This window comes from Tachypleus tridentatus, chromosome 7 (assembly GCF_004210375.1).
Source record: "Tachypleus tridentatus isolate NWPU-2018 chromosome 7, ASM421037v1, whole genome shotgun sequence".
NCBI classification, from domain to species: Eukaryota; Metazoa; Arthropoda; class Merostomata; order Xiphosura; family Limulidae; genus Tachypleus; species Tachypleus tridentatus.
Genome location: NC_134831.1, coordinates 64,916,100 through 65,200,917, shown reverse-complemented (window position 1 = coordinate 65,200,917; position 284,818 = coordinate 64,916,100). Strand labels below are relative to the sequence as shown.

Below are 284,818 nucleotides of genomic sequence, written 5' to 3'. Positions count from 1 at the left end.
AGGAAATGGCCACTATTCCCTTCAAAATTTGCTCTTGTGACCTGGATAACAAAATTTAGAAATTAACCTATTTTATATGTAAAAATGAGCAAATTTGCACATTTTCATTTACATAAGGTCTGAATAAAACAACATATGAATCAAGATTTACATGTATTTATACAAAAGTTATACAAAAATGTTTAGAAGTGAGTAGCTCTTCAAGATTGGGGGCTGATACGTGAAAGTTTTCATTATACGCTCCCAGGTCACAAGAGCAAAGTTTGAAGAGAAAAATAGATCTTTTCCATTTACTTTAGGCATAAGCAATTGGGAAATAACACTTTCTGTTCAGGAACAAGAAAAAGTAAAAATTTTGTTACATAATGTTATTCATGTTAGCACAGATAACGTATAGTTATAATATAGATTATACGGGAAAAAACAACGTTATTCACTTAGTATCCAATTCTAAGGAACTTTTTAAAACTTCGAAACCATATATTTCACATCAACGTTTTTATTTTTGTTTTTACTAACATGGTGAATGACATTTATGTAGTGGTATAGTTGTAACTTAGTAGAAAGCAGTTTTAAATATTTTCAACAAATGACTTCAAAACTTGTAATCAGTCATATTTCTCAATTAGGTTGTTTCAAATAACAGTTTTAATTTGAGTTATAAAAAAATGCATAATGGTTTACCAAGATATGAGAATTATCAAAAAGAATCATGTTGAGTTAGATTATTCATGTTAACACAGATAACAGATAGCTATACTGGATTATACGAAGTAAATCCTTTATTTCACTTAATATTCAATTCTAAAGGCAGCTCTGAAAAATTCAAAACCCTACATTATTCATTATCTTTTGTATTTTTGTTAAATCGTGAAGAAAACCAAAAATCAAATAATGTTAAATAAAGTAAACGACACAAGTTTCCATGCGCTACAAAAAGTTCGTTGATGTTACAGCTTTAAATGTAAGTTACTGTAGATTAAGAAAGAAAAAGAAAGTTTGTGATAGACATACGAGTTATTTTTAATATAAACGGATCTCATAATGTTTAATTAAATCTCACCGTACTTCTAATCAAAATCCTACTTCTAATCAAAATCCGACATTCAAACTAGAGGTTGCCAGTATTTTTTTTCTAGAGCAAATTTTGAGATGACTTTTTAAAATTTTTAATAAAGTAAAAAACTGTAAATCTCAGAAGAACACATTTGTTACAGCATTATACTCCATTCATTATACATACGTCTTGTCACTAAAGACATCTTAACACTTTTATACTTAAAAGGAATTTTTAATGGTACGAGAGCTGATCCATAAATGTTACAGACCTTATGTCCAGGTTTGGTGTAAGAGTTCGTAACATAAACTCAGTCTTTTCAGTTCACCTACACTCTAGGTACTACAATCAAAAGATGTTGTGACAGAAATACTATTATACTAACAGTATATTTATGGAAGATCTTCCCAACACTTCCCTTGACTGACTCAGCTGTCGCTAACAACAACTTAACTGTCAGTAGGCTTACATACCTTTTATGGTTCAGAATGGTATTCCATAATTATCAGGCGTAACTACTATTTACTTTCAAATTTGTATCTAATGTACGTGTCTAATTTTTCGGACAACGGTATTTTATCCACGTTTCGAAGTAATGTATTTGTGAGGAGCTAAGCCTGTCTGAGGCTCAAAAATTAAGACCAAAAAAAAGAGAAAACTTTGTTTGTTTAGATATATTTACATTTCGTAGTTTATAAGAACGATTTGCATATGATAATATAGCCGTGTGTTGCTTCAGATTGTAGTCGTGACGATACGGACATGTTTAGTGCCAATATGTTGAATTCACAACAAATTTCTATCCATTCCACAGTGTAGCGTCACAATCGTTTTCGAGAATGGATACTTTTTTTGACAGATTCAAAAGGAAATATTTGTACTCTCCATGAAAGCTAAAAAACAAATATACTTTTATATTAAAGAGTTTAGCCTAACAATATACTCGAAAATAATGTCCAAGCATAACTCGGGGCAACACTCTCATCTATAAACTGAAAACCGTCGTTACAAAATACTGGTTACTAAAAAAAGTCATAAGCATAAAGTTTAACATAACTTCTGATATCGTTACCCAGATGAACATTGATTTTGAGACTGAGCACGAACCAAAAATTCATTAGCTTCTAGCCACAACTCGAGTTCAACTGTTGGTTCTGTGAGAAATACAGCGGGAGAAACTAACATCCCAGCTATTACATTAGACCACACACATGTCATGTCGCTCTCTGTTCATTTTCAGCGGACTTTCGTGTCTTTGGCCTGTTTTAACATAGTCGTGGCAGCTTGCATCCACGTGCAGTGGAAGATATGTAAAAAGTCTACAAAAACTTACAGACCCTGAGTTACAAAGAAAATTACGGTGTCGACCAATAGTTTGTAATCTTGGCCAACAGAAATACCACGATCAACGAAGGAAAACTAGTTCTAAGAGCAGCTAACACTAGTAATATCATTCTTATCCAGTGCAAATAACTCCTTATTTGTATGATATCAATAAATACAAATTTTTTCATCAAACATAAAATAATAATTAACGAAGAAATGCTAGTCTGTTCTGAGGACAAATATAAATGCTCGGACTGTGAATCTGAGAATTCGTAATTGGTATCCCTTGTCACAAAGAGGGAGTCCATATTTTGGGGCTGTAGGATGCACTATAAGAGTGATGATCATATAAGATTGGGCCCAGCATGGCCAGATGGTTAGAGTGCTCAAGTCGTTATCTGGAGGCCACGGGTTCGAATCCCCATCACACCAAACATACTCATCCTTTCGGCCGTGGGTGCGTTATGCTGTTACGTTCAATCCCACTATTCGTTTGTAAAAAGGTAGCCTAAGAGTTGGCGATGGATGGTGATGACTAGCTGCTTTCTCTCTCGTATTACACTGCTAAATTAGGGACGGCTAGAGCAAATAGTCCTTTTTTAGCCTTGCCCGAAAAATAAAAAACAAACGTATCCCAGTATTCGGTCACACAATAGTGACCCATGATTTAAGGGTGAATGTTGTTGTTATTTCCTTCTCTCTAGTATATTTGTACTTTATTTGTAATAAAAGTAAAACACTTCCATTATAAGAAAAGTTATCATTTTTTCTTGCTATTTTATCTTTACTCTTATCAGTTCATTTAATGTTCCTCATAACGAAAGTTATTTTGACAGCAGTGCCAGCGATCGAAGATGATCCTTTTAAACAGGAATAAATATATCATTTGAACATCCGCGTAGGTGTTTTGCTACAATCTATCAAAGCCAGAGAAACCCTTAGTTTACTTGAATTTCTACGAGACATATAAGAATGTATCTTGAAATGTAAATTCTGCTCATTATTTTAGCACAGAATGTGTGGATACTTCATCTATCAAACTCACCTTGTATTCATTAGCCTGATGTATAGAATGTAGTTCGGACTTCAAATTTAGGACCAAATGTTAAAAATTGCGGTCCATTTGAAGAAATATGTTTTTATAGATACACCGAGAAAAGTGAATGATAATATAAATAAGTAATTAGAGTTAAAAGGATAATAAACGTAATTTATTATATTATTACGTTTAAACTGCTAATGGCATTAAGTAGAATAAATTTTCTGGAGTTTGCTTTTCTGCGTTATCAGACGACATATGTGTATTTTAAAAATTACATTATAAACCTGATAAAATAAGGTTAATACAAATAATGTTCTTTACTGAGAAGCCCCCCACCAGCGACACATCGGTATTTTTGCGGACTCACTACGCTCGATATATTCTTTCGGTATTCGTTGTGGGCAGAGTACAGATAACTCTTTGTGTAGCTTTGTGCTTAGCTTAAAACAAACAAACAAGTGAGATTTCACGCTTTGTAGATCATTTTCAATGTAATTATAAACTAACTGTCTTTAGAAATTACCGATACGAACTAATATTATCCTTATCTCCAAATAATTAAACAGTGGATATTTTCTAATTTATCCTTTGCTGTATATACATACACAGTATGTTTTTTTTTTTCTCTCAGGGAAATAAATACCTTCTACTGACAAATAGCGTTAGGGATTTGTTCGCACAGTTAGAACTGGGTTGAAAGCTTCTATTATATCCAACACTGGCCAATACCTGTTATGCTATATATAATCAAATGACTCCATCACAAACATTAATTCAGGTGCTGTTGTTTGGACATATCTTGCTCAGTCAGACTTCTGCTCCGAGAGGGGACGTAGACCCAGACAGCGAGGAGCACATTCCCCTGACACCGTCTAAAGACGGGTCACGCTGAGGTGAGTTCTCGCCAAGCAGAAGAAATGTTAGTTATCAAGAGAAGCAGTTAACCTGTAGTCTGCTAACAAAGTCAGTCGGGTATTAATATGTCAAGCTCTTAGTTCGCTGATGTGTTTGCATCGGTGAGTTCTATTGCTTCGATTGGCTGGCAGTGACAAAGGTCTGACACGTTGATTTTCGGCCCGGTTGACCTACCCGCGGATCAAGTCTAACCGCTCGTTCAAACAACGACCGAATGCCAGCTCGCATCAGGCCCTTCATCCACACACTTCGGTTCCCTTGGATAATGATGCACACGGTCCAAGTAGGAGCAATAGAACAGGCAATTATTCTCGTGTTTGGAATAACCCATCTGTGCTGGATAAGTTCCTTTACCCTGCACACACGTCACATTTCTCGATCACGTGTCACGAGCTTTATTTGCTGTTTGAGATCTTGATACAGTGCTCACAACAGCGGTAAATAAGTTCGCTTACTTGAATAAATTGTAAAATAAAGAATCATTACAGTGTAGGAACATCATTTAACTGATCCGATGACACAAACTACAACTAGATGGCGCTTAGCTAAGGAAACGAAGCCTTACTCTCCCGTTAGAGATCTTAAGTCTTTGACCTTTTCGTACTCAAACTCCCCATTTCCTAGTCATACGAAAAACATCTTATGACGATTAGATCAGCAATGGTTTTATCTTTCCTTAATAGCAGTGAGAAAATCGACATACTCAATTTCACGCTTTAAGTAGGGTATCTATCTTTAAAAGTACCCTTCAGCCCAATTACGCCAACCTGAAAGATCTCACCAGATCACGTTTTTGTCAGGATTAAACTATTCTGTTTTACTTTAATATTAAACAATCACTGCAAGTATACACAACAGCTAATCCGGTAGTACACAATCATATCCTATACTAAAGTACATATCACTAAGATACTTACTTATACTGGCATCCAAATACACTCTTCCTTCGTTCATTGCAATAACACAACTGTTCAGTACCTCCTGTCTTATAACATCGCACTTAAGTTGTGTTCAATAAGTATCATCTGTGTGGACCACATTTATACTAATGGTCGATCTACACTCAAAAAATACACATCACATTTACACACTCGTGCATTGAACTTTCTGTTCTGTAAACCTTACCACCATACACCATAATCACCCTATATTATTATGATGATGATGTTAAATACACGCACGGTTTTCGTATGTAACAAAAGTGTACTAAACATTTTTATGCCTTTCGTTTATGAAACTGTTGTCTGAGGAACTCAATCAAAGGTGTTCTGTTTTAATTTCTACAATAAATAATACACATTTTAAAATTATTCACAAAATTTGCTTACAACCAGTTGTAAACACTGTTGACAAGAACAATCAAACAGTTAAAACAGATGTTTCTATCACAACAAGAAGTCACGTGCTCATCAAAACTGGTGTACACAACAAGCAAGAGTTGTTCATTTCATACAACCCAACGGAAGAAACTTACAAGTTGAATAGGAAAGTGTATCAGAAAATCAATACCTATATTTCATTATCTTAAATAAACATAGTTCTATAGTGAGATGTTTAAATATTTGATAATAAAAGATAAAACAAGTTATTTCTGTGAAACAGACAAGAATGAAATATTTAAAATAATCATTACTTTCTTGGTTTTATTAATTTTAAACAAATGGTATACTGTACAAATTATTCTATTCTTCCATTTTAAATTTCTCTATCTTTATGATTTATTCGTAACATGCCAAAGATTGTTTTACTATGTTATTTAAGGAATCAATATAGAATAATTATATATTGATTCTGTATAGTTCATATATATATAGAGAAAGAAAGTACTAAAATAATAAAATATAATACAATCAAATATACTTTAAAGGCAATAAGAGCTTTCAACGTCAAAATGTAGTAAAAATTAAACCTCTGAACCTAAAAGTGATAGGTTCGGCATGGCCAGGTGGTAAAGGCGTAATCTTAGGGTCACGGGTTCGAATCTTCATCATACCAAACGTACTCGCTCTTTCAGCCGCGGGGACGTTATTAAGTTACGGTTAATCCCACTCTTCGTTGATAAAAGAGTAGCTCAAGAGTTAACAGTGGGAGATGAGAACTGGCTGCCTTTCCTCTAGCCTTATACTGCTAAACTAGAAACGGTTAGTGCAGATAGCCCTCGTGCAGCATTGCACGAAATTTAAATTATATTATACTCTGTAGTTACAAATATTAGCTCCGTAAACAAAACATATTGTGTTTTTTTTTTGTATTTGCACTTTGCTATCCCACGCCGTTTCTAAATGTTTATTTATAACGTTTGCGTGAATATATATATATACACACTTATTTATGTAATTTATTAACCCCGAAACCAAAAGAAAACCGTACTATTTAAATAAGGCACAAGTAAAACTGAGGAATTACAAATTTGAAACGATGAAACGATTTGAAATATATTCCACACAGCCTTAATGATAAAGAAAAAATACATTTTACTTTGGGTTATCTGTAGTTTGCAAAAAACTCGTTTTCTGACCTGTGTTTGATACGTTATTTGTTTCTAATCTAACTTTTAAAATCAATCGTAAGGAGGCGAAGAGAAGATAATGGACTGTTTTTTAGTTGGAAATTGTAAAATGTAATCTTTTTTTCTCTGGTTTCTTTGAACAAAGACATATCTACTTAAATGACGGCTGGTGTTCAACGACACCTTGCGATCAGTCAATGTATTATAAATCAAAACATAATGGAAAATGTTTGTCACTAATATAAATTGTCAGCAGTGATTCGTAACCTAATTTTTCTCTCATCAGTTTCTTTCGTTGCGATTTCTTAATTTTTAATCAATCTAAACAAACCTTTAAAAAACTATTAATAAACTCAACCAGTCTACGAGACCAATTTATGAAGATCATAACAAAGTTAGTGAACAAACAAGATGATTGAATTATTTTTATTGTTGTTTTTTATATTCTGCACGCGTATTTTTAGATACGAAAATAGACAACTTAACTGACGGAGTATAAATTAGCCTATCTCCGTATCCTAACATCAGCTGCCTTTGTACACTCGGTGACACATTAATTAAGGTTTGCCAGTCATTCGACAAGTACACAGGAGGGGTGAAGTCGGTGTGAAACAGCCCAACCGGAGAGATAAGCTTGGCAGTCGGCTATCTACATGCAAATAGGTGTTCTAATGGCGAAAAGAAACATCAATTCTAATTTACTTTGTAGCGGCTTTTGACTTTGGAAGCTGTCGCGTACGTAGTGCAATAAGCGACGCTCTCCTGAGTGTGCACACTGTAACTTGTCGATATTTTTATAACTGCTGCCACCTATATGAACAAAAATATAACTTGGAAGCAAAGAGTAAAATGAGTGATTTTAAAAAAATCTTGCAAGCAAGCATCTTTCACAGCCATAGGAGGAACTTTGGTGGTTGTACCTATTTCTGTAAGTTAAAAATAAAAACATTACTAAGATAAGCGACGTGTGTTTCTCTAAAAGGTGTATATAGAGAAAGTAAGATCTTACTGAATCAAAAACAAACTGGCACGAGTTCTGAAATCTCAATTTTGAGTCAGATGTTTGGTTTAGTGTCGTTATACAGGGTGTTCGGAAAGTCACTTATATATTTATTGCGATGTGGAACAGATGTGTATCTGGGAATTTTTCAGCAAATCGCTGTCACACCACATCTGTGTATCTACCACCTTCTCGGAATACGTGTTCGACCAGCCATACACGTTGTTAAAACCATATTGGGATCAAAATCTGAAACATAATAACATATGATTACAAAACTGCACAGTGACTTTCCGAACACCCTGCAGTTTTCGTTAATGTAAAGAACGTTGAAAGAATTTGTGAAACATAACAGGGTGTTTCCTAAGCTAGAGGTTTGCGTTTTATTAGGGTTCAATTAGAGGATTGCATTTACTTATTTTACTACGTGAAGTTTTTTATGAGCTAAAGTAATACAAAATATTAATTATAATATAATATACTTTAGTACTACTAAAACGAGGCCTGACTTGGCCTATTGGTCAGTACGTTCGACTCGCAGGATGCGGGTTCTAATCCTATCACCAAACTTTCTTGTCCTTTGAGCCTTGGGAGCGTTATAATGTGACAGTCATCATCTGTAGTAGCATAAAACAACTAATGGAAATTATCTGATAATTCTGGAAGATGTTTCTCATAATCATATATTGAAAATATGTGTTAAATATTAAATTTCTAAACAATATCCATTATAATGGATAATAAACCGAACACCAGTGACATTAAGTCGTTCATTATGATGAACGCTAACAGCACCTAGCTGCACGAAAGAGCTTCGGATGATCTGAGTAAAAGTTAAATTGTGTTAAAAATTAATTTCTCTCCAAATCGTTGAGCTACTAGATTTTTCACGGATGTTCTAAATAATTAGTTGAGCAAAGACGTGTCACTGTTATTACAAAGAAATGTGAAAACTTGAAAGAGATTCTACATTTCAGATTTTTAGGATAGTTATTAACAAAAGGTTGGCAAACTACAATTTATAAGTGATTTTGGGGGGGGGATATATTTTGTCTGTCTCCTTCAGTAACAGTAGAATGGAAAACTTCTATTCTGTGGCAGATAGTTACTAACACCACTTCTTAGAGAAGAAGTGTTTTACAGTATCGCATGGGTAATATAATACAGAACTCCAATTATTTATTACTAAGTATTTAAGAGGAACTCATTTAAATATGTTTATAATAACAAAACTAAGACGTAAAAACGACTAAAACGTTTTAAATGTAAACCTTATTCCATGAGAAATTAAGAAAATAAATTATTTTGTGAAGCCTAAAAGAAAATTTCAAATCACAGAAAGTACGCTTCTTTGAGTGATAAAGAATGTTTATCATTCAGATATTACACTCATTTCATAATTGGTGAAAAAATTTTATTTTTTAGAAAGTCCTCTTCTTTAGTATGTGCTAAAGAAAGGCTTATATTTCAGAAAGTAGGCTTTCTTTCATCAATACTAAATTAAAAGTTTACTTTTCTGAAATAAGGCTTCATTTTTAAGTGATAAAGAAATTTACCTTTCATAAAATAATTTTCTCTCATCAATAGTAAATTCACCAGTGATAGACACGCTTTTACTTCAGAATGTAGACGTCTTTATCAGACGCAAAAAAAGGTTTATCTTATAGAAAATACTCCTTTTTTCAAGGAGGAAAAAGGTTAATTTTCAGAAAGTATATTTTTCATCACTCATAAAGACACGTTTGTATTTCAGAGAGTATGCGTTCTTTCATCAGGCGTAAAGAAATATTTATTTTTAGGAAGACGACCCTTCATTTATTGAATGTGGAGAGAAGTTTAATTTCAGAGCGTACGACGGTTATTTGTTTTCTTTGAATGAAAGATAACTAAATAATAAAAAGGCCTCCATAAGCTCAGATACGGTTGGTTTTTAAAAGTGTAAGTTTGGAGTACTCTAACAGTTAGGCGTTTTTTTCATTTTTACCTCTAACATAACCTATAAATAATGTTATTAAAGACGAATCTATACTAAATACGTAAAACATATATATACCCACACTCACACACACATATATATATGTTATTTTGACGTTCTACTCGCTCAAGGTAAGACTTAGTAATTATAATATAAGTAATTTATATATATATACATTTCTTTCAAAACTGCATAATTTTCTTTTCCGACACTTTAGAAATAGCAATGGTTTTAAAACACGGCGTATTAAAGTTAAATTTTCTAAACAGTCATTCTTAGAAGGAGAGAAAATTTAAAAACAACGCTATGAGGCTCATTCCATTTCATGTTATTGTTATCACTCAGCTTTCCTACCATAATAAGCAAGTAATTCAAGGTGAGTTTTATGATATGAAGTATAATATTAAAAACTCTATCATTGTGAGTATTTGCATATTTTTAAAAAGATTATAATTGAAAATATGATAAGGATATACTTTATCCAAAGGAACAATTAATTTAATAAATTATCTACCACTTCAGACTTTTCTAGCTACACACGAGTTCGCGAAAGAAAAGTTAAAACAAATAGCTGGTCCCTGCAATATCTGTTTCCTAGCAACTTCATATTGCATTGCTGGAAAGAACATTTTAGAAATATAATGAATAGTCATGGTCTGAAAATGAAACACTTTTATACTAGTCAAACAGACTTTTCTGTCCTTTCACATTCTCATGTATGAAGTACAAGGAAGTTCTACTTCAAAAATGGTTTGAGTTTTGCTTTTATTTCTATTCACTCCATTAAATTAAAAAAATATTCCAAATCTTTAACTACTGTAGGGAAAAAACAAACGATTTCATTCGTTAACGTTTTCTTCAAGAAGCATTCTTCAGTGTTGATTTGTGTTTTAGTGAGAAACTATTACTGATTAATTAATGGAATTGTTCTGTTTTCCCACTATTCTTTCCGTCAGTTTTTTCTCGACAGATTGTTTGTTTTGAATTTCGTACAAAGCTACTCAAGAGCTATCTGCACTAGCCGTCCCTAATTTAGCAGTGTAAGACTAGAGGGAAGGCAGCTAGTCATCACCACCCACCGCCAACTCTTGGGCTACTCTTTTACCAACGAATAGTGGAAGTGACCGTCACATTAGAACGCCCCTACGGCTGAAAGGGCGAGCATGCTTGGTGCGACGGGGATTCGAACCCGCGTCACTCAGAACGCCTTAATTCACCTGGCCGTGCTGGGTCCTTCTCGATGGGATGTTCGGATAAATGCAAATCTGAAATTGGATATGAAATGTAATTTCTTCAAAGAATTTACGTTACTTTGAAGAATGCGATAGATAGGTAGATCCAGACGGGCTTGATAAACAAATGACAGATAAAGAAAGCTGGTCTCTTACTAGATACTGGCGGTATGTATAAATAAATAGACAGAAATTGTCACTTTGATATAGATAGGAAAATATATATATATATAGATACACGGGGACGAAAGTATACACATGCAATCAGATAAATGATTGTGTAATCAATGATAAAAACGTTTGATCGTAGTTTCGCTGTTGCTTAATCCGGAACCATTACCTTGACTGCTTTAGACTCTCGGGAATAGTAAACATGGTATATCTGCAGCTTTGCCCTTTCGAACATCATTTACACAACGACTTTCACTCGCTGTGCGAAAGGCTATTTGAGTCGAATTACTTTGTTACCATAATATCTGATTCACTCTCTCTCTCTCTTTCTATATATATATATATATATGTATAACCTCATTCATTATTTCATAAGGCATGTGTATCGCATATCGTATCATGTCAAATATACCCTTCGTCGTTTCGGGATCGTGTGATGAGGTGGCAAATAGACGCAATATAACTCCCAAGTATTAGACCTAGTAACCACTAAACGCCTCTGCGTGTTATATGACGAAAGTTTGAGCTGTTCTCCGATATAAGGCAAGCCCCGCTGTGACCTCCAACTGATAACGTTTCTTCACATTACAGACCGAGCCTAGAGAGACGGACACCAGCGAGTTATGAAGTCGTCGACTCACTATTAATGATGGCTCTCGCCTGGATACCTTCGATATAAATTCATCAAATTATAATCGAAACGAACACTAACACGAAGGAGCTGAAGGAGTAAGGTTGGTAAATTATGTCACATGTATACAAAATAAGCTCTCCTTGTGGCAGACATCTCCTCCAGTCTTCTAATGCCAATACAAATATCAAGCCATAAGCGTTTTGTTTGTGCATTGTCATGAAAAACAGCTCTGGTTGTAACCCCCAAAAAAAAAAAAAAAAAAAAAGAATTTTACAAATGTTATATTATAATTTTTTGAAAAAGGAAATATGGTTATCTGTCATAAGGTTATGCAATTGACTTATTAGTCAACACCCCAGAAGCGCCAGAGATTAGTGATCTTTATAAAAACAAAACAATCGCTAATTTTACAGAAATGATTAGTGATAAAGGTTTATGGTGATGTTCTGATAGGTTTGCGCAAATACTCCTTTGTGAATGTGAGCATCATTTGGGATTTAGTGTATAATGATGGAAACAAAAAGTAATCCTGGTGGTAGAAACTATCACAGAAACATTAGAAGTAGTCTGATAGAACTTTTCAATAAGAAACAATTATAGTATCACTGTCATAAGGCTTGTACTACTAACTCTTTAGTGAAAATGAGTACAAAGTATCAGTGGGAGTATCAACAGGAGTATTGTGTATTATACTGATTCTAATGTTATACTCCAATCAAGACTATCAGATTAACAGTCTTGTAAGAATGAATAAAGAGGAACAGTGTAGAAACAGCAGGAAAGTTTGTGCGTTTTTATTATCATTAACTTAAAACCCCATCGGTACACACAATCCAAGAGGTATGCAATGTCTTATTTGTCAATTTTAACAATAATCTTTGCAGTACGACAATCATGGGAAATTATATATGTCTATCTCTTGCACTTAAAGTATTACGGCTCGACAACCATAAGAAATTATATATGTCTATCTCTTGCACTTAAAGTATTACGGTTCGACAACCATAAGAAATTACATATATCTCGCTGTTGCACTTGAAGTATTACGGTTCGACAGCTGTAGGGAATTACGTATGTCTTGCTCTTGCACGTTTCTATTGTGGCCTTTATAACTGAGTTTAACGAGATGACTTGTTTGAAACGCCAAATATTGAAAATGAAAACCGGTTTATTACTCATAGTACCGATTTATTTGTGTCATTCTGTGAAAACAAGACGTAATTTAAATTATGCCAAATCGTTTTCATAAATCCCATTTTAGTTCATAAAATCCAAACAACAGTAAAACGACAAGTATTGTAACTACTCATGTGTTTTACAACTCTGAACCTCATAAAAATACTGCTTCAAAGTGTCTATAAGAGTCTCAATATTAATTGTAAAAAATATCTTCTTATGTAATTTGCATAAAATATGGGGGTTTGTGAGACGAAATCACCTGGTGAAAATGTGGTTGTTTCTTTTTTGCAGCAGAAGTTCATCCTTTAAAAACTGTCAATGTTTGTAAATTATTAGTTTGTACGTAATATTATTTTTTTTTTTTTGACGTTCGCTTTTCGTCAAATTAAGTTTTTTAGCAACAACATCAAACCTTCAAAAAGTAGTACTTAGTTATTTACAATTATATTGTTATTTTGTACATTTTCAATATTTATAGTATCGAATAATAGCTAATGCTATTTAACAAATGGGCCTGGCATGGCCAGGTGATTAAGGCACTTGACTCGTAATCTGAGGGTCGCGGGTTCGAATCCCCGTCACACCAAACATGCTTGCCCTTTCAGCCGTGAAGGCGTTAGAATGTGACGGTTAATCCCACTATTCATTGGTAAAAGAGTAGCCCAAGAGTTGGCGATGGGTGATGGTGACTAGCTGCCTTCCCTCTAGTCATACATTGCTGAATTAGGGACGGCTAGCGCAGATAGCCCGTGTAGTTTTGCACAAAATTCAAACCAAACCAAATTTAACAAATGTAATTGATTCACTGATAAAAAAAAACATATACAGAGGTCAAGTACATTAAATTAAATTAAAATGATTTTGGAGCCTCACTGCATCGTTACATTCCATGTCGCAAAGTCTATTCTTTGCTCTATCCGACAACCATACTGCTTCCATTGCAATAGGGGATGTTGTAAGGTTGTCATGTTCACAGCACACCCCTTCTCCCAGCGTACGAGGATAATGGTTTACAAGTGCCTGTTTCTATAGCCCGATCACACAGAAATGCCTAAAATCTCATTTCATTCTCCAGCCACTTGAGGTATGGACGGTTGAATAGGTATTTCACGAAAGCAATTTATGTTCACGTGACTTATGCCCGCTTTTTTAGACAGGAATCCTTCTTATGTTGCGTATATTGTCAGGAGCATGTGAAACAAGTGTTGCCATTGACTTGTTACAAGAAGACACGCTCTTTGTTTACTATAGCTGATGTAAGTATTATTGCAGGTCCCTGTCTGTATGATCCTGGTATCCTATATTGCTCCATATTCATTTGTTTTCTAATGCTATTATATACAAGGAATATTTCAGTCTTGCAAATTCTATGTCTCTAACCGGAACACATTTATGAACACGTATGAATATTTTGTAGTGGAAAGAGCTGGTATATATCCTTTCCAAAACCGGTAAATGTTCGAAATACCAAGTAATGTCAAAATGTAGTTTTCATTACTTTCTGTTCCACCTCAACTCTCTATTAGCTGTATTTGTTACACGAATTTCTAATTTGTATATTTAAAAGTATTTTAACATAACTTATCCAATCCTGTATTCTCTGTAGATGCATTAGGCAAACATCACTCAAAGTAGTTTTTCTATTTATGGTTTTTCGTAGTTTTAACAAAACTCCAAATGATAAACGCGCTATACACCAAGAGATATCACGAATCTAAAGGGAACATGGTATTTGTTTATTTAATGACGCTCTATTTTTTTCTTCATAATATACCTGTGTATTCTTATTAGCCACACAAATTTTAGCTAAAAATAATATGTCATTATCGATTTTTAATTGTGAAAGTGACATCGTAATCAGAATAAAGCGCTGTGTTTTTATTTATGTATATGAAAACTTTGAATCTCTACATTGATGAAGTGAGAACTAATCTTCGATCTTTTTTAACCTAAATATTCTCTATTTATGTATCTGCTTGATTACTATGAGTATTACATCCAATGTTAATCAATACGTTGTGTATTTTACTTACTTTTTGTAATTTTATGTTTACGTCGTTGACTTCGAAGCTAAACCAACGCACAAAAAAAAAAAGACTGCTAAATGTTATGTGTTTTGACTATACGTATCACTTTCAAACATTTAATGCAAGAAGTACCTTATTCTTAGAGTGTACAGAAATCTTTTGTTTTGTGAATATCTAGAGCCTAATTCTTTAATGATATTTTCCTTTTAAAAAGCATGTGAAAATAGATTTAAAAACATAAGACAATACCTGTAATCCATTACTAGATCAATATATGTGAGAGAAGTATAGAGAAACTGGCTGAAGAAAGGATAAGAAGTCAGTAATGAAAATATATATGTGGATTCAAATGAAAATGAAAAATAAGAAAACCCTCTAGCTGTATAAAAATTCCAACTATTCAGTTCTCAACATGTTAATGGAAGATTTTATGTTTAAGACAGTTGTTTGTATATATCTATATATATTTTCATTTAGAATATAGTTTATGCTGATGGTATAATCTGAATTGCATTCGCTGAAGCTGTGTATTCTTGTCCTGTGTAGAACGTACATTTGCGGTCAAATAAGGAATGAAAAACATGTCCCTCTTATAACCACCTATATAAGTGTCGTACAATTCCGAATAAGCGCTTTTTAGTACATCTATATAATAAGTTCAGAAAGAAACAAAGTAGCGCAGAATACACCCTTCATTTTGATGAAAGACTATACAAAAGAAGGATTTGTGAATTTCTTACATAGGAACTTAAACATATGTATCATATCAAAATAGCATTTAAAAATATATATTTTATTTCTAATCTAAAATTGTAGCTATCATCACACGCTCTCGTATTATTAATACGTAAACATCTTATATGTCTTAAGAAGCACAGAAACACTAATGTATTGAATACCAAATGCAACTATATTCTGGACTGCGGGAAGCCTGACCATAGTCCATCGTATCTGAAGCTTAGAGCACAGCAAGATAGCCTTCTTTCTTAGGATTATCTATGGCTTAACTTTCGGAACTAGGAGATTTATAGTGTGGTAAACAAGCAAAGATTATATTAGTAAAGCTATCTAGGTAAATAATACCCGGATGTGTCTACTGGAAAAGAAACACACAGAAAAAGTTTCCTGATATGTGGTAGAAACTCATAATACATTTCAAGAAGAACTAGCATACGTGAAACTCATAATACACAAGAACTAGCATACGTGCTAGCTTTCATTTTAAATTTAATATTTTAGACTAAACTACCATATTCTAGGATATGCGTGACATTTTTCTGTTACATTCTGATGAGAATTTCCGACCACTAAAATCTCAGCGTTGAAATGTCTTTTAATAAAACTTAGGCGTTCTAATACGTAAATAGAAGTAATTTAATATGTACTTGAAGAATGCGGACATTGAAGTAGTAAGAAATAGCAGGAGGTTTAATTCCTGCATGCGTATCATTCTTACCTTGCATTTAAAGAAGTGGAAATTTGCATATTTTGAGGTATTTTGTTATTTAATTTGATATGTAATGGCGGTAGAATAATAACATATTAGATGACACGTGATTTACATGGTAACGCGTGTTTTAAGTATAACGTATGTAAGTACTACACGTCTAACCTCGCTAAGTACGCTTTGGTATTAGATAAAAGTCACCTTTGGTTTACTTAGAACAGACAAAAAGAGGACTGTAAATTTTTAAATACATAACAAACCCAACTAAGTAAGTCTAATAAGGACTACATATGCACGTGGTATTTCATTACTTACAAAAACCACACGAAGAAAAACATGACAACTTGAACTACAGTAAGTACATTTTCAGAGTGAAATTAATGATACTTCACTATAAAAGCCAACCTTAATCTGGTCCCCACGCATTGTCGCAACCGTAATAAAGAACATAACATGAACAATCAGTTTTGTCATAAGCAGTTATTACATACTTCAGACGTTTATGTTTCGTTGTTCAAGATATACTTGTGTAAGCTCACAATACTAAACCAATAGTTTTGTTCCTAAAATGTTTGAAATAAGCTACGGCTATAAATTGCTAGAGCGGCATTACTTAGCTAGCATGTTTTCATATTGTGGACCGCAAATAATCAATAAATCAACCTTCTACGTAGAACATGAAGTAAAACAAGAGAAACAAAATTTTCAATGCGTAATGTTTACTACAAAAAAACAAACTTTATTATTAGTTGTCCATTCTTTATACAACAAAGAGTATAGACATGTCTGTCGGCTAATACGGTGGCCCCGTACGTCCGGGTTAAAAGACTCCAAGTAAATCCTAACATCAAATAAAATTTAGCCAATGAGGCTAAAAGACCGCACCCACAAATCCAACCAGAAAAATCTCGTGCAGTTTTATACTGCAGTGAACGCGCTTGTACCCGCTCGTGTTCCTTGATTGCGGCGCCAGTTTGGATTCGATCACAGAAATACGATCATCTACCACGCATGCCTGAATAATCTCTAATGGCGACCGTAAATCAAGAACTTCTAGCACTTTTCTTAGTTCTAAAAAAAAACAAAGGAAGCTGCTTTACTGTATATAAATATATTGATATAAAAATGCAGTATTAAAGTATGATTTGATTTGTTTATCTGAGACACCACTGGACCCAATAAATATATTAATATTTCGTTTTCTATTTGAAACGTGTAAAACGTTGAAGAATGGAAGAGCACAACATATAACCTTTAGTAAATACTAATCAAAGTCAGTTCTTTCCACTTCGGGCTGCAGAAAGTGTAAATTGGAACACAGTAGAACTACTTTATCACTTCGCATTACTTCAATCACAGCATTAAATAAGTTTTCTTGTTACAATGGAATTGGATAAAATAAAGTATATCAGGTGGTTAAACATGACACTAGCGACGTATATATGAGTATTTTTGGCCAATTCAAGTGATATAGAGATTATTATAATAAAAAAATGATATAAAATGCATCTCTCGAAACTGTCTTCCAGTGACATATTATAATCGAATAAACACAATGGTGTCTGCTGTCAATAGCTTAAGATAAGGTAAGTTTAAATTAAACTTATTAATTAATATTAACTTCCAATCAAAGTAAGTAACATACTCAAATTAAAACTAAAAATAACTACAGATAAAATAAGCTTAAATTAGTCTTGTTAATTAATATTAATGTTCCATAAAAAAAAAAAGCAATATACTTAGATTAAAACTTAAAATCAACCCGATAAGGAGTATAGATAATTAAATGTACTATTATTACGTTATTGCTTTAGAATGGATTTCTTCCTTAAATAGGTATACTCTTTGTTAGCGATATTTTCATTTGGATCAAAATCTTTTATATTTTCAATTATCGCTTTTCCCACGGTATTGATGCTCATAAGTTCTAATGGTGAAGTTGTATTTTTTGGTGTGTTTTTCTTTTCCACGGTTTTAGATTTTATTGTGAACAATGATGACGACGTTTAAATTCAAATTTAAATATTCGTTTATTATTTTAGGCTTGGTTATACGATCTCGTTGAGAGTAAGTAGTCCAGTTAAATAAAATAATATTTCTGCGCTAAGAATACTCTAAATGTAATTGTTTTCAAGAAGAAAATGTTTCACTATTTACTGATATATTAAATAAACAGTTAGGCATTTCTGATAAAACGACGAATACCTAACAAGATGGCTACCAATGTTTAACTATTGACATTCATGTTTCTATTTTCGTTGTCTAATATTAGAAATGATTATTTTCCGTTCTTACAGCAAGAAATAAAACACAATGCTGCCTTTCTACCTCAGATCTGTATATACGTATAATTCAAAGTAGTTTCACCTGAAGATCAACATGTATGACAGAAATGTAACCTCCTTTTTTTGTAACCAAACTGCACCTCACTAGTTTAACCAGTTTCGTAGTATTACGGGCTACTCATTAGCATGAAAACTGGAAAACAACTAAACATTTCTTAAAATGTAAATATTTAAGCTTGAGATTTATATAAAAAATGCAAGTTTTTCCATTGATTTCTGTCGTTTTTAATTGTTAATACATACTATTATTCTACTTTTTAATTTATTTAAAAATTCAAGGGACAACATAAGTGATCATACTACTAATAATTTAAGATCAAAACCTAATTAAAACGAGTCTTTAAATTAATATTAATATCTAAATATTTTAATGTCATCGATAAGATTAATATAATACATCAAAAAATAGAAAATTGGATTTTTAATATATATTGTGAAGGCAAAAAAGTCTTCGTTTCAGCGACAAAGGTCTTGCTCAACCTTCCTAAAAAGCACTGTTTCAAAACAACTTGAAATACCAATTAAATGTGTTTGGAAAAACAGTGTGACAAACAATGCATTAAATTATTTCAAGAAATCACAACCAGTATCTTAAGATGTTCAATATGAAAATGTAATGTAGTTAATAGGTTATAATTTCTGTTTTGAATTCTAAACTAACAGAGCTATCAAGGGCATAAACAAGAAACAGAAGTACTCCTTCACGACCACTGCTCGACCAAAGACTCACGTGTTTCGAGACATATTGATTGATTGTTCAGGGTGCGCTTTCGAAATCATTCTAGAAGGGGCTGATTAACTAATTGATCTAGATGATAATAATTAATTATTCTTGGCAGAGTTGAGTAATTAATTGTTCGGGGTGGCATTAGGTAATTTTTTTTCAGACAGGGTTGAGTGAATATAAGACACAGATATGAGACACAATTTGAGACAATGTTGAGCTACTAAGCAAGATATATGATAATCATTAACTCAGGCAAGAAAAACAACGATATATATATATAAATAGATACTAAAAATAAGCATGACACCAAACTATCGCTCGATTCACAACTTGTCATTTATTTATACAGATTTCCATTACTTCTATTTCTCACCAGTAAAGCTGGTCAAGGGAAATCGAAATATTCAGACTAGAGCTTTTGTTAATAGATTGGAGCTCCTTGAAACTGATATAATTAAAAAAACAAGTGGTGAATTGAATAACAGCCTGGCTTATTTTTTGTATTTTAAACACACCCTATGTTAATGTTACATATTCTTTAAAATCTCTATGAAAGTGGTGAGTGAAAGACAACACAAAACACCTTACATATAGACACGTGTGTCCTTCACAAAATAGATTAGTGGTTTATTCGAGGCCAAGTTTGAAATTATTCAACTCCTTAATGATTAAAAAGTCGACTTTCTTCTAATTAAATATCATATTTTTTATTCAGTTCGCCTCGTGACAACCTTGATACTCTTGTTAATAAAGCTTTATGCTTCAAAACGACCAATAGTTTGTGTATGTTATACTATATAATTTTCTCACTTTTGACCATGAAATAGTTTCTCACTTCGCCACTATGATCTTTTCATAATATAAAAATTTCTAGAATGTATGGATAACAGACTACTAAAAACAGCTGTTTGTTCTTGTTCACCTCTGTTGATTCTTATATAACTGACTGAAGTGTAAATTGTACAGTTTAAGAAAAGACGTAGATTATAAATACAAATAGACCGTAACTCAAGGTCAAAATGGGAGTCATGGGTCAGTGGTAAGGTCAGCTACAATACTTTCATCACAAAAGTCGTTCTGATATTCGTGCGAGGAGTCGAACAGTCAGCGATGAGGTGGGGTCAAAACGGTCACCTGCCGCCTATAAATATCTCCTCCTCAACTAGGACCACCCGAGATGTCTGTCTGAAATGATAGAAATTAAGTCATCTGAGGGTAAGAGCGATTTGAAATAAACTGGAAACACCTATCAGCTGTTCACTTGGTCTTATGCAAACAATTAACTGTCTCTGGGGCGTTTGGTTATAGGGTGGTCGGCTACGTGACTATGAACACTTCCTAAAAATATCACCGCCTTTAGGTGAATATAATATAACATAAAAAATCACATGTGTAATATTACAGGACTTAATGACAAGAAACAGCCAGAAATCTTTTAAAAAACGTAACTTACTAACATTCACTTCAACCAGTTTCCAGAAAAACATGACCATAACCAAATAATCAAAGTTGGTAAATACATACTAACAATTTGAAACACCTGAATCAGATTCCTAATAATTCTTCTGTTTTTAAAAGAAAACAATTTCAGAGATACTAACCAATTTTCTTATGACATCTTTCCATCCCAGATGTCGTCCTGCTAGGCCTCCCCGGAACCATTTTCAACTATTTTAAGGTTAGGTAAGGAGTCCAATACTGAAGAGAGCACTCCAAAATGTATTAACTAACAACTTATACAATGACATTATAACCTCTTCAGATATGCATTCAATATTTCTCCAGATTCAACCTGAAATCCTATTTGTCTTACAACAGTGCATTGCTGGGATAGCTTAAGAGACTGCTCAATCAATACATCAGGATGTCTTTCTTCCATAACATTGTTAAGACTATTACCATCAAATTTATGCTCCTAATATAGATTGTAATATCCCACATGTATTACCTTACATTTATCATAATTGAAAGCCATCTGCCGTTAATTCGCCCAACTCACCAAATAATTCAAATTATTTCGTAATGCAACAGCATCTTTCTTACAGCTAGCAACATCCAAAACTAATATCATCAGTAAACTCATAATAATTTATTGAACATTCCAAAGATCGTTGAAAGGGAGATTCTGGTTAAGTAAATGCAAGAAGAGTACAAATAAAAAAGAAACCAAAACTAACAAGAAGTATTAAGACAGGCAGCAATTACTAACAAGAAGTATTAAGACAGGCGCAATTACTAACAAGAAGTATTAAGACAGGCAGCAATTACTAACAAGAAGTATTAAGACAGGCAGTAATTACAAAATTTTCCAGAAGAAACAAGAAAATAAATAACAGTCTAAGTATAAATCATATCGTTTTAACAAGAAATATAATTTTGCATCGGTAACACACGAATGACTATAACTCTTATTCTAACATGAATAAAATTCTAGGAGTGACTAAAATTATGCCCACATTTATATTATAAGGAACTAATAAATATAATCTTTAAAGAAGCAACACACACTGACTTGAATTAAAAGTTTCTATTGTAGCAATTACCCATTCCCTTCCTTTCCCGCGTAGCTCAGAGATAAGCTAGAGAATTTATAATGCTATAATTCGCGGATCGATCCATGCAGTAAGCACAACAAGGATAGCCCATTGTGTAAGTTTGTAGAGAAACAAACCATTTTTATCCAGAGAAAAGATTCTCACGTATCTATTAACAAACTAATAGTTATTTTTAAATCATTCTAATTAAACACATGCTGAAATAGCGAAATATTGTAAGCTATATCAATGCTCATGTTTGTACATTGTTAAGATATTAGAAGTAGAATTACATACCTCTGGTAAATAAAATCAAGCGAAAAAAACAACAGTATAGCAAATGTACCTTTTGTATTTACCTAATGTAATGTGCAACTATTGTACACCTTTCGTACTTACCTAATGTAATGTGCAACTGTTGTACGTCTGACAGAGACCTTTAAAACGTTTACGATGGAACAGCTCATAAATCGAAGTTTATTAATGCAATTTTATGTTTTGGGAGTACGAATGGGTTAGTCCCCCGCTAGTACAGTGGTACGTCTACGGATTTACAACGCTAAAATCAGGAGTTCGATTCCTTTCGGTGGACTCAGCAGATAGCCCAAAGTGGCTTAACTACAAGAAAAAACAAACACACAAGAATTGTTTAATCAAGTATAGAAAAACATTGAATTATAATTACATTTATAAATGTGCAAACCTCATTATTTCAATAAAATATTATCAGAAGCTAGAAATAATGTTTGGATTACAATTGCATAGATCATGTCGGACTCTAACAAGGTTTAGGGATAGTTGTTAGTAGCTTAAAAATATATTCAAGCCATTAAAAACTGCTTCCTATATATGTAGCGCTACTGATATTTATTATTCGAAGAACTAACTATTCCATTAAATAGAAATATGATAATAATTTATTAAAGCGCTCATCTCCCAATCTGAGGGTCGCAGATTCGAATCCCCGTCACACCAAATATCCTCTCCTTTTCAGCCATAGAGTTGTTATAATGTTACGGTCAATCCCACTATTTGTTGGTAAAATAGTAATTCAAGAGTTGGCAGTGGGTGGTGATAACTAGCTGTCTTCCCTCTGGTCTTACACTGTTAAATTAGGGACGGCTAGCGCAGATAGCCCTCGTGTAGCTTTGCAAACAAATCAGAAGAATTTTCTGCCTCTTTTTTTTTTGGTAATTTTACTAAATGTTTTTTCTTTGGATGTGAGTCACAATAAAAATAATTTCTAAATAAAAAGTAAGCATGATGTTTTTCAGACTTAAAACGAACTTTGTGAGGCAGAGGAAAACTGAATAAATTCAGTGAGGCTTAAGATTTGTTGAGTAAATAAAAAAAATACACTTTTTAGCGTTGGGTCAGTTCATACTGAAACTGGGTCGTGACCTTTACATGCTACATGTTTGTTGCTGTGAAGAAAATTTGTAGGTGCAGGCGTCATGTTATTTAGTGAAGCAACTTTCTGCTTGTCGCTTCTAATCTAATCTCCTCTACTAATTGCTGTTTGTCTCCATAAGAATACTTACAAAAAACTAAGTACTTCACCAGACACCTACTCCAATCTTAAACCATTAATTAAGTCTCGTGTCGTGTGAAGTGACAACTTAGAGAACCACGTGGCCGTGCCAGCTTATCCTTCACATGTCCATATAGTCACTCAACCTCCGTTCCACATCGCTATACCCTCTGACCCAGGAACCGTACAGACATAAGTTGAGTCGTACGTCTTTCTCGACCTGACACTAAAGGATTTTCCTTGAAGACGACTCCTGCTGAGCAATATCTCACAAAGAAAACACAACTATGTCAGTGATCAATGTGATGAGACAAGTAAAAATAAGTTTCAAGTATAAAATATACTTTAGGAAGTAATAATGATAATTTACAAATGTTTGAAAACATCCTGATGTGTACTTGTATGACAAACAGCAAAGTAAATGTAATATTTACACAATCTTTTTTACTGCACGAAGACAGATAATTATATATGGTATGTATATATATATGTATATGTAATATCTAAGCTGCATGGCCAGGTGGTTAAGGCTTTTGTTTGTTTGTTTTGGAATTTCGCACAAAGCTACTCGAGGGTTATCTGTGCTAGCCGTCCCTAATTTAGCAGTGTAAGACTAGAGGGAAGACAGCTAGTCATCACCACCCACCGCCAACTCTTGGGCTACTCTTTTACCAACGAATAGTGGGATTGACCGTAACATTATAACGCTCCACGGCTGAAAGGGCGAGCATGTTTGGCGCGACCGGGATGCGAACCCACGACCCTCAAATTACGAGTCGCACGCCTTAACACGCTTGGCCATGCCGGGCCGGTAGTTAAGGCACTCGACTCGTAATCTGAGGGTTGCGGGTTCGAATATCCGTCACACCAAACATGTTTGCCCTGTCAACTATGGGGGCGTTATAATGTGACGATCAATCTCACTATTCGTTGGTAAAAGATTAGCCCAAGAGTTGGCGGTGGGTGGTGATGACTAGCTGCCTTCCCTCTAGTCTTACACTGCTAAATTAGGGAAGACTAGAGCAGATAGCCGTCGTGTAGCTTTGCGCGAAATTAAAAACAAACAAATAAACTAATACTGCATAGTTGTAAAATTTAATTGACTTTACAGATAAAAAATTAAGATGATAAGTTATTGAAATAAAAATTTTAGCGGACGATTGAGTGAGCCAAAGGTTTCACCTCTGTTTAGTGGTTAAGTATGGAGAATTGGAGTACATTTATGTGCTTATATAATTGAAGTATATGTTTGTTTGTTTTAGGCTTGGTAGATATTTTGTATCTTCTCTCGAGTTGTTCTTCTTGATATCGCATGCTAGAATGAATTAAAATAAGCAAAGGTTTGGTCAAAGTGATGATACCTGTTGATAAAGGCGTAAGAAAACAACAGTAAAAAAGCAATGTGGAGAACAAACTAGAAATACGAATATAAAATATGAATACAATGAACTGATACAATAACAACAATAGCAAAACGCACAAGCACGCAACAAAAATGAATAAATGAAGTATTGATTGGAAAACGGATTATAACTTCGTAAACAAAGATGCTTTTAAACAACCTAGAAACACAGGTCTTTACTTAACGTTAACGGTAAAACACACTAATACCAATTTCCTTTGGAAATTTCGTCCCAGGGTCACTCAAAGTAACACAGCAACATGTTAGTGATTTAATGAATGTGTAGTTGAGGTGATCAAAACTACTTTTCAAGATTTACGTAGCTGACTTACAAAGAGTGTTAATGTACAACACACTGCTTACCAAAAGAGGTAAACAACACATCTCTTAGGTATGGCAAGCATGTCTCGTGGCTTGGCTTATATACAAGTTTTGCTGTATAAACGTTAGGGAAAACTCCAGGTTTTCAAATATATTGTTTTTTTTAAAACCCATTCTTTTGTTTAATGCGGGTTTTACAGCTAAATCGTAATCTCTTTTGAAAACAATGTCTTTAATTTGAAGCCCGTAAGATCAGACTGTCATTTCATAGAGACGACTTTTACTGAAACATATGGTTGACTTTGACAAAAAACTCTGTTGAAATACATTGGTTGAATAAAAGAGTTGCACGGGCTTGAATTAGGACTGAAACACGTTGCTTCTAAGCTATGAATTCAAATACAAGACACTTCTCATCTTCGTGTTCATGTCGTCAAGCCTTTTTGGAAAGTAAGTACCCGGACACCCAGGTTCTCGTGTTTTATGGCTTGCGATGGCCCGCACTGATGTTTAGTTTTTTTTTCCAGGAAGAGAAGCTTATGGTATCTTTCACAAGCTCGAGAGAACGTAGGCCTAGCCACTTGTGTCAGCACGTTAGGCAGTTCTCGTGTTACAAGCAAAAGACTTTCCTCTACATCTGCAACTGTTAATGATGTCAACTGCCTCATCTGTTAACAAATAGTCAGACAGATGCCAACGTAAATCTTGTCTAACTGTCCCACTTGCAGAAAGAAAAATCCAAATGGAGCTGTGACCAAAGAAGGATTAACGTAACTACCTATGGAAAGAAGTCCAACAATTTGACGGACTGCATAAAACTTGCTAGAGTTTCAAAGTCGAATCTTACAACTCTGTTGTTGTTGTTTTTTTATTGATTGTCTTTAGAAATAACATTTTCTACACTAATTTTGTAGAAAATGAACTAAAGCTTTTGTAAGATCTGAATGGTGCATCAATTTTTAACATACATTGTGCAACTTATCTTGTTACTTAGTTGGAACAAAGAGCTATTGATAATAATTCATCAAGTCCTCATTTTATCCAAACTATTCATGGTAATTGAGACTAAACAAAGTTATAAGTGTTTTTTTAGGAGGAACCAAACAGTTTCGGTGGTGATTATCACTGTATCTGGTTTTTATACAAGCTTCCATTTGACAGTGAAACTGTTTCGGTGACTAAATACCATTGCACCTAGTTTTTATACCAGCTATCATGTAACAATGAAATGGTTTTGATGGTTAATTAACATTGCACCTGGTTTTTGTACAAGCTATCATTTGACAATAAAACAGTTTCGATGGTTAATTTTCCACGCACTTGGGTTTTATACAGGCTGTCATTTCAATAATGAAATACTTTCGGTGGTTAATTATCCACGCATCTGGGTTTTATACAAGCAAGAGACAATAAAATGGTTTCGATGGTTAATTAAAATTGCACGTGGGTTTTATACAAGCTATCATGTAACAACGAATCGCTTTCGATCGTTAATTATCATTGCACCTGGTTTTTATGCAAACTATTATTTGACAATTAAACGGTTTCAGTGGTTAATTATCATTGCACCTGGTTTTTATGCAAGCTATTATTTGACAATGAAACGGTTTCAGTGCTTAATTATCATCGCACCTGGTTTTCATACAAGATTTCATTTTGTGGGGAAACGGTTTCAGTGATGAATTATCACTACAGATGTTTTTTATACAAGCTATCATTCGGCAGAGAAACTGCTTCAATAGTGCATTGATGTTCCACATAACAATTAAAAGGTAATTTTTGTCTTATATATGAAATAATATTCATGGATTCTATGCATTATAAAATAGAATTACAGTCAGGTAATCAAGAAAGAGACACTCTCAAACAGGAAGTGACGTAACATTTTCTTTACAATCACGTGTCTTTTAGTAGTATGCTAGATAAGTATAGTGCAAAATACAGACCGTGTTGCATTTACTTTATGCCAACAATCTACGCAAGTACCATTGCACCTTTTTTTTTATACAAACTATCATGTAATAATAAAACGGTTTCCACGGTTAATTAAAATTGCATGTGGTTTTTATTCAAGTTACCATGTAACAATAAAACGCTTTCGATCGTTAACTATCATTGCGCCTTTGGTATTGTTAATATATGTAATGTATATTTCAACTCTTCAGTATTAGTAAATATTTTCGGTGCTGTACTCGTTTTATTTCGTACGCGAGGGAGTTATAATTATACGGTCTAGCCCACTATTCGTTGGTAAAATAGTAGCCCAAGAGTTGACAGGGGGGGCGGCGTGGCCTAGCGCGTTAAGGCGTGTACTTCGTAATCTGAGGGTCGCGGGTTTGCGCCCGAGTCGCGCCAAACATGCTCGCCCTCCCAGCCGTGGGGGCGTTATAATGTGACGGTCAATCCCACTTTTCGTTGGTAAAAGAGTAGCCCAAGAATTGGCGGTGGGTGGTGATGACTAGCTGCCTTCCCTCTAGTCTTACACTGCTAAATTAGGGACGGCTAGCACAGATAGCCCTCGAGTAGCTTTGTGCGAAATTCCAAAACAAACAAACAGTTGACGGGGGGTTATGATGACTGCTGCTTTCCCTCTATTCTTACGCTGCTAACTCAGGGAATGCTAGCGCGGATAGCCCTCGTGTATCTTTGGGCAAAATTCATAAAGAAATCTGAAGTTTAATTTTAACATTGTTTAGAACAATGAAATCAAGAGCGTGAAGAAATAAAACATTATAAATAATGTTCCAGTCATGAGGCAAAAATAGTTTAAGCAAAATATAACTGTCAGCAAAATAAAAACTTCCATATTTTTGCTTCAACAACCCATCCTCCAGTGTTTAAGTATTAAAGTGTAATAGTTAATAGCTTATTTCTTAGTTCTAGATTTTCCTCAGTTTGTGTCCCGTAGCATCTTGGTGCTTAGTTTTACTACAGAAATATATGGTTATCCGCTTTTGTAATAAAATGTAAAATCCAATGAAGCAGGATTTTTCTCTTAAAAGAAATACCAGTGTACATTTTATATACTTGTAAAAATGATCTATTCGTTGATATAACTAAAGGATTTGCTTACAATTTATCATTGAAAACCGCCTTCTCATAGTATATCGTAATAACAGAAATCAACTACAAGAAAAGATAGAAAAATTCTGACCTGTTTTAATATGATATGCAGCAGTAAAGATAAATTATGGTTAGTCTTTAACACTTTTCTATAACATGAAGAACGGATCTGTTGTTGTTATTTTTTCAACTTATAAAAACATGTGCTAACAAACTGAAAGTTTCCTTTAAGGACAGTTTCTAATGTCGAAAAATTCCGTTGTACAATTTGAGGTGAAATTCTAGATTTAAGAGGCTTTTTGTGAGGTTTAAAACAAATGTTAATTTATATTTTATAAGTACCATTTCCTACCAGTTTGCATACAATTTTAAAAGTTTTAATTTTCCTCGATAAAATCATGAGAAACAGTTTCTTTCTTCTTACCTACTGTATCATATATAATAAACACGATAATCTCTGTAATTGTGATAATTTACCACCATTTCAGTGTTCAGTTATTAGCTTGAAAGCCATTAAAACCCTTGCAGACATATGAAAAAGAAACTACTCAATGGTTGTAGACTTAGTGGTGTTATAATATGCAACTATTTCAACTATTAATCTGTTCTTGTACGTTCGTCATCACAGGGTGAATACGTAGATAGATTAATTATATGGTCTCCTGAACACAACTGAATATAAGCTATACAGAGCTACAACTTTGCTGCTTAGGATTTCAGTTGTCTTTAATTTGTTTTGTGATTCTCTGTCTTCATCAACTTACCAGCACGTTTCATTTGTTAATTCTCGTGTTATATCCAGTTTTAACCTAGTATTTTAAATTTTGACTTTGCTCATAGTAGCCTAATATGTTGATCCGTTTACATCGTTTGGTATTGTTAATATATGTAATGTATATTTCAATTCTTCAGTATTAGTAAATGTTCTTGGTGCTGTATTCGTTTTATTTCATACGTACACCTTTAAATGTATTATTTCTGACTGAATTTCTGATCCTGTAGTTATCTCAATCAACTTAATTACCTGTTAATTAATTGTATATAATTACTAATATTACATAATTCAAAATAATTTGATCAATCGCATGCGTTTCTTAAAATGAAACGAAACCATTTCTCTAAGCGTAGAATGTAGAAGAATATATTCACTAGATTTATTTATAGTTTATATTGTATTTTTTGTCTTTCTGATTACGATAAAATGAAATTCCGAAAATCATATGTCGTGCTATTATTAATGCTTAGTGTGTACTTACTTACCAGGATGATCGCATCTCTCGAAATTATTGATCATACTCTCTAAAGACCACCAACAGATACTAATTGAAGTTTGTTACTTTGATTGGTAATTTATTAACAAATATTATTAAAGGACTATGTTTATTTCCACTGAAACTCTTTTTTTTTTGCATTCAATATTTCTTCCAAAAGCATCTCCAAATCGTTACTACATCTGCTCTCATCATATCCTTCGAAGCTTCTCTATTACCTTCCCATACATTCACCACCTATGGTGCTGCGCAAAAGTTCGTTTTCACACATTATCAAAGTCTCATATCGCTTCTTTGTAATGCCAAGTAAACCAGTGCACTTAGCAGATGTTAGACTCAGTTGTCTCTCCACAACCACGGTGAGACAAAAAGGCCTACAATGCACGCTCTTTTGTTGGTGGCCTGGACCACCTTGGGCGAGGATTGTGCTCAGCCCTTTGTGTTTAAGGGCGCAAGAAAAAGTGAAAACAAAATCCCTTGTAGTCTTCCGCCCTTATCCCATGTGAATAAAAGCGAATAGATTATAAAACCCACGACTCTGGAAGAATCAAAGTTTTTGTTTATATGCTAAATTATGGACAATGTCCGACTGAAGATACTATCCTATCGCTCTGTGGGCCGTTTAGATGCAAATCGTCTCTTCTGTGTTAATACTCACCGTTCTCGATAAATAATGGCATCAATTTCTTTTGGCCACGAGTTAACAATAAGTTAACAATGAGTGGATGATTGTGTTTCCCACTCGACTCAATGGTTGGAGAGGGAGATAAAGCAGAAAAGCAAATGATAATGCTTAGACAACGAGTATTTCTGTCGTAGAAATTTACCTTGTTTTTAAATGCAAGAGAAATACTACTTTCTTTTAAGTTTCTTGTACTTGTTTGTTTGTTTTGAATTAAACACAAAGCTACACAATGAGCAATCTGTGCTCTGCCCACAACGGGTATCGAAACCCGGTTTTTAGTGGTTTAAGTCCGCGGACATACCACTGTGCCACTAGAGGGACAAGTTTCTTGTATGAGATTTTAAACGTGGAGTGTTTATTGTATAGACACAAAGGTAACATATCAGTTAATACAACTGTGGTATCTTTGCTAAGTTTTATTGAAGAAAATATAAAAGTCAGGTTTACTCACTAACACCAATTAGTTTCTAGGACTGAGCGCTGCCCAGTGGTTAGCTTGTCGGACTGTGAAATAAAGTTACCCTGATCCTATTACTAAAACAAATAACACGTACTTTGGGAATGTGTGTGCGTGAGATGAGTGACTGTCAAATTCCACTGTCTTGTTTGACAAGAGTAGCCTAAGAGTTGACAGCGAGTGGTACAGACTTCCTGCCTTACCTCGTATCTATCTATCACTTCAAAACTAAGGGTGACAAGCGTAGATAGCCCTCGAGTAACTGAGCGAAATCCAACAAAAAAACAGTTTCAATGTTTATGTTCATAACTTCACAAACATAGTTTCACTTGAGATTCAAATTTAGCTTCAAAAGACAAAGAAAAACTTACACGGAATCGATTTTAGTTAAATTATTTGATATAAATAAAATATGTTAATTAGTGTTAGACATTACTTAAAACATAGACGTACACGCATAGTTGCTGGTTAACAATTTTGTTTTGTTTCTTGTTGGTTGAAACCATAATTTTACAAAAATTTTCTGACTGCAGAAGGAGATTTATTAAAAAACAGTTCTAAGTATATAGAACTTATTTCAAACTAGACATTGTTTGATTGAAATGTTGATTTGTTGATAAAATATTTAGTTGAAAATAGATTCATACCTAAATATTTGGATTAAATAGTAACAAATTTATATCAGATTTAGAGATGTAACAACACGTTTCTAACGAATGAACTTTCGGGTTAGTTTTAATTAAGCTTTCCGGAACACAATCTATAGCTTAAATGTTACTATAGCTTTTTAATCTACTATTCCACGCCATAAGTAAGACAATACTGGATGTATGAAATCAGGTTTTCGACATTATAACTATGACAGCTCCTACGTGCTTAAGGTTGATCTTCCACATTGTAACTATAACAGCACTTTAGTCCTTAAGTTTGGTCTTCCACATCGTAACTATAACAGCACTTTAGTCCTTGAGGTTGGCCTTACACATCGTAATTATAACAGCACTTTAGTCCTTAAGTTTGGTCTTTAAAATCGTAACTATAACAGCACTTTAGTCCTTAGGATTGGCTTTTCACATCGTAACTATAATAGCACTTTAGTCCTTAAGATTTGTTTTCCACAGCACTTTAGCCTTTAAATTTGGCCTCCCATAACATAACTGTAAAAGCAATGGATTTCTTAAGATTACGTCGTAACCAAAATAGTACTGAGCGTGTTAACCTCGGTCCTCCCCATCGATAGTACAAGGTTATCAAACATGATCTTCTACGTTGTAACGAGAACCACAATGGGTGTATTATTAAATTAACAATCAATCAAGATCAAATGCAGTAGAGGTGGGGAAAATCTCATATGTTTTCAGCATACGAAGATAAGATGTATCTTAACACACACACACACACAGATACATACAAACTGCATGTATATAAATAATTATATTACAAGTTACAGCATCTGTAGTAAGAATACTCTTAGAACAAGTGCGGCGTTTCGATTAGTGGTGCAATCATTCTCACACCAGTGATCGAAACGTCGTACCTGTTCTAAATACAACCTGATGTAGTTTCTGTAAAAGCAGTAACCTGAAATATAATTAATCAGTTGGTAAACTCAAAGTGAAACTACATAAATAACTGCTATCAAAAATCAACTTTTACTGGTTAGCATTTTTATACAGAGAGTTATAATCCTCTTAAGTTTAAGAATAACTTCATAAATAGTTTAACTGATCGAACTTATGAAATAGCCAGTTCCTACATTGCCTGTAATAATGAAGCTAAAAATATTTAGATGTTTTTTTACGAAAACAAAAAGTTTCCGATACGTTTGATTGATAGTATTATCAAATTATATTTACAGGATTTGTGTAATTCTAATACAGTGTGGAGCTCTACATCTAAAGAACTGAGATATAGTATTTCATATAGATAACTGAATTAAGGAAAAATATTAAATATCATAAAATTATGAAATTCGCACCCAAGTTCTACATGAAATTATGTTTCAGTCTGCGGTTCACTTGAATAATTAGTTTAAATTTAAATACATTGTTCTGAAAATGCAGCGTTCTTACGTCACCTACAATTGTGCATGTCCGAGATACAACTGTGGCTATATTAGCTCAACCATTCGTTGTTTGAGTTCAATAATTAAAGAACATGCGCAGTATTCCCCATATACTCAATCGGCTATTCTTCCGCACGATTTACAAGTCTGTAGTGTTTCACCAATCTGTTCAAGACTTTCACATTTAAACATCGGTACAATCAGTGAAGTTCAGCCCTAAAAACGTTATACAACGATTTTTATAGTTCAAAAGAAATTTACAGTACAGTTGTACTTTGTTTTAAGTTTTATACATTAAAAAATAAATTATGCTCTAAGAATTTTGTACAGCGATTCTTTTATTCTACTTTGCTATAGGTTTTACCAAAGACACAACAGTTTATCAAGTTTCAAACCTAAAGATTTTATACAGTAACTATTTCCTTCTACCTTGCTCTAATTTCTTCCATTAATAATTGGTACAATCACTTATAAATTATAAATCTGATAATTTTGTCAGAATTTTCATGTTGAAACATAATATCTAATAATAGAAATTAAAAAGCGTGATAAGCAAACCATGTTTGAGAACTATACTTGATTATCCTGTTCTTATTACTGATTCATCATTTTATTGTAATAAAAGGTAACAGTGTAAACCTTGTGAACATTATCTGTATTTCAAGTTAGTTAATCCTTTATGCCTTATGTGTTTATTATATTAACTGCGTGTTTAGATGACATTCAGGTATGTTTCCATTATACTTGTACAAAATAAAGTTCTCTGCCTTATCCACACAATAAAAAAAACGTTTCTATATTTTATCCTTGAGCTAAGATCAAAACGCTGTTTTGTCACACGACATAGAAGTTTAACATGTTTTGTTTCATCAACAATATGCATCTTTCAAAAACTGTGTAAACAAAATGTCATATAGCCTTGTACCTTCCCTTCGAAGATAAAAACTATTTTAATAAAACCAAAATTTAAAAGAGAAAGACGTTGTTTTAAAAACTAAAAAAAAAACGACCAACAAAATTTATTTTGGTGAATGTGTTTCTCTAACAGCTATATTACGACAATATATAAAAATCCACAAAGTATCCTCAGCTGCTATGTGCATGTTCGAAATCTTACATGTCTGACACGCTAATTCAAATGAACTTTATCCAACAGAAATTCCTGGATTGTTAGTCTAATAAAAGCAAACTACTTCTGTCAAAACATCAGGTTGTTTAGCATCATGCGTATAATGATATAATATGCACAACACATGGACCGCAGATTATATCGTAGAAAGGGAGAGAGGTGTACAGTAACTGATGATAAAATCATTTGATCAGTTTAACTGCGACTTAGTGCACTCTAAATAATAAGGAAAACCGAGTTGAATATTTATGTGTGTCAAACGAAGCCTAGGTGTCAATGCAGGATATGTTTCACATAGTTCGTTGTATTTGGTAGATGTGGCGGCGTTGCGGAGAAACGTGTCGTCAAATTTGTTGAATTACTGATTGATTGTTCATGAACTTGGAAATGATGTTTTTTTCTTATACGAGTAACGTCGGATAAACAGTTATGTTTCTCATAAAGTTATAGAACGCCTAACATGTAAAAAGACATAACACTTTAGTTAACGTAACCGTTCCTTAAAAGAAAAACTTTGAACAACAAAAATGTTGGCTAAAAAACACGTTCTACATTGAAACTTGTGTGCTAAAGCAAAACAACGAACTTAAAGGAGTCTTAGGGCGCAGAGCTTGAAGATTTCAATTGGTATATACTAATATTCTATACTTTAGAGAGAAAAAAAACAGTAAAGGTAATGGGTTTATTTTATTTGTTCCAATAAAAAACTATTTTGACAGATACGTGAATGTGCTGACCAAATCAACCTTTCTCCATATAAAAGCTTATTTATGAAATGTATAAGTTTTCTGCAATTTGGAGGGAAGAAGAGGTATGAAGAAAAATTAGTTGACAACTGCACACAAAAAGGCTTAGCAGAGTTAGTTCATAAAGTTACCGCTTCTTCGAATATGCCTTTTAACGTCCAAGTTCCAAAGCCTAGTGTGCGATCTTTTTGTTAAGAGTGTCGAAACTCAAACAGGAAGGAAGATATAAACACGTGTACAAGTTTAAATAGCGTACAACATATGCAGTTATTGTACTGGACCCGATATATATATATATTACTATCAGGTTAAGACTACATCTATTGATCTTTTTTTTATATATTGTTGGTGATATGTGCATACTCCAAAAATAAACATTTACATGGTATTTACAAGTAGTATTGATAAAAGGTAATTTTTATCTGAATCAAGGAGGTTCTTGCTATCAAAGGCTGTGTTAGTACTGTAAACAAAACTTACTTTCTTTACAAAACTGTCAGGATTATTTGTAAACCAGATATTACAACTTTAAAATATTTTTGTATACATATATATTTTTAAGTCGACAAATTACATCATGACCTCCTTTATTAATATATCATTGTGTAACTACAACATCCGTAATTTTCATTCTATATTCAATTCCTCAGAAAGCTGAGAACGAAGTTATAATCATTGTTCCTTAATTCAGGTAGAGAAGTTTATCAAATAGTGGCTTAGAGTTAGCTCCCTGTGGTAATACAACACATGTGTACTATTCAACCCTGAAAGATTTCATAAATTTCATATCGTGAAAACTGTACCTTACGGAATTAGCCTAGTCGTGTAGTTCGATTTATTTAGTTTCAAAACTTACTAGCCAAAGTGGATTTTATTTCTTTGTTCATATTCTTCTACGTTTTAAGAGGATTACCCACATGTAAAGAAGAAATAAAAATCAGTTAGTTTCATATTTTTATACACAAAGAGAAAAGAAAACTCTAAATCCTAGATGTAGAACACTTGGAACAAATTAATTCTTTTGAAGCCAAGAGATATCACTGGACGACAGAGGACAAGCGATTTAGCAGAAGACGAGTGATCTGGTGCTGCCATCTCTATGAATAACTATTTCATTGACTGATCCAAGTTGGGTTTGTAATATCTCATGCATCAAAAGGCATTAATTCTTAGTTCAAACAAAAACTGCGTCAAGATTTAACGTGTCACTTGAGTCAGAAGGAACAGCATTTATCTTCATCAGTTCTTGTAGCAAAAGGCACGAGCATGCACGGGGACCTGGCGACGCAAGAATCACGTGTGTCTGTATTAATTTATATTGTAAACAAAACACCCCAGGTTTCAATGTTCCCATGGTAACGTAGGAGCAAAGGAGCTTTATCAACATATCACTAAAACTCAGAACCTGAAGATTTCTTTTTCTGTTTGAAACTTTTAGAGAATGTTCAAAGTTCCACATTTTATATTTCTAAAGCATATCTGATTTATAGTGGAAATATTTGTCATTCTTTCCTTCGCGGAAAATTAAAAGTACGTAAAGCTTTAAAATAATATATATGCATAATATGTAACTGATCAGCAATAAATTTTCATAGCCAAAAGTGCAGTTAACTAAATCGTGTATTCCGTTACAATTATATTACCTCACACAATCAGAGATAACTATTTTATTTATTCAAGAAACTAATTGTAGTTTTGCTCTCGTTTCAGTAAACGGGAGCTCATTCTACACAGTTATACGCCTAAGTTAGGCCCAAAATAAAAGTTATTTTTTATAGTTTTATTACAAGTTCGTTTAATTCTTCTATTAAGTATATTAGTGTTTATCTCTGTTTTATGATTACTAATGACTACATAATGATAATGATTATGAAGACGATTCGTAATACAATTATGGTTTTTTTTCTCCTTTTCGATCTAGACAGCGAGTGTTTTATCTATTATTCAGTTCTATCAGTGAAGTATACATTGTTTTATCAGCAGAGAAATATGTAAATGTTTCTCTTTTTTTTTTTCTATTCCCAGCTCTCCTTATAAATGCGTGTGCAACATTACGTTACACGGTAAAAACAAATATGTAGGTCTAGTATTCCAGTTCTTTTTTGGTGCTTAATGGCATGTCAAAATGTATATCTAATCCTTATACTGTGTGGTAAATCTGTTCAATGTTATCTTTTACAAGCGTCAAATTGCTGGGATCGTTTATTCTAATCTCCTCTTGTAGAAGCCCTCACTGTTATATATAACGATTGCTCCTCATTTCGGCAGTTCGTGAGTTGTCACCTATTTACCCCATACTCACTGGTTTTCCCTTATATCTTCGCAAACTCTGCCCGCTTGATCAAGACAAACGATCTGTACGGGATTAAACCCCGCACCTCTTCACCATGATCTTCATTGTCATCAGAGTGATTTATAATATGGATAAGCCTCTTGACGAACTCCGGCCTTTTGTTCTGCTGTGTCGCAAGTTTTCCTTGATACATAAAGTGGAAGACCACGTGCCTCCTATTGTGTAGACTCATCGCCCACTGTAAACGTTATTTTAGATGATAAAACAGATGGCTAATCCCCAATTGTGTACAAATATTCCTTCTTACCCGCCCATCCCACTCTGTTTTTTCCAGTCAATCTCTCATTCTGAGCTCGTATTTAAAATATACTGAAATCTAGAAGAATAACCGAATGTCAGTAACCATATCTACCTGATTCTGAACAAATTTAAGACTTTCAAGAGCCCTCCTGCGGTCGTTTTCTTCAATGCCGAAAATTACTTACCTAAGACACGTGTCAATAGAATGCACTAAGCTCAGCAGGGTTATCGTTGTTTGAAATTGTCTGCACGAAGAACGCAAAGTCTCAAATGCAAAATGAAAGCGCAGCAGCGTTCACGTAAAAGGGTTACTTTTCAACTTTGACAGCCATTGAAAAAGAAAATAAATGTCTTATATATATATATATATATTTTAAATTAGTAAACGTTTGTAAATCAGTATTTACTAGCATATATTCTGAAAACTTCCAAATTATATTTGCGTAATAGAGATGTGTAATAGATAGCATGTTATGTTTGAATTAATCCAATCGCCTTTCACCAATAGGGAGTTATTATGTGAGCTGTGGGTTCAAATTTCATCACTGAATATCGTCGGCCTTTGCGCTGAAGAAGCGTTATAATGTGTTGGCCATTTTTACTATTCGTTGTTAAACAGTAGCTCAAGAGTTGTCAACGGGTTGTATGGACTAGTTGTTTTCCCTCTAGTCTATCACTACTAAATTAGAGAATACTAGCGCAGGTAGCCTTCGACAATATTTGTACAAATTTAACCAACCAACCATGAAATTGATCACTAACCTTAATAACTACCTATAAACATGACTTAGACTAAAACTATAACTTAAAAAAACTTTGAAACTAAAATTCATACACAAAACTTCTTAATAACTTTCTTCACTGTTTAAACAGATTCAAAACTACAAATTAAACAAACTTATTAAAAAAGACAAAACACAAAATATTTATAAAAATATGAAATTACTTTTGACCTTCACGATTGCTTTAAAATATCTAATAAAGAGATATTACTTTCAGTGTCTTAAGGTTAAAAATTGTTTCGTTACATGTAACTGAAATAAATACTTTAATCAGTTAAAAAATGGTGTCAATGTAACTTAATTTCCCGTATGCACAAATATGAAAAACAGTCGTAAATTTTCGAAATTACAAATAAAAATAGAACCAAGAACTCTTGTTTTCATTTATACACAACCTTTACTTACTTCTGTATACCATTAACACGTTGGTTTACGTACTTCAATATTCAATTAACTCGTGGTTTACTTACCTCCATACACGAGTAACCAGCGATTTACTTACTTCCTAACACCAGTAACACATGATTTACTTACTTCCTAACACCAGTAACACATGATTTACTTACTTCCGTTTACTAGTTCTGTGGTCTTAAAACAGCTCGACACACATCTTAACTTAAAAAAATGTTTGATATCATTTGTTTCAATAGATAATATACTTTTGTTTTATATAACATCTAACATTTGTTTCTCAGATTATTCTCTTATTAAATATAACAAGTAAAGTATTATTTAAAACTAATTATAGTTTACTGTTTCGAGCCTGGCATGACCAGGTGATTAAGGCGCTCGAATCGTTATCCGAGGGTCGCGGGTTTGAATCCCTGTCACACCAAACGTGCTCGCCCGCTCAGCCGTGGGGGTGTTATATGTAATGCTCAGTCCCACTATAAGTTGGTAAAAGAATAGCCCAAGAGTTGGCGGTGGGCGGTGATGACTAACTGCCTTCCCTCTGCAAAATTAGGGACGGCTAGCGCAAATAGCCTTCGTATAGCTTTGCGCGAAATTCAAAAACAAACAATACTGTTTCATTCTCTCAAAGCAAGATTTCGGTAACAAATGAACTGACGTATATTTTCCTAATGCTAAACATAATCGTTGAAAACAGATAGTTAATACAAGTGACTTGTTTATCTATTTTAAACCAATAACCGAGTAATAACCCAGATCTAGACAGAGAACTAACGTGTCTTGTAATGTGAAAAAGTTGATCAAACGAACAAACAGTTCTGAATAGTGGCGAAAAACATTAAATGAAATTTGAGAATAGTGATTTGGACTAAGGTAGAAGTAAGTGACCTAATAACTAAAAACAGTAATGTATCTTAATGAGTCTTTATATATGTTTACTCAAATGATCCGATTTTATACATGTTTGATCGAACTCATTAAATCCTTGATTTTCAAAGTTGTCTAGGTTAGCTAAAGGTTAGATATCTCCAATAGAATATGTGTAAATCGGTGAGTAAACCGCCTTCGAAATGTAAGCAATACAGGAACTCCTTGGAGATACATCAAGCTTTCGGAGCTTATCTCGGAATAAGAGTCGCGAATATTGAAGTAATCGAGGGTCAATACGAAGTAAACGATATATAGTACCGTATGAGAGTCCTGAATTGTCAGACTTCAATAGCATATACAGAAAGAGCTGTCTGTGATATCCAAATTCCACTTTCCACTCACAAATGGGAAAATAAGATATTCCAAAACTCATTGTACAGAACTGATATCCTGGTAACATGAAACTTCGTTAGAATTCCATTATATTGATTGTACTTAGCACGTGCCATTTGGCAACTGAGTAATTTCATTAAAAAGGGCAGAAAGAGGACCCTCAGAGGCGATATGTTTCGAGGATTATACTAGGTAGGAGGTTAAGGGTGATACTGGGTGGACAGGGTGACAGAAAGCCGATTGTAAAAGCTACATTGAATTGGGTTCTTTCTCAGCCTTTTGCTTGAACTGGTACTTATAGCCTTCTATATCTTTAGAAAAGCCTACTTAATCGCTTTGAATGACGAACAATCAGAAACGTGAAACCGGTGAAGGATTATACTTGTTAGTTACTTAGAAAATTAACTGCAAGAACCGGCGTTAAATATTTCCCTCCAGTGTTAAATATTTTTCTCCGTTTATTCATTCTCTAGTTAAGAGCACTCGATCTAGTTTGGGTTATGTACATATACCTCTACTGTCATCATTGTTATGTTACTGTAGTAATTTATGTAATGCACTAATATCATTTATAATATAATCTTGTATTAGCTATCAGTGTAAATACCAGTAATAGAGTGCCTTCTATAATACTATAATAAATTACAACTGATTCTCACAGAGTCTTGTTAGTTCAGCAGTTTCAACACAGAAATCTATGGTTGTTATACAAGGTGTTCCATAATTATATAATTAGAACAAATAGGGTTGTTATGTTATTACTTATGTTTCACAATTTGTTCGTGATTAAAATAATAATTTACCTCAATGTTTTCTGTCAGCAAACGTGATAATGAACCTTTGTAACTGGCTGAAGATAAAATCACTATATACACATTTCATGCGGTATTTGGATGGATGATACATAAAGATAAGACATCCTGAATATTTTATTCGATAACACCTCTTTGCTGTTATGTGCAATAATGTAACACACGCACACAAACATAATGAACAAAATAAATGTGTTTATGACAAAATGTCTTATAACCCGCAGAATAGTTGGTGAAAAATAGATTCATCATGGTTGCTGGACGAACTTCATCACCCGAGAGAAACTAGTGGTATTGGAAATTTGAAACCAATTTCTGCCTAAACGTAAGTTTTGTTAAATTTTACACAATCAGTTTGATTTCTTTTAGGGTTTCACTTTCTAACCGATCAATGATTTTACTCACTCAAAAAAATAACATGTATTGCTCCTATGAGGAGACAGTTCAAAGCAAACGATTCATGTTAATACAGTCTGTCCTGACTGTATGTTGTTTCTATTTTTTCATGTTTCGTGTGGCATTGTTTCTTTTTTTCTACTTTTTCGTCGAACATTAAAATGACGAAAAATTACACTCAAACAGCTTTATAGAGATTATGCTGTCAGGCAGTTTACAACTTTGTCGTAATCTAGCTTGCGTGAAGACTCTGTTTTGTTTTAGAATTAAGCACAAAGTTGTAAAACGAGCTATCTGTACTCTGACCAGCAGAGATATCGAAACCTGGTTTCTAACGGTGGGAGTCCACAGACTTACCGCTGTGCCTCTGGGAGTACCTGAAGTGTCCTGATATTGAGTTAAAAGCTTTTTCGGTATTGGTTATAATAAATACAGGGTGGTTGTATATTATGAAACACTTTACTTTCATTGAAAGGTTCTTACTAATGACTGAAATTTTCTCCAAGTTATTTTAGTACACCTTATAGTTATTTTTCATTTAATTTTCATGTTTTTTCTCATCTCTTGTTGGCCCGGCATGGCCAAGTGTGTTAAGGCGTGAGACTCGTAATCCGCGGGTTCGCATCCCCGTCGCGCCAAATATGCTCGCCCTTTCAGCCGTGAGGGCGTTAAAATGTTACGGTCAATCCCACTATTCGTTGGTAAAAGAGTAGCCCAAGAGTTGGCGGTGGGTGGTGATGACTAGCTGCCTTCCCTCTAGTCTAGTCTTACACTGCAAAATTAGGGACGGCCAGCACAGATAGCCCTCGAGTAGCTTTGTGCGAAATTCCAAAACAAAAGAAACAAACAAACTCATCTCTTGTTTGTTATTAACTTTGTATATTAATCGACCATTAGATTTTTCTTAAAGAAAAACCAAATAATCTATTTTGCTACATTCTACACCTATTTTACACTTCGTTTTCATGCACTTAGAGCTTTTTTTCCCTCTGTTTATTCCTAATTCGAAATCAAATTATCTTTACCATTCCAAATGGTTTTGATTTGAATCACGAATGCTGTACTTAAGGCACGTACTTGATTATTGATTGCGCTGCTCCTATGTGGGATACTAAGTAAAGTGTGTTTCTTAGCTGAGCGGTAAGCCATCATGAATTATGAAAACGGTGTTGATTGGACACTGCGTCCCTAAAACGACAGTGGCCGTTATGTAGTTAAAGCTAATGGAGACCGAGCTTCTCTTGCTAGATAACTAGATTGGAACATATCGTTCTGCGTCTTCGCTCTCCCACTGCAGATACAACCAGTGAAGAACCACCTTCAATTTAATGGCGAAGAAAACCAATGTTAACTGTGCTCACTCATTAAGTGGTCGTTTGTTTGTTTGTTTGTTTGTTTTTTTAATTTCGCGCAAAGCTACACGAGGGCTATCTGCGCTACCGTCTCTAATTTAGCAGTGTAAGACTAGAGGGAAGGTAACTACTCATCACCACCCACCGCCAACTCTTGGGCTACTCTTTTACCAATGCAAAGTGGGATTGGCCGTCACATTATAACGCCCCCACGGTTGAAATGGTGAGCATGTTTGGTGCGACGGGAATTCGAACCCTCGACCCTTGGATTACGATTCAAGTGCCTTAACCACCTGACCATGCCGGGCCTTAAGTGATCGAATGGTCAAATCAGTTACGTAATGTTGATGTGATAACCTTCACGAAGCCATGAAACGTTGAATCGAAAACTACTTTTCTAAATAGCACTTACAACTAACTAAGAATCACAATCAGATAATACGACGAACAAGAAAAAAAGGAATACACAAATCACAGTTATGTCTTCTTCTTAAGGTCATTAATTATTCACTATTAGAAAAACACACATAAAGTGGTATTTACATGAGTCAATAATAATGTTAATACATAAAGTGGTATTTACACGAACCAATAATAATGTTAATACATAAAGTGGTATTTACATGAGCCAACAATAATGTTAATACATAAAGTGGTATTTACATGAGCCAACAATAATGTTAATACATAAAGTGGTATTTACATGAGGCAACAATAATGTTAATACATAAAGTGGTATTTACACGAACCAATAATAATGTTAATACATAAAGTGGTATTTACATGAGCCAACAATAATGTTAATACATAAAGTGGTATTTACACGAACCAATAATAATGTTTAAGTTTCATATAACGAAGTAACAGAAAGTGTTCAAATAAATTACATTAATAATTCTTTAGCCCATCAAGCTTTCTCACGCAGGTAATGAACCTGATAGGTTAGTAGCTACATGAACAGTGTTAAACTTGTAACGAAAATCAACCAGAATCTTTACATGTTCAGTTAATTATATGTCAAAGAAACTTCATCTCTGGATATTGTATCCAAAGAAACACTTTCTTAAAACGTATTAGGGTTAATTAAATCATTAAATTCATAAAAGCAAACTAACAAACTAAGCTATCTCTAACTTACGTATTCAACATTGAAACAGCAGATATACTACACATCATCTCAAGAGTTATAAGCTGACATTTACTTTTATATTGTGTTCCTATATATTTAAGGCAGCTACTTCTACCTCGATGCAGCTTTGAATTGCTCTTTTTTTTTTTTTCTTAAGGAAAACGACCATAACATTTTGAAAGAACTTACATTTTTTTGCAGACGTTTTACAGAAAACAAGCTACTATAAATATACACTACAACACCACAGTTTATACTATGTGTGACATTAATGAGCAAATGTACTAAAAATAAACAGCTTGTAACGTAAATGAAGAAAACAATCATTTGATTTCTAGTAAAAGAGCATCGATGCCATTAAACATCATTTTAAACCCAAATACTAAAAGTAAAGTTTGATTAAAGAAAGGTTTGTGTTTTATAAAACTTACTAGCTAAAGGGCATTTTTGTAAGTATAATAATGTTGTCTTCTTAGAGTGTGGATGGATCTTCACCCGAAATTGTATGGAGGTTCAACAGGGCGATGGGGAGAAACATGCAAATTTTGCGGTTTTAAGGGCGTTTTTTCCCACTACCTAACCTCCTATCAATAGATCTTTATTAAATTCTATATCAAGGCTCATTGGGTGTATGAGAGAAACAAATTTTCAATTTTGCAGATTTTATGTGTTTTTTTTATCTTTTGTTGTTTGTTTTTTTTACATTTAATTCCCCCCCCCTCTTCATGTATCTTCACCAGATTTGGTATCAAGGTTTGTTGGATCAATGGAGAAATACACACAAACCTTCGGTTTTGTATTTTGCATTTTGCGGGTTCTATGGACTTTTTTCTTTTAGTTTCCTTACATCTGCTTTGCCCTCTACTGATGGATGTTCACCAAATTTGGTATGAAGGTTTACTGGGGGGGACGCGTACTCCAGCTAGTTGTTAATATTTCTCATATAGTAAACCTAATAAATGCTTAAGATTAACATTCAGTCAAACACGTTATCAAGATCGGACATAAAGAGTTATGTTAGAAGAAAAGCTATAGAAAGACGGTAATAAAAATATGCTTTGTTTACTACGAACGAATAAATGCAGACGCAAGCATTTAATGAATAGTTAGTAGATAGAAAAAAAAACATCATTTAATTTTTCTGCCAACGAAATGCCTTATTAATAAAAGTAGTTGGTGATAAATTACGTTTTTACTACGTATGAAAGAGTCCGGTAGAATGCCGACTACTTCAAAAACAAGTACAGCAAGGTAACAGTCAGAAGTACAACGTAAGAGCCATCTGTTGGATGATAAATAAATAATTAATTTAATAATTTATAAAAGTAAATCTGAACAAAACATATTATCATGTGCAACGTAAGACAGAATAATCGAAAATAAAACTGGTTATCTCCGGCTTTCATTATTTTATTTTGCAAAATATATTAGTTTAAACTTTAGTGTAGTTTTAAGATACAACATAGAGATTTTATACTTTTCTTTTTCGAAAAAGGCTTCAAAGTGAGCTTTCATCAGCCTTATCAACAAATGGACTTTCAGGTTTCTTTATAAGTGGAAGATAACTAGGAATAGTTGTAGTTTTAAAATATTCATAGGTTTTTACAGTCTTCCATTCCAAAACAGGCTTTACCTAAAACTACAAATTTACTTAATATTAACTTACATGTCATCGTGTTGGAGAGTTGAAAGTGTTTCTTTGCATATTAGACGTTTTGTTACTTCTAAAAGCATGTGAAATATATGTTCTGATATGTTTTGATTATTCGCGAAAAAGGACACAAAAATAATTTCAAAAACAGGGAAAAAAACTAAAATATTACTTACAACAACCTGAAATAACCAAACTTGGCACAAGTTTGAACAAAGTTTCACAGTGATAATTATAAAGATAATTGTTGCATAAAAAGTTGTTTATACCATATCACATATAATCATCTTAATTTATCTTAAATTAGTTGCAATGTTATTAATTATTTAAGCGTGGTCTTGTGCTAAATATTATATTAACGGTACTAATAATGCCTTAACGTTACACGGTACAATCTTGGGCGTAATCAAACACAGACACATTACACTGACAATGCCTTAATACTAACACTACTGCATGTAATATTAGGCATAATCAAACACAGACACATTACACTGACAATGCCTTAACACTAACACTACTGCATGCAATATTAGACATAATCAAAACACAGACGCGTTACACTGACAATGACTTAACACTGACGCTACTGCATGTAATATTAGGCGTAATCAAAATACAGAAATATTGCACTGATAATGCCATAATTGTATAGCACGTAATCTTAGGTATAATGTAGGCTTTCGAATTTAAATGTCATAACAGTTATTTTGTTTTTAGTAACGGATTTTCCATAATTCAGCTCCGCAGATTTCGAAAATAATATATATATATATATATTGATATCATAAGGGTGTTTCACAAATCAGGAAGAAAAAGTGCTTACTTCGATCAAATTATTATTTCGTTTATCACAGTGAACATATATTTTATTATTATTATGTTTGAGTTTTAGAACGGTTGATAAGACTATCACGTCGCGATTGGTTTAAAGAAATCTATAATTAGCGGTTGTCAGCATTTAAGCATAACAAAATGCGACCCGTTTTGTGAGAAATCTGTACAAGATGGAGAAATATTGATACCGTTTTCGTATTCAGCGTACAGGAATTACTGTAGAACATGTAAACATTTCAGGATAAAAAATTAACGCAGGCCTATGTAACTAATACACAAACTCATTGTAAACAATGTGTTAACGGTATTGCATGTAATCTTAGGTATAACTAATATACAAACACTTTGTACTAAACAGTGCGTTCAAATTATGGTATGTATGTACTCTTAGGTATAGTTAATGCACAAACATGTTGTACTAAACTATGCCTTGACGATATAGTATGTAATCTTAGGTGTAATTGCTAAGTAAACACATTGTACTAAAAAGCAAACTTTAAATAACATAAAAGAGTCGTGTTTATAACTCACTTTGGAGATTTTAGACAGTGTGTTATTCGAAAAGACTTTAAAAATCGCAATAATTATTCATAAAAAGGAATAGAACCTTTTCATATGCTATATGTTTAATTTTTGCCCGAGCAAACGTAAATAAAGTGATTAAGCATGATTTAAATAGTAGCTGTATCACGTTTTAGCACAAGGAAATGATTGATGAAACCAACAACGAAATAAACTTATAAAAACAGCGTAGATTTCTTTATATTTCACTTTACAATGCGCTTACTTTTGCTGTCTCTTTTATTTTAGGGGTAAAAACACTGTTTTAAGCTGCCATCTACCGCTGGTATATGAAATTTATTCTTTATATATATAAATCGATATTTGAATCTTTTCATTAAAAACCAAACTTGTTTATATCCTGCTTTCAACCGGTAACCCCATTGGCTTGTCTGCGTACGTACAGCACTAGAAATCGGGTTTCGATACTCCTGATTGGCAGAACATAGATAGCTCATTGTGTAATTTGTTCTTGATTACAAACAAATCTTTCGCCGGTTATCTACTAATATAATGGCAGGCAGACAGTCATAGCGAGACCATATTTAATCATCTCAAAACATATACCTCACGTTAGCAAGATGGCGTAAAGTACATGGATTTCCTTTCATATGAGCATCCTATCTACTTTTATATTTTATTAATTAAACACTCATATAACAATAAAATTTTAACCATGGCCTTCAAATTTTATAAATACCTACTGTTAGCAGAATCTAAGCAATTTCAGTTCATAAGTCTGAAAAAAAAACTTTTTTTTAGAACGACGAAACGTAACACTAGAATACATTATGTATGTATATATATATACATATAAATTCTTTACAAGAAAAATTACAATTTTAAAGAACTCATGCTAATCAGTTACATTATACCATAATTTATTTTCATATTTTTTGTTGCGTACCTGATAATACCACTTTAGGCCCGGCATGGCCAGGTGGTTAAGGCGCTCAACTCATAATCCGAGAGTCGCGGGTTCGAATCTCCGTCACACCAAACATGTTTGCCCTTTCAGCTGTGGGGGCGTTATAATGTGACGGTCAATCCCACTATTCGTTGGTAAAAGAGTAGCCCAAGAGTTGGCGGTGGGTGGTGATGACTGGCTGCCTTCCCTCTAGTATTACACTGATAAATTAGGGACGGCTAGCACAGATAGTCCTCGAGTAGCTTTGCGCAAAATTCGTGTTTTTTCACCCAATTTAGCTGTTTTTAATATTTTGACAATTTAAATCACTTCTTTTAATACCCAACAAACGGCTATTAATCACGGGATTAAAGCTTTCTAGTTAGTATTAGAAAATTAATAAATTAAACCAGTAAGTGTTTTGCTGTTATTGAATTAGTTAAACAGACAGACATAAAAGAAGAACAAAGATAATAAAACAGAACTAACAATTATAATAATAATAATTAGAAAGGAAGGAAAATATTTAATTAAATTATAATTCTGTGAACTAGTTACTGTTCATTTTGTCAAAAAAAAATCTCTCATACCAGTTAAAAGGTTTTATTTTATATTTAACATCAATAAAACTGAAGGCTATGAGCGAGAACAAACATTTTGGTAATATGAAACTAAAGTAACTTGAATATAGTTATTTTAGATAGAAATAAACTGTGTTTATTTGTTGTTACTCTATGAATTTCTGTATATTACGATTATCGAGAAGTTACTGTTTCTGATAAATTATCAAAACACGCAGAATGGTGAAATAAAAATAATCTTTGATATACTCGTTTTGTCTGGATATTTTTATTTCAATTTTATATCTCAATATTTTGGTTATCATTTATCAAAAGATTACGAGGGCTGTTCAAAAAATACGCGGACTGTTTGAATTGAGTGGCTCCAGTTGGTTCCAGGGTAATCCGCTTGGTGTCGCTAGGTTCGCACAGATCAGCTGATTACGACGCCATTTCCCGATTGCAGATATCTTTATTTGTGTATTAGCTACGCGGTTTTAAGTGAAGTGCGATTTTTTCGTTTGGCGGATTTCAGAATGAATGACCTGAAGGAGCAACGACCTGCTGTGAAATTTTGTGTTAAACTTGGAAAATCTGCGACTGAAACTTTTGCTATGCTTAACACGGCTTACGGTGATGTTGCTATGAAACGTACGGCATGTTTCAAGTGGCATGAACGTTTTAAGGTTGGTCGACAGTCCATTGAAGATGATGAGCGTTCTGGACGTCCTTCCACGTCAACTGACGACCCACACGTCGACAAAATCAACACCCTGGTGCAGGCAAATCGACGTCTGACTGTCAGGGAGCTTGCTGAAGACTGTGGGATATCAGTTGGATCTTGTTACGAGATTTTGACCGAAAAATTGAAGATGCACCGCGTTGCTGCGAAATTCAGCCCTCAGAAGTCGTGAGTTTTTGGCCAAACACTCGATCACTGTTCTTCCCCACCCCCCTACTCACCTAACCTTGCTCCTTGCGATTGTTTCTTGTTCCCCAAACTCAAAAGACCCTTGAAAGGAAGAAGATTTGAGACGATTCCCGAGATTAAGGCAAATGCGACGAAGGAGCTGGAGGACATTACAAAAGAAGCGTACCAGGACTGTTTCGACAAGTGGAAACACCGTTGGGATAAGTGTGTGCGTTGGGAAGGAGAGTACTTTGAAGGGGTCCCAGACCTGTAACTTCTAAATAAAGTACATTTTGTTTTATGACGTCAGTCCGCGTATTTTTTGAACAGACCTGGTATAACTACAACCCATTAACCACAAACAGGATGTTGTAGGAGTATCTCTTCAAGCTTTGCGTACTATGGCAAAATCACACACTATCACGTGCTTCGGTCATATGATTCATCAACTTCCCGTTTCTTTTATTTGTTCTCTCTCTCTCTCTCTCTTTTCTAACCCTACAAGCTTCACCTAGAAACATATAAGCTTTGAAAATAGTTATATTAATGTTTCCCAGCCGTTAAGTTTGTTTTTGAATTTCGCGCAAAGTTATACGAGGGGTATCTGCGCTAGCCATCCCTAATTTGGCAGTGTAAGACTCGAGGAAAGGCAGCTAGTCATCACCACCCAGCGCCAACTTTTTGGCGTCTCTTTTACTAACGAATAGTAACATTGACAGTCACATTATAACGCCCCCACGGCTGAAAGGGCGAGAATGTTTGATGTGACGTGGATTCGAACCCGCGACTCTCAGATTACAAGTCGAACGCCTTAACCCATCAGACCATGCCGGGCCCCCAGCCGTTAAGAGTTATGTATATTTGGTTGCATTCACCTATTAGCCTAAAAAGGCCCGGCATGGCCAAGTAGGTTAAGACGTTCGACTCTTCATTTTGGGATCGCGGGTTCGAATCCTTACCACACCAAACACGCTCGCCCTTTCAGCCGTGAGGGCGTTATAATGTAACAGCCAATCCCACTATTTGCTGGTAAAAGAGTAGCCCAAGAATTGGCGGTGGATGGTGATCACTAGCTGCCTTTCCTCGAGTATTACACTGCTAAACTAGTGAGGGCTAGCGCAGATACCCCTCGTGTAGCTTTGCGCGAAATTAAAAAAGGTTAACCGAAAATTCTCTCAAGCAATATTTTACATTTCTTGTCCAGTCATTCATTCGATACAAATATACATATGATAGCTGAAATTAAAGTCGCATTAATAAAATGAACATATGCCATATATATATATATATATACACTGCTGGCCAAAATCTTAAGGCCAATGAACATAAAGAAAAAATATGCATTTTGCATGATTAGACACAACCACTTATTTGAGTAGAGCTTCAAAAGATGAAAATAAGAAAAGGGAAAATTAAAAATTAGAAACGTTTTTAGCATTTAATAGAAAATATGTGAACACTATGAAATTAGCCTAAATACTAGCTGGTCAAAAGTTTAAGACCATACTGAAATGAAGCGTTAATCGGTAAACACGTAACGAAATTCAGTCATTTGTGTTCAAGCATTAGCGTTGTCAACATCTCCTACTGACATCTCCTGTGTTACATTGGGTAAAAACAGGGCAAGGGCTAAAAAGTTGACAGAGTTTGAACGTGGCAGAATTGTTGAGCTGCAAAAGCGTGCCATCGCTGGTAAGATTGGGCGTAGTAAAACTGCTGTTGCAAATTTCTTAAAAGACCCTGAGGAATATGGAACGAGAAATGAGAATTTCATGTGGTCGGCCCAAGAAAATTTCGCCAGCGTCGAGCAGGAGGATTCGATGAGGTGTCCGACAAGACACCAGCCGATCGTCGAACCAGATTAAGGCCCTTACGGACGTAGAATGCAGCTCAAGAACAATAAAACGGCATCTACGAGAGAAAGGCTTTAAAAACCGTAAACGTCTTCAAAAGCCACGTCTCCTTCCACACCACGAAACAGCTCGGTTAAACTTTGCTGAGAAGCACCAAACACGGGACGTAGAAAAGTGGAAGAAGGTTTAGTTCTCTGATGAGAAAAAATTTAACCTGATCCCACCGGAGACATTTTCTACACGACACAGTAGAGGAGGTTCCATCATGATCTGGGGTGCTTTCTCCTTCCATGGAACAATGACCAATAACGTGATTCTTTTAGATCATCCAGCGTGTTCGCCCGAACTGAACCCCATTGAAACTGTTTGGGGATGGATGGCAAGAGAAGTCTATAGAAATGGACGTCAATTCCAAACAGTGCATGATCTTCGTGAAGCCATCTTCACCACTTGGAATGACATTCCAGCCAGCTTTCTGAAAACGCTTATATCGACCATGCCAAAGCGAATGTTTGCAGTTATTCGCAATGATGGCCGTGCAACTCACTACTGAGACCTCTTGTTGGGCATTTCCTACCCTGTTTAGGACTTTTTTTGGTATGGTCTTAAACTTTTGACCAGCTAGTATTTAGGCTAATTTCATAGAGTTCACATTTTCCCTATTAAATGCTAAAAAAGTTTTTTATTTTTATTTTCCCTTTTTTTATTTTCATCTTTCGAAGTTCTACTCAAATAGGTCGTTGAGTCTAACAATGCAAAATGCATATTTTTTCTTTATGTTCATTGGCCTTGAGAGTTTGGTTAGCAGTGTATATATATGTATTGAGTATTAGTCTTTAAGGGGAAAAAGACCCAGAAAATGTAATAACTTAAAAAATGAGAGAGAGAGATAATTCATTAAGATAATTATATCAGTGAATTAAATTCGCCCTAAGCCAGCAGTTAAAAATGTACAGTTTATTGTTATAACCCAGAAATGACACTGGCATAGTTTTTAAATATATCTGTATCACCAATATCTGTTGCCGTTACTTAATTTAAAACCCAAAACTATTTTCAGTGGATTAATGTATCTTCAATTAGTATGGCGTAAGCTGATTATTTGCGACAATATCAAAGTAAATTTGCTGTGTCTTGAAAATAAAGTATTATTGACTTTCATGCATCAGTTTTTCTTAAGTAACTTGCATGGAATGATTCCATAATCCGGATGTTTAAATACTAGTTGTTGTTAATAACTTTCTTAATCTTTATACCTAATGAAATATATAAACAAATAACGTTTCTAAAGTGATAAAGTAAGTACCTTTACTGGAAACGTTTGAGAAAATTATTTCTGCTGTTGAACGACAACTAATGTTTCTGCGATTACAAAATATCACTTATACTAAAGCGACATCTAGTAAACATAATTAGAAATAGACTATTTGTTATGTTGTCTCGAAACCATTTGTACTGCGTTTTAACTCCAGCCAAGCAAAAACATAATATATCAAATCGCACAATTTCCTAACAAGAATACTCACATGTACTTAATCGATTGTGTAAAATACAGAATAAAATGTATTCAAAATCTGACGCGAGACGATAGCAAATAAGGAAAACTTTTATTTCGACGTTTCGATGACTGTATTAGTTCAAAAGTATTCATAGAAAGTGAAGGTGCTCGTTACCTCAGACAAAACGTAATTCTACAATTTCACAGGAAAATATCTTATAGCACAAAATCCGTACACACCTATTTGATATTTTTACTGAAAATTTCGCCATATTAATACGAATGATGCTACATTTGTAAAATTAAAGAGGACAATTTTTGTTATTTTTGAATTTCATGCAAAGCTACTCAAGGGCTATCTGCACTAGCCGTCCCTAATTTAGCAGTGTAAGACTAGAGGGAAGGCAGCTAGTCATCACCACCCACCGCCAACTCTTGGGCTACTCTTTCACCAACGAATAGTGGGATTGACCGTACAATTATAACGCCCCCACGGCTGAAAGGGCGAGCATGTTTGGTGCGACGGGGATTCGAACCCGCGATCCTTGGATTACTAGTCAAACGCCTTAACCCACCTGGCCATGCCGGACTAAGAGGACAATAAAAAGGCAGAAACAAACACACGTGTTATGCAATCATATACAATGCCATGGAAAATACACAAGCCAAAGTAAAATCGAAAAAATCATTGATGTTATTAATTCGTGCTGTGATGTTTTAATCTAAACAAAATGAATTACATAACATCACCAGAAGTTATTTCATCTATAGTCTATGGGGTTATAATGTAAAAATCTGGGTTTCGATACCCGTGGTTGGCAGAGTACTGATCTTTCATCGTGTATCTTTGTGCTCAATAACAAACAAGTAATAACATTTATTCCCCTAGTGGCACAGCGAGATGTTTGCAGTCTAACACCGCAAGAAACTGGGTTTCGATATCCGTGGTAGGCAGAGCACAGATAGCCCTTTTCGTAGCTTTGTGCTTAATTCCAAAATATTCAATCAGCTTTCATCCATAATCATCAAATTTATAATGGACTATCTGTGATCTGCCTACCACGGGTATCGGAACTCAGTTTTGAGTATTGTAAGTCCACAGACATACCACTGTGACACTAGGAGAAAATAATGCTTTGCGTTTCGGCGTAAAGCTGAATACATAACGGTTTCTCTGCGTTAACTTTGCCGTCGGTATCAAGCCCCGAAGTACAGCCTTGTACCTCAAAGCCACCAAAGAGCACCTTCTTTAAAAGTTCCTTTACCCATCAGAAAATTTGTTTTTTAAATTGTTAACGAAGTCTTTGTTTAAGTTATCATAATAAATCAGTTTTATAATAATATATTACAATATAATTTTCTAAAAACACTTTTAACATACGTTACACTCTTTGCTGGCTCAGTGATAAGTCCGAGGACCTATAACGCTAAAAATCGAATTTCGATACCTCCTGTGGGTGGAGTACAAATACCCCATTGTTTAACGTCCTTCTTAACAAAACCAAGCACATGCATTTAAAATAATCACACTAAATATTTACAAATTAGAGAATTTTGTTAAAATTCATGCTGAATTAAATAGCGTCAGAAATCGCATGATTTCTACTTTTCAAATAACTCAATCGTGACACAGCTGTCTTGAGTAGAATAAACAAAAGTTAATTGTGTTTTTTCTAACAGAAACCACAACGACATTAACGTTACATACAATTGTATACTATGACAATAAACACGCACTATCATGGCGGCAACACAAATGTATTTACTTCATGTGATTGCTGTGGGGGCCTGACATGCTCAGGTGGTTCGGGCGTTCGACTCGTTATCTAAGTGTGGCAGATTCAAATTTTCGATACACCAAACATGCTTGCCCCTTCAGTCGTGAGGGCATTATAATGTTATGGTCAATTCCATTATTCGTTGGTAAAAAGTAGCCCACGAGCTAGCAGTGGATGGTGATGACTAGCTGCTTTCCCTCTAGTTTTATACTCTAATATTAAGGGCGGCTAGAGCAGATAGCCCTCGTGTAACTTGACGCGAAATTTAAAAAACAAACAAACAAACTGACTGTTATGCTAAACAGAAGGAATAAGTGTCCTTATTACTGACGTCATTATCACTTCAACCATTTCTCTCGCTTCATATACTGAATCCTGTCCATCTAATTTAAATATTTTATCAGTTATGAAATGAGAAATACAAACATTAATATCAAATAGCATTATGGAAAAAAATGCCATGTTAAAAAACAGTGAAATTAAAATGTTGTTAATAACTCATTTCAAATTATAAACATCTGTGTTATTTTTTAAACACCAATGCATTACCTAGTGTAATATTAACGTGATAATTAATTTGAAAACAAAATAAACAGCGTAAAATAAATATAGTTGTATTTCATAATTTTAAATTTCTATTGGTAAATATAGAAACTTTACCTTTAAATTTATCACAAGATTCGAAAGAATCATTACATTGCTGTAGGTGTGTGGAATGGTCGAGTCATTGCTACTTCTGGGGGCAAGTCTGATGGCATGTTCCCCCCAAAAAAATATCAGAAACTTTACTGTTATGAGATTGAATGTTGAGCCATTTTAAGGTCAAATACTGCAAACACACAAAGTAATGTACTGGATTACAACAATCAAATTTAATACATAAATTGCAGCTTTACACCATAAAAAAGTGGTCAGCTCACGGCTTGATGACCTCACTGTTTCCTACGGCCCTGCATTAAAGGAAAATAGAATATAACACCAAAATACATAAATCAATTGCAGTTGGCATTTTAGAATGTTTTATATATGTGTGAACTGTAAAAGGTTTCTATCATATAATATCCAGATCAGATTTTAGTTTTTATTTACAGACATAGAATTTAATGTCTGGTTGATTTCAGATAATTATTATCAGTTATGTCATAAATAATCAAATAAATCTGTGTCCAAATTAGAAAGTAAGTTATAAGAAAACAGATGTTGTGTAAACTAAAATCATATTATACTTATAAAACATCTAAGAACTGATTCAGAAATAATTTAAATTACTTCAAGGAAAAATGATTAAAATATTTGTTAGTAAAAAAAATGGCACGTACAACTTTTTATTGCTTTTAAACTTTTGTCCAAGGTGTATTATGATAATTAAATCTGATAAGACTTGCATATTTGGGAATCATAAGTTATACAGCATATAAAAATGGAAAAAATCCATGATTATTTTCAATCAGTTTACTTCATTACAAATTAAAATATACTGTAATATCATAGAATTTTTACAGGTTGTCCTTAACTAACGAAACCGGTCTGTTCTACATCGAGAAGCTTGAAATATAAATAGTTCCAAATTTCATATTCGAAACAAAACTACTTATATTTTTTAGTGGATGAAATATATATGTATTCGTCTCTGATTATCATGGCACTTTAAATAGCTATACAATATTAATAAATACAAATAATAGCCCACATAAAAGTCTGGTATGAACTGTCTGGCGATTCAGATTGAAACGACAGCAATAGCAAAAAGTACATAAATTAAATAGTGAGAAGGAAGCGCAATAGGTGGCGCATGATCGCCACTATTGCACAAGTTGCCATGACAACAGGATCGACAATGATATAGCTTCGTTTTTTCTCCTAATACGACGCATCCCTCTTGGCAATGGTTTGTGCAGTTCCTTTCTATAGACCAGAAAGAGGCGTCTTCTCCTGTAGGACCGTAGTCGATTCGCAAAACCTGTAAGACATGAACGCAGTTTCTAATCGATGTTGAGAATTACGTCACAAACATGTATTGATCACAGTACACGCGCTCTATCTTTGGAAGCAATATCGAGAAACTAATGAAACTTGAAATGTGGAAAGAAAAAATATATATATAAGCATCCTTTACATGAGCAAAAAATGATTACGTTTTTTATTAATACATTATTTATTCATTACCACCGAATCATTTTCGGAAATTGACTTACTGCACGAGAATAAAACAAAATAATAAAATTCACCTCGACTTGTCATCTGGAACTAAATCAGATAATGTATGGGAACCGAACAAGTTAACATTTTCATTAAATGCGAAGAGCAAAAAGTTAACCAGAACTAGAAATGAAACAGGTTAGTTTTGAATTTCGCGCAAAGCTACACGAGGGCTATCTGCGCTAGCCGTCCATAATTTAGTAGTGTAAAACTAGAAGGAAGGCAGCTAGTCATCACCACCCATCGCCAATTCTTGGGCTACTCTTTTACCAACGAATAGTGGGTTTGACCGTCACATTATAACGCCCCACACGGCTGAAAGGGCAAGCATATTTGGTGTGATGAGGATCTGAACCCTCATCCCTTGGATTACGAGTCGAGTGCCGTAACTACCGGAGCTAAACAGGTTAGTGAAAATACTGTTTTATTCTGTTAAACTGAAACAATTCGCCAAATCTGGGTCAATGTTTCGAAACGTTTATGTTATTTATAGTGTATAAAAGATTTTCTTTGGTTGGTTTCCAGTGTAAACACACAATTATATAATGTTCTGCCCACCATGGGCATTTATACCCAATTTTTAGTGTTGTAAGTCCGCAGATATACCGCTGTGCCACTGTTGGTAAAAACTAGTCCGAATTCGAAGAACAATATTTTTTTAATATAAAAAATAAATACTGTCTTCCGTTATGGAAATAAATACAGGTAATTTTAAAAGAAATTTATAAAATAAACCATACACACAATACTTAACTTCAAGCATATCTTTTCACATTAAATAACTCTTTATGCTAAATTTGTTTTGTTTTTCATAACAGAATATGATTTTTTAAGCAGGTCAAGTATCCCGGTGAGTCGGCGATAAATCTACGGTCTTACGATGCTAACATTCGAGGTTCGGTTCCTCGCGTTGGTCAAACCGCATCAGCCAACTGTGTAGCTCTACGATAAACGAAAACAGTAACTTCCGTGCAAGCGCAGTTCCGTGCTATGTTTACGCGAGATTAATACACTTTTGTTGTTGTTTGGTATTAATCACAAAGCTACACGGAGAGGTGTTTGTGCTCTGTCCATCACGGGTATCGAAACCCGGTTTCACACGATGTAAGTCCGCAGACGTGCCGCTGTGTTATAGGAAAATTTTTATGTTTAATCAGTTCATAAGAAACGACCGGCATGGCCAGGTGGTTAAGGCGCCCGACTCGTAAGCCGAAGGTCGTGAGTTCGAATCTCCATCACACCAAACATGCTCGCCCTTTCAGCCGTGGGGGCGTTATAATTAACGGTCAATCCCACTATTATTTGGTAAAAGAGTAGCACAAAAGTTGGCGGTGGGTGATGATCACTAACTGCCTTCCCTCTAATCTTACACTGTTAAATTAAGGACGGTTAGCGCAGATAGCCCTCGTGTAGCTTTGCGCGAAATTCAAAAGCAAACAAACCATAAGAAACTCTGAAAACAACTTGGCTTTATTTTTTCCATTATGTTTACAATTCTAAGAATAAAAAAAAAATACAAGAGGGAATCTTCAATAGCCGCGGCACTTGAAATTCTATTAAACAGGATTATAGTTATTTAATCTATGACTGTTTTTTTTATTAGCTCTACGTTTGTGCGCCAGCAATGCCAAGCGTGAGAAATGCTTATACCCCGTTTATTTAATTATTTTGTATTATTACTCATCAAGACCTTTACCAGCCTTCTCTCTCAAACTGAATTTCTTTTAGACGGGATTGGAATAAGTTAATCTATGAGAGCTTGTGTGTGGTCAAATACATCAATCGAGTCTTCTAAGTCGAAAACTGTAATTAAATCTCAAATTAGTTAAAAAGATGACAGAGCTATGAATTAGATTTTGTATTTGAAAACAAAAAACAAAACACTTGAGAGTCGTTCTACGAGCGGGCCATGCCGCGGCTAAAAAACACAATCAACAGTTTCAGCATGATTTAGTTTTCTATATACAAACTTAAAAATACACAACAAAAATAATATATTGCATGAATTTTAGTTTTTCAACCTATCAAGTTTTGTGAACCATTTAGGTGTAATTTAGTCTACATTAAAATTTATTTATCTATTTGTATTTTATTTTCGATATTCATAAGTTTCGAAACTGATTACCAATAATTTATGTAAGTACTTTTGTTGGAGTCACACATTAATGGAACTGACGCCTTGATGCCGTAATGTTTGTAATTTATTTCAATTACAAACCACTTTTGTCCCCCGCTAGTACAGCGGTACGTCTACGAATTTACAACGCTTAAATCAGGAGTTAGATTCCCTTCAATGGACTCAGCAGATAGCCCAATGTGGCTTTACTATAAGAAAACACACACACAAAAAAAAAAAACACCTTTTGGGAGTTTTCATTCGACTTTTGTCAATTTGAACTTTTGCAAGAAACTCTAGTTGCAAAATGTACTAATGGTACTAATTTAAGATTATATACATACAGTGTCATATTACATGATTAACATAAGTCAGGAACGCATTTGGTTGCTTTGTGTGTTTTTGTTTTGTTTTTCTTTACGTTCAATATGTAAAACAATATTAATGCAAGGAAATGTTTAGGTGTTTGAGACTGAAAAAGATTTTATGTCGACTTTTTTATTTACTGAATTGTTTACATGCTTTCGTATTGTTGGTAATATTGTCTTGACCTTATCTAGATATATGAGTAAACTCCACTTTTTTGTCACAACAATCGTATATAGGCTAATGCTGACTTCATACCTGCATAAACATATGGAAACAATTCGTCTTTATAATAGTTTTTGAAAACATTACAGGGGAACGCTGTTTCAACTGATATTTCTATGTCGATTCCCTCTTACAATGATGGCGCAGATAGCCTAGTTGCTTTGCGCCATAAAACACTAAACCAACCAACCAACTTACAATGACCAATGACTTATAAACTAAAATACCTTTCTCAACAAATACAGCCAGCCTGAAACAGGTCCCCCCGCTAGTACAGTGGTATGTCTACGGATTTACAACGCTAAAATTAGGGGTTCGATTATCCTCGATAGGCTCAGCAGATAGCCCAATGTGGCTTTACTATAAGAAAACACACACACAAAAAAAAAAACACCTTTTGGGAGTTTTCATTCGACTTTTGTCAATTTGAACTTTTGCAAGAAACTCTAGTTGCAAAATGTACTAATGGTACTAATTTAAGATTATATACATACAGTGTCATATTACATGATTAACATAAGTCAGGAACGCATTTGGTTGCTTTGTCTGTTTTTGTTTTGTTTTTCTTTACGTTCAATATGTAAAACAATATTAATACAAGGAAATGTTTAGGTGTTTGAGACTGAAAAAGATTTTATGTCGACTTTTTATTTACTGAATTGTTTACATGCTTTCGTATTGTTGGTAATATTGTCTTGACCTTATCTAGATATATGAGTAAACTCCACTTTTTTGTCACAACAATCGTATATAGGCTAATGTTGACTTCATACCTGCATAAACATATGGAAACAATTCGTCTTTATAATAGTTTTTGAAAACATTACAGGGGAACGCTGTTTCAACTGATATTTCTATGTCGATTCCCTCTTACAATGATGGCGCAGATAGCCTAGTTGCTTTGCGCCATAAAACACTAAACCAACCAACCAACTTACAATGACCAATGACTTATAAACTAAAATACCTTTCTCAACAAATACAGCCAGCCTGAAACAGGTCCCCCCGCTAGTACAGTGGTATGTCTACGGATTTACAACGCTAAAATTAGGGGTTCGATTATCCTCGATAGGCTCAGCGGATAGCCCAATGTGGCTTTGCTATAAGAAAACACGAACAAGCTTGAAACGGTGTTAATTGAACGAAACGTGTCATTAGCAATAAATCTGACATATACAGTGTGAATGTAATATTATAATTATAATACACTATAATTTTGGAAAATACTTTTGCAATTAGATAAAGAACATTAGTATTTAGAAACATAATAAACCTTATAGTAATGTCTTATATATGACCAATATAACTATAACCATTCTTCGTTGGCTTGTAAAAAAGTGTATACAATATAAGAAAAGAACAGATGAAAATTATATATATTTAATGTAGAAATATAAAAGCGCCATCAAGTGCACATAATTCTAAAATGGGTTTCTAGTATCTTACCGTGCAGAACATTTCATCGGGACCACATACACGTTGAAGAGAGCGCGAGACATTTGTGGGAAGAGTAAGACAGGACTCTCCATCAAAAATTGTACTACAGAAGTAGCAAGTGTTGTTTGGAGCCACTACACCAAACTTGTTTGTCCTCGAAACGGCTATACGAGACAAAATAAACATGTATATGTACCTCCTGGGATGGTGATAAAATGACTGACAGAATAATCATCACACATTTTTATCCTGCAAGTAGAAACTACTTTGAAACATTAAAATATTAAAGATATAAACGCTTTGATAGTAAAACAGGTAAAAATATACCAGTTGCATGTTTTATAGTTTCTGTCTTAAACATGTATTTCTAATAGCATTATCTATAAACTATTTACTTATATATTATTTTGATAACTGATGATACACATAAGTTATTCCTGAGAAACAAGCACTTTTGCCATTTTTCCTAACGAAACTCACACAATATAATATTACTTACCAAACACAAGTTGAAATTTATGGATTAAGTTTTACAACTAGTATGACAATATTAATTATATATAAATCAAATCTAGAGCCTTATAGAGCAAAACAATATGATGTCTTGATATCAAACTGGAATTGATGGTGTTCTCACCTCTGTGGACATCGAATACAACTTTACAATATTAATCTTCAAATCAATAACATCCATCCTGTTACCCAATAGTATAATATACTGCACACAAATACTAAGTTATCACATTGGCAAGTCGTGTTTTTTAACTATACATGGAAGTGTTTACACACATGTTAAATCGACATATAAATCTACACTCTCTACTACACGCTTATACTTAAATATCACGTTGTGAATAATGGGCAACTGTTTTATTTTCGTGTGTTTACGCGATACCACCTACTGTTTGAGCTATTGTACAATTTTGACTTTTTTTGCTCAAGCATTTTTCGACAGATATTATTTCTTTAAAAATATATTTCAGTCCTAAAAGTTTATCTATGATACTGTCGAATTTTTATTATAATTGCTTAAAAACTTCAAGATATACAGCTATCAAGAAGTAAAATTTACCACACTTGGCACGTCTTACAATCTCGCACAGTTGTAAAACACATATTCCAATTTTAACTTATCGTTAATGAAAATATGAAATAACAAAGTTTCAAACAGTGTAACCACTTTTTTTTTTTCATTAGATTTCTCTCAAATAGCTCCAACCATTTAATTATCTCAATATACATATGGTTAGATAAAAGAATTCTGAACACCCTAAAATACGAACTAATTACACTGACAATGTAGTAATGTCAGCTAGAAAGAAAACAGTTTTGTGTAACAGAGAAGACACCATTACAGGGGAAGCAAGGCTAAGAAATTTCTTTATTTTTACACCCTTGTAAGTTTGCTAAATATCTGAATAAATGTCTGAAAGTTTTTGCCTAAATATGTTTTCTTTAAATTCATTCTAAGTTTTGTTACTGTAGCTTCAATAGAAAAGTACGGCTGTGTCTCCACAAAGCTTAAACCACCTCCATCTAATTACATAGTAAGGCAAAACACGTGAGTTGCTTTTAAAAACAGTTAATTCTCATAAGTACTTTATATCTTTGTACATTTATTACAGATATACCAAATTATAATAAAATGTCGGAAACTTTAATGTAGTCTATCTTCATTTCAACAGCAACTTTTCATACTGTTTTGGCATGTACTTAAAAATAACTATGGAAAATTACAATAAACCGAGAATTATCAAATATTTTACAATTAAGTCTGTGTGTGTATGCATGGTGGGTTCAAAATTTCAATGTAATTTTTTTATTTTGCGTAAATACTAATAACAAATTTCATAACTAAACAACCTAATCTCCAACTATAAGTACATTGGACAATGAATATGTCATTTTTGCTATGTTTTTCAGTTAAACATTTAATATAAAATCTTACCACAAAAATGAAATGAAAATTAATCAGGTAAGTCGATAATGTTAATGTATACAGCAAGTTACACATGCTAAATGCTGTAAAGTCTAATAAACGTATAAATAAGTCTTACCATGGCATAAAATCGAAAATTTTAAAAGCAAAAACAGTGCATACAATAACGAAAGATGTAGAACTTCTAAACACTTCATTTCCAGATGGGCAGGATGACAAGGGACAGTGCTAAGTACGCATTATATCCGTTCGACACAACCCCATAAGTAAGATCACTGGAAAGAGAAATACCACCAATATTTGCATAATGATTTACATTAAAAACTTTATCACATGAAAATGATTTTTGAATTAATGTCCTTAGTGCACACAACGTGTTTTTTTTTTGTTTTGTTATATAGTAAATAAAGTACTCATGCCAACCATCTTGTCGTAGCCTAGCGTCAACGTCAGTCGATCGAGAACAATTGCGTTGTCTGGCAAATAGAAAACGTGAAACTGGTTTACCACAGCAAACGAAAAATAATGAACATGAAAAACAAAAGAATCTATAACATGGCCATTTTTACATTAAAGCTGTTATAAATGTAAAAATATTCGAAAAATAATTTACGTTTCTATATATATATATATATAATGCTAAATTAGGATTTGGTATAAAAAAGTGATTAAAATACTATGTGATAAGGTAATCGTAATGTAGGCTAAACAGATTTGTCTGTTTATAATTAAACACAAAGCTACACAATGAGCTATCTGTGTTCTGCCCACCACGAGTATCGAAACCCGGTTTTTAGTATTGTAAGTCTGCAGACATGCCGCTGTGCCACTTGGGGCCAGCTAAAGGTAAAGCACTTGTATAAAAGAGAGGACATTTGTATCTCATTTCCTGAGATGCTCACTTCGCCTTTGAAAAAATATTATTACTTTAGGGTAATCACATTTTGATATCAGGCATGGCCGAGCGCGTTAGTCGTGCGACTCGTAATCTGAGAGTCGCGGGTTCGCATCTCAGTCGCGCTAAACATGCTCGCCCTTTCAGCCGTGGGGGTGTTATAATGTTACGATCAATTCCACTGTTCGTTGCTACAAGAGTAGCCCAAGAGTTGACGGTGGGTGGTGATGACTAGCTCCCTTCCCTCTAGTCTTACACTGCAAAATTAGGGACGGCTCAGGTTTCTCTTCCTGGTTGGGAGTTGTGCAGTAGGCTAACAATTTACTCACTTAAAAAACCAGCCTGTTAATGAATCCGCAAGCGATTGCGGCCCTATGTTCCTTCATGGAATCGAGTGGTTTAATGTAAATGTAATCACATTTTTCGTTTAATAAACACCAAAGAGATTACAAAACAATAACGACAAGTTACAAATATTTATGAAATGCTAACTTTAAACTAATAGTTAACAATATAAAACTACCATAAAATAAGCTTATAGTCTTGTTCTTAACCAACAAAAGTTGATAAAAAATATGGTGAGCATTGAATATAACTGGAATGTAATTCTGTGGAAAGAGAAACATTGAATGGAGAAAACAACTTGTTTGTTTTGAATTTCGTGCAAAGCTACTCGAATCACCACCCACCGTCAACTCTTGGGCTACTATTTTACCAACGAATAGTGGGATTGACCGTTATATCATAACGCCCCTAGGGCTGGAAGGGCGAGGACGTTTGGCGAGACCCTCAGATTACGAGTCGCACGCCTAAACACGCTTGGCCATGCCAGGACAAAGAGAAAAGACAGCTACTATTAATGTAAAAAAAAACAAAAAACAACAAAAAAAACTTAGTATTATAAAATAGCATAGGTAATAAATATGTATAAATGTGTTATACTAAAATATTTACATTACAGTTGCAGTCTGTTCTCTTTGTGAAGATTACCAATTAACGTATTTAAAATATACATTTTACAACTTTAATAAAATACCTGCCTGGAAAAACAAAGTATTATTTAATTCTTATATAAATTTTAGATGACGTGGCTGAGTAAATGAAAATTCAAAATATCATACGTGAAACAGTGTTAACCAATTGTGATGTAGTCACGGGTAAAATCTTATTTTTAGAAAAAATGAAGTTTAAACATGTACTTCCATTTGAAATAACGAACGTCATTCCTTATTGAATTTGACCTCATGTTGCTAAAAAAACAAGATGGGTCAAATGTTGAAACTTAATTTACACATTGCAGAGCATGCTCTAGTAAAGTCCAGTTACAGATAATTTTCCACTCTCCTATCTTCCATGCGACTTGTTGCGCGTGCATCAGAGTATCTTGCATAACAGAAGCTTATTTAGTTAACTATATCATATTTATTTTTACGTTTCTCTCTAAATACATAGTTCCCATTGATCGGAAAGTATTCTTATTATCATAAGCTCTGCTTTTTAACCATAAGTGGCCCGGTATGGTCAGATGGGTTAAGGCGTTCGACTCGTAATCTGAGTGTCGCGGGTTCGAATCCCAGTCGCATCAAACATGCTCGCCCTTTCAGTCGTAGGGGCGTTATAATGTGTCGGTCAATCCCACTATTCGTTGGTAAAATAGTAGCCCAGAGTTGGCGATGGGTGGTGATGACTAGCTGCCTTTTCTCTAGTCTTACACTGTAAAATTAGGGACGGCTATGGCAGATAGCCCTCCAGTAGCTTTGCGCAAAATTAAAAAACAATCAATCATAATTCGGTTGAGGAGATGTGGAAGGATACATGTTGAAATTAATTCTAAAAATACAAATTCAAATAAGATACTTATTTCTGAAATGCTGAAAAGAAAAATACCCATGAAGTACCTTTACTCACCTTAAGTGAGAACCAATAAACATGAAAACAACAAAATATATAATAATGAAACTTCGTCAGGGTAGGAAGATAAAAATATACCTTACAAAAAACATGTGATCAAGCATAATTGGAGTAGAATCCAGACAGAATAAATAATAATAATTTGCAGGTTTGATTTCGATGGTACCACTTCATTCGTGGTACTCTTTAACTCAAACAAAGAGTTCTGTTTTGTACCGGTTTTATTGAACCTATGGAGTTAACAATGGAACACAGGCATTGTTATAAACATATAGTAGGAATTCTATACCCTGCTGATGAAGTTACGTTTAACGGGTGAGCAGCACATTCAGTATTATAAAAGGTTATACTGGAGTGAAAATAGCTCCTTTTCATCCATATTGAAATGATGATTCACAAACAGACCAAATTACCAGGTACTTAGAGAGAACCAAAAAATACTTAGGTATTTCCCAATAATAAGCTCAGCAACGTTGGAATAGTTCACTGAGAATATCAAAATATAAATAATTACATAAATAATAATAAAGATATGTATGATGCCTATCCTGGTTGGAGCCGAGAAATTTAGTTATAACAGTAGTTATGCTTTCCATATCTCTACTTCCGCATACAAACATGCAAGCACAGGTGGGATTGGTACCTGCCGAGACATCATCAGCCACTAGCTGGCACCATCTGTCACTTCGAAAAGACAACAATCTCATGTAGATCAAGCTCAAAGATTAAATTTTATTTGGGACAAATATAGGTTTAAGTAACATGCGAGAATCCCAAGTACACGAATTCATACACGGAATTCCACAGAATCAGATATCACGAATTATATATGTATATATATTTGTTTTCCTATAATCCAATAATTTCTCAACCTTAGATATACCTAGATTTGTGAATACTGGTATTTAGTGATGTAGAAATAATTGCGGTACTTCTGATATTGGTTAAAGAGTATACCATAAGACGATTCAATATGTCTACAGATCTTCGATAGATAATATAATGCTGTATTTAATTATCTTAGCTTCATTATTTAGTAATATCTGTTTTTAGACTCAAAATTATTCATAATTCCAGATACCGTGAAAATGATTAACAAAATATAGGTGTTGGACAAAATATACAGTCTCACAAAATATGGATTCCATCCAAATGTAGCAAATGGAATCCATAAAAAATACAGTAATTTGATGATGTAAATTGCAAAAAATATATAAATACACCCACATGATAAATAGTTAGGTATCCACTAAAGGGTACAAAGAACATAAGGCTAAAGACATAGTCAAATGGGAAATGTAATAAGCCGTTTTAACTTGAAATCTACGCTTTAGGTGGTAGGAGCCGTCACAATAAATAAACAGATTAGTTTCAAAAGATAATTCATTAATGTGGATGAAGCAAGAGCCATGAAACTAAAACAATTATAAGGTATAAACAACCAATGTTGCTTCACTCGAAAATAATTCATTTATTGTAACATTGAAACAAATATACCTGACCACAAATAGAAAATCAAGGTTAGTCAGAGTAGGTAACAAAACAGGAGAAAACAACAAACAGCACAACCATCTCTTGAAACCCAAGTTTATTAGGAAGGTCCTGTCAGAAAGAAATACAGAACTTTCCTGGATAAAACAAATTAATATGAGAAGCATCAACAGCAAGTCTGATCAATTCTTCTCAGAAGCAACAAAATAAGAATACTTATTCATGGAAAGCTGGTAGAATGAACAAGTTGCAAAAGGTTCAATAGGAGGCATTAAAAATCTTAAAACCAGATATAAATCACACTAAGGATAATGTCTAGGTACTCGTTGGAGACAAAATCAAAAAGCTCGAAAATAAACCTTAAAAAGGAAAGACAACAGATGGGGACTTGACTTTTGTGATAACTGAAAGTGACTACTAATGCACTTCTATAGACTGCAGTAGAAGCAGACTCGCCTCTAACATGAAACAAATGAGGCCAGCTGTTGAGAAATTGTAAAAAATAAAATTCTGCAGACAACTTCTCTTAAAGATAGACCAACAAGAATGGTATACTGACAGAGAGGAACATCTCCAAGAATATGACATTCAAGCTATACAGTAAGAGAAGCCAGCTTTGCAAACGAAGGGCTACATAACAGCCAGCTATAAAACTGTAATTGATAAACGTCATTGTGTAAGATAAACTACAAAAGTAATATAATAAGCTCGCCCTGAGATAAACAAGATCTAAGTCAATATCTGAAAAACATGATGAAGAATGATGATCTCTAAAAATCCAGACAGAAGAGCCATTGAGAACAGAATTGGAAAGACCCCCCTTGTTTACATCTATGTTGATCAAGCTCTCTTCCCCAAAACGTAAAACAGGTTAAAGTGAAATACTCACAAAGATTTGGTTGGTTGATTTAGTGTTTTATGGCACAAAGCAGCTAGGCTATCTGCACTAAACGTCTGGTAAAAATAAAGTAACTCACAAAGATAAAAATGAAGCTGTACTTTTTGTGATGATGGGTCAAAGTAAAAAAAACACAAAACACCCTACGTTAAAGTCTTCCTCCCTTCCTATAAACACACCTATACCCAAATATTAGAGAACTGTAGAGGGGTAATATAAAAATGTGAGTACAATCTGCTTTTGAAAAACATTCACAGCCCTCATATCACAAATTTAGATATAAAAGATTCAAGCAAACAAATGAATAAATATTAAGTTAAGTTATGTAGAAATTAATTTTCCAGGGACAGAAATTCTGTATAGAATTAAAATATTCCTAGCCTGAAAAAGTATTTAGATGGAGACTCATCTCTTCAAAAGTAAGAACTATTACTTCAATGCAAAGATGTTCGTGCATGTTACAAGCCTTGAACAAAACTTCCACAAATCAGTTTGGACTGTGCTAGCCAATAATGTAATCATCACTAGAATAAGGCTCTCCAAAAATAGGAAAGTGGGACACCCACCATGTAAATGCCTTAAACATTAGAGTTCCAACAAAGGCTTATGCTTTACAATGGAAAAAATACACACTGGGGGTGAAGAGATACATGGAAAGGTACATATATATCTGAAATACATTATTAGGTAAATAATACATCAACTTCAAAAACACAGATAAGATGGTGGCAGTCTGAAATGAGTAACAGAATTTAAGAAATGAGCTCCTTATGGGAATTATTCTTTGTTTACACCCCCCCCCCCTTCTTCCATCTAATCATTATTAGATTCTAGCATTTATATGTGTGGACAGGTCAGTGTTTCTGAATTTAACATTTTCTTACCTAAAAATGTGTTTCACATATATATTCGTCTTATCACAGAACTACAACATTTCTATTGTGTCTCTCGTGCTTAGAAAAGACTGAGCCTTTGATGTCACCTAATGCTTATGGCAATACTGTCTATGAAGGATGTATCCTTCTCATACTGGTCTAATGATGATTATATCATATGCAGGTGCAGTTCATGTTAATACAGTTACAAATATTTTAAATAATGGGATATATATTTATTAACAAGTTTTAAAATTAAAATAATGGAGAAAGAAAGAAGAATGAATAAAAACAAGAAACATTCTTCACCTTTATTTTATAATAACTTTGTACTAAAATATTTCCCATTAGTTTTGTTCATTTTAAAATATGAGTTTATATTGTCACTTTTACAATTTTTCAAATAATACTTTAAGAATGGTTTGCTTCAATCTTGATGGAATCAAATTCACCCAAAGTTGAAGGAAAAGCCTGCAACACAATAAACAAGTTACAAACTAAATATCCAAAACATTTATTTAATAAAACAAATGGTGACTATGATACAAATTCAAAACATTAGGTTTAACCTTCTGAGTCACATTAATTAGAAAACTTATACATGAAATACAAATATATTTTGTTTTTACATTGACAAACCTTCTGCAGACAAACACAGACCTGTGTACATACACAAACCATAATGGGTATAAAAAACAACACAAAACCAGAAACATTTCAATAATACTGTGAGCAATAAAAATATCTTTTTCATTCTGGATTGAAAACAATAAAGAACTGATTTATGCAGGTACAAAAAAAAACACACTATATGTATGTTCAAAAAAGCCAATTCTCTATGTTGTCTTCTGGGATCCTTTCTTCCCAATAAGAGACTTGTGAATGTGTGGAATAACACCTGATAGAAAACAGAAACATAAGGTTATGATACTGCTCTTAAAATGGAATTATATCATAAAAAATTGTCTATAGTTTTATAGTGATTTGTTTTATGACCAATGAAGTATATTTCATTTAAAACTAAACAATCAAACAAAAAAACACCCTGAATTAATCATTTTGACCAAATTACAATAACATACCATTGTTGTACACTACAGTTCTAACTTATGGCTGATATTCAAACTAGGAAACTGTATTTGTGTCACTGGTGAACAGTGAGAAAAAGTTTGGAAGAATATTAAAATAAGACTGTCAAGAAGGTTGGTACTTACCCCCACCAGCAATAGTTGCTTTGATTAAGGAATCTAATTCTTCATCTCCTCGAATAGCCAACTGTAAATGTCTTGGTGTTATTCTTTTTACCTTGAGATCTTTACTAGCATTTCCAGCTAATTCTAATACCTACAAAATTTGAATGCATTAGTTATACAATTTAATAAATGATTACTTACATAAAAGATAAAAAAAAAATCCTCCTTCAAGATATAACCTAGTATTAGTTTTTCTTATTTTATAATAATAATGATTCAAACTTCAGACTGATTAAACTGCTTAAATCATATTAAGGATCAGGTTTTTGGCACAATGAAAGATAAACTATTTATTACTTGTTTCAGTTGATTAACTTTGGTAATATAATTACCATCGTCAATAACAAGAGCAATTATAACATGCATTAAATTTATACTCTCATTTTAAGTTCTTAAATTTAGCAAAAGTATAAACAATGAATGAAAATTATACCCAAAATATATGAAAATAAAAAGACAATTCAAACAACAGTGGCTTGTATTAAGTTTATTACAACATTAACAATGAAGTACAACTGAGCAATTAGTGGTACCTGATAACTGATTAATCAATGACTTTAGCCCCATGAATACGTGTGGATCAAAGAGCACATGCCACAACCTTTTTTTGGAGTTGCACTAAAAACTTAAACTATTTTAATATCAATGTGCATCAATACGCTTGGCATTGAAAGGTAACTTATAATTCCAATTTTTATCTTTTGTGACTTTCAATTTCTTAATTTCAAAAGGACACAAATCTCAATTTGCACATCTCAGAGTCATATGACTTGGTGATAACTTGACTTTTTATTTGTGGATTTATTTTATGATGTTCAATCAATCAGAAGCATAAACTACAGATTTTGGCATGCCAAAATACAAAATTTCAATCTCTAAACTGAGATATCAGGATATCTTCTACCCATATTGACATGTTAATCTCATATCATCTGTCTTTTTTAGAAATGTCTGGCAGTGTTATTGGACATGCTTATAACCAGCAGAAAATATCAAAATTCTACACTATATGCATCTGTTTTAACAGTAAAAGCTAATAATTCCACATGACAGCTTGAAGTGTTTGGACTAATAAAATTATTCGAAGAAGTGACAGAATTTTTAATCCAACCATACATTAGTTAGAAAGTCAGGTAAATTACAGTAGTTTATGTACTTCCTACCCTAGAATGTGATATATTTTGTGTCCTAATGTAGTATTTTGAGCTTTTTAAATCCTTCAAGTATTGAGCAGTTAAGTGTATCAAGTTGTATGATGCATATTCATAAAAGTATAAAATAAATGGTTATATAATGGTGATTAGCTAAGAAGAGAGATGAGTCCCTGCTTGTCTGTTTATACTAACTATAAGCAACACTATCAAGATCATGAGAAGAGTTTCAAAAGCCTCATCAGAAAGGTGGAACTGAGATTGTTTCCGATAGACTGGCATCAGTACAGCATGGGAAGAACTACAGCAAATATTTACATTATTGTGTACAATACTGCCCAGAAAAAAGAAACAAGTCGGGACTTTGAAGTAGTATTTATGTCAAAAGTATGTGTACAGATACAAATGAGAAGGTTGCTAGTTTACCAACATTATCTGCAACCAATGAGCAAGTACTTTTTGGTTTTGAGTATTGTGAAAGAATCAAGTAAAAATAGCCAATCAAGTGTCAGAACTATTTGTGGGTAGTTGTGTATACTGTTTGGAAGATGGTAAGAATACCAGAAAGAGGTTGTGTAAAAACTTGTGTTTGAAGCTGAAAAGTTAGTTCTCATGAACTCAGAATAAATTATCCTTGAATTGAAATGAGCTGCAGCCATTGCCAGTTGATTCTTTGAAGAACAATCGTGACCACTATGATGATGAGTTCCCTGAATATGTCTCACCTAAACTTTCTGTATGTAACTTACTGCCATTATTCCCAATATCAGACAACATATTAAGAGACAGTTGAGTTAGTGATATTATAGAAAGTATTCTTAAAGAACACTTTGCTGGTTTATGCTAAAAGAGTTTAGACTTTGTTAGTTTAATCAAAGTATATTAAACAATGATTCTAAACAGATAGTATTTGAAAGCATGTTAAAAGTGCTTATTTCTGTGAATATTAGTCTCAGAGTCAGATTCTTTAACCATAAATACTTTGAGGTAGTGCTTGTGTGCTCCACTTGCTTCTGCATTTCTTAGCTAACATAAATAAAGTATAAACTAGCAGAATCAGTTGAAACTCCAACAGCTAGACTATCCAATCAGCCTGCCAGTTTTACACTAAAATGCACATTTGAAAGCTACATGAAGAATATTTGGACAGTCAACATAGTGGGTGATTTTGTTACATTTAGTGTCAAGGTAGAGAAAATAAGAGCTAAGCTAGTTCTACAGAGAAACAACTTTTGATTTTCATTTAAAAAGTCCTAAACATTATTCAAACAAATCACAACTTCAAAACAAGCATTTTTATTCTTAGCATGAAATCCAATTTTTACTCAGACTGACTTGTAAATGCTTTAAAATTCACAAACAAATCTTTAGTTAAAATACCATATTAAAAATTAGAATATTTTGTACAACAGGCTTGTAATGTTTTATAAATGTTTGTCAAACTTTGTGAAGCTCACACAGTATATTCAGAGTTATACATATGTATAATTTCATACAGTTACAAAAGAGGTCAAAATTACTCCACCCAAATTTATAGGGCTAATAATCAGGTCAAATTTGGTGACAGTAAATCTTAAAAGCTTTGTCATAAAAAAGACAGGGTGCAGAGGTTTGGTGGAAATGAAAATTGAATTTGAGACCTTTAAATCATAAGTTCCCTCCTCAAATAATCTAAATTGAACAAAATTGGCAAAAACAAATTAAAAAGTTAAAATTAGTCAAAGTATAACAGACCATTATGTATGTTTACACTTAATAACAAACAAATACAACAGCAATATTCCAATTACCTCAATATTTGGAATAATCAAAAATTCTAATTTTGATTAGTTGATTATTTTTGTGACAACATATTTAATTGGAATTTTGATTAATTGCTTAGCTTGTGTGCCACTAATTAATATAATCATTGTTCATAAGTAATTAATGATATTAATTAACCAAGTAAAACCAATAAACTTAAATGCTAGATTATGTAGTTCATGTTTCACTTTTTTATGACTTATTATTAATGATGACAAGCAGTGAATGTATTAAGATGTTATTAATCCACAAGTACCTGAATATTATAAAATACATAAAAGTAACTTTTAATCACCCCTGTTTACTGCAATGCATTGATAATGTAAAAGCAATTTAAATTCTTTCTTATAAAGCAAATATGCATTTCACTATTTTGTAAATTTTATATATATTTATCATGCAACCTATACACTTGTAACTGTTAATAAATTTCGCATATTACACAGAGATGAATGAGGCTAGCCATTAAGACAGGTGTAACAATATCAACTCAATTACTTCACTCATTATGAATCATTGATAAAATATTCAGTCTCAGACCAGATAGAAGACTCAGTACTGTTTGTAAAACTTTTGTTTATAAATCTTGTAATAACCATTATTATAAATTGTATTGTTGTTTGTATATTAAACTATATTTGTATTAAAAAAGAAAACTGTGTGTGTCAATCTTGTTGGTAAATATCATAAATTTGATACATATTAACATTTAATTAACTTCTAAGTACAAATTAAAATTTCCAAGTATATGAAATAACAATATGCGAAATAATAAACTGGAAGTTCATCTGAGATGAATTTTTAATATGTAGCTTGGAGGCTCCTCTGGCATAAATAATACATAACAGTTAAAAAGACAAAAAACAAGGTTTGTAAATTCTGAATAGACTACAAACATGCCAAACTTAAATAATAACTTTTGAAAATGTTTTAACACATATATACAAATAAATTAAAATTGGTGCAAATCCAGAAGTGCATACTAAATATATATATACCTTGAACACTAATCCAAGAAGTGCTATAAAAATTCCAGTTTTTTATGGAAATATTTACATTGTTTTCTGTTTAAAAAGCAACATCAAAAAGAATATTTCAATAGATATTTACATAATTGGTTTAAAGGCTAAATTAATTAGTGTTTAGAACACCTCTTATATTGTTAAATTGTGACCTACTATAGAGGTATGCTACAATAAATGTTTTCCCAGATTGTTCAGAACATTTTTGTGCTTCAAATTACAGGAAGGACCACAAACTTACAATGTATATGAAAACACCTCGACTTTTTCGCTGCAGGCTCGGGTCACAGAGACTAACCTTGTAACCATTTTGTGCTTGTTTTAGTTTCATGCTATAACTTTCAATAAAATAACTGTATCTTCACAAACTTTTGCAGATTATTAGTAAACATTACAAGACTTTTGTATGCAAAATATCAATTATTTTATTAAGTTTTAAGACTCTTTAATTAATGCTTTTCTCACTTTTTTTTTTTTTTCAAATGTTGACTATCCAACATTCAAAGTAATTTTGATTTTAAGATTAAAAATACTTTAATGCATCAGAAAAATTTCAAATTTCACATGAAAAATCTTTATAACCTTCTAATAACTGCCAAACCTTTTGAAAAAATAGATATACTATTTTCACTACTGTATCTCTAAAAAGGTTTAGTTGATTTGGCAAACCTCGTTACCACCATAAAAAAATCAATTATGATTTTTTCATTCTATCATGACAAATTATAACACAAAACCCCAAATATTTATTCTAATGATCTTAAATCTCGTAACATTATACATCTATACATATTTATTATTTTTATTATATTGACTTTTCAGCCATGCCTGGCTGCTAACATTATGAAAGTTGTAATGAAGCAACGTACATTCACTCATGTTACCACATCTGCAAATATAAAACTGGCCTTTACAAGAAGACCTGTCTTGGCTACATTCTGGTGGACCAGTATGTTGTAAAATACAGTGATATTTCAGTTATATATATATATATATATATATATATACATTATTACTATTTACAGATATTTTAGTTATTTTTTCTTAAAGCATAAAACAGTATAGAAAACAATTACTTTTTAATAATGAGAAACCCACTTAAAGTAAAAATGTATTTTGGGACATCTGGCATGGGTATTAACACTTTTACTAAGAAGGTAGAAATGTTTTTCCCTGTTTTATTACCAAAAGTGTTAATACCAATACCAGCCATCCTGAGATACATTTTAAAACAATTATCTCTTCAAGTTACAAACTCTGTCTTTGCCATAAGTTGCTAAGTTTTATCAAATTTTGCAATAATTTTTTTTTTTATTTTTGGTTTTATGTATGCATTTTGAAACAACAAAAAATCATAAATTACTATACTAATACTACAGAATTCCACTGTAAGTTATAAAACTTTGTAATTTAACTGTAGTTGGTCTAATAAAATATGATTTTTCAAGCTCACTAACATTTTAGCACCTGGAATTTAGCATGAAAAATAGTTTGTTGCCCAAGTTCTTCAAAGAGGCTGAAAAGCCACTAGGGACATTATGAGCCTTCAATTAGTTATATGCATCATTAGGTGAAGCAGAAGTATATTAATAATTATTTTCAAAAACGTTTTGACGAGCAGAGCCATGTTCTTTGATTTAATAAACATAATATCTTGGAAAACATAGCAGGTTATTATCTTATATTCTGGCTTGTTAATGTTGATAATTTGAGTATCTAATTCTTAAGAAACTACAGACTTTATATTTGGATATCACAAACATCTAATTTGAACCAATGCTACCTTCAAAATACCCTGAGACACAAAAATCTATATTTAGGATTTTTATTTTTAGTATTTACTTGTATATTAAAAAATTAACTAATAAATAATACTATAGTTTGAATTATAATCTATAATTTAATGCCAAACTTACTGACATACATTCATAACATGGTAGTTCAATAAAATTTAAATGTTAATCTACAAACCTAACATGTCCTTTGACCCATGACCATAAGATATGTTAAATGGTTTTGCTAAAGGCCTACTTATAAAATAAACTACTTCAAAGCCCCCATGTTCTTGTCTAAATTGTTAAACTTGTTGACTACTACAGACCTCTTCTTAACTGAAATTCCCAGTTTTAGGTAACTATTATTTTACTTGTTCTATCTTTTCATACTTCCCAATTTTTCTTTTGCTTAATTTATATTAAGAAGCATGATTTTCACATACAAGCAACTTAAAATATAACAGAATGTTAAAAAAAAGGCATTCTCATTACTGGATACTTTTTTTCAGATTATCTTTCACAGTAACGTACGTGGAAAACTGTATTCTAAAGATGGCTGGTATGGATATTAAAACTTTAATTAAAATAAAGTATAGAAGAACATTTCAACATTCTTAGGCCATATTCAGGTTAACAGAGTTTGCAACTGACCACTGGGCACATCTTAGGGACAAGATTGTAAATAAGTATGATACTGTAGGGGAGCATTGCAGTTAGATGTTAGGTTATTAATTAATATAGGTATAAGGGTGTTTCTTCGTATTGGTTTAATTTTGGTTTGAGTTGTTGTATAAATAAGGCTTCTTTGATTTTGCATTTGTTTGTGTTTGTTTCCCTACTCAGTACGTTGGTGTTTTCTATAGTTATGTTGTGCTTATTTGATTTGTAATATTAAAAAAATGTGCAAAGATATTTTCTTGTGTTCTTTGAATCTGGTTTCCATTTTTCTGCTTGTTTCTCAATTATAGAAGTTGTGACAGTGGTTGCATTGTATTTTATAAATAATGTTGATGTTACGTTTGTTGATGAAGTTGTTACATAGTATGGATTTTAGTTTTGTGCCTGGTTTTTGAATAAATGTAGTGTTTACTGGAATGTTATGTTTTGTTGTAAGTTTATCCACGTTTGTTATTTTTTAGTTAATGTTAGGAATATATGGTATGCAACAGTGTAAGGTTTTTTATTTTTATATTTTTATTATTGTTTGTTTGTTGTTGCCTGTATTGTTAATCTAGGTGTATGTGTGTAATTTTTTCAATGATTTTTGAAGAAAATTTGTTGATATTGATGCAGTGTTGTTTTATTTGGTTGATTTCATTATTAAAATTATTGGGTGAACACAGTTTTGTGGCTGTGTTTATTTGGTTTCTTAATATGTTGAGGTTTTTCTTTGTTTCACGTGCCAACTCCCAGAGGAGATATAGTGTGGATTTCTGTTTTAAATTGTGGTTTGATTTTGTAATATTGAGGTTGACATATTATATTTGACCAGTTTTCACAGGAATTTAATGCTGGGGTGTATGAAGTTAATGTGGTTGTAAAAAAACTAAGTGCGTGTACTGTAGATGTGAATCCAGCAATTGTATCATCAATATATCTGTATCAGTATAGTGATGAGTGTAAGGCTGAAGTGATCACTGGAGATTCAATCTGCATCATGAAAACTGGCAACTCAAAATTGCCCATACTTAAGCCCATTTGTATGTATTTTTGGTCATTGAACATAAAGTTAGTTTGGTGGTAGTGAATTCTACAAGAGTTGCTAACTTGTTGTTAGGGATGTGTATTAATAGGTTGGGGGTCTTGAATATAAAGTTCTAAAGCTATCTTAGTCTTCAGTAGTTGCAACTTCTGTGAAGAGGGAGATTACACCAAAATTGGCCATTAAGATTTTATGATTTAGGTGACCAAAAATAAAGTTAAAAGTGTCTTTGAAAAAGAAACCGGTTGATGTTACATATTTAGAAAGTGCCCACACTATGTATTTATCAAGAATGTAGTTGAATGATTTATAAGTTGACTTTATGGGTCGTAGTGGATAATTGAGTTTGTGAGGCTTGGGGATGCTGTTTAGTTGTAGTGAGTATAAGTCGGTCTCATGTAGGTAGGAATAATGGTTTTCCGAGATTGTGTTGGTTTTTCATTTGTAGTAGCATTTTGTTTAGCTGGTTTTCATGTGTTTTTGTTGTATTTATGAGTATTGGCTTAAGTTTATTTGTATCTGTTAAGATGTTTTTTTGGAAAACTATAAAATACAAGACAATGGTGTGCCTTCATGAACAAAGTTTCTTCAAGTGAATACAACAAGGAAATTGCATTCAACATCTACTACAATTATAATAAACAAAGAAATATACCATAGGTGATTTCTGCACTGGGAAGAAATAGTGCTATTTACAAAATCTATGGTTGATGGCTTAACAGGTTTTTATATTTGGGTAATGCTATTACTAATATTTCCACTTAACATCTGAAATATTATAGTGAATTAAAAACTTGCAAAGGCAGTTACACACTTCTGCTGTCAAATATTCAAGAATGGCAGCACTGTAAACTGCAGCAGTGGCTCCCACACGTCCATGACTGGTTGTTCTACTTTTAAGATGACGATGAATTCTACCAACTGGAAACTGTTGAGATTCAAATATATATGCTTCAGTTAAAATCGAAAAGAACTTGTCAATTAATATTAATTTCTGTAATATATCCTTACCAAGTTTTTTTCTTTTATGTATAGTAATAAAATAACAAATATGTTTAATGCATTAAACAAAAAACAAACACTATGAGACTTTCAAAGAGAAGAACATTTAGAAATGTTAATCAAAAATGAAGTTAAAAGTTTCAAAGTTGTAAAAAATGTGTTGAAAGCATATTTATTATCACACTTTGATTAAGTGGTCTTCCTTGGACAGTTTCAAGCAAAAATATCCCTGGATACACTAAATTAATTACTGTGTACCTCACACATATTTTTGCCGTTATGATAATATAGGTTGAGTTGAGCTTGATTTGTGTTCATGTGGATCCAAAAACTGTCCAATCACAGTCACTGCTAAATTTCAAACATTTATTGCTGCTTCAACCTCTTCTCACACCAACATATCAGTAGAATCACAGAGAGAATTGTTTTAACATGTTAACAGTTTTTTTTTTCATAGAAACAAAGAGACACAAGTGTAAAAGATCATGTTGAATGAAACATATTCACACATGCACAATTGTATGTGGTACTTTCTTAATCTCCTTAAATGAAATCATCCAGTATGAAATCTGAAGAAAAATAGTCAGTAAAGCAAGTTGAGTGTCTAAACATCAAATAAAGTACTTTTGTCATGAGGATGAGAACTTAGTATTCCAAGGTGTCATTGTTAGTGTAAGTATAAACAGGAATCAACTATTTAACACATGCTTAAGGTTGAAAGTGTAAATAGATACTTCTAATTTCACAATAATTACATCACACATACAACTAATTTGTTAAAAGTTTCAAACTTTTGTTATAGTTGGTACTGTTTCAAGAGGAAAACTATGATCTCTCACTGCATATAATACTGATTGGTGGTGAAACACTGCTGGTTGTTCATTTTTACTCTGGTTGACATTTCAAAATAACAAAGAAACAAGTATAATACTCCAATGGATGAAAAAAGAGAGAGAGCAAAAATGGAGGCAAAGGGATTAGAACCTCAAATCATAGGTAACATTATGTAGCTTTACACTCAACAACACACACAATAGAAATATTTTAATTATTTTGACTATTATTTTTATGAGTTGCAACACACTAAACCATCAAGCTGAAACAACTTGGATTATTTTTAAAAAATAAAGAAATCATAATGGCAAAATTTGGATTACTTTATAGATGGACTAACCAAAAAAAGTAGTAATAAGAAACTAATTTTGATAATTTATTTTCATGGCATTAATTAATTTAATAATAATTTCAGTTAATCAATACATCTAAGTGACACTAACCAATGTAATCAATATGCTTAGGTAATTGATAAATTAACTGCTCAGCTCCAGTCCATATACTAGAAGTCTTATAAGTTCTAAATCTTTCACAGAAATAAACAGTACAAGACCATTTAGACCCAAAAAAAAGTTAGCCATTTAATAAAATCCAATGTAACATATTTAAAAGTAGGTTTTGATATATGAAAGAACAAAATAAAACTTTTTTAAAAATTAAAATAATTCAATGTATAAATTGTATTGTCAGGTACATTCTTGAATAAGTTGACAATATCAAAAGGATAATTTTCTTTGAAACTAAGCATGAATCTACAAAATGTATCTTTATGCTAAATTTTGAAACTCAAGTAACCACAGACAAAATTTTCCATCTCAGAATTATGAAAAAAAAAAATAATAAATGACAGGACGAGAAGCAACTTTAGAGGAATTAGAAAGTAGGCTGAAAGCTGCGAGATAGGTAACATTATGAGGTTTGGCACAAATCAAAGTGCGAGTTAAGAATCCTGTAAAAAAGAAGTGCATTTCTGTGCCTCTTGGTCATGTAATTGAAACTAATGAAATTATGCACAAGTAGATTAATAAAGCTCAAAACAGAAGTTATAATATTCCTAAACTGAATATGTATTTCTGATAGGCACTTTCCTCTCTCACGAGACTAGTTTTTCCAAATTTGTGCTGCTCTCTGTATGTGAATTTTTTTATTTTATAATACATCTCACAAGCCTTCTGCAACTCCCCCCTTTAAAATCAAAGATTTCAACATGTCTTTCATGTAAATAATCATGCATTATTTCTCCATCAATAGGAAAGCACTATCATTATATGATGCAGGTAACTCTCTGGTTGGCTCAAACCATCACTTCAAAGTTTGGCAGAAGAGGTAAGCATCAGAAAAGTATGGTGAGAAAAATGGGAAGTGTTAGTGGAGGGAAATACCTATCAGAAATACATGTTCATTTTCAGAAAATTATAATTCCTGATATGGTACCTCCCTCCTCTCACAAGATTAGTTAGAATCCTACAATGAAAAGAAAGATGAACTGATGCAAGGGATGAACAGATGTACCTTTTGAAAACATCTGAAGGATACCCTTGTATATAAGAGAGCAAATTAGATGATCTGAAGAGGGGCACTCTTCTACTTCTGAACCAGGCATCATCTCGCCATTCAGGATTCTAAAATGACTGGAAGATATCCACATATCAACATATGGGGAAGAGGATCCAGGTCTAAGTCCATAAGTTAAGAAGATGGCAAATGAACTTGAGATAAAACCATATATTTCTCCAAAAGATCCCAACATCAGAGAAATGATGTACATTATGAAAAAGTCAAAGTCAACAAATGTGCCAACAAGGATGTAATTGGGGCAAATGCATCATTCAAGAAACTTTCAGGTTTAGATAGAATGCCTCAGAAAGGAGGTGTGTGGTAGGATAGATATGAGGGTAAGACAAAGACAAGAAAAGTGGGAATGGAACAATAAGGATACATCCTCAAAATACATAAAAAGAATTCCAGTTACTAAGAATAAAAAACAAACAAACAGAAAATTGACCTGATGGTAGACTAAAGTAAACTGATCCAAAGCCCATGAAGTGTGAGGCATACCAGTGCCCTCATTTAACTGGGATACAAAATGTAAAGCATGATCTCCTATATCAGGAGATGGTGAAAACACAAAATACTAAGAGAAAGAAGTATCATACAAAGAGGATGGGAGAAGACTATTGGAAATTGATGAAAGGGATAAACCAGAAAATAACTCAAAAATCATGTTCCAAAAGTCCATATTAAGCCTAGAGGAGCCCACAGTAGGAACTTGGCAAGACAGCTAATTCAAATGCAGGAAAAACTGTCAAGTGCTGCATCATCCCAAACAGGTTTGGCTTGTTCAGTACAAAGTTGGGCAACATCAAGAGAAAACAGTTGCTTTAAATACAACAAATCTCTCAAGAAACAACTGCTGATAAGTCAAAATCGAGTCCTCCCACCTGAGTACACGTGCTGGTAGAAAGTATAACTTCTGACATGATAACTTGCAGTTTGGAATTCACAATGCAAAATGAAAACCAAACACAACTGTGTTGGTAAACACAGAAGTAAGGACTGCATTTTGAAAGTTGGTAAAAAGTGAAATAATACAATAAAGGAATGAGGTACAAATGAATAGAATGTAAAAATAAGTAGGAAACGTAAAAAATAATCAATACAAAAATTCGAAAGTCAAAGCAGGCACTGAATAAATTGTCCAAATGTGAGCACTGACAAAGGAGAAGTTATAGGTAAAATAACACTTGTTTTGGGGTTTATTAACAAAATCCACTAATTATGCTGGTGTTTTTGATTACCTTATATATCTGTAGATAGAAGAGTGGCGTCTCTTTTGAAGATAGTGATTAGCGATATCCTTGGTGGACTCTACTTTGTGACCTACAGTCTTTAATATTTTTATCATAGATTTTAGTAACTTTTGAAAGCAAGATTTCAGTATTTTTTTCAGTATTATGTAAAACATTATTCTATAAAGTATTTTTCACATTCTAAAAAAACTCAACTCTGATACACTTAACAACTAAGCCAGAATGAAAGCAAGTTTCAGAACTGAAAATGTAAAGTATATAAGGGAGTGTTAAAATGTTCAGAAAGCTTACCTTTGTAGGAGCAAAATATGAATGCTGTTTAAAAAATTGAAGGGGAAGGTGCAATTGTTGATAAAACTACAATTTCTTCAACTGACTGTTCAGCTGTGGTACAAAATCATAGAGTTGTGAATTTTATTTTTTGCAATTTTAATATTAACAGTAATTAGATTATTACAACTTTCTACAAGATTCTGGCAAGGCCTCACGTAGAATAATGCGTGTTTGTAAATAACACGTAGACAAACACAATTTTCTTGAAATTGAATAATACTCAACAAACTTAATTTTCAAAAGGCTTAGTTGGCTGTGAACTTTATTTCCTAGGGAGTGTACTAGAACTAATGGTGGCTTACTGTTTAAAATTGTTGCAAGTTTTGATTATTTTACAGGTAGTCTGTTTGACTGGTAGAATACAAGGCTTTAATTGCTAATTTGAATATTACACTGAAGTTTCAGACATACAGATACAAATCTTTTCAAAAAAAATTATTTTACTTGTAAATTACCAACCTGTAAAATTATTGAATGACTCAACTGATGTTGTGTGCAGAAATAATTTGAAACATTTTGAATTTCTGTTAGATAACTGTTTATAAACAAAACATCTACATTTATATTTTTAACTTGTGCCAAGTAAACCATTATTTCAATGAGCTAAGGTTTCTGTTACTCTCCATGTCTTTAGGTTACTGTTCACAAATTCCTATTTCTTTAATATTAATGTTCATATCTTTTCTTTAAACTTCAAGAAAAAGAGAAATAACTTGGCAGGCTTTGATAAATGCCTTTTTTGTGATATTTCTAGTAGGAATGTTAAAAGCTTGTAAGAATAGTGATTCACTTTTATGTTTTTGACTCGTTAAAAATCTTAACAGTCAAAACTCAATGATCGTTTGTGATACGATAAAAATCTCAGTTGTTTCAACTTGTTCTCGATTATTCTTCTCAGTGATAAATATAGTAACTCACTGATTGTCTCCTGGATTGCTAATGCTAGATGACTGACTGATAAAAAGATACAAATATTTATATCTATCAACAGAAAACATGCATACATATTTATATATGTTAAAAAAGAAAAGTAATTAGTACAAATTTTAGTAACGCTGGATATAATTACTTTTTAAAATTCGGTAGAAAAATTCTGAATACTGAGTACCTGTAATCCTGCTCTTGCTGAACGAGATACAGCTTTAGCTTTGGCTTTTCCTGAATCTTTTCCAGCTTTCCCACCAGCCTACAGTATAAATTTAGTAAAACTAAATGTAAAATACGCTAGAGTAAGAATATTCTAATTTTTAATATTATATGTAGGAATACTGTACAATTTATAATTAAAAATTTAGCTAATTTTATCAATTAATAAAATCACAATACTTACCATTATCTTTTATTTGAATAAAAAGTGAGACAATCCTCATAAATACCTCTACCTTAAACTCACAAATATAGGACAGAATAAATTCATTAAGCCTAACCTATTTCGCTTAAGTTTGTTTTCCTACTGTGAATAGTTAATTAGTGACGTCACTCAATTACTTTTATGGATTTGAATTAACAAGAAAAAAAAGAATATTATGACAAATTGATACACTATACAATTTTTAAACGTTCCTTTTAAGAATAAGTTCTACATATTAAGAAATATTAGTAAAGTAATATTCGATTTCCTGATTTTTCTAAATAAAACTAACACGTCATGTTACTTGTGACGAATGCTCTGGGATTGGTTTAAATTTATTAAAATTAGTTTAGTCTAAATGCTTACATAATTATTATATTTAAATCCCAAAACATTTCGTTTTTAAATTAACTTGTAATAATATAAAATACTACAATATGATCAATGATTTTCTAATTTAAAATAAACTAATTATAATTCACGATCTAGCCACTCAAGGATCTGTAGCCAACGCTATAGTTTAACTTTCGAGGTTATTAATATGTATAAGATTAGGTACACGTTATGTATGTAAATTGAATACATTTTTAATTTAAGGTAATTTAGGTTTTCTTAGTTGTATGAAATTTAAGTTCTTTTGTTAATATTACTATTTATTAGTCATGGAAGGAAACAAAGATGAGTCTGAAAAGTGCATTGAATTAGCGTTAAAATATCTCAATGAAGGAAATACTGAGAAAGCTATGAAATTTTTAGAAAAAGCTGAAAAATTATTTCCTACCGATAGAGCTAAAGGTGAGATTTTTAATTTTATAATATAAGTGTTAATTAGGGTGTGAATATTTTTTTTATTTTTGTAAGGGTCTTGCTAAACTTCCGTCTAATTAGCTATTGTGTAACTACTATCAGTACCAATAGTAATACTACTACTACTTGTATTAGTACAATTAGTATTACTAGTAGTAACTCTACAACTGTTGGTATTATTTAGAATATTAATACTACTACTGATAACACTAGTACTAATCTTACTGGCCTTAAGTTTAGGTATATCATAAACTTCAATCAAAATTCTGAAACATGTAAAACAAACATCAAATAAGGTGTAAAAATATAATTTATGGATGTTCAGTTATTGACTTTATTGTTACCAGTTCTGTTAACTTAAGTCATTTGGTATGTTTTTATGTTATTAATATTAGTATTATTATAAGTTAGAGCTTCCTAATGAAGTTGATTATCGTGATGTTTAAGTTTTGAATTATTCAAGTGTTTTAATATGTCCTTGTCTTTGATTTTCCAAACTCCAGTAATGTGGGGTCATTAAATTACTTAATTTCTATGTGTAATTCATGAACAACTAATTTTTGTTTTTAATACTACTATTACTTTTAGATAATTAATGTTGCCATTACTAACAACACTACAATTAGAAAATAAAATCTTATATATCCCATGAACTTGTTTGAAATTTAATCTAGTTTCTATGCAGTATTTCAAGACAGTGTTATTTTAATAACTATGGGTAGAGAATGCACACTCCACTAATAATAATTTTTCTTCAACAGTTATTTTACATTCCACACTTTATTTAATTCAAGTATCTCTTTGCTAATAAGTTTATTATTAATAAAATTGTTCAACAATATGTCATATATATTCTCACTAAAGAGCCAGCAGATTTGTCACATACTGTTTTAACTAATTTGTTAGAGAGGTAAGTAAATTAAGACTAGCCTAACAAATTATTTGATATTTATTATGTGCAGAAATCATAGCTAACAGTGATGACACCTGACTGATGAACTAAAGCAGAATGGTCATAAAAGCTTTTGTGGTTTCTTTATTATTCATAATTAAGATTAATTATTATTAGTTGTAATTCATACTAAACATGATTATTAACTGTTATAGTATAAATGGAAGAATTTGTGTAAAACTACAGTTCATGGTATTTTTATGTTGTGCTTGCTTTGCCAATATTTAACTATCTGAAACATCACACATGGATGTAAGTTATACTTTCTGAATGCTTCTAAGAATTGCATTGACATAAAGGTAAAAATATATTTTTGATAGTAATGCTGAGCAGTTAGTGAAATATGATCAGGTAATTGTCACTTAATAATTAGTTATATCAACTAATATAGTTACTTCGCATCAGATTTCGATAGCTGCAATAATAAAAAATGGAATAATTGAAAAGACAAATTTATAGTATTTGATTATTTCAACAAGGTATGACATGAATAATTTTAGGTGAACAACCAAAAAAATAAGTTAAGACAATATTTTGATTATTTGGATAGCTTAACTAATTAGAAACCTTAATTTCAGTTAATTGGTTATTTTCATGACATTGACTTAATCATAATTTTGATTAATTGGTTTAATTGATATTGTTTTTGTGATTGGCATGAAAATATTACAGTTGATCATCCTTTACTAGAAAAAAATAAGTATTAAATAGGAGTGTCCTGTGAATGCAAATCAAGGTTTGATATTTTATACTATTAATTTGTGATTTGTAGTCTGAAACTTTTGCAAATACAGCTTATATAGTTTTGTTTCTGCTTCTTAAAATACATGTGTGGAGTAGATAATAAAGATTATTTTGCTTCCTTTATATGATTAGTTAATAATAGGTCATGAGAATATTAACCAAATGTTTGTTGATGGTGGAAAACACACCAATATTCAGAATGATATAGATCTTGCACACCATTACAAATTAATAGTCTATATAAATAATGCATTGGAACATAACAAAATAAAGACAATTCCTAATTTAAGTATTAGTTTCACCTACATCAAAGACATTAGTGATGGAGGGAAGTGTAAGGTGTTTGAAAAGATATTGTAAAAACATGTAAATACATAATCTATATTTGTATTTACCATCTTTTCATGCTATCATTTCTGTTTATATTGTTGTTTGAAAAGAATCTAGAAAATATTCACACTGAAGTCTTTCAAAAAGTTCTGATTTTCTGAATTTCCTGTGTAGCTTGCCTCCTGACTTTGATAGGGAACTATGCCCTCAGCCAAAACACAGCTTCGTACAGACACCCTGTCTATGATGGGTTACCCATCTGTGTTATTAGTATTGTTATGAATTAATAATATCAAAAAGTTCTAAGATAAAACTTAGTGTGTGTGTGCACTTAATTTTGCCACAATAAAATCTTTTATTGTAATATTTAGTTGTATGCCACACAGAGTGAAGTAAAAATTAATGATTGTTTTACAGATATACTAGATTTATTAAAAAAACTAAATGATTCAACGAGTCCTAATAACAACAAAAATTGCCAAGGAGAAATGCATGGAAGTCCTACATTCAGAAGACGCAAATTATCAGGTTCTAGAACGTTGGAAGAACCTAAAGAAAGGATGAAGGTAGAATACACACAGGAGCAAGTTGAAGCTGTACAAAGGTTGGCACAATAAGTGAAATTTTAAGTTTCTGTTTAGTGCTAAGTCACTATCTTGTATTGTTACATCTATTTTCCTGCTTGATTTTTTTCCAGTGATTATTATAATTTTTAAGACAGAAATTATCATTTTTCAGTGTAAATTAAGATTGCAGAACCTAATTATTCTGCTGGTGTTATTCAAGGTTGATTTTTACTGAACAGGTAGTAAACAAGCCATGTTACTGAATTGTTTACAGAGTTGGTGTCTTCTAGTGATGAATACTTTGTCACAGTAGTTGACATGATACATATCTATATAAATTGATGCCACAATACAATATGTACCTAAATGCAGAAGTATTAATGAGGGTTTGTTACTAATTTTGGCAGTCTTCCATGTAATGTAATATCTGCATTACTAATATTGTTTTATTTAAGTAGTTCACACTTTATGGTGCTTTTTAACTTTTCAGGTTTGACCAATTAAAGGGCAGCTGACAAGAAAAGTAAAATAAGTTAATGTTTGACTTTGTATTTTGTTATTGTTAATTTGGTCTGTAAGTTTGCATGTAAAACATGACAGGTAGTACTCAGTATTCATCTTCCTTTATTGAGTCATTAATTTTTTTGCAAATATACTTCATTAGAAATTTTGTGTGTGTATTTACAAAAGACTTAGAATGTTTACTGATAGCTTGCTAAATTTCAGGAAGATGCGTAACTCGTATAGTATCTGTCATTGTATTGATATAATAGCATTATAGCTTCGTAGCACATTACTTGTATCACCTATGGTGCAACACATTTAGTATCTTTCATATGAGTTTGAATGTTGTAGATAGAGCTGAACAATCTAATTTATTAATCAAGGTGATTTGATTATCTATAAGCAGTTATGACATCTGTTAGTATTGTATGAACTGAGTAATTGAAATTTTGACTAAATCAAGTACTTGAAATTAATGTTTTTAATTATTCCAACAATATGTTAATCAATAATATGAGTAAATAGGTTGTTATAGAAATAATAAACTAGTTTAAATTAGGATTTGCATTTTTTTATTATTACTCCAATTATCAAAATATTGCCCACCAAACTTGTTCGAGCCTGTCTTTGCTCTGACAAAGCTATTAAGGCTCTCTACCACTATCACTAATTTTGAAATGCTCACTAGATGAAGGGTAACTGGCTACTGGGGCTTTTAGGCAACATGTTTTTTATATGTTGCTAATGTTGGGCTACTGATTAGCAGCAACTATTATTAAATTTGTGTTTGCATGTATCATGATTTGTAGTAGATGACTAATGAAGTCATTGAGTAATTGATTTTTCAAATACCATTAATCAGGCAAGTCAATTTGTGCCTCATTACAAAGTGAATAAACATCTGTTTTTTGAAAATCAAATGTTGCCTCTTAAGAAAATTTTATTTTCATACTTTTCTTTCATAGACCTAGAAATCATTTTAAACTAAAGTGCTTATATTGCTTATACTTAAATACTAAAAGCATGTTATAAAAAGAAAAGGTTGGGTAGTAATGTTGTTGACCAAAATACTTGCATCTGCACTTATGTTTTTTTAAAAACATGTTGTGTGTTTAATACTTTGTAGTTAGTTATAATGTGGTGCAAAAGTTCAATTTACAGATATGGTTATCAGTTGTTTTTTTGTTGATTATTAATCACACAATTCTAATTGCAGTGTAAATCTTCTAATTTTTTACTGTAGAATCCACTGTTGTGAATTGCTTTATTTTGATTTTTCACATATAATTATGGCCCGGCATGGCCAAGCGTGTTAAGGCGTGCAACTTGCAATCTGAGGGTCGCTGGTTCGCATCCCCGTTGCGCCAAACATGCTCGCCCTTTCAGCCGTGGGGTTGTTATAATGTGACGGTCAATCCAACTATTTGTTGGTAAGAGTAGCCCAAGAATTGGCGGTGGGTGGTGATGACTAGTTGCCTTCCCTCTAGTCTTACACTGCTAAATTAGGGATGGCTAGCACAGATAGCCCTCGAGTAGCTTTGTGTGAAATTCAAAAACAAACATATAATTATGTAGTGTATATTCTTGTCCATCCTTATAACTACTTACTTTGCTACTAGCACTCCTATATTTTTCATTCTTGATCTTTCATCATTTCATAACCAAACTGCTTCTAGTAAAAACCATTCACGTATAAGGTGTTTTTTTTATTGGAAAAAAATGTGAGACAAGGAAATGCAAACTAATGATTCTGGTGAAGAATAGTTGAATCACTGATAAGTTATTTATATGTCTATACATTTGAATGTTTCAAAAGAAATTTTGTTAGTTCTTGGCAGTTAGTGGTATTTATAAGTTGGTTTATCAATGGCCTCATTAATAAATTAGTGCAGTGTTCATTAAACTGTATTACATACAAACTAAAAAGTTGGTGAAAGGTGTTCAATGAGTAGCCCTTCTTTGAATGTGTCTGCACCTACAAGTGTAATGTCTTTGTAAACATAATGTCATTTGCAGTATTTCTTCAGATGTGAAGATCACATTTCCTCGTTGAAAACATCAAATATAGTTTTATCATTTTACATGTCCTTGTTGCAAGGAAGGTTACATCAGTTCTACAACAAGAAACCTGCTGGTTTGAGTGAAAGAAAATGCAGATATTAATTGTATTAGAGCACACAGTAGATAAATGTGATGTAAATATCCATTCATATTATTTTAAGATCTTAACATCAGCAACTAATGAATATCGCTTCTGTAGAAAGGAGATTACTCATTTATAAGATGAGAACAAAATCAAGTTTCTTTGTTTTTTGAACTGTTACTTATCTACTTACCTTGTAACTTAAAAGAAAGTGATCATATGTTTATTATTATAAAACTTTGTTTACTTACCAAACATACAGTTTATTAGGACTTCTCATTTATAGCAAACTCTAGATCATGTTGAAAAAAAAAAGATAGATCATGTTATATTTCAGCTAATTCTTTAGTCTTATTCAGCAAAAATGTAGTTTTATTATGGTTAAACTGCAAGACAATGGCTAAGAACAGCTCCCCTTCAGCAGGGGTATCAAATCCAGAGATTGCTTCTTTCATCATCTTTATAAAGTAAGTTCTCATTATTTTGCTGGTTGGTTATTGAAGGTGAAACAACTGCCATTAAGATTGATTGTGGTTACCAACTTGTAAAATGAAATGATCATATATCACCCCATTTCCAATATATTATGTTAAAGACAGTACAAAGAAAGTCATATGGCAGCCAATAAATGGTATAAATTTTGCTCGTCTCAGTTATAAAAAAAGAAATTGTAGCTTTAGTGATGCGTAGAGCAATGTGAACTATGAATGAATTGAAGCATGTCATGTGACATGGTAAGTTGTATAACATTTTCTTTTTAAAACACATCAGTTACTTAATTTTGTTTGTGTTGTTTGAAAATCAAAACTAGCTATCCCTTGTGGTTTAGTCATATTTTTTTGAGAAGTGTGAAAAACTGGAGTGTATCAAGATGTTTTTTCTTATCATTTTCACCAGTTCAGGCTATTATTTTAATGAAGAATGATCCAGTTGAGTATTAGATGGGATTTTAGTTATATAGTTAAGAATGTTAAAAGTTTTGTGTCTGTAATCATCAGTTGTGACAGTTGTCACTTTATATGTTTTCTGTAGTTATTTTAAGTTGATGTAGTCAAAATAATTTAAAATTGGATCTTGATGGTATAGTACTCTAAAAATCAGTGTCTAGTTTTTGTCTTCTTTCTTCCTATTGGTCTTTAGAAATTATAGACAAAAAGTGAATCAATTATTATTGAAAGGATTTGGAAACTGGTTCTTTAAAAAATGTACTTATGTCAGTTCTTATGAATTATTTTAATATTTCACAGGATTTAGAAGCCGGTTTGATCATAACTGATTTTAACAATTCAAAAGGAATAAGTATATTGTAAATATTTAGAGTAATGATTATAATAGTAGTTGAAGTTCATATTTCTCAGAGTTATGTTATTTTAATTTTTTCATGAGGATTAAGCAATGTAAAAACTATTATGAAATATTGGGAGTGACAAAGGATGCTGGTGAGTCAGATTTAAAAAAACAGTACAGAAAACTGGCACTACAATTCCATCCTGACAAAAATAAAACTCCAGGAGCAGCTGAAGCATTTAAAGGTAAGGTTTTTATTTTTGTTAATTTTTAGTTGTGATATTTTTAAACCACAAATAGGTGAAATCTTTATAGCTTTTTTTCATTTGAAGTTTTACACATTACACTGAAATTATTATGTTGTTACCTTGTTATGCTATTAATAGTTATATACAGTTTAGAGAGTAATAAAATTAAAGGAAAATGTTCATGAAGACATCAAAGGTCTGCAGTTGTTAGGATAAGCAGTTATAGTTGTGACAATCTTCTGTCATGCTAAAAGAAAATGTACACTTGATTTTTATTTCATTTTTCAAATTTTGATTCAAATAATGTTATTATAATTAGTTTTAGGGTAAAGAAAATGAATAATGTGTACAGAAGTACCATGTTATACAGTTAGGAACTTCCACAAGTTGTGCAAGTGGAATACAAAAACTGTAAGATCAAACAATATTTTTATTCTCTGTGAGAAAAATCACCTTGCACTCAGATTAACCAGAGTCTGAGTCAGGTTGACTTAAGTAAATTTACCAAGAGGTCTTGAGGAGAAATAGTTTATCAAAAATTACAATTCTTTCATATGCAACATATTTGTAATCATTATTAAAAGGTTACCAAGTTCTGTGCAGTTACATAAAGTAAATTTGAAATTATAGGAAACATTTTCTCCAGTATGGGCTTGGTCAATTTGATTGACTCTGCGAATGTAGAGTTAACACACTTGTATGTGAAAAATTTCAAAGATGTTAAAATGAAAACACAGTTTGAACTGCCAAATTTTAATAAAATAATTAAAGTTAGAACAAATCTGCATAGTTTTAGTGAGTTTTTATTTTACTTCATATGTATACTTGTGATTATTCAATTAATTATAAATTATATAGTACTTATAAAAAAATTACTATAGTACTTATAAAAAAAAAAAAATAATAGTTTATCATCAAACATCATGATGTTAGCATAGCTTGAGCAGAGATTATTTACAAGCAGTATCTTCAGGAGCCTAGTAAAATTTCATAAGATACATTTAACTCTTTTGTTGCAGGCTCATGTAATTTGCAGAAACTCAGTTGCATAAAATTACACTTGTACAACAATATGTACAGTAACTCTGAGATTTGTTAGCATACCCTCTCAAAAACATGGCAAGATTTTGTACACAAAGAATTACACTATTATAAGTGTTTTTTTAACAAAAGTATGTTACTTATCTGTTGTAGTTACTGGTTTTCATACTATTAACACATTGAGTGCAAGGTGCTTTTTAAGTACAAAAATAATTTTATTCATCTTATAGTTTAATGTTTTATCTGCATAATTTCTGGAACCTCCTAAAACAATACTAATTTTTAAGGTAAATCTTTATATTTTATTTTTCCATTTTCTTTACTATTATTCACTAGCTATTATTGTATTATTCAAATAAGTATTTAAAACTAGGAAACAGAAAAACAACAATAAATTTTATTTTTTTGTAAAATATCTTTAAATATTTTTCTTTTGTTAGATTTGTAATTTCAGGTCTCTTCCTTTCTTGTCCTTTTCACGTATTATTTAGTTCGACAGAAGTTAGTCGTGCCCTGGTGGCACCCTATAGTGTCTCTTGTAGACCTACTTTTTTTAAAGTTTTTATTTCAGTGCTTACTATATCTGTTGTTCTGTATTGTTCAATTAGGCTTCCCAAGAATTTATTTCAGTTTACTTGTTCTGCTTCCATATTATTAGATATGGTAACATTGAGTGCACATGCACCATATCATTGTAATTTCTGTATTTGCTAGACAAGGAAAGCTGAAGGGTCAGTGTAAAAAAATAATAAATCTTTATAGATTTATAATATTTATGAGATTTAAGCTATTATGTCTAAACATTTATGTTTTAATTTTATAATTTGTAGTCATTGTAGAATGAAAAAGGTATAATTTATATTCCATTTCCTAATTTTGTATAGCAGTTATAAGATCTGTGTAATTGGCTGAACCCATTCAGAGATTTCTTAATAAAAATATCAATATATATATCTTTTCTCAAGAACTGGCTGTACATTATAAAGATTTCACCTGTGAAATTTGAAAATTTTCAGATGGATTGAAGTATTTTTGATCTTAAAGTGAAAATTACGTTGCATGTTGGATAAGCAACATGAAAAAGAAAAGGGAATAAAAAAAACATTGCTTAACAAAGCCTAAGACTTAATCAACTAAAATCTGATATTTTGCTTATGTAATCCTTGTAATGTTTACTGATAATATATCACATTTCATGAACATACACTTATTTATTTAGAAGTAATATAATGAAAAAATATAATAAGCACAAAATGGTTATGAGGTTGGTCCCAGGGATCAATCCTGTTGTGGAGGTAATATCTAATCATTTTTAAACTTTGACCTTAATTTTTCAACTTGCATTACTCTAAAAAATGCTATTATTAAAGCATAAATAAAATTTCCTCTTCTAATAAAAATTAACAAGTTTACCAAAGTTTTCAGGCTGTGTAATTTCTTAAGTATTGAGAATAGGATTTGCAATCAGTACCACTTCTCTACATCTAGTACTGATATTGGCCTCTCATTACTGGTGGTAGTGGTTTGTAGTATATCATATGTTGACAATAATATTTGTTATCACATGTCCCATCTCTGGAGTTTTGACTAAACACCTTCTCTGGTATTTCAACTTAGCTTTTCTCAGAATTATAAATTTTTTATGTGGTAGTTTTGAGTTTCTACTCCAGTCAGTAAGCAAATCTCACTGTGAAGATCAGCAGTAGTATAACATGTGGGAAACTGATGATTCCTATACTCTGGAAGAGAATGTGACTAAATGTGTCTGTGACTTATTACATGTCAGGTAGATATGTGCATGACTAACCCCTGGTATACTGGTCAGTCAAACTTCTCATGTCATGAAGTGTTAGTAAGTTATACTCAATATTTAATTAAACCACCTAGTAATTGTGGAATATAAACAAACCTGGGGTCAAACCATAGATAATAAATTGTTTAATATTATATAAGTTAGAAGTTCTTAATTATATAAGGAAATATTTAAAAGCAACCTCATATACCCCTGGTGTGATAATTTGATTACTTATTCTCAAGTTGTCTCCTGTTCTAAATTTTTTTTCATGCCCTAAAAAACTACAAAATGTAAAGCAAGATATTCTCTATAATTTTGTTCTTGATATTTCTGGAGCTATATTTTTATATTCTTTAGTCTTGTGAGGCTAAAGAGAAATCAATAAAAATTCATAAACCACTTTTCATGCCTACCTCTGACATTCACCAATTTACAATTTGCTAATAGATTTTTTTAGACTGATTCCATTAAACTTGTAATCTAGATTTCAACAGATTCATAGCCAAAGTTGTCATGCAGTGGTCATACAGATAACTAAAAATTTGGTTTGAAGTGAAAAAAATTTTACATGAGAACACACTGCAAAAAAACTGAATTTCTAATTAGTGATCAGTGTGTGAATTTCTAATTGTTGAGGTCACATAATTAGATGTGCTTGAGCACTGGTGATATTTTGTTTGTACTGGTCCTAGCAACCTAATACTGTTGGAAACCTTGATTGAGAACACAGCATTAAGGAACATCTTTATATTGTAGAAATATTATAAACTTGGCATTCTAACTGAACATAATAAGGTAAATAATTTGCCCTACAAAAGCAACTGTTTATGCTTGAAATACACTACCTCAAAACTTTCTTCTGCACAAACAATTAGAAAATGCAGTTATGTTCTTCAAGTTACAGCAGATTTTCATGGTATTGTGACTGTGAACTTCTATGTATTAAAATATTAATTTTAATCTGTTACAAACACTAATTCACTATTGAAATTAATCTACATGCTACAGTTATTATTAAACATGAGTTACTATTTTCTTTTTTCCAGTAAAAGCCTAAAATATTTAAAAAATCATACTATAATTTAACCTTTTATGCATTGGTGACAGTCAGTGTGCATGCTGCAACTCTTTCCAGAATGCCAGTTAATATGGTGTTATGTTTGGTAATTATCAAATATTCATTTTACTCTACACTGTTGATTTAGTAACATTCTATAGTAGGGGAGGATAAATACTAAATACATTATATAGGGTTATTGAAAAATTGTAGATACACATTTTGGAGGTTCTAAAGGTTAAAGTACAAAATGTAAATTGTACGTAGACAAACATTCTTTTATTATTTACACAAACATTATCTTGAACTCTCACATGTTATCAATTTGCAGCTGTATCTTGAGTACAAATACTCTGGTGATGTGTGAATTTTGACATCAAGTAGATTTATACATTTTAGTAAAAGCTTGTAACATTCCATATAGATGCACTTTATTAAATTTGTAATTATAGCCAACAATCCTTTTCAAGTACAGGGTCGATCCTTTCATGTCAACCTGAAAAATCAGTTTGTAATTAAAAAAAGGTTTCTTCCAAATTGAAACTTTAATGTCCAAATCACACTGTTAACCTATATTTTTCTGTTTTTTTAGCTATTGGAAATGCTTTTGCTATATTAAGTGATACTGAAAAGAGAAAACAATATGATCTTTATGGTTCTGAAGAAGCTCAAGCAAGAAGACAACAAAGCCGTACTTTTCAAGATGGATATTATGAATATAGTAGAGGATTTGAAGGTAAATTGCTAGACGATTATGTATAACTGATGAAAATTTATGTTCTCAGAAGTAAAATGATTTTTATACAGGTGATGCAAAAGTTTCACAACAAGATGATTTTGTTCCAGTTTTGCTCTTAAAGCCATTCAAAATGCACATTGTTGATACCATGATATATAATCCAATTATTGTATCAAAAATAGCAAGTAAATCTTCTTCAGAATATTGCACTAAAGGTAGAAAAATCATGGTGGAATTCATCTTTTCTGTCAGTGTACATGCAACAGATTTAAAAACTTTTATGGCAATAATACTGTTCTCCTCTCCATTTTTCCATTGTTGAATGAACTGTCACTGACCTAATGTAAAACAATTTGAATTTGTATTTATCTTTAAAGACCTCATGTCTCCAGTTTTAATTGTTCTGGTGTATGTGGTTTGATTCATATTCATTCTTTTGGCTCAGTTACCTCATTTCAGCAATGGTTTTTTTTTAAGTAGCTACGTGTTTGTTGAGTCGTATATAATAGTGGTGTATACTATTGTTTTTAAAATAATGTTTAACACATTTATAATATCATTGAGGAGATCTCTTAAGAACATACACTGGAATACATATCATCTTGGGAGAGTTTCAGTTTTCTATCATGACCACTTTTATTATTAAAAGTGCCAATCTCGCATACCGATCTTAGTACTTTCAAACAACTCATACATAAATGTTAAATCTTGCCACAGTTTTTGTATAGAGTATCTTTAACTAAAAAACTTTTTACATTCTTATCATGTGGTATTTCAGTCTTGAGAACTATGGATGGAACAAACTATTGCTACTAAGTGTAGTATGATTACATATGTGGTTTTGGTTAAATGACAACCAGTCATGTAGTATAAATTATCAACACATGAGTGTACTATTGTAGTTCATTTCATATAAAGGGATGGCATTCTTCTAGTATTTGCCTTTCATTTCTTTCTTTTTTTCTTTACTATTTCCATAAACATTTTTGATACTGTTATAGGTTAATGTTTATCTAAATTTATAGTTAATAAGCAAATATGCACCATTCAAGCTGAAGAAATTTAATAACTGATAATGATCAAGGAGAATTAAAATGATTTTCAAGTTTTGATGTATTTTATCTTGTTTTTTTCTCCTAAAACCAATTTATTTTATAATTCTTCTTTGGTATTTTTTTTATATTAAGATACATAACAGATTTAGAAAATGAATAAGCAGTTATCTTCCCTTTTTTAATTATTAAATCTTGGAATATTTAAGATGCTTTTTTGATTGAAGTAATTGACTGATTTGGAAATGTACTGTTTATTATGTTACAGCTGATATGTCTGCTGAAGAGCTGTTTAATATGTTTTTTGGAGGAGGATTTCCTTCTGGTAAATGTATTTGATTATTTTGAAAATATTATAAGTATGTTTTATATCTCAAGATGCATATTTCAGAGATGTTTTTAAGTAGACTAATATTTCTTTCACTCATCTGCTAACTCTAATTGCTGCATCAATCAGATTAAATCTAAATGTAATGCAAACATACATTAGCAGGTCTTCTTAATAAGCCATTGTGAATTAAAATTTATAGAAGTTGACCAGATGTATTTATAAGAGGTTATGTACACACATGCTCTGCTACTGTTCTGTGTGGCTCTGACATCTAACTGGATTTTTGTACATACTAAAGATAAGTTCATATGTGTGTAATATACAGTATTAAGCTTAATTAATTCCAAAGGCATTTATAATTGTTTATGGTGTTAGATAAATATTACTTTTTTTTAAACACTAGCGAGTACATTGGCTAAATGTGACAATCTGTTTGTGTATGTTTTGTTATAACAAAGCCACATTGGGCTATCTGTTGTGTCTACAAAGGAAATCAAAACCTTGATTTTAACATTGTAAATCCATAGACTTACCACTGTTTCGGTGCTTAGTAATTCTGTCAAATAGGCCCAACTTTGTCAGGTATCGTTGGGTTAAATAACACCATGAATAACAAGGGTACCTAACTGATAAATTAAGTCAGAGTGGTTGTAGAAACTTTCTTTGCTTGTTTATTCATAATTAAGGCTGCATATTAATTGTTATTGTACATTCATAGCAAATCTTCTGATAGACCTTGTTACACAATTGTTATAGTTGGTTAAAGTTGGGAAAAGCAACTTAGTGCAGAACCTTGATTTTCATTTAATAATAATAATATAAAGATAATACATTAATTTTAGTGTATTTAAAGCCAGGAGTAAGTATACAGTTTCTCTTTCAGTATCTTGGCACTTTTGTACAATACTATTATTGCTTACTCACTTAAATACTTCTTTCATACTTTTAATCTCTGAGTAAGAATTGTATCAGTTTAAAAACTAAGGTTCAAATAATTTTGTAATTTATCACATCTTGCACCAAACAAATTTCTTCCCCAAAGTACAGAACATCATTATTATAATCAAAGTGAAATATGGATATCTTTAATTTCTGAATTAACCAAACTCTTTAAGTAAAAAAAAAATACTGTAAGTTGTCTGCTAAAATAGTTTATTGTGGATCAAAGCATATTCTAGATCAGGGTTGTCAAGCTTAATATAGTTAAGAAGTTTCAGTATGGAATATCCAGAATTGTAAATGTAACCAACCTGTAAGTGTGTGGTTAATTTTGATCTTTAAAATGTTTGTTATATAATACATACTGTAAGTGTCTTAAAAATGAGAGAAAAATTAAAATCAGACAATAAATTTGTATGACTTTATTGAGGATTTATATAATTTTTAAAACAGTACATCAAAACATCTAAAATTTTCCTGTTACCTGATGAATATTATGGAAAACATTTTGTGTTTGTTGAATTTGTATTTACTTCAAAGAATGGAGCTATTTGGAGAAAATGAAAGTTTTTATAGAATGATCTATTAATTGAGTGAATCTCTAATATTCATTTTTTCCTTTTAGGTGGTGTATATGTTCGCCGAGGAAATCGCTGGCATAGTAATAGACAGCAAAATGAAGCTCACAATGATGTAAGTGAGAGATTACAAAGTAATAATCAAAAATACAAGAATAGAATTTTTTATTTAACTATTTTGAGCTGTTGTTAAGAACAACAATTAACTGTAATAATAAAGTATTTTTTATAAAAACAAAAGTTACAAAAATAACTTTTTTATTGTGTGTAATGGTCTTAGTACACAATCTCACCTGTATACAAGGTACATTGATAAAACGTTTTTACTGTTTTGAAGTTCTAATTGCATTAAATAGTTCTTGATTATTTAAATTTGAAACACTGTAACATTAAATTGTGAAATTGGAAAAAAATGTTAAACTGCCTTTTATTATCCAGATCAGCAGATTAGGTAACTATTTCACTATATCAATTTATTATTAGCAAACATATATAGGCTTACTTGCAAGTTTTGACAATTTTATTCAGAAATCCTTTAACATTATCTTCAGTCTTCTCAATAGAACATAAACGTCTGTTCTAACTACCTCTCTCTCCGTAATAAAATAACTACATTGTGGAATATTTCAGCAACCAACAGCTATCCATCACATTTTATTCAAGACCTAACATTGCAAGTTCCTTTTTCATAAAATTGAACCTCCAAAGAAATCATATACTGTAGACAAATAGATATTAAGATTCATTGGTCCTTTCTGTCTGAGCAAAATTTTGTAATGAAGTCACAATTTTTAGACTAAATTTTTATCCACAATTTAAAGTAAAAGTGATATTTAAAATATATTTCAAGATACAAAATCTGTTTAGATCTGAAGATCTATTATCCACACCTATGTGTTTCAGGATCATGTATAAATACATGTGATGTCAGTAACACCATTTAGATTGGCAAAACCTTATGCCAGTTAACACCCACATGGGAGAATCAAACAGAACTGCTTAAAAAAAAATCAAACTGTTCAGTCTTTGTAATTTGCACACATAGTGAAAACAAGAAACACCCCATCTAAAGAATTTCATCTCCTTTGGATCATCTACTTCTGAACTTTCAGTTAAAGAAAATCTTTATTTTAGATGAACTCCCAACATTTTAAATAATAACATGACTTTACTCCAATTAAGTCTGTTCTGAATAGCTTGTATGTATTGGAACAATTTCTTCTTATTTTTTTTTATTTTTGACTTCATTCTTTTATTCTGTATTTTAATTGTTTGATATTTATACATTTTGTATATTCCAATACTTTACCTTTTTCAATGTAACTTGCTGAAGATGGAATATGTACATTCCAAAATATTCAAGAATTAAATGTTTGTTGTTGTTGCCATTGTTCTACAGTTTCTGATCAGTTTGTAATTACACTTAAGTCTTGTCTGTTGTATATTATGCATTTTCATATTTGTAATTCATTATACCCTTCAACTGTTGAATATTGTTTTGTTGCACAAGTTGTGCTGTGATGTTTGTTTCAGTCTACATATAGATGTTTTATTTTTGTTATTTTTAGGCTTCATAGCACTGTCTTTATTTTTTGTAGTAAACTTTTTTCTCTGTGCTACCCATAATACTTTTATAATTAAAAAAAATTATCTGGTTTTATCTTTTAGTTTTTTTAATAATTATGAACAACCTTGTAATTGTTTTGTTTCTAATGTTCTTTTTTATGAAAATGGAATAATACAAATTTTTTAATTGAAATAAATAAATTTTAATATAATGCATTACTTATGTTTTGTAATATTCAAAAGATAACTAACATATTATTGAACATATGATACTTTGTTAGCAGTATTTAGCTTGCAATTGTTCCGTTTGACTCAAAAGGTTCAAGTTTGTTTTATAACTTTTTACTTCTTTTGCCTAATAATACAATATGCAGACCAGATTGAGGATTTTTACATGTACTTATGTTTGTTTATTATGGTTATGCTCTGGATATTCAAGCACCCTTTTCTCAAAAGAGCCAATTTCATTATTGTATCATTGTGCAGCTATTTAGTTAAATTTCACATAATGTTGAACTTATCTCACAACTAATTTTACTGTTTCAGTTAATTTTGATACATTTGAAATTTTTCCCACTTAAAACTGAAACCATTAATTTTTTTCTCTACATAGTCCCAGATTTGATTGTTTAGTTTTCAGACGTGGAGCACAATTTTAAACAAGTTTTAATAACTTTGTCAGTCTGTATTTAATTAGTTAATTTTGATATTTTTTTTAATGAATGAAAACAAATGATATTTCTGTAAAGTCATGAGGGAGTAAATTCTTAATCAGTCAGTTCATAATAATATTCATAATGTAATTAGTTATTTCTGTCAAGCTTTTGTATGTAAATATTGGGTTATTTTGTAGATGAAATAGTGTTGTTGTGTATATATGATGTTTGTAACATTTATATCAAGTATAGTGATAAACTAAATGGTGGTGTATTATGTGCTCAATTTTCAAAATCTGAATCTAGAAAAAAATGAATACATTTGTCAGTTCTAAGGTATGTTGATACTTTATTTTCATTCTGATGGTGTTTGTATATTTTCTTAATATGTGAAATATACCCAAAGAACAATATTTTATTAATATCTTGATCTTAAAGTCGGTTTTAGTTTGTAATAAAAATTAAATGGTGGATTCACATGCAAGCAATACAAATTTGAGACTTATGCAGATGTGTGATTAATGTCTTTATTTCAAATGTAAGATTGAAATATTGTTAGTACTTGCCTTTTATTTCTTTATTGCTTTTATAAACAAAGTTGCACTGTGAGCTTTTGTCTTGGACTCCATTGTTGAACCAGACTTGTATTTGAAAACTGAAATTTCAGTAGAACCCACAAAACTAGCAGGACTGTTAAATTATTATCACACTAAGAATATGAATGCAACATACATTTAATTTGAAAATATCAACCTATAAATAAACACAGGAAAAATAAGACAAAGATTTATGATTTTTTGGAACTTTCTTACTTGCATGTTATTTTCATTAAACATCACTAAGTATTTACAACATCTAAGCATGTTTACTGAATGTTAGACTTTAAAAAGTGTTTATATAAACTTATACTACTATAACAATCACACAAAGTTAACCTGTCCTACTTGACACAAACTATGATTCATGTCAATTTTTTTCACCTAAATGTCAAGAAAGAGGGTGGTTTTTATTTTTATATTGACTATGGTGACATTTTATTGATACATCTGTTTTGTCCTTCTGTTTGCTGACAAACTTTACATTGTACATGTAGTTGTTAGACTTGGACAAAATAACTCTAGTTATTACTTTCAAAATAATCTCGTACATAAATATCAGTCTATATAAATGCCATTGAGTGCTTGTGCATGCAACTAGTCTTGAGCTATTTACCACATCAGATGGATGTTTTAATGTCTACTTCATTACTTTGTGATGTAATTATCAATATAGGCAGACTATATGGTGAAGTCAATTGCTAGAAAGTGCCTTTTAGAATTTTTTCTAATTGTGATTGTGGTTGATTCTCTTGTATTATTTTTTAATAGCTATTGTTATCTTCAAGAATTTTGAAATAATGAATGTTTTTCTTTCTGTTTAGCAAAGTGGTCACAGTGTGCTACTTCAAATGATGCCCATTTTAATCCTAGTGTGCCTGTCACTCATGAGTAGTTTTTTTGTTTCTGAGCCTGCTTACAGCCTTGTTCGATCATCGTAAGTCCTTTTAATAATAGTTTATTTGAAATAATGATGTGGATCAATAGTTTTCAAACAATGACCACATTTTAGTGGGTGGAGAATGGGGCATGAGAAGCAGTGTCTCATCTTTTATGTTGTTTTGAAATGAAGCTATCATTGTTATCATTAGTGTGTGTGTTTTGGCAAAAGAATTATAATTAATCGGAGTTGGGATTTGTTGTTTCTGATGCAGTTCTTCATCATGATTTTGTTTACTTATTTTACTTCATTTAAATGTATTTATTTAATTTCACTAAAATTACATATATTATAACTATAAATTTTCAAGCCATAAACAAAGCACCTTAACATGAAATAAAATTTGCTGCATATATTTAAGAGAATCCTAGAGTACAAACCACAATGTGGGATTATAAAATGTATCCAAGGTGTTGGAGGTGACTGAAGAAGTAGGACCCACATTGCGGTTGGGATACACTGGCTATCAGTCTTAACCTCCAGTTTGCTAGTCTCATATAAGAAAATTAGAAATTAGGAGAGTGAGATGTGGGTCGTCAAGCCCACGATGTCCCACATCTATATCACCCTTCACTGCATGCAGACAGATGTGAGAAGGTAACTGCTCTCCCAAGTTAAAATAAGAAAATGAAAAGTACATAAATGAACGTAAAAAATGAAAATAAGGTACTATTATTTGGGGGTAAGTAAGATGAAACTTACCTTCTAAGTTAGCATTCCTGCCCCAGTATGGTAGAGGCACTAATTAACATGACATCAGTAAAGTGATAGTTTACTGTGACTGTCATGCTTTTATATGCAGCTTAAGGTGTACATCTGCATAAAGTAGTGCCAAGTTCTTAGATGACCTTATTTTTAACTAAAAATAATTTCTCTGATTTTACTTTCTTTGTATTTATTTAACATATTTTTGTATTTATTACAGAATAATTGAATAATTTTATCTAAACTTTCTTTATTAAATCTTTAACTATTAGTTTTCCTGCAGTATATCAACATTATTAATAATGTAGAATTTATAATAAATTAAAATATTTTATGAGTTTAAAACATTTTGATCTAGGAAGTTATCGTACTTAGAATTTTATAACTTTTTTCCCTTTTCCTTTCAGGAAATGTTAGATTAATCACTCAACTTTTGTGGCTTTGTTTGAAAGAAATATCTTTTTTTCTTCACAGGAAGTATATCTATGAGAGGAAGACGAGTAACTTAAAGGTACCATTTTATGTAAAAGAAAATTTTGCAAGTGAATATCAAGGAAGCATCAGAAGAATAGAAACCCAGGTAGAAGGTGAATATGTTACAAACCTTCGGACATCTTGTTTCAGAGAGAGGAACTACAGTAGGTGTTGTTTTATTTTTTCCAGGATTATAAGTTGTATATTTTTGTTTTGAAGTTTTTCTATTTCCTCACTTTCTTTTGAATATAACAGAATATTAGATGATGCATTTATTTGGCATTTGAACTTTACGATCTAATAATGTGAGATGTGATTACTATAAAAAAAAAAATATATATAGAATTAGATATAAAAATCATTTAAAATTTTCAATGCTATAATCCAAAAAAGGATTTTGATATTTGCAGGCATTTTGTTATTTGTTTTGCACAGTTTTACCAGTGTTTCGTTTTATGTCTAATTTTTTTAATGCTCATTTAAGCAGTTTGTTTATGCTAGGTGTTGAAAAAATGTACTGCAATTGTAAGATTGTATATGGAGCTAAAATATAACCTTAATCCTGTCATCATGGAGATCTCTTTCTGCACATGCTATGAGGTTTTAGTGTGTTACATTCATAATATGATTAAACTACTTTTTTCACGAAATACCAATAAGTGTAGAGTAAAAATGTACCTAATAGTCCATATTTTAATAATATACAAGTTTTAAGTTTTTACTTTTATAAGACAATATTTTAAAAAAACTAGAATTTTCCCCAGTATGAAAACTGTGACATTTGCATTCCGGGCATCTCCTATTTTCCAATTTATTTACCACCCTTCCAAGAAATGTGGAATTTAACATAAATTACTCCTTATAACATCATCATTCATCATTGCTCAGTCAAAACATATTTTTTATAACCTTCAATCTTGTTTGGTTAAAGAACCATGAAACAGACAATCAGACCCTCTCTTACTGCACCCACATACCACATTTTCTCTTTTAGAAATTGCTAATAGTTCTCCCTGATGTTCAATAATATATTATTTATAACCAACAGAAACCTAAGTTGTTGTTGTTTTTATCTGACAAGTGACTTATCATATTACATTGTTCTCTGTAAGGAGAATTTTCAATTTCTCTCAGTTCAAGCTTTATTCCATAGGGTAACATATGAATGAGCTTAAATGAAATTTTAACATCTTTTGTTGTATTGTGAGAAAGCCTGAAAAATTGTGATAGCTATGGGACATTGTCTGCTTCTTTGCACATTATTATTTTGCATTTTTATGGTGCTTTATTTAAGTAAAAATTTATTTATTACTATCATTAATATATAAAAAAAAAAGTAGGGTTAAGTGATATTGACAGCAAAAGCAACTGGTAATTATTTTTCACATTTTACATGAGTATTCTTTTCCTATTATAAAAATAACTAAATTGTAAGAATGTGGAACTTTTCATGTTAGTTAAGGTTATATGAGGTGAAATAAATAAATATTTTTCATGAGGTATATTTATTAAGTGATTTACAATTTAAATTTGCAGTATGTGTGTATACTGTTATGAGGGTAAATCTCTAAAATAAACAAAAGTTGATTCCTATTGATTTTTGAGACAAAAATATCTTTAATTTTAATGTGGAAATAACTTAGCAGTCAGACAAGTTTGTGTGTGTGTATATATATATATTCATGGGCAAATCTTTAGTAATAATACTTTAAAAAATTGATTTCTTGTGTACAAAATACTTGTAATGTTTACTTAAAGTTTACAAAATGTTTTGAAACTAAACAAAGTGTATTAAAATTTTAGAATTAGAAACTAACAAGTACACAATGGTTACAGTGTTGGTCAATTCAACCATCTTCATTGAGAGAGATAGTTAAAGATGAAAATGAAGCTAAACAAATGTAAACCTGATCCAATCTGGATATAGATAATGCAGTTAAGGTAGTAAAATGTAAAAAGAGGGCTTCTTTATTATTTTAACCTTCTTCAATGGAGAATATCACATGTACTAGTGCTGAAAGATATGTTGAGAATAAGTAGTTTAACTGGGATATAGCTGTGAATTGTTTATAAAAACTATCTCTATGTCCTAGGAGGATATTGAATGAACAACTTTAAATGCATATTCTACCATTACCAAATGTTAATGATTTGTGACATTTAAATCCTGTATTCATGCTTAAGTTCTATAACAAAAGAAAAATAAGGTGGTGTATCATGACAAGGGAATAGCAAGTAAACCTTTTACTCTTTTATGTTGTGCTAATAAAGTTAATTTTATGAAACTATGAAAAATACCAAAAACACTTGTCTGTTCAAAGAATTATTTTATTTTGATTTTCTTTTCTTTTCTTTCTCCAAGATTTTTTGTAAGGATTGTCATTGTGTTTTTTCTGTGGCTTTGTATTCAATTTTCAGTAACTTTAACCTTTTCACTTCAGTTTTATTGTCTTTGGCTATAATCCTCTCTGTTTCTTTCACAAACAACCACAATGAATTAGAGATCTATTATTATGCTTCTCAGCTCATTTTTGTAGATATTATTTTGTTTCACCTTAAGAATATTTAAAATTACAGTGTGACATGTGACTAAATATGACCTTTCATGCATGCATAATTTGATTTCATACAGTCATACTCATCATACAAATAGGACTGTTAATAAACACTAAATATAATTCATTAGTGTAAGGCTAGGTTAGCTGTTCTTGCAAAATAATATAAGTTGATCAGTAAAATTGTAAGTACTGTAGAAATCTATCATGTGGAATGGAATTATGTAAATTATACTTTTTATTTCATTGTACCTGTTTAAATTATATATTTAATACACACATTAGCACCTTAATACTTGATCTTTGAATAATATTATAACATACAAAGTTATATTTTGTTTCTAAAGAATGTATAATTAATCTATGGTATGTTTTTTTTAAATTTTATAACTGGTTGGAACTTGTGTTTATGGCAAAAACACCAAAATGTAACTTAGTGTTTTGATGCTTGTACATAACTTGCTCACAAATACTTTTAATTTGGGAGAAGACTAAGAGTGTTATAGAGCTGATTTTGTGCTTTCAGTATACTGTATTAGAAGCTTCTTATTATAAGGAACATCAGTTAGTTAAAATATTGAACTTTAAAACCAGTTATTCATATTATGGATATTTTGTGATCCTTTTACATCTGAGGATAGCTTTTTAACAAATTAGAAACATTTTGTAATGACAAGATGAGTTTGAATGTTTTTTTTTTTTTTTTTTTTCAATTTTGAAGAGGAGAGCATGATATGGCGAGCACACAGTTTCCGTGACCGAGACCTTGAAGAGAAAGCGAAAAGGCTTGGGACACCTTCTTGTGAAAGTCTTAATGATTTGTATAGTAGACAAGGAGGTTAATAGTTTTGATAAAAAATGTAAATAATGTTCTTAAACACTTAAATAATTCTTTAAAGTTATGTAGTGTAGTGTGAATTAAGAAAGTTATCCCATCATTCTTTGTATAGTTTGACTTATGAAGGCTGTTTCATAGTGTTTTTAATTACCTCCCTCTATATTGTAATCTTGGTTTAGTATTTGTATGTTTTAATTTCCAATACTTTAAATGAGTTTTAAAGCCATTTGTAAAAATATTCAAGAAGCTGAGTCATCATAGAATTTATATGGAATTCTCTGTTAGAAAGACCATTTTTGTTTTTCCAAATGAGCTGAGTGTTGCTTAGCAGTTAGCATGCTGGACTGAATTAAAGGTTCATGTTTTGCCTTCATGCAATTTCACTCTGCACTTGAAGCTGTAAGTACATTATAAGAATGACAGCAATTCCCACCATTCAACTGAAGTAACCCAAAAATTGGTGGTTAGCTGTCTTCCATTTAAGCTATTACTTAAAAAATAGGGAAAGATAGTGTAGATAGTTCTCACATAGCTTTAATTGAATATTGAAACTAAAATTGTTCATCGTTTTAAAAATCCTGTAATATCAATGATTATATATATTTACAAAATACTAAAATATTATACAGATAAATCTGTAATTTTGAAAGTACAAATGGAAACAACTATATGAAAACATTTAAGTTACAGCAAAGAGAGTTTAAATAAGAGTTTTAAAGTTGCTTGTATAGAGAAATATGTGATATGTTATTTTGAATGGGTGGTGTTGTGAACACAGAAATGATAATATATTGTAATTGATTTTGTTCTTGTTAATTACTATGTAGCCTGTACACTTGAATTGTATAGTATTAAAGGCTAAACCTTCATTTATTAACTTTCAGTTGTATTCATTGTTGTTAGTAATGTCCGAGGAAAAACAATTGGACCAAAAGTAATACAGATTTCACTATTACACTAGGATGGGTGGATCCTGCCTTTGTACCAGCAAATTAAAAGAAAATTGTATAAAATAAACTTGGTCATTCTTCCACACATCTAAAATGCTTCAGAGTTGAGAATTATTCAATAAAATTTTTTATTTAATTTTATTTATAAAATAAAAATTAATAAATTTTGAATTTTGGTTGACTTCAGTGTGTTTTAAACAAAAGCATTAGTACTTTTGAATTTTTTTCCTGGTTTTAATACAACATTTGTATTACCCATGAAGGAAAGCCTTATCAGTTTGAAAAATTCCATTAGTTACCTTTGTAACTTGAAAATAAGCGTAATTTTTATTAGTTTTAACCAGTGTGTTTCTCACTTTTGATTGTCATGGCAAGATGTGTATTTGTCTTTATTTTGGCTTAAAGAAATCATAGACATGATTCAAAGATGTAATGAAAGCTCTTTTTATTGGTTTTTTAATGCTCTGTAAGCTACTGTGGCTTGTTGAGTTTGTACTGTGTGAAGATTAAAACAAAATGATGAAAGCTTAGCTTGGTGATATGTTGCTAGAAGAAAGGATGTATTTAAATCTACCACATTTACAATTTTGAATTTTTTTTTTTTTTTTAAGTTTCCTAAAATGTTTTTCATAGAACAAGATGACTTAGGCTTAGTTAACTCATTTTGCAATGGGTTATATATCACATTTTTCTGTATTTAGACATGTTACTATCAGACCTTTTGGGGTTAAATATCTGCTTTCATAGATGTAAGATCACTGAAAAGAAATGTCAATGAATATAATTAAACTTTTTATTAAATGAAACTTTTTGATGATAAATAAAAATGAAAAGGTTGGATTACTCATGGTAGTGGTTGTAAAAATAATGATTTTGCATGTGGTTTTTTCAAGCTCAAAAAAATTTGAAATTTGCAGCTTTATAAAATACAAATTTTTTTAAGGAAGTTCCACAGGAGTATAGTAATAAAATCTACAACAAAAGTAAGCATTTTTAATTTTTCATTTAAAGAGACATATTACAATGAAGTCTTGTCCAATTTCCAATTCATTACAGACATCACATAGAAATAACAATTGTTTTTTTTTTGAGAATCTATGATTTGTAGAAAATTCCTCAAATTTCAAACTATTTCATCTAGTAGGTTTTCCTAATGTAATAAATTGTATAACAGGTGTGTTTATTCAACACATGAACATTTGTTTAATTGTGCACATTTAATCCTTCCTCTTTTTTGGATCATATAATTTATTCCATGTTATTGTACAGATCTATTATACTTTGCTATAACTATCTATCACTTGCAGTAAATCAGTTAACTTTTGTTTAAAAAATATGCAACAAATTATTTCACTATTATAAACATTCCTTCTGACAATGATGTTTTTAGTATGTTAATTTAAAATTTTAATTGAACGAGAAGAAATCAAACTGAAAATTGATTACTAAATAATAGTATCTTGATTTTTTAAAGGTTCATGAAAAAGTTTACAAAACAAGTTGTAAGGTTAGGCTTAACATCAGGAAGTGCATACTAAATATTTTGTGGATCTGTATAAATATTCAAAGCTGGTATCAATAGGCACAAAACTGTATCTTCAGATATAGATTAGGAGTCATTTAAATTAAACTAAGGGTATACAGCAAAAAAACACTCCAATTGTGAGAAATAACAAGGGGATGAGCATGCACTATTATTATATGGTAAGGAACAATACTGATTGGAATAGAATCAGAGAATTACCTAAGCTAGTAAAATTTTCATTTGTTGAAAGCAGATTAAAGTGGCAGTTAAAAATAAAGAAAAATGGATTTTATAACGTGTTATGTCAGTATGTAACACAAAATCTAGACAATTACTGCATTAAAATAAATATAACTGGAAGAAAGACTGTCTGTTTTTCAGTGAAAATTGGTGTTGTTAACCATAAATTATTCTTAAGCAAGAGTCATGTTTCTGATTTGGTCTTTGTTGAGATTTTAAAGTTTGAGAAAGAGAGACTGTTTATCTTGTAGGTTTGATATGTTGAGGTATTGTGAAGGAACAACAGTTGTTTATCACTAGTTTTTTAACAACTATCACCTCTTCATAAGTTCTTACTATGAGATTATCTTTAGTATTGTCAACATAGACGATGTACATTCTCTAAAATTGTATTTGAAAGTTATTTTCAGATAAACTTCAGGGAAATTTCTGTAATACTTTTAAGTGTGTGTCAGGTAATAAGGTTATTTTTACTAAGACTTGGCATGTAAAAATAGATAAGGTACTTAACAGTGGATGCTTTGCTATTTTTAACAAACGTTTTGATTAGGAATTTCTGAGTAACTTTCTTCTAGGTAAAAACACCTGTGCTTTAAGGATGTTACTAAATTACATTTGTTAGAGAATGAAATAAAATTTGAATTCTGTAAATAGGTCAGTGAATGTTTTTTTTGGAATATACAGTAGTGTAGAAACCAGTGAGTTCTGATTAATAAGTAATTTTTTTTTTTTTATTATACAATTTTTCTGAAAATTTATTTTTAAAGGTTGTAAGTGAGATTGAATATATTACAAATCACTTGTAACTTATATTTATCCCTCATATATAGAGTGGGCCAGAACAAACTGATAACTAAAAGAAAAGAAAACAAATAGCACAATAAGACTCTCGTATGATTAAACATGTTATAGACATTCAAAGTTTCCAGTGCTACTATAAGTGCACACAGGACATCTGTTGACAGGTGTTGTGCATAGCTTATCTGTTGGCAAAAGCTTCTTTATTCTATACATTTCATCTCGTAAATATATTTTGTGTATGTAAATAAAATGAATCGTATAACAAACTTACTGTCTATAGCCATCCCTATTTTACATATTATGGTTTTTAGTTTTAAAAAAATCCTTTGTTGCCCTATGAGTGTGAATCACTTATCAACTGAGAACTGTATAGCATTTAGTAAAATTTATTCATCAGTAGTTAATCTTTCAAATACCTTTATTATCAGGAACTTGAGAAATCAATATTTAAAAATGTTTTATGCAAATTCATAAAAACAGCAATAACACACCATAATGCACAAATGATTAAAGAGTTAATAAAATACAAAAAGTGTAGAAGGTTTGACAAGTGAAGTTTATTAGTTTCAAGAGATAGAATGAAACTGTTCTTGGCATTGTGTATTTTCTGGTTCAAAATGGCCCCAGAGAGGTTTAAGTTGAAGAAAAGTTGACAGTCAATAAAAATGTTTTAAAATATTCAACAGCTTCACACAGTAACAAGTATTGTACACAAACATAAATTGTGTACTAAAAATTGCAAGCTATACAAATGGTAAGAAAATTTCAAGTCATAACCAGTAAACACATTGTAGAGATTCACAAAATGTTTGATTTGGAATTTATCAAAGACTTGTAGTCTCTTTTCATTTTGATTTGCAAAGTAAGCCAATTAAATAGAAAAAGTAATTAAAAATTGGTTTCAGAAAAATACTTGATAGGCTCAGTTATAATACAGGTCTCCAATTTAATAACTGACACATGCCTTCCAGTTCAAATATCCATGTGTGATAACAGAAAATTAAATAGTTGTTTCCAAAACTATTTGTTAATTATACTTGCTATAATAAATATTAAGTTACATATCAGTGTCTAAGGAAGGTGAAGAAATACTCAACAGCATTTTATAGAGGATATAATTTCTGTTGTAAAATGTAAAACCAAGTTCTTGTCTTATTAGCACTTCTTCCACTAAGTAGTTAAGATGTCTACATGAAGTAACTGCACTATTTTGGTTTGACAGTTAGAAAAAAAAAATTTTGTATAGTTTTCCACTTGTGTACTCTTTTATTTTTGATGTACAACAGCAGCCACAGGGTCAAAGATGTGTGACTGTATTTCATTATGGACTACCATTGTACAAGCTTTCCCTTTGAATCTCTTCTGCTTTTGAGTGTATTTTTGATAAAACTATTCAATATTGAGAGCATGGGAATGTATTCCAATTGAAGAAAAGTAGGTCGGTATGACGTTATATTCTGAACTTTCTATAAAAACAAAAGTACCTGAAATTAGAAAATTATCAGTTTTATCAAATTATAATAAGAAAGTTTTTTTGTATTACCCAGTTAAGTTTTATGAAGACTACATAAAAAATAAAAGGAAACTACTTTTTTTAAATTAATATTCTTAGACATTTATGAATACTGTTGTGAAATTATCAGTTTTCTAAAAAATACATTAAATCCCTATATATAACAACAGTGTTAGGTAAAAACTAAATTGCATGATTTGTCATATGTCTGCACTATAAGAATTTATAATGGTGTCTAAGACACTATAATTAGTCTTACTTTAGCAACAACACTACTGCTTTAATATACTACAAAAAACATTCTTGGTAGAAAATATTTTATGAATTTTAAGACTGCTCTTTCTAACTTTATATTTTTCATGCTTCAAAGATAAAGTTAAAAACACATCTAATGTGTGGTCTCATTTCAAATTAGATTCAGTTTGAATTGATGGTTATGATTTGTGTAATAAATTTGATAACTACATATCTTACAATAATTTTTAGAAGTCCTTTATCAATTAGTTTAGTACATTAGATTTCAGAGTAAAAGTATTTTCCAGTTTCAGTCTTTCTTATATTCCTGCATCTGATGACAGATTTTGAAATCTATATAAAACAAAGCTTTTGTGTGTAAAAAAAATTTTTTTTATAAGGATATGGTAAATGTGTGTGTATTTCGTTTTGTTTGTTTTTTTCCTTTGGAAATCTGTGTTTTAGTCTTTTTCAACTGATTATTTATACTAAACAATTACATTAATTTTTTTCCCAATACATGTTCACTTCTTGTTACAAAATATCAGTGGAGGTTTATAAAAACATAGAAATATTGTATGTTTTGAACATATGTATATGTGGAAGTGGTTATTCTCCATTCTGTCACACACTCACTTTTAGTAAAAACAACCAAAAAGAAATCATAAATACTTTGTGCAGTGTACTTCTGTGGTGATTGGTTTTCACTAGTTTTTGTTGGAATTTATTCTCTAGACTTGGGAAGTGTATAATTTCTCTTGCATTTATAGAGTTACTCACTCAGTTATAGATGTATCAAATGCAAGTTAGATTGTACACAATTAACTCCTTATACATTTTTTATTAGATCTTCACCGAATTTTATGGGAATGTTTCTAAAGTGGGAGTGGTAATTCCATTTTTGTCAGATACGTTTTTTCTCGTAATTTGGGTATAACAAAATATGAAAATATGTATGTTAGCAAGTACTTCAGTTTTGAGTGGGTTTTTCTGAATTTTTTATTAGAATTATCTGTTATTACTATATAAACGAGATGAAGTATTCAAATTACATTCATATTTCTTAGTGAAGACATTTAACATTTCAGCTTGCTCACTTTTATAGTTTTTTTTTTTTTTTTAAGGTTATGGAATAAGAGGTGAAACCTGTTAACAGTTTTTGTCACTGTTGGAACTGCCACTGGGCAGCTAAACAAACTATTGAAAGTTATGGTGTAGAAATCAAGTGCTTAGAACAAACATGTTTCAATGTGAAATTTTTATTATTTCCATTTAAACAACCTTTTACCTCTCTAGGTGCAAATGTCAATTATATAAATAATCTTGATAAAAAATACACACCCATACTTTATTGTTACATTTGTATGATCTAAGAAAGATGATTTTTTTAAAACTATGTTGTACTGAAGTAACTTGATTTAAATCAAAGGTAGAAATTGGTTAAAATGTGTAATAATAGAGTTCTGCAATTTATTAAGATTTTCCAATTAATTTTAGACAAATATTCAGCATTAAAGCCATCTCTTGCTGAGTATAAGTTAATTTTCAATGATATTTATGTATGTAAATGAAAGTGGAACTTGTGTTTTTGGCAGGACATAGTCTGGACACAGGTTTCATAGGTATTTTTGATGTCAATTACATGGTATCTGATGTTTTAAAATGATAAAAGTATGGAAGGATGTAGTTTATAGAAACTGATCATAAAGAATCACATTTTACAGCCATTACTCATTTGTGAACTTTGATTGTGACTACATTTTTATTTGTGGTTTAAAGATTGTTTATTAGTAAAAAAGACTGTTAAAATAGCATTTAAAAATTAAAATAAGTAACAATACTTGAATTTTCTTAATTTGGTTAATATTTGGTATTTAAGGTTATGTATATATGACCATAACTACTGAACAAATGATCCAGGGTTTGTGTTACACTATATTTGAGATAATGTTGAAATGTTCATTGATTTGATTAGCTTTTCTTGTTATTGGTTCAAAATATGTCAAAAATATGAAATATTTATGTTTGCATTAGTTTGTCAATTAATGCACTAACCCAAGGACTACATAATATGAAGAATTTGCCTTCAGTATTTTAAAGACGTAACCAGTTTGAACTGATTCATGAAAAATTCATACTGCATTTGTTAGACTTTTCATGTATATACCCTTGTCAGGTTGTCAGCATGTGCAAGATGAAATTTCATATTTAGAGTATAACTTTGTAACACAGCTTGGTTATTAACAGATAAAAAAGTGAAATATTCAAATTACTGTATACTTTGAGTTTCTTTGGATTTGAAGCATAGTTCTAGAAGAATATTTGCTACACTTGAAAAGTTGTTAGGAATGTTTCACTTGTGACATGTATAAATTTGAAGAATATTAAGAATAATTAACTTTAATTATACAGTTTAGAATTTACCACTCATGTATTTATCAGTTTATCAAATAAATAATTGATTATAAAGGTGGTATTCTCCATAATTTTTTTTGTTGTACAGTAATTTATAAATGATTACAAATAACCAACTACTTTGTATATGGTATTCCAAGTTATACTGGTCTTCTCTTCAGATAGTAACTGCAAATAACAGAAGATTCAATTAAAATTTTATCTTGGGGTGTATTGAAATCTCCAATTTTGACTGCTTAAAAAAGTAACTAGACAGAATATAAACAAAACAAAGATAGATTAGTGCAATTTGTGATTGATGTTAATGTCCAGACTGGGAAGTATAGTGACTATACAGAATACAAAAGCATAATCTCTTTGTGAATATGTTACCTGTATCACTATTGGCCATTCCAAAAGCAAAACAGGAAGACATATCTTCAGGATATCCAAGACACCCAAAATTAAGATCACTGCCAATATCAACAGTGTTTTCCAACTGTAAATACCACATCAGTCCTTCCCATGAGAAAATCCATGTGGCACTAAAGGGGAATAGTCCAGCCATGTATTACTAGAGTAACAAATATTTAGCTGTATTTCATACAAGCTTCCTGTTAAATCTGTATGCACACTATACATGTGTATGTGTGAAAATCCTTGGTGAAAAAAAAAATTCACCTATCTAAACCAACAAATGCAAAGAAATTGTACTTATTATGTCTTCAAACTACAATCTTCCCTATTGTTTTCAAGCCAACCTTAATTCAAATATTTAACAAGGATGAAATTATATTTTCACAAAATATAAATAGTAGAAGGAAATTCTTGATTACAAGAAACCCATTTTGTTAACCTGAAGACAACCTAGGAAGATTAAAACATTGTTCTCTGCTTATTACTAAGTTTTAATACCCATTTTGTTAACCTGAAGACAACCTAGGAAGATTAAAACATTGTTCTCTGCTTATTACTAAGTTTTAATACCCATTTTGTTAACCTGAAGACAACCTAGGAAGATTAAAACATTGTTCTCTGCTTATTACTAAGTTTTAATACCCATTTTGAAATACAGTAGAATGAAATGCCAAACCTATCAACTATGATCCATTTCACATAGATAATTAAAATTATTTTAAGTAAAAAGTTGAAAGGAATTAACTGTTGAGCTGTTAATAAAGAAGGGTAGTTTCCCAGATTGCCCGTGAAGAAGAAAGATCCACCTTTTGAAAGTGCTCAGGTTATAAGTTTCTATTTTAGTTTTATCAAGACTTCTTGAACCCTTCTGATTCGAATGGTAAATAGTGTATTTGCAAGGGTAAAAATAATGAGAGAAAAGGGCTGTACATCATATCACCCCCACCATTAGAGATTTAATGGAAACCTAACAAAAGATTTGCCAAAATGGTTGTTTAATTATCTCCTTCACCTCAACCAGACCATTGAAGTCCAGGGGAGTTGAAGTTGGACCATGTTCTTCCCTGGATATGACTCTTTCACCTCAGCCTTATTTAGAGTCTTCCTCTCACTAGAATCTATGTCTCTATCAGTTTAGTTTTGTGGGCCTGATGTTGGTTTAAAAGAGGTAATTTGTTAAAGGTAGAAGTGAGAGGAAGTATTGGTCAATGCTGTTTTCAGAAACTTGCCAGGCAGGTGATTATGACTAAAACTTCTTATAGAGAGTGAAAGATCTGCAGACAATATGTATGCTCAAATGAGGCTACTAGCTGTGATGCATAGCATAAGTGTTGTTGTAGCCAGAACTTTCAGATTTTACTGAGACTTGAAAAGCTTTTGGTCAGATTTTAGCTCCAGAAACTTTTTTTTTGGAGGGGGGATTCAGTTGTACCAATGTAGGAGCAAACAGGTTTGGTAAAGAAATTGTTGGTTATGGTGCATATTCTTTTTTGCTGCTAGCTTGTGTTTCACAGTCAGGGGTCTCAGATTACTGGCTGGGTGTTTTGTGGTTATGCTTCATTGAAGTATTAGGAAGAGGTGGCAATTCCCTGACTGTGGGCTGTACTACCATGGGCAACCCTGATTCTGGAGAGACATCAGCTTTTGCTGGCAGCTGGAATATCCAAATATGCTGAGAGCTAACCCATTTTTGGCCTTATGAGAAGTTTGCCAGCCACTCATCCTTATTCACCAGCTCCAGGAGTCTTGCAGTAATTGTCCACCATTGAGAAAAAGTAAAATAACTCCTAACTGGCTATTTGAGTAGACAAGAAATCTAAAAGAGTTAAGAATTTGATCTTAGATGAGTAAATGTTAAAAGCATGTAATGAACTGGATTCTAAATGATCATAATGTCAATTAGAAATGTAAGTTTCAAAGTTATATCAAAAGTTGAAAAAAAGAGGTACACAATGTCTTTTGATTCTTGTGATTAACAGACTTGTAGCTTTATGGTCAGGTGGTTATCATATAATATTGGACCAGCAATACTCATATCTTTGTGATGAAAAGTTACTATTCCTTGACCAAAACAGTGAAGGAACAAGATACAGGCAGTTCACTTGAAAGTGATCTACCAGCTCAAAACACATTTTTTGGTTAACCTAAAGATGACCTAAGAAAGTAAAAATGTTGTTCTATACTTCATTTTAATTAAAGTTATAATACCAACTGTTTTGATAATACATTCCAGAAAGTCACTGAGGTCACCTTGTACTACTTTCCTTGCTTTCTGGAGTAAATTATGTCTATTATGTCTGAAGAAATAATGAACTGACATACAGCTCCATTAGTAACTATAATATCCTTTGCTGACCAATACTTCTTTGTTACAACTGATCAATGCTATGAGAAAAAGTTGCTCTCAACTGGGCAAGGAAATTGAATTTACCTGTAGAAGTGAAATCCACTTTCTTGGTGCACTTCTACTAGAAGAGTGTGAGCTTACAAAAAATAAACTATTTGGAGGTCATTTTGTTTTAGTTCTAGAGACCAATTCCAAGAGAGTGAAATCTGTGGAACTAAACACAACCTGGTAGAAGTATTGAATGTAGTCTGATTTAAATGAAGTTTCTCACTCAAAATAAGATATTTTCTGTTATCTGCAACTGAAAGGGAGATTGTTTCTGAAGAACAGTTATACAGGTTAATATTGAGTCACAGAAAAGCACTCTCCTGAGCAAAAGAAAGCAGAAAGTACTCATAAGTATCAATTTTAGCAGAAGAAAAGCATGGCAACTGAGGGTTGTTGAAAACTCAAGACCATGTTTGACTGTCACCAATCAGAGTACCTTGACTTCAGCTTTGGTCTAGAGCACTGGCAACCAGGGGGGGGGGGGCTTTATACACTGGTTACGACTATGAACATGGAGTGAGATAGCTATAAAGAGTGAAAATTTCCTGTGCCTCAAAGATAGCTTGTGATAAGTCCTAGAACAGAAAGCACCCACCATCTGAGTGTTAAGAGTCCCTGTAAGCAACTACTATAGGAAGCTGATGATATTAGTGGAATTTCCATTTGGAATTGGTAGGGATCCAGCAAAAGATAGGCTTTGGACAGCTGCAAGTTCCTTGTGAATGAGGTCAAGCAGATCACACTCTTAGTGTTCAAGTGGGATGATAGAAGAGGACATAAACCAGTTTTTAAGTGTTTCACATGCTCATGGCTTCTAAATGCAAACGTGTGATGAAGAAAGAGCTTGCAGTGGTTACATTTGGAAAACACCATGACCTTGTACAATAGGAAATTCATCAACTGTGTGTAGAAATATTTTACTTCCACAGTGTTGAAGCTAGTAGTCTCCAGAGCTCTCTGGCAAAAAATGTTCAAACTTTGCACAACACAACACAAAGACTGGATGGCACCAAGCATAATATGAACCTGTGCAAATAGGTGACATGAATCTTCTGGCTGCTGCTGAGTTGTAATGTACAGCAGTGATGTCAAGCTTTAAGATACATACCACAATAGGCCACCAATACATACTTATGCCTATCAGCTTATCCATTATTCAATGCACTAACATATCATGAATGGGGTAGTTATGAACTGGATATCATGATTTGGTTAAAAATCCACATGAATTAAGGTACTAACTTCAATGAACAACTACTCACTGAGTTCTATAAAGCATTAGGTGTGCTGAAGACAACAGTAAAAAGCCAATCCATCCATTTTTCTTCATTAAAGGATGTTTTCATGTATATTTTTTTATTAAAGGATTTTATTTTAATATAGCTCTATTTAACTTATTTCATGACAATTAATGTACAAGAGTTTTGATTAGCAAGTTATAAATTTGGATATTTCCTTCCTAATTAAAAGTTTTAAATAAAAATAGTTTAACTTTTAATATCTAGTTTTATATTATTTTAAAGTTAAAAGTAAAGGCTGTTTTGCATCATTTATTAGTGTTATCCATTACTAAAGCATTTTATTATTATAGTAACACACATTCTACAATTCTTTACTGTTTTGTATTAAGTGAAAGTTTGTTAAAACTATAAATGAATTTTTTTTATACTGAAGTTCGGATGGTTAACAAGACATGCAATTAATGCTTAACCAAAATACCTTTTCTACACAACAGAAAAAGTTTCAAATTAAATATTTTATTTAGAAACAGTAAAATTCATTATTGTTGTATTACAATTATGCACATACATATATAGACATTACAGAAGTTTAATATAGCTTAATATGAAAACCAAACAGTCGACTGTTAAAGTTTCAGTGAATTGTTACTATATCTAAACATTTTACTAAATAACTACAATTTAAAAACAATTTTATGGCCTGAAGTAATGTTTTGGCAAATTACTTCTTAAAACATCTGATATTCACTAACTTTTCTCTCAGTTTGCTTGTGTGTGTGTAGACATGCATGTATATACATGTGTGCTAACAGTTTGTGTGATCTATAAACAGGTACAAAATTAATATGCCTAATTGTTACTGTAACCCTTATAAGCTGTTATCTTATGAAGGTTTCTATTAAATGGTTAAAATCTAAAAGGTAATTGAAAGCTGGGACTAAAGTAACATCAAAAGATACCTTAATCTCTTCTGTAGTCTCTATATTCATCAAACAATGCTTACTGTTAAAGTTAAACCAGTATTAAAGATGTAAAGTGTAGCCCCCCCCCTCAATCTTTTAACCTCCTTATTGAAATTTAATAACAAAATTAATGCTGCCCTTGAAATAAACTTATTTTGTTCATTTTGTTAACTCACTTTGGAGGTTTATACTGAATCAGTTAAAAAGTTATACCCAAGTGGGAAGGACAAGCCTATATCAGCATATTTTGGCATATGTACTGGAAAGTGAAAATTGTCTTTCTAGTATTATATCATTCAATTATGTAACCATTATAACTCTGTCAAATCATTATTCATAGCTCAACACAGATATATACCTACCTACATACATACATACACACATATTGCTAGATGAATACAATTACTTCATTCATCGTAGTAAGATTGAAATGTTTTCAATTATTATATAAAATTAACTTTTGGATTTTATTAAGGTGAATCCAGTAAACTTTCTTATTAAGCACAGAGCTACACAATGGGTTATCTACAGTTTGCCCACCATAAGTATTGAAATTAAATTTCTAGCATTGCAAGTGATGGGGGTTTACCACTGACCCCAAGGGTAACTAATTTTCTGGTATACAATGCAAAAGGCAATATATTCTGCATGACTATATGGTAAGCTGCTCCTAGTAGTATGTTTTTATAGGTTCATACAAACAATCAAATATAATACTGCACACAAACAAATAGTATTTGGCATCATACAAAATTATACAATATTACAACAAAAACTGTAATATATCAATTTTATAAAAAAACTTTGAATGCACAAGTATGTTTAAGATAAATCTTAAAAGACCAGAGAAAAATTATGGCAACAAAGGCATTATTTTAGAAACAAATTGAGTGTAGGAACATACATTCATACTATAACAGGAATTAACACTGGAATTATAAATTAAACATGATGAAAAATATTACTTTAAAATCCATTCTTCAACTAATTTTACTACAAAAATAGCATTTTTACCCTTTTCAGTTTTACTATTCCAACAGATGACCCAATACAATGATCAACTTATTACTCAAACTTGTTCGAAATTTTCGTATTGAAAAAAGCTTAATGCTTAAAATATACAAGACAGTAAAGAATTAAAATCTAAAGTAAAAAATAATAATATACAAAATATTTTTTGAATATTTTATATCATTTCTTAAAAACAAATGGATAATAGAATTTTATTGCTTAAGTATACTAGTGTAGCACATACTTCAGATAAAATATCTTAAGAATAAATTTAGGTATTTGAATGGCAGTGGACATAAAATTTAAATTATTATTTGAAATTTAATTTCTAAGTCAAGCAAATATCCAACCCAGAAGGTATAGTAATTTTGCCCCTCCTTTTTTTTTTTTACATTTATAAATATGGTTGGAAGTATTAAAATGTCTGACTTGTGTCAAAATCATTATGAAACAAAAAAAATTTATTGCTCAATTTCATGAAGTTCAAACAGGTATTTTGACGAGTTTTTTCATCACATACAATGTAAATATAAAACCTAATTTTCAGTGATGTCGAGAAAACCCACTTGTAGAGAAAAATATATATGTAAAAACGGCTCGTTTGGGTTGAGAAAAGTTTTTACACAGAGGAGCAAACAACGTTTCGACCTTCGGTCATCATCAGGTTCACAAAGTTATATATTCACACATCTAAGCACGCCCTCCACATTCAGACACTCAATAATATAAAACCCCTTTCAAACATGTAGTCAGCTTCCAGTCAGTTACCTCTTTACCTCTTTCTTTCTTTGTGAACCTGACAATGACCAAAGAAGGTCGAAACGTTGTTCGCTCCTTTTCGCAAAAATGTTTTTCAACACAAACAAGCCGTTTTTACATATATATAAAACTTAATTTACCTAGTCAGCCCTTATTTTATGAACTCTTCTTTCTAAACCTGAATCTGAAAACTTTTCAAAAATTATTATATTATCATTGCCTCAACAGAACTACCAGCTTTCAACTTCTGCCAGTTATAATCAAAAATTAATTTTCTTTTATACAACTAATATGTTCACATATGACAGTTTACAAGAATAACAGAATTTTGTTTTATGAGAACCTACTAACGTTTGACAGAACGTGTATAGTACTTTCTTCAAAAATAAATCAATTTATTATGTGTATAAACTGTTGTTTGTTTTTACAATATATTATTATATTAGCATTTGGACTGAAAGCAATATTTCAAATGTTTATCCATTTATTAATCTTTAAGTTTTAAATTATGAAGACACTGTATATTTTCAGTACTAAAAATAGGATACTACTAACACTAAATTATAATGATTTGCTATTTCAAAATATTTGGTTTTGTTTTGAAGTACATATTTATGATGAGCAAAACATATTTTTGGGTTAATTTTAGATTGTAATAAGCTTTTTTTCCCCCTAAATCAAGAAGAGTTGTTCTGTTTAGAATACATTAACCGTTATTTCATGCAACATTTGACAACTTTGTTTAATTTGCTTTAGAACACTATGAATAGTTTTCATTTTTCGTTTTTTTCTTTCATTAATCCTGATTAGCCAATAAATAAATTTTGGTCTGATAAGAAATACAGGTCTTAAGCAATTTTGAAAATTGCTACAATGATTTATCAAAATTATTGCTTTTATGTAAAACATGTATTAATAGTTACCACACAAAAAGCTATGAAGAAAAAAAAAAGTAACAGAGAAAATGACTAATTTTAAACCAAGGATTTTTTCTGACAAATTTATATATATTGTTCCTCTACTGATCCAAACTTTCCTTAATCTGAGAATTTCAATCCACATTTTCTCCTGAATTCTTGCCCTCTCTCATGAATCCACTTGTTGGACACTACAATAAGAGTGTAATTTAATTAATATCAAAAACGTTTATGGAGGTTTTGCTGCTGATAATTAAATATCACCTACTTCAAGTTTTCTGCTGTTATTATGTTGGACATTTAGCAGTAAATAACTCGTCAACTTTGGCACTACATAATTATTTAAAAATACATTCAGAAAGAAAGTTGCAGTAGAACCAATTGCAATTCTCTGGAAGAAATTTATATTTTTTAGAAATTCCTAATAATGAAGTCTTGAGATATTAGTTTTTTACTATATGTGAAAATTTTTGTTGTGGACAACAAACGTTATACAATGGTTGGCTACTTTATTAGAACCCTACCCCATGTGTTTGTAGGAACAGATAAATCATGCAGTATACTGGGCAATAGCTTTAACTTCATAAATAAGAATATGTAATCATGTTCGTATGTCTCCAAATTAACTACAGAGAACAATCAAAATTTTAAAATAACACGATAGTGAACGTTTATCTAAAAGAGGTATCATTAGAAAAGTTTTTTTCCTTCCAACTCAAAGACATAAACCGATAGAACTAACCAAAATGAAGTATGCCAATTACTAGGAACAAGTATGACACACTACGATAAAAAAAAGTAGAACAGACTTGTAAAGAACAAAGGTTGTCAGAATGTATCCCAGTTAGCCCTCTCATTTTGGGCATCAATGTCTGTGCATGTCACGAGGTTTAAGTAAGTTGCATTCAAAATTTAATTAAACTACTTTCTTTTCATGGTAATATATAAATTCAGTACAAAACCTAACTAATTATCCATATTTTAATAGTATATACTGTTCAAATTCTTACTTTTATATGGAAATATTTTACAAAATATTGGGTTAGAATTGTGACATTTTTTCTCAAGGCACCTTCTCTTCTCCAAGGTAGTTATCGCCTCTTCAAGATGCAAGAAATTTATCATAAATTACTTTTCATTACTCAGGCACTGACCAACTTTTTATTCCTTTCAATTTTATTTGGTGACAGATCAAACAAACAGAAAATCAGCTCCCTCCTGCTATTGCCACCTATTGAATCTCTTTCACAAACTGCCAATAGTTCTCTGATGATCAGTATTAGTTATAACCAATATGAAGCCAAGGTTTTCATCTATCAAATGATGTATTATATTACATTGCTTTCTCTTCAAATTTTATTCCAATAGGAAACAGACTGACGAGTTTTGCTGAATTTCTAACAGCTTTACATAAAAATTGTGATGATTATGGGACATTGTATACTTTTTGCAGGTTATCATTCTGTTCTTTGGTGCATTATTTAATTTAATAAAAAAAAGACTCATTTAGTGCCAGATTACAAGAACTAGGACTAAACATCATCAACATCTGACAGTAAAAAAAGACTCAGACAGCTCCTTTTTTTGTTTTTCATGTGTATTTGTATTTATTATTATAAAAGTAACTAAAATGCAAAATAGAAAACTTATGTTTATTAGTTACTTCACCCATTCTAACCTTAATTATGATATAATAAAACGTTTTCACAAGGTACACTCACAAGTAACTTGTGTGTGTAATCTACTTCAATAGTACAACACAAGCTGCACATTTGCCCAGTGATTTACAGTTTATAATGGTCCGAACAGTTCAAAGGGCAATAAAACAATCAATTTTAAGTATAAATAGAAGAATACTGTTATATATTTTGATGATAATAAACAAGTTTAATTTCATATTACAATATGAAGTCATTCTAGAAAGAAAAACAAGTAACTTAGATTTATTTCAATTTTTTGTTGGGTGGTTATCAGGTCAGTCATATTGGCCAACATTACATAGGGTTAAGGTAGAAAAAATAATAGATAAAATATAAAGTTTTACAGTCTAAAAACATTTAGGATGTTTTAGCCATCGTACAGATAAAATTGATATTTTTAAGACAAAATTATTTTTAATCTTAACAAGAAAATCACTTAACACTTGAACTAGTATATAGAAGTACTGTCTATTCCTGAACAAATCATTAGTAAAAATGCATCATTAAAAAACCTGGATCTTTGTGTAGTTATAATGTTTACCAAAAGTCTACCAAATTTCGTGAGGATACACTAACTGTATTAAAAGTTATAGTATAGAAACTATAAAGAGTACAAAAGTGGTCATGAGGTCAGTCAAGTGGGTCAGAACCTATGCTAAGAGAGTTAATTGAATTCTTTGACAGTGGTCAGGATTCAACTGTACTAAGCAAAGTAAGTTAACTGGAAATGGCAATTGACAAAAAGATTGTAAGTATTCACCTTAGATGCAAACAGAGAAGTGTGGTTTCAGTACTGCTTCAAGCACAACTGTGAACAATAGGTGGCTAAAAATACATGATATAAAGTGATGGGTGACAATTCACCTTTTTATTTATTATGAGTTCATTAAAGATAGAGAGAAATACACATGATGCATTTGACCCTGAATGTGTTGCTCTATCAGTGCAAACTACTAAAGGTGATGAAACAGCAACAATAACAAAACTTGTGGAAAGAAACAGAACTTTCAAATCCTTTACAAAGATGAATAAGTTACCAACAACATTCATCTCCCATAGCTGCATTTCCACCTTTACGGGTAACAGCTCTTTCAAGTTGATTTTGCAAATAACCATAATGATTGTATAATCCAAAACTGGTTAAAAAGAATGACTGAATTCGATACTAAAAGAAGATACCTTAACTGTTATTTTTTTTAAAAAAACCTTTTCTTCAGTTTAATTGAAAGATAAAACAAATATACAAAGTTACACTTTTTAAATGAAGGTTTTCAACAAGTACACAGCTCAATCTATTTTGATAAACAGCTGAATGTATTGCAAGTATCATGGAAAATGCTCTACAAATTTAATGTTATACCAGGATTATCAGGTTACATTAATGAAATACTGAAAAGCAGGTCAAAATGATTCATAAAAATTGTAAACATCCCTCAACTAATTAAACAGCATGGATTACTGCATAGATGAGCTTCTTAGTACCATTAATTGTGTTATTAACAGACCAGTATGAAAGAAGTTTTCTTTAAAACTGAACAATGAAAGCAATCTTTGAAATGAAAAGTGACTGTATTTAGAGGATCCTGGTTTTCAGTTTTAATCAATAAACATAGGGAAAAGACAGGAAATTGTTATTCAGTTTACTGGACATACAAACTAACTACTTTTATGACTACATTTGTCTCAGAATATTGGTCTGAAAAAACAAACAAACCATGTTTCATCTGTTAGTAGCAAGTTTGTATTTATAACTTCATATAAAGTATTAGCTGCATTTACAAAGCTTTAACATAAATAGAACTAGGTTTCTTTACTTACTGTTATTTCCATAAGAAAATTAATGTGCAGAGAATATATGATTTATTAGTAAATTCATTACAGTTTTAAAATTAAAAACAAACTCTACAACACACCAATTTAAAGATATCTAAATAAAACAATATAGATGCTCAAAAAAACAACAACAAAAAACATTGAATAAACAGAAGCCTTACCTATTCTTTGATAGATTGTTTAATCAGAGTATTCATGATGAAACTGTAGAATGGATGGCAACTGCCTGTTGTGGAGACAAGTGTAGAAGACAACATTTTGAAAGTCTTTTGCTTCCTGTCTTCAAGTCACCACATGTTTAAGGTGTTGTTAGTCTTTTATAGTGTCCTGGTGGATTGTGGAGAGCATGTTATGATTGGTTGATTATCCTGTTTCTGGTTGGAGGAGAGATTTCCTGTAAGTTCAACCAATGGTAGCCACAGGTTACTCACCTCTAATCCCAAATCTCTGTTAAGGGAAGGTTTAATAGTGTTAATATATAATGATTCTTTGATTTTTCTTGTCTTCCAGAATTTGTTTGTGTCAATGATTCTAGTTTTCTCCCAGTTTATTCTGTGTCCAGTTGTTGTGGCATGCTCTGCAATGGCTGAATTTTGTGTTTTCACGAGTTTTGTACAATCTTTATGTTTTTATTCTTTCACCATGGAAATAGAAGAACAAACAGCCTACCATTTCTTGACATACTCATCAGCAAACAAGCAAGACAAATCACCACAACTGTATACAGAAAACCCACCCACACAAACAGATACCTACACTTTCAGTCCTATCATCCAACCTCAATAAAACATTGTATAATCCAATCCCTAAACAAGAGAACAGAAAACATTTGTGATAAGACATCCATTGAAGCAGAATGCCAAAAGATCATAGAGAGTTTTAAACAGAATGGTTACACCTCCTCCTCCTTCATCAAAAACTCCTTGAAGAAAACCATGACAGAAAGAAAAGATCAGAAAGTCACAACCGCTACTACCATTTACCTACCATACCTGCAAAATTTCAGTGAAAAACTCAAATGCATAGCCAAGAAATTAAACATAGGAGTCCAGTGGAAATCCTACAATACCTTAAGGTCCATTCTGGTAAAATACATCTACCAAAGAGAATCTCAAAAACGTCAGCTATGAAATTCCATGTTTCTGCAACAAAACATTGATGAGAGAAATGGGAAGAAAACTTGCAACAAGAATAAAAGAACATAAAGATAGTACAAGACTCATGAAAACACAAAATTCAGCCACTGCAGAGCATGCCATGTCAAATGGACACAGAAAAACTAGAATCATAGACACAGACAAATTCTGGAAGACAAGAAAAATCAAAGAATCATTTTATATTAACACTATTAAACCTTCACTGAATAGAGATTCTGGATTAACAGTGAGTAACCTGTGGCTGCCATTGGTTGCGTATACAGGAAATCTCTCCTCCAATCAGAAACAGTTATAATCCAACCCACCAGGACACTATTAAAAAATCAACAACACCTTACACTCATGCTGACCTGAAGACAAAAGACTTTAGAAACGTTATCCTCTACACTTGTGTCTCCACGACAGGCAGTTGTGTTCCATTCTACAAAGTTTCATCAGAAGCCTTACCTATATTCTTAGTTAAAATATCAAGTCTAATATCTTAAAAAAAATGTTAATGCATGAAATAAACACATCATTAATTACCCCATTTAGAGCCAGCAAGTACAGGACAGGCTGCATGTCTTGTTAGCATGTCTCCTTCACCATTCTTGAACAAATTGTACCAAAAAGCTGCTGATCCCTAAAATGAAAAAAAAAAAAAAAAAAGGGGAAATATTAACAGTATTTGCTCTTCATATATACAGTTATGACAGAAAGTGTTTGTATCCCTGCACCTCGTGTAGTATTTTGCTCATAATTTAAAAAGTATCACGATTAGGCTAATAGACGTATATAGTATATTATATTAACACACATCTACAAAAATTTTTATGTAAATGAAACGACAAATAAACTGTTTATAAACAAATAACCAAAAATAGGAGAAGCAGAAAGTGTTCGTACAGTTCAGAACATGTGAAAAAACTGATATTCCTGTAAACATTTTATATAGTTTTGCAAATAAACTACATCATACCATTCCAGAACTAGACACTGGGTTTATAATTATTGGAATTTAGCCAGCAAAAATTGTACTTCTGGCAATTTAGCACTGTCTCCGTCATTATCTGCTTGGTCATCATGGTGAACAAGAAAACTGTCTGGAGATTTAAAACACCAAATTATTGTAAAATACAAGTCTCATGTGTCTTTCTAGTATTGCTAAACAACTAAATGTGCCAAAATCTACTGTTCAAAGTATAATTGCCAACTTTAAGCTTACAGGATCAACTGCTAACCTCCCTCGTTCCAGACGCCCCACCAAAATTCCAGAGAGAACCAAGAGGAAGGTTCTCAGAGAAGTTAGTAGGAACCCTCCTTTAACACGTAATGACGTACAGAAACTGGTAAGGGAAACTGGGGTTGAAGTAAGCACCTCTACAGTTACGAACATGTTATGCTCTTCTGGGTTCAAAGCATGCCGTCGTCACAGAACTCCATATTTAAAGTCTGTTCATTTAGAAGCACGATTGAAGTATGCAAGAAAGCATGTTGATAAACCCTTTACTTATTGGAAGAGTATTGTTTCATCAGACGAGACTAAGATCGAGCTTTTCAGCCACAATGATGTTCGCTATATTTTCCGTAAGAAGGGAGAACGAAATCTTTCAAAGAATGCCGTCCCTACAGTTAAACACGGGGGTGGTTCGATCGTGCTATGGGGTTCCTTTACCTCTTCTGGTGTAGACAGCCTTCACCGCGTCAACGGAATCATGAAAAAAGAAGAGTACGTTGATATATTAGGCACATATATCAAGAATGATGCTCGTAACTTGCGGCTTGGGTGTCATTTGATCTTCCAACACAACAATGACCCTAAGCACACATTGAAATATATGCAATCCTGGTTGCAGAGGAACCATATAAGCATTTTGTATGGTTTTGTATGGTCTTCAACTCATGTCAAATGTTTTCAATTTGGTTGAGATCGGGGTTCATCAGCATCATCCAAAAAACTTGCAAGAGTTGGAGGCCTTCTTTAAAGAAGAATGGAATAAAATACCAGTTGAATAATGTCAAACGATCATGGAGGGCCATGAGGAGAGATTGCTCCAAGTAATTCACCTGAAAAGCTACACAACTGACCATTCAAGTAGACACACAAACACTTTCTGCTCCCCTATGTTTGTTTATTTGTTTACAAACAGTTTATTTGTTGTTTAATTTACATAAAAAATTATGTAGTTGTGTGTTAGTGTGATACTTATAATACACGATTCTTTCAATATCCTAATCATGATATTTTTTAAGTTATGAATAAAAAACTATTCATGACGCAGGGATACGAACACTTTCTGTCATAACTGTAGCAGCATGTTATTGGAAAAGCCACAGTAAATGGAACTAAGTGTCAGAAGTCTGATATCAGATAAACTAATTTTAATATATTTGTGCATCCTTTTTAAGTTTCATGGTGTCTTTTGGCAATAATAAAAAAAAAACTGGTCAAGAAATCCTTAAGTGACCACTGATCTTAGAATTCCCTTAACAATACAGGAAGTTGTTTAACTTAAAGTGAGTGACCTTGGGAGATGTTGAAATAAGAAAGGCTTTTGATTAAGAAACTTTTACAATTCTTCTTTTCATGTAGTTATCTATTTTGGATAAAATTCTTGTTGATTTTCAATCAATTGAATGGAAAGAATATCTCAAAAGAAGTAAAATGGCAGTATTTTTTCATTAAGGTTAAAAAAAATGTGTTAAAACTACCTCCGATTTCAATTACATAACCATCCTTGCACTACTGGCATGGTATAATATAAATGTCTAGTGTTTATCTTCAAGAATATTTTTCTCTCTTTAAAGATATATTATTTTTAATAGTGCTCAGATATTTGTATATGATTCTAAAGTTATATTTACTTAATATTTTGTTAATGAGTTCAATGTTGTAACCAATATAAATTGGTTTCATATTAACATTGGTCGATCTTTCTTTACCCTCATGAAACAGGTTTTTTTTTGCTTTGATATGACAATTTCTAGTGGAATATTGTAGAATATATATATTTCTTTGGTAAACATATTTAAGAAGACAAAAAATACAAAAATTAGTTGGTCATTTACAGAAAAGGCTAGATAACATGCATCAATACAAATATTTTTGTCTGAAAAAAATATAAAATTTTGATCTGCAATCATAGTTCCAAGCTCACATATTTTGTATAACTGCTACTTATATGAGCTAATAACAGAGGGCAAACTATCTTGAAAACCTGAAGCTGCAACAGAATATCTGCAAAAGCACTTCACTAAAACTTATTAATTTATTATACCAAATTCTAGTTAAATGTACCAAAACACCAATACAAGATAAAGGAAACCTAATAAATGAATTAATATCTGTACGTACTCTGTATTAAAAAAGAGAGAGAGAGAAACAAAAACAAATTAATAAAAATTTGAAAACAAAAAATAGAAAAAAAGTAAAAATATATAAAAGAAGTTAAATACTTTTGTTCACCAAGTATACCATTAATTATTTGACCACAGTTACAGATTACTAACCTTTTTAGGCCACACTGCTACATTGATGTGAGGAAATACTGTAGCTCCACCTGCTTCAACATCACTCATCTAATTAAAATAAATTTTTTTTCTTATGCATAAACAATGGGATTGCAAGTAGCATGAAAGCAACTACAAAAAAGAAAAACACATACCATAGATATCATGAAAGACATTTGTATTACTATACTTTGTCAGATGCAGAAAAACTGTTACACTGATATTCACTTTCAATTACTTTTTCAAGCTTGAAATATCCTTGGAAAAATTAAATTCTCAGGATTTCCACATTTTATAAAAGTTTTTTTTTTTAAAGTGAATAAGGTACGACATAAAAATAATTAAAATTAACAAGCTGTATTTAAAATAATATTAATTAAACTTAATGGTGTTCTCCTTTATTGCTTACACAACAGTAACACAATAATTTACAAAACTTCAAATAACTTACATAATTCAACCAAGTAGCAATTCTATTTCCTGTTCCCAAACTTTTAAAGGCATTTGTTTCTTCTCGCTGTAATACACAAGTTACAACACATATTTTTAATAATTATCATTCAATTTTATAAAATCAAATCAGACACCCAGTTCAAGACATTGATGTTAAACTGGCTTTCACTCTAAATAACCAAAGCTTAGGGTTTACACCTCAATTTTCTTATTCTTAACAAGATTCAGTCTTTACTTCAGAACAGATTTAAAAACAACAGACTTTAATCCTCATTTTCTAATATTTCTTCCTAATTAAATGTGACTGTGGTTTTTGTTAAAAACATCTTCTAAAAATGTGTTTAGAAAGGTTGATCGAAAAGTTGGATTCAAGCACAGAGTAATAGGAGTCAAAATTCCTTAGGACTACAAAATAAAATTTTACAATATTTGTAAAATGGTTTCATATGTTTGATACAAGCATTACTTTTATTAACTGTTAGGTGAAATTATTGTAACATACAAGGTTTATTCACCAAAATAAGCATACAAAAATTTTCTTTAAAAAAAACGTTTAATTTTGTAATATTCGACTCTTTCACTTACAACATATTCTAGCTATTAAAATGTTTTAATTTGTGTCATAAATACAGATGTTTTTTTTGCCAGTTAAAACAATAAAATAAATGAATATTACTTTTCTGAGCATTAGGATATTATAATGTTGGGATTCTTGAATATGCTGGAATATTCGAAAGCCACACCTCGTACGAAAATGTACAGAAGTTAGTGAACTGTAATATTACATATTGTATGTTTAAGTGTTACCCAGTGACTTCAAAGCAAGGACCTAGATCTAGTTGCTACAGTTCACCACTTTTGATGTATTCCAAAATGGGGCATGATTACTCAAACAGCCTTGTATGCCAAATGGTTGGTCAAGGCTGTTCTTTCATTAAATCACTAAACTTTACCTCTTATACTCAACCATTCGTTTTCAGCCAATTATCAATAAATTCCACCACATCTTATTAATAAACTATAACTACGATCAAAATTTCCTGACCTTTCTCAAACACTGCTAAACTCTAGTTTTTTCCCTGTGAATACCATTACTAAGACAAACCTTCAATGTTTATTATACTCTAATAAACATAAATTTTTCTTGTTTCTTAGATAATCACTAAGATCAATCTTTCCTGTTTATTGAACCATCACTGAATCAAAGTCCCTCACTAATGATCACTTCTTTCCATTTATTAAAACATTCCTAAATGAATCTACCCTGTTTATGACACCATATTAAAACAAATCTGTCAATAGTGGTTTTATAATAAAAAAACAAAAAACAATAATTTAATGTGTATATTGAATAATTTTTAAGACAAACCTATTTTTCTTACACAACTCTTACTAACAGAAACTCTTCCTGACTTTCATTCTAATGCTAAAATGAAATTTTATAGTTAGGTTAACTTTTTGTGATAGTTAAACTTATTAACACCAACTTTGTTTTAACTCCACCATAATAAACCACAGCTGAGACTAATATTACCCATTTTTAATAAATAATTACCAAGAACAAGACTTATTTAACCATCATAAAACTAAAAATTTCCTGTTGATGTGCTTATAAGAATTTTTTATTAAAATTAAAACACATTGGAACTAAAATACAGCTTATAAATTAATGAAGTTGATTTCATAAAACAAACTGACCAAAATTACCTAATGTCACAAACCATTACTCAAGAAGTTTAAAGACTCTCATGAGAAGAACATATTGATTTACAATTTTGGTACCTTCTTTGATAAAAATATGTTATGCCATCATCCCAAGGACATTTCACAAGGTTTGGTCAGCTTACGAGATTTAGTTAGTCATAAACCTATATACTAAACTACAACGCAAATATTATCCTTTCAAGTGTAAATATTAATTCAAAGAGAGCATAAGTTAACTGTAAGCATAAAATTGAATAAGATGATTTAATGAAATTATGAACATATAAAGAAAAAATAAAGTAGATTAGTACTTAAAAAAAGACATTAAACAAGTATTATTTGTTTTTCAGATACACATGTGGATATACTTAGAAGTATACATGCATTTGCATTAGTACACATGCAACATGAAAAAACTGATTGAAGTTACTCAAAAAAAAAAAAAAAAAGAAAGCACACTAGACACTTAAAGTAATATTATACTAATGTACTGTTATTAATACTTTACATATTAAATCTACACCGAGAACAGCAAAGAACCAATTAAATCCACTTACTCTGGCAAAGTCAAAATGAGGTTCATAGTGGCCACCAATACCATAATTAACAACTTGTAGCTCTTCGGCAGTTGACACGGTCAATCCTGTAAGGTCTTCAATCCTCTTACTGATCCTTGCCACTACATCATGTTCCTGATTTGTCAGCCAAGCACTGCAGACAAGCCAGTGTGAAACTTCTTTTAAACATGATACAGAATAGAGTTGGGCAATTAATGGCAATTGAAAGCTTATTATTTATTGGGCTAATTGATTACTCTAACATAACACTAATCTTTGAATTTCAGCTTTTTCAATATACATTTTCAGGTACAACAATCTGGAATCGAGTTGCATTTTTAATCTTAAACTGTTGTATGTAAAAAATGATCATATACGAAATGTCTATGAAATCTGTAAGATGTTGAAAAGGTCAGTGCTATTCCATGCGTTTTTTCCTAGAGAATTTTACAAGACTGCTATATTAAAACTAAGTAAACTACTTCTTTGTTAAAAATGATTGCCTGAAAATTTCACATGACCAAACTAGTAAATATTATTTCAACAATGTGCAATAGATGAAATGTAACTCGCTGAAAACAAATTCATGCTAATCTCAGAAAAAAACCCAAAGATAGTACAATGTTGATTACCTGGCAAGAAAACTTAGCAGAAATTTGTGATGAGTATTATAAGAAATATAAAAATCGTGTATGATGCAAAAATCTTTAATTACAGTCATTTTAGTTGTTTTTTATGTAATATGACAAAACTTAAAAATAATTAATAACTTTATAGTTATATAAACATCATAAGATTTTAAAGAAGGTGTTAATTTGGACATAAATTTAAAAAGAGTACATTAAAATTATTACCATGTTTACATTTTACAGTACAGGCTGTATAAAACTGTAGAAGCACATAAGAATGATTGGAAATTAATAATGAAAACAACTTAAAACTTATTGTACTAGACTGTATTTAAGTGGCATGTAAAGACAGACACATCTCTGTTTACTTTTTTGAATGTTTCCTATTTAACTAGAGCTAGTCTGTAATTAAAAAGGAGTCCTATTCAAGTATACAGATTAATAACTTAAAAGTATTCCTCACTTTTAGATTGTTTTTAATCCATGTCAAGTAATTTCCAACAAAAGTAGTAACATTAGCAAGTTATTTAGCAATCAATGAGTGAATAAAGAATAATGAATATTAACTTGCTAAAACAGTTTCCACTGAAGCAACCTTAACTCAAGTAACACCCATTACATTTGTTAATTGTACTAAGCAAGCAATACAGTAACTTATAACCACATTATCATTCAGACAAACAATGTAAACATAAACAGACACAAATGTTGTTAAATATGTAACCAACAGTCAAGTAGATGGCACACACACATACTCAGATTTCAAAGTTGTGTACAAGCAAAACACATGAGAATCGCCATGGGCAGATGTACAAGTAATAACTATTATTCCAATAACTTGGATAAATGGAATAGTCAAGAATGGTAATAATGAAAAGTACTGATTTCAATTAGTTGATTTTTCCTGTGACATTAACCCTTCCCCAATGGATCAGGGCTCAAAGGCCATGCCATTGCATTTGTTGACTTGCATTCAAAATTTTATTGAACTACTATTGTAGATTATAATTCAAAATTTAATATTATATATGAGTTAACTTCTTAATTTAAAAGTAAATATTAAAAGAACACATTTAAATACAGCTTTTAGTGAGTCACATGGTATGTTGAATGCAGTGTTGTTTAAAATTAGATGTTTGTGATTTCACAAGACAAAGCCTGTAATTTTGTATAAATTAGGAACTCAAATTACTAATATTATCAAGCTAAAATATAAAATAAGAACCTCATATCACTTTATTTTGCTGAGATATGGCTTATGTACTGAATCAAACACAGTGGCCCCATTCAACTCTTTCCATTTTTTGATACGGTCCCTTATATGCTCCTACTACAGTATATTACAAGGAATAACCAATTAACAGTTTGCAACGTCCCTTGAGTGGTTTTCTCAGCCATTTGAATCTTTGAAAAAGCTACTGCATTCTTTCATTCCAAGTTTGCATGGAAGTAAGTTGTGTCTAGTCAGCTCAAAATTTAATATTTTTTAAAATCCAAAAAAACCCATCAGTTACTGAGCTTAGTAAATTATAGTGGAACTCTATGGTATCAGTGTAGTTAGTTATGATTTTTTGTTATTCAAATATATATATATATAAAACCTAAAAACATTTGTTTCAAAAGGCTTAGCAACCCATGACCAACAAAAACCAAGTACACAAGTTGTAATGAGAGGTAATTGTTTGCTTTACTTCTTGATTTGTTGTTCTATATTTTAAGAAAAATAAGTTAAATTATTTCTTTCTACATAGTAATTATACACACACACACACAATGTATAATAATTGAAATGTGACTGTATATTACAAAATACTAGTCCATTAAAACACAGCCAAGACAGGGAAATTAAAGGTCAGTTTTATATTACTGAGTGCATGTGTACTGTGTCAAAGCAAGTATGCAATGTTATCTAAGCATGACTGGTAGGTCAACATAATAAAAAGCATATATGTAAAAATGGCTCGTTTGGGTTGAGAAAATATTTTATGTAGAAGAGCAAACAACGTTTCGACCTTCTTCGGTCATTGTCAGGTTCACAAAGAAAGAAAGAGTTAACTGACCGGAAGCTGACCACATGTTTGGAAGGGGTTGTGTAACTGAGTGTCGGAATGTAGAGGGCGGTGTTAGATGTTTGAATATATAATTTTATTTTATTATATTAATATAGGTATAAAGGCGTTCCTTTATATTGGTTTATTTTGGGTTTAAGTTGTTGTATAAGTAAGGCTTCTTTAATTTTGCATTTGTTTATGTTTGTTTCTTTATTTAGTATTTGAGTGTTTTCTATGGTTATGTTATGTTTATTTGACTTGCAGTGTTCGAAAACGTGTGAAGGTGACTTTTATGTTCTTTGAATCTGGTTTCCATTTTTCTACTTGTTTCTCCAATATAGAAGTCGTGGCAGTTATCACATTGTATTTTATAAATAATGTTGGTGTGGTGTTTATCAGTGTAGTTTTTACATAGTATAAACCTCAGTTTTGTGCCTGGTTTTGGAATAAATTTGGTATTAACTGGAATGTCATTTTGTTACTAGTTTTTGCCAAATGTTGGTTATTTGTCTGCTGATGTTGTGAATATATGGTATGCAGCAGTATATGGTTTCGTGAGTTTTTGATTCGTGAGATATATTTACTTTGTTGGTTGCTTTTGCTTTCTGTCTAGGTGTGTGTGTGTGTATAATGTTTTCTACGATTTGTGGGGGAAACTTATTGATGTTGATGAAGTATTGTTTTATTTTGTCTAATTCATCATTAATTTTATCTGGTGAGCATAGTTTTATGGTTGTGTTTATTTGGTTTCTTACTATGTTGAGTTTTTGTTTTGTTTCATGTGCTGAGTCCCAAGGAATGTATAGTCCAGTATGGGTTATTTTTCTGTGGATTTCTGTTTTAAATTGTGCGTCGGTTCTTGTAATTTTGAGGTTATGAAGTGATATTTGATTGCTTTCTTCCTGTTCACATGTGAAGTTAATGTTGGGATGTATAGAGTTAATGTGATTGAAAAAAATTCAAAAAATTAAGTGTGTATTCTGTAGATCTGAATCCAGAACCGTCTCATCTACATATCTGTGTACCAGTATAGTGATGGATGTAATGCTGTGTTACTTTCTTGTGTTTCAACTTGTGTCATAAAAATATTGGCTAGAATTGGTGATACTGGGTTGCCCATGCTTAGGCCATTTGTTTGTATATAGTTGTGGTTGTTGAACATGAAGTTTGTCTTTATCATTATGAATTCTATGAGGGTTGCTAATTAGTTGCTGGGAATGCCTATAGTTGGATTAGGGTCTAGGATATAGAGTTCTAAGGCTATCTTGCAGGATTCAGTGGTTGGAACGTCTGTAAAGAGGGATATAACATCGAAACTGGCCATTAAGGCTTTATGATTAAGTTGATTTAGAATAGACTTGAAATTAAAAGATTAGAAGAGTCTTTGATGAGTGAGCTGGCTGATGTTACATATTTGGAGAATGCCCATGCTAAGTATTTACCAAGGTTGGAATTAAATGATTCATATGTGGACATTATTGGTCGTAATGGACAATCTGGTTTATGAGGTTTGAAGATGCCATACATTTGTGGTGTGCACGAGTCGGTTTTACATAGGTAGGAATAAAGCGTTTATGAAATTGTGTTAGCTTTTTTCATTTTTAGTAGTAAGTTGTTTAGTTACATCTCGTGTGTCTTTGTTGGATTTGTGTGTATTGGTTTAAATTTGTTCATGTCTGATAGGATGTACGAGAAGTGTAAGTCTTTGTGTTTTTCTCAGTGTATTTGTACTTATCTGTTACCATTATGTCTGAACTAGCATACCGTACACCACTATTAACAGTACACGCTCACACGATCGTTAAGAAACCAAGAAATTTAAACCAAAGAATTATCAATAGAAGAAATGACATCTATTTCATTCAACAATGTAGAAAGGAACAAACAACCCCTAATTTTGTAAAGGTAAAACATTCAAAAAATTTTAAAAAAATACACAAACATTATCCAAAATTTACAGAAAAAAACTATTTAAAGCCATGTTGAACACAAAATACAAAGAACTAAACGACTTACAAAAACAAAAAATGAACCTAGACCACCAATGCCACAACAAAAAAATAGAAAAACTAAGATGCAAACAACAGAAAAGACATCACAACAAACCGTTGACTGACCTCATAATTAACAGATCCGACCGACAATTAAACACAGACGAGATATATCCACTTAACAAAGGACTCAACTTCGCAATAGCATCTAGGTACATTCCAACCATAGAAATCAAAACATGTTTAGAAGATCTAGCCAGGGAACTTGTGATACTTTCTACAGAAAACAAAAACAAGGAAACATCCAACAGAAAGAAGACAACTTAGATAATTTTATTGACATCCAACAGCCAAACTTCCCTGGTAATATTAAAAATTTATATTTTCCAGAAACACCTAAAAACGACATCTTAACGATTTTTTCAAAGAATTTTCTCACAAAACCATCAACATAATTTCACAAAACAGAAAGCTGGAAAACAATCTTACAAAAAGAGACATTAATTGCATTAAAAAACCTAAAACAAGACAAAAACATAAAAATTCTAAAAGCAGATAAAAGGTAACGCTATAGTCATAATGAACACGAATGAATACATCCAAAAAATGAAGAACATCCTATCAGACACGAACAAATTTAAACCAATACACACAAACCTAACAAAGTCGCAACTAAACACATTTCTACTAAAAATAAAAAAAGCCAACACAATTTCACGAACACTTTATTCCTACCTATGTAAAACCGACTCATGCACACCACAAATGTACGGCATCTTCAAACCTCATAAACCAAATTGTCCATTACGACCAATAATGTCCATATATGAATCATTTAATTACAATCTTGGTAAATACATAGCATGGGCATTCTCCAAATATGTAACATCAGCCAGCTCATTCATCAAAGACTCTTTTAATTTCAAGTCTAATCTAAATCAACTTAATCATAAAGCCTTAATGGCCAGTTTCGATGTTATATCCCTCTTTACAGACGTTCCAACCACTGAAGCCTGCAAGATAGCCTCAGAACTCTATATCCGAGACCCTAACCCTACTATAGGCATTCCCAGCAACTCATTAGCAACCCTCATAGAATTCATAATGATAAAGACAAACTTCATGTTCAACAACCACAACTATATACAAACAAATGGCCTAAGCATGGGCAACCCAGTATCACCAGTTCTAGCCAATATTTTTATGACGCAAGTTGAAACACAAGCAAGTAACACAGCATTACATCCACCACTATACTGGTACAGATATGTAGATGATACGGTTGCAGGATTCAGATCTACAGAACACACAATTTTTTTCAATCATATTAACTCTATACATTCCAACATTAACTTCACATGTGAACAGGAAGAAAGCAATCAAATATCACTTCATAACCTCAAAGTACAAGAACCGATGCACAATTTAAAACAGAAATCCACCGAAAAATAACCCATACTGGACTATACATTTCTTGGGACTCAGCACATGAAACAAAACAAAAATTCAACATACTAAGAAACCAATTAAACACAACCATAAAACTATGCTCACTAGATAAAATTAATGATGAATTAGACAAAATAAAACAATACTTCATCAACATCAATAAGTTTCCTCCACAAACCGTAGAAAACATTATACACACACACCTAGACAGAAAGCAAAATCAACCAACAAAAGTAAATATATCTTACAAATCAAAAAATCACGAAACCATATACTGCTGCATTCCATATATTCCCAACATCAGCAGACAAATAACCAACATTTGGCAAAAACTAGTAACAAAATATGACATTCTAGTTAATACCAAATTTATTCAAAAATCAGGCACAAAACTGAGGTCTATACTATGTAAAAACTACACTGACAAACACCACACCAACATTATTTATAAAATACAATGTGATAACTGCCACAACTTCTATACTGGAGAAAGAAGCAGAAAAATGAAAACCAGATTCAAAGAACTTAAAAAATCACCTTCACACGTTTTTGAACAAGGCAAGTTAAATAAACACAACATTACCATAGAAAACACTCAAATACTAAATAAAGAAACAAACATAAACAAATGCAAAATTAAAGAAGCCTTACTTATACAACAACTTAAACCCAAAATAAACCAATATAAAGGAAGGCCTTTATACCTATATTAAATATAATAAAATAAAACTATATATTCAAACATCTAACACCGCCCTCTACATTCCAACACTCAGTTACACAACCCCTTCCAAACATGTGGTCAGCTTCCGGTCAGTTAACTCTTTCTTTCTTGGTGAACCTGACGATGACCGAAGAAGGTCAAAACATTGTTCGCTCTTCTATGTAAAATATTTTCTCAACCCAAACGAGCTGTTTTTACATATATATTTCTCTACAAGTGGGTTTTCTCAACATCACTGATAATAAAAAGCAATAAATATACATGTTCATACATAGCACTGAGACTTAAGCTACTTAGAATAAACATCTGTATTTTTGTGTTATAATATGTAGTCATTCTAGTCTAAAATAAACAATTTATATTTATCTCCTAATTTTTTTTATGATGGTTATGAGGTTGGTTTAGTGACAAACCCCACATAGTTAGAGTATAGAAAATAACATTAAATATAGTCTTACTGAAAACAAACACTTGAAATGTATTTAGTAGGTTTTAGAGATTTTGTAAATAATGTTTGAGATTTTGGGATGAAGAATAGCTTTTTTAATCATAACATGAAATCACTTTGCACTCAGACTAGTAATGAAACAGACTATTTTCACAAACAAATTTTTAGTAAAAATGTTTCATTAGAAATCTGATTTTTTGTATATGAAATACTTGTACTCTTTACTAAAAGTATACCAAATTTTGTGAAGATACACATGCTGTACCAAAACTCAATGCAAATGTGCAGATGAGCTCGTATATTTTTTCAAACCTGTTGTGAAATGCTTAATGGACTTGAACATAACTATGATATTTTATGTCACACTAATCAACATAATCAATGCTTATATTTAATCAATTACATTAATTAGTTGCCCAATTCTAATACAGACTAATGTAAAAGTTAAGTCTTAAGAACAGTACAGTCACATTATCACTACAAATGTCAAGCATAGTATAACATCCTATACAGATAAATATGTTTACAGTATATTATTAAAAATTGCTGGCAAAATGCAAGCAGTATTGTGCATGTGCATGAAAAATAAAAAATATATGTCCAGTATTTATGATAAAATGATAGACAGGTCAAACATAAACGCACTCACAACAACAATCAAGATTTACCTTTTACTAATTCTATAATTTGCTGTTTCTAACTCTCCAGACACAGAATTTTGAACAGTTGCTCTTTTCAACTATTTAAGAAACAAGAAAAACAGCATATCATTAATTATATTAAACATTTCAAATTATCAACACATATTTATGTTCTGTAGTTTCAAAAAAAAATTAAAGTATACACGTAACCTCATAATACTGAATTATTACTTTCAAAGTTTTGTTTTTTATGTATATTTATTTTTTATTTTATTCAGTTTTAATGATAAAGTACTTGGTTTCAAATACTTGTGTAGGTAATTGTACATACAATATTTTTAATTTTTTCACAAGTATCATAATGTTTAAATGTTTGTGAATTTAAACCATTCTTTTTTCATGTTATAAAATGTGCCCTTATTTATGTAATGTGCACCAACATTAACAGCCTAGAACTCAGGTCCTACTTTTATAGATACACGAGTTATAAATTTTACGAGTCACTTTTAGTGTATATATGCCTGCTCTTTGAAAAGAATTAACAAAATATATTTCAATGATGTCTTTAGAATGTAGCAGAAGAAACACACACACACACACACGTGTGCATGTGCTACATGATGATGCCAAGACAACTAGAAATTAACTTGGTCACTTAAGATTTTACAGTTCTAACCATTTAAGGAGGTTAAAAATATTAAAGCCTTTAATCCTTTATATATATAATACATACATCAATCTGGTATATTTGTTAATGACCGTGTACGTAACCTATCAGACAAGCAGTGGGAGTGATGGACCTTGCATATTCTGCCCCATGTGTTAAGCACACATGTACACACATATTGTTCACTGATAATAAAAAAACAACAACTAAGGTTTACCAGTAGCTCTTGTTCCTGCATATCACATGACTGGAAGACAAAAAATATATACTAGAAACTGTGGAAGTTATATGTGGAAATTTCACATATAACTTAACTGATTATTGAAGCTAAAGTCATTTTTGGAAACCCAATGAATTTAGTTTTCATACACATAACAGATATTAATTTTGTGTTTATGATTCATTATGATACTAATGTCCCAGACAAATTTCTGTTAGAAGTTCACTAAATTATGGCTATGTTTGAGATACTTAAAACTTTTCTGATGCTGAATCAACAATCAACCTTAATCATTCCCCAGATTAGGTGTTATAATGAAATGCTTCAATAGAAATAAATTACATTTTTTGCAGTGGAAATGAACATTTTCCAATTAACCAATCAAACATAAGAGATGACTTCTAAATTTATGAAATAAAGATTTATCATATCGTTTTGCAACTGTTTCTTACCCGAGGAGCTGCAAGAATTTTTACAACTTCAATTTCTTTATCTGTTAAAATATTATGATACATGACAATCCGTGGTTTTAGAAATGCTTCCTCCTCCTTTATAGGCTGTAGCAGAAAGTAAGGATGATTGTTTGTGAAGTAACGGCACTTTAACTTGCTTTCTTCTGTTTCACTCTGTTGAGAAGGGGAAGAGTTAAAACAAAAATTACTTCTAACATATTAGTCACAAATATAATATCACTGAATAAGAATGCACTAAAACAAACTTGCAATTAATTTACTCCATAATATAGTGATCTCAGTAATATCTTTTCAAATATTTGTACTTGTGGGTTTGTCTTAAAAATTTTATTTTTGTTTATGGAATTAGCTACAACATTTACATATACCCAAGTACTTACGTTTGCAAAATTAGAAGAAAAAGAACAAGTTAAAAACTTATAAACTTGTAAAAATGTAATCAGAGAAAGGTTATTCAATGAAGTTTAGTTTTTAGAATGGCTGGTATGGGTATTAACACTTTTACTGATAAGTAGAGAACAACATTTTAATCTTCCTAGGTCATCTTTAAGTTAAGAACGAAAGAGTTTGCAACTGACCATTGTTGGACATGTCTTAGGAACAACAGTATAAAGGGGTATGGGATAGTAGGGGCATTGCAGATGGATGTTAGGTTATTAATTAGTATAGGTATAACCTAACATCCAACTGAAATGCCCCCCTACAATCCCATACACGTTATACTCTCATCCCTAAGACATGTGTCCGGCAACAGTCAGTTGCAAACTCTCTCGTTCTTAACTTGATGATGACCTAGGAATTCAACGTTGTTCTCTCCTTATCAATAAAAGTGTTAATACCCATACCAGCTGTTCTGAGATACATTTTTATTTCAAGCGAGTTTCTTATCATCAAGAAAGTTTAGTTCTGTCATGCTCAGGTGCATTGAATTGATATACCTGTTGTATGGTTCATTTTATTGCATTGTATAAAAACAACCTGCTACATGAAATTAGTCTTAAAGTTTGTTCACTTTTGTTGTAGATTTTAACTGTTGAATTTTTAGCTTTGCTTCCAATCAAAAACAACATGCAGTTTGAACGTGTTTACAAGATTAATTGTTAATCTGAAGGATTAATTTAACATACATAATAAAAAAACTTTTTTGATAATTTTTTTGCTCATTAAAGCAATTATTTAGACTGATAAAGCTTGATCTAAACAAAGTCTAATGTAGTAGCTTTGTTTGATAAAAACACTTCTTGATACAGTTAAGTGTAAAATGATTCAACTAAGCTTGCTTCACATTTTATCACAAAAAGACATTTCTTTTCCTCTTATACTGCAATATCATAATTTAGATTAGTATAAAATGGTAAAGTGAGATTTTAGAAAGCTTTAAAAAAGTGAGGACTAACTTAAACACAAATTGTTCAAACATCTATCAACATATCAAGCTAAGCATTTATCACTTTCTTCCAATTTCTATACAAATCTCTGCTGAACTGGAAGCCACATCAACTCATACAGTTAAAAAAAGTATTGTTTAAATCACAAGCCTGTAGTTTGTTAAAGCTGAAGCAAGGGAAATTAAATCACACCATAATAACTGATGCCAAGAAAGTGATTAGCTACAAATCATTAAGAACTACAATCATATTCAAGTTATAAAATCAAATTAGAACTATTTTCTACAAACCTATAAAATGGCATTCCTTCTTGAGGGCTGTGAGCACTGTATTATGCTCAGAAACATATTCAGAAAATTCAAAAACACTAATAATTTCCTTCAGAGAATAATTAGAGAATCCCAAAATCAAGCATAAGACAATTGAATTTTTTTTAAATGTATAATTAAATAAAAACTTTTTATTGAATAAATTAAACCCCGAGATATTTTTCTCTAAATGTGTGCAACTTGAAGTATTTTCTTCTTTTACACGTGTAAAAGAACAATAACAAGTTTCTTTTATATAATGCTTTTAAATTTAATGGTGCCTTTTGTCCTCAAGGCAGAATGCAGCCATCCAGGTGTGTTAATTCACATATGTACAGATATACTCCGTGATGACAAGAAACCTACTTGAATTGAAATGTATCTCAGAATGGCTGGTATGAGCCAGAATAATATTTAAACAGAATTTAGTCACACCAATTCAGTATTAATTTTGTACTATCATGAACTCATCATTTCATCTTAAAAATTTCAATAACTTATGAACAAACAAAGTTCTTGTTATAGTCTAGAAAACAAACTACGAGCTTTCACAAAAGATTTTAGGCCAAGGTTATTATTCTGACAATGAAAAATCAGTCTTGAGAAAACCACTTAATAGTTTCAGAATTGCAGTTAAACTCAAGTAATTCTTTCTTGGTCATTTAAATAATAACCAAGGACAGACAAGACATAAAGTCACAAAACAAAAATTTTATAATGATTAAGATGCATCGATTCATCAATTTGATAACCTTGGTACAACAAATATTCTTTTAGTGTAATACCAATAACATCAAATGAGGTTTAACCAGCTTAGAAAATTTAGATTAGTTGTAAATCATATACTAAAAATATATAAAATAAATAAGATTAAAAATATATTAAAGTTTTTTAATTAATACTGTTAATATAAGTAGCATTAAAGATAGAACAGAATAAGAGTATTCTATAAAACAAAAACTATACAATTCTCGTGCACTATCACTAATTCCCGTCTCTTGGAGGGTGTGGCTTGTTTAGGTTTCCTCCAAAACAGTAAGAAGGATTACAATTTACAAATATACAAGTTTCTGTAAAGAGTTTTATTCCTTCCCCAGTAGCAATTTTTCTTACAACACTAAAATCAGGGGTTCAGTTCTCTATGGTGGACAGAACAAAGATTGTCTACTATGTTGCTTGACACAAACAAACAAGGATTTATTTTTTTACTTTAATTATTATTTACATTGTTAACTTAACACACTGATAAACTGACTCCTCTTTCTCCTGTTTTTCAAGTATTATCAATAAGGATACATGTAGAAGTCAAAATACAATGGCTACAATATTTTACAGTTATGTTCAACACTTAATTAAATACTTTTATTATCAATGTATGCAAATTAGCTTGGCATAAAACTTAGGTTATAATTAAAATTTCTGTATTATTTAAGTTTTAATTTTATATATTTCAATATAAGTTCTAAATTTGCACCTTTCAAGAGTCACATACAACCTGGTGACACTGATTTCTCATTTACAGATTTCTTTTTTCTGCCATAAAAATGGGTTCCAATCGTTAAATCAATTAGAAATGTACTATAGATACTTACAATCTAAAATATGGCCTTTTAACTTCTTACCTTCTTGTTTTACTAAGATATTTATATACGTATGTTCAACCCACACCGACATGCCAATTTCCATAAGAAATTTCTATAATTTTCTGTGACATTGCTTTTGGACATGCTAACAACCAATAGGAAGAGCAAACAATATACTTTAAAAATCACATGATTATTCATTTTATCTGAGCAATAATTTGACATGCAAACTCAATGAGAATACTGCTACAAGAAATGTTTCTTTTTATCCTATTTATAAAGTTAGATAGAAAGCCAGGAAAATTACAGTGGCTTTCAAACAATCTAGTCTACTGAGTAATATAGTTCTGGTTTCCTAATATTTATATTTAAAAGCTACAATGATTATTTTTGGACAACCAACAGTAAAAAAAGGCTTAGGAAATTAAGTATTTTAGTGCAAATTGGTCTAGGGCTAAGGTAAATTTTATTTCTTGTTTTTTAATATACATTTTTATTTCTTGTTACTTACATTTTTAACAAATGTAACTGAAGAGTAAAAACAAAAACTTTATAACATAAACAAATAAATGAAAAACATTTCATCATCATTCCTCAAAGACTAGATTCAGTTAGACTTGCATGATATAATCTGGTTTGTTTGTTTACTCATCTTATCCAGTGATTTACTTGTAATGCTACAAAGTCATTGTTCGAAGATCAATAAAACAATAACATTAAATGAAAGCAGTTGGGAAAAACATAGAAGCCTAAAACTCTTTAAATAAATAACTATAATTGTTATAATATCCAGTCATTCTAGTGAAATATAAAAGTATCTTTGATTTTTGTTTTCATATTTTTCAATTTTTGCTACAGATAATTTCACTACAATAAGAATTCAGGTAAAGAAAATAAGAGCTAATGTTAAAAATTTCCCAAAAAGACCTATGATACTCATTCAAAAGGCTTTAGAGTTCATGCAAATTAAACCAGAAAACTGCAACAAGAAAAGCAGTATGAAAACCACTTTTCCTTCAAGCTCACTCTGTAAAGAGTTTCACACACAAATCTTCAGTAAAAATAATTTCTTAGAAAATCTGATTTTCTGTGTACAACAGAATTGTAATGTTTACTAAAGCTTGCTCAATATAAAGTACGTTCAGAATTATATTTCACTGCTACACTACAAGGCTAGTAAAAACCATCAAGCCCATTCAAATAATAAAATATCGATGGACGTTAAACAGTCATCTTACCATAAGTTTTTCTCCCCTGCACAACATTTCATATTTTTCTCTCTCAGGAACATCACTGACTGATTGTTTGTTCTCTATATATGTAGCTTCTACTGGCACATCACCATCATCTCCCCTCTTTTTCTCCTCTGTTGCATAGAGTGAATTCTCAAAGTAGACTTTGTTACTTCTAGCACGAGGGTGATCGGGGTCTAAAATACAATAGAAACATTATTGCATTGACAGTGGTTTCAAGCATCTTTTTGAGAATTGGGATACAAGTACCATTATCTGGAACTATAACGATCTTAGTATCTTTATGTTTCCATTTAATTCTTAGATTCTTTAACCTGAGAATAAATGCTTGAGCTAAAAATATAAAATTGAAGCTGGTTGTGTATAGCAACTTAAAATAAAAATTATTTCCTATTGTAAATACAAATATGTACGTAGTTACTTTTTACATAGAAAACATGTGCACCTTAAAAAACTTTTACTTTCACTTATTCTTTTCAGTTACAAGAAAAACCTATTATTATTAAACTATTTTATTCCTACAGCTAATAATTTTCTACGCATTTTTTTCGACTAAAGTCAGATTTTCCTCTTAGATATTTCTCTTATGTATCATTTGAATGCCTTAAAAAATTTATAATAATTAGGAGACTAAGTGATTTTAAAAATGCCAGATCTTTAAACTGTAACAAATAAACCTGTAAAATATCAATGAAATATAATCTTCATTTCACTATTTAATATAATTGTGTGGTTTTTAGTAGGTTCTATTAGCTGTATGGAATGCTTTTTTATTTGGTATATACTGAAAATAATACACGATAGAAAACAAGATAAAATAAATTAAAAAAAACTAAATACTGATCTACTGCCAAAAATACAGTTCAATTAATTTAAAATTATTAAAAAAGAAGATATACTATTTGAAATATTACTAAACATCCTTACAATACCTTAATATCTCAAAATATTAAATACACAGTAAGTTCAGAAATTTTTCTATTTGAAACACTAACATATAAAAGTTCAAAAGCAGATCTATAAACATTTATATTACAAAATCTTGAATGTAAATTTTCCTTGATTTAATAAACTTACCTATTTCTAGTAATTCATTTGTAAGCTTCAGTGCATGTTTTGTATTTCCTTGCTGAAAAAGAAAAAAATGTAAGCATGTTAAAATGGTCACATAAATGTATCTCATATTTATGAAATACAAAGACCTTTTGTTTCAAGAACTATCCATCACATTAAAAAATGAAAGCACACACCTTCGTAAGTACAACTGCCCATAATGATATTTTTTTAGCAAAATGAACAGAAATACACAGTATCTTCTTATGTGAATTTCATTATATCATATTGTGAACTTAAAATTAAACAATCAACATCTGATTTTATCTTTAAACACATTCATGAAACAACTTATAGTCAACTACTTCTTGAACCAAAAGTAATTTATTGCTGTATTTTATGCATGCAATGTTCACATTACTAGAAGGCTTACAAGACTATTATACGTTAATATAAAAGAAAAAACTTAGTTACCAAGTTTACATTAATTAAGAATCTAATTAAAAATGTTAAAAAGTTCTTGAGGGAGAATTTCTAAAATTAATTGATGTACTAACCATATATGTAGAGAAAGATAGATAATCAAGGATTACTGCCTTGTCAATGGTTTTTTCTACTTCATCTTCATTGCGTTCTAAAGCTTCTTGCATCCACAGGACTGTATGGTAGAAATCTCCATTATTGTACGACTGGCGGCCAAGCTCAAAACAGTCACCAGCTAAGGGTAGCAAGAAAGACGATGATTAAAGACATTAAAGCTTAAGTAATTTAATGCTGGCTGTTCAAACAGACAAAATACAGTCATGTCTAACTCCACTGCAGACACTACACACTCAAAATTGTCTGAGCTGAATCAAACTTTGGGACCTAGATTGAAACACTTAACAAAACAAAATGTGTTTGAAAATATTTTACTCTTTAAATGTTTCCTGAAAGTAATGGTTAACTAATACTTACAACTCTTGCCAAATTTGAATTGTATCTGAAGATTAATCCCATAGACATAGGAACCTATTGGTTTAGTCAAGCTATAACCCAACTAAAACTTGATTTTATTTTGATTATCTGCATTTATTTTCATTAATAATACTACCAAACAACTACCCACCAAATACTCACACTTGAGATTGTAACCCTAAAAATATTCTATTGCTTTTTGCACTTATGTTCATTTCTGAGTATGTTTCATTTACCAAAAGTAAATCTTACTCATTTACTAAATCAATTGTGTCAACATAATAAGTACCCAATTTATACATATTTTACACAGATAAATAAATAAATATATGTATATATAAATCAAGGTGACATGTGCTTCATAATTACTGGACCCAAACTTACCAGTCAATTCAGAAGAATGTTTTGCTCCCTGAATGTATCCTTTAGCCAAATTTGAAGTGTCCAGTTTATATGTGTCTTGCAATCTTAACAAGGCTACTGCAGCTCCATTCAAGTCTTCATTATCAGGAAACTTCAGGTCTTCTCTATTTCTTGTCATATTTTCAATTAAATCTAAAAAATGGCTCAATTTTATGATTTGTTTAAAAACCAACAGACATGAAGGGTGATTTATTAAGCTCTTACTGTGAATATCAGCGACAGATTTGATTAATTTGTGCAGCTTCATATTCACTTGCAGAATTTTATTTTTATTAAAACCATTAACAAGATTCAGTAAAAAAAACAACACACAAGTTTACACATATTGTAAAACCAAAGCACAAGGTTTCAAAGGTTTATTTATATTATTATAAACAGCCTGAGTAAATCTAAAAATACAGTTCTAATATTCTTCCTCAAATGATACTTACTTTTACCTTCATCTCCAAGCATCAAAGATTCTGCATTTTTCCAGTCTGAAGAAAGTCTCTTGACCAGCAAATATGCATTTACTGGATTAGCAAGGAATGAATCAACGTCTTGACTAGCAAGTTGGTACATTTGCCCATAATCTTCTCTTAACCTGGATAAAGAAACAGCATTGTTAAAAAGTTAGTACACTTGTCGAGAACCATTTTTTATCTGCATTAAGTGAGAGTACATGGCTGAACACTGAATACCTATGTTTATAACTTTTTGACCTGTATTAACACGTGTATCTTAGAAATTGATAAAATTATGTCCTCTTTTCTTAACCTGCATACCTAAAAAGTGGACTTAAAGACTTTGTTCACATTTTAACAAGTTCTTTCTTTCTTTCTTTGCATGAAGCAACAATACAATACAGTAAGGTGTCAACCAGATTTCAGCATTTTCAAGAGTTTAATATGATTATAAAATGTGCAACCAAACATATGCCAAAAATACAGGATTCACATGTTGCATTTATTTTTCATACAGAGTTATAGGTCTCTTCAAATAGTAGGAAAATTAGTGCAGCTTCTGCAAACTAAAGAATCTTTAAAAAAAATAAATTTTGATTAAATAGTAGTAACATTTACACTAAGTAATGGAACTATTTTAATTACTGAGAAATTTCACTAAATATATTTCTAATGTGATCACTCTGCCCGAGTCTTGATGGCTAAGAAGGTGGAGAAAAAAGCAGAAGTGCTAGATACCCGGCAAAAGCTTTCACCTAAAGTATTTGCGATGCTCCAGGTATCAGCTACTTTCTGGCCATCAGAGAGCAAGATCGAGAGGGGGACAGAATTATATTGCCCACTGACCTTTCAGATCTTGTCCCATATGACTTTGGAACTGGTGGTAGAAGATATGCTAGTTGTGAACTTAATCCAAGATTCCTTCTGGCTTTGATGTCTTACTCACCAAGCACGTGCACAGGCCCACTGGAAAGCGATGTGATTTTGAGAGTGTGGGATATCTACGGAAAGTATCCGAGGCCCGTTTTTGAGCCTTCCACCATGCCATGTGACAGATGGAATTCCACCACGGATAAGGATATAGTGGAAAACGTGTCAAGGTTTTAGGAATACATTGAGCAGCTGCTTGTATAATAATAGTCAGTTACTGTTGCCACACAGTCATCTGTTGATGGCTTACAGATGAGGGCAGGATCAAGTTCTGCAAGAGCAGTGAAAGAGGGCCAGTTTACCTGACCTAGCATTCCCCACCAGGGCATGCGGGTCAGGTATCATTGACCACAACCAGTTTCTCTTAAAATTACAGGAAAATTAACACTGCCTAGTGTATTATTATCAACCCACCATGAAAAATGGGAGAATAATGAAGGGGAGCAAAACGAGAGATCAATAGCAGTAAAAGACTGACGAGGTCCATGAAAATAAGTAGAAGAACCAGTATTGAAAAGAGAAAGGTTGTGATCTGAGAGCAACCCCTCATATCGATATCAGCACTTCCACAGAGGGGATGATGTTCATTAAAGTCCACCAGGATTAAAAAGGGAGACAACAACTGTTCAATGAAAGCATCAAGGTCTGATTGCTCATATGTCTCTCCAAGCAACAGGTAGAGATAACAAACAGTGATGGTATGAGCCAAGGAAACATGGATGGCTACGGCCTACAAGGGTGTATCGAGAAGTAAAGACAGGGTTGGCACATGCTGATCAACCAACAGTGCCACCCCTCCCTCCATGCACTCATCTATCACACAGCCTGTCATTTCTGTACAAAGAAAACCACTGAAAGGTGACTGTATCGGCAGGTTTCCTGTAAGGAAAGACATACAGGATGGAAGGAAGCAATCAGTGTTTTGATGTCATCCAGATTAGAACATAAACCTTGACAGTTCCATTGTATCAAGGTGGTCATTTTTATTTATGTGTAGGCAAATTGGGTGGAGAACCCTTCTGTTTATGACCACGTCTTTTTTCCTTACTGTCCTTATTTGAGGGTGGTCTATCGACCTCCATGGGTCTTGCCCTGGGTCGATTGAGCAGGTCTTCACTGTTGAAAGGGGATTCCAGTGACTAAAGAAGTAAACAAATGATTGTTTTGCATCTTGGGGAGGGAGAATAAGATGTATCTGAGGAAATGCCTGTACCTGGAACCAAAGGATGTGGATCTTGGGGTTTGTTGGAATGTCTATAAGGGACAGAGATAGGTGTTGACACTGATTTCAACTTTTTATAACCATGGAGGTCGAAAGGCTTTTCATTTGTTTTGAAAACGATTCTTTTGGAAACACAGAGAGATCTGTGTGCACTCCCTCTGTAGTTGTGGAATAAAGTGCAGCAGCATATGTCCAAGATGTAGTGGTGGACAGAAACTTTCAAGCGTCAGGATAAGTAATGTTATGAATCGTTTTCAAATGCTGCACCTCTTTTTCTTCCAACCATTTAGTGCAAAAACAAAAGTAGGACGGGTGAGAGCCATTACAATTGATGCAATAAGGGTCCGTTTCACATTCATAGGCATCGTGATCCTTGGGACCGCAACATGCACACATTAAGGAACCACAACATGATGTCTTTGAATGACAGAACCTCTGACACTGGAAACATTGGAGAGGGTTTGGAACATACAGCCATGCCCTGCAATTAAGATATCCTGCCTTGATGATGGCAGGTGGATGTGGTGATGTAAATGTCAGAAGGAGGATATTGGTCGGCATTGTAATTCTATCTTTGCAAGTGGAGTATGCCTCACTGCAGAAACTCCTTGAGTGGAGAAACCAGCTAGAATCTCTGACTCAGTGATGTTCTTCAAATCCCTCTCAACAATAACTCCTCATGATGAATTTAAAGTAGCATGAGGTGTAACCTCAATAGGTATGTCCCCAATTGCCTTTGAATGCAAGAGGAGTTTACTGTGTTTAGATGTGGATATTTCTACCAATATGTCACCAGATTGAAGCTTCTTTACTGACTTTGGAGAGCCAGCAAGTCCCTCTAGTCCCTTCAGAATGAAAAAGGGAGACATTTGCCCTACAGATTTGTCTGAAAGAGAATGTAGGATTAGAAAATGAGGTACAACAGGTGTTACAGATATTGAAGATTGCTGCTCAGAATCTTCAAAATGTGATCGTTTACCTATGGACTGTTTTTTCTCTATTTTATTTAAGTTTTTATTTGGAGGATCCATAATAAAAAAAGGAAATTTTGGTGCCCACTGACCCCACTCACTATGAAGCCCCACGAGGGGATGCACTACAATGAGAAACAAGGACACTGTAGCAATACCAGAGTTTCATGAGCACTGTACCCAAACACCAGCATCAGATACAATATTCACAACACCTGTTGAGAACATCAAACACTGGCACTTGGTTGACCCTAGCCCAAGTGGACCAGCTGATTGACCCAAGAGGGGCCTACTTCAAGGACACCTGTCTACAGGAATTCAAGGCCAAAGTGGTGTGTTAGGGTTGACCCTCAACTACCAGGATCATCTCCTCCCCTTCACAGGTTGCCATGCACAGCAAACACATGGGTGGATGTTTAGATCCCAGAGGAGGTAAATTGAAAGAACAGAACCTTCACTGGGAGGTCCTCTCACCACATACAGGAATCCACACCGAGGGGAAAGAATTATAAAATAGCAATTTTAAAATATTTTAAATTAAATATTAATAGCATTATATGATACCATACACATGTTCAAGAATGCTACATATCTGAAACATTATTTTTAAATTCAAGTGCAACCCGTTTATGGATTATATGTAAAGAAGTCAAATATTCCTTCCAGACAGACAGCAGTGAATCTGCAATTTATTATTTATTCTTAAAAATCCATCCAAAGTCTTAGTCAATAAAAAAATGCAAAACTTTTGTCACCCAATGTTAGAAATTAACCTTTTAACAAACAATAACTTATTGTACACAATTATTAGAGTAAGACTGTTCCAAGTGTCACTTTTACAACTGTGTACAATTATAAATCATTGTTTATTAAAAATGAGTTTTAATGTTATGCACTGACACAAGGGCCAATGATTCTTTTCACCCACTTCCTCTCATATTTACATGAATATAGATTCAACTCCTTTCTGGACACAGACAATATTATACATTGAAACATTAGTTTGTATCTGCATATATTTAAAAATATTAGTATGCATACTAAATGAACAGTTCATTGTTAAGTAAGGAGAAGCAGTATATAAACAAACATTAAGCTGAGAACATAGGAAGTTTTTCAAAGGCCTGTGTTAAATGATAAATGTGGAGTCTCTGGATTTCACTTAAACAATACCAGAGTAGTTATTTGTAATGGTAATCAAATGTGTTTCTTTATTTTACAAGTAAATCTGTCTATTGTTTACTGTTTCACCATGCACGCAAGCACACTTGTATGTTACTAAATTGTATTGGTTTCCATGTTTTATAAGTTATAAATTAATTCACAAAACAAATCATGTGTAATAGTTTGCCAATAAAGCTTAGATTATGAAACTTGAATACTGAAACCAACATAAAATTCCTATTCTAACAATTCAAAAACATGCTTTTGATAACAAAAGCAACAACAACATAGATATCTATTATGTATTTAATGAAATTATTTTTAATAACACCTACATGGTAACAACAGTACACAATCATCTCTAAGAATACCCCATCACATAAAATAACTTAAATTCCAGTGATGATTATGTACTCTGTATAAAATGTGTTGATGAATGAGTCTTAAAGAATTCTGATCTACAAGAGACGATTTAAAGTATACCACACTGCATGTGTCTGTAATTCAGAATAAACAGAAGTAATGATGACAACAGCAGATGTTATGTTGACAACTTGGAGAGAAGTGATATCCTCAAAAGAGGGGGTGTAATGATCCAAAATACACAGTGGTTTTAAACTCAAACATCAAACACAGTGCATGCTAGCATAATGACTTGTACATTTTTCTCAACTTTACTTGAAATATACATGTAAATCAACTGTAGTATTTCTTTTGCCTTTTGTACTACTAAACTAAGGTAAATGTGCCATGATCTTAAAGAAATTACCATTAAAACACATATGTGAATTTTAATTTTTTTTAAATAAATTCTCAGTTTGATAAATTAAACTCTTACTCATAAACAATAAAATCTAAAACAAAATTTCTACACTATTAAAGTTAAAAGTTTCCCTAAAAAATCTGAAAAAATACCTTTATACAATGTCCACCACACTGACTGAGCATTAATTCAAAATGTATTAATGGTTTATCTAAGGTTTTTTAGATGTTTTTAACCAGTCAACAAAAAAATTTTCCCATTACACACAAAACAGTATAATGTTAGAATAATAAAAATAATATTGAAAAACAGATGAGAGCATAGACATAGCTTACATTTAAAGATTTAAAATTCAGGACTAAAGCTGGTGTAATTAATTTAATTAACTGATTACTGATGACTATTAATTACAGTGATTAGTGTAAAGTAAAATAATAGACACTACATTCCACTAAATGTAAATGAAAGTGTAGAAACCTGAACAGTACACAGATGTCAATGAACTGAGCTAAAAAGTATCTAAGTGAAGTGTCACATCAGACTAGACACATGTTGATAAAATAAACAGTTGTACATGGTAAAAGATGAGATAAATTCATAGCCTAGCAAATAATTAAATATTTTCATTCATTAGTTATATATTAAACACTATTTCTAATTCAATGATACCATAAATACTCTTAAAACACCACTGTTATAATTGGTTTATTTTCATCATAATTTACTCAACACACTCAAAGAAACATTACTGACAACTGAAGTTTACACTTGACCTAAGGGTCACTGAAACTACACACGTATCAATATACAAAATAATAAAAAGATCCTTCCCAAGGTACTAAAAACTTGATGTTTAAAGATTACCCACACATAAGCACAACCAAACTCAACTTTGAACCACACCTAAATTAAAAACTGGTAGAACTTTGAAGATATCTGTCAAAATATATGGCTAATTTAAAAATAGTTGTAAAAGTAAAACATTACCTTGAAGTGTAAAGTTTCTACAGTCTTATTACTAAATTGTAAAAAATGTAATACCTATCTGTCACATTAAAGTCATTCACTATGTTCTATTTTGTAAAAAAGTAACATTTCTGAAAATAATTATCATCTTTGAATGATGCAACAAATTTCAGTGTTCATTGTAATGAAATATATACAACTTAATTAAAATGACATATTTTTAGTCAAAATATGAAATCTGTTTGATGGTTTGCAAGTAAGATATGTACTTAACACATCTCTTATAAAATATGGAAAGTATGCCTCATAATATGATACTTCTTTAACTGGATGGTAAAAGTGCTAAAGGCATCATTAACACTGCAGATTTAATCTGAAAGATTTAGAAACATGGTGTTTAGCCATTAATTACAATTATAAAGCATTTGTAGTTGTGTCTAATTTATACATCCACAAGATCAGTCAACATGACAACATATAACTAAATTTAACTTTTCATATTTGCATTATAAAAAGGAGTCATCATGAAACTGTATATCTAGCTTAAGAGTGACTTAAGTTTTATAATAAGATAGCTTTAGCGATAAAACATCATACAAACTCTGAAACATGTACATAAAGCTAACTCAATATAAATGTTCTGCAAGAACATGTTTAAACTTGGTCTATTTAAGCCACAAAAGATGAAACTGTTTCTCAGTATTTAAGCTCATCACAGGGGAGGAGATACAAACAATATTATTTGATGAAAAGGAATTATATGAAAGCATTATCTCTGAAAGTTAAAGCATTACGTTAACAGGTGCAAGTCAAACTATTTAATTTTCAACTGTCTAATGGGAAAAAAAAGTGCATTTATAACATATCGACTGCATCTCATCAGTTTCAGACTACTTCATTCTTAACTGGTCCAATATCCAATAGATAACATTCCATTTTTGTGATGACGAGAAACCCACTTGAACTAAAAATGTATTCCCAAGACAGTTAATCATGGGTATTAAAATTTTACTTACAATAACGTACAGAACAACATTTTGACCTTCTTAGGCCATCTTCAGGTTAACAAATCTGAAGATGACCTAGAAGGGATGAAACATTGTTCTGTATTTTACTGTAAAGTTTTAATACCCATACCATTCATCTTGAGAAAACATTCCATTTTATAACACAAAATTTCAAACCATCTTAATTCAGATGTCCAAAAATGTTATTCTCTTTAACTTCATTGTATCATCAGGCCTATAGCATAATATCTGTTTAAATGAGTGCATTGTGCTGTAAAATCTATGACATATATTAGTTTTGTTTCTCATATTCTCACAAACATGTATCTGTCTTGGATAGGTATAATTTATTCCAGGGAAATACTCGTGTTTTCTTCTGATTATACATTGTGTAGATCAGTGCTTCTCAACCTGGGTTTTGCAAAGACCTTGGATTCCTCAACAGAAATCCAGGATTTCTGAGAGATAGTGGGGTTCTGCAAAATGCAAGTGTGCTGAATACTAGTGATTTAACTGGAATCTGACTACATAATGTTTTTCTTATCAGTATTGCAGGTTTTTAAGGACACATCATAGCAACAAGTCACTGCACTGTTTTAAATTAGTGGGCAAGAGTGGGTAAAAATAGTTACTTAAGTCATACATATTTTTACTGTGAGAGAGCATGCTTCTCATTATGTGTGCATGTATTGCCTGAGTAATTATCTCAAGAAATTTTTCTTGGGTATATAGATGCATTAAACATAGGTTCTCTGACTGGAATTACTGATACAGTGTTAGTCATGTTTTTTTTAGATTAAATGCAGTGAAAAATTCTGTGACACAAATTTGATGCCAGAATAGTTTTGTGGATTCAAAAAGATTGGGAACCAATGGTGCAGATCATGACTTTGTCATGTGACTATCATACATCTTCCACAGGATGAAATACTTTTGCTGCAGTTCTGTAATACAATTTGGGGTTTCTTCAACATTTCTTTACCTCTGCAGCTGTACATTACTGTACTGCTAAAATAAACTTGTAAAATAAAACAACTATTCCTTCTCTCATATAAATGAAAGCAATGAATGTTAGAGAAGCCTCAGAATTTTTCCTAAAGTAATTCAGAATGCCAGATGTCTGTGAAGTGTGCACTGCACACACGTATGTGTCACAATGGCAGGGAGGGTTCTTTTCACAGCCAGACAAACAGCATGTTGGCAGTCCCATCTTGTGTCTGACAGTTGCTTCAACTTCATGTGCTGATTCACAGGTTCAAGCTCCTTCTCTACCTTCAGAAGTTCTTCATGCACAGCCGATGTAGAGAAGAATTTGTACAGCTTCTGAATTGTCAAAGAACTCTGCTGCCACCTGGACATTGTGCACACAATCAACTAGCACAAGGCTGAGCCTGTGTGAATAGCAGTAGACATACACAGCCTGAGCCTCTCTCCTGAACTTCTCCTGTATGCCAATGATGTGCCCTGACATGACTGCAGCTCCATCATAGCACTGGCCAATGCAGGCATTATGGTCAATACCACATTTAGCCAAAGTCTCCATGATTGTCTTGAGCAATAAATCTGCATCCAGACCCTCAGCCGCTGTGAAGTCCAGGAACTCCTCGTGAAGGCTCTGTTAGTGGACAGCTGTTCTTGTTTGCTCACATCCTTTGTTTCATCCACTATTAGAGCAAAATGCTCAGCTTCCATGACACCTCTTTGCTGATATTCTTTATGATCATTCCAGCTATGATGTCAAGCAGTTCATTTTGAATATCATGGTGCATGTACTTGGCATTGCTAGAACCTCTCAGCTTCTTCTTCACAATTTCATCATACCTGGAAATCATGTCAAGAAATTCCAGGAAATTGACCCTGTTATCTGATTGACTACCTTCCCTGTGACCTCTCTGGGCTTCATTCTGGCAGGCTGTGCAAAGCAGTGCATCTATCACGGCTCTTATGTAATGTTAGTTTTCCTCCACAGTTTTAGCATGACTTGCATTGAAAGTATGTTGGATCCTTGCACCCTTTGTTTTCTGCAATTTAAACTGCCCAAGCTTGCATGGCAAACTTTTGTCCTGCAGAGTTATCATGGGACTTCAGTGATGTGGTCACCTTCTTCCAGTTCTGGAAGCCTTCATGGGTGAAGGACTTCTCAGTTTTACTGAAGTGTGTGTGACTGAAAAGATGACATGAGAAGCAGAATGCAGCATCTTGGGTTACAGAGTACTCCAACCACGAGTGCTGATCATGCCAATGACCTTGAATGACCTTGACTGGCCTCTATATTCTGTGGCCAGGTATCTCTTTAAGTCTGGACAGGTAGGACCACTATCTGGAAGCTGGCTCAGGTCCTTGGGTCCTGGTGGTAGTTTTTCACCCTGGGTGTGAGTGGTGCCCTCTTGCGGCTGGGGTCCAGCACTAGTCGTGTCCGCATTCTCACCATCATGATCACCACTATCCTCTTCACTTGCACCGCACATGTTTGTAGGACCATCTACTTGCTGCCTCTTCTTGGGTAGCAGGTAGTGTTGCATAATCAACCCTATGTGTAGTATGACCAGTTTATGTTTTGGTGGGTGATGTTTGATTCTTGTCTTATGTGTTGGTGTACTTGTTTGAAAATGAGTCGCTGATTTTGATTTCCTTTTATTAATCCAAACTGAATGTGTGCTCCAGTGTGAGGCCTTGTAAACAAACATAACTCAATTTTATACAGAGCAAGCAAACATCAAAGTGATCCCCGAGCCGGCTGACTGCTAGTACCACTTCTTATTCCAAGTTGTATTAGTTTATATGAAATGAATGGGAATTTCTGTCCTTATGTTGGCATTAGGGTTTACAAAGGACATTCATTTTAAACATCAAAATCTAAGGAAAACGATATAACATACATACTATTGGGTCATTTCATGAATAAGGAACAAATAACAACTAAACATAGTTCAACATTATGAACAACTGCTCTGCGACATTGAAATCACCAAATTATATTAATAGCACATGAAAATCCAGAACATATCTATGAAATACTGTTACAGAAAGTGTTTATCTTTAACCATATAGCCCAAGTACTTAATTAGAGGGTAATGGTAATGTAAAATTACAGGGCTAATTAGGGAACACAAACACAGCTTTGATAGGGTATGTTGTAAAACTGTGGCCAGCTAATGGGATTGAGTGGGGGGGGGTGTGGCTGGCATCTGGATCTCGATCGGGCTGAGCCATCCGTTAGCCGCACGCAGAGCATACACCATGGGCAGTGGCTCAGTGATCATACACTTAAGGTGTTCAAGGCGGGAATCGCGCGCTTGAACAAAGCAAACCTGTGGCTTGCATATTGAATGGTCATAGTAGCACCAAAACAAAATGTCTAAATTGCAGTTGACCTTCACAGAAAGGCTGGTTTCTTCATAAGTTCACATTATTCATACAGGCAAAACTGGCAAAAAATATTGTTCTTATTATCATAAGTGTGACAAGCACCTGTTACAATAACGTAACTACTACATTACATTAAATTAGGCACTTCTAAATAGCCTAATGACAATTTCAAAATTCATTCTAGAATTGTTTAGAAATATTTGGTCAGTTAACATGTAAGGTTATTATCTTATCACAAGTATAACATTAATTGGATTATAAGTCACAATTTAAATGTATGCCACAATAATCAGTACAATTTTAGATGGCTGATACACAATGCAAAATGATCTCACAGAGGACACAACACTGGCTAAATGCTTCATAGTTTTGACCTATACACAATACACTTATACATGCATGCTATGTTTTACTTTTCAATAAAAGATAAATGAAATTAATGGGTAAATACCTGTGAAACCTTTGATTTATCAAGTAAAATCCTTGTTGATCTGTTGTAACTTGAAATCAACGTGGTTGTCTAATCTTCTTCAAAGCTCAAGATAGAATGGCATTACACAAGGAGTGGCAATACAGCGCATGAGTTTCAGTGCATTCAGTGCGTTGCTATGGGATGCATGACACATACTTCTGTCTTAATGAAGACGTTGAATTATACAGATCTATGTCTCTTTGATGTTAATTGTTAAGCAACAACCACAATTGTGTTTTCCATATTTTATGAATATATGTAGGTAACAATATTTTGGGCGGCTGAGGGGGACTTGGCTCGTATTGGGGAGCTCAAAAATAACCAACACTGAATGGGTGTAAGAAAGGACTTGGACCCCAAAATTAGTCTATTCTAAAAAAGCATGGCACACCGAGAGAGGAAAACACAACCAAAAGTGGAATACTATAGTAAGGAATGAAGTTAAGAAGGGTACAGTAAAGACAGTTGTAAATGGAAGAGGTATAGAGGAGGTTCATGAGACACAGTGTACAAACTCTGGACTGAAGTGCAGAAACCCTCCATGCAGAGCCAAAGCCCCAGAGGGCAAATGGGGTCAAAAATCTTCAAGACTGAGGTCCTGGCAGAGCCATAAACCATGGACCCATAGTTCAGTTTTGATCAAATAAGGGCACAACAGATCTTTAACATGGAACATTGATCCACTCTCCAAGAGGTGAAGGAGAGGATGTTCAGTCCCCTTGTAAACTCGATGTATAGCTGCTTGATGTCTGGAATGAAAGCAAGCTTAGGATCAAATATGAATCCAGAGACTACAGAAAGCACAACTTATATTGGTGGTGAAAGTGCATACAAGTGGTTTTAGAGAGAGATAAGGTAAAACTGCTTGCTGTGGTCCACTTCAGTAAGGGCAATCAGTAACTGCTACTCAATAAATCTCATGCTCAATGACTGACATGAGATGTGGAAGTTATTGACAGTCTGTTTGCAAATGTAGAGGGGAGTTGTCCACTGATGACATCAATTTTTATAATGAAATGTGTGACACACAAGACACAGCTCTGAAGAACTTCAAGTTCCTGCGAGAAAGAACATGAAAGTGTTGAACCCACATGGACTTGGAACTGCCATTCCATTAAAAATGCTTAAAAACAATGGGCAAATGGACACACAACCCATATGAATGAAGGTCTTGCAGAATGCTGCACCTACATGCAGTATCATAATGGTTCTCATGGTAAAGAAAATAGAGAAACATGATGTCAATTGAGAACAGCTTCCCTGTCTGATGTTTCAAGTTGAATCAGGTGGTCCATGGTGGAATGCTCTTGTTAGAACCCACACAAAGTGAGTAAGAGGAGGTTGTTTGATTCAAGGAAACAAAAGAAATTAGCATTAAACATCCTCTTGAAGATCTTACAGAGACAGCTCATAAACACAACTGGATGGTAGTTCAAACAAATCTTGGGATTCTTCCCACGCTTAGGAAAAGGGAGTACAATAGCATAGTGCCAAGCATAAGAAAAAACATTCTCCTGCCAGATCTAATGAAAAACAGCCAGAAGAATAGCAAGAGAGAGATAACACAGCATCTTGTAACGAACATCATCAGGTCCAACTGATGTACTGCCAGACCAATGAAGAGCAAGCTTGAGTTCCACCAGCATAAATGGATGATTATAGTTATAGAGACAATCAGCCCATGTCTTGATGGCTAAGAGTATGGGGGATGAAGCAAAAATGCTTTAATCATCTATTGATGACAGGATCAAGTTTTGAGAGAACAGTTAAAGAAGGCCTGTTGGCCTGGTCCAATTTCCATTGAGGCATGTGGGTCAGGTGGCACTGACCATGGTCAGTCTCTTTCAAACTGATAGGAAAATGATCACTGCCCCATAGGTTACTGTCAATCTTCCAAGAAAAGTGAAAGAGAGCAGATAGAAAGATTAATAGCAGTAAAAGACTGATTAAGTGCATGTAAATAAATATGTGAACTAGTATTGAAGAGAGAGAGGTTTTGATCTAAAAGCATATGCTCTGTGAAATGACCTCTCCCATCAATATCTGTACTACCCCAGAGGGGATCATGTCCATTCAACTTCCCTAGGATTAAAAAGGGAGATTGTAACTGTTCAATGAGGGCAAAGTCTGACTGATCATAGGTCTATTCTGGAGCCAGGTAAAGAGAACAAATGGTACAACCCAAGGAAGCAAGGATGGTTACAGCTTCCAAGGATGTATCAAATAGTAAAGACAGAGTGAGCACTTCCTGATAAACCAGTAGTACCACCCCACCATGCACTCAACCATCATACAACCTGTCATTTCTGTACAAAAAAAACTGCCAAAGGATGACGGTATGGGCAAGTTTCAAAACATTTTCTATAAGAAGAAACACATGGGATGGTAGGAATCAATTAAATCCTTAATGTCATCTATATTTGAATGAAAACCCAACAGCTCCAATGGATCAGAGTGGCCATTTTTATTTATGTGGAAGAGAACATGGTGGAGAGCCCTTTTGTTTTTGATGGGTTTTTTTCTTTATTGGACAAAGGTCTGTCGAGTAGTCAAGTCTCTTCTTGGGCTGCAGAAAAGGATGGATCCGAGGAAACATCCAAAGTTAAAGGAAGTGGAATCAGGCAGTCACTGGAAGTAGTGGCAGGAATAGAGATGAAAGTAAGTGTAGATTTATTAATTCTTTTAACCATGGAGGGCAAAGAATTCTTCAGATGTTTTGCAAACAACTCTGCTGGAGGCAAGAAGAGATCTCTCTGCACTGGCACTGTGACAGTGGAATGGAGTGCTGCAGCATATGTCCAAGATGGAGTTGGGGACAATAATTTCCAAGCCTCTGGGGTAAGAGATATTTATAGTCTTCAAGCATTGCACCTCTTTCTCTTTCACCCATTTAGAACAAGAATTAGAGCAAGAGGAGTAAACACATCGTGATTCTAGTTTGCACTTTTAAGCATCATGGTCTTTCCCACCAACAAGCACATGATAAAGAACTATGACATGATGTTTTTGAGTGACCAAACCAATGACACAGAAAACATCTGAGAGGGTTAGGAATGTATGGCCATACCTTACAGTTCAGATAACCTGCTTTGACTGTGGCAGGAGAATGTGGTGATGTAAACACCAACATTAGAACATTAGTTGGCCCCATAATTCAGTCTTTGCAAGTGGAGATTTGGTGCATCACAGAAACATCATGGTTAGGGAAACCAGTGAGGATCTCTTACTCAGGAATGTTCTTTAAATCCCTCTCAACTATAACTCCTCTGGAAGAATTCAAAGTTGCATGGGAAGTAACCTCAATGAGTATATTCCCAATGGCCTTCAATTTCAAGAGGAGTTTGGTAGGTTGTGGTAAAGATGTTTCCACCAAAATGTCTCCAGAGCACAACTTTTTATTGACTTAAGGAAACCAGCAAGCTCTTCTAATCCCTTTTGAATAAAAAAGAGGGACATCTGCTCTAAAGATTTCTTGAATAAGGAATGGATAATTAGAAATTGAAGTACAGAATATAACTGCGATGTTGACTACACAACAGTCATCCATGAGTGGTCATTTACTTATAATGTTGTTGTTTTTTTCTTCAATTTTTTCATAACTGAGGGTATTCAAAATAAAGATGCTACATTTCAGTGTCCACTGACCCCACCCACCATGAATCTCTTGAGGGGATGCACTACAGTGCCAATGTCCACAACACCTGTTGAGAACATCCAAGAATTCAAGGCCAAAGTGGTGTGTTAGGGTTGAACCCCTCAACCACCAGGATCCTCTCCTCACATTCCCAGGTCACCACTCATAGCAAACACATTGGTAGATGTTTAGACCTCAAATGAGATAAACGTAAAGCACAGAACCTTCTCTTGGAGGTCTCCTCACTACGTACAGGAATCTACCTTGAGGAGGTTGGATGTTATACTAGTTAACTTGGGTAATTGAATGGGACCTTTCATACGAGTATAATTTGTTTATTGAGCTACCAATTAGTGCTTTTCTATCATAATGGGGGCTGGAATGCTACCTTCAAGAGGTAAGCTTATTTAACTTATTTACTCCCAGTGGTAGTGCCTTATTTTTATTATTTTATTTTTCAATTAATTTTTTCTTCTTCTCCTTCTTTACTGTGGAAAGCAGTCACCTTCCCACACCCATCTACAGGCAGTGAAGGGTGATATAGATGTGGAATGTTGTGGGCTTGAGCATCCACAACTCACTCTTTTACTTTCTATATCTATATCTTTAATTTTAGTTTCTATTGTTATTTGTTTACTTTATTTCTTTATGTGAGACTGGTGAATAGAGGTTAAGATTGATAGATGGTGCATCCCAAATGCAATGTGGGTCCTACTTCTTCAACCACCTCCAAAACCTATGGTACACTTTACATCCCACATTATTATTATTACAGCTTGTACCCTGGAATTCTTTAAACCAGTGCAGCATTTTTTTTACTTGTGTTTGGTTATAACAAACCAATATATATATATACATTATATAAAAAACAAGCAGAGTGCCTGCTATTTGTTTATTTTTTTAATTTATTGCCAAGTCACAGACACCTAGTAAAGAAGAATCCTTAGTTTCAGACAATTCCATTTCCTTGTTTTTTTGTCATCAAATCCCTAATTTCATTAGATGATAACTGCACACTTTATTTTGTACAAGGAAATAACTGACTTAGTTTACTGATTAAGTATTTGTGTCATTAAACTCAAAGCCAACAGCCTAAATAAAAGTAAAAAATGTGCCTATTTCATGTGTTCTTATATTCCTTTTTGGGCAAAAAAAACTCCAAAACAAGGTGGCATAGATTTACTGATGGACAATTTTCAGTTGATATATGAAAAACTACAATAAATGAGACAGCCAATCCTGGGTGATGAATGTTAAAATACATATTATGGATCATCTTTATAGTAAAATAATGTACTAAATACAAAGAAACTCACTGTCTGACTTTCTGTAGTCGTTGTTCTTCTGCTTCTAAGTATCGCTCCAATGTTTTGATTATCTCTCCTTCTGTATGAAGAAGTTTCTGGAGGTCTACAAGTGCAGTAAACAAATCAGCTTTGGCTGGCCAAGCAGTAAAAGTCAGCAGGAAGAAATAAACACAGACTGATGTACAATACATGGCACCAGTAAACAAGTAAAATGTCAAAATACACAGGTAGGTTTATCACAGTCTCAGGAAATGCTAGCTGTAACTGAAAGAAAATAGAGAGATGTTAGACTATAATAGTTAACATCTTGTATAAAAATATATTCACTTCAGAGCATAAGAAATACCTGTAGGTTAATCTCTACATGTTAATTACACTAGCTGGATATCTTGTCTTTAAATAAATAAATTAAAATATTTCACAGCTGTTGATTGAACAATACGTTTCTTAAGCCCAAGCAAAAATGTTTGAATTGCATATTCAAGAGGAGATATTGGTATTAAAATAACATCCCTTCTGGGGAACTAAAGTAAAAAAAAGGAAGAAAGTAATTTACCAATGATTTATGCTTTTTAAATAATGAATCTTTGATCTGGCCTTTGCTGCTGGTGCTCAACAGTACTCATATTTAAAATACTATGAACATAAAAGCAATTTACAATAGTTTAGTTTTTGCTACTTATTCTCCACAGAGATAAAGCTTGTGACTTTCAGCTCCAAATTAACACTCATTTAAGAGTTTAAAACGTAAACCACAAGCCAAATTTACTGATGTAGATCCTCAATTATGTGGCATTTTCTTACTGAAGTTAATACAATTTCTCTACAAAATAGTGAAAATCAGATGGATTCCTTTATTACAAATTACATTTTAGAATTGTTATGAAAGAATATATATCACTGCATGCTAAATTGACAAAAATACTTTCCAAGTCTTGTGCCAATCCTTCTAAAACATTTTACCAAAAATGTCACTTGTCAGTGATAGATGAAAATTTCATTTTCCAAGAACTGATTCTTTCAAGCAACAAAAATATGATTTAACTTACTGCTATACTTTTAAAACATGTATCAAGATGTTTTAAATTCACACAGCCTGTACTGATGAATTATCAGTTATTATAATAATCATTAATAAAATTTAACAGCAATCTTAAAAATTACACAGAACTAAAATTAAATGAATACAAATGTACTACATATGATAAGCTTACTTTATAAGAAAAACCTGCAGAATCTTATAGGATCTTAAAACAATGCAGTCTTAAATTTCTACCTTGAATTTGCACAGGTAGCCATTTGAGATCTTTATAAAACAGGTACACAAACAATCTTTGAGAAAAATAATTAAAAAGTGCCATATAAATCATAAAGAAATTGGTCTAGTGTATGGAATATAAACAAAATAAATAAACTGGTCTTCAGTTTCTTTGAAACAGTATGCAGTGTCTTTACCCAGATATTTTGTAATTACTGGACTTTTGTTTGGGATTTCCCTGTATATACATTTATTTAACCAGTTTAGCTAAAACCAGGGGTGTAATTTGTGTAGATAGTACTTAGATTACAGGTAGTAATGTCACACATTCTTTTGGCATACACATTTTTAAAAAATAATTATTCTAATGTACCTGTTTTTCAGGTATCTACACTTGTCAGTGCAAGTCTAGAAAAATCAACTTATATTACAAATTCTTGGTATCATTAGTAGTCATGAATGCTGCAGGTTAACAAGATACTCAGAAAAATGAACACAAAATAAGGACCAACAGGTGACAAGGAACTAACAAGTTAAAAACTGGGGATTCCACAATAATGGAAAACCACTTTTTATAGAAAGGGACATCTTAGTTGATGTTTCTTGACCTTAAGACCTTTTTACACATATATAAAGTATTCTAAATGAGATAAATGAACATGTGGGGTAATTATGAATGTACTAGAAAGTAAATAGGGGGATGGACGAAACAATTATTATAATGTACATCTTCCTCATTGTAAGAAACCAAATCCTTTAGAAGTCTTTATTTTCTTTATATTTTAGCACCTCAGCAAGAGCTTCAAGAAATTTATGATAGATACATTAGTTATGGTGCCCTCATCCAAACAAAATACCTCAATTTATGTCAAAAGGATAAAAAAGCCAAACCGATAAGGAAGGAAAACCCTTTACTAAATTCTTGCTAAAAAGTGTCAACTTTCCAAATACTTTTATTTTGGAACAGCATACCTCACTGATACTCTTCGTATTAAACCCCCCAGGGACAGGAGTTTTACTGTCACAGTTTTTTCTAAGCTTTTTTTTTCAAAACAGATTATTCCTCAATCCTGGTTGTTTAAGCAAAAATCTTTAAAATGAATTCTTCTCTCTCAATTCCGTAGCATCAAGTGTTGCTACTACCATCACTGCAAAGAGATCTTTCAAGTCAATATAACCACCAGACAGAGCTTTAATTATAGCTTTATTCACTCCATGTTGCTACTTTTTCATAAAACTCACAATCCTCCAGTCCACCAGTATATTTTCACTTTTGTACACCATCTGTTTTTCATTTATTAGTAATTCAATTCCTCTAATCATCCTTTCAAGAAAAGGCTTTTCCTTGAGATATTAATAAAAATTTTAAAAGCAATTCATCCCATATCAGTTAGTTTGATATAATTAATGAAAACATTTCAAAATTCATTAACAGTTTTTAATATTTATTCATCCTAACTTTCATAACATCTAAAGCATTTGGATGTCAGGCTTTTTAAAATTAAGGATATTACTAATATTAATTCTACAATAGTTTTTTTTAAAAAAAAGGCATAGTAAAGCAACCATTACTAACAACAGTGTTCATGTGCAACTGAATTTCTGTTACATATATATTTACATTGGCACTTGTGTATAATGTTAAAATAATAAATATACAATGTTAAAACCATTTAAAAATAATGACTTAATGTAGATTCCCAAATTTGGTCTTGCAAAGTTTACAGACAAAGGAATTTTCCAAAAGCCCCAATAAAATCTTCAAAACATGACAAATATACAAATATATATAAAAAAACTTGTTTAAAATTAAAGTTTCCAAAAAGTAATCCTATATATGATGGCAACATAACTAGCATTAACATTTTCCTTACCTAAAATGTATTTCAGATAAATACTTATATCTCTGCACTGTTAAAAAATTATACCCATTATCCAAATAATCAAAATGTTGCTATTATGTGTGCTTGTTGTTACACCCAAAGCAACATAATTGGCTATGCGTGATATGCGCAATTTTAGTTTCATATAGCTATTCTTTTTCTTTTTTAATTCTTTGGTAATTCAACTTTGGTAATCTAGAAGGAGGGCTTGTGATTCAATTGCAATTTCAAAAGGTCTTGGGTTCAATAATCATTGCCATCACACTTGCTTTACCTGTCTTTATTATGGAAGCCTGGCAGTAAATCGAACACTAACAGCCTAATGAACAAAAATACTTACCTAATTTTACACTTTTTTGTTTTCTTGGTAAAGCTCTGTCTAATGCATATTTTCTTTAACTTCTACTAATTTACTATTCTGGACATTAAAAACTCACTCCGAAACATTCACATATAAACACCAAGAACAACTTCGTCTAAATTTAAGAGTTAGACCAACGATCAGTAATTGAAACGAATCAAAATTGTACTTAGTCACTCTTAACATATAAAGTTTCTACCGCTTGATCTTTCCACCCACGCATGAAGAACAATTTCGAGTCGCACATAACGCCAAAGATTAACCATAAACTGTTGCATCGTGCACCATCTGTTGGTCAACTTTAATGTTTTGGTCCGTTATTTCTGTGATCACGTCACGAGGCATTAAACTTGTCTGGATCAGAGAAGAAGAGAAACTTTCAACGTAATCATCAAGTTTCTTAATCCAAGGACGTCATGTATTTTTACGATTTAGTCCAGTAAGTACCAGAAAACGTAGCGGGCTTTCTTTGCTTGGTGTGTATGTTGTTCATATACGATATTTTTTACTACTTTCTAAAAGAAAATTAAGATTTTAATACAGTTAACCCTTGCTTTCATTTATTTTGCGCTGGAACTTTACTAAAATTGTCAATTTTTCCTTTTTGATCTACGTAATTTCTTATTAAAATTTGTTTGTTTGTTGTTAAGTAAAAGTTACATAATGCACAATCTGTTCTCTGCCCACAGCGGGTATCAACATCAGATTTTAACATTTAATCCCCAGACTTACCTTAGAGCCACCCGGGAGCGTTATTAAAGCCTCGTCAATAATTAATACTTCTTTAATACAACTGAATAAACCTTCCAAGTTTTTTATTATTATTAACGATAATTCTACAATTACATTTAAATACTGAGCCTTATTAAAATCCCCTTGTTAACAATTCGTAAATATGAATGCCCTACCCCTTCCTCCTGCAGTGGTTTAGCTGAGATTCTAACAGCTTATAACGCTACAAATCGGATTTCCTTACTGGTGGTGAGCACGGTACACAGAAACCATTATGTGGCTTTACGCTTAACAAACAGAATTATTATAAGTGAATAAACCTTCCCAAACATACTTTATTAACAATTCTCTTACATTTGTTTTAGTAGTACAGTTAAGTATATATGTATATTTAACTTAAAATTATTAATGTGAATATACAATTAAATTAGTTTTACTGTACCAAATATAATATTTTTCATGCAGGTACATGTGGTTGCAACGCAGATTGTTGGTCATACAAGTCGCTGACTTTCGTCCTAACTACCTATTATGCTGAGTTATTAACAAGTGGTATCATATGAACTTTTTAATGGAAAAGGTTACCGAAATCATCACAAGCTGAAATTTCTCTTTCAACTGGCAAGGGATGTTTAAACTTAACTAAAACAATATAAATTTAACAGTTACCGTACCTTTCAAAATAATAACATGAACATAAACTTTATCTCGAAATTTTAAAATTATAACACTTTATTCATAAACTGTTTGCAATTTGCTTTTCATCCACAGACCGTGAGGTAATTTCACCTTTGTACATCATACATCCCGGTTGCACGAAACATGCTCGCCCTTTCAGTCGGGGGGGGGCATTATAATGTTACGGTCAATCCCACTATTCGTTGATAAAAAGAGTAGCCCAAGAGTTGGCAGTGGGTGGTGATGACTAGTTGCCTTCCCTCTAGTCTTACACTACTAAATTAGGGGCGACTAGCGCAGATAGCCCTCGAGTAACTTTGCGCGAAATTAAAAACAAACAAACAAACAATCATCCATTTCGATAGCAGGAAGCGGCTCGCTGGCTTCCTAAACTGTTACGGATACTAAAATGCAAGGGTTCGAATCCCCGTCACACCAAACATGCACGCCTTTTCAGCCGTGGGGGCATTATAATGTGACGGTCAATCCCCCTATTCGTTGGTAAAAGAGTAGCCCAAGAGTTGGCGGTGAGTGGTGATGACTAGCTTCCTTCCCTCTAGTCTTACACTGCTAAATTAGGGACAGCTAGAGCAGATAGCCCTCGTGTGGCTTTGCGCGAAATAAAGCACAAGAAAAACATAGTTGTTTGAGAAACAATCAAGCAACTTTCACACATTGACCTTGAATCCTTTTAGAATATTTAACATTGTCTAAAGCCTCAACCTGCCAAGATTATTTGAGAACGACTAAAGAGACTGGGAGTAATTAATTAATAAGCTCTAGAAAATAGAAATATGACCCTTAGGACATTTCTTATTGTTCACAGTGTTTGCATAAAAAAATTAGTTGAGATTAGCCTAGTAGGCTCAGAGAAGTTAGGGTGCAAATAAACATTTCGTCTTTATAAACATGAATAAAAATGAATTGACTATGAAACAATGGACAGAACTACTTGCTACTAATAGGTCAGGATACACTGTGGTAAGTATTTCTTAACCTTTCAGTTAATACTTTTCAAACTTTTCAAAATGTCTCTACATATTGTCTGTAGTCTTAACTTTCTAAGCACAGAAACACAAAAATATGCATCAATACCGCATAAAGTAGGTGGATTCTTTGCAAAGTCTGAAGTATTAGTGCCCACTTTCTTTCCCTTGCTGTTAACAAAGTACCACATGATATAATAAACAAGAGTTATCAGCGATAAACAAATAGTAAAGTGAAAAAGGAAAATTATACTTAAAAATGGTTTATAATTATTATTCAATCATATTTGAGCTACAAATTTGAGTATTATAATTTCAAATAACCTAAAATGGAGTTAAATAATAATTTAAATTTAGAAGTTAAATAAGTGTTGATACACTGCTGGCCGAAATATTAAGGCCAATGAACATAAAGAAAAAATATGCATTTTGCGTTGTTAGACTCAACCATTTATTTGAGTAGAGCTTCGAAAGATGTAAATAAGAAAAGGGAAAATAACAATAAAAAACATTATTTAGCATTTAATAGGGAAAATGAGAATACTATGAGATTAGCCTAAATACTAACTGGTCAAAAGTTTAAGACCATACTGAAACAAAGCGTTAATAGGTAAACACGTAACGAAATTTAGTCATTTGTGTTCAAGCATTAGCGTTGTCAACATCTCCCACAGACATCTCCTGTGTTACATTGGGTAAAAACATGGCAAAGGCTAAAAAGTTGACAGAGTTTGAACGTTGCAGAATTGTCGAGCAGCAAAAGCAAGGCCTCTCTCAACGTGCCATTGCTGGTGAGATTGGGCGTAGTAAAACTGCTGTTGCAAATTTCTTAAAAGATCCTGAGGAATACGGAACGAGAATTTCAAGTGGTCGGGCCAAGAATATTCCGATGAGCATGAGAACGCGATGGCTTGTCCGTCAAGACACCAGCCGATCATCGAACCAGATTGAGACCCTTACGGACGCAGAGTGCTGCTCAAGAACAAAAAGACGGCATCTACGAAAGAAAGGCTTTAAAAACCGTGAAACGTCTTCAAAGGCCACGCCTTCTTCCACACCACGAAACAGCTCGGTTAAACTTTGCTGAGAAGCACCAAACATAGGACTTAGAAAAGTGGACGAAGGTTTTGTGCTCTGATAAGAAAAAATTTAACCTGGATGGTCCAGATGGCTTCCAACGTTACTGGCACAATAAGGATATCCCACCCGAGACATTTTCTACACGGCACAGCAGAGGAGGTTCCATCATGATCTGGGGTGCTTTCTCCTTCCGTGGAACAATGTAGCTTCAGGTTATATACAGGCATCAAACAGCAGCTGGCTACATCGGCATGTTGGAGAGAGCATTCTTTCTGACTGAAGGCCCTCGTTTGTGTGGAAATGATAGGATCTTTCAGCAGGACAACGCTGCATTCCACAATGCTAGCAGGACAAAGGACTTTTTATGGCAAATAACGTGATTATTTTAGACCATCCAGCGTGTTCCCCCGAACTGAACCCCATTAAAAATGTTTGGGGGTGGATGGTAAGGGAAGTCTATAGAAATGGACATCAATTCCAAACAGTGCATGATCTTCGTGAAGCCATCTTCACCACTTGAAATAACATTCCAGCCAGCCTTCTGCAAACGCTTGTATCAACCCTGTCAAAAGGAATGTTTGAAGTTATTCGCAATGGCGGCCGTGCAACACACTACTGAGACCTCTTGTTGGGCATTTTCTACCCTGTTTAGGACTTCTTTTTGGTATGGTCTTAAACTTTTGGCCAGCTAGTATTTAGGCTAATTTCATAGTGTTCACATTTTCCATATTAAATGCTAAAAACGTTTTTTTATTTTTATTTTCCCTTTTCTTATTTCCATATTTCGAAGCTCTACTGAAATAAGTGGTTGAGTCTAACAACGCAAAATGCATATTTTTTCTTTATGTTCATTGACCTTAAGATTTTGGGCAGCAGTGTATGTATCCAGTTTATGATATTTGCCAACAAGTTTGAAACACACAGTTTTTCTCTTTTTTTAATACAAATATATTTTAAATATTTTGAAATACAAACAACAACACAATTTACGATAATGTTGATTACTAATAATGATTTATATGTACAAAATTTACAAACGATATTAAGTCTTTTATTTGATCCAGAACTTCCTTGATATCCTTTCTCGGGTTCACGATGAGCAAATTAATTTCGAGTTGAAAAAGGCGCAATTCACTTAACGAAAAGCTAGCTAGCTCTCAGTGATAACACGAGACTTCTTCACAGTTAAAGCTATATAATGTTTGTAAAAACAACAGTGACATTTTTGAACCAAATGAAGGGCAAAAACAGAAAACTATCAAATTGTAGTTTGTCATCTCAAGAGTATGATTTGAAGATAATCATCACCACCCACCGCCAACTCTTGGGCTATTCTTTTACCAACTAATAGTGAGATTGACCGTCACATTATAACGCCCCCACAGCTGAAAAGGCGAGCATGTTTGGTGTGACGGGGATTTGAACCCGCGACCCTCATATTACGAGTCGAGCGCCTTAACTCACCTTGCCATGCCAGGCCATATATAATTATTTAATAATGTATTGGTCACAATATTCTCTCTATATATATATACTATCTTAATTGAAATTTGTTTAACGCCAAATTTTAATTCTCTGAGAAGGGAGGTATGACAGATTTAGTATTATACAGTTATTTTAATACTGATGTTTATTTAAGTTGAATTTGTGTTTAGAAATGTTCGTACCTTATACTGTTAAATCTGAACTGTGAAATTCCCGTCTGTTCATTAAAGTTGTAGAAAATGCTCGAGTGTAAGAATCAACAACATATACGTGTAAGTTAATGCTACTGTTTTTACGCAGGCTGAAATTTCTAGAAACTTGCTTTAGGCCTATAAGATTTAACCTTCTCGAGTCGTCAAGAGACAGTATATATTACTGATTTTCTATAGTTGTTATACCATAAACTTCGAAAGTTATAGTTGTGATTAGCGCTTATTAATTAGCATCTTCAGATATTTAACCAGGAACATTTAAAGATTTCGAATAATACAAAGCATTTAATTTCAGGGCTTAACATTGACATTAGTATTTTTACAAATACATTATATAATTTCAACTGTGAAAAACCTATCGGCGAAGAGCCAGCTAGCTCTCTGTTAATCGAATTGCACTTATATCAACTCGAAATTATTTTGCTAATCGTGAACCTTCGATAGGTATCAAGGAAATTCTGGTTAAGGTAAAAGACTCAATCTCGTTGGCAAATATCATGAATTGGATACATATAAACATTTATTTAACTTCTAAATTTAAATTATTATTTTATTCTATTTCAAGTTATTTGAAATTATAATAGATAATTGTGTTTGGTAATCTTACAATTAGTGACTGCCCTATCTTTGAATGATTAAGTAGTAATCATGCAATGTAGTGCTTTCATTGTACTTTAAGAGACCATATTAATATACAGAAAGCTGAGGTTTCAATTCCATCTGAACTCAGTTTTAACTCCTAGTTATCATCTTCAGATGTGAAAACTGTTGATATACTGTGAATTTGTCTGTTAGCTCTAGATGTCGTAGATTTATACTAATTTGATATCGTCCATTTTGGTCAGAAAGCCAATATTAGCAACTTGATCGACTGTTGAATCTGTCTTGTGCATTTAACTTCAAAATTTTCTCATCTAGCTCGTTATGAACAACCAGCTCATTCTTCTTTCTCAGATGAGTAACTGTGAGTTTAGAGAGCATCCGTATCCCCTTCTGACTCTCCAGTCTCAACCTCACACTTCTGATCAAGTCAGTGTACTAAAAGCTCATCAGTAAAATAGGAGAACACTTATAAACTTTCTCTTCATGTTTTTACATATCTCATATTTACTGTGACTTTACATCAAAAGATCACTGAGCTGAAGTACAAGTATCAACTGGTCTTTCTGGATCCAAGTTGTGTATATACTGCCCGGACGTATTACAGCCAGACCCAATCTCCACATTGACAGATCCATTTCTTTACCATCTTGTCATGACAATTCTTTTTTTACCAAGTGATCTTGCTAAGTTATTTATGGATGAGTTTGTGTGCATCGACTATTGCAGACCTTATCCAGTCCACAAATTCGCTGTGGGATGTCTGCTCATGCTGCATGTCATATCTACAGGGAGTAGTATTTCTTTTCAAATAATTATGCACGGCAAATAGCTTGTATATATCTGTTCAGTTGCTTTTTATGCTATCATAACATACAAAAATGTTCACCCCTTCTGTTTCTTGAGGATTAAGAAACAATTAATATTAAATATTAAAGTTAAGAATATGATAAGTAAAATTAGATTGCGTGACTGCGACTTCAACTTAGGACCTTTGGCTAATAAAGTCATTGCTTTACTATTAAGCTGCTAAAGAGTCCATTCTGTTCCCATCATTCTTTACTGATAAAGCTTCTCATTATGAATATGATCACTATACTAAATTCTGTTATTAGTTGTAGACAGTTAATGAGTTCATTTGTTATACTTTTATAATAATTTTGATAATTGCTGCACCATGCAGTATGATACAGTCATACTCGTGCAGCATCGTTATCCAACACGTTATTTCCACTTCTGGATTTTTAAAACTCATTAATCATTTTAATGAAGCATGTTCAACATGGACAGTAAAGCTCCTACCATACAAGCAGTGGGCAATGTTTTATTATGATAACATTTGCAAGTAGTTGTTTCTTTATTGTATTACAACTGAGTTTAGTAGCCATGAATGCACATTTTTGTATGTGTGGTTGTATATTCTACTTCAGTCTGTTAGTAGAATTACTCTGCCCTTTCTCGTTGTTGGAACTGATGCCTTGTAGGAATTTGGTGCCTTGTTATAGATATGTCAATACTGGAACCTCCACTAAAATAAGCTTTAGAACTTGGAATACTTGGTTACATTCCTTGCACCATCAACAGGGTGTCTCAATTTTAGTTGGAGCAGACAATGATGTGGCAACATTGGAAAAGTCGTCCACAAACTGTTGATGATATGACACAAAAACTAAGGAAACTACAGACTTCTAAGTTGGTCACAGGTTGAGACCAGTCTCATACTATTGATATCATAAAAGGGTCTATGAATATTTTATCTCTATTTAGAAACTCCACAAGTGAATATGTATTGTTCTTACTTCAGCTGGAAATTTGAATGTGTAACCAAATACCAAAAATTGTTGACATAGACTAGGCACCTGTACTATTTCAGCACCTTCAATGTAAACTTCATCAGCCTCTTAAAGTAGCAGTTGCATTACATAGAATGAAAAAGCTTGATGTACAACTCATACAATCCATTTCTCATGTTAAGAGACTTCATTGTATAGCTTAAATTACCAGTATCCAGCAGCCAGACCTAAAGTGTTAAACAAATAAGAACTCTTTAACTAATCCAGAAATTATTTTATTCTTGGTACAAGAAAGAGGTAAATGTGAGCTATTGTGTTCAGATACTTAAAATCAACACATAATCTTGGTATGTCTTCTTTCTTCCTGACAATCACTATAGCATATTACCAGTATTCTTTAATGGTTGTATATCTTTATCTTTCAACATTTTCTGTATTGTAGCATTGACCATAACATTAGTGCTCTAGGGAAGCTGGAACAACAAATTCGTCATCAGATGCGCATCATCTGTATTTGTGTTGCAGCGAATAACAACTGTTCAGTCAATTCAGTCATCTACTCCAACAATACATTAGCATGTTCAATCAGCAAATCGTTAATTTGCTTTCAGTGTATTGAGTCTAGTTTGTTCACAGAATCCTTAACCAACAATCTCAGATGTATTGGCAGCCGTGTGCGATGGATGAAACACTAACTATACTATTAGCTTCAGTTTCTTCCACTATGCTTTCCACAACTATAACCTTTCCAGTATAAAACAGTATACCCAATTGCTCATAATTAAAAACGAACACGGGGACTTCATCATTTCTCAAACAGATAACTGTCCAAGCTAGTGCTACCTGTTTTCTGGATAGGAAATAGTTTATTTCATACATGACTTTTATGACTGTTACATGACATAAATATACTAAATTACATACAGAGTAGGGTACAGAACACGACTAATGCACATAAGATATTGTTATTCCCTCCATTATATACACTCATGCAATCCACAGTTTCTTAGTTTATTATGGTTAACATCAGAGAACTCTCTCATGGAACATCAGATTAATCATTAAACAGGCAAAACTGATAGCACAGTTGTAGCAGCATTTACCATTTTCTGTTTAAAAACAATTGAAATCAGTAGGCTTGTCACCTTTTCTGCTTGACAAAATATAGGCTGCTAATTCACCAGTCCAACAGACCAGAATCAAAGAAAATACTTAAAACTTTCCATCCTAGATGATAACATGGTGGAAATGTATCGAGATAGGCTATAGCACCTTGTAAACCATGGACATACCTGGATGGCTCTGCTCATTCACTGTACATCAGTTTGGTTGCATCATAGTGCCAAGATGCGTGGGTAGCTAGTTAATTCTAGGCATAGCACTAGATTAATGTGGTGGAGATGCTTGAGTGGGATGGTCCACCTGAAGTCTAGCCACAGCAACTGTCACTGCAGAATTTTTCTTTACTTCTCTAACAACTAGATTGAAGCTACTACTCCATTCCTGCTTATGATGGAAAGTACTTTAGTTAAGTTAAAGATCTTCTTCACACCGAGACAGTGCCTCCAGTCTCACTGGAAAGCCACTTTATAAATTTATCTACGATTATATCTTTGTAATCTGCAATAGTCGTTGATGGATTAGCTTTATTGTGCATGTGATGTAGATCATCTTCATAAATAGTTAGATCCATGGTGATGCTGCTCTTCTGAGCTTTAAATTTAGACCAATGGATCGATAGATTCTCCATTACTTTAAATTAATTGCATAACTCAGTCACAACTGTGTTCTCGTCTTCTCATGTTTTTGTCCCAATGCTTTATGGAATCAAAGGATGGATAATCTAACCTGTTACCAGATGGAAACATTTCACAAAATGGTCGAGGTCTTCTTTTGTCTCATCTTTGGAAACAGGGGTGAAGCTTTCTTGAATTCCCTAACAAGGACCTATGATATTTTCCAAAGCCTCTCATGTTTGTGTTTTTGATCAACGTCTGGGTGAGACGCCACTCATGATATGGGCAAGGAGAAATAGACAACTCAAGGGATCGGACACTCAGATGAGTATTATTTTGCAGAGCATCAAGTATCACGCTCTCAGTAGCTCACCTGAAGGTCTGCTAAACCTGAGTTTCTTCATCACCCATGGCCATCCTAGTAAGATTCCACCCGGCTTGGAGATGCTTATAACTGCCTTCCTGGGTCATGAATTTTTCCCATTTTTACCTGGTTTCTCATCTGAAAGGAAAACAGATCTGACTGGTGGAAATCATCCACCAGTAGCACATCCATTATTGCTTGACCAGAGCTGGTGTTGTGTAACTCTGGTTGGAGAAATTTAGCTAAGAGATAAGGCTTTGTTAGTACACCTATTAGTAAAAACAGAAACCACAACTAAAATTGCTAAATTATGGAAAGGGCCATTTAAGGTAACCAAATAAGTTTTGTAATTTTGAAATTTGAGAGTGTATGATAAAAACATAAATTGTACACTAATGAGATAAAAAAGTTAAAAGCTCTAAATTTTATGAATGCACAACATTACCTGACGAACTTGTGAGAGACAAGTTGTAATTTCTACTCGAGTGAAAAATAAAAATAACAATTTTGCGCTAATAGTGAAATAGAATTGCATAAACAAAAGAGCAGTTGTCTGAAATACATTCAATCTGATGACGATAAGATAATTACAGACAAATAGAGTGTAATATCATACACAAACACGATTATTGAGCGAGATATAGGTACTGATAGCGCGACAATGCAAAGTACTGTATAAGAAGAAAGTTGGCGAGATGTCCAAAGTCCAAAATCAGTAAGTATTAGTGAAAGTGAAACTATAGCAGCAGAGCCAACACCTACTTTAGAAACTTACGATTGTATTGGATTGCTGATCCCACTGCCTCCTCTAAAGGGAGATTCAGACAAATAAGGGTACGATACAAAAGTTAGGTGTAGGAACAAGTACCAAAAAGTAAAGAAACTAGAGAAATGTTGCTTTAAGTTTTAAATAGATTATTAGACTGTTTTAGTAACAACTAAAACAATTCTACTCGTGAGAATACACTAAATAATATTAAGAATGTTAAATAATCTTAGCAGTAATACAGAATAATACCGCATTCTTTGAATGAAAATTTGTTGTTAGAAGAAAACTATTTTCTTAGTGAACATGTGGATAATCGTTTCTTCCAAGGGAAATACCAGGCAACCGTTAACATCTTATTATAATGGAACATGATATGTATATATCCAAAACCCGGATCTCAGAAACTACCGCACCGATCATAACCAATCATAACTGGGAAATATTTTTGTAACTACGCAGCATTTTTATAGCCAAACAATAAATAAAACAATAAAAATGTCCACAGAAATGACATGTTTCAGTTTTAACCAATAAAAATCACGAAAAATAATTAAGTCTCAAGTATAAAACAATCAGAAACAAACATAAGAAAATTATTTGTTTTTTGTAATGAAAATCTCATGAGTGTTACAGCAGAAGACTAATCACTGATAACTGGTTTACAAAGAAATACTTCAATAAAATCTACTCTGTGATGTAATGTTGTGATGATAGCTCGTTTTTAAATTACAATTTCTATAAAATCCTTTTTCTCATGGATGCTGAACATTATTAAATGTCAAGTACAAGTACACTGTTGTAGAACTATCAGACAATTCCAGAAAAGGTCGTAGGCCCAATAACTTTCCACAGGAACTAGCAGTTATATCTGTCTGGAGGGTGGGTATTTTTGCTAGAAGTTGGTAATATAGCAGGTGCAGTTTTTGTAAAAGAAAATAGTTTTATTTTGTCTGGAAATGCGTGGATAAACATTCAGGATATTTTTAATGGTCAATACATTAATCTATTTGAGCAATTAAGAAAGGATGTAATTAATTTCCACAACGTACTGAGGTACTACTTATGACTTATTAGTAATGAATAAAAAATATACTCCAAGTTTTGACAATTAATTAAGAAGAAATGTTATAAGAGTGTAGTGATTACGCTAATCATTATGTAGAAGAAACAAGAAAATCATTATTATATTTGTCCCCCGCTAGTACAGCGGTATGTCTCCGGATTTACAACGCTACAATCAGGGGTTCGATTCCCCTCCGTGGGCTGAGCAGATATCCCTTTGTGGCTTTGCTATACGAAAAAAAAACACACACACACATTATTATATTTATTAAGTATAAAAGATGGTTTGTTTGTAATTAAGCACATTGGGCTATCTGTGTTCTGCCTACCACCATAGGTAACGAAACCCGGATTTTAGAGTTGTATTTCGTTAAAACATGCTTCCCTCTCAATGTTTCAGCAGTAAATAAATAAATATAAATCGTTAAAGCGTAATTCTGTAGAACACGAGGTTTTATTAGATGCTGTAGTATATATCTTAAAGTTTTTAGTTGGTACACTAACGCCAGACGATTTAAACTTATCAATGGATAAAATATAATGGCAGAAACAGAACGAATTAGAAGTAATGTATTTACTAGATGAACAGGAACCTGTTATGAACACATTAGAATGGCAGAAACAGAACGAATTAGAAGTAATACATTTACTAGATGAACAGGAACCTCTTACGAACACATTAAACTCTCCCCTAGAAAAACATAAAGTATGATATTGTGATCAAAAACATAAAACATAATACTGTGATCAAAACAATTAAATCTCTTGTTGAACGTAAGTGATGTAGTAATTAATAGGTACATAAAACAAACATAAAACTATACAGCGATAATACTAATTACAACTCTAGACTTCAAAATGATTTCGATAAGTTAGGGTTTACTGTTAATTACAATGTTGGCAAACACCTTATGTGTGACTGCAGATAAAGGCAAATTACATACTTTTTTACCCCCTAATGGAATTCTAAAAAGGTTTTATAAAAGATTGAAAATAAATTATCTCAGAGTTACAGTAAGTGATGTAGTAATTAATAGGTACATAAAACAAACATAAAACTATACAGCGATAATACTAATTACAACTCTAGACTTCAAAATGATTTCGATAAGTTAGGGTTTACTGTTAATTACAATGTTGGCAAACACCTTATGTGTGACTGCAGATAAAAGGCAAATTACATACTTTTTTACCCCCTAATGGAATTCTAAAAAGGTTTTATAAAAGATTGAAAATAAATTATCTCAGAGTTACAGTCTGTAATGTATGTGTGTGATTTTTGTAGCAAAGCCACATTGGGCTATCTGCTGAGTCCACTATACAGTCTGTAATACTGATGCATTTTGAACAAATGTATTGATTTTATTTTAAGTACTTGTCAGAACGGCATAGATCGGGAATACATTAAAAATATATAAAATAAATTAGTCAAACATTTATACTGTATGAGATGGAATTGTTGTCTATAGTGAAAAAAAGTTATATAGTTACAACTATAATGACAGAGCTACTGGATCTAGCAGTTTCTAATGGCAAGGAGGAAATGAACAAACTGAAATTGACTTAATTTTTAGGAGAATCTGTTAGTAGTTACACACCTAATTATGGAATTTATTTTTCACCTACTGAAACTTATATAGTTATGTTTTATTTATAAAGAGAAATGAATAACACTTATTCAAGAATTGTGTGATAAACGTATTTCAAGTCATAAATAATTTTATTTTTAAAGAACAACAGCTACAGGCACGTGATTGTTTAATATACGAAAGGAATTAACGTTATCAGTGTCTTGTTTTAAAGTTTCATGAGCTCAAACGATCTTTGATGTGCGTGACCCAGATATACGTGATAACGAATATATAACTTTAGTGCAAAATTGCTTAGCTCATGTAGAGGGTATCAGATTACCTTTAAGCTTTAGAAGATTGTATAAAATATATTTACTGTAATTAAAGATTATAGCTATTTCTGAAGATGTTTAACTTCGGAAAATAAAAGGTTTTTAGCCAGAGTACAGACGGAGAGAAATTTGAAAGTCATCTTAACATAACACGTTATATGTGCCACTGAGAAGGAGGCAGAAGTAAGCAAGCAGACTTTAAAAGTCAATAAAAGTATTACTCGAAAACAAAAAGGCTTAGCCACGCTCAGTTACGTGAACATGTCAAGCAATTATCTCGCAATTAATCACTTGTAGAAAAATGCAGTGGTAGATTAAAAAATTTATTATGGGTAAATGCTGGCCTTATTTTAGTTTTGTAATAATATTAAGGTATGCGATGCAACATGGATAAATTGGCTGTTAAAAATTTGGACGAAAACTCGCACCAATACTCAGAAAAGGAAAATATTTAATTCGTTCATATACCATAGAAATTATTCAACCACATTATGCAGCTGAAACTCAAAATTAATTTCTCGATGTGAGAAGTGATAAGCAACCAGACTTTATTTGTTTATAGTATAGCAAAATCACACTGAACTATCTGTTGTGTTCACCAGGGGGAAACGATTTTGTTTGTTTGTTTTTGGAATTTCGCACAAAGCTACTCGAGGGCTATCTGTGCTAGCCGTCCCTAATTTAGTAGTGTAAGACTAGAGGGAAGGCAGCTAGTCGTCACCACTCACCGCCAACTCTTGGGCTACTCTTTTACCAACGAATAGTGGGATTGACCGTAACTTTACAACGCCCCCACGGCTGGGAGGGCGAGCATGTTTGGCGCGACGGGGATGCGAACCCGCGACCCTCAGATTACAAGTCGCACGCCTTACACGTATACATTGTTGATTCTTACACTCGAGCATCTTCTAGAACTTTAATGAATAGACAGGAATTTCACAGTTCAGATTTAACAGTATAAGGTACGAACATTTCTAAACACAAATTCAACTTAAATAAACATCAGTATTAAAATAATTGTATAATACTAAATCTGTCATACCTCCCTTCTGAGAGAATTAAAATTTGGCGTTAAACAAATTTTAACTAAGATAGTATATATATAGAGAGAGAATATTGTGACCAATACATTATTAAATAATTATATATGGCCTGGCATGGCAAGGTGAGTTAAGGCGCTCGACTCGTAATATGAGGGTCGAGGGTTCGAATCCCCGTCACACCAAACATGCTCGCGTTTTCAGCTGTGGGGGCGTTATAATGTGACGGTGAATCCCACTATTCGTTGGTAAAAGAGTAGCCCAAGAGTTGGCGGTGGGTGGTGATGATTAGCTGCCTTTCCTCTAGTCTTACACTGCTAAATTAGGGACGGCTAGTACAGATAGCCCTCGAGTAGCTTTGTGCGAAATTCAAAAACAAACAAACAAAACAAACAAGCGTTACATACCACAGTAATTGATATAAAAAAACAACAGCAAACGGATGGAAACAATGATATAAATAACGATTCCACTAAAGTACATTTTAGCAAAAATGTGCATTGTTATAATATTATGTAAACTAAATTTATCTTTAAAACGTACCCATTTACTGGGCTCCCTACCGACTACTAATTATTATAAGAAATGTTTTAAAAATGTCAACAAACTATTTTGAAACAAACATCAATTATGTAATAAAATCTCATTATATTATTACAGTATATACTTTCTCCAAACAAAATGCCCTTCTTTCTATTTGAATTTACTTATACACTTTGCATCTTATCAGTACTTGATACTTTTAGGACCGCATTATAAAAGAAAGACTTTATTAAAAACTACTTTTAATTACTTGATAACTAAGATTAAATTATTCAGGGAAACGTGACGTGCTACAGGAAAAATGTATATGAGAGAAGCACAGTTTCACGGCCTGTTGTTGTGTCTATTTGTATTCCGAGATTTAGATGCCAGTGCGCTGCGTATACAGACAGGGACAGAGATAATCGTCGTTTCAACATGGTGATTTTTTTATTTCTGTTTTTTTATTTCGCGCAAAGCTACACGAGGGCTATCTGTGCTAGCCGTCCCTAATTTAGCAGTGTAAGACTAGAGGGAAGGCAGCTAGCCATTACCACTCACCGCCAACTCTTGGGCTACTCTTTTACCAACGAATAGGGGGATTGACCGTCACATTATAATGCCTCCACGGCTGATAAGGCGTGCATGTTTGGTGTGAGGGGGTTTCGAACACTTGGATTTTAGTTTCCGTAACAGTTTAGGAAGCCAGCGAGCCGCTTCCTGCTATCGAAATGGATGATTGTTTGTTTGTTTGCTTTTGAATTTCGCACAAAGCTACTCGAGGGCTATCTGTGCTAGTCGTCCCTAATTTAGCAGTGTAAGACCAGAGGGAAGGCAGCTTGTCATCACCACCAACCGCCAACTCTTGGGCTACTCTTTTACTAACGAATAGTGGGATTGACTGTGACATTATAACGCCCCCACGGCTGGGAGGACAAGCATGTTTGGCGCGACGGGGATGCGAACCCGCGACCCTCAGATTACGAGTCGCACGCCTTAACACGCTTGGCCATGCCGGGCCCTGCAGCAAATGAGAAAAAGTTTTGAAATACTAACTATATTTGTAACATGACTTTACTTTCAAAAATAGTTGTAGTAAATTCTTATCTAGTTAAGATATCACGTGTTAAAAATAGAAGGAGAAAGTGGAATAACGAAATTTAAGATTTTTTAATCTGAAAAATCTAGGATTTTGGCTTCACTCTAAATACACTGCTACCTTTAATCACAGTTGTTATTGTTTTATTATTAAGGATTAAACTACACAAAGGGATATTTACACTCTGTCCACTATGGATATCCAAACCCGATTTCTGGCAGTACAATTCCTCTGTGCCACTGGGTGGGAATATAATCACTTAGAAAATTTAAAGTTTTATGTGACAAAATGTAACATATCCTAACGGTGGGTATCAAATAAGTAGAAATAATTATAGCTCAGTAATCTTGCTAAGTTTCTTCTTTAATACTTAATAAAATAAGAGTGACATGTATCGCGTTGGAATTATGGTAGTTTACATGGTTAAAGTCAACAGCCTACTTTGCAGCGCCCAGTGTTCAAATCCCAGCCTGCTCACGAACGTCGCTTCTTTATAAAAATATTAGATTATCAAAGCATGGTATATCTTTTTCAAAATGTGCAAAATTAATAATTTTGTGAGTTGCAGGATCATTAGAGATATTTAAGACAGTGTTACTCAACCAATATCAAATAATATACTGTGAGTATTCTAAGTAAATAGCGCAAGATAACGCACTACAATGTGTAACGAATGTGGCTGAACATAAAAATAAATCGTTTAATGGTTTTTAGAAACTTTGCAAGCCAGTGTTTGTGAGTTAGGTATATTTTTAGTTTCAGAATTGCTGTTTGAACGTAGCTTGCGAGGTTACTCCTACAAGTTGTGTCAAATTAACTTTAGTTTCTAACAGCCGTTATAGAAGGAACAAATTAATTTGTTACCATTACGTAGACTGGACTTGGCAGTGTTTTTTGTTTTTTTTCATACAAACAACCTTAAACAACCAATCCAGCATTACAGCTTATTACCTAAATATTAAAAAAAAACAACTGATAAAAACGAAACAATTAATCAAAGACCAGATTTCTAACTTACTTACTATTATATGAAGAGAAGACAATAAAAGAATTATTCGTTTTAAGTTTCTTTTTAATAAATGATATTTTTCAAACATAATAAGTAATTCATTTACGCAGCAAATTCTTCAAATGAGTAATTTAAAGGATTCTTTTATATTGTTGCATACAAAATAAGCACTTGTATTTATACACTAAAATATAATTTTAATGGTTATTGCTTACCTTTGTTAATTGTCCGTCGGATATATGTTTATCTGTATCTAGATTTGTCTGTTGTGATTGTACTGGTCGCTCTACTTTTATGTCTAGAATTATTATATCCACAAGGCACTTTTTTCTTCAAACCGGCTGAAAGCTACCCATTGCTGTTCATACAGTAGATCTATTGTAATTACAGGATACGATTTAATATTCAAGATAAGTGACTAACCAATGTTAGAAGCTGCAACAAAAAAGCTATAACTATTTTGTACTGCAGTTTTGGAATCGAAGAATGGCTACGTTTGACAGCACTTTTCACTCACTATTGGTTAATGTTTAAATATTAAATTTTATAATTGAAAGTATGTTTGGTTTTGATTTATTCATTGACGGAGTTTCATCATATTAGTACTTATCACCACTAATCATTCGTAATTATTTATAGGGTTAGAACAATGAATTTTTGCGATAACTGATTTTTTTAATTTATTTTCTGATTTCGTAGTTCCTTTAGAGAATCAAAGCATATTTACTGTTTATTAACATGTTACTGTGTCATTAACTATTGTTCAACAACTATTACTATATGTTAAAATACGATACGCGTGCAGTCAGTCACAATATGTATTAATAAATATTTCTCTCTGTTGTTGAAGTGTTACTAACGAAAGTTTCAATAGATGGCGTCTAATTTCCTTTCTAAACATTCACGAAATCAATTTAAGATTTCGTGTATATCAACTACTCATAATTTGTTTGTCACATTGGCTAAGGAAATAAAGTGATAAGAATTTACCCGTTAATTTTTCTTTTACAATTTTAGTACCAATATTTTGAAATTTTTTTTGTAATTTCTCAAAATGATGTATGTCTTTAACGATATTTTCACAATTGATAAAACATGTAATTCAATAGGTACTGTTCTGGACAAACAGGTTTATTTGACAAAGCCGTTTATATTGTTTAAACAATACAAGTTCATAAATAAAAATAACAGTTAATTATGTGGGTGAAAAAATATATATAAACCGACGTCAGAATGTTGTCGAAACTCTCATTTCGAACAATGTCTCAACGAGCTGATTTATTTCTTTTCATTTACCAGTTAGAGGAAGAAAATCCATATATTATACTGTTAATCCATTTCAAGCTATAATTTTGTCTAACCTCTTTCTGATTTTCCACAGAAATGTGCCTTAAAGTCTGTTGATGAAAGCTTTACGTTTAATACTAGTTTCAGAATTAATAACTATCAACAAGAATGGTTTATAATGTTATAAAAAAACTCGACATTAAAAACAAGTTTAATTACAGTTTTCAAAAATCTTTAAAAGACTTTACCATAGTAATGTAGATCTTAAAATCATTAAATATTAATGTTTGTTTGTTTTTTTAATTTCGCGCAAAGCTACACGAGGGCTCTCTGCGCTAGCTGTTCCTAATTTAGCAGAGTAAGACTAGAGGGAAGGCAGTTAGTCATCACCACCCATCGCCAACTCTTAGGCTACCCTTCACCAACGAATAGTGGGATTGATCGTAACATTATAATGCCCCCACGGTTGAAAAGGCGAGTATGTTTGGTGTGACAGGGATTCAAACCTGCGACCCTCGGAAATATTAATGTGTGTGTTTTTTTTACAGCAAAGTCACATGGGACTATCTACTGAGCCCACCGAAGGGAATCGAACCCCTGATTTTAGCGTTGTAAATCTTTAGATATACCGCTGTACTACAGGGGGCAAATATTAATGTAATGTAACGGTTAGTGTTTGGTCACCTCTTGTGTGTTACTGTTGCAGCAGCGTATTGATGATGCCAAACTTAAACGTGTTCATTTCTTCGTTAGGCCTATAATAACTATTTTTGTATAACTTTACACATATCAAGTTTTTTTCAGATAAAAGTAAGAACAGAATTACAAAAAAAAAAAACAACCTACAAATAAAGTATAAGAGAGAACAATATTTTCAAATTAAATTTCGTAAGCCTCAATTTTTGTATGTTGCCTGATGATGCCAAGTAAACCTGGTGAAGCGTTCTAAGACGAAACAACTTTATTCTGGTTCTGTCTCTGTGATGCCACGCCTGCAGCATCCATCTTTCTTTCAATAGATGTACCCGTTAGGTCTTCTCCTCTCTCAAAATACTTCTTCAACAGATTGGCATGGTAGATCTTGGTCGTCTCATTCACTTTCACTCTACAGTTCACTTTGTTGACCAATTCCTGAACTGTGAAGGGTCTCTTCCACTGCTGAATAAGTTTGTTGTTGTCTGTAGACAACGAAACTAAAAGTTGATATGTTGACCCTTGGTCTTGTTATTGCAGAAGTTTTTTCTGACTGTCTTTGGGTTTGGCTTTCCTAGTAAAACTGTTCTGATGGGTCCGGTTTGATATTCATTTCCAGTTCTCTGTTTTGTAATTTCCTTTTCATTTTGTATTGTGCTTGACTTCCTCTCTGAAACTATCCAGGAGTTTCTTCAGTGAAGTGCCTTTCTTCTGCACTTCCTTCAGCTCCAATGAGCCTGCCTACATTTGTGATGTCATTTTTCGAAACTTCAAGAGGTTTGATATCTTGCTTGCTCTTTTCCATTTGGGCTCTTCTGATTACTGCAGTAGTTTTGGCAATCCTTGTATTTGTCTAGTTCCACTAAATGTTTACTACCTGGTACATTTTCTACCACCAAATCCTATAGCGAGTGGTTCCTTGATACACATGGCCTCAAGGTCTCCTACATCATATGGAGTATCCATCTTTATTTTTACAATGGGAAATTTCCTCATTGTTTTAACAATCAGCACACACAAGCGTACCTTACCTGTCATCTAACCATCAGATAATAAATAAGTTCTCACTGCAGCACCCTGTGTCTCGTAGAACCTTGATTTTTTGTCCACAGAATATCGTTCACATATTAACATATATTATGATTAGTTGGCACCTCTTGATGTTTGTCACATGATCCAATCACTGTTGGCACTGTTGATTCACTTATAAGTTTGAGCCAACCATTACTTGTTCAATAATCAATCGTGCTTTGTTCAGATATTGAATCTGACGAAATGTCTTGATTCTTTTTTTTTTTTTTTTGGCAACAGCAGCCAGTTTCTCTTTTCTTCTTTCTTACCAGCACTGTCTTTATAAGCAGCTACAACTGCTTTAAGCTGGAGCTTTCTGTTGTTATTCGCTGGTAATGAACTTGCACTCTTTTTCAACGTGTTCCATTTTATAACAAACTTACTATGTCTTCTATCTGTTAACTTACTGCCACCTTTAGTAGACTCTTTCTTCTGGTTAGCCATCAATGTTTGCGAATTTAACTGGATATTCATGGGCTATCCATCTATATTACCTCCACTGGCTTCCACGTACAGGTTCTGCCAGCTTGATCACCTCGTTTACGTCTTTTCGTGCACTCTCCGTTAAGAACAGTGACATGTTGGTAGAGCATATGATCACGCAATAGTAGATCTGCCAGTCCCTCAAAACTATTTTCACATCTGGTCATATCAGTGCATCTGGTGAAATATCATCACAGACAAGCCACAAACTCACATACAGTTTCTACAGTGTTGGGTTTGACTCCTCTGACATTATGACAAAAACTTTCTTCAATAAGTTCATGCCGTTTCAGTAAAGCCACTTTTAACTTGTCATAATACATCCTATCTTCTGACGTCATGCCTGCATATACTTGTAAGCCTTTTCCTGTGAGAAGTGGGCTGGAACAATTGCCTTTGTCACAGTTCTTACTTTAGGTGAATCTTTCATATCTCTCCAGGAAATCATCAATGTCATCTTAATCTGCGCAGTTTGGATCGGCTGGCCCTGACTTCATTATCATTCTAAGGTCCTTCTTTCTTCCTTCAATAAGAGGCTCCAGGTGGTTAAGGCACTTGACTCGTAAACTGAGGGTCGCGGGTGTGAATCCCCGTCACACCAAACATGCTCGCCCTTTCAACCGTGGAGGCATTATAATGGGACGGTCAATCCCACTATTCGTCGGTAAAAGAGTAGCCCAAGAGTTGGTGGTGAGTGGTGATGACTGGCTACTTTCCCTCTAATCTTACACTGCCACTGCTAAATTAGGGACGGCTAGCGCAGATAGCCCTTGTGTAGCTTTGCACGAAATTTAAACCAAACCTTCAGTAAGGCGAGCTTTGCAATCTCAATTTGTGCTTTTATTCCCTCCATTTCTAGTCTCTCCTCTTTCTCTTTTCTCTCGATTTCTATTCTTATTCTCTCTATTTCCAGCCTCTCCTTCCTCTTATTTTCTTTCAGTCTTTTTCCTTCTCTTCTATGTCTACGATCTTCCTTCTCTAGATCTTGTTATTTAACAAACTCTCATAGTTCAGTCTTTTAACCCAACACGATTTCTTCCTTCAACTTATTTATCAAACTCACCTGACACCTTTATATAAGGCAGTTGTAATCTATACAATATTTCCGCTGTCGTTCACGTTTTTGTCTATCACCATTTACCACTGTATAATCCCAGTCGAGGCTTGCCACTTGTCAGATGTTGAGATTATGTTTTCGCCAACTCATAATTAAAGGCTTTTATTTATGCTTCTTAATAGTATAAATGTATAGCGTCTTGTTATTGGGCTTAGGGTTCTTCTATAGTAGGTGTCTGTGAGTTGTTGGCGATAAATTCAAAGATAAATGCAAAGCTATCTTTCCCCACTTGTTTGCAAACTATATATATATACATATATTGCAACTAGTTAAATGTCAGTACAACAAGTTCTTTACACTATCGAGATCATAAACATATCATAAACACTATATATAGTTCTCTCTTCAATTAATTTAGGATTTCTGTTAACAAGACGACCTATCTTTCTCTATTCCTGTCGCACTAGTATTCCGTGTGTAATCCACCTTTTTACGGTGTACAGTTATACATTTCAGTTACATTTATCAAACTAACAACGAAGTTTCACGTTGGCCTGAGTGTTGTTTCTGGTAACCTTTAAAAGCAAATTTGCAGCGTACAAAAGAACCAGAATTTTATGACAAATTTACGGAATAAACAATAGTTCAAATAAATCAATTTATTGAAATAGAAACTGACATAAATGTTATTTTAATATACATTGAAAATATTTCCACATAAGGAACCTAAACGTATTTACAATGAATTTCAACACATTTCTTGTATATAGAGGGGAAAATAACTATTTCTTGATAGCTAGTCCTATAACTTACAACATTTAGTAACTTTTCACAGAATAGTATGTGTACATTGTACATTTGTTCTAAACTAGGATATTCAGGTTACTTCAAAAATAAACACTTTTATGAACTTTACTTTAAGAAATTGTTTTAAATATTATTTGAAAAGTTCTTCGATATTGCTGTTTAATCAATAGAAGGCCATGAAATATCATGATATCGATTTACATACAATCCAGTATAGAAATAAAATACTAAACTGTTCCAAAGACAGGAATATTCCTATTATAACGCTGATACAAGGGTTAGCTGGACACTTCTTTTACCTGTATTACCTGTTTATAAATCTTTAACTAGTTCAGTCAGACATAAGGTATATTGACATTTTTTCTATATTCAATAACACATAATTAGGTTTTTTTTATTAAACATTCTAAAATTTCAGAAACTGGTAGCTAGCTAAGGTAGGTATAAAAAGGTAAAATGTGAAGTGGAGGAAGGAAAAGTGGTCTGGCTTTTTATTACTTTAAAGTCCATATAACACAATTAAATCTTGAATATTTGTGCACTCGACTGTCTTTAATGTATTTGCATATCCGTATTGCATATATTATTGATTTTATTGTCTCTTATTTCAAGGTTTTAACGAATACTATTGATATAATATTCGAAACTAGATTTGATTGTTTAGTTCACCTAAACATGCCAATGTGTGAGTGAAAGCCACCTCGTTATCTTTTAATTCTACGTTTTTGTAAGTGGTTGTTCTTTATTAATTCCATTCAACGCACGTTCTATACAGTCCCAATAGCGTGCGAAAATAGTTAATATGAGACAATATAGGTATTCTATCTGATTCCGTTCATTCTTCATTTGATAATTAACTAGACGTTAAGCTAAACATATAATTCTGGAAACAATATCTGGGAATAAATGTAAACATTTAACCACTTATGGTTTTCGCAATATTAATTGTAATATTAACTCTAAGCTGACGCATGAACTCGCTCTTAAGAATAGATGGTATGGTAAAAGAGATTTATTAGGATGCGCTCTACGTCAGTTGTTGTCAAGATCTGCATCATTTCACCAATAAAAGTCGGAAGACACTTTCAGCAATTTATGATAATGGAATTAACAACCGATGATAACACTTTTAACACTTTTATCATGCTAATTCCAGGGCTTCGCCTACATTAACACATTATCTTCCACAAAAAACGTTTCCAATAAATACATTAATTGCAATCGCTGATATTGTCGATAAATTATTATTAAAAATATAATACGCTAACGTATACACGTTTTCAGCGTAATTGCGTACACACGTTTGAATCGTAATTTGTGTATTTATATATACAAGTATCTGCATAACAATATGAATAATTTTAATGTTTTAATTTTTCCTACTTTTCATTATAATATTCTAGACAACATACGATCTCTGTGCAAACTTAATTTTGAGCAAACATGGAGTTTTGCTTCCCATCTAATAACTATTTCACGTATATCATCCCTTCCTTCCCCTATCAGCTGGATAATTTTTATTTATTAAAATCGTGACACTAACACCTAGTGCCACCTAACGGTAATAAAGCACTGTCAGTATTTATAACGTTGATCGATACACTGGCATTGCACAGTGGCAAACGTTAATCGTTTAACGAACACGCTTCAATTAAAACGTATTACTCCAGTAAAATTATCCGTCAAGATACCGAACACCAGTGAGCATCTTTAAATTGTGTTGACACGGAATAAGATAACATATCCTGTGTGACGATTTTCCTTCGCTGCCATAACAGACCTCGGTATCTTTTCATAAACATTAGTCAAGCCTCCTCGATCACATGCGAATAAGTCAAGATTTCTGTTACATCTACAGCTTTTCTCCTGAGAGATTTGTGATGTTGTAGTAGGAATGATCGGGAAATCGGTCGAGCTCTATGTAATCGTGCTCACTGATAAGAAGCTTGTCTAGAAGACAGACCAGTTCTGAGAACGAGGGACGCTCTTTGGGATCGCTATCCCAACAATAATGCATGATATTGTACATCTCTCTTTTACAGTGATCCGGTTTTTCCAGCCGATAACCATCTCTGACCCGTCTCATCACTTCAGCCGCTGCCATCCCTGGATACGGAGTAGAACCTAAAAATGAGAAAATATGTTTTACACAGAATGTTAACATTACTGTCATTTCATTACTGATGTGTCAATTTTAGCCATAATCAATCATGCGCACAAATATTTTCAACATACGCAGCACTATTAGTACCTCTTTCAACACATTTAACACCTTGAGAATCTTCCTCAATTCATTTGGTGCTATTAGTACCTTTTTCAACATATGACTCGCTTTTAAAGAGGAACTAGGTGTTAATACAACAGTAGCAAAAACATTCAGTGGGTGACAAAACATCAATACAGGCATCCAAAATAGTTTATAAACTCATCAATTTAACGTTAATATTTGTCTTGGTATAATGGTGAATTTTGGAGGCTACCATTTTTCTTTCATGCATATAAGTGTATACAAAGATATGTGCATGTGATTATCTCAGTTTTACAACTCTATATCCACGCATATATGTGTTGCAGAAACTTATAAATAAAGACAGTCCAAGTTTGCACAAAAATCTACCAAAATTCTTAATATATATCTATGGAAGAATTTAGGAAGTCTGCACGAATTTTAGGATTGTTTTCTTCTATAGCTGCTGTTGATTATAACAAACAGAAATCTGTTATTATAAGTTATACAAGCGATTTACTACCAGTACTGCTTATTTCACCCTCTGATAGCCAGGGCCTGGCATGGCCAAGTGTGTTTTTCGAATCCCGGTCGCACCAAACATGCTCGCCCTTTCAGCCATGGGGGCGTTATAATGTTACGATCAATCCACAAAAAAAAAATTCATAGCCAGTCGTCTCCTCCTCCACTTTTTTTTTTTATAAAGTTTGTTTAATTGTTTGTTTGGTCTAAATTATTCGCAAAGCTACACGAGGGCTATCTGTGCTAGCCGTCCCTAATTTAGCAGTGTAAGACTAGAGGAAAGGTAGCTAGTCATCACCACCCACCGCCAACTCTTGGGCTACTCTTTTACCAATGAAAAGTGGGATTGAAAGTCATGTTATAATGCCCCAATGGCTGAAAGGGCAATCGTGTTTGGTGTGACGGAGATTCGAACCCACAATCCCCAGATTACGAGTCGAGGGCCCTAACTACCTAGCCATGTGAAGCCATCTTGTATCTAAGTCCATTATTCGTTTTTATTATTACTTCAGTTCGCTCTCGTTGTCTTTTGACACATACATACACAAACATGGATCAAATATCAAATAGAATAAAAAAAGTAAAAACACGGATCAGTGTAATAGAAGGTTTATCTGTTTAGGGAGTTTTACTCTAAATGTACTTACACATATATATATAATCTAGCGCAACGGTACAGGTGCATGCCAGAAGAAAAATAGAGGTTATTCGTTCACTTTTTATTTTGTCGACCTACTTACCTATTAACAGGTTGTGAGCTGTTTCTTTTTCTTAATTAAACTTAAGAGAAAGCTTTTGATTCTATTCATATCCAATTGTTTTCGTTCAGTTGTTTAAATGATCCATTTATTGGTGATATACAATAAAAGAAAAAAGATACATTGCAGGCGTATATAAGATAAATCTGTCTACTTCAAATAGCCCTCAAGTGGCACAACGGCGTGTCTGCAGACTTACACCACTAGAAACCGGGTTTTGAAACTCGTGGTGTGTAGCTTTGTGCTTAATTCCAAACAAACAAACACTGTATCAAACAACGCCTCTCTTTTTATTATTTTTTATTCATTGCACAATTCAGTACGAGATGTAGCTCTGTTAAAAGAAATCGTACATGATTGTTTGTTTGTTTTTTGAATTTCGTGCAAAGCTACACGAAGGCTATCTGCGCTAGCCATCTTTAATTTTGCAGTGTAAGACTAGAGGGAAGGCAGTTAGTCATCATCATCCACCGCCAACTCTTGGGCCACTCTTTTACCAACGAATAATGGGATTGGCTGCACATTATAACGCTCTATGGCTGAAAGGGAGAGGTTCTTTGGTGCGACGTGGATTCGAACCAGCGACCCTCGGATTACGAGTTGAACGCCTTAACCCATGCCGGGCCTAAATCGTACATAAGACAATGTATCTTTGTGTGTAGTTGCTGTTTTCATATTTCGATACACTCACTGTGTCCTCGTGTAGAGTGATTGTTTCCATATTTTAAGACACTGTGTCCTAGTGTATAGTGGTTTTTCCACATTTCGAGATACTATTCTACCCTCATGTATAGTGGTTATTTCCATATTTTGAGGCACACTATGTGTTTTCGTGTATGGTGGCCATTTCTGTATTTTGAGACATTATGTGTTTTCGTTTTCAGTGGCTATTTCAGTGTTCTCATGTATATATCAATATATATCTATATCAATATTTTGAGACGTACTATGTATTCTCGTTTATAGTGGCTATTTCTTGTTTCTAGAAAAAAGGAAACGTATTCCAGGGTAGACCTGTCTTCTACTTTAAAATATTTTTCCGTGAAACGTTTTTGCCTTTGACCAATCAGGAGAGACTCTATTAGCGTCAGTTTTTCTTGGAACTGTGCAACATGTCGACTTCAACAGAAGATGGAATGTTTGGAGTCCTTCTACAATTCTACTTGAAAAGTGCATGTATGATATTTTATAAACATCGCTTTTCCTCATTCCTACACAGAAGAATAAGTAATTGGCATATGCTTGTTTTTCATTAGGGGCCTGGCACAAGCCTAACATTGAACAAGTTTAACATTTATTATCTCGTTTTATGATTATTGTCATATAATCATGTTCCCTAACCAACAGATATGATTAATAAGACAAGATACTTCAAGATACACTAAATAGTGATATTTTGACTACTCGAGACATTCTTAGTGCTGTAATTACATTTTTTAATATGCACAGTTCTTTTAGAAATTTCCTCAACATGTATAATATCATTATTACCTATCGTGGCACACGTAATGCCACTATTTTCATTCTCAACATAGGCAAAGCCATTATTTCCATTCTGAACTTTTAAAACACCGTTATTTTTTCTCTTCACTTTTGTAAATCATTTGTGTATAAAACTCCATAAACGTGTTCAGTATTATGGCACACATTTCCCAGTTTGATTTGTGAATTTCACGGAAAGCTACACGAGGGTTATCTGCGTTACCCGTCCTAATTTAGCAGTGTATTAGTAGAGGAAAAGCAGCTAACCATCATCACCTATAGCCAACTTTTGGGCTACTCTTTTATCAACGAATAGTGGGATTGATCGTAACATATAACGCCCCCACGGCTGAAAGGGCGAGCATGTTTGGTGTGACGAGGATTCAAACATGCGACCCTCTTGGCCATGCTGGGCCCATTTCAGTTTGAATGCATACTATCTAAGATTAAACATTGCATGCTTTTAACCGCTACGTTAACTATTAATAACTCTGAACATCAGTGCGCTAATATTTTTATTTAAGTATATTATTTTAAAACATCCAGTAATTAAAAATGATTCGGGATCATTAATTATCCAAACGTGTGAAGTTTCGAATCTACTACTTACAGCAGTCTAATTTAAAAAAATGAATCATTGTAGTTGAAAATATAATAAACAGTAATTACATCCTTGTTTAGAGCTCAAAATACGTATTGACCAAACAGCACTAATGCTATCATTTTACATCTTTGCCTTTAAACCATATTTGGCCAGCATGGAAAACAATCTGTCTATAAACAAAAATATTCCACAAAACAAATTTGTATGTTCAATTTGTTCAGTACGCTGTTATCCGATCAAGGCAGTTCTGACCATAGAAAGTGTGTGTGTGTGTGAAAAGGGTAACTAAACCAGAGCCCTCCAAACTCTTTCATTATTCGTACTCTAAACATATTATAGAAGTTTTTTTGTTATTATAAGTTATGTACTTTTCCATATATTGTTTTTTGTATTTCTTATTTCAGTAGAAAACTTAACTGAGGTATAAAATGCCCCACTAGAAGTATAAATATCTTCGCAAGGGCCACAGATAATCTGGTGCCAGGTCTGGATTATGAAGGTTCCGATAAGAGGGCCAAAAGTTCGTAACTTAAAAAAAATGTTTTTAACATAAAAAAATGATAAAGAACTGTATATCTTTCATGTAGTAATGTACATACATTACGAATTTTACAAAACAAAAATACTTAAATGCGTTGAATTCAATAAGTTAGGGTAACAGCAGGCCACCACGCTAAGTATTTTTTATTCTAGTCAATTACTTATCGCTCAAAGTAACTCGTGATCAGTTTCTAACAGCTAAAACTTCACTAAATCAAGCGAGATAGAAAGGTATAATCAACGCAGTTAATATTAACGAATGTGGCTTTGATGTATATAACCGAGTGGTTTTTCAAGTAGGTGATACGATTGAACCTCGTTCCACTAAAATAACAAGTCATAAGTCAATAAGCCTAAAATATAAAACATAAAGCAGTCATTGATAAGAAATCATGAAGATCGGGAACTTTGATAACTGGGTATGTAATTACAATTCTTTCTTTATTCTTCAGACGCTAGATAAACATCGCATAGATTTACAAACGCTTTGAACTTAGACAATTATTATTGAACAAAGTAGTTATGATGTTCTAATATAAAAAAAATTCGTGTGCAAATTTCACGAGCAAATTTACGTGTACTTTAACAAATTATAAATGTCTATGATATTTAGCATTATAAATTATAATAATAAAGAAGCTATGAAATACCTTAGTACAAGCACATTCGAATGTGAGTTATAAATATTATTTAGGTAAAACTCAATAATACTTTCATTTACATTAATGTAGTTGGTTTGGGTTATTAAAGTAATACAAAATTACATAGATACCATACTTAAAATATCGTCACGTACTTAAAACATTTACTAAATGTATTACTCGTTCATTAAAATAACTAAAGAAAACAGATAACTTTATTTTTGTCACTGTTTTTCTGTCTTGTATTAATTAATGTTCAGCTACGTGAAATTTTAAAAATGAAAGGGTTTTAATCGATCAAATTATTTAAAATATGAATGTTGTGATTACACTCAACAAACGAAGTTGGTTTAATTTATATATAAAGGTCACCCACAATAAAATGATATAGCAGTCCTAAATTACTGGTAGCAATATTATAGAACAGTAGAGTTTTAATAGATCAAATTATTTAAAATATGAATCTTGTGTTTACACTCAACACGTAAAGTTTCTTGTTTCTGTTTAAGACAGCTGGTATGGGTATTGGTACTTTATTTTAATTAAAGTACTAATACCCATACCAGCTGTCTTAAGAATACATTTTTACTTCAAGTGGGTTTCTAGTCATAATGAAAAAAAAGTTTCTTAATTTATATATAGAGGTAGTCCATAATAAAATGATATAGCACTCTTAAATTACTGGTAATAATAATATTATAAAACAGTAGAGTGTTATAACGTTTCTTAATAAACTTCTCTAAGTCATTATGTGATTAATTATTTGTTTAACTTGTAGATTATATATGTTTACCTAAAGTGACGATCTCCCACATGAGAATCCCAAAAGACCAAACATCGGTTTTTGTGGTAAAGATATTGTCAAATAAAGATTCAGGAGCCATCCATCGTATTGGAAGCCGACCCTAGAATAAAAGAGGAAAGCTGTACCTTATGCTTACGGTCATAGTCTGAGAAAACTTAGTCTACCAGTAAACCAACAGTTGTATAAAATACAAATCGTGTGTTAAACCTTAATATTCACATTTAATTCCCTTAGGATATATTTATCTATTAATACTGTGCATATTATAAACTGCAACCAGAAGACAAAGGCTATGTGGTGAACTAACAATTATTGCTTAATATATATTTTTTAACTAAGTAATCTTACTATTTCATTGAAAAAATGCTTTCCAATTCTGTTAGTATATTTCAAAATGCAGCTATATTGTGCATCATATTAAGAAATATAATAAAACACAAACAAGTTTTATAGGTCCACCTGTCCAAAATGCCAGGATTTTACAGTTTCTTGAATTTGAATTTAGCATTTGACCCTTGTAAAGACAGGATTGTCTCTCAAAATCACTAGAGTTTTGTTACATTTCTTATGTGATTTAACAGTCTTTTCTATCCCATGTTTTTAACTATAGCTAAAGCTATACAGTACACGTTATACTGTAAACCATGATACATCAAAAGTTATGTATTAAGCTAAGTTACTGTGTTTCATAATCCTCTTAAAATTTATGGAAATATCACTGTTTAGTAGTTTTTGGAAATAGTTATTCAGTACATGCTATAAACCGTGTCTTGAAGAGCAAAGTTGACTTTAATAAGTTATAGTAAGTAATCTTACATATTTATGCATTATAGCATGAGGTGTATCTCCCCAAATTTAATCGGCTATTTCTAGTTAATACTATATATTTAGAAGAAGAGTAAAATTTTGTAGTCTGTAACTAACTCTGATTTTTATTTATAATGTACATTATTGAATAATTAATAAAGTTATATAGTTTATGCCATTTTTCTTCTAAGAAAGATAAAAAGAGCACTTCATGTGTTGTGAATGGATGATGCAATACTTATGTTTTAATTTTAACCACAATTAGCTAGGTTGAAGAAAATGTAGTGAAATATGATATGTCGATGACAGAAAAAGTTATACCAATATCTCTATAACTTCATTTTCTACACTGCTTAAAATAGGCTTAAGATTTGACTAAATTATACATAGGTTTCTTCATGTGTTAAGTTTAATTTTTATTTCTACAGTTTTCCAAATTGTTTTTTACACTTTAAGACAGTTGATAGAAATGACTAAGTTTGATGTCTGTGTATTCAAACGAATGAAAAAGGAAACTTTGTAGCTCATTTAAATACACATACATAGGTAATATTACCTACTAGGTAAACTGGAAATTGCCTGGGATCCCATGCATGAAAGGACCCCCAGTGGTATGTATGTCTTTTAATCTACTTCTCAGTTTTCATGTCATTATGAAGACCCATTTACTGACTTCTGCCTGGAGCTCTGTAATGACTAAGACCACACCTGTATGTATGTGTGTGTGTGTGTGTAAGTGCTAACTGCTCACTTATTGAATATTAGAAAAAAAAAATTATAAATCCACGAAATTATAATTATAATAATTAAACAACACTGTTGTAAAACATAAGTAGTCTTACATAATATAGCACAAAGTACTACAGTTATAATAAGTACTAGGAAACACATGAGTACAGAACATTGTTTTTAAGGATGATGTTTAAAACTTGCATCATTTAAATTCTAAACAGATGCAGAAATTATCATAATATGATTTATGTCATTGCTTTGTTGCTTATTTAGCTTCAAGTTATGACTAATCTATGAAATAAAGTAACTTATTTACACAGCTTACCTCAGATTTTCGTTCATACACGTGATTGACTATTACATCTCTTGCAAAACCAAAGTCTGCTACCTTGCAAGTCTTATTTTCATCAACTAAGATGTTCCTAGCTGCTAGGTCCCTGTGTATTATCTGCAAGGAATAAAAAAAACATCAAAATAACAGTTGAATAAAAATTTTGTTATCTACTAATGTATTTCAAATGTTTGAATAAAAGTTTTGTTATCTACTAATGTATTTCAAATGTTTGAATAAAAGTTTTGTTATTTACTAATGTATTTCAAGTGTTTGAATAAAAGTTTCGTTATCTACTAATGTATTTCAAATGTTTGAATAAAAGTTTTGTTATCTACTAATGTATTTCAAGTGTTTGAATAAAAGTTTCGTTATCTACTAATGTATTTTAAATGTTTGAATAAAAATTTCGTTATCTACTAATGTATTTCAAATGTTTGAATAAAAGTTTTGTTATCTACTAATGTATTTCAAATGTTTTGTTTCGTAGAATGAAATATCTGGCATTTTTGGTGCAGTCAAAACTCTGATTTATTTAAGTTTGAAACTAGTTTGCTTAAACAAGTTTCTGTTGATGTAGTTTCTAAGTTTCGTTCATGATAACTTTGAGTTAAAGGTTTGAATGATTAACATAGTCAAGGTCATGACCAACACCACAGAGTGTGTGGGGCTCTTCCCCACCAAGGTTGACCTTTTCTTCCACACAAAGAAATTTTGCACTTTAAATAAAAGGCAACTGTGTATTTTTAAAAATCAGAATATAGTGGACCTTGTCGAATATTGGGGCAGCTGTTTGTTATGTTCCTAACAGTTATAAGGTGACATTTATTTACTTCTGTATATGAAGGGTGCAAAACTGTCATTAAGCCTAGTATATTGCAGCAATGTTTTTCGAAGGAAAAAACTTTAACAAAGAAATGTTTGAAAAAATTATTAAGAATTGGTTGCATTACAAATTTTTGGGAAACGTGGAAAACAGGAGGTTTCTATAAAATATAGCACACTTCAGATATTGGTACTGTTTATTAGTTGGAATCCTCATGGATTTAATGTGTATTAGAAGAAAAGATTCAGCTTTTATTGTGTAGCAATATATAACTTCGTCTTTTTTTGAATGCTAGATGTACTTCTGCAGTGTCTCCAAAAGTGTTCTGATTCAAGAGTAAATAAAACCAAAATTAAGGGAATCGGATATTTATATTTCTTGCTTCTGAAGCTCATATGTCGAGCAGTGCTGTTTGTTAGCATACAGAGTGCATAATTCTTCTCATGATTCAAGGCATGAGCATGTTTTATTAATGTCACGACAGTACAAATTAAAATGTTATACGTCCCTTATGCGAGTCATTTTAGTGTCTACTCGCTGACTGAAAGACAACACTACTGTAGTGTGAGCGGTTAAGAACAGCTAACCCTTCCAGTCGGCTTTGGACTCTTGGAAAACGATATTTTATTTAATTAATAAAGTTATTGTATTAGTATTTATTGTTTAAAAAATTAACTTTGGGAGTTTTATCTTTGCAGTAGACACACTGCGAAGATAGCTCATTGTGCAGCTATGTGCTTAAAAATAAACAAATAAATGTTTTTTTCCATATTTTTCTTGTGAATTTTGAACATTGAAATCACAATCTTGATAGCTCTGTAGTCTTTACTCTAGAGCAATGATATTTTGGGTGTATATATATATATAAATAGCACAATAAGTACCCGTTTAGTAGACAAATATTCCATTCCTTTAGTTACTTGGTAAGCAAAAGACGTCAGATCACGTGATGTCAGATGTCTAGAAGTGCCATGCAGGTTCCCATAGAAACGTTCTGCTCTACTTTCTCGGAGGTAGGACTGCAGCTTTCCGCCCATGACATACTCCATTATGACGAACAGAGGATCTAAATATACGGAATAAATTAACTTCGTATGATATTCTGTTCGCCCAAAAATATCTTTACTGAAATAAATATTTTCTTTTATAAACAACAAGTAGAGCGTTTACTAAGTAAAGATAATATTTCAACACGCAGCTTAAAACTGGTCTCTTGATACAATTGAGAAATAACTAGTAGTATTTAGAAACTGACCATTAAAATATTTAAAATAATTAGTTTAATTCAATAGCTCTGAATAATGAAGTAGGTAAGAATGACTGTTATAAGTCACATACATTTTAATCCTTTAAATGCAATTTATTCATTGATGATTTAACCTGTTCAGTGCCGTAGACGAGATAACTCGTCCAAGCCGATCGGTAACACAGTGCCACGGACGAGTTAATTCGTTCTCAATAATACATAACTACAACGTTAGATGTCAGCACCATACACGCATTTGACCTACCTACAAATTGTTTCACTTTTGATCCAAAATTTACCTCTATCCCCTCGGTGGGTCTCAGCAGATAACCTAATGTGGCTTTGCTATAAGAAAACACACACATTTACCCCTGTATGATACGTAAATTAAACATTCTAATGAGTCTACAGAATAAGTTGATCAGCTGGTAAGACCAGTTTGTAAAGTATTCCAAGTCACTGACTGGTTAACGGCCAATATACAGAGAACTTAAGTATTGTTTTTTTTGTTGAGCTATTCACAAAAAAACTACTTAAGGGTTATCTGTGCTAGCTATCCCTAATTTTGAAGTGACAGACTAGAGGGAAGGCACCTAGTTAATATCACCCACAAACAATTCTTAAACTATTCTTTACCAACGAATAGTAGAATAGCTGATCATGACATTATGACGCCTCCACGGTTGAACGGACGAGGATTTCGGCGACGAGATTCGATCCCGTAACCTAGAGATTGCAAGTCGAACACCCCACCTACCAAGTCCTATCAGATTAAAAAGTAGAAAAACTGACCGATGACTATATTTATGTCATATAAAAGTGTTTTTTTATAGCAAAGCCACATTAGGCTATCTGCTGAGCCCACCGAGGGGAATCGAACCCCTGATTTTAGCGTTGTAAATCCGGAAACATACCGCTGTACTAGCGGAGGGCCGTCATATAAAATAAAGAGTCGTTGAAAATCTATAAATCAAGTAAAGTGAGTAACTGACCCCTCTCAGTGCAACATCCCCACAGAGTTACGACATTGGGGTGTGGGTCCAACAGTTTCATTACTTCTAATTCACTCAGTAAATCCTTCTTTTCCTTCTCAGATGCGTGTTCTGAAAATCAATATATAGATTTATTAATCGAACACTTTCGTTTCAAAGCATTAAAAATACTAACCACTGTTTTACACAAATAACAATAATTTTTTTGCGCAATGCATTATTAAAGTTATTAACAGTGGACTATTTTAGTTCTTAAGCTCTGATACGTGAAGCTGTGACAAAGATAAAATATCTTAGAAAATACAATGACAATAAAGTGTCTTAAGAAATCACCATTGTATGCTCTTTTTGTGAATACGTGATAGGTACAAAATTATAACCTGTAATTCACCAACCTTTTAATGTCTTAACTGCAACAATACATGCTCCATCTTTGTTATCAATATTAAGTGCTTCACATTTCCACACCTGACCAAAACAGCCTTCTCCCAGAATCCCTAGGAACCGTAAATGATGTCGCGGAAATTCCCATTTCCGGTCTTCTGGAATGATCTACAGAAAATTGTACAAAAGAAAAAAAAAAAGAGCAGAAACCAACAAATGATGTTACAGTGCAACATTTGTAGAATAACAAACACGTATGAAAATAGTGGCTTTAATACAAATAAGGACAAGAATGGGAAAAGAGAACTTGTTTTTTTGTTTGTTTGTTTGGAATTTCGCGCAAAGCTACACGAAGGCTATCTGCGCTAGCCGCCCCTAATTTAGCAGTGTAAGACAAGAGGGAAGGCAGCTAGTCATCAGCACCCACCGCAAACTCTTGGGCTACTCTTTTTACCAACGAATAGTGGGATTCACCGCAACATTATAAGGTCCCCACGGCTCAAAGGGCGAACATGTTAGGTGTGATGGGAATTCGGACCCGCGATCCTCAGATTACGAGTCGAATGCCTTAACCCATTAGGCCATGCCGGGCCGAAAAGAGAAATAAGTTGTTTTTTCAGGTTAAACTTTTCGTGTTTCTCACAACATAAACACAGATATTTTTCTATATTTTATTGCCTGAAAGAAAGACGTTTACACCATACGTGTATAAATAGGTTTTAACCTTTATTATGCTTGCTCTTTAGTGTTAATAACGTAAATAAATTAATGTGTTAGATACAAAAATCTGTTCAGTACACTGTTGTTCAAATGAGGCTTTCGTAAAAGGTATAACAGCTCATAACTGAAGAAAAAATATTTATTTAACGTAAAGACGATTCTATGTATATTTTTTACATTACTATATTTGTTGTGCACCAACTAGCATATTGAGCTCTGGTATCGAGGTAAAACGTCGTCGGCAATAGGTAGGACTGATAATATAGTATAAATACTGTTATAACCTTTTCTCGAAAAGCAAGCAAGTGTAGAAATGTAGTGTTTAAAATTACAATAAGTCTAATACTATTGTCTTGCGATAATTATAACACTTTAAGATAATTAGAGATCTCTAGTTTAAAGAAAAAAAAGTGACGTTCATTACATAGCAGAAATTTTAAAATATATCAGGTCATCCGTTAAATAATGTCCGATTTTAGGTTTAAACAAAAGATAAATGATTTCAAACGCTTTTAAAGTTATTTAAGCAATAATGTATGTTCCATTATTATTAATTACTTCCTGCCAACGATTCACAAGCTTCTTAATAGCACTTTTATAAAATTCTTGGGGTTTGGAGGAAAAGAATGTAGATAGGGTAGTTTTGACATTTTCATGTGTTCCAAGCTCTTTTTCATCAATATAGTTCTGTAAACTTCAGAGTAGATGCTAATCAGATGGGGCGAGGTCTGGAAAATAAGGAGGATGTGGAAGTTTTTCCCAGTCTAGCTCTTCAATTTTTGCAGATGTAATCCTTGCTGTATAGGGCCGTGCATTATCCTGGTGTAATACAACACCTTTACGATTGATCAAAACAAGTCTTTTTTTCTTCTAGTGCAACGTTCAAGCGCTCTAACTGTTGACAGTAGAAGTCTGATGTAATCGTTATATTGAGTGGCAGCAACTCAAAGTGGACCACACCAACAGTATTCCACCAAGCACTTAACAAAACTTTCCTAGGGTGGAGGTCCATTTTGGGCTGTGCTTTAGCCCAGTTTACCTGCACTGAGCCATAGTTTGCGGCGCTTAACAGTATTACAAGATATCCATTTTTTCATCTCCAGTCGCTAACCTGTCAAAAAAAAAAAAAAAAGTGAGTTACGTTCACAAGAGTGCAGAGAAGTGCAAATCCATGCTCTAAGGATGGTTTTTGTCAAATCATGGGGGATCCATTTCCCAAGTTTTGACACCTTTCCAAGCTGTTGCAGACGACGGTGAAGTGTTGAGTAGGTTGAATTAAGGTTCTGTGCTAGTTCTTCAACTGTTACAGCACAATCTTCATCAAATGCAGCCAGAAGCAAGTCATCATTAAACTTAACAGGACGACCTGAACGTGGTGCATCACTTAAGCTGTAGTCATCTGATCTGAACTTCTGAAACCACCTTCAACAGTTTCTTTCATTGAGAGACTCCACACCATAAACACCTTGAATGTTTTGTGTAGTTTCTTTTTGCTGCACTATTGGCTTTTTTAAACTCATAAAGCATTATATGCCTAATGTGCTCCTCAGACACATTAATCTTTATAAGAGTTTTGTTTGATTAATGATCTGTAAAAGTGGAGTTGGTTAGTTTCTTTTATTTCTCTGAACATTGTTATACACATCCTACTACGTATTTTAGTCATTAAAACCTTCTACAAAGACAGAGATGATGATGCACTTTCTGTATTAAATTTTCAGGCATTACTTATGGGATGACCTGATACTTTAGTTGAAGTTATATTAATGATAGTAAGTAACTAAACTTACTCCCGTAAGCTCTCCAGATTCATAACGATTAGACGAGGCTCTTCTTGACCGCTGGTGGTAAAGGGTATTTGGGTGCAGATTAAGGTTAAGGTCATCCGTTGCTTCACTTTGGGTTTGGTCGTGAACTTTTTTATGCTACATAAATAAAATGTAATATTTATTCATTTGAAGAAAAATAGTTTTAAAAACGTCGATTTTGGATAAGAAATTATAAAATCAACTTTTTCTGTACAAGAATTTTTCATTTAATTCTAAACCAATCAGAAATTAAACTACAAGTGGTATTAGTAGGGTAGCGTTTATCCTAATGATTTTGTATACATTTTTTAAAGATATAGCATACTTAGTTTTATATGATAATAAATCTATTTTCAAAGAATTTTTTTTCTTCTATTGTCAAGTTTTTCGCTTTTACCAAGTCAGGTTACAGTTACGATTTAGACTTATCATCATAATTTCTTTTTGGTTTTTTATCGATAACCAAAAAACAATATTAATGTGTACGATTTTATTTCCTTTTGTTTGTGTTTTTAGTTGGCAAAGCAATAGTAGTGGTCGTACTTCGTTTTGTAACTGACCAACACAAGCATATTTATTGGATGTTTCTGGTCATATGTGACTAAAGCGATGGTGAAGGTTTTGTGTTTCTATGTTTACAAGGCGAGAACTGTGATTGATGAAAGTGTTAAATAAATTACTGTAATAACTGAGATTACTGTGCGACTTGTTTGTAAGTCACCCTGAAAATGTAACGATTATTTATTTCCATTTGTAGTGTTAAAGACAGACGAGACTCTTACAGAATACTTAAGGGTTTGATGAAAACTGGAGTCGCGAATATACTTCCACCGGTTGACAAGTTGAATGCTATCTGTTAAAAGCTAAAGTCTTCCACAGATGTCAGACGAAAAATCAATGTTTTCCTTCTTTATCATTGTTGCTTTTTTATAACGTAGTGCTTTATTTTTTATTGTAATTTATTGAAAATATGGTTTGTAAATCTATAAGTCTAAGTACAGTGTTTGTAGCTTTATAAATAATACTTGTATATTATATACGCTAAAAACTTTGGCTTTCTCAATCGTGTACTTGGGATTTCTCATTCCACATAAAACTTAAGACATTATCAACTGATACAGTCTTTAGAGAGATGACTAAGACAGTCTAGTGGATAGTAATAAATTCTACGGTAAAGTCTCACCTGTTTGATCTTTTCCTTGTTCAGACATTTTCGATAAAACATCCAAAATAAGAAAGCTACAAGTGGAGCAAACCCTAGTATGGCTACAATTGGCAACACGGTTGCTGTTATATTGATTCCTTGCGATCCCTCATCCTTGCTGCCTCCAGGAGCGCCCTCTTCCGAACCGCCAGGACGTATTGTTGTTCTGCCTCCTTCGGTAGAGGAAGAGATGAAGGTGGAGGTAATTGAGGGGGGTGGAGGCAGTGATTTTGGGGGACTTCGAAGTGACGGGGGATATCTTCTGGGGAGGTTTGACTGGGGAAGGGACAGCGGTGGGGGGGTTAGGTAAGAAGGGATAGGAGGCAGAATTCGGCTGATAAGGCGGAAAGGGCCGACGACCCGTTTCTTCATCTGGCTTACCATGAATAGAGAAATCATCGATTGGATAACCTTCTTCAGGACTATCATTAGGCTTCAGGATTCGTACATAAACTTCGATCTTGGACTATATTCACAGAAACAGAAAGCTTATGTTGATAAAGTCAAACTGCATTTTGTTTACATCAAAAAATCTTTAACAATTACATGGTTAATATTTTGGCTCGCTACAAAACATCTACTGCCAAATGTTTGTTTTTCTTTGTAATTCTTGGTTTCATGATTGTGAAAAAGTACAACCAAGAGCAATACTTCTAGACCTATATATGATTCGCTGATTTTTTTTTTAGAACAGAATATACAAGTGTGCTAAATTTATATTAGTTTTATGGCAATAAATAAGGTAAATAATCCATAAATTGCAAGCCTTTAGTTTGGCATTATAAATTCGATATTTTATCCAGATTATACGCTGTATAACAGGTTTGACGGTAATGTTGATGTTCAGTATCCCATTTGGAATTAAATTTCACTTTCATTATTCCCAAGAGGTGAAAAATAACAAACCATAATACCTCTTGCATCCATTTGCATTAAGTTAAAATTGATTAAAAGCATTACACATAAGCCATAAATGTGTGTATCTAATACCTAATTAATGCAATAACGAGATGAAGGAAAAAGGCGATTCTGGTACTAAAAGTGATCGGCACTAGGGTCTTTGATCGTGAAATTTGTACAGTCAAAATCTAATTACATTTGATGTAACTACTGTTTATACTCGTACTGTTTGCATTCATCAAAGAATGTAAAGATGTTTATGGGTTAGGCTTATAGTTCATTTATAATCTAAATAAATGATATTCGCCCTCTATAATATTTTTAAAATTAAAACATACGTTTTGAAAACAAATAAAATTTATTTTATAATTTTTATTAATATCAGCTAAATACAAAACAACAAAAAGTTTCTGAAATATCTTTCTGAGTTCTGTGATTTAATAAACGTACGAATTATCGAAACTTAAATATTTAAATTTATGTCAAAAGTGATTGTTCAAAAAGTAGTATGTTCACATAATAGTATATATATTATGTTAAAACGTGCTTATTGGCACAACATTTTAATTATGTTAAATTACGTACCTAGAAGCCAAAATTATAATTATTTTTAACAGTTAAGCACACCATTTTATCGTAATAAAGCAAATATAGCGTTTCGTTTGTGTGCGTATATGTACAATTATTAATAATTATAATGTTTATTTTATTAATAATATTGTCTAAACTGTGTTTATCGCAATACTTACGATTATGAGCTTTCATGTAATATGTTCTGAATATTTTATATGATTATTCTTAAACGTTTGACGGAAGATTAAAAAATGTTCTTTCACCAGTTTTTTTATGATTTAAAAATTCCTTTCTTACCGTTTGGTGGCCATCGTTTGCTGTGATGAACAAGTAATAATCGTTTCCAGCCTAGAAAGTAAATAATAATATGTAACAATTTTACATCAAACTGTTTTCAAATGACGAAAAACAAACAAAATAAGGATATAAAATTAACAGTAATAAAGCTAAACTTTTCGCCTATTGGTTCAATTTTTACTAAATTCGCATGCCCGAGGACTATATTATTTTCGTTTTCAGCATTCGGTTTGCATAATTCTGGCAGAAGGAGACACTCAAACATTGAAAAACAAAATGAAAAAAGCAGTCTCAACCACTTTAGTTGTTTGAGTTGGGGCATTGTCATGGAATAGCAGAAGAAACTGCAGAGTCTTATTACCACTTCTTTTCAACGCCTCATCTTTCAAGAAGTAAGCGTAATATGACATTAAACTGCTTTATCGGCTTTCAGGTGATTATCAAGTTAGAAAACCTAGGTTTTTTAAAACATAATTTTAAAATAATGGGGGAAGAGTATTCACTATGATCTTTGATGCTGGGTTTTTATGTTTGTTTTGATTGATCTTCGGTCTCTAGAACCTGGAATTCAACGACTGCTTTTAATAACTTCTGGCCTTACGTTTAATTACACCAACACCTATCGACCACATTCCATTTTACTTATAATAACACTCAACGTACACAAACGTTCTTACAACATGTCACTACTGTCTTTAATATTTCAACTGCATTCAACATCGATTGTCAAAACGTCGTTACACATTTTACAACCACAAATGAATTCCAGTTGTAGCGTAGACCAGGTGTGACTCATTGGTTAGCGTGCCGGACTGTGGATCAGATGTTTCGTGGCTCTTTTCTAATTATAGCTATTTTTTAATTGCATTCCTAGTGGTCAATTTGGGATTTTAAAACAGGTGAAACTATTTGTTTTAACCTTCTTTGACATTTCAATCAGAAAACCTAGTAAGCTAGTGGCTTGAATCCTAAATAGGTGAAACTCCTTTTCGCACCTTTCAGCTCCAGTTTAACTCATTGCACGTTCTGCGGTTTGGTTTGCTTGTTTGTTTTGAATTTCGCGCAAAGCTACTCGAGTGCAACCTGCGCTAGCCGTCCCTAATTTAGCAGTGTAAGATTAGAGGGAAGGCAGTTAGTCATCACCACCCACCGCCAACTCTTAGGCTACTCTTTTACCAACGAATAGTGGGATTTACCGTAACATTATAACGCCCCCACGGCTAAAAGGGCGGGCATGTTTGGCGCGACGGGGATGCGAACCCGGGATTACGAGTCGCACGCCTTAACCCACCTGGCCATGTCGGGCCTCTGCGGTTTGGAGGCGTGGATGCGTTATAAGAGTGACGGTTAAGTCCTAATATACAATCTGAAAAAGAGTAACCCAAGAACTGACGGCGGGTGGTGTTACTAGCTACTTTCTCTCTAGTCTATCAATTCGTAAATAGGGACGGCTTGCATTAATAACACTCGAGTAGCGAAATTCAACAAACAAGTAAACCATTAATCACGCATGTCTTATTATTTTATAAGCGTCCTCACGCAAGCTGTCATCTGAGGAGATAAAACGTTCCTGTTCAGCCGTGCAGCTAAAAATCACGTTAAGGTTCTCTTAAAATCAGACCTAATCTGTGTGTGCGTTTTTTCTTACAGCAAAGCCTCATCGGGCTATCTGCTAAGCCCACCTAGAGGAATCGAACCCCTGGTTTTAGCGCTGTAAATCCGTAGACATACCGCTGTATTAGTGGAGAGGTAGACTTAATCTCTAATCATGTATTAAATAATATTACTGTTTTAAGGATTATACATACATTTTAAATATTATGGCGTGCGTGTTTTCTTATAGCAAAGCCACATCAAGCTATCTGCTGTGTCCACCGAGGGGAATCGAACCCTGAGTTTAGCGTTGTAACTCCGTACACTTAACGCTGTCCCAGCAAGGTACAAATATTTTGGCAAAATACTGAAAATATTGTATAATAGACTTTGCAAATCTACGATACTACCTACGCAAATCTACACAAAGAGCTATGTGTGTTGTGCCCACCCTGAGTATTGGAATTTGGCTTTAAGGATTATAAGCATTCAGACTTACCGCTGAGCCAATAAGAGGCAAGTATACCGAAAGGAAAATTTTGAAGAAAAGGTTTATGATTAAGTGTAATAAAGAAATAGAACGCTGAAACCAATCACTTGATATGATAATAAAGTACGAATAATATTAAAGAAAGGAAGACTAAGTTATTACAGTACCAGCTAGATCAAGTTATGTAATAATGTGACATTTATTACATATAAATGCAGTTGTAATAACAGTTATTGTCTGGTCCACCTAACACATATAAATGTGTTTTTGTGTGTAATATGAAACTGTGAATTTCATCTGCAATTATTCTAGATACGAGTTATATACATCTACGATTGTTATCTTCCTGCGTTATGGTGGTTTTATTACAAGCGTTTGATTATGTTACACCCATATAGACCAAGTCAGTTTTTAACATAATTAATTGTACACACTGATGCATTGTTAAAGTTATATTTCTTGAATTAGTCTTGGTTGTTTATTTAGTTGAATAACATAGGTTGATACAAATAAACATCGAACTAACTTGAAAAATGTAAATCTTTGATATTCAAAAGTTCAATAGTATTGAATTGTTGTTGGAATATGCAGACGTTTATAATATAAACATTATGAATAATACGAGATTCTTAAAGCATTTTCTATAATATTATGTTGTTGTCAAATGAACAAAATTCTAATTTTCTGATACATCCCTCGTATGTTGAGTTATAAACTCTCAAATTATTACTATATAACGTAACTAATTACTGTTATTCAAATCTAACTGTTATGACAACTAGTATTCAAAAAAAAACAAAAACATTGTAATTTATAATCCTATTTTAAACATTATGACAGTTTTAATTGCTTTTAAGCAAATTACAACTTATATAAAAAGGTGTCGCCCCTGCACGATACTTCATAAAATTTAAAGTAATGTTTTATTATTGTAGAGGAAAGCTAAATGACCAATAAATTATTTGCAATAAAATGGACTTTAAAGGGTAAAAAAACAAAACATACACAATATTTTTGAATATAAGCAACATGCAAAAGATTAACGAAATTAATATCCTCAAAATACGTTTGTGTATTCCGCCTAATACCTTCTAACCCTCACATACTTTATATGACCTTCCCTTAAGTCATAACGAGAGCCAAAATTACGATGGAGTGACAATGATAAAGTATAGAGACAATCAAGTGTTATCAACATAAATCTTGTGACACGAAAGAAATACCGTTAAAAAAAAAAAAAAAAAGACGTTACAAAACCCTTGATAGTTAAGCTGTTAGATTTTTTGCATAAACAATACATAAAACTTGTTACAGCTGGATGGAGAGATTGTCATGTAATTGTGGAATAAAACATAAACAATGTTTCCACCTATCATAATATACACTCTAGAAACCACGAAGTTATAATTCTACCCACCCCTATCAGTTCCACTAGATGAACCAAAGCGACACCTTGAGGCCTTACAACAACTTATATCCTTATACTTTCATTCTATTGTAAAACAAAAACGCTAAGAACTGAAATGACTTACAGTAATCATGCTACTAAAGACGTGTGAATTTCGGTTTTCCTGTAACAAGATAATATGACTTATTAATACTATAATTTGTTTAGAAACGTTCATACATTACCAATTGCGATAAACACGTACATTGGTGTACGATAAGGGCTTGCAATACACGCGGCTGGCTATTCGGGCAAATTTTCAGCTTTCGTTCGGGCAATTTCAGAAGCAAAAAAATATAGTGAGTGGAGCAATTTTTACCTTTATTCGTTAAAAAGTGGCAGCAGAAGTTTCTTACTCATAGAGTTTAGACTAAAGTGTACTGCTCTTTCCCCTCTGAAAAATCCACCGTACGCGTATGAATACACAAATATGTATTTGAAAACTTAACATTGTTCAAACTCTGTCCTAAACAGTTCATATAACCTCAACAAGGTACTTATTTTTATTATAGTATTTTCAAATTATATCTGATAATGTACGAGTTTTCAAGCATCTGATGTATAACTGTTGACCATACAGTTTTCTTTATTCGAATATTCTCATTAGTGATAAGATATCCCTTAAAAAAGCGACGTTTCATAAAATAAAAATAAATAGTTCTCTTTACACTGACGACAATTTATATCTCTCTTCAACATCTAGCTATAAATATCTGGTAATCGGCATAAAGATGTTGAGATCTCGCGATTAGTCGAATGATTGGTTAAACTCACTGGCACAAATCAAATGTTGATCACCAAAAAGTGAATTCGTTTTGCTTTTCTACGATGTATTTTTTTCATTCATATCTTGTTTTAAAAGATCGTAGACTAATTTTCGCATGTGCTCGTGACTCCAACTTGACAAATAAAGTAACAAAAATAATCATCAGATATCATGGGTAAGTTTAATCAAAGCCTTAATTTCTACTGACCGTGTTGATTGCAACGTAATGAAGCGAGGTTAACGTGATGGAGTGAGTGCCAATAACGATCAATTGATGGGTCGAACGGGTGAAATAAAAACTCTGTAATAAGGAATAGCAACTTGGGTAAGTTTAATCAAAGCCTTAATTTCTACTGACCGTGTTGATTGCAACGTAATGAAGCGAGGTTAACGTGATGGAGTGAGTGTCAATAACGATCAATTGATGGGTCGAACGGGTGAAATAAAACTCTGTAATAAGGAATAGCAACTTGGGTAAGTTTAATCAAAGCCTTAATTTCTACTGACCGTGTTGATTGCAACGTAATGAAGCGAGGTTAACGTGATGGAGTGAGTGTCAATAACGATCAATTGATGGGTCGAACGGGTGAAATAAAACTCTGTAATAAGGAATAGCAACTTGGGTAAGTTTAATCAAAGCCTTAATTTCTACTGACCGTGTTGATTGCAACGTAATGAAGCGAGGTTAACGTGATGGAGTGAGTGTCAATAACGATCAATTGATGGGTCGAACGGGTGAAATAAAACTCTGTAATAAGGAATAGCAACTTGGGTAAGTTTAATCAAAGCCTTAATTTCTACTGACCGTGTTGATTGCAACGTAATGAAGCGAGGTTAACGTGATGGAGTGAGTGTCAATAACGATCAATTGATGGGTCGAACGGGTGAAATAAAAACTCTGTAATAAGGAATAGCAACTTCTGCTTCTATTTTTTTATAAGCACACTAAACATTAAAAGTACCGATATTAAAAATAAAGACCCACTGTTTTCAAGAATTCTACCAGTTCGAAATTAAATGGGGCCCAACCTCCTTCATGAACTTCCTCGTTTATTTCGTCCTGTGTCACTGTGTCAGTTACGTGCTGACTAATTAAAAAAATGTAGAATCGCATAAGAAAGCGATGCACGAACCTAGTGACATTCCTCCATTTACAATATATTTGTACATTAAGAAATATTTCTGTCGGTTTGATAATACCGAGTTCTCTGCACCAAAGTTGTGCCACAGACAAACAAGAAGGTAAGAAAACTGAAACTTGTTCGTAACATACAGTAATTAGAACATTATTACCCATAATGCTGCAGTTGAAAGTTTATGCTATATATCTTCGCCTAAAGAGAGAATTGTTTCTCTAACATTCTGCATTGTCATTACGTTAGAGGCTTATTCGTTTTGTTTCAGAGCAAGACCATATTAGGCGATCTGTTTTCACCACAGGGAACCGAATCTCTAATTTTAGCGTTGTGCGTCCGTAAACTCACCGCTAATCCACCGTAGAACAAGTTTTCTTACACATCAGTGAGTTCAGCCTAAATTCGTAACAAATATTCAAGTGGGATACTTACTGTTTATTACAATTAATAGTGACGTAATTTAGGCTAGTGAATGGTATAGGAAATTTTGTATTTAGTACGAATTATATTTTCACATATATATATTTTACTTTAAATAATGCATTAGATACATGAGCGACATTCGAGAAAAGGATTGGGGAGAACAATCCCCCTCTTACCCCTCCAAATAATTCGTTCTGGTGAATTAATAAAATGAATGTTTTGCTTAACGTGAGGGTGTGTGTTTTTTCTTATAGCAAAGCCACATCGGGCTGTGCTGAGTCCACCGAGGGGAATCGAACCCCTGTTTTTAGCATTGTAAATCCATATACTTACTGCTGTACCAGTGGGGGACGTTAACGTGAGGGAGATATATCATTCAACCAGCTTAAGTCCAAAGCTAAAACGCTATCCGGCAAACGATTGTATTTTAATACTTGTGCAATTTCGTCGGTGATTGTTACAGTCGCTCGCTACTGAAAACATTGATCAACGACTCAAATACTGACTTTACGCACCCTTTCATAACTGTCATATTCTCGATTTGTTTGAGGTAGTTTAGGTTCTGTAAAACCGACGTGTGAGTATTGTTGGAAGTTATGACGAAGTTTAAGTCGTTATTTGACTACGTTACTGACAATAGTGGCAAAATATTGTACGTAAATTAGGGGTAAGGTAATTTCATATTATTATTATTATTAAAAGTTCGAATAGCTTTAAAGGGTGGAATAGTTTCTGATGGCATATTAAGGGTCTGCCCTTTTCTGGTGATTGTAGAGGGAAGGTCCCGTAAAATTCCAGCTACTGTGTACATTGTTTGGCGTTACTTTTATTCACGTCCTGTGGAATATTAAACAAACTTTCTTATTTGTTTAACTTCTTTAAAGAAAAAAATATACGCCCTTCTAAATAATGGACGTTTTTGTAGAGCAAACCAACATTTTGATATATGCTATGCACACAGTAGTGAAACGAACCCCAGATTTTAAAGGCAACGTGGATGACGTAAAGATAGGAAACGCATCAAAACAAACATTGTTGGAATGCAGAAAATTGTTTGTTTTAATTTATAGCAAAATAACTTTAAAATTTAAAATTGTGAAAAGGGGGACATACCATAAGCGTTTCCAGCACTCTATTTGTATCAAAATCTTTATTATTGTGGTCAGTCCCATTGAATATCCAGTCAATTAACTGATTTATCTCTGACTTTACATCATGACTGGTCGAAATATCAAACACAATGCGTCAACATTTTAACGGTTGCTTTTAATTAACAACCAATTGCGACGAGCCATGAAGAAAACGAATTTGATTCAAATCGCTTAAACAAAATGAAAAAAAAAAAACAATTATCTGTAGATGTGAAATGACTGATTCTGACCTATTGTGGTTCAATTAGAAATAAAGAGTTAAGAGTGTCATCAGTTTAATGAAAGTAGCTTGATCTTAACATTCATATTTTTAACCCTAATTGTTTAATATTCACAAGTGATGTTAACTGTGGCTTGAAATAGGTTTATAACAGTATATTTGTTCTTCGTTTCTTTTTTAATGCACAGAAGAGTTTGTTTTTCGTTCTTCCAAATTCAATTTGATCTTCTTTCTACGTATAGGCATTTAAGGTAGGACTAGGAGGTGCCAGTTTAATTGTTAGAGTTAGTAAAGATGTTAATACAGAATAACACTGCGTAGGCCAGGTCTTGGATATAGCATCAACTGTACAAAAATACCACTTTAAACAGAACAGGATCTAGTATTACCGCGTTCCAAGGATACGACGACCACTCCCAAAACCTGGATAAACGCGCTCGTGAACAAGCAGTGCAAATGGCACGTGGTATTTTTCATTGCACGTGCAAAACCCCGCCATTAGAGTGTACAATACATATCTATGGGCAAAAAACTGACAATTAGTTCGTACAAGATCCGGGAGCGCTTGAAGGCAGTGTTAAAGATTCGCTCTTTGTGTGTATGTTTGTATGAAGATTGATCTTTTTTCCTTTCTTTGACAGGTAAAGTTAGGCTCATTTATTTTGTAAGGACTGGTAGTTTTCAGTCTTAAACTGATAGCGTCTTTGTACTCACTCAGAATAATAAAGACAGCTATCTGTGCTAGCCGTCCCTAATTTAGCAGTGTAAGACTAGAGGGAAGGCAGCTAGTCATCACCACCCACCGCCAACTCTTGGGCACCAACGAATAGTGGGATTGACCGTCACATTATACACGAGCATGTTTAGCGCGACGCGGGCGCGAACATTTTACGTTGCGTTCCTTCTCGAAATCTTCCAGTGAGCGTTTTGATAAGAGAGAAAGTCACTAATACCAGAAATATTTAACGTCTTTTTCTTTACCAATTTGCAGTACTTATCAGAAATATAAAACACTACAGAAAACAGAACTTGCTCTTACAGTCAGTACGATGCATTGGTAAATTTCTTAAGGCCAACTTCCCACCTTCACATAATTTTGGTTGTTAAAACCGTTGGAACTTGTGAAAGGCAAAAAAGCATTATGTGAAGAACTCCTATTGTGTAAACGTTAACCTACATATTAGTGGACTAAATTTACGAACATTTAACACAATAAACTACTTGATTTTAGAAATAGCAACATTTGATATGAGGTTGATTGGTTTTTGTTTTACTATTTGGCAAGTGTAAATCTTACATATGTACCAGTTGACAAAATTAATTTTGTGTACCAGGTTGTGGAAACTATTTGAATTGTAAATGTAAAATGAACCAATAAAGTAATACAGTCTGATGAAAAAAACTTGAATAATGCATGTTTTAAACAGAAACTGCATATTTCCTTTCAAAAGGTTTATCTTTTCTGTTGGGTGATTAACTCCCGTTATTCATTAGCTATGTATTTTATGTTGTAGTCAGTAGTCTGTGTAAGTTAATAACAAAGTAAAACAACTGAGTTTTGCTGAGAACCGTCAGTAAAGAGAATTAAGGTAAGAGGGTGATTAACATTGCGTAATTTGCTTGGAGTCAAAGACAGTTTGGGACAAACTACTTTTTCTGTTGAAAGTAGTTGAAACTCACAGAAATAAAACTTTTAAGTTTCTGTGACCAGTGAAAGGTGATATTTTGAACCTTAAGTGCAAAATTATAGTTCACAAAAGTTAGAAGGTAAAATACTCCAACAAACACAGCCAGCAGTTATCAAATAGGAATGTCAGATGACATCTGACTTCTCAAGACACTCTGTCACTAGACATGTGTTTTTGAGCCTTCGTAGACTTTGTAAAACAGCTAGCTACTACACGCTTTAACTTACGTGAACTCTGCTTCATTTGTGGTGATGATAAGAAAGGCAAAAAACTCACTTCACTAAGTTTGTTTCATTTGTTTTTGAAATTCGCGTAAAGCTACACGAGGACTATCTGCACTAGCGGTCTCTAATTTAGCAGTGTAAGGCTAGAGAGAAGGTAGCTAGTCATCACCACCTACCGCCAACTCTTACGCTACTCTTTTATCAATGAATAGTGGGAGAGACCGTCACATTATAACGCCCCCACAGCTGAAAGGGGGTACATGTTTGGTGTGACGGGGATTCGAACCCGCGACCGTCGGATTACGAGTCGGGTGCCTTAACCACTTAGCCATGCCGAGCCATCACTTCACTAAGTACTGACACAGAAGATGCAACATGACTTCTTGTCCTCTTAGCTGCTGAAGAAATGTTGGATGATGAGATACCGCAAAGAATGCTCTCACACCGTAATCTAATTGAATTTGATGCCAAGTGCCAGAGAATGTTCTATTATCGTTACATATCTGAAATTAACAAGCCATATAAAATAAGCTAGGTTGTCATTTGTTCTGTTGTGGAGAATGGTGATCTCCGTCTTTTCTCACACGGTTGTTAGTCTACAAAGCCCTTAAACTGTCCTGGAAGTTTGGCCATAACTTAGCTGTAACAATACAGCATCGATTAAATAAAATGTTACATGATAAAATGTATTATCTCTAATAATCTATAACTGAGAAGTACTATATATGTGTGTATGTATAGTAGAGCAAGAGAACAAAACTTTAAATTAGAAAATCTAACTACACTAGTTTGCATTAGTTTAACTTTCAGCAGTTTATAATGTGTTCACAAGATGCTCTCTTAATGAAAGGATAGGCTAGTACTATATTTATTTTTATGATCCACATAAACACTACCCTGTTGGAAGTTGACTCTAATGCAAATAACTGCAAACGGAGGCAAGATGGGCGTCGTTCTTTTACAAGAAGAGTTTCAAACCGGAGATATAGCCATTGGTTGTCAGTGTAACATAGCAACAGCCCACTGTCCAATTACTGTTTCCCAAATGAAAATTTCACCTAGAAGATGCAGTCCAATGATTCATAGCAATAGGCACGCAATAGACGATATCAGTTTTTTTCTTATGTCCAGGATGTCTGACCTTCATTTCTTGCAAGTCTACTCTATCCATCAAAAACGATTCTTGTCAGATTTGCAATCATTGTTTGGGCGTATCAGTTACTATCGCGATATATTGATGTACAACGAAGACCCAGTCGCGCTGTTACTCATTCATTGGCCAGTCAAAATAATGAAAACAACAACATCATCACGCATCTAAATCAAAGGCAGCTCCAGTTGGTATTTAGTTATTTATATACAGCTTCGTATCAGATGCTATCAATAAATTTTCTGTCGTAATTATTGTGTAAATGACGCAGAATTTATTCTGACAACTTCCACAACTTTAGTAACAATAAAGAAGATTTAATGTAAAGAAAAAAAAAGGAAATGAGATGAAAGAACAACACAAACTAGATGGGCAGTAAAACATCTTACCATTTGTAAAATATAGTATATTACAGTTTTATATCATCTGCAAATGAATAATTTTGAAAGGTATAAACTGTTGAAACTTTTAACGAGGTTTAACATATACACATGTAGTAAAGAGACATCAACCAGAATGCACTCTGTTTGAAGGTAGAAATCCCATCTTTTGTTCAATTCCTCGCAAAACTATACGATCGCTATCTGTGCTAGGCGCCTGTAATTTTAAGGTGACAGAAGACAAGTAGTGAGTAACATCCACCACCAACAACTGGGCTTCTTTTGTTACACCGAAATGTGGGAGTTGACTGTTACTTTTATGATGCACGATAGCCCCAAAGTGTAAAGCCTCTTTTCTTGTTGTTGTTTTTTTGGTAACGGGACACGAATTACCAGATTCCACAATCTAACCACACAAAAAACTCTATTAACACTTCCAATAAGCTCATGTATCCTTTATACTTTACACGATGTCTTCTAGTTTTGAAGTGTAAAACAGGCAGAATTACTCCATTAATTGCTTCAAATTACTGTATTTGAAACATAAATCCTTTTAAAAAGATTGAGAAAAGAAAAACAACTGAAAAACAGTTCGTTGTTTGTTTTTTTCGCGGGCATTGTCAGACATTAAGGAGAATGTAACAGATGCTTTTAGAATTCAAGGTCAGGGATAATTACAGACCTCTATCAAAGCCCCTTACACTGAGTCCTATACTTTACCCTGAAGTCAAGTATAAATCACTGTCAGCATTTTTCTTTTCATTTTTACTCGACTAAGTTTGAGGTACAAAAGTTGTATTAAAGTTACCATGCGTAACATGGGAATGCGTTTAACTACGTACAAGTTTTGGCTGGTCACGAGCCGGTAATCGGGTGTAACTCTAGGTTTATTCTGAGCTCTTGACATCCTTTTATGTACACGGGTTTTACACTAAACTGAGCTTTATTAGAAATTCCAAGTGAAAAGCTTTTCATTCAGTGTCATACATCGTGTCCAGAACGATTCGATGAACCAAGACCATACTAGTCTATCAATTTTCCTGAGCAACAGTTTAGTTTCTTATATGAAGCATTTATTCAACCAATTAATATGGTTTTGGCTATGTGTTGTTAAGCACATAGCAACATGAGGGGCTATCTTTTGTTGTGCCCACCGCAAGTATCAACTTATGATTTTAAGCACTATACGCCTTCAAAACTACCTCTGAAAAACTGTAGAATAATCGCCAGTAGGAACTTGTGCAATAGTTTTTGCAGCAATACGAAAAGAAGTTAAAAGAAAATGAAAACAAAAGAATAGACACACTGTAAGAACACTACTTACGTAATGCCAAATAGACACACTGTAAGAACACTATTTACGTAATGCCAAATAGACACACTGTAAGAACACTATTTACGTAATGCCAAATAGACACACTGTAAGAACACTATTTACGTAATGCCAACTACGTAAAGTCTCAAAACATCTTTACATAACACATCAAAACAAGCCTGAGAATATAGTGACTGATAGCATCATAGTTGTAATTCTTTCCTTCCTACGAATAAATTTGAACTGGTTATTTCATTTAAGAAATACAATAACAAGTCATAGCACTCTAGATACATTATACTGTGTGACACACAAACATTGTTTGGTAAAGAACTGTAACACGCTCTGGTTGTTTGGTGTATAACTGAGACACACTGGTTTTGTACAGAACTGTGAAACACACTGGCGATTTCAGCGTAAATTATTTTCTTATTCTGCTCTTGAGTTTTGCAGTTCTGCTTCACTGGAAACTACTCAGTTCATGCAACTATTATCAATGAACTAAGATATGGCAATAAATGGCACAAGGGAATATTAAATAACATATATAAACGCATGAATGAAACGTTATACGTATTTTTAGTTATTGCTTATGGTTATTATAGGAGGCTTTCTTTTTCTCAACGCTCTGAAGCGCTTGGCAAAAAAAACAACAAAGTTTAAAGTAATCCAAAAAAGTAAATAAACAAGTAAGATTCAAACATCGAGTATATTTTAATTTGTTCTTTATAAACAATTTGCCTAGATTGAATATTACAAAGTAAGTATATTTTGGGCCCGGCATGGCCAGGTGGGTTAAAGAGTTCGATTTGTAATCTAAAGGTCGCGGGTTCAAATACCCGTCGCACCAAGTTTGCTCGCACTTTCAGCCGTGGGGGCGTTATAATGTGACGGTCAATCCCACTAATCTTTGGTAAAATAGTAGTCCAAGAGTTAGCGGTGGGTGGTGATGATTTGCTGCCCTCCCTCTAGTCTAACATTGCTAAATTACGGACGGCTATCGCAGATAGCCTTCGTGTAGCTTTGCGCGAAATTCAAAATGACTCTTCAGTGACTTCTCAGCATTTGGTGCCCTGAAAAGGACCAAATAAAATTCAGTTCACAGTCATAAATATCAATCAGTCAAGAATATAAGAACGGGGAGGAGGAAGAGGTCATAGAGAACCTGACCCTCCAGGGTATGTACCCAAACACCGACGACATTCATTCATTCATTCAGCATTTGAGATGCAACATCGTCAAACAAAGGATCTTCAGTGTTTTCTATAATACATTCCTATATTTCTAGAATCTCTCCATTAAGTGTATTATCTGAGATTTATAAAGAATATCGAATACGGTTTACGTCTTCATTACATAAAATACTTTTTGTATAGTGCGCCATCTGGTGACAACATATATTTGTATAACGAAGTCACGTTCTGCAACTTTATTATTTTTATTTATACTAGATCACATAGCTAAGAACCACAGTTGTTTTCAATCATCAAAATAATTATATATCTCACATAATTTTATTATTTCGCACACATCAGGCGGCGGAAAGATAAGCATTTTCTCTGGTTTCTCTGCGTCTTCCTCAGGAAGCATAGAGTTATCACTGTTCTCAGCATCAAATTAATATCTTCAGCAAACGTTCCATTCCTTTTAGACTGACATATTTGTTACGAAGTACACTTCGTATTATAGCTTATAATGTATTTTTACATCGTGTTAATTGGTATATAAGATATTTCAAGGTTCCACAGACGGCTTCATGCTGGGTTTCTACGATCCCGGATTTATAACCTTGTTACCGCCCACATTACCACCAAGCGGACGAGGTATAGTTAGACCGTTTCGGTTAGCATGCCTGCTTCCTTTCTCTATGTCCTTGTAGAAGTAATACTTGTTTTGTTTGTGTTGTGTTTTTCGATCTAATTTATGTTCAGATCTTGTTTTTGCGATCCAGTTTTATGTTTGTAATTCTTGTTTATTCCATATGTAACATCTACGTGTATAATTTGTATTTTGTTAATTCACGTGTGTGGATTTTCTGATAGCAAATCCACAACGGACTATCTGCTGTGTCCATAGAGGGAAATCAAACCCCTGATTTTAGCGTTATAAATCCTAAGACTTACCGCTGTCGCACCAGGAGACGTGTGTGCATTTTGTGTTTTTATACTACTCTTAAGTGCATAATTTTTGTTTATTTCTTTAAAATCTTATGTACTGAGTTCTTGTTGTCTCAAAGTAACTTCAAAATGTGTTTCTCATTATTTTACACGTTTTTGTGTAATGTTTACTTCTCGAGCTAATCACACGTGCAAATTGTATGAGATTCGTTGTTCTAGCTGTTTTATGTTTACATTTTACTGCGGTTACCTTTGTATCTGTTTCTTTGTTTACATTTCTTACTTTTTACGGCTACATTTCTATTTATGTATTTTTGTCTTTTATGTTTCTCGTACTTGCATGCCACATTTACGTTTCGTGTAGGTATAAGTGTTTGTTTTGTCTTTTGAGTTTACCTATTTATGTACTTCAGTTGTGTGTGCGTGTATGTTTATATATATAGTGGGCTCAGTTTTCTTTCATTATCTTTCATTATGTTCCTCTAACTTTCTAACTATGTATTGACACTGAGTGTAGTAGATGCAGCGTGGTTGATATATTACTGGTTCTTAGAGTATATATATATATATTATTTTAGTGTTTAAAATGTAAGACATCCGGGTGTAAGATAAGAACCAAAGATTCGCTTATGCTCAATCTTAAGTACTTTGTGTTACGAAGCCTCCTAAGAAGGCTTGGGTATGCGGTCTAATTACTTGCCCTAAAATAGGGCGATCTGATAAAGTGTTCCAAGACATACCATATAAATGCGTTATACGTTTTAACGGTTTTATTTTGACTGACAATGGTCTGGTTATCGAACAGCAATCACATATCAAGGATAAGGACACCACCCAATCAGAATTACAGTGCTTATAAACCGGATTTTGAAACAGGTTTCATTTGGCCACTCTAACTCGAACCAGCACAGCCATATCACCATATCCAACATATAGAGTAAAAATGCTATAAAGAGTTAACTATCTGTGTCTGTGTCAACCACGTTCTAAAAATATAAAAGCAGAAGACATGGTCTGAAAAACACACACACAAAAACAGCACGAAGATCTACACTTAAAATATTCTAAAATGCGAGTTGGAAAATAATTTATGTTAGGTTGATACATATAACTACAATAAATGTTCTGTGTAAATGGAACGATTATATCAAACTTGCAATGATCTCGAATGATCATAAAAATTGATACTCAGAGTAATATGTGTGTGTATATATATATATATATTTGCTTAGACGCCATTACTTTTGAAAAAAAATCATTTCAGAACAACAACAAACAGAACATTTTCTCTGTTCCTTAACTTCTTTCTATAACGAGGACTTGAGCAAGCAGTGACGTGGTGTCCGTTAGTCGCTAGCAGCCACGGAACCCCTAGCTCTCTAGATCTTTCAACACACTGTTTTAATTATCCTAAATCCATGTATAAATATTTTGTTAAATGTGTTCAAAATATATTTTTGTATTGGAAATCAATAAGTTTAATGGTACGCAAAGTTGAAGACTCTCTCATTTATTCTTGTTTGTATAATTACTATTTTTAACTCTTTTAACTCTTTGTTTTCTGTGCTCCCATAAAAAAACAAACCAAAAAAACGCATACATAGAAACTGCATGACGTCACTGTGGGCAAGGTTCACGTTTATTCAAATGATAATAATTTACAACGAAAAATATTATTTAACATTAGAAAGAAGTTTCGTGTTAAACTAAATTTCAAGATAACTGTACGTTACAAACATTTTAGTTTGCAGCACGCTTTCATAAAATAATTAGTCATCAAATCGGTCAATACCAGCAACCCAAAACCACAAAGGACTTTTGGCACACGACGGTGATCCTAAAAGGTCTGTTCCCTCCCCCTCTCCCGACCTCCTTTGGAAACACTATAATTATGTTTTTCTTTTTCCTCGCATGAAGACAATCTAACCTGATATATTATTTTAGTATTTTATAGAGAAACTATCCTGTATCATTTTAAGTTGTTTTAAACGTTAAAATTATGTTTCAGAGTTTAATATTGTTTTTAAAAGTCAAAACTCAAATTATTCGAAGTTTAGTGTTGTTTCGATAGGTCAAACTATCATCAACAGTACTTTTGTTGTGACTTTTTAAAAAACAATTGTTACTTACTGATGGAGAATCTCGTTCTAGCATATTGAAAATTTGGGCTTAACAGTATTTACGGAGACATTAGTTACTCTTTCCATTTACACTGTGAACCTGGATAGCGGAAGTATTGATCTTAAAAAAAAAAGAAAATGCATAAAAGTCACAATTTTCTCGGTTAAAACGACTGTTTAATCTAGATACAGGTTATTTAGTTTCAAAGTGCTACTTATGTATGGATTATCTGCGCTCTGTCTGCATGGGGATTGAACCCCAGTTTCTAAAGTTATAAGCTTATGAGTTTATCACTAAGCCACCTAAAGCATTTATGTTTTTTATTTTTTATTTAAGTACTTATGTGACGTTTCGTTTTAGTGCAAAGCTACACAACAGGCTGTTGTACTTTGTATACCGCAAAGAAGTGAACCCCTGATTTTAGCACTATACGTCAGTATAAACTTACCACTGATACACTGTGATGTACTAACGCCACAGGTCCGGCATGGCTAAGCGTGTTAAGGCGTTCGACTCGTAATTCGCGGGTTCGCATCCCCGTCGCACCAAACATGCTCACCCTCCCAGCCGTGGGAGCGTTATAATGTGACGGTCAATCCCACTATTCGTTGGTAAAAGAGTAGCCAAAGAGTTGTCGGTGGGTGGTGATGACTAGCTGCCTTCCCTCTAGTCTTACACTGCTAAATTAGGGACGGCTAGCGCAGATAGCCCTCGAGTAGCTTTGCGCGAAATTCCAAAACAAACAAACAAAAAACGCCACCTAATCACATTCAAACTATCGATTATTTAATTACACCAGATACATTGAATACATGCTAGTTGAGATGTAATAACTTATATAAGAATATTATATCATATAATAGTATTTATAGTGACTATTAATGTCAACGGCTCTTTTTTTCTCATATTAAAAATAGTTACTGGATAAAACTAATATTAGCTTTACGACTCAAGCCACCTATATTCCTTTTCATTCTTTGGAAATATTCTAACGAATATTTTCCCCTTACTGGTAAGTACGTATGTAAACAATATTTATCTGAGGTGGATTTGGTTTTCTTCCTCTTCACGCTTCGCAATCAGTGTTTTGAAACTTGTTTACAAAGGAAGTTGTTTGGTGAAAGACATGAAAAGCCTTCAAGAGGTCAGGGACATCTGTTAGTGTGTTATGTTACTGTACTCGGCTCAATTATTTTATACATTTTGAACAACTATTGTTATTTTTCACAAATTGAGACTGATTCGTATCTAACTTATTAGATTGTTAATTTCTTCCTATACTGAAGAACATAGCTGTAACCGACTGCGTTTTAACCTCGATCATGACGTCATGATGACGTTTTACAGGTGCTATTAAACCTTCTGTTTAGTCGTGACGAGTTATGTGTACTTCCGTATGCGTAGTGACCTTGTGTAAAGACGAGGGAACGAGGTAGCGATAAGAACTTCGTTTGTATACTTCGAGAAAACCTGTATTCTACAAAACACATTTTATCCATTGTCTTAGGTATTATTTGTGTGTGAATAGAAAGAATGATTATAACACGTTTTGGTCTGTTTCTTTACCTATTTGTAAGTCATGAATACTGGGTGGCACATATTTCAGTATCGTACGTGTTGTGTAATATTTATATCACTAGGTTTATTTTCGATACCACAAACACATTTGTTTATTTTACAACCTGTTCGTTTACGAATAATGTTAAAACAGTCGGCAATGTTAATGTGTTAGTACACCATAAGTGAAGTATTATTATAAAAAGAGAAAAGCTGTTAATTTTTATATATATTTTTAAGCAAGTTTGAAAGTGAACTATTGTTAATATTACGAAATACCCATTTAGTTGTGTATTTTTTTTAATTGAAATTGAAATTTATGACAGTTTTGTAGAAGTGTGAAAGTTCGTTAACTTCCTCAGACTTGAGTTAAAGTTTTGAGGTCTCGTCGGCAAAAGGCCTATAATAAAAAGGTAAAAATGAAACACAATATTGAACTTTGCTTTAAATAAAACGAATAGAAACATTAAGATTGTTGCTACTTTTATCCATGCTTCATCACAACTCTTTACATTCTAAAACTGTTGGATCGTGCTCTGCGATTCAGAATTTATGTCCATTAATAAATTTTCATAAATCTAGTACCGCTAGCAAACAAAGCAGGCCACATGCATCGTCCTAACATACATAAAGTATACCAGCACTTGCGGAACTAGTGGTACCGTTAGAAATGCCCACAATATTTCCATACCATTTATATCCGTACTTGTACTGAACATGAAAAAGTCAAATCTACCAGGTTCATATGGGTCTGTTTCGTTTTGTGTTGGTGTGATATCATCAGTGTCAACTCTATGGAAATATTGTTCGTTTCATTATACCAGGACCTTGTACAACTGTTTCGTTTAGAGAATTTGTGTATCTAAGCTGATTGTTTTTTTTTCGAATTTCGCGCAAAGCTACACGATGGCTATCTGCGCTAGCCGTCCCTAATTTAGCAGTGTAGAGGGAAGGCAGCTAGTCATCACTACTCACCGCCAACTCTTGGGCTACTCTTTTACCAACGAATAGTGGGATTGACCGTAACATTATAACGTCCCCACGCCTAAAAGGGCGAGCATGTTTGGTGTGACGGGGATTCGAACCCGCGACCCTCGGATAACGAGTCCAGTGCTTTAACCTTCTGGTCATGCCGGGCCGTTTAAGCTATCAACGAGTTCGTTTGTTTTGGCGTAAAGCTACACAGGAGGCTTCTTATACTTTGTCCACGACGAGGAATCAAATCTCGAACTTAATCGTTGTACGTTCTTAAACTTACTGCGGGTAAACTGGAAGACGCTTATTAAATTTAATTTGTATGGTGTTTTTGTATTTTCAAGTCAGTAAAGTTTGTAAAACAACTGAACAAAAGATTAACATCTTATGAACATGATGTGACGGAACTGTTACACACAGTTTTTATATGATACACATTTTAGATACAAAACAAAAATTGAGTTTTTGTATGTTAAGTACAATTTTCAATAATTCGATTGTTGCATCTAAGTATATCTTCCTATTTTTGCAAAAACATTTTGAGAGACAATATTACGGTATTCTGTAACTTTAATATTGAAGAGCTATTGAATAGAACTTAAATTTTAACATGTATGGAACATATAGTGTTGAGAATACTTGAAGTTCGAACTTTACGTTTGTTAGCATAGTTGAATAAAACCATATCAATACGAGCAAACACAGCTTAACAATAATAATAATAGTAAAATAGAAACTTTACGTTATTTGGAAAATATGTTAAGATGACGATATGTCAAACATCATTGAATTATTCCTTAAAAGTATTAAAAATGTAACAAGTATATCATATTTTCAAGGCCAGTTATAATACTGCAAGCCTATAACGTTATGCATCTGAACAGATCTCTCATGAATTTATAGAATAAGTGTTCATCTGTATGTGGGTTTGAGATAGCTATACATATGTCAAAAGTTCTGAATTTCTCTATTGTTGTGGAGTAAAATGTGAAACATGAAAAATCAGCTGACACAGGGTGTTATTGAGTTATTTGTTATCTGTCATGAGGTCTGTTTATTTCAAAGTCACTGCTGTGCCCACCGCGGAAAATTGCACTTAGTACTTCAGCATTGTAAACCCGTTGACTTGTCTCACGGGGAACAAACATGATGTCGTTATATGAACGTCCAATCAAAGTGAGTCAAATCCCATCTCTGAAACTATCAGTCTGAGGTAAAACGTGCCAATATAAAAGTTTATAGAAATATAAGTTTATGTCAGTATTGCCATAGAAAAGCTGTTTCCTTATAGGGTTCGCGTAAATTTGCATAATTGTTTTAAATCGAAAAAAAAATGGCTTTAATATAGCAGGGTATAAAACTATGGAAACTAACGTGTACGACCTTCCCTTTCTCACTTCTGAAACTTACTCTATATTTCTATATACCCCTTGCTCACCCTGGCCGTCCTCATGTACTGCTTCATATAAAATGATGTTAAATATTCCTCACAGCCGGGAGAGGTAACGATCCGCAGAACATGGCACAGTACACTAATGCTGAATACGTTGAAATGATGCTACTTTATAGATAGCGCCAAAGGATGCTGTAGTAGCAGCTAGAAAATATACAGCGACACCTAGACGCATCCACAATTTTATGCACGGTTTGCCATTTTCAAGGAACAAGCTCTACAAAATCCACAATAGTGATCAGGAGCAGCTACAAGTAATGGTAATCCTGTGGCACTACAGTTACATTCCTGCCGTGTCCACTTTCTTCAAGGTCTTGAAGAGAACTACGATTGCAGTTTTGTAATTAGCTCCTTACACTGTAGGATGAAAATCTACAATTTCTATCTCGCAGTTCGTGATTCAACGAAGCACAGTTTTCATGTGATGGCGTGGTTAACACCCATAGTGCTTATTATTAGGTACACTGACAATCCACATTCGTTTTGGCAACCAACTCTACTCTAAAGTACAATAACCACGTAATTGGACAGGTGTTATATGATAACACATTAACATGGGATTATTTTTACAGTTTAGTTACAAGGTGTGGTGATTGAATTTGTTAATGTTTTTACCTTTAGCTTTTTATCAGAGGGTGTGGTTTCAGGATGTATGCCACTAGATTTTGTTGAATGTGTTTATAATTGGTTAAATGAATTATTTCCAGAGCATTGGTTCGACATGGCTGGTCCTGTGCATAGGTCTGCACGATTTCTAGACCTAACAACACTGGGGTTGCATTAAAGAACGGATGTATGCCACGCCTACAATAATTCTGCTAAACCTGCAAGAACGAATTTTCGTGGTCGTTGTATAAACCTTTCGTGAAGAGTTTATCCATAGTTAAACAGTCCATTAAACATCATGCACAAGTGTGTATTTCTGCAGATCTACACATTAATTTTTTTTTTAAAGTTACATTTATTTTTAGACATGCGTACTGTATCATTACTATTATTGTTACATAATAAATTCAGGAGACTAAGTTACAATAAACAACTAACTATTGTGGAATAATATCGCTGTGCTATACAACATCTGTATCGAACCATTTTACCTGATATTAATAGTTTTGGAGATAGAATTTGTATATTGTTGATTTGACCTTTATATCGTGATATCACGTCGGGTAAAAAAATGACCCCAATATACCTAAACACCCTTTATCATGATTTTTGAGCATTGGAAAAAATATAACAAAACTTCTCTCATCAAGAACCAAAATAAATAATTAAGAAGGCAAAAAAATCTTCGTTGGATGCTTTTCTATGTGAATTCCAGTTGCTTTGCGACACTTAGTGTCTTCACTTTATTTGGTATCATTGGTTTGTTTTGAACTTCGCGCAAAGCTACACGAGGGCTATCTGCGCTAGCCGTCCCTAATTTAGCAGTGTAAGACTAGAGGGAAGGCAGCTAGTCATCACCACCTACCGCCAACTCTTGGACTACTCTTTTTACCAACGAATAATGGGATTGGCCGTTATATTATAAAGCCCCACGGCTTAAAGGGCGAGCATGTTTGGTGTGACGGGGATTCGAAGGTAGTTAATCAACATCACACATTACCACCTCTTGAACTACTCTTATCCATTCGAATAATGGGTTTCACCGTTTTTCTAATCCCACAACCCGCGAATGTGCTAGTGTTTTTGTAGCTACCAGCAGTAAAAAAAAAAAAAAAGTGTTCTCAGAGTCATAGTCTCAGTATACTAACCACTAGGCAACACCCGGATCCTGGTTTAGGGAAGTTTAGAACCCTCAAACTTTAAGTGCGATATTACTTTTGTTATGTTTGAGCGTAATGATGTATCACTCACACAGTGCTCTAATATGATAAAATGAACATTATTGTCAGAGTTTTAACATTGACGACATATAACACAAACACATAACGGATAGAAACAGAGACATCAGCACCTTGTAACTTTGCTTTTCCATGTTTGAAAACGTTCATGTTCAGTAGAGTTACGTATACCACTGGAGTGGATGTATTATGAGTACTTCGAACAACAACAGTGATTTCGAATGTGCTTGTATTCGTGTTTCGAGACACTGTGGAACATTTTCAGATAATAGTCTTACGTTTATCGTTATCGACACAAACATGATATTAATTTTATCATATAATGTACGAGGAAATGTTTAGCACAAGACTGCGCATGTCATTTTAAAATAAACTTTCACCTACCCATCATTATCATCGTATTGTTATATAAATTATTGAGAAAAGGATAAGCGGGTATGTCCGATATCTGACAAATATTAATGAGCAACGAACACTCTGACGAACGTATTATCCAACCGACAAAGGCAAAATGAAAAACGTTAAACACGGTTCAGCCATTATGAGTTTAAGATGAGAGAAAAATATGCGTGCTACAACTTTACGTTAGTGCAACAACGGAAAACAAAACAACAACAAAAACTTACGTGTCTTAGACAATAGATAAACTATCACTCGAAGAAATTAAGAGCCGGATCTTCTTAAGATGGGAGTTATACGTTCCGGGTTTCTTACGACTGAGAATCACGCAGAAGCAACTAAGTGTACAAGGGCAAATGTATCCTACTGAAGCGGTCAGGGTGATTGTTTTCTGTTAATCTATTATTCAGAAGTTTAGAAATTATGGAGGAATGAAAGCGTGTGTGTGTTTTATTATAGGAAAGCCACTTGGGTTATCTGCTGAGTCCACCATGAGGAACATATAAAGGATTGCATGAATTAACATCATTTAAAGACAGGAAAGTGAGAAAAATTAATATTCACATGAACACAAACAAATCATAGGATCCTTGGACCATGGAGCATACTACTTCAATTGAAACGTTAATGGGTAATTGTTTGTTTTTGATTAGTTTGGTTTGTTTTGGATTTTGTGCAAAGCTACACGAGGGTTATCTGCACGAGCCGTCCCAAATTTAGCAGTGTAAGACTAGAGGATAGGTAGCTACTCATCACCACCCACCGCCAGCTTTTGGGCTACCAACGAATAGTGGTATTGACCGTAACATTATAACGCCCCTGCGACCGAAAGGGCGAACGTGTTTGGTGTAACGGAATACGAATAAAGCGCCCGAACCACTTGGCCATGTCGGGCCCGTTAATGGAGGAAACAGAGCAACTCACTCACGGATTCTGTACAGCGTTTTGTAAGTTCCATGAATTTCATTGGTTATAGATTTGTGTTCACCAACTGTATTTTGTGGTAAAATTTTAGAACATCTTTCAAATTACTTCCACAATATGAAATGATGTCTTTAGACACAAGAACTGGGTTAATAAAAATTATTTAAAATATAGAAATGTTCGCACCTAAAAATAAATATAATTATCTTCATTTCAAGCCATGAATTTTAGCGTTCTTTAATTGGCTCATGGTTCATTACACATTGTGTTAAAAGCGGAACGAGATAAAAGAAAGATAGCATTTTATTATTAAAATCGTATATCAGTGAATACTACCCAAAAAAATTGTGAAATCATGAGTGGTTTGTTCAAATTATTACTACTGTTATTTAATTTTTAGCCATTCAAGACTATTTACTTCGGGAGCGATATTTTACCTTTTGTATCTCGGACTGTGGTGCACCAGTTTATCGTATATATTCGCTGAATGTACTCTATTAGACTCTTACTTCATACACCAAATTTCAAGGCAATCCGTTAAGAAATTCCTGAGACATAACATCTTCAATTTCGATTGAGTTTCTTCCTTTTTTGTTCTTCACCTTTACATCAAAAGCATGGAAGCTTTATTTAATGTAAAAGCCTACTTACCTTTTTTTTATTTTTCATTTTATGTAAATACAAGCCACATATGCAAAATTATTTAACAAAAACTGCTCAAGTTTGACAATATTTTTGTGCACGCATACCCAAAAATTAACATGAGCTATCGGCTAATATTTTTACTACAGCTTCACCTGAATGTGGACGGTTTTTAGATTTTTTGTCATTCGGATTAAAAACAACTTATTTAAAGCAGCAAACCTGTAAGATGGAATGTCATGCAGATACATAAGTATTGGTTAAGCCAAGCAAACAAGATTAGCTGTTTATAGCTCAAGTTTTCGAAAGAATCATAGGGATAGACGGTTATTATTGACTATTTATTGGCAACTTTTTAGCAGAGAGTTACTAAATTTTATAAAATACCTCTAATTAGAGAGAGTTTAGCGTCACATAATATTAACTTAAGTACTTAGCGCAAATAATACTATTTGATATGGTTGTTGCGACTGCACGGGGGTGATGAAAAGAAACTGTTGATATAAAGTCCATAGCGTTACTATAAAGGAAGCTATTCACACTGTTGTAAAGAGGAAAACTACCACCGTATATAATGTAAATAATTTGTTTGGTTCTATAGAGCAAAAGCCTGTTCTGAATAACATGGTTGTAGTCCTAAAGCTAATGTGGGTTACTATGAAGTGTCACTTTCTTGCTTGCTCTGGTTTGGTAGTGTGTATTGATACAAAATCATAATATATATATAATAAAAAGCAACTTAGGTATGAAAAAAAACGATGCGGCCAAAAAGGATTCTATGTGCGACGTAAAGTAATGAAATCAAAATTGGCAACCAAATCAATAGCTACGCTTATAGCACCGATAAGAATTTCAAAACAAATATTCATTCATCAGTTAATTAGACCACATAATTTGTTTTACCCACCGTCATGGCCAAAGCTGAACAAAACTGAACAGTATATACGTAGTTGTTACTTACTTCTCCTGTGACAGGACTGGCTAGAAAGACATCCCCTGTTCGTTTATTTATTCGGAAGAAACTGGAACCATCGAGGTACACAGCGGGCTTAATACCATATTCGATGTCATCCTTTTCATCGTCACGTACCCTGACCGTAGTAATGCGACTCCCTACAAAAAACAACAAGTAGTTTCTTTATTGGACAACTAACCCCAATAAACAGTGTAACGACCAATGAAAAGTCCTGTTTCCGATATCATGGAACATTGAGAATAATGAGGAACTGGCAAATAGATTCAACAAATCCTCTAAAAATAACATGCAAACTTCTAAATAATACTAATTCTTCAATTGTACATGTCATATTGGATGTGTTTTGCATTGAATATGTAAACGATCGTTTGTTTTGGTTTTAATTTCGTGCACAGCTACACGAGGAATATCTACGATAGCTGTCCCTAATTTAGTAGTGAAAGTTTACTCATTTGAAGTCAAGCAACGCTACACAACGGGCTATCTTCACTCTGCCCACCACGGGTATCGAAACACGGTTTTTAGCGTTGTATGTCTGCAGATACACCGCTGTGTCATGGGGTGCAGCCTGTAAAAGACAGGGGAAAGGACTAGTCATCATCTCCCACCGCCAACTCTTAGGCTACACAATAATGGGATTGACTGTACCATTACAACGCCCCCACGGCTAAAAAACAGAGAGCAGGTCTGGTTGGATGGGGATTCGAACTCGCGACCCTCCGATTAGGGGTCGAGTGCCATAAACACCTGGCCATGCCAGGCCTAAATGTAAGAGTAAGAAATAAAGAAAATGATAAACAATGGAGAATAGACAGGTGGTATGGTTAAAGGAATTGCGAGCATTTTAACTGAACAACTTTTAATTATTATAATTCAACAGGATGAAAAGAAAACTATGTTTTGATTCACAGTTTCAAGCTGTGTGGTAATCTTATACGCCACTGACACAAAAAATTATTATTTTCATAAGTGTACTAGTCCTAAATTTCTAAACACATTTTCTGTTTAAGAATCACAATTTAAATGTATTGTTGAATGTTCGTAGAAACAAAATAAAGAGTAACTTCCACGGACGGAGTAATTGTTGAAAACTATAATCCGTGAGGTTAAACTGAAAGCACAGGCAACAGAAAAAGTGAAGTGTTTAAGGGTACGTAGAACATGTAAAGAATAAAATATGTAAAGGATAGGTTAGGGTTAAATATGTGTTAGAAAGAAATAAGTTTTAAAATGAAAAATAACGAATAAAATACAGAGTAATGGTTATGAAAAAGGTAGGAATCAAAGGACAAGTTAGGAGTAAGTACAAGTGATAAAAGTAAAATATAAAATATAGATATTTGATACTGGGTAAATTGTAAACAAACTGTTATAGAAATGAAAGAATGGGTAAGTAAGAATAAAGAATAGAAATGGGAAATGTTAGAGTAAGTAGAGTAAATGTCAGAGTTTGTTTTGAATTTCGTGCGAAGCTACATGAGGGCTATCTGTGCTAGCTGTCCCTAATTTAACAGTGTAAGGCAAGAGAAAAGGCAGCTAGTCATCACCACCCATCGCCAACTCTTAGACTATTCTTTTACCAATGAATAGTGGGATTGACCGTCACATTATAACGCCCACACGGCTAAAAGGCGAGCATGTTTGATGTGACGGAGATTCGAACTCGCGACCCTCTGATTAGAAGTCGAGTGCCATAAACACCTGGCCATGCCGGGCCTAAATGTAAGAGTAAGAAATAAAGAATATGATAAACAATGGAGAATAGACAGATGGTATGGTTAAAGGATGGAAAAAAGATATAAGTCCAAAATTATTAAGATTTGTTATCGCCAAAAATACAAATAAAAATGTACACGTCTTTTTCCCTAATAAAGTTAATTTAATGGCTGTAAAACGAAAGTCTCTAACGTTACGCTTACACTGTTTCTCTCTTTTTTGGGCTCTTCTGTTGTTGTTTTCAAAAGGAACCTACAAATTAATCTGTAGGTATTATTAACATGTGATGTATTGAGTTGGTATATATGGCCATGTCAGTACGAATGCTAGTGTTTTGTGAGATTTTTATGTTTTAAAATCGAAGTCGTGTAATTTTTTTTATTTTAAAAGATTCCTGCTAGCCAAAGGAAAATGTGTTTAGCCATTTCACAAACAATTACATATAATAATGTTTGCTTGTCTTGAGCTGTGAACCGTAACTTATCGTTTCTTTCCAGTGGACTAAAGTTAAGGAGGACAGTGGGGTTTACTTATTCACTTTAGACAAACACGAAATTCCGGCAAAACCTTGTGAGGATTTGGAAGTCTGACCACTTACACGGGGATATTCGTGACCTTATCCCTTTACGAGAATTAAATCATGAATATTACCTCCTGTAGTACTGTAGGTCTTTGAAGAAACTGTGGGGTTCGAAAGCACCAGTTTAATTAAGGACTACTGAATCGAAAAAAAACAAACAACAAACAAACAATAACACAACTTCAAACATAAGGCGTGTGACTAATAGAAGACAGAACGGGAAATGCATACACGGTTCATCAACCCCTAAAATTTCTTAGTCACAACTCATACGTGAACCGGACGAAAAGGAGACAAATTCTAGGAAGTAGCTATTCAGAAAAACCGGTTTTTAACTTCAGGAATTCACCTCAAGGAGCTGTTTCGACTTAAGAAATAGATGTTTATAAACTGTATGACTGTGGCATTAATGTGTTCAAGAAATGCTTTAAAAATTGATGGAAACAACAAGTAATTTTAAATTTCTAACCGTTGTTGAACATTAACAACCTATTTAACCAGATATTTTACCAGAAAAAAAAAAAGTTATCTGGTATATATTTCTTTTACGCAGCAACCTGCTTGTCAAATATCATAATTAGCTGAAATATTAATTATAATCCAAGAGTCATAATTCATATGTTTTTCAGCGTAGCTAAAGATCAGAAAGGAAAACGAAAACAAGATGTTCGTTTCGTATGAAATACACTCTCAGTAATTCATTTGCGATAAGTGATACAAGGTTGTCCCGATATGCATATCGGTGCAAAGTGATATTATTTAACATAGTGTTGTGTGTTTTATCTTAGAACGTTGGCAAGCTATGTCGATGCAAATACAGAAGTCAATACACGTCAATCTGTGGATGGAATTGTTCAGTTTTCAAACTCCAGATGCCGTTCTTTTCCTAAGTTCACTTTATGATTCATAAAATAAATTTGATTCTCGCAAGATGTGCGTTTGTTATAAGTAATTTTAACCTCAGGTGAATGAATACATAATTTAAGATAAATTTTGTTGTAGTAATTTCTCGAATACGTAATCCCAGAATACACTGTGTACATTAGTACACATATTCGTACACTTAACCCTATTATCAAGTGTGGGTGCATTTAAAAAACTAATGTTTTGACCTAGACTTTTGAAAATTTCGCACTTCTTCCTAAATTAATCAGCAACACAATAATACGATGCCATATACGTAAATTATATTCATTTGACACCATAACGTATATATATTAAACAATATATTATTCGGAAAACACGCCATAATAAAAATTATCGAAACAATATTACAGTAAACGCTCGGTTAACTTGCAGCTCTTACATGCATTTCACCCGTATCATGGCAAGTTTCGTAACAACAGTAATTTTACGGTCACTAAAGTAAAGGTACACTGTGTTAGTTGTCATTGGACTTTTAACAACGTGCTTACACACTTGGTTACTTTTTTATGCTTGTCAGAATTTCATCCATTGAAAGGATATTAATTTTCTTAAAACAGTTGTTTAAAATTTGATAAATATTCTTATATAACAGTGTTAAAGCTAGATACTTATTTTATTTGATTGTCATTTATAACCTGTGATGTATTATATTGTCTACCTCGCTGTTCCACTTGGAAAAATTACAGTAAGTTCGTTAAAATAAATTTTGCTTTTTATTTTAATTTCAAACTCCCATTTTTTCCTTAGAAATTCTCACAGTACAAGTCTCGGCTTCACAAGGAACTATTTTCTGTAACTTAGTGTTCTACTTTAGAAAATCCGGACCTAACATCACACGTGCCCTAGATTTCTTACAAGATCACTGACGCCAAAATCCGTGTGGCAGAAAGACCTATATTCATACCCATATACGCTGAATGTGTATACACAAGTTACAAAACCAACAGCGACTCTGAATTTTACTTATCTCTTCCTTGAAAACTGTAGGTGAGACGAGGTCAAGAGGTCATCTTACGATACCTTTATGAACATAATTTATTATTAAGAAATATTACACATATTAGGATCATTATATACTCATCAGACTTGATTACAAAATTCCAAATGTTGGATTTTTATATATTAAAGTGTGGTTTGGAAGGACTATAAACACAGAATGGGTTGGGGTAGAACAGATGGATCGTTAACCGATACCACGGTTTATTTTGGTATTTATTACTCCTGCTTTGAGCATAAAAGAAAAACTGATAACAAAATTTCATTTGCGAGGAAAACTATTTGCACAGGTTTCTCAGTCACCAAAAAGATAAAAGAATATGGTCCCAAAACCCAGGTGGCTCTCTGAACTTTCGGTTTGTCGAAGAAGCAGGTAGTATAAACGAGAACACAGCAAAACTCGAACATTTTATTCTTTTTTTGTAAAAGTAAACTGTCGAAAAGTGATTTTAACAGAATTTTTGATGTTTTGAATTAGCGGATTATTGTACTAAGTTTTCTCGAATGAAAAACGTATAATTTGCATTTCATAAACATATGGTAGAATAATTTTACAAATTACGTGCTAGAACCTGTAAGTTTGATTTTCAAGTTTGAAACTAGGTTATAGGAAGGCACCAGTTCTGGCAGTTAGGGACAACCTTGGAAAGTTAGGCCTAAGGCTAGCCCTCGAATGTTTGAAGGTCATTAATTCATCTGGTAAGTCGACGGTTGGAGATCAATCAAATATCTTTCTTTTCTTTTTTCATAACTCGTTTCTCAATCAGAGTGCATTCAATTTATTTTAACAATTTTATTTTTGGTGTTCTTTTCGTTGTTTATGTTACAATTCTTATTTTATTCACCAGCTAACGACATTATATTTATCTGACTTATAAACTGAACTAGTTCTTCGACTTTTTACCGGTTTTTCAATGACAACGGAATACGTCGAATATCTTCACTCCTTAAAAACCTTTTACGATAAAAAAATACTTGTTTCAACTTCATCCCCCTCCATAAAAAATTATATTCAAGGAGACTTGATAAAAACTCAAACGCTGGATTAAAATAACTAAAAATGAATAGAACTTTAAAATATGGCTGATAGACTTGAAGACCAAGGATTGAATCAAAAGACTAACAATGAATTTATAATAAAACTGAACTAGTTTACCATTTAAAGTGCCTAAAAATAATTTTAAAAATATAAACATTTTGGCTAAGACTAATCATTAGTCACTGAAAAATATTGTGCTTTATAAGGTAATTCTTCCAGAGAATTTTATCATATTACTGAGTTTACTAAAGATTACAGCCCCCCAGTGGTTCAGCGGTATGTCTGGGGACTTACAACACTAAAATCCGGGTTTCGATACCCGTGGTGGGCAGAGCTCAGATAGCCCATTCTATAGCTTTGTGCTTAATTCAAAACAACAACTACTAAAGATTACAAAGTGAAACGACGCAGTTGATATCAAACTAAACTTAGAGTGCCAAGGATAATAAAATGGACAGTCTTGCCATTAACTTGGCATTGATTATATCAGTATTCAAAACAACACAGAAACAAACCCATCAGAGAGGCTAGTAGTTCGACTTTTTCCTTTTCGAAAGTGTTCATGCTTATTAGAATTGTGTGTATTATAGACGTGGATTGTTTTGAATTTCGTGCAAAGTTACTCGAGGGCTAGCTGCCCCTAATTTTGCAGTGTAAGACTAGGGGTAAGGCATCTAGTCATCACCACCCACCGTCAACTCTTGGGCTACTCTTTTACCAAGGAATAGTGGGATTGACCGTAACATTATAACGCCCTAACGAGCACGTTTGGTGTGATGAGGATTCGAACCCGCGACCCTCAGATTACGAGTCGAGTGCCTTAACCACCTGGCCATGCCAGGAACTATTGTATTTTGAACATTACCACTAGTCCCGAAATTACTAATACCAAATTTCAGTTTTGGGTTTTAACTTGAAGTTCGTCCAAATGTTTAAAGTAATTCAGCTGCTTTCTTTATTTATTCGTATTTTCAAATTTTTTAATAAAAGAAGAATGTGAAAATATCTTAACTCCAGAAATAAAGGATGGTGAATATGGAGTTTGGAGCGGGCTAACATTCCTGAAACACTTAAACTATGAAGGTTTATTATCTAACTCTGCAGGTGCATCTTCTATGAATTGCCGTGAAATAGGCATTATCATACATACAAGAAATATAAGTAAAAACAGATGTCAAACCACACAGTAAACTTAAACAGAATTATTGTTATCTGCTGTTATTAAATAAAAACAAACTAAATGCAAGAAACATTAGTAAAAACAGATGTTAGAGTTATGTTGAATTTTGCGCAAAGTTAACCCACTTGAATATCTAAAGAAATTAGGATTTATCGTCATGTTATAAAGCTCCAACCTTTGAAAGGATAAACCTGTTCGGTGACGGGATTCGAACCCGTGACGTACAGACTGAAAATCGAAACCCTAACCACCAAGATATGTCAGAATTATACCTACTAGCATAATGTGCTTTAATCGCATTTATTACATGGTTCTAATTTTACTATCGTGTTTCTTATAACAAAGTTCACTAATTTTTATATTACGAGAAACTATCATTCGCTCTGGCAACGCATAATGTTTGCACACACACGTCCAGACAAAGAAGAAACTTAAGTTGTCTAATCGGTTTTTGAGACCTGGGAAGAAAAATCTAAAACTCTCTCTCTATATATATAATTTGTCTCGTAGAAACGAATGGAGCAAGATTACACATGATATGCCATATATATGTTAAAATATATTAGGCGTTTAGCTAAGTAAAATATTAGTAATTTCTAAGAAATTTCACAAATTATATTGACGAAACATTTTCTTACAAGTTTGTACATTTTATTTGAAAACACAAAAATCACAAATAATTTAGTGACAAAAAGGAAAAGTTTCGCGTGTCCAGTAACTTCCCAGTTTTTAATTTTCTGAAATTTAAATTTTGATTAGGTTGCTAGAACATAGTAAAGTTGTTTACTTCTCTCTGAAATGAGTGCGCATGTCCTTGCTTTGAAATAATTCTTGAGCACGTTCGTATGTAATCAACCGTTCAAATTTACTGTTGTTAAACAGACAAACAAAATCATATATCTTCGTCAATGAGACCAAATAACATACCACATATAAAACTCAAACAGAACTGTTGTTATTTACTGTTGTTAAACAAACAAAATCACATATCTACGACGATGAGACCAAATAACAAAGCACATAGAAAACTCAAACAGAACTATTGTTAAACAGACACACAAAATCACATATCTTCGTCAATGAGACCAAATAACAAATCATATATAAAACTCAAACAGAACTGTTGTTATCTACTATTGTTAAACAAACAAAATCACATATCTACGTCGATGAGACCAAATAACAAACCATAGAAAACTCAAACAGAACTATTGTTAAACAGACAAACAAAATCACATATCTTCGTCAATGAGACCAAATAACAAATCATATATAAAACTCAAACAGAACTGTTGTTATCTACTATTGTTAAACAAACAAAATCACATATCTACGTCGATGAGACCAAATAACAAACCATAGAAAACTTAATAGGTTTGTTGTTATCTACCGCTGTTAAACAAAAACAAACTAAATCACATATCTAAGTCGATGCTACCAAATAACGAACTACATAGAAAACTCAAACAGAATTATTGTTTTTACTGAGCTGAAAATATGAGAGTTAGAATGGACGCAAGCAATACTTGCATATACGGCAAAGGTATCAAGACTAGCTGCCTTCTTCCCTATTTTCGAACTATTTACCTTTAGGAAGGCAGGCAGTCAGTCACTATACCACCAACAACAAGGAATTGACTTCACTGTCACTCTTGTAACCACTCACAGCTTAAAGAGCAGCCAACATTTAGTGGTATCACATGTATCCGATCTCAGCTCGTCAACTTAAAAATTCATAAGGCCACCTGGTGCTCTAGAACTCAGACAGACAAACAACCGAATTAACTAATTTTACTGAAACTACTAGTGAAATATTAAGTGGATAATAACATGAAAGCTTTACATTTAAATATCTTTTTCTTTATCGTTCTATTCATTACATAATTATGCACATTAATGCAATCTTATTTTAGTTTAGTAAAATTAGTCCATATCCAAGTATATACAAAATTATATTAAAAAACAGCGTTCACAACGAGATATCTATGGATTCTTCATGGATAATGTTTGAGAAGTCGTCAATTTTATTGTGTATCAAATGATTTTCAATCTCTTAATTCCAGCTACACATGCATGTAAACACTTAATAAAACATCATTTTACGCATGTGAGCCTATTCATGAAAGTACACACCGAATAAAACATTACTTTACAAAAGTAAACCTAATCAACAAATGTAAACCTAATCATGCATGTAAACACTGAATAAAACATCACAAATGTAAACCTAATCATGCATGTAAACACCGAATAAACCCATCACAAATGTAAACCTAATCATGCATGTAAACACTGAATAACACATCACTTTACAAATGTAAACCTAATCAAGAAAGCAAACACTGAGTAAAACATCATTTTACACACATGTCGTTTCAACGCGAAACTAAAGATTTTTTGTTTCATCTACTTTTACTATTTTTATAAAATAGCGTATAAGTATTTCACTAGAACTCACTTTTATCTGCATGTTTGCAAAATATTTCTGGTGGAATGTTTTATTTAAATTTCTTCCTCTATTACTGTTTTTTTTTAGCATAAAAGGGACATTTGCATCGTGTCCTGGTATGCTCCTTCTATATTTTTTCTTCTTTATTAAATGTTTGTTTGTTTTACGCAAAGTGCTTTCTACTTTATGTCCATCGAGTGGATTGAATCCCGAATTCTAACGTTAAAAATTCGCCGCTGGGTCACTAGGTACTTCTATTTCAAACGCGTAAGTCACTGAGTACATAATCACTCATAAGTTATTTTTTTAGTAAGCCACATTAGTCTATATCCTGTATTCATTGCAAGGAGTCGAACCACGGATTTTATCTTTGTAAATCTGTAAACTTGTCAGTTGTCCCATCAGGAGAGCCATAGAAAAAGGTACGTAAAAGTTTAAAAATTCCAAACTTATATGAAAATAATGGAGCCGAATTTGTGTCGATATATATATATTATTTTAACTGAAGGCTTGTTTTTGAGTTAAAATACCAAATTATTTAATTAGTCAGAGGTTTGGATTTGCTGTTTTAACGCAATTTTAAAATTTTTCTCGTGATTTTATTTATTTAACTTCATTAAAATGTAATTATTTTCACTATATATATATATATACTGATTTATCTTAAAATATCAAAACTAATAAGTAATTTTGTTTGATGAACCATCACATGACATAAATTTTTATTTTGGGATCTAGCAATTCATAGTTTTACCTAGTTGGAGGTTTCTGTTTTTAATAACATTTCATTTAATTTTTTACAGCTTTTAAAACGGAAGTAATAACTGCACTTACCGACTGGTTCATTTTCAGGTATTAGCCATTCTCTCGTCAGGTCGAAAACGGGAGGAGAATTATGTCCAGGAAATCCTTCCCCTGCAATAACATAGGATGGAAATATATGTATGTTCGTATTTACAATTTATATTATTATGATCAATAAATAAACATAGTACACAATATCTGTGTTGTGCCAATTGTGAGTATCGAAACCCTATTTTTAACGTTATAAGCCTTCAGATTTATTGGTAATCAACCAAGCGGTCCTTTATTATTCATCGAAAATGTTAAAAAGTGCTGGCGATACTGGAATACGCAAAAAATGTTGTTTACTCATATGAAACGAGGCTTAATAGTTTGATTGAAATACTAATGCAATTATTTATTTAAACACTTGTTGCTTCTTTAGCTATTCCATGGCCTGGCATCGCCTAGCGCGTAAGGCGTGCGACTCGTAATCCGAGGGTCGCGGGTTCGCGCCCGCGTCGCGCCAAACATGCTCGCCCTCCCAGCTGTGGGGGCGTTATAATGTGACGGTCAATCCCACTATTCGTGGGTGGTGATGACTGGCTGCCTTCCCTCTAGTCTTACACTGCTAAATTAGGGACGGCTAGCACAGATAGCCCTCGAGTAGCTTTGTGCGAAATTCAAAACGTCTTTAGCCATTATTTTTTTCTAAAAACAAAAAATAACATTTAAAAAAAACAAGATCTATTAATAATTTATATTTGATCAATCAATCAATGGGCATCCATGTTTATAAAGTTTTGCTCAAAGAATATGAACTCCAAAGACTGTCAAACAGTGAAGTTTAGAAGCTATACATACAAATTCAGCTGAGTATTACATAATAACTATCGATAACTTTTCAAGGATTATAGAAACTTTAAATTGCGCATTTCAAACTGAAGTTTTTGGTTTTTAAATGGATATTATACGATTATCTACATAAAGTGACACCTAGAAAAGCAAAAAATAAATAAATAAAATAGCAACTGCATACTTCATTTTAATGTTTACTATTTTCAATTTTAATACATTGATGCTTTGTTTGTTTGAAATTAAGGACAACGCTACGCGACGGGCTATCTGTGTTCTGCCCACCACAGGTATCGAAACCCGTTTTCCAGAGGTGTCAGTTCGCAGATATTCCGTTATGCCACTGGGGGGCATACGTTGATGCTTGAAATTATGAAAAATGATGCGAACAATGTATATTTTCAGAATTTAGAAACAACATTCTTGCGCTGTAATTTGCATTTCAAATAAACCTCATTACTATAAATAAAACTATAAAAGTATGTCCTCGCTTCCTTTACTGGCAGGTAGCTTATATCAGTAAACTCGTGGTGATGGTTTCCAGACATGCGGCGTCTAACTGGCATTCTTTGTAGTTAGTTGCTGTAATGTTACCTTAGGTATCATTATTATTTATTTGTTACAGCTATGCGTGTAACAGCATTCCTACGTTTTTATCCAAGCATGTACAATGACTTCTTTGTTTTCAAATCACCTTCTATTCCTGTTGAATATTTATCAATGTTCACTGTGATGTTTAATGGTCTATATTACACGTGTCGTTCCTCTAGGTACATGATTCTTAAGAATAGTGTAAACTATGATAATCAAATCTAGTTCAAATTTCCTTATTGGTCAAACAGCAATTTATGCGTTTTAAGGAAATTGGTCAAACAGCAATTTATGTTTTTACATAAGGTAAAGCAAAGTATAATACTTAAAAATATCAAGCACCGTAACTTCGAGAAAATCTACATGAGTGTACCATGCTTTGTTCTGAAAACTAAATCTTTACCATGACTGATACTTGTTTTCGCTAACGTTTAGTCAGCGATTACGTTGTGCCATCCGTTAGTGTAAAATGTAAACAGCAGTTTTTAGCAATTACGTTGTGTCATCCGTTAGTGTAAAATGTAAACAGCAGTTTTTAGCAATTACGTTGTGTCATCAGTTAGTGTAAAATGTAACAGCAGGTTTTAGCGATTACGTTGTGTCATCCGTTAGTGTAAAATGTAAACAGCAGTTATTAGCGATTACGTTGTCATCCGTTAGTGTAAAATGTAACAGCAGGTAAAATGTAAACAGCAGATTTTTAGCGATTACGTTGTGTCATCAGTTAGTGTAAAATGTAAACAGCAGATTTATAGCTCAACAGATGTTACATTTATCTTGATATTGCAGTCATTTAATACTTAAATGCCTGAAATTTTAGTGTTTACAGTACAGCAGTATAAGTAAAATCATACATTCTTTGGGTGTTGTCGATACTTATGTATTATTATTACAACATTAAAGTAACTAGAACTCGCTAACGACGTTAATCTGTATTTTATATTGTTAGGAAGAGAGTTGGATGAGAATTTTATTTAATGTATCTGTAACTTTGCGAATTTTTAATAACATTTACTTCTCGTTAGAAAATACAGAATTATGTTTTTCTGTGTTATTCAACAAAGAATGCGATGTTATTATGTAACACCAATCACTCATATATAAGTGTTTTTGTCTGTTTGTAATTAAGCACAGAATTACACAATGGACTATCTGTATTCTGCCCACCACGGGTATTGAATCTAGGTTTATAGCCATACACAAGTGTATTTAACAATTTCTTTGCTTGTTATGTTTTCTAGAGAAAAACTATAATGAGATATTTAGTGTGTCCACCTTATAAATCGAGGTTCGGATATTAGCATTGTAAGTCCGTAAACTTGCGCTGAGTCATCGAGGGAGAGAACATTCACAAAACAAAATATTGAGCTTAACTTACTGTTTTTTTTTTTTAATCTACAGATGCTAAGTTATTGTTGAACAACAAAACACACGGAATTTGTCCTGTTTGTCTAGAATATTGAGGTTTACCAATATAACACGGCCCGGCGTGGCCAGGTAGTTTTGGCACTCGACTCGTAATCCGAGGGTCGCGGGTTCGAATCTCCATCCCATCAAACATGTTCGCCCTTTCAGCCATAGAGGACTTGTAATATGGTGTTCAATCCCACTATTCGTTGGTAAAAGAGTGGCCCAAGAGTTGACGGTGAGTTGTAATGACTAGCTGCTTTTCCTCTAGCCTTACACTGCTGAATTAGGGAAGACTAGCGCAGATAGCCCTCGTGTAGCTTTGCACGAAATTCAAACCAATATAACACAAGGTAAAATAATTTGTCGTATTATTTGATGGTCATTATCTTATTTAACAAAATTAGGAAAATCACTGGCACATGCGGAATGAGCAATTTGAAACAAGTTAAGCTATGTGTTCAAGGAAGAAGATAAATGTTGATTATACCTATATTTTTTTATTTAGTAATTCTACGTTGTTCCATTCTATGTCTTAACAAAGTAATCTTACACTACTGTTACATTCTTCGTCTGTGACCAATCACTCACGACTTCAAACATCTGCTTATCTGTTAAATTTCAAATCGTTCTTACGGTTTTATGCTGTGTCATAGGATATTATCATGTTCATGTGGCGCGAAGTAGGGACATGATTAATGATGCAATGCTCTTTGTATCAGCAAAAGAGCAGTGGTGTGTTACAATCATTGAATATTTGTAGACCTACTAATTTATGAGTTGTGTCATTATGATTCTTTTATGTAATCATAAAACACAGAAAAAACTTATGTACAGGAAATTTTAATTTTTTATTTTTATTTTATCAGACTATACGTGCAGTTTACATAAATCTACGAGGTAAAAATAACAGACTTTAGTTCCCTAATTACCTCTTTTTCTTTGAGAACAAAAAAGAAAAATATAAATAAATATATATATACATGAGTTTGCAAAGGCGTCTATTTATTCCTTGACCAGTCTACTAGCGGTGTGTTCTGGGATAAAAACAGAATGCAGAGAGCCAATAGGAGCAGAGGTACTACAAACGAACCATGTGAAAAACAAACGGATCCTCGAATCATGGAGACACCTATAGGACTTGGAATTCTAACCAGTTTTTTAATGGATCAAGAAGCCTCATCAGTTTGTATTCCAAGTAAACTGTACAGTTCTGTCTTTTGTTGTTTTTAAGAATTAGAAAAAAAGAAAATCCACGCTGTTCAACGAGCTTAACCTTCTGCATTGTATTAAATAAAACGATTTATTTCGCGCATAAAATGTTCTATATCTTTTCTTACTAGCGATTTGCAAAAATTACTTTTATTTTGTGTGTGATAAACACGGTGACACCTTTGCTTTCGACCCCAGAGTTATTGTTGAATGAAAATAAATTAAATAACAAAAAAAGATGTGATCGAAAAAAAAGTCATGGTTTATTTATCATCGTGAAATGTTTGTTTATTTATTGCTTTTCGCCCAAAGCTACGGGAGAATTACTTGTGCTAAAAATCCATAATTTGAAGCGATAAACTAGCGGAAAGATACCTTGTGAACATCAACCACCGCCAACTCTTGGGTTATATTTGCCAAAGAATTGTGGGATTTACCGTCATATTATAATACCTTCATGGTTGAAATGGCGAGAATATTCAGTGACGTTTTCGATCACACGAATCTTTTTTTTTTGATTTTCAGTTATTCTAATTAACTAAATTATTCCCTTTGTATTTTGTTTTCCAACTTGAAGTATAAACTTGACATGAACATTTTCTCGTTGAGTGCACAAACGACCGGAAAATAACACTAATTTAAATCATGTGTGCACGTAATATTCGAAAATATCATATCAAAGAACATTTGAAGTCAAGGAATATTTTACCATTTCCAAGTGCTCTAACACTATACTAGAAATTATGAGTATGGTTCTCATAATAACAGTATTGTGTATATAATAATAACATCCAATCAGAACAGGCTTTGATCGAAATAAAAAGCTAACCTTGCTATATCAGTATAGTTAAATGACATTTTCTTTTCGCTTCTACCTGTAAAAATCATAATGTTTCATCAGTTGGTACCCTCGCTGCTAGTTCCCCGCTGGTACAGCGGTAAGTTTACGGATTTACAACGCTAAAATATAAAATACAAAGCTGAGTCGGTGGACTCAGCAGATAGCCCGATGTGGCTCTGCTATAAGAAAGAACACACACACACACTATAGCTACTAACGATATTTTTGGTCGTAATCCCAATAATACCTCACAAGGTGTGAACAGCTTAGGAGATTTAGGTTAGCTTTCTAAGTACATAGTCTTAGCTAACAATGTAAAATCATATTTATATTAAAATTATAACAATAAACAATGAAAACATGAATTAGATATATTAGTTGGGACTTTCTCTGAAGTATCTAAAACTGAGACGAGAAAGGCTTATCCAACTAAACTACAACGATACATTAACTTTAGTCTAATTCATTGTTACTTCAATCTTTCTTTGTTGAAAACATGAGTATTAAAACAAACAATACTGTGATATATATTTCTTATCGGTAACCTCTTTGTTACGGCTAATATTATCTGATTACATGATAATAAACAATAAATAAAACCTAGAAACATTCACAACGGTTAAAAGTCAGTGTACTGAATTTATACTAGACCCTCCATTAAAAGCATATTACATTCCCATAGACAAGTAAAAATATCTAAAACTTATCAATATATTAAATTTGAATTTTGTTTAAATTAACTTTTATCCTTTAGGGGATGTTAAGTACAGTGGATTAAAAACTTAAACTTCGTTTAAGCTCCAGTAAAATCATTAATTGAGGGAGAGAGTTAAACTGCTGTTAGAAGACATTCTTTTAGTGGATACTTTCACGCTTTGAAGCATACGCTAATGATGATTTCATGAGCACTGATACTGACACATCTTTGAAGTTGTTCCTTTGTAAGATAACTTTGTAACCTGGCATGATTACTTAATTAAGAGTAACCCATGTTCTTTTATAACAGGAAGAATGTATGTGGTTGTTTTGTTCAGCTAATCAGTAAATACTATTATATAGTTTCTGTTCTAACATTTTCCTCTCTGTATACAAGTAGTTCAATTCCAGTTTTTATCCTCCATGTCCGCTTCATATTTACTTTTCACTATTAAGGACAAGATCCTTTTTCTGATAGATCAGAAGCACTTCATTTACACTTAATGTCTAAAGGTCAAATGTGCTCATTTAGGCTTGTTTCACATTTCGAAAATCAGAATTGTTCCAATATATTGTAGTTTTTCAAGTGCTCACATCTATATTTTTTTACCCTCTAAAGACACATACTAGATTTTTAATAAGCATGTTTTCAAATCACGAACCCACTTGTGACTATGAAATTTGAACAATAACACAGATTTATTTGCAGGCACGGTGTTAAAGAACGGATAACTCTTTGGGATTTCAGGGGCAACAAAAATACCTTTTAACACTTTTGAATTCTTTCCATTTGCTTTCTGTAGTTGTTACAGTTTTTCCTTCTTCAGGATGAAACACTTATACGAAAATTTATTTTTTGTAACTTTCACAAAACTTCTAATACGTAGCAGGTACCGAAGTTCTTGTTTTAAGACATAACAAGTGCTGCGTTAAACTATAAGCCCAAAACCTTCTAATATGTAGCAGGTACCGAAGTTCTTGTTTTAAGACATAACAAGTGCTGCGTTAAACTATAAGCCCAAAAACTTCTAATATGTAGCAGGTACCGAAGTTCTTGTTTTAAGACATAACAAGTGCTGCGTTAAACTATAAGCTCAAAAACTTCTAATATATAGCAGGTACCGAAGTTCTTGTGTTAAGACATAAAAGGTGCTGCGTTAAACTATAAGCCCACCAGTAATAAAACTAAAGCCACAGAAAGTGATCATAGATAGTGTTTGTAACTATTAAAAGCACCTATAATAGTTTCATGTTGTTTCTTTATAAAATTAGTTGTAGTTTGTAGCATTATAAAAAAAAGAATAACAAAAAGCGCGGATAGGCCTTATGGTATTCGGTCTTCCAAAGTGGGAGATAGTCCAAAACTTCCTTTTAACGTATTACAATATAAACAAGTAGATTTTATTAAAAGAACACAAACAAAATTCATAGAATTTAATCGCTTTTTGCTATTAATCCCTTCTATTGTTTTGTTTTTTCGAGATAGTTAGAGATCGTACCAGAATCAGCATATTGTAAACCTTCAACCCTGTTTACATATATTTGATAATCACTAGTAATACAGTATATTAATTCATCAACTATTAGAACACTTAATTTCGAATCTTGAGATTTTATATATTATATTTATGACTGACATCATACGACATATAGGCCAGTAAGAGAAAGCCTAACATTCAGCTACGAGTTTCACAGGTTCTGTGGTGAAGGCGTCAAATAACATAGAGTTTTTATTTATTTTTTTAATCACAAAGGACACTTTGCTTCATTGTTCAATAACAACACATAATACACATTGTAAACAAAGCTACTGATTCTAATATTAACGTTTCACGTTGCTAAAATGGTGGAATTTCATACCCTTAATGATGTGAATCAACAACATTTTGGAAATATATATGTTAAGGCTTTCTGAACACAACTATATATAAGCACATACATTTTTGGCGTGCTTCCTGTATAATTACTTCAACTGTCACACCTTTGTTTGGAGAGCGTAAGACGACGTTGGTACAATCAGTCACGTCTACAAACCAAAAAATATGACTATAATCCACACAGAACAAGTTTGTTTGGAATTTCGCGCAAAGCTACACGAGGGCTATCTGCGCTAATCGTACCTAATTTAGCAGTGTTAGACTAGAGGGAAGGCAGCTAGTCATCACCACCCATCACAAACTCTTGGGCTACTTTTTACTAACAAGCAGTGAGATTGACCGTACATTATAACGCCCCCACGGCTGAAAGGACGAGCATGTTTGGTATGACGGGGATTTGAATTTGAATCCGCGACCCTCAGGTTACGAGTCGAGTGCCTTAACTACCTGGCCATGCAGGGCCTCATACGGACAATGTAAGTTGTTCGCTCTCCTTTCGGGATTTAGTCAACGAACCCGAAACTGGTGATAATACTTAACTTCAAGTATTGTTCTGTGAAGTTCTGTAATATTTAACTTCAAGTATTGTTTTGTGAAGTTCTGTAATATTTCTTATATTCAGACTTTGTTAAGAAATATGATTCCAGAGATAGTGGGGACACTTAATTTATGTTACAGTTTACCACTTGACGACCGGTTTTAGGTTTGTATTGAATATAATCGTTAGACAGATATCTGTACCAGTATTTTATGGATAAAAACGTAAGTTACTAAGCTCGAAATACATCTCTTCTAACGCATAAATCATAAATATATTTATCACGCACTAAGTTGTGAACATAAATTTTAAACGTCTTCTCTCTGTGAAAAATTAATAATAATTGAGTTGACTACGAAGTGGGCGATTACTACCTGTTACAGAAACACTTGTAGAAATATATATACTAAGCTTTCATGTGAAGAAAGGCGTTTCGAAAGTCTTTCGCCTTTTTGTTTTGAAATGTTTTTTTTCTAATAAATAGGTAATTGGCGCCCATTTTACAGCAATTCAATATGAATACTCTGCCTAAACTATGTATGAAACATTTCATAATTTAGTAATATTACACATTTATTTAATAGAATATTCAACACCAATTTGTCTTTACTTTATAACGTAAGAGCGATGGAAAACACTTTTGACATTTATTTTTATGACATCTGCTTTCAAATACTATGTTCTCACCTGATGCGGCCAGGAAGACAGCACAACACACCACCAGCAGGGCTTTGCAGGTCACCATCGTACGTTCACTTGAGTGGCTGTGTTTAACTGTGGATTAGACGTTCCTTGTGGCTCCACTGTCGTTATGATCTCGAGATTTCTAAAGATGATCACATCTAATAAAAGTAAACGTTAAGCACCTTAGCTGCTATTTTACAATTTACCAGCAATAAGTTTTAATTTTCGCACCATAAGCAACAGATGTATACTCGTCCTGTCCTATAGCATCACAACATGTAACTTGCTTGCCTGACCTAGCGTGTGCACGACGTCATTCCAACACGTCACTGATTGGTTGGTGGAGGGACTACTGCATGTGTAACAAAACCAGGCGTGTAATTATTTTGCCAAAATAAAATCGGTCACGTCTCAAGAGGGCGTTCAAAGTGTATTACATTGCTCCGAGGTATAAACCACCTCACTGGAAAACGGCATTCGCGATCACAAGTGGATTTTAACCAATCACAAATCTTATAATGCAGGAGGCTCAACTGCTGTTAGAGCACGTTTAGATTCAGTAGCCTTGAATGACCTTCTCTCAAGTTTTCATTTTTGGAATTCTTGTGTAAAAAGACGTTAACACTTGTTGATAAGACAAGTGTAAAAACGTGCTGTACTGCTAATGATAACAATTATGCGCATCACATTTTGGTAGCTTACGAGCATTGCTTGTTTGTTTTTGAATTTCGCACAAAGCTACTCGAGGGCTATCTGTGCTAGCCGTCCCTAATTTAGCAGTGTAAGACTAGAGGGAAGGCAGCTAGTCATTACCACCCATCGCCAAATCGCCAACTCTTGGGCTACTCTTTTATCAACGAATAGTGGAATTGACCGTCTCATTATAACGCCCTCACGGCTGAAGGGGCGAGCATGTTTGGCGCGACAGGGATGCGAACCCGCGACCCTCAGATTACGAGTCGCACGCCTTAACACGCTTGGCCATGCCGGGCCACACGAGCATTGCCAAGTAAGGAAACTCTGATTTAACTTTAGGTTACATGATGAGTAAACTACTTCTCTACGTATGCTGTTAGGAAACAGTGGAAGGTTTTTAAAAGTCTTTAGTTTTTTTTGTGTGGTGTCTTTATTAGTTTGTGTTTAAGTGCAAAGCTACGCAACGGTTTATCTCCGTTGTGTTCGTTATTAAACCCTGAGTTTTAGTGCTATATAGTCCTTGAAGTTTACAGCTGAGCCACTGGAGGCGTCACATGTTAGGTCACATGGTATAACAATTACTTTTCCTATATATTGTATCTCAAACTATGTGTTCTTTAATATCGTGTTTCATTATTTTACGAGAAATTCATCTTTGTATCTTATAAATCAAATCTTTCGTTTCTTTTATATTGTGCTTTTTAGTTTTTTTTTCAATTTAATCTGCACTGACCAGGTTCAAAGTTTCAGGTAGCAGTCTAAATCGTTAATGGGTAAGATAGCACTGCAATCAGACCATAAAGATGTATTCAGATTTGGGATTTAGAATTTCTTTGGCGGGTAGATATCTTGCACTTAATGGAATTGGAAAATAAAGAAATATAGATTAACCTGGGACACCAGGACCATTCAGAAAGAGACTTGTAATCAGTTGTACCCTAGCTGTAGAAAGGAAAATGTATCATCTTTTAACACTTGATCATCAACGGACACAAAGGTCAGTAGTAAATTCATTCACATCTCCAAGGCATCAGTAAGCAACATAATCCAGAAAGCCAGCAGGGTATAGGTTCACCAAGATAAAACTCCTAGTCATATCTCCCGTTTAACAGTTGCATACCTTGGGAGAGATATATGTGTGCGTTTCCCTTGTAGCAAAGCCACATTGGGTTATCTGCTGTGTCCACCGAGAAGAACAGAGCCGTCGATTTAACCTTGTAAATCCGTAGTCTTACCGATATGTTAGTGGGGGACCATATCTTAAGGAGCTAAAGAATAAAACAAGCATCCTTGCTATTTCATACGAAAAAATACCAGTCAAGTCACCGGAAGCATTACCTATGAATTTCTGTCCGATTGGACTGTTGACATTTTGTCCTCGTCCAGCAAGAAAGAGCGATGTGCTTTAGGTCTAAGAAACTAAAAGCAAAGCCTTTTGCAATGGAAACTACGCTGTAAAGCTGTTGTCAAGATGTACAATCGTAAGACAGAACATGACCAGACTTGTCAGCATAGGCTGTGAAAACGTGGTGAGGTCAAAAACTCATTTTGATATAACGTACTCAGACATACACTACTATCCTATTGAGGGCTCGATATTTAGACCTATGAACAAGATGAGCCAGATTCTTAATATAAATAAAGATGAAATTGATTTAATGGGAACAACTAATGTGTACAAAAATAACACGTAAATATTTATTTAGGACAAACTAAACAAAATACAGATTAAGTGACTATAAAGAAAGACATTTCAAAATAATAATAATACAAAAATCTCGCCTGTAGCTCACTCAACTTACCAATAAAATTGAACACAATATCCAACGAGAAAAACTGTTGTTTTGGTATAACTTGCGAGTCATTAATGGTAATAATATTCACGAATCTATTGAAATAAGGAAACATAATAAAACTATTTTAAAGTATTAAATAAAATTGAAGGATCAAAGGGAAGTATCGTTAATAGATAGCGAGAAATTCTATAAGCTAAATTTGTATGTAGATATGATCACGTGGCTTTGAGAAACTGTATGTATTGCATTCCTGATGATGACGTAATAAAACGTCAAAATACGTGGTGTTCGAGACTCTTCCAAGTCTCGTGAGGTTTTTCTTTAATTGTTCAATAATTAATTATAGTATTTATTGTACTTTGAGGCTAGAGACAGTCTCTTTTTGAAATATTTGTTGCATATCATTAAACATTAGTTTTTTCTTTTAAATTTTATGTTATTAAAAACTTTCTTAAGTGTCGCCTTAATATAAAGGCTTTTGTGTGTTTTTTTTTTTTTTGGCGAACGATGAAACAAACTGAGTTTCGAGCATACCAAACGTCCTTACATTTGTTAGGCACAAGAGCCCCCCCTCCACAATATCTGGTTAAATTAAACATTTATAACGAGAAAACATGTATCCAACTTCAATTGACGAAAGATAATAAATTCTGAATCTTACAAAGCTACACGAGAGCTGTCTGTGTTAGGTGTTTCTAATTTAGCACGTGTAAGACTAGAGAGAAGGCAGCTAGTCTTCACCACCCACCGCCAACTCTTGAGCTACTCTTTTACCGACGAATAGTTAGATTGACTATAACATAATAACGCTTCCACGGCTGAAAGGGCGAGTATGTTTGGTGAGACGGATTCGAACCCGCGACCCTCAGATAACGAGTCGAGTGCCCTAACTACCTGGTCATACCGTGCTGACGTATAAAGGGAGTATAATATTTTTATAAAATCAGGTTAATTTAACACTGAGAGTTCTTGTGTAAAAATTATGATATACTGACTATATCTTAAGGAATTTTAACTTAAACAGCTTCCAAATTAAAAAGTGTAACTTATGAAGTGTAACAGAAAATGTTACATTGCAAACAGTGTAAACGAAACTGGCGAAAAAAAACTTCTTTGGAAGTGTGGTTCTTATAGAAAAGGGAATACATATAAAACTGTGTACCTAATTATGGTGAAAGTGATAAAAACGGAATACATATAAAACTGTGTACCTAATTATGGTGAAAGTGATAAAAACGGAATACATACAAAACTGTGTACCTAATTATGGTGAAAGTGATAAAAACGGAATACATATAAAACTGTGTACCTAATTATGGTGAAAGTGATAAAAACGGAATACATATAAAACTGTGTACCTAATTATGGTGAAAGTGATAAAAACGGAATACATATAAAACTGTGTACCTAATTATGGTGAAAGTGATAAAAACGGAATACATATAAAACTGTGTACCTAATTATGGTGAAAGTGATAAAAACATCTTTCTTTAACCTGCTTTCATGACAGTGCTAAGCGTAAGGCTTCTTTATACCTAGTACGTTAAGATTCATGTACTACATACAAGCTAACAGGCTATGATCCTTTGGGTGGTAGGATCAAAGAAAAAAGTTGGAATAATGTGGCCACACACATCTCTGATTATAAATTCATAATTGACTGAATAAGTGTACGGTGATAAAACATTTAGAGAAAAAAATACCAGAATAAAAAATCCTTTTTATCAAAATGAATAAATTATGATAGTACGTTTCAAACTTTTCATATATACTTCAGTATTTTCAACATAACTGTTATATAGTTTGAAATGTCTTAACAATATAAAAAGTTTCACTTCTCTGAGACATCTTTGAAAATACTCTATTGTAGTTAGGTAATACTAAGTACTATACCAAGCTTAACGTTTTGCTTTGTAAAATGAATTAGGTAATCAGAAAAGACAACCTTTCTTACTTAGTATCTGTAACACAAAACAGACGTAAACAAATTAATTTACATAATAAAATTATGCCAATTATTTGAAAACTTTTGTGAAACTGTACGTATTATGAAGTCCTTTACAATCTAGTTTTGGTTTTCATGTAAATAAACTTAATCGTCTCGTTAATATTAAACAAATAACTTACGTCTCTCAATCTATTTAACTGACATATATTGTTTTATAAGCTGGAATTATCGTGAAGTTCAGTTTGTTTTGAATTTTGCGTAAAGCTACCCGAGGACTGTCTGTGTTAGGTGTCTCTAATTTAGCAGTGTAAGACTAGAGGGAGGCAGCCAATTCTTGGGCTACTCCTTTACCAACGAATAGTGGTATTGACCGTCACGTTATAACGCCCCTACGGCTGAAATAGCGTGCATGTTTGGTGTGATGGGGTTTCGAACCCTTGCATCTTACTTTCCGTAACAGTAGGAATCCAGCGAGCCGCTTCCTGCTATCGAAATGGATGAGAAACACTGAAGAACGAAGGTGAGCTAGCAATAAATGGAACTTGGCCAGGACTTATACACAGTTGCTCATGTTTGTGTCGTCACCTGCTGGTCTGTTTTAGAAAGTATATTGCATTTGGTGTGATGGGGATTCGAACCCGTGACCCTCGGATTACGAGTCGAGTAATTTATAGTTACATTTTCATCTCTGTAGGTACTTATATAAATAACGAATATTTAGATTTTCAAGGTTAATTTATATGGAATCTTTTATCATATTGTCACGTAGAGCTATCAGTAAACGAATAATGAGTGTTACACATTCGAAATATGTAATCCTCCAGTGGCACAGCTGTATGTCTGCAGACTTACAACACTAGAAAGTGGATTTCGATACTTGTGGTGTGCAGAGCACAGATAGCCTTTTGTGTAGTTCTGTACTTAAACACAAAAAGAACAAACTCATACACCTATAACTCGTTTCAATCACTCATCTTCCTACGAAAAAAGCGATTTCCACATTTACTTAGAATAAAGTACCAGACTTTAAATTTTGTGACTCTGTGACTTTTCAATCTATTACCGAGGTCGTCGAGAAGAAAGAATTAAAGACAATTGGCATAGGAAAATAATATTTTTTAATTTATAAACAGAAAAACACAGTACAAAACAAAAATAAGGGCAAGTGCTTTGTGTCAAAATGATAAGAGAAATGATGAAACCCTTACTGTATTATGTTATCAGTTATTTATGCTCCCCGTAAGTTAAACTAAGACTCCAAACTTTAAAAGGAAAAAACCAACAACCGAAAGTAAAGCAAAACGTACATTACGATTTTTTTTTTATAAAAACGTTGTTTAACATTTTTTGGCGAAAAACAACTAGGCAGTTTGCGCCAAACAAACAGAAGAAAAAAAAAAAATACTATAAACAGTAAAAAATAAATCAATTTAAAAACTACAAAAGCCCAACCATTGGTAAAAACTTAAATAGAATTAAAAAGGCCTAGGGCCTGCGAGAAATACTAAAACACAAACAAACTGGGCTGTACCATGTCGCCAATGACACTGTCTAACGTCGGGGTAAAAAGCATAGAAAAAAAACGCCTAAAATGTCGTAACGATGGTACGAAAGCAAGTCATAGACCGTTGTTACTTGAATATCACACAGGCAACACATTAGTGGATTAGTCCCACATAACTGAAAATGATGAGTTAAAACCTATGACCAATGCGTAGCCTAGACAAGACAGTCTCTTCCCTCCGAGATTCTTATAGAAACTAAATGGCTAACAAATAAATGTATACTCTTCAAAAAAAGAAACGCAAAAGGCAAAATATGAGACAAATTGTTAACAAGTTTATTCCGGGTAGTTCTGTATGACGTGTGAAACTTTGTACATTCACTGCTAAACATCCAAAGTCTGCAAAGGCGAAGTCCACGCTCACTAGGTGAAGTTTAACGTCACTCAACGTCAATAACGAGTATGCCCCCCGTGAGCATCAATAACTGCTTGGCATCTCCTGCCCATAGAAGCAATGAGATGACGAATAACATCCTGTGGAAGGGTTGTCTACTCAGCCTGCAAAGCTGCTGCAAGTTGAGGTAGAGTCTGCGGTTGAGGTTGTCGCCGTCGCAGACGTCGGTCCAACTCGTCCCAAAGATGTTCGATGGGATTTAAATCTGGTGATCTGGAGGGCCAGGGAAGAACGTTGATGTTGTGGTGTCTCAAGAAAACAGTGGTGAGTCGGGCTGTGTGAGGACGGGCGTTATCATGTTGAAAAACGTCGTTGACGTTCCCCATGATGGGTTGTACATGGGGCCTAAGAATCTCGTCGACGGTTGCGTACGATCTGATCGGAAATCCTACGCAGCCCTGGTATGGTTGAGGCAGTAGATGTCGCAGTGGTGATCCTATCCCGAAGGTGACGTAACCGGATGTAGCGATCTTGTGCGGGCGTGGTCACACGAGGTCTGCCAGATCATGGACGGTCACGAGTTGATCCATGTTGTTGGTGACGATTCCATAGCCTTGTGATGGTGCTTGGGTAAACATTCACAGCTCTGGCAACATCTGATTGAGATTCGCCTGCTTCCAAGCGACCAATGGCGTTGTTGCGTTGTGCTTCAGTCAGTCTTGGCGTAACTGCATTGCGTGTTGGTGGCTTAACACTGACCTATGGAAACCGAGAACCCATATAGGGATTTTGCACTTGCAGAACATACAGATCTCTCAAACAAATTTATTGGACACGCATGCGTTTTGGCGAAAAATCCGATGTTTTCCTCCATTTTCAAAGTGCACAACTTTTATTTTTATTTTAGTCTGACAATCAGTGCCTTAACACGTGTAACATCACATACTCTGAGCTTGTAACGTTATTACATATATTTCTCTTTAAAATAACAAAAATATCCCTTTTGCGTTTCTTTTTTCGAAGAGTATATGTTTGATTTGAAAAAAACATTGTTATGAAGTTGCTTACTCCAAATCGACTGTCATCTGGCGTGAAGATTAGCCTTGATCATAGGACCATACCATAGTCCAAATACGGGACAGGCATGACTGTGACAGCACCAGAGCAGATGGACTTAGCTGTTGTGTCAGCAATTTCATCACCTAGGATATCGACGTAGCCAAGTATCCAGAAAAACTGGATAGTAATAGATGACAGAGAAAAATTAAACCAGTCGACGAGAATATCGACGAGAAAAGGGTGTCAACGTATATTAAGCAAATCCAGGGCCAGTAGAGAACTAAGAGAGTTTGTGTAAATAGTACAGTTAGTGCACGACTTAGCTTTCAGTGATACACAGTAGAGGAAATGGCATAACACTCGACAGCGAACACAAAAAACTGTAGAGGAGATTCTGTGAGCAACCACCAAGCCACAACAAACCATAGCAAAACCAACATAGTCACCTGATTTCGAACAATCCTTAAAAACGAGAATAAAAGCATGGCTCGAAACATGTTTGACAAAGAGAAGATGGTACTTTCAGTCGAGAATATTCACTTACCTAATCTGACTCAAATAAAGGTTACAGGTTGGGATAGTAATGAGCAATGACCCATGACAGGATGGGTTAATCACTGTACTCAGCAATATCATCCTATGAAAATCCAATTCAGCCAGCTTTGCTTGGATACAGAGGCCACAAAAGTACAGTCTATCAAGGAAGGAAGGCACATCCCCAACTAGGATGTTATGGTAAGGATCGATGTCTGGTAACATAAAACTAAAAATTGCAAACATCTGAGGTGAGAAGGAGGACCATAGGTCTCAGTGTACAGACTTTGGTGAAAACCTCTGCAGGTGATGTACAGGCTCCAAGATCTTTAAGGCAGAGGCTTTGGCAGAACCAGAGACTCATAATTCAGCTTGGAACTTTTGAGATCACGATAGTTTTGAGCTTGAAGTGGAAAAGAAGACACTGAGGATGTTTATTACACTTTTAGACTTCACACTAAGTTACTTAGTATGAGAAATGAAGTAAGTTTACTGTTAAAACTAAGCCTTAAGAACTTTGTCTGAGGAACAATGGGAAGAACACCACCACCAAGACAGAGCTCAGGGTCAGGATGTAAATTCCGTTGTTGGCAAAAATGAATGCAAATGATTTTGGAGGAAGAAGAGGTGAAACCGTTTGCTGTGTTCCTCTTCCACAAACGAGTGAAAGTGGTCTCAAGCTGGCATTCCATAAACCTTATGCTCAGTGACTGACAAGAAATGAACAAGTTGTTCAGCGATAGCATTGATCTTTATACTGAAACCCTGAGGGACTCTAAGTTCCTATGTAAAAGGAAGGGTAAAGGTGAAACTCATATGGACTTGAATTTATGTCAAGTAAATCGTTATGAATAAACATTGGCAAATGGAGTGAGGTTTTCGCAAAAACTAAACTTTCATGTAGTGTCGTAAGCCTTTTTAAGATCAAAGAAGATAGAAACAAGATGCTCTTCTTTAAAGAAGGCTTCCTTAATCGAGGTTTCGAGATAAATCAGTGGACAAAATGAGGTTCTGTGATTCAAGAAACCAGACAAGGCATACATTAACTATCCTTTCCAGGAGCTTACAGAGACAGCTAGTCAAAGGAAGTAGACGATAATTAGAAAGAATCTTTAGCTTCTTCCTGGTTTTGATCCAAAATTAAGTGTAAACCAAATTCATCTCTTACATTTTGCTTTTACATTCAAATGTAGTCAAACCATCATTCAAATCCAAGCACTTAAACCTTTCCTTAAAATTTAAGTTAGCTTCACTCTTTCAAAGTTAAAGTTAAAGTAACTATAGAAAGTTAGTTTTATGGGGTAAGACGTTAGTAGAATAAAAAGACAAGGTTTTCGCACCAATGCATCTAGTGCATATGTTTCTTCTCTACTATAGCTTAGCAGTCCTCGTCTATAATCCTATTTATCAACTTTCTTAATATTAAAATCTATCTTCCTTGCAAGAAACACGACTACCTGCCAATTAGCGACCCTACATCTATGCACCAAAGACAGAAGAGTTGAAATGTCTTTATAAGTGTCTGTTTTCCCTGAAAAACATAATAATGTGAAAAATTTTAAACATTAATTAAGGGGATAGCAAATACACAGTATCTCCTCTATAACAGTATCAAGTTTCAATAATGACCATCACAGTTTTTACAGGTGTTAATATGATAGCTGTCGTTATTTTGACGTTTCTGTAAAATCAGTGGTATTCTAGATTATCGACTAGGTGGATAAAATGCAGCTACTCGCATATTCAAACCTCCTGACAACTATAATTCTCTTCAATCAGCTGTTGGAACTTTAACCACATACCTGACAGATACTTAAAGAGAGGGTGCAAAACTAATACCGTACCTAAGAACCTTTTACGAGAGATTGTTATGTAGGGTTAGATTTTCTGATATGCCATTACATTGTAAATAAATACTTCACAGAATGTTTTCATTAAAAAATCTTATAGTCTTAATATGATTTACTGCTAATTATGTTAATCTGTGTTTGAACGTAGATCACACGGTTTATGTGAATCATATTTCATTTACGATTTATTTACTGTTGCTATCACAGGATGGCTTAAACTTCACTTCAGATAATCTTTCTCAACCGGGCCCGGCATGGCCAAGCGTGTTAAGGCGTGCGACTCATAATCTGAGAGGTCGCGGGTTCGCATCCCTGTCGCGCCAGACATGCTCGCCCTTTCAGCCGTGGGGGCTTTATAATGTGACGGTCAATCCCACTATTCGTTGGTAAAAGAGTAGCCCAAGAGTTCGCGGTGGGTAGTGATGACTAGCTGCCTTCCCTCTAATCTTACACTGCTAAATTAGGGACAGTTAGCACAGATAGCCCTCGAGTAGCTTTGTGCGAAATTCAAAATAAATAAATAAAATGTCCTCAACCTATCGAAATATGAGTGTGTGTGCGTGTATGCATGTTTTAAAAATACATTTTCATCACGTATATATATATATATTTTTCCCGTATAAACGTGATACGGGTTTTACTCTGCTTTTTACACAAGATTATTTGGCTGTCTTTTTCTCTGTTAAAATTCTCTCTTTCGTCAAACTACATAGAGTTGTAACTTAACGCACGTGCTTTTTCACAGGAACTTTTATCACATGATAAACATTTTTAGGGTGTTTAAATATTGTTGTAAGGGAGAGTTTTTTAGTTGCTACTCCAGATAGTAATTATTGTATTACCTTGTTATACTGGCATTTTATTTTCAGGACTGTGTTATTTCTGATTTTCACTAAACTATCAAATTATTTCCTTTTGATAAGGATTTATGATTTGCAGTTGTCCTACGTTCAATACCAATACAGTCTTAGTCCAGACTAATTAATTCCGCAGTCTCAATTAATAACGAACAGTAACAGATATTATAAACGTTAACCTCACCCAGTATAATTGTTTGTTTATTTTGTTTTTGAATTCCGCGCAAAGCTACTTGAGGGCTATATGCGGTGGCCGTCCCTAATTTAGCAGTGTAAGACTAGAGGGAAGGTAGCACCACTCATAGCCAATTCTTGGGCTACTCTTTTACCAACGAATAGCGGGTTTGACCGTCACATTATAAAGCCCCCACGGCTGAAAGGGCGAACATGTTTAGTATGACGTGGATTCGAACCCACGACCCTAAGATTACGATAATTTAGCAAATTTACTTCGGCAGGGTTTCCTACAGACAGCATAATTCTGCTTGTGATTCATGGCATGCGCATATTTCACTGACGTCACGACAGTACAAACTGCAACGTTAAGCGTACCTTATATAATGTCATTTTAATGTATACTTACTGACTGACATACAAACCTAGAAACTGTGAAGGTAGAAAATAGCTAGTCATTAAAACAAAAGGGCTAAGAACAAACTTTTGATACAATGTATATAACTGTGTCACGTTTTCCTTGTTGTCATTCTAGTTTAATTAACTTTTTCTTCCATTATTTCTCTATTTAATTAATCAGCAGTCCTGGTAGTTCGAATCTGAGATTGTATTTGTTTGGAACACATTGATTATTAAAAATACACATTTCTTTCTTTTTTAATATTAAAATATGATTTATATTAATATCCAAACCAATATTTGAGAAAAGTCTGTGCCTTTCTGCTTTTTTATAACTGATGAACAACTGAAACGAATGTCATCAAACCCGATATCTATCTTCAGCAACCTTAGGGGAGTAATAGTGGAATCTAGCTCCATTTGTCATCTCATGCGTTCAAGCCCCATTTGGAGGTACATAAATAAATAAATAATGCTAAAAATAACCTTAAATTGCACTTCCTTGGGCATATAATTAAAATGTAGTTTTGGATATGTGTATCTGTTTCATAGAACCATTGAAACGCTATCATAGAAAGTGATTGCCGAATAGGCCAGTACAATTTAAAATTACACCGTGATTTTTTTTTGCCAAGTTGTTGTTTTTCATACAGTGTAACTTTTACGATCTAAGCTCTCAACGTACTTATCTAATTTTTCACAAGGTGAGAGACCTCTGTAGAATAATCCCCTTCTAAGGTCGTTAAACGTTGTCAGTTTCTATCAGCATCAGTACCCGTTGTTGTGGTAAACCTACTTGTATGCATACATATACGTGAAAAAAACCAAAAAAATGTCCACGGACCACATAACAACTAACTGGTATATTTTAAGAAGGCCGCCCATAAAAGAGCGCGTGCATCTACGCGTGCCGCCATGAAATACGCCTCTTCTGGGCAGCAGGCAGCAGCAGAGCTAGGTCACCACCTGTACCCAGGGAACGGAACTAGCAGTCACGACTTATGTCTCGCGCCTCATCACAGTAGCTGTTGTCTGCACGGGCTTCATTTTTATCACTATAACAACTAGATCCAGATATGAAAGGTGTTTTAGCCTTCTTAGAGGGACAAGTTCCCAAGATTTTATGATCAAATGTATTATAAATAATATGAGCTTTACTGCCACAATTTTTATCACAAAAAATATGATATAAAAATAATATTAGTGGGAATAAGATATGAGCATCGCGAATTTCAAGAAGAGATAAAACAAACTGTAAGATTGTTTGCTTGTTGAAGCTGCACGAGAGCTATCTGCGCTAGTTGTCCCTAATTTAACAGTGTAAGACTAGAGGGAAGACAGCTAGCTAGTCGTAACCAACCATTAACAACTCTTGAGCTACTCTTTTACCAACAAATAGTGGGATTGACCATACAGTCTAACGCCCCAGGGCTGAAAGTGCGAGTATCTTTGGTGTGACGGGGATTCGAACCCGCGACCCTCAGAGTACTGGTGCCCTAACCGACTGGCCATAGAACTAAAGTTTAGAAGAGTAAAGACGGTAAACATGATGAGTTTGAGGAACGAAAACCAAGATGATCCAGGATGCCAGAGATGTGTGAGCCATGATATCCATGGACACTAAGTAATGCTACAAAAACTGATGGCGACCATAACTGACACCAAAGAGCAAGTCAGGACAAAACTAGATACAATACAGGAATTTGAAAGCAAGGTCATTTTCACAAGTTCTCAGAAGGATCTTGGCAAAATGAGGTGGGGTTAAAAAAATGGAAGGCTGTTAACAAAGTATTCCAAGAAAATTCGTGATAAAACGGCGCAAAATATCTAAATACGGAGCGAAGGTTAAGCTCAATAATTCTAGGAAGACCTTTGGCTGAAGAGTACATTTAGTATAACAAAAAAATAAAATAAAAAATATTTAACCGCAAAGATAACCTACTTTGTCGCTTTCTTGATGAAAAACCTACACAATAGATTGGTTTGTTTTGAATTTTGCGCAATACTACACGAGGGCTACCTGCGCTAGCCATCACAAATTTAGCCAACAAATTTTTGGCTTCAATCCCCGTCGCGCCAAACATGCTCTCCCTTTCAGCCGTGGGGGCGTTATAATGTGACGGTCAATCCCACTATTCGTTGGTAAAAGAGTATCCCAAGACGGTGGGTGGTGATGACTAGCTGCCTTCCCTCTAGTCTTACACTGCAAAATTAGGGACGGCTAGCACAGATAGCCCTCGAGTAGCTTTGTGCGAAATTAAAAAAAAAAATTACATAAGGTGTGAATAAAACAACGTATGAATCACGATTTACATGTATTTATACTAAAGTTATACAAAAATGTTTAGAAGTGAGTCGTTTTTCGAGATTTGTGACTGTAATGTGAATCACCTTTACGTATCAGCCCCTAAATATAATCTCTCATCATGGTTTTGCTACACGCTCACAGATCACAAAAACAAAGGTGTTTTCCATTTACTTTAGGCATAATTAATTGGGAAATAACACTTTCTGCCCAGGAACAAGAAAAAGTAAAAATTTTGTTACAAAGTGTTATCTATAGAAAAGTATTTTGAAAAAACAAAAAGAAATAAAATGAATTTGTTGGATCGCTTTTTGAACAACCTATGCACGTTTCATATAACTGATACTTGAAACCGTTGGTGCTTGACAAAACTTCATTATTACAAGCCCCCTAGTGGCACATTGGTATGTCTGTGGACTTACACACTAAAAACCGGGTTTCAATACCCGTGGTGGACAGAGCACAGATAGCCCATTGTGTAGCTTTGTGCTTAATTCAAAAACAAACAAACCATTATTACAGAATTGAGGGGGGAAGACTTTCTCTACCTGATAATGCCTTTTCTGGCAAAACCGCGGCCGTAATAAATGATGTATTTGTGAAACTTGCAACCGTGTCGTTTTTCTTCAATTCTGTATGCATGTTTCAATTTCCAAGGTCACGTGCTTTAATATGTTTATAGGTTTTCTGATGATATGAATTTGTATTTGCCCACGGTAGCTCATTAGAGAGTCTGGGATATCTTTGCGCAAAGCCTCATTTGGATTGGTTGCCCCTCATTGGCACAGCGGTATGTTTGCGGACTTACAAGGCTAGAAACCGGGTTTTTGATACCCGTTGTGGGCAGGGCACAGATAACCCATTGTGTCGCTTTGTGCTTAATTAAAAAAGAACAACAACAGAATTTGGATTGGTTGAAACATAAAGAAGTGACATACCATAAACTCTCATTTTTCTTCTACTTTTCTCCCCTGTATGATCAAGCGAAAAGTACGAAACCCAAATAAAGAAACTTCAGACCTAAACGAGGGTGTAAATGAAAGACATGAATAAGGTGTCTGGGCGTACTGAATAAAGGTATATGACTTCAAAAGTTTTTAGACAATCATTTCAATAATAAAGGAGTGGTGTGCAATTGTGAGCTAGGCCCGGCATGGCCTGGTGGGTTAAAGCGTTCGACTCGTAATCTGAGGGTCTCGGGTTCGAATCCCCTTCATACCAAACATGTTTGTCCCTTCAGCCGTGAGGGCGTTATATGTAATGCTCAGTCCCACAATAAGTTGGTAAAAGAGTAGCCCAAGAGTTGGCGGTGAGTGGTGATGACTAGCTGCCTTCCCTCTAGTCTTACACTGCTAAATTAAGGACGGCTAGCACAGATATCCCTCGAGTAGCTTTGTGCGAAATTCCAAAACGAACAAACAAACAAACTTGTACAGTAACACACATATTTAGAAAATATCAGCGTACCTCTATCAGAAATGTAACAAGACTCGCACATTAATATCATCTCAACATAACTCCTAGTTTCATTTTCACCCCTGAAATGAAAATTAAACACATGTTAAAAAAAATTATAAAACAAACCCACTTTACCAGGAAACGTTTACGAAATAAAGTGTAACAATTGTTCAGCCTTTCACATAAGTGAAACAGAACAAAACTTGAGGATCAGTTTAAAAGAACACTAATCCACTCCTTCCTAGGTCCATATAAACAAACACAACAAGAGATTTTCTAAACAAAATCTCACAGCACTGAAACATAAGCTGGACATCAACACGAGAAAAGTCAGAGAAACTTTATTTACAAAATCAAATAATCCTATATCTCTGTATGTATTTGATCTTTATTTCCCTATATCTCTGTATGTATTTGATCTTTATTTCCCTATATCTCTGTATGTATTTGATCTTTATTTCCCTATATCTCTGTATATATTTGATCTTTATTTCCTATATCTCTGTATGTGTTTGATCTTTATTTCCCTATATCTCTGTATGTATTTGATCTTTATTTCCCTATATCTCTGTATGTATTTGATCTTTATTTCCCTATATCTCTGTATGTATTTGATCTTTATTTCCCTATATCTCTGTATATATTTGATCTTTATTTCCCTATATCTCTGTATGTATTTGATCTTTATTTCCCTATATCTCTGTATGTATTTGATCTTTATTTCCCTATATCTCTGTATGTATTTGATCTTTATTTCCCTATATCTCTGTATGTATTTGATCTTTATTTCCCTATATCTCTGTATGTGTTTGATCTTTATTTCCCTATATCTCTGTATGTATTTGATCTTTATTTCCCTATATCTCTGTATGTGTTTGATCTTTATTTCTCTATATCTCTGTATGTATTTGATCTTTATTTCCCTATATCTCTGTATGTGTTTGATCTTTATTTCCCTATATCTCTGTATGTGTTTGATCTTTATTTCCCTATATCTCTGTATGTATTTGATCTTTATTTCACCAGACATTTCTAATCTTATGCAAATACTTCACAAAACATGTTCTACAGTTTTTATATTTGTTCTTTTTTTTCTTTTCAATAATAAATAACCTGTCAGTTCACGTGGATCGATACACACATACACAAGAAACCATCTTCGATTTTAAAATTTAAATACATTGTTAGATTGTTGAACGTTGATTTAAATACTAAAATACACTAAATACTTGAAAATGATCGACTTGTGATCGAGATGTCGTAACTGTTCTACAAGTAAATCTTTTTTTCCGTAAAAACTTAACTTGTAATAAAACAATATTTAATCAGCAAACAGCCTCAAAACCAAGTTACTTATAGTAGTTTTTGGTGAGTAACATGATATTAAGTAAAAGTTTATTTACAACGATGCGTTTAGTGGATGAAAGCGTTTTCGTAATAGTATTCAGTGGAGAGGTTCTGTTAAGCATTTTCGTAATAGTATTCAGTGAAGAGGTTCTGTTAAGCGTTTTCGTAATAGTATTCAGTGCAGAGGTTCTGTTAAGCGTTTTCGTAATAGTATTCAGTGGAGAGGTTCTGTTAAGCGTTTTCGTAATAGTATTCAGTGGAGAGGTTCTGTTAAGCGTTTTCGTAATAGTATTCAGTGGAGAGGTTCTGTTAAGCGTTTTCGTAATAGTATTCAGTGGAGAGGTTCTGTTAAGTTTTCGTAATAGTATTCAGTAGAGAGGTTCTGTTAAGTGTTTTCGTAATAGTATTCAGTGGAGAGGTTCTGTTAAGTTTTCGTAATAGTATTCAGTGGAGAGGTTCTGTTAAGTTTTCGTAATAGTATTCAGTAGAGAGGTTCTGTTAAGTGTTTTCGTAATAGTATTCAGTGGAGAGGTTCTGTTAAGTGTTTTCGTAATAGTATTTAGTGGAGAGGTTCTGTTAAGCGTTTTCGTAATAGTATTCAGTGGAGAGGTTCTGTTAAGTTTTCGTAATAGTATTCAGTAGAGAGGTTCTGTTAAGTGTTTTCGTAATAGTATTCAGTGGAGAGGTTATGTTAAGTTTCGTAATAAGTATTCAGTGAGAGGTTAGTTTTCTCGTAATAGTATTCAGTGGAGAGGTTCTGTTAAGCTTTTCGTAATAGTATTCAGTGGAGAGGTTCTGTTAAGCGTTTTCGTAATAGTATTCAGTGGAGAGGTTCTGTTAAGCGTTTTCGCAATAGTATTCAGTGGAGAGGTTCCATCTGCAATAGTATTCAGTGGAGAGGTTCTGTTAAGTTTTCGTAATAGTATTCAGTGGAGAGGTTCTGTTAAGCGTTTTCGTAATAGTATTCAGTGGAGAGGTTCTGTTAAGTGTTTCGTAATAGTATTCAGTGGAGAGGTTCTGTTAAGCGTTTTCGTAATAGTATTCAGTGGAGAGGTTCTGTTAAGCGTTTTCGTAATAGTATTCAGTGGAGAGGTTCTGTTAAGCGTTTTCGTAATAGTATTCAGTGGAGAGGTTCTGTTAAGTGTTTTCGTAATAGTATTCAGTGGAGAGGTTCTGTTAAGTTTTCGTAATAGTATTCAGTGGAGAGGTTCTGTTAAGTGTTTTCGTAATAGTATTCAGTGGAGAGGTTCTGTTAAGTGTTTTCGTAATAGTGTTCAGTGGAGAGGTTCTGTTAAGTGTTTTCGTAATAGTATTCAGTGGAGAGGTTCTGTTAAGCGTTTTCGTAATAGTATTCAGTGGAGAGGTTCTGTTAAACGTTTTCGTAATAGTATTCAGTGGAGAGGTTCTGTTAAGTGTTTTCGTAATAGTATTCAGTGGAGAGGTTCTGTTAAGCGTTTTCGTAATAGTATTCAGTGGAGAGGTTCTGTTAAGTTTTCGTAATAGTATTCAGTGGAGAGGTTCTGTTAAGTTTTCGTAATAGTATTCAGTGGAGAGGTTCTGTTTGAGACAAGGATCTTTTTACGATAGAGATGTTTGCAAAACGCTCATCTAATAAAAGCTACTTGAAACAAGTAACTTTCATTGAACAATAAATGCTTCTAAGAATGTACTTTTATTTGGAGAAACATTTACTGGTTAAAAACTGTTTTGTCATAAATAGCAATAGTTATTTCTTTGATGAGACAGTTTGTTTTTTAGATTCATCCACATTGAAGAAAACACGACATTGTTCATTGCAATTAGTTTTATAAACAGTTGTCGTGGGGGTAAAATATGCGTGAAATAAATATTGCTGCGTAATTTAACCGAAAATTAAGTGAATAAAAGCTGTTTTAAAATATGCACACTGAGTAAAGTGTCTCTTGTAGCAGTTTTTTTCATTGTCTCAAAGATTTTGTGTTGAAAACTTTATGGGATAAAAATTGTTTTGAAAAAATTTATAACAATCTTCATAAAACCGTTTTCAGCAGCAGATACAAAACTGTTGTGATTAAACAAAATTAGATTGTGGATTATTTTATTGGATAACAGGAATTTAGGGCAATATTAACTTTAACAGTAGAAACGAAACGTAAATTAGCTACTCTAATTTTGCGATGTTTTGATTTCTGTAACCTCAAGAATCCCTGCCGCCATATTAAAATCGAGGGAAAGTATGTAATATATAAGACAAATTATGTAAAACAATGTTAAGACTAGAAAGTGTTATTTTATAATTCATAGCTTATTTTTATTTTTCAGTGTCCTAAAGCCTCTCAGTGGTGCATGGGCATGTCTGTGGGCTTACACCACTAGAAAACCGGTTTCGATACCCGTGGTGAGCAGAGTATAGATAGCCCTTTATGTAGCTTTGTGCTTAATACCAAAACAGTATTAAACAACACGGCACTAGTGTCCTAAAACTAAACATCTATGAAATCATTCAGACATATACATTTCTTTTTCACAGATTATTTACTTCTTATATGTTTTTGTTAATTGTCATAATAAACGAAAGTGGACTACGTTTATATTAACATAATTTTAAACCAACACAGAAGTAAGTCACGAGTCGCGGTGAAACAGAATATGTCAGAATTACACTTTAACATTGTTCGGCGTTCGTAGGTAGTGTGATGCCAAATATTTATCTGTTTTAAGAACGATATATCACAATCCTTTCCAACACAAAATATCCGTACACTCGGATCATAAAGATGTCTTCACATCGGAGGTTTAAAATTACCACATGGGAACAACACATAATAGTATTGAAAACAAAGGATTGTGTGTTTGTTTGTTTTTTGAATTTCGCACAAAGCTACTCGAGGGCTATCTGGGCTAGCCGTCCCTAATTTAGCAGCGTAAGACTGGAGGAAAAGCAGCTAGTCATCACCATCCACCGCGAACTCTTGGGTTACTCTTTTACCAACGAATAATGGGATTGATCATACCATTATAACGCCCTCACTGCTGAAAGGGTGAGCATGTTTGGTGCGACCGGGATTCGAACCCGCGACCCTCGGATTACGAGTCGAAGAAAACAAAAGATTATGGATCAACAAGGGAAACCAGGACAGTTCATGCCTCAGACAACGGTACAAAACATAATAAAGAAGGATATCTCTATGAAAGTAACGCAAGCTACAGGTATATAAATTGGTTGCACAGCATACAAGTTCAACTGTCGTATACCCGAAGTTGTTGATGCATGAAACAAATATTTATGCTGTTTTAAGTCAAGTTGCCGTACTCAGCGCCTATATAATTCTATACGATGATACTATTCAAATAGGTGCTGGGGAACCGTCGTCCTTGTACACAGGATGGATTATGAAAAGCAGCAAGGAGTAGTAGTGCACTAGGAACATGACAACATTACGACAATGCCTTAAACAATTACGTCTCATGGCTACTGCCAAGATACATGGTCGTGAGATGAGGGACGATAAGACGTGGCGACACGGACAGTAACGACGTGGTGAGGCTCCAGAATCGTTTTACTACAACATACTTAACATCTTTACACTTTCTTGTTGATTTCAGCGAAAATTGAATGATATTAATTCAATTGGTTGTCTTGTTCAGCATAAACTTAAAATTTGTTTGGTATATATGTTTGTTATTATCCCTTCAATTTTCACCTTTGTTATAAAGCTGTTAATAATCATACTTTCATTTCTGCTCTCTGAACTTATCGCTGAAAAATACAATGTTGATATTTATGGTTTAAATTTTCATTTAAAACATTTGTTTTTTGAGGGGGTAGACAAGCCTTCCTAATCCTTATCCTACCCACTGTTACTACGCAACTGGCAAGTTTGTTTGTTTTGAATTTCATGTAAAGCTACTCGAGGGCTATCTGCGCTAGCCGTCCCTAATTTAGCAGTGTAAGACTAGAGGGAAGACAGCTAGTCCACCGTCCATTCTTGGGCCACTCTTTTACTAACAAATAGTGGGATGGACCGTCATATTATAATGCCTCCAAGTGAAAGGGATTCGAACCCTCGATTGTCGGATTATGAGGCGAGTGTTTTAACCACCTGGCCATGCTGGGCCAAGAAGTAAACGCACTGTTTATTACTCTGTTGTCTAGTACCTTGTACTCTCTCTCTCTTTTTTTTTTTTTAGACCGACCTTATTTAAAATTTTTGTTATAATAGTTGATCTTAAAATAATTTTTATTTTATGTTCTATAACATTTCTGTCGTGATAGTTTCAAATTGTTCTCGCTATTGTGTCGTGCACGTACAATACGCTTTCCCAACTTCGGTAGTAATATTGGATTGATACATTGTTACTGTTGTCTATTGAATGCAGGTTTAACAACACGTTATGATTAACAGGTCAAATGGCCCGGCATGGCCAAGCGTGTTAAGGCGTGCGACTCGTAATCTGAGGGTCACGGGTTTGCATCCCCGTCGAGCTAAAAACATGCTTGCCCTTTCAGCCGTGGGGGCGTTATAATGTGACGGTCAATCCCACTATTCGTTGGTAAAAGAGTAGCCCAAGAGTTGGCGGTGGGTGGTGATGACTAGCTGCCTTCCCTCTAGTCTTACACTGCTAAATTAGGGACGGCTAGCACAGATAGCCCTCGAGTAGCTTTGTGCGAAATTCCAAAACAAACAAACAAAACAAATACAGTAAAGCCACATCGGGTTATCTGTTGAGCCCAGCAAGGTAAATCGAACTACTGATTTTAGCGTTGGAAATCCGTTGACTTACTGCTGTACTAGCGGGGGGCGTAAGAAGAAATAAAGGTCTTGGTTTCATAAACAGTAATCCACCAGTATATATAAAAAAGAACTAAGATTGAAATTATAGAAATATAATGTATTTAACTTCCGAAAAAAAATTAAATCTTTTTCCTTTTTCGTAATGCTTGTTAAATAATATAAAATAAAATAATGCGTTTTAAATCAAAGTGTATGAATTGGGCACATCGATTGAAAAAGTTAAACTAGAGAGTGCGAAAATATATTTTTCTTTTTCACGCGATTGCTATATCTAATGTCTTATTTCTTAGGTTATGCTTGTTTGTGTTGAATTTCATGCAAAGCTACACGAGGGCTATCTGTGCTAGCCGTCCCTAATTTAGCAGTGTGAGACTAGAGTGAAGACAGCTAGTCATCACCACTCACCGCTAACTCTTGGGCTACTCTTTTTACCAACGAATAGTGGGATTAATAGTGACTTTATAACGCCCCCTAGTTGAAAGGGCAAGCATGTTTGGTGTGACAGGGATTCGAACTCGTGGATTACAAGTCGAGTGCCTTAACCATATGGCTATGCTGGGCCTGTTAGGTTATGTTTTGTCAGTTTTGAAGCTTGCATACACTGAAGAACTTTATTGAATTCATCAATAAAAATTGTATGGATCATAAATAACGTAAATTTCGAAATAACGTGTTTTTCTCAGTGTTTGATGCCTGCTTTTATGCTGTGGGAATGAATAAAGTAATTTTCAAATCTCGTACGGAAAGAAAAAGAGAGAAAAAATTTAGACTACCGATATGAAAGATCTTAGAAATTTAAGCTTTATCACCGAACTCGAGAAATATCATTAGCGTTTGCAGTGCCATCTGTTATGAGTTACTAAAATTAAAGTATTTTTCTTTCCCAGTGATACATGTAAAACAGTGATAAAACAAAAGTTATTTATTACATTCTTTTTTGTTATAGCTAACTTGGGTAGCGCAAGGAATTGGCTGAAGCTTTATTTTACTTTCTAAACAATTTGTAAATGAGTGAATAACATGGACAAAATTATCAATGAAATATAAACCTAAAAACTTCGGTCAAGAAGACTAAAATCTTTCGTGTGTTACATCATGTTTCGTGTGCTACATCATATATGTGTGTTACATCATCTTTTACTTATATTATACTAAATTTAAGATATTTTGGTAGTTCTAACTTCATGGAACTTTGACACAATGGTGAAAGTGGAGAAAAATATTACAAATATATTAGAGAAGTCGTCAAGAGAGTGTCAGTATATAACACATTGGAAAGATGGAAATGTTTGTCATAAAACGTACGATATTTATCTCGCTATTTACTAAATTGAACAGTTTCAGAGAACTTTTAATTTATAACCTACGATATATTGATATACATAAAGTCACCATGTTTTTATGGTACATAGTTTTTGTTCTAGACGTATTTACGGAATATTTTATAAATAGACAAAAAACATTAATCTTAAAGGAAAAATTGGAATCGTTGGTTAGAACAATGAATCACATTGTTAATCAAAGGACACAATGATGTGGGTGGAAAGATTGTAAATTAAGTATTGCCAAGGGAATTTAAGTGGGGAAAAACTGGAGCATGCGAGACCAAAGTTTAGAGATGCAAAGCTGATGTCGAAGGATAGCTATATTGTCAGCGGATGTAAATAAATTTTGGAATAACATTATTTTATCAATAGGTATTACACATAGGCCATTTTTCTCTCCTGCAGAAGAATAGTCAACTGTTTGAAAGAGTTCTAATTTTTGTGTCATTTGAAAGTTACTTGAATTCTTCAGTGATCCTTTGTGGTCAGTCAGTTCTTATGACTAATATAATCCATCACTTTATGAAATTAACTTCATGGTTACTTAATTCTCAGTAACAAAATTAAATGCAGAATGAATTATGTTACTTTGATCAATGAATAATATTCATGTGCATCGAAGTTCCTCATTATTTATAATTTTAAATAATATTTGATTTAAATCTACCTGCATTTGCCTGGCACAGAAATTAAAAACTTAATAAAATTCATGGTAGGAACTACTAAATAATTTAAAGTCGATATTCAAGAATAAAAGTGTTGTGTTAACGTCAATACTCAAAATAGTTTAAAATTAGGAATAGGAACTTATTAACATTTTGACAAAATTCGTTCAAAAGAAACTTATGCCATTTAATTATTAGTCATGAATTTTAATAGATGGATACAGAGCTATATACACTAAAACTAACTCACTTATTTCAAAATACAATGTATTTTGATACAGAATTATATGGTTATGTGCTGTTACACATGACAAGTTTTATTATCTAAAAAAAAACTGCTATAGACTTACACAGTATTCCTCTGATTTATATTATACACATCGTATTAAAGTTCTTGATGTTCAGTATACGTTTCAATGTTGATAACGTCACAATAATGTTACATGGTTAGATTTTGTCTGGTAATACGTTGCTACATACATACATGATTTAGATGACTTGAAATTATTGCAATACTAAACTATTAATACAACACTCGTTCGAGATTCATTTCCCCTTCAGTCACCATATGAAATTCAAGTGAATGGGGTAAATAAGCACGTGTGTTATAAATGAAAATTTAGTTTTAAAATATTCACACTAAATCTACCAAACTCAAATTTTGGCTTATTGAATTAACACGATATTTCAATGAAACTTTACACTTATAAGTTCAACGAAGAATTTTGACAGATAATGTTAGGAACATTTAATTTAAGGGATTTTTAAATTTCAGATTTGTGTGTTCATTAAACAGAGATTTCGTTAAAGGAGCTTTTCTCATAGAAACGATTTGCTGCTAGCGCCGCGTAGTGCGAAAGCAACATATTACAAAGCAAGTATTTTAAAATTAATAATATTATGAGAAACTTTTATTTTAAGGTATGGATTGATGAATCGCTTTTTTTAACATTTTGCCATTTTCACCAAAATACAAGAAAATCAATCCAATATTAAAATTATATTAATATATACTTAATGAATCTTATATTAAAATGCCACGCTATAAATAGGTGTTTATAACAATTGCATGTATTTTTAATATAACAGACCTAATTTTATCATGCTTATTTTACTTTAAGCAGTCTCAGTTGAAAAATAGATGTTTAAAACATTATTTAAATTCTGAATTGATGTTGTATTTTGTATTTTTACCGTAATAGTTTTAATGATGATTTATTATTATAATTATTAGAATTAATAGAAGAATAAAGCAGTGTTAGAATAAACCTGTACAAAATATCAAGGCAATTTCCTCTTTGGTAACTATTGAAACAGGTTCCTAAAACCAGGTGGCGTCGAGCACATTGTTCTTTAAAACTTTTTCTTGTATCGCATTGACAATATGTTTCACGAAATTTTGTCGAAAGAAAATATAAAAACTGTAAAATTGAATTTAATATAAAATCATATTTAATCTAATCGTGTTCGAAATTTATTCCGCTAAGAACTTAACTAAAAATTAATGAAAGTTTCACTAAAAATATTTGAAATTTGCAGTATTGGAAGCCTTTTCTCTGAAAATGTATTTGAGTGTGTTTGTGTTTTTCTAAAAGCAAAATCACATCGGGCTATCTGCTGAGCCCACCGAGGGGAATCGAACCCCAGATTTTAGCGTTGTAAATCCGTAGACTTACCGCTGTACTAGAGCGAAGCAAATGTATTTGACATAAAATAACAGAAATCGGAAAGAAAGGATAAAATGAAGAATCACACGAACTTGGCTAAGATTACGGTACAGCTTCTCCTGCAAATCTCTATCATTTGGGCATAATACTCTTCTATGTTATCCTTAAATTTTTTTTTGGCTTTCTAGAAAAAACGAAAAACGACCACCAATATCTGAGGGTGATACACTGATGGTCAAAATCTTAAGGCTAATGGACATAAAGAAAAAATATGCATTTTGCATTGTTAGACTCAACCACTTATTTGAGTAGAACTTTGAAAGATGAAAATAGGAAAAGGGGGAAAAAAAACTTTTTTAGCACTTAATAGGAAAAATGTGAACACTATGAAATTAGTCTCAATACTAGCTGGTCAAAAGTTTAAGACCATACTGGAACGTAGCGTTAATCGGTAAACACGTAACGAAATTTAGTCATTTGTGTTCAAGCATCAGCGTTGTCAACATCTCCCATTGACATCTCCTGTGTTACAATCGGTAAAAACATGGCAAAGGCTAAAAAGTTGACAGAGTTTGAACGTGGCAGAATTGTCGAGCTGCTAAAGCAAGGTCTCTCTCAACGTGCCATCGCTGGTGAAATTGGCCGTAGTAAAACTGCTGTTGCAAATTTCTTAAAAGACCATGAGGAATACGGAACGAGAATTTCAAGTGGTCGGCTCAAGAAAATTTCACCAACATTGAGCAGGAGGATTCAACGGGTTGTCCGACAAGACACCAGCTCGATCGTTAAACCAGATCAAGGCCCTTACAGACGCAGAATGCAGCTCAAGAACAATAAGACGGCATTTACGAGATAAAAGCATTAAAAATGGTAAATGTCTTCAAAGGCCACGCCTCCTTCCACACCACGAAACAGCTCAGCTAAACTTTGTTGAGAAGCACCAAACATGGGATGTAGAAAAATGGAAGAAGGTTTTGTTCTCTGATGAGAAGAAATTTAACCTGGATGGTCCAGGTGGCTTACAACGTTGCTGGCACGATAAAGATATCCCACCGGAGATATTTTCTACACGACACAGTGGATGAGGTTTAATCATAATCTGGGGTGCTTTCTTTTTCCATGGAACAATGTAGCTTCAGGTCATACAGGGGCGTCAAACAGCAGCTGGATGGTCCAGATGGCTTTCAACATTACTTGCACGATAAGGATATCCCACCGGAGACATTTTCTACACGACACAATGGATGAGGTTTCATCATAATCTGGGGTGCTTTCTCCTTCCATGGAACAATGTAGCTTCAGGTTATACAGGGGCGTCAAACAGCAGCTGGCTACATTGTCATGTTGGAGAGAGCATCCTTATTGACTGAAGGCCTTCGCTTGTGTATAAATGACTGTGTCTTTCAGCAGGACAACGCTGCAATCCACAATGCCCGCAGGATAAAGGACGTTTTCATGGCGAATAATGTGATTCTTTTAGACCATCCAGCGTGTTCGCCCGAACTGAACCCCATTGAAAATGTTTGGGGGTGGATGGCAAGGGAAGCCTGTAGAAATAGACGTCAATTGCAAACAGTGCATGATCTTCGTGAAGCCATCTTCACCACTTGGAATGACATTCCAGCCAGCCTTCTGGAAATGCTTATATTGACCATGCCAAAGCGAAAGTTTGAAGTTATTCGCAATGACGGCCGTGCAACTCACAACTGAGACCTTTTGTTGGGTATTTCCTACCCTGTTTAGGATTTCTTTTTGGTATGGTCTTAAACTTTTTACTAGCTAGTATTTAGGCTAATTTCATAGTGTTTACATTTTCCCAATTAAATGCTGAGATATTTAGTTACTTTTATTTTCCCTTTTATTATTTTCATCTTTCGAAGCTGTACTCAAATAAGTGGTTGAGTCTGACAACAAAAAATGCATATTTTTTCGTTATGTTCATTGGCCATAAGATTTTGGCCAGCAGTGTATCAGTAAAGGCTCACGACTAGGAGTTCTTTCTTCCCGTTGGCTCTACGTAAGGCGAGCTTCATTTCGAATTACTAAATTCTGATTTGTCATATATACTGATGATTTATGTAATACTGGAAATTGACTCTCCTGTTTGTACATCTTGCTTTTCAAATATGTATCATAGTGAGATCCAATACTTCTGACTTTAACAAAGAAGCGCATACAGGTTGTTTCAGTGACTACCAATCTCTTGTTACTACAATAAACAAAGTAACTAAGTGTAGTGGAACACATATTGTTACGAATATTGTAGTTAGTCAGCTCTGGTTATTATTAAAAAAATGTGTGTTAATGTGAAAGTGTAAAATGTACAGCTCATCTGTTGAGAAAATAATAAAATAGGTCTGTCAAACAGAATGAATAATATTTAACACATGTGGAAAGTTAAGATTTCGTCACATGTTAATGACAGTTTCATCAAGTTATCAGAAGATATATTCATAAAATAGAATTGTACTAAAATTATGTTAAAATGTGTGTTTGTCAGATATAACTGTATTTACCCTACACTGAAAGCGGGTGAAAGTTTCCTTCTTGCTTTTTCCGTGCTGAGATCATATATACAAAATGGAAATAAACACCTGACTATTCTATATAGCGTGTCAAAGGGAGCGAAACTTCAACCTATACAAATTTGTACAAGTTTCTGTGTCACCTCTTAAGATGAGCTTCTTCCACGTCAAAACTGGTTCAAACTGCTTGTAGCGAATCTGGTCTAAAACTGCCCAAACTACATTCATAATACGCATTTTTCTGTAGCAGACCAATCAGGAAAAGGCATCAGAATATGGAAACATCTTTGCTCCAAGATAATGCAGGACACAATGCAACTATCCCAAGAAAGGACAGAGAAACTCATTGACTAGACAGAAAGGCTGAGTTTTGCACTCGTCTTCAACTGGATTTATGACGATCCATATTAGAACTTAGATAAATCAAAATTATTTAGTGGATAGGAAACATATACTACTGGAGACAGATATATATAGAATATATATATTATAGAGCTAAAATAAGAAAATAAGGCCTAACTTACACTTACCTAAGTTAAATTATGCGAACACATAGTCCTCCAGAATAAGTAGATATATTTTTGCTAATGAAAATGATAAATCTATATTGTGTAAAGCAGCAATTACTACAGACACTTGCAAATGGTCATTACTGCTTCTTGATGGTTCAGCGTTATATCTTTAGGCTTATAACGCTAAAAACCAGGGCTTGATATTTGAAGTGGACATAGCACTGATATTTCTTCGAAAAGCTTTGTGCTTAATTACAAAAGAAAAGGAACAATAATTTTTAGTCAAAATGCCTTATCGTTTAGATATATGGTCTGCAGCAAATACGAATGAAAAGCATAAAATAATATTCACCAAAGTCAATTATGTTAATATCAAAGCCTAATGAAGATATATCAGTACGGATCTTGCAAATCGTATCTTCAAGAGAAATGCTGAGGCTCATGTTAACTGAAAACATAAAACATGTAGAAAAATGCTGTTCAATGAAATAATATCTTATTGTGTAAGAGTGGGTTTTGTGGAATGTTGGAGAAGAAATTCCAAAAGGCATCATTTCATGAGGTAAACTGGTTTCTGTCAAAGAACAAATCGAAAAGCTCTATTACACATAACTGACATTACCACCTGGAATGACTGTTTATGCAGTGTGGAAATGAGACGTGACTGAATCAAGCGAAAAACATGACAAAAAACAGCGTGTTATGAAAGGATCTGTATTCAAAAACCAAATACAGTCTCGTCACAAGCCAGCGAGAATAACGCAGAAGATTTTGATAACTGACTTTGTTGGACTAGTTGGCTGTCAGAGCAGGAGAGATTTTGATAACTGACTTTGTTGGACCAGTTAGCTGTCGGAGCAGGAGATATTTTGATAACTGACTTTGTTGGACCAGTCGGCTGTCGGAGCAGGAGATATTTTGATAACTGACTTTGTTGGACCAGTCGGCTGTCGGAGCAGGAGAGATTTTGATAACTGACCTTGTTGGACCAGTCGGCTGTCGGAGCAGGAGAGATTTTGATAACTGACTTTGTTGGACCAGTCGGCTGTCAGAGCAGGAGATATTTTGATAACTGACTTTGTTGGACTAGTTGGCTGTCAGAGCAGGAGAGATTTTGATAACTGACTTTGTTGGACCAGTCGGCTGTCAGAGCAGGAGATATTTTGATAACTGACTTTGTTGGACCAGTCGGCTGTCGGAGCAGGAGATATTTTGATAACTGACTTTGTTGGACCAGTCGGCTGTCAGAGCAGGAGATATTTTGATAACTGACTTTGTTGGACCAGTCGGCTGTCGGAGCAGGAGAGATTTTGATAACTGACCTTGTTGGACCAGTCGGCTGTCAGAGTAGGAGAGATTTTGATTTGTCACCAAATGAATGCTGTGGTAACGCACGCACCATTAAAACAAACCTGGTAGCGACTTTTTTGTTCATCACGGATATAGTCTCTAAGGATAGTCTGTTATCGATAAAGTCACCTAATCAGCTAACAACGTTTGGTCTTCGTCAGTAGTAATAATGAAGAAAAAAGAAAATGATACCGAGATTTGTATTAACATCAGGCAGCTGATGAGAGTTTGCTAAACAATGGAGTCACTCAGTGGTGGGATTCAAAAATTTTAAGAAGGGGTTCTCTCAAGGGAAGGCCTCAATAATAACGGGTTCTCTTAATTTTCCGGAAGTCTATACTGATACATCATTTGAAAAGGAAAATAATGGAAAAAGTGCTTTAAAATCTTTTATTTATTTCATTTTAAAAATTTCCAAATAGTCAATTGATTGTCATCATATTTGTCCGTTTTTTTCTGTTTCACTCTATTATCATCTGCACTGTGATTATTGACTGCATTCACTTGACGAACTTTGTCAATAATACGGTCTGTGATTTTCTCATTAAATCTTTCTTGTCGAAATGTGTGATGAAGTGTGACGCAATCAGTTTCCACGACATCAACAATTCGACGGTATAATTGAAGCCATTAACGGGTTCGCTAAGCTCAAAAATTTTTAAGAACGGGTTCGCGCGAACCCCTGCGAACCCCCTGAATCCCACCACTGGAGTCACTAATCAACTCACAACGTTTGGTCTTCGTTAGTCCTTATAATGAAAAGTAAAGACAAAACTTTATAAAGGCCTCGTTGATTCAGCACATTTGGGCTGTCTTTCAGTCACTGGCAGATGAAATTGAACGTTGAAGGTAAACCTAAAACTAATTTATTATACCAGTTGGCGTGTATTACTCACCAATGACTTTTGAGAGTCGTACAATTACAAATACTGTTCTATGAACTTGCTGATACAAGTGCTGTTAGGACCATTACTGTGTTCATTGTATTCTAGCCAGACTATATAACTCTGAATTGAGCGAAACGTGTTGTCGGCAGTAGTTATGGAGAATAATGGTTGTTTTTAGTACTTTTATTGTACACTCTTCTAACTAAGGGACTGGATAAAAAGTATATAGTGTTTACAAATATAATAGGCCTAAAATACTAATGTTTTATCACATGTAAAAATATCTGCTGTTGCTGAAATCTAAATTCAGTTTTTTAGAAATCAAAGTAAATGAGTTCTCCAGATAATATAGTAAAAGCAAAGCGCTGAATACGTTGCACGACTAATTGATTCAGATGTTAACAGTGGTTCAGTGAATTTTTTAATTGTTTATATTAGTTTGTATAGCAATGCATAGATGGCGCGCAGTGACTGAAATAAACTACAATTGGTGAAAAGGGAATATGTAATTGTCAGTTACTCTTAAATACTGCTACTTACAGAGACAAAAACCTGATTCCTTAATACAAAGTAGGGATTAACTTCTCTGTTTTTATGAACTAATATTTGCTTTGTAAGAAATGAAAAGTGACGGCTGGTGTTGTTAGTTGGCTGCCTCGCATTTGGTCTTTTGTTTAAAACAAAGGACGGTCATAGTGAATCTTGGAGCGTTTCTGTCCGGACCGATTAGCATCGGGAGCGCATGGGATGCCATTCATATAGAACATTCCAACTTTGTTATTTTATTATTTCAGGAGAAAATAATAAGTCTAAGTCAACAGTAAATACAGAATAGATCTACAGTATGTATAAAGCAGGGTAATTATTACTACTATTAACTACAACATTTAAAAATGCAAAAACAAACTTGTGTGGCTATCTTACATTTAGTTATAAACTAGGCTTAACTGAAGCATTGATTACGAGATTAATATCGACACATGTAGAATATGAGATTCGTTCCAGCACTTTATTACAGGTTGTACTATCGTTGTTTGACTGAAGAACGCAATATTTTTAAAGCCAAATATGTGGAAAATGATAATGATTTTTGTTTGCCGACTTACAACACTAAAAACGGAACTTTGATACCCGTCATGGGCAGAGCACAGGTAGCCCGTTGTGAAGCTTTGTACTTAACTACAAACAAAACATATTTTTATTATTTTCTCAAGATGCCCCTCTCTCATTTATGTGTTAATATTATATATATATAAACACACAAAAATAATCTCTACACAATTATTTGCACACAATATACATACAATATATATATACATACATATATATATATATATATATATATTATACACAGTTACTTTCACACCATACAAACCCACATATATATA

At 33.1% G+C, this 284,818-nt stretch overlaps 5 protein-coding genes across 6 annotated transcripts; 1 reads left to right on the top strand and 4 right to left on the bottom strand.

Moving 5' to 3' along the window:
• Positions 1-54,933: 54,933 nt before the first annotated feature.
• On the bottom strand, positions 54,934-62,873 carry LOC143255845 (uncharacterized). Of its 2 annotated transcripts, XM_076512166.1 has the most exons (4): positions 62,789-62,873; positions 62,484-62,640; positions 60,436-60,590; positions 54,934-56,043 (listed from the first exon to the last, which is right to left on the bottom strand). In XM_076512166.1, the coding sequence occupies exons 2-4, from the start codon at positions 62,560-62,562 to the stop codon at positions 55,804-55,806; spliced, it is 474 nt and encodes a 157-aa protein (XP_076368281.1). In that variant the 5' UTR covers positions 62,563-62,640; positions 62,789-62,873; the 3' UTR covers positions 54,934-55,803. The 2 variants fall into 2 exon arrangements, with proteins under 2 accessions (XP_076368281.1, XP_076368280.1); XM_076512165.1 differs by having other exon boundaries at positions 62,484-62,834.
• A 6,064-nt stretch (positions 62,874-68,937) lies between these two features.
• On the bottom strand, positions 68,938-83,673 carry LOC143255844 (histone H2A.V). Its single transcript, XM_076512163.1, has 5 exons — positions 83,451-83,673; positions 83,229-83,306; positions 77,956-78,069; positions 69,650-69,779; positions 68,938-69,333 (listed from the first exon to the last, which is right to left on the bottom strand). The coding sequence occupies exons 1-5, from the start codon at positions 83,451-83,453 to the stop codon at positions 69,272-69,274; spliced, it is 387 nt and encodes a 128-aa protein (XP_076368278.1). The 5' UTR covers positions 83,454-83,673; the 3' UTR covers positions 68,938-69,271.
• Positions 83,674-83,958: 285 nt separating this feature from the next.
• Positions 83,959-114,646, top strand: LOC143255843 (dnaJ homolog subfamily B member 12-like). Its single transcript, XM_076512162.1, has 9 exons — positions 83,959-84,266; positions 86,722-86,908; positions 90,904-91,049; positions 95,538-95,681; positions 97,005-97,061; positions 98,632-98,699; positions 102,227-102,339; positions 103,522-103,685; positions 106,798-114,646. Exons 1-9 carry the CDS (start codon positions 84,134-84,136, stop codon positions 106,917-106,919), a joined length of 1,134 nt encoding a protein of 377 aa, XP_076368277.1. The 5' UTR covers positions 83,959-84,133; the 3' UTR covers positions 106,920-114,646.
• Positions 114,647-119,118: 4,472 nt separating this feature from the next.
• LOC143255841 (prolyl 4-hydroxylase subunit alpha-1-like) lies at positions 119,119-169,404 on the bottom strand. Its single transcript, XM_076512160.1, has 14 exons — positions 169,154-169,404; positions 165,682-165,936; positions 149,856-150,007; positions 149,386-149,556; positions 148,602-148,762; positions 148,069-148,120; positions 146,977-147,167; positions 142,439-142,612; positions 141,127-141,197; positions 133,167-133,320; positions 130,904-130,969; positions 130,453-130,521; positions 127,489-127,585; positions 119,119-122,464 (listed from the first exon to the last, which is right to left on the bottom strand). The coding sequence occupies exons 2-14, from the start codon at positions 165,861-165,863 to the stop codon at positions 122,394-122,396; spliced, it is 1,611 nt and encodes a 536-aa protein (XP_076368275.1). The 5' UTR covers positions 165,864-165,936; positions 169,154-169,404; the 3' UTR covers positions 119,119-122,393.
• A 22,322-nt stretch (positions 169,405-191,726) lies between these two features.
• LOC143255842 (tyrosine kinase receptor Cad96Ca-like) lies at positions 191,727-253,651 on the bottom strand. The gene is given in 13 exon segments (XM_076512161.1): positions 191,727-193,766; positions 199,210-199,321; positions 201,086-201,208; positions 202,802-202,983; positions 204,156-204,266; positions 204,551-204,707; positions 207,050-207,184; positions 208,251-208,532; positions 208,534-208,737; positions 210,042-210,092; positions 235,018-235,169; positions 244,754-244,834; positions 253,407-253,651. Coding segments are annotated over 13 exon segments (1,920 nt in total). The 5' UTR covers positions 253,465-253,651; the 3' UTR covers positions 191,727-193,494.
• Between the last annotated feature and the right edge of the window lie 31,167 nt (positions 253,652-284,818).

Excerpts from the sequence above, each read along its gene's own strand:
- LOC143255841 (XM_076512160.1), bottom strand. The coding sequence starts at position 165,863 with ATGTATTGTACATCAGTCTGTGTTTATTTCTTCCTGCTGACTTTTACT. Across the intron at positions 149,557-149,855 it reads GCTTGGAGATGAAGGTAAAA|ATTTAATTGAAAATATGACA; the intron begins GTAAGTATCATT and ends GCCATTTTTTAG. Across the intron at positions 148,763-149,385 it reads ACATTCTTCTGAATTGACTG|CTGGTGACTGTTTTGAGCTT; the intron begins GTAAGTTTGGGT and ends TGCTACCCTTAG.
- LOC143255843 (XM_076512162.1), top strand. The coding sequence starts at position 84,134 with ATGGAAGGAAACAAAGATGAGTCTGAAAAGTGCATTGAATTAGCGTTA. Across the intron at positions 91,050-95,537 it reads AGCAGCTGAAGCATTTAAAG|CTATTGGAAATGCTTTTGCT; the intron begins GTAAGGTTTTTA and ends CTGTTTTTTTAG. Across the intron at positions 97,062-98,631 it reads TGGAGGAGGATTTCCTTCTG|GTGGTGTATATGTTCGCCGA; the intron begins GTAAATGTATTT and ends TTTTCCTTTTAG.
- LOC143255844 (XM_076512163.1), bottom strand. Across the intron at positions 78,070-83,228 it reads CAGCAAGAGCAGGATTACAG|TTTCCAGTTGGTAGAATTCA; the intron begins GTACTCAGTATT and ends GAATCTCAACAG. Across the intron at positions 69,334-69,649 it reads AGCAACTATTGCTGGTGGGG|GTGTTATTCCACACATTCAC; the intron begins GTAAGTACCAAC and ends GTTTTCTATCAG.
- LOC143255845 (XM_076512166.1), bottom strand. The coding sequence starts at position 62,562 with ATGAAGTGTTTAGAAGTTCTACATCTTTCGTTATTGTATGCACTGTTT. Across the intron at positions 60,591-62,483 it reads ATTTTCGATTTTATGCCATG|CCGTTTCGAGGACAAACAAG; the intron begins GTAAGACTTATT and ends TGTCTCGTATAG. Across the intron at positions 56,044-60,435 it reads CCGATGAAATGTTCTGCACG|GTTTTGCGAATCGACTACGG; the intron begins GTAAGATACTAG and ends CATGTCTTACAG.